This window comes from Jaculus jaculus, chromosome 18 (assembly GCF_020740685.1).
Source record: "Jaculus jaculus isolate mJacJac1 chromosome 18, mJacJac1.mat.Y.cur, whole genome shotgun sequence".
NCBI lineage: Eukaryota > Metazoa > Chordata > Mammalia > Rodentia > Dipodidae > Jaculus > Jaculus jaculus.
The window spans coordinates 44158384-44446741 of NC_059119.1; the positions used below are offsets into that span (position 1 = coordinate 44158384).

General features: G+C 43.3%; 1 protein-coding gene across 2 annotated transcripts; it reads left to right on the forward strand.

Moving 5' to 3' along the window:
- The first annotated feature begins 19238 nt into the window (after positions 1-19238).
- Fshr (follicle stimulating hormone receptor) lies at positions 19239-239996 on the forward strand. Of its 2 annotated transcripts, XM_004660152.2 has the most exons (10): positions 19239-19390; positions 108033-108104; positions 165910-165984; positions 169094-169168; positions 199050-199121; positions 199536-199613; positions 216312-216380; positions 216490-216564; positions 233560-233745; positions 238763-239996. In XM_004660152.2, the coding sequence occupies exons 1-10, from the start codon at positions 19239-19241 to the stop codon at positions 239994-239996; spliced, it is 2088 nt and encodes a 695-aa protein (XP_004660209.2). The 2 variants fall into 2 exon arrangements, with proteins under 2 accessions (XP_004660209.2, XP_004660210.2); XM_004660153.2 differs by lacking the exon at positions 199536-199613.
- Positions 239997-288358: the final 48362 nt, after the last annotated feature.

The following is a 288358-nucleotide window of genomic DNA, read 5'->3' on the forward strand; positions in this document are numbered from 1 at the left end:
CTAAAGGAATTGAGTACTAACGGAAAAAAAAGAAAGTGTCAAGGGCATCTCAGAAATTTTAGAGCTCTCGCATCACTGATCCAAAGCACATAATGATTGCAAAGAATCGTGGGATGCGCTGCCCCAGCTTGGCCCGGGTTAGCCTCGGGCTTCTGCCCCTCCGGCAGAGCGCCCCGTGAGCCCAGATGCCACTGCTCTTGTACCGAGCATATGACACACAGTGGACTCTACATGATAGTAATTCTGCAGGCGCTGTGAGAGGGTTAAGTGGGTTCCACCAGGATTACAAAGAAAAGCCTAGGAGGTCAGGGAGTGGTCTCAGGGGCAGAGTGCGTCATAGAGGGCTCCCACTGAGGCAATGCCTATTAGAGCTGTGTGGTCAACGCTGTAAGAGCCAGAGAACCCGGTGTTTTAGAACTGTAGCATGCAACAGCAGCATGGGAGTCAGTAGGCTGCAAACAGAAAGAGCTCAGGTGTGGGTAGAGTCTAGCAAAATCCACAGAACGTCTAGAGTGTGTGTGGCACGGGGGGCAACTCCCAGCCAAACCTGCATACGATGCTGACTTGTAGTCCAAGAGTGAACGTGTGCCCTTCTGGAATTCCTCTGCTGGTCCCCTGTGATTTCAGCCATGGGTCCCTCCCAGTGAAATGGAAACACACGCCCTGTGCCTGCCTGCCGCACTCTGTTACGTTGTAAGAAATATAGCTTGTTTTGATTGCTACTCGTTGCTAGAGGAAGTCGGTTTATCTCTGAGTGTCAGATGAGACTGAATTTTGTACTTTTGAGTTAGTACTGCCATGAATTGAAATTTGGGGACTACGTGGGTGGAGTGATTTCGTCTGCGAGAAAGACATCAGTTCCAGGAGGTTAAAGGCTGTTGTTAGTAATAGGAAAGTGGACTAAGATAACTTCCCTCTATCAGTGTTCTCTCCCACTATCCCCATTTTCCTGATTGTTCTATCACCACTAGGGCCCCTTTTCTTAGCATCTTCCACCCATCTCCTTCCCTCACCCCTTGATCAGGTGGCATCTCTTCTTTCTTTCCAATTCCTGCTCCTCTGTATTAATAGTGCTCACATTGTCTAGTTTGCATAGGGATTTTTTAAATTTATTTTTGTTTTTTCAAGATAGGTCTCACTCTAGCTCAAGCACTGACCTGGAATTCACTGTGTAGTCTTAGGGTGGCCTCGAACTCATGGAGATTCACCTCCTACCTCTGCCTCCCAAGTGCCTAGATTAAAGGCATGCGCCATCACTCCCAGCTTTGCATTTGGTTTTAATTTGGACTGATGCACCAGGATCCTTCTTGGACCTCATGCCTTTGATTGTATTTTGCTTCAATAAGGGTTCTACTGAACTGTCAGCGAAACCTTCCAAATTAGATCCCATCAGTCATTTCTTTACTTCAAAGCAGTCCAAGGTTCTCCATCATCCATAAAGCACAGGTTCCTTGACCAGGATTATAAGAATTTTATGATCCAGTTCCTGCTTAACCACTCCTCACCTGCCTCCTTCCATACGCCTCAATGTGTGTCTTAAGATCTCATCCTGCAGAATTATTTGCACACCATGTCTCTGGAATGTCCTTCCTTTGCTTTTCAGCCTCATCTGTCCCGCAAGCATTTACTAACCATGAGATAGTTGGGCGCCACCTAAAAGGGACACCACATGACCAGATGGGAAAGACCCCTGCATGGATCGTGCATGTTATGTGCTTTTGCAGTGCAGCCAGATGAGAAGATAAATAAGGACTGCCCTGCATCATTCATCGCAGCCTTGATTCTACATGTGCAATAGCGGAAAACATCTCCTGGTCACAAAGGCGCAAACAACAGTTAGCCTCCTAAAACAAACGTGCTTTACTTGAATAGCCAGGACTGACCAATGAGCTGCTCACAGCTGAGCTCAGTGACCATGGCCAATCAGTACAAACAACCCTCTGCAAGTTTATGTTCCTTATTTTCATGGGCGACCCAAATGGGAACTTCAAGGGAACCCTTTGCACATTAGCTCCTGCTGGCCTTTCATCTCTGTTGCCACTGGCTCGACTGGCTAGTGGTCGGACTTAGGTGTCCTGTCAAGCTCAAACGAATGTCCCAGTAAAGCGCTACTTGTACTTCAAGTCTAGCCTCATGTCTGCCACTTACTTTACCCGCGCCCATGGCACCATTCCATTTAAGTCACATCTATCCCATTCTGATTTCCCCCTGGGCTCACTACAGGTGGCCTGAGAATGTTGTAGAGAAGGAACTAGATTGTTCATAGGTAGTGTGTGAAGAAACGATTATAGGAGTGTGACATTGAATCTCCGCTTGTCAACTTGATGGGATTTAGGAATGCCATGGGAACAAATTTCTGGGCATGTCTGTGAGGTGTTTTCCAGATTATATCAATTGAGCTGGGGAGACCCACCCTAACTGCTGGGTACATCATCTGTTCCATGGGCTAGGCCTCCCTCATTGCGTACTCAATGTGACCTGTTGATTCAAGGTCCTGTCACTGTGTCCCTCCAGAGTGGACTGTAGCCTTGAACTACAAGCTGAAATAAATCCTTCTGTCATTAAGTTTCTTCTCTTTTTGTTGTTTATTTTTATTTATTTATTTGAGAGCGACAGACAGAGAGAGAAAGACACACAGAGAGAGGTAGAGTGGGTGTGCCAGGGCCTTCAGCCACTGCAAACGAACTCCAGATGCATGTGCCACCTTATGTATCTGGCTTACATGTGCTGGGGAATTGAGCCTCAAACCGGGGTCCTTAGGATTCACAGGCAAGCGCATAACCGCTGAGCCATTTCTCCAGCCCCCTTAAGTTGCTTCTTGTCAGATATTTAGCCACAGCAACAAGAAAGTAACTACTGCAATGAGTTTGGCTTTATACAATGATGACAGGAATTGAAGAAGAGAAAAATCAGGAAGGATGAGGTAGAGGGGTACAGAAAAAAAATAGACAATAGCCCGAACTCCTTCAGAAGGTTTTGGTGGGACAGTGCAATCATTGAGGACCATCACAGAGCCCATCAGAGTGGGAACACCAAGTGAGGCTTACGGAGGTGTAGATGGAAACTGCTCCTTCTGAGGAAGAAGGTACCATGGAGAGCTCAACCACTGATAGATCCCTGGACCCCCTCAGCACCTCCGAGTCTGTCTTATGTCATGTTTGCCGGTGACAGTCTTCTGAGAGCCATGAATTCTCTTGATCTCTGTCAGTTGAATCTCCAGTTGAATTTTGGAAAGCCAGCAGAGAAGGTTTTCCAAGGAAATACAGTTCCCAGCTTCAGCCATATCCATCCAGCCCATCTGTCCGTCCCTACTGTAGACTGTGAGATCACCTGATGCAACTACGTTTCACGCACCTCACATCGCTAACCCTGTGACTAATCCAAGCAGTGGAGATGCAATGAGTCGAGAGAGTGGCTGTGGCTGTGAGAATTTCTACCGTGTACTCATGGCATCGAGGTCTCTCATGCACCAAGTGACCAAAAGAGTGTAGGATCGTTCTGCGGAAAATCACTTTAAGTACCTACATGTATAGATTTACCTGGAATTTCAAGCAATAGAGAAATATTTTCTAGTTTGCCTTTCACTTTAATGTTATTCATGCTTTCAGGGTTTTTGTTTTTTCTTACAGAAAGATAAACAAGTCTCCTTAGCAAAAGGAGGAGGGTAAACTCAGATATTAAGGGTCATCCCTAGGTGTGGTGACTCATTTCTATAATCCTGGCATTCACTAAGACACAAGTTTTTAGGCCAGCACAAGCTAGACAGTAAAACTCCATCTCAAAAAAAAAAAAAAAAAATACTGAGTAACATCTCAATCACATCTTCCAAGGCTCAGGGTCTAATGCAGAAGAGGTGGAGGAAAGAATGTAAGAGCCAAAGGAAGGGTAGGACTCCTTACAACGTGTTCCCCCCAGACACAAAATGGCCTGGGTATCCATGACCTCACAGAGCCTGACACTACCTACACAAGACCATCATAAGAGGAGGAAAAGATCATGACATCAAAATAAAAGAGAGACTGATTGAGATGGAGAGCGGATATGATGGAGAATTGAATTTCAAAGGGGAAAAATGGGGGGAGGGAAGGTATTACCATGGAATATATTTTATAATCATGGAAAATGTTAATAAAAATTGAGAAAAAATAAAAATATATTGGAAAAAAAGGCCTATAATTTTGTGAGTTGATTTTAATTCTGTTGGATCCGTAAATCCTAATTTACATACTACTGTTCTGAAAATCAATGAAATACTTATGGATGATGGAGCATTTCAAAAGCAGATTCGTGCCATAGGTTTTTCTTCAGGGTGCTCTCACAGTCCCGCACCCCAAAGTGAAGTCGTCGGCTTTGGTTAGTCTTTGGGGAAGAGCCCGGTGCGGCACCACACACCTCAACCTGGCAATCATGAAATTCCCATTTGATCAACACAAAGTTAGTGGTGATGCTTCTCTACCTGGCCACTCCCTTGGGCTTCTTTGCAGAAACTATTATATATATTATTTGCAGCTTTAATGAACAATTCAGAAAAGTTTTGAAATAAAATCAGTGCTTCCAGCTTTTGAGTTGACTTTCATAAAGCCACAAATCTGCCTATAAGTCTAGAAATAACGCACTCTTTGCGTCTGTCAGGTGCCCTGGGGTGGCACATTCTTAAAATGGAATCCCCATGGCATTATGCCAGATGGAAGCTTGGAGTGGCAGAAATAAAAACAGCATGCCTTCTTTACTTCTTTGCACATAGCTGCTACTAAAAATATTTTGAGATATCCGATAGTAAAGAAAATGTAACTATATTATCAAGTGGAATGTAAAATTTGCATATATGCATAGGATCAGATGAGAGGCCACCAGGAAATGGCAGCCTGTATGGACGTCTCTTGGGAAAATCTGTCCTTCGTTAGAAATAGTTGGGTGGCAATTGTCGAGGAGCCGCCTCTCATGGAAGGCATTAGGATTTCTTATATTAGTAATGAAAACTCAAGCTTTGGACAAAGGAGATTTATTGTCTGTCCTGGACCAGTATAGGACTGGAATCTCCTATCCAAATTGATACTGTCAATTCATCCAAGAAGCACTTTTATGTTTCTTTATTACCAGACATAACACAAGACAAAGTGGCATTTGATGGATGATCATGTCATGAAGACAATGTGTCGTTTGATTGATGATTCTGTCATAAATCAACACCCATTTATCAGCTCAAAGAGAACAGATGACAAGAGAGTCAGGGATCTAAGAGACCTGGCTTAACAGGCCACTGTCACATTAGAAGATGTTTCTTGATCCTTTTTACAGTTTACAGTTAACTGTTTTTCTCCCTCCTCCCATTGTCTTTCCTCCATTCCTCTTTTAGAACCAAGATCAATAGCATGTGATACTTTACAAATTCTTGTCCAATTGCCTGTTGGGAAAAAAACTCTGGGTATTTCTGGTTATAGTCTGATTTCTAAATTCTAAGCAGAGTTAAGAGACCTTCAAGAATAAGAAAAGGTAAGAAAATCTTTAACTCTTATGAATTAGAATTATGCAAATACAGTAGCATTAGCAGAAAGCATGATGTTTCCACATGTCACCCTGGCCCAGTGAATCAAAGCTGCCTTGGCGGAGGCAAGGGTGAGGGAAGGTTGAGAAACTAGGTTGCCCTAAATCTATGCCATGACATGCCACAGGGGAAAACTGGCACTGTAACAGGTGAAGTTTACTTCCTTTTGGTTGCTCCTCATCCTAGAGTTCTTTCTGACAAATATGAGTCTATGTGAACTATGTCCCTTAAAATTAAGTTCTGGGGGGACCTGAGGTTGCCCTAGAAGAATTATTGGCAGTGTTCTCCTTCACTGTCAGAGTTGTCCTAGTTTATGAAATAAGTTAAATTCTTATTTTCAAAACCTCACTTTAAAAACTGCCATCGAGAGGCTGGAGAGATAGCTTAGTGGTTAAGCACTTGCCTGTGAAGCTTAACGACCATGGTTCGAGGCTCGATTCCCCAGGACCCACGTTAGCCAGATGCACAAGGGGGTGTACCCATCTGGAGTTCATTTGCAGTGGCTGGAGGCTCTGGCATGCCCATTCTCTGTCTCTCTCTCTGCCTTTTTCTCTCTGTCTGTCACTCTCAAATAAATAAATAAAAATAAACAACAACAACAAAATCTGCCATTGAGGCTGAGCTATTTCCAGCTGAGTCACGGCCACAAAAGTAAGATCATAGTATTAAACCACTCCTTGCATTTCAGCCAAGGTCTGAGTAAAAACACAGAGAAATTAGGGAGATGAGCAAGAGTGCAGCTTCCATGGTGAGCCTGACAATCAAGGCCAGGGTGCAGGAGACAGACCCTGAGGATATCAACACCTACCAAAGCAGAGATCTAGAGGCTCCTAAGAGCTCATCACTAAAGTAGACTTAAAACTCACCACCATGGCTCAGGCAATTTTGAGGAAGAGGGGACAGAAAGATTGTAAGAGCTACAGGTTGAGACATCATGCCCAGAGGCATTGCCTCCCCACCCCCGCCATAACTGACTGCTGCTCCCACAACGCATAACCCAAAAATCCATGGGAGAATGCCTGAAACCCCACCGAGGAACATCCCCAACGGAATGGGGGCAGGGAGGAAGGAAAAGAGGGTACCAACACATGATGTATCCATACAAAGTATGTTCTTAATTAAAAATTTAAATTAAATGTATCCTATTAATGAAGGTAAGTTGGCCACAGCAAGCTTGGAATGACTCAGCAGGATTCTCCAGCAATCACAAATAAGGGATCCGTCTCATCATACCAGGGTCATGGAGGTCTCAGAAGGAGGTATTCCTCTCTGCAGGAAAGGCAGAGACACAAGCCAACAGTCAGTGCTGCAGCCAATGAGCCCACCGTCCCCCGACCCTCCTGAGATACTCTGCTTTCAAGGCTGTGCTCTTTCTGGGCAGGTTAAACGCCATCACACATGTGTTTGGAGTCATGCTGTCACGTGCCAGCAGTGAGGATCAGGGCACATTTCCCAAATCTCTGTAAGCCTCAGTCTTTCCATGCAGAAGATGAGCGTCATTATGGCTTTCTTCCTTCCAGGGTTGGAAGAAGGATCATATGAGCAAAGAATGTATCCTGAGATCCAGCACAGTTAACACCAAACAAGTAGACGTTCTCTTCACCACCTGAGTGTAAATTCTAGTCAGTTTTGTGTATGGACCTCCAGCCTCTATGTCCATAAAATTTGCTGTCATCTCTTTTCATAGTTGGTAAATACCTTGGGGACAAAAGCTGCTTGTGATGGTTAGTTTCTGGTTGCCAACTTGATGGGATTCAATAGCACTATGGAAACAAACCTCTTAGTATATCTGTTAAGTCTGTGAGGGATTTTTTTTTTTTTTTTTTTTTTTTGTAGATTAGCTTAATTGACATGGAAACACTGACATGCTAACACTGGCAGTGCTAATTCTGTGGGGCAGGGGATTTAGACTAAAGGGAAAAGTTAGCTGAGAACCAGTATTTATCACTCTGCAGCTCCTCCCTGCTGATGTGACAATGTGAGCCAGCTTCCTGCTCCCTCCCGTGCCCTGCCATGCTTCCTCGTCATGACGCGCAGTGCTCTCTGTAACTATAAAGCCAAAAATAAACCCTCTTCCTTTCATAGGTTGTTTGAGGTTAGACGTTTTGTTCTAGCACCAAAGAAAGTAACTGACATCCCTCCCCTCTTATCACAAGACACATAGCAGCCTTCCAGCTCCCGTGCCCACTGCAGTGTCCCCAAAAGGTCAAGGCCATGCAGCTCGCTTCCCCTGCCCTAACGGGGCCAAGATATCACAGTGCCAGGGAAGGCAGAGGCATTCACAGGGTGGTGAAGATGGCCTTAAGATCAAGACAGAAAGAGGAAATTCAATAAATTATTTCATGACAGCAGTGAATTTCATTCCATCGCTTCTCTCTTCCTTAACTATGTTCATAAGTAATAGAATGTCAGAATTATTTTTTTTATTTGTACCAAAGTATAAAAACCTAAAATAGGCCTTGGATTCTTAACTCACATTACCTGAGCAGTGACAATTGATATTAATGTTTAAGTGATGACCCTATGCTGAGATGCTGCTGTAGGCTGAATATGTGCATGAGCTGCATTCATTCATATTTAAAATATCCTAGCCAAGAGTTTGGTTGAGGAATCTAAGAACTGACAAGAATCAGGCAAGCTAGAAAGCTTCACAACAATAGAAAACAAGTTAAGACCAGTCCCTTTTCATAGGTTGAACTTTGTACTTTAATTCCAGTATTACAAAGCTATGAAAGAAAGAATTAGATATGTTTCACATATTATGTTTTTCAGCTAAACTTCTGAATTCCTCAAGGGAAGGACCAGAGTCTGGTATTTTGGTACATATTGGCTTCTAGGGCTACCCTCTGGTACAAAATGGGTACACGTGCACATTATCTAGTGCTAGCCCTCTTGTACACGTTGAGTACATGTGCACATTAGCCAATGCTAGCCCCCTTGTACACACTGGATGTCCATGCTTGTGACCTGAGTTTCACTGCAAACATTCTAGAGAACTTTTATTTGCCTTGAGCTTTTTTTAAAAACTTTTTTGATTATTAGATATGGACATAATTTGTATGTAAACAACACATGTTGGTACCATCCTTTCCCTCCTCCACTACCCTTTTCTGAAAAAGTTCTTCCTCATTGGGGATACAGGTCAACCCCATGGGGATTGTGGGTCATGCATTATGGGTGGGGAGGCAATGTCTTTGTGCAAAATGTCCCAACTTGTGGCTCTTACAATCTTTCCATTCCTCTTCTGAGAAATTCCCTGAGCCATGTTGGGAGCATGTTAAGTCTACTTCAGCGACGGGCACTTAGGAGACTCTGGATCTCTCTGGCTTGGTAGATGTTGAGTGTCCTCAATGTCTGATTTCCATCACCCTTGTGCTGATATCAGATTCTCTAAGAAAGCAGCACTCCTGCTCATTTCCCCAGTTCAGGTGGGTGGTTTCAGCTGGGGCCGGGGTGGAGTGCACTGGGTCATTTATCTCCTCCCATTCAGCTCCCAACTGGAAAAGAATTTTTAATAAGAAATTCCATAGTTATTTCAGAGACTACTGTTTCTATCTTCCGACCGGCTGCTAGTGTTTTCCCATAGGATACGCATGACCTTCACAACAGTACAGCTCAATTTGCTCCCTTCTGCTTTTATTTAATCTAAAACCTAGAATTTGGGGGGGGGGTAATAAATATTGGCACAAAGATAGTTTGATATAATGAAAATGAAATTCAGATTCACTCCACTCTATCTTTAAAGAAAAAAAAAAAACTCTTCCCTATCTTCCTATAAAGCATTAAGCAATGCAATAATCTCAAAATCCATATCACTCACTCAAAACAGCACTAAATTCCCCAGTAAGCTTAAAACCACCACCCCTCCGCACAACACTGAACCATACACTCACTTCTGGCTGTTAGAAATGTGCCCGTGCTCACTGCTACGCGAAGTGATCAGAGACAAGACGGGGGCTCTCCCCACAATAAATCAACCCCGACCTCCTCAATCCTGGGTAGAAAAAAAGGGCGCACAGGAGAAATAGGACAGTGAAGATGTGCGCTGTCCACGGTGTAACAGTGGTGACCAGCCGAGGCAGGCCAGTGACATGAACGTGCAATCACTCTTCGTGTTGATCTGAACACATCTTCCTTTTTATCAGGACAGCGAGGAGGAGACTCTTGTGCATTGCCACAGAGCTCTCACATTGTCGTCCCTTGCTGCTTTCACGCCTGCAAAGATCCCGGGACTCACACTTCCCTCTAGGAAAAGAAACTAATGCCCATCTGGTCGCAAACCTTCTGAGACATCATCACTGCAACAGAGCTCCGAGCCAAGGCTGGGTCTGTGGACCCCAGCACACTGCTCCTCCCTCTGCTTGCCTAAACAGCAGGCGACACAGGCCATGGCACTATGAAGCCTCTGCCAGTGCCTTTCTTTGGCCCCTGATCAACGACTTTGCCCTCCCATCGGGGCTCTCAGTACAAGGACGTGCAAGGACACCAGGTGTAATTGTATAGGTTGCACACTGCTCAGTCAAAGAAGTTTTGGTAACATTGCGGCCTATGTGACAACCCTTCCTCAACAAGGAATGGTGCACCAGCCATGCTTGGCTGCTTCTAGAACTAGTGTACCCGGCATAAAATTAATATCCTCCTTATTTCTACAACTCCCACACAAGCCTTATCATCCAAAATATAATAGAGCAATGAAATGCCAGTAAATAAAGTTAATGTAGGAAAGACAAGCATCACTAAAAATCGGTACTCTACCTTTATGATAATGTAGTGGAGTAGGAATGAATTTGTTTCTCTAACATAAATATGAATTCAGCAAATAAGATTTTCTTTTTAATGGAACCCTAATGTCCTAAGTCAGTGCATACTGTAATTTTAAACAATTGACCTACATCATCATTCCTCTTGGGACGACACCATGAACTACTGAAAGCTGGAAGTGCCCATTGAATATAATCACTGTCGGTGTCCCAATTATTGGTCTCACTTTGAGGAAAAAAAGGTAAAAACTAAGCAGCACTGACAATGATGTCTTCTACATGCATAGGTACTTGTGACAAATTGTGAGTGAAATGCAGTTATTTCTTCTTCTAATATATTTTATTTATTTATTTGAGAGAAAGAGAGAGAGAGGCAGGGTAGAGGAGAGAGAGAGAATGGGTGCACCAGGGCCTCCAGCCACTGCAAACGAACTCCAGATGCATGCACCCCCTTGTGCATCTGGCTAATGTGGGACCTGGAGAATTGAACTTGGGTCCTTTGGTTTTGCAGGCAAATGCCTTAACCTCTAAGCCATCTCTTCAGCCCTGCAGTTATTTCTAACTTTGCTCATAGCTTTACTCTGTGGAATCAAGTTATTATCATCTGTCTGGTCTGGGCTTGTGACTTGACCAATAGATCATCCCAAAAGTGATGATGTGCCAATTACAGTGTCGTGGGGTACCATAACCAAGTCAGCCTTTTGGAGCAGCTGACATCCCAAGTGAATCCATCTGTGACCAACCAGACCTCAGTAATGCAACAGCTGGCCACAGATATTTGACCAAACCTAGCCTAGTCTAAAGCCACTCACCTGAACCAAGACCAAATTGTGTACACCTGGAATAGCCAAGGAAATAGTTAACGATTATTCTTAGATATAATGTTGTCTCAATACCTCATACTTTTTGTTGCATATCAAAATCTAACTGTCTTAGTATAAATATAAAGAAAGACACATCATCTTCTTCATCATTACTCTTGAGATCGCCTTTCCCTTGGTTAGAAGAAACATTGGTACAAACGCTTCCTCCTCCATTCAATTCACAGCCCTACTTATAGGTTACTTTGCCAGTAGCATGGCTTTCTCCCCAGCCTCAGACATACACACACATGTTCTCCCAATGACCCGAGAGACATTATCTTCATATGGCTTCCCAGGAAGGAAAAAGAAAGTCGGCTTGGAAATTAATTTTTCAGGTTTATTTGTAAGCTTGTGCAAATTTCTGACCTATGACAAACCTTTCTTGGTGAAACATTGAATAAAGTTTTGTGAGGTCACCAAAGTACCAGGGCTAAGTCTTCTAGAAGAAAGTACATTCGTCTTCCAGCTTGGCAGGATGCTTACAGAGCCACCACAAAGACTGGAGATCTGTGACAGTGGGAAACTGCTGTGAAGCCATGCATGCCAAATGGACTTTGACTTTCTAGTAGAAATATTAAGGGATAGATTCCTAAGGCAATGACAATCCTTATAACCATGGTGATGAATCTGATGTCTGTGTGCCTTCATCTCTAGGAAAAAAAAAAAAAAAAACAGTATAGAAGCCCAAGAGTCTGAAGGAAGTATGGCACAGGAGGTGTCCTCTGACATAAAGAAACGACTAGAAAGTGTCCTCGGAAGAAAGCTCTTCACAAACAGCTCAAATGAGAAAGCAGTGACAGACTGAGACTGATGAATAAGGTCCAGGGAGTGATTTACAGAGGAGGAAAAAGAAATATTCTGCACATTATTTTCAGGACTAAAGTCTCAATAATGAGAGATTTAATTCAAGTTTGTCACCACTAATCTCATTTCCCATTTCTGATTCCCCTTTAGAGCAAAGAGGGTTTTCCCCCTCCGCATGCAAAGTTAGTACCAGGCATTGCCACGATTGCATGAACGCCTCTCCTGTGATGGCATGACCAGACTTTCTTGTCACTCACGAAGGAATATGCAACTCCAGAGAGCTGTTTGTGAGAAAGGTCATGCATATTATATTCATACCCTAATGAACTACTCTTTGGTTATCCCCTAAAAAAAAATCACAGTTTTTGTATTTCTTTCTCTTTCTGTCTCCCTCTCGCTTTCTCTCAAGAAAATTTCATGCTGTGAAACCTAGTGGCCTTGAATTCATGATCTTCTTGCTACAACCTTTTGAGTGCTGGGATTGTAGGCATGTATCAGCACACACATTTTAAATTTCAGCCACTGAGGTAAAGCAGCCCAGGATGAATGCTATTCTAAAACAAAGATTCTAAAGAATGCGGTCAAGGGCTGGAGAGATGGCTTAGTGGTTAAGCGCTTGCCTGTGAAGCCTAACGACCCCAGTTCGAGGCTCGATTCCCCAGGACCCACGTTAGCCAGATGCACAAGGGGGCACACGCATCTGCAGTTCGTTTGCAGTGGCTGGAGGCCCTGGCACGCTCATTCTCTATCTGTGTCTCTCTCTCCCTCTCTCTCTCTGTCACTCTCAAATAAATAAATAAAAATGAACAAAAAATATTAAAAAAAAAGAATGCAGTCACATTGAAAACTATGTCTATTAATGCATGGCTAAAGAACTAGGGAGAGGCTTCTGCCAATAAGTGAAAGTATGATTCAAGCACTACAAAATAGTCAGCAATGTACTAACTATAGCTCCTACCAGCTCATAAGAGCAGACTGAAAATTGTCCAGGGATTTAGCATGCTGGGTGGCAACACAATGATAATGTGAAACAAAGTATAGTGAGAGGATTTACACCACGGTGATTAACAAATGCTACATAATAAGGTCTCATTTTTAAGAGTGCTGGTGTTAAATGCTTACCAGCATATCACTGAAATGAGCTGTTTCAGATTAGTCCAAGGCTTTTTGCTGCAAAGAAATTATACTTGGTTATAGGCATTGCTTTTCAATATGATATTATCAAAGACTAATGAGACTAAAACAAATGTACAAGCTCTCCAATGTCAGGGAATCTAGGCAAATATAAAATGCATAAAACAATAAGGGGACATTATGGTAGTGAAGCAGAAAATACTGGACCACAATAATTGTATGCTAGCTAGCTTAGCTAGCCAGTAGGTAGACATAAATATATAAATTTCATGTATTTCTTCAGAGGAAGAAGAGGTTTAAAATGTTGGTGGAATTAAAATTTATTAAGTAAAAGGTATTGTTATGTATATGTAATTAAAAGATAAAAGTAAAAGGTGAAAACGTGAGTAACCATGAATATTAACAGAGAGATTATATAATGAGCAAAATAGCAGATAGAACAAGGTAGAACAATAAATAAGACAAAACAAGAAAGCAATAAGGAAAACTCACAAAAGTAAATAAAAATCAAAGATAAGGGTTAGGTATATAACTCAGTGGTAAAGCCCTTGCCTAGCTTGCCAATACTGCAAAAAATAAGAATATTTTTCTAAAGGTAAGAAAAGAGAAAATGAAGTGTATGTAACTATAACAAATAGAAAGTAATTTTCACAGCCCAATGAAAAGCACATACATAAATCAACAATTATAATAAAACATAAATGATTAAGTTTATATGTTAAAAAATGAGATCATAAGAATGAATAGCCAGGCATAGTGGTGCATGCCTTTAATGCTGAGCATTTGGGAGGGAGAGGTTAGAGCATCACCATGTGTCCGAGGCCACCATGAGTCTACATAGTGAATTCCAGGTCACTCTGTGCTAGAACAAGACCCTACCTTGAAAAACCAAAAATAGCCAGGCGTGTTGGCGCACGTCTTTAATCCCACCATTCAGGAGGCAGAGCTAGGAGGATCACCATGAGTTCAAGGCCACTCTGGGGTTACATAGTGAATTCCAGGTCAGCCTGTGCTAGAGTGAGACCCTACCTCACAAAACCAAACATAAATAAATAAATAAAAAAGAATAGAGACATAAACTCCAGCTAAAAACTGGTTATAAAATCCTATGACTAAATATAAAACCGAAAAATTAAAAGCATGAGGAGGAAAGCATACTAAAATACTTATCAGAAAAAGCTGGCCAATCTATACTAATATCAGGACAAAAATAAAATTTAAGATGAAAAGCAATTTTACAGATAAATATGCAACAACAGATAGAAGGCATGATTTACCAGATGTGTCACTCAATACGACAGCCTGTAAATATATTAAGGAAAACTAACAGAACCACAAAGATAAGTGCATCATGCTACTCATGTGCAGTTTCAACAAAAAGCCTTGAATTAAGTGCAATTTAAGGTTTTAATAAAAATTTAGAATTTAGGAAAATAATAAGCTAGATTTATTAGACAAATATAAATGCAGTCAACAAGTCAGTAAGGAATATTCGTTCTTCCCTATTTCACAGTGACTATTTGCAAAGATCAGCTGTGCTAAGCCATGAAAAGTATCAACATATTTGAGAGAAAAAAACCAAATCAATATATACTACATTTTTTTTCAGAATCATTCATGATAAAGTTAGAGGTCAATAAAACAATGATAAATTTAAGTCTTTCTAGGGTGCATACTTTTCAAAAGTACACATTTCAATGAACTATGCACCAAAGGAATGGAAAATGAAGCAAACAGAAGAGCTGACAATGCCAAGTGTGAGATACCTCCCTGTGAGGTACTGGTCAGGGTACTCCCAGAGGCTCCCAAAATAAAACATGTGGAGGTCACTGCTCTTGGTGCTCCATAGGAGCTACATGTCAAGACCATATTGCTGAAGAAACCACACACTTTGGTTGTTAGGCACAGGGAAACCTCTCTGGAACTCAGCTGGAAGGAAGCTTCCTCCCTCCTGGCTCATTCCAAGAGGCTATGAAGACTGCTGTCGTGGGAAGGGGGTGAGGCAGGAAGCTGCCAACTGTGGGCTCAGTGTGCTGCAATACCAACCTGACAAGCAACATGTGCCCACTGGCACAATAGTGATGTAATGATTTATACTGATCGGCAACCTTACAGGACCTAGAATTGCCTGTGAGAGATTATGTAAATTAGGTTAGCCCTGTGAGAGATTACCTCCCTTAGATTAATGTGGGAAGACACACCTTAATAATGGTAGACACCACCTTTCCCAGGGATGGGGTCGTGAGCTATGTAAAAAAGGAGAGAACGGGCTGAGCGCCGGCAGCCATCACTCTCTGCTTCTTCACTGTTTGACTGAATGTGATCAGCTGCCTAAAAGATCCCGCCTCTGCCATGAGGAACGACAGCCTGCAATTGTAAGCCAAAGTTAGCCCTTACTCGCTTGAACTAAATTTTCACCAGGTGTTTTGTCTCAGCAACTAGAAGCTAGCTGATACAAATGGCATGACTGTAATGGGAATGACCAGCTGCTTTCTTGATTGGATTTTATGCCCATTTCCACAGGAGGGAATTCATGACTCACACTGTAAACCTGGAGTTCATAGACCCTAGGGAGGAACCTACTGCTGTAATTTTGCTAAAAAGACAAGCTGTCCAACTGTCTTCTAAATACACATGGTTATAAATATATATTAATGCTGCCCTCAGTCTTGGTCAGAGAAGTTTCACATTTTGCAGTGGGCAGTACTTACTGCACAGAGTCTTACTTTTCATGAGAGAGAGAGAGAAAAAAACTTAGTATTGGCATGCCAGGGCCTCAAGCCACTGGAATTGAACTCCAGACGCGTGTGCCACCTTGTATGCATGGGTGGCTTTGCACACTTGTGTCACCTCATGCATCTGGCTTATGTGGGACCTGGAGAGTCAAACATGGGTCCTTGGGCTTTGCAGGCAAGCACATTAACTTAACTGAAATGGGCACTTAGTGTAAGAAGAAAGCTCCAAAAAGACTACCTTAGGGGCTGGAGAGATGACTCAGTGGTTACAGGCACTTGCTTTCCAAGCCTGGTGCCCCAGGCTTGATTCTCCAGTATGCACATAAACTCAGATGCACTAAGGGGTGCATGTATCTGGAATTCATTTACAGTGGCAGGAGGCCCTGGCATGCCCATACTCTCTCTGTCTCTCTGTCTCTCTCTCTCTCTCTCTTTCTCAAACAAACAAGTAAATCAAATATGTTTAAGACTACCTACCTTAAAGAGTGATGTAATTTGTATAATGGCCCCAAGCAAGCAAAAATTAGACAAAATAATTTGGGAGACACATACCCTTATTGTTTATAAGTAAAAGGATGAACAAACAAAGATTTCAAATTAAGGGTTACTTCTGGGCAGCGTGATGCATAAGACATAAGGGAGAGGCTCCATCGGCTGCACAGAACAGCTGGTTAACTGGTGCTCTTCCAGCAAAGAGTTAAAAGTAAAGCTAAGCAGTGGTTGACTGGATTGTCCTCTACCTCTGAACAACTCAGGTCAACGGCTGAGTGATTTCAGTGCTTATGTTAGCTAGAATTACTAACAGTAGAGGTCGTGCTTAGGCTGCCTCTATTTTCCCTCGCAAAATTAGAATAAAAGATTTGTTCTTGGAAAATCTAAGGGAGCCATTTCACCCCACTCCCCGCCAAATCACTTGCTTCTGTTTGCTTCCCAATGATATAATCCATTTATCCATTCCTTACATGTTATTTTCCTTGGAAAGGTAGGGGAGAGAGGAAGGGTGAGATAGATAGATATATTTTATTGTTTTCATAAGAATTTTCATTAGACTTATTACCCAAGATGGCATTAAAACTAGGGACCTGAAGAAATGGCTTAATGCTTAAGGCGATTGCCTTCAAAGCTTAATGACTCAGGTTTGGTCCCCGGGTAACCATGCAAACCCAGATGCACAAAGTGCCACATGGATCTAGAGTTCGTTGGCAGTGGCTGGAAGCCCTGATGTGGAAGCCCACTCTCTCTGGTTGCCTCTCTCTACTTGCAAATAGGTAAATAAAAATATTTTTTTAAAAAGCTATTTCCAGCAGGAATTGAAACATCATTTTAGCAACTGTTATGGCTTTTAATCTTCACTGAATCTAGACTTAAGAGCAGAAAGCTGGAGGTTGGTGAAATGGCTTAGTAGTTAAGGTACTTGTCTGCAAAACCAAAGACCCAGGATCCACGTAAGCCAGATGCATAAGGTGGTGTGTGCGTCTGGAGTTTGTTTGCAGTGGCTGGAGGCCCTGGCACATTCTCTCTTTCTCACAAATAAATAAATAAAAATAAAAAAGCCCTTTTGCTTCTGCCATACATTCCTCAGATCCTGTAGTATCACAGAAATTGGAAATGCCACTAGGCAGTATTGTCACCTCCAGGAATCACCTAAAATTAAAGGAATAGATGGGATAGATTTAATAAATTCGTTTGTGTGAATTACCCAAAGAAGAAGAAGAGGAGGAGGAGGAAGAAGGAGGAGGAGGAGGAGGAGGCAAAAACTATTTTCAGAGGCTGGAAATGAGAGAAGCCAGACAGAGGGTGCAGGAAAGGTCGACCCGATAGTGTCTCCCAAACCTGCACCAGAGCAGCCCATGCCATAGCTCACTCAGTTTCCCCCCCTCCCACCCCTGCCAAGCCACACAGGGGCCAGCACCCTGCGGAGACCTGCCTGTGGCTGCTAGCCCACCGCCGATGTCTGAGGAATGCCAGTTTTAGTTATTAAGCACAGTGAGAAAGAGCGGCAGTGACAGAACGCAGAAGGAGGGGAGGCTCAGAGGGAGAAGGCCATGCTGATGACCTAAAAATAGACACACGCCTCCTCTCATCAGGGTTGTGTGGGGGGGAGGGTTTTTGAGAAAATGTCAATTATGTCACTCTGTGGACAAGAAAATAGTGAGCACCAGAGAACTTATGCAAGGAAGTAGTACGAACAACTCCAGCCATGCACCAAGGTCCTATTTGCTCTAGTTCTTGGTTTGTTTTGTTTGCTTTTTTTTTTTTTTTTTTTTTTTAATTTAAATGAAAGGTCTTGAAGGATAAGGGAGAAACATGCCTCAGAAGTCCCTCCTGGGCCTATGTGAATTTTATTCACATGGAATTGACAAAGAAAAAAAAAATAAGGAAGGGGGGAGCTGAAGAAAATGGCTTAGAGGTAAAGGCATTTGCCTGAAAACCCAAAGGACCCTCGGTTTGATTCCCCAGGACCCACGTAAACCAGATGCACAAAGGGGCACACAGGTCTGGTATTTGTTTGCAGTGGCTGGAGGCCCTAGCATGCTCTCTCTCTCTCTCTCTCTTCCTCCCTCCCTCTTTCTCTTTATCTTTCTCAAATAAATAAATAAATATTAGGAAAAAAAAAAACAGAAGAGAGATGAGCTGGAGAGAAGGCTTAGCAGTTAAGGTGTTTGTCTGCAAAGCCAAAGAAAGGACCTTGGTTTGATTCCCAAGGACCCACCATGTAAGCCAGATGCACAAGGTGGTACACACGTCTGGAGTTTGTATGCAGTGGCTGGAGGCCCTGGCATGATTGCTTGCGCTCCCTCTCTCTCTCTCTCTCTCTCTCTCTCTCTCTCTCTCTCTCTCTCTTACATACACACACACACACACACTATCTCTCCTATCTCCCTCTTATTCTTTATCTTTATCTTTCTCAACTAAATAAAATTATTTTTTAAAAAAAAAAGAAGAGAGATGGGCTGGAGAGATAGCTCAGCAGTTAAGGCATTTGCCTGCAAAGCCAAAGGACCTTGGTTTGATTCCCCAGGACCTACATAAGCCATATGTACAAGGTGGTGCATGCATCTGGAGTTTGCTTTGCAGTGGCTGGAGGCCCTGGTGCACCCATTCTCTCTCTCTCTCTCTCTTTCTGTGTTCTCTCAAATAAATAAATTAAAATAAAAATATCTAAAAGAAGAAGAAGAGATGAAGGAAGGAAAGAAGGAAGGAAGAAAGGAAGGAAGGAAGGAAGGAAGGAAGGAAGGAAGGAAGGAAGGAAGGGCATCTCTTGGATGTCACATGACCTGCCCAGTTCTCAAAGCAGCTCGGCCTTCTGCCGGGAACCGTGTGGAGGAGTCGCTGAGACCTGGGCAGGTTTCCCACTGCCCGCGCGGGAGGGACGCAGGTGGATGGCTGCGTAGGCATGGCCTTGGTTCTTGTCTCCTTGCTGGCATTCCTGAGCTCAGCATCTGGGTGCCATCACCGGCTCTGTCACTGCTCTAACAGGGTTCTCCTCTGCCAAGACGGCAAGGTGACAGAGATTCCACCCGACCTGCCCCGGAACGCAGTTGAACTGTGAGTATCACCTCTGCCGATCAGCTCGGTGGCGGCCACTTGTGCATTATTACGTACTATTCTGATCTTCACGGTGCGCTGGTATCTGCTGGGCTGCAGTATCTCTGCCTTGACCAAAGGCTTGAGTAAAACAAACTCCCCCCAGGCCAACACTTCTGCCAACTTTCCAAAGATCTCGGGTGAGAATTTGTATCAACATTTGCCAGGGAAGGCCACTGTGGAAATCTGAATCCAAAGGGAAGAAGTGTAGTTTGTTTAGTCTTTTGGACATGTTTGCTGTAAGGTTCCATAGTCCGATGATACAAGAAAAATGAAATGAAAGCAAAGGGAAGTTTAGGAGACGGAGAATTAAAGGCAGGAAGACTGCTGTTGTCAGCCGAGCACACAATGTATAATCTCCAGAGCACAGGAGTGTCCGCGTCTTTGAGGACAGCAGCAAGTCGTTCTTGAACTGGCCATCTGCTTCTTGCAGAGAAGAGCGGTGGGGCAGAAGGTGTTGTGAAGAAGGAAAGAATAAGGGAAGGAAGCAGAGAGGGAGAGGGCAAGGTAATCCGTCATGCAGCTAGGAAAAGATAGTGCCCATCTTAGATTTTTACTGAACCATCTTATCAAGGAAGTCGACCTTCTCCTGGAACTGGGTATGAGTTGGAACATCATCTCAACTCTGTCCCTTTATTTTGCAAATTTGGAATCTTGTGTCCACACAGTAAAGAATTAGCCCACAGTGAGCTAAGAGTGGGTGTCAGGCCCTCTGACTGAGCCAGCTCTTCCCCTGAGCCCCTGGGACTGCCTGAGAGCCCAGCAAGACAGGCTGGCTGATTGTCCTCCTGTTGCTTTCTGGAAAACTGTAAGAGCAGATTAACACTGATAGACACCCTCAGGTTTTTTGTTGTTGATGTTATTGTTTTACTGCAAGGATTTGAAACAGAAGCCACAGCTGTGGATGTTGCGACTTTTGCCCCCTAATGCTACCGAGAACTTATTGTTTTTAATTATTTAGTTAGTTAGTTCAGAGACAGAGAGAGAGAAAGAGAGAGAATGGGCATGCCATGGCCTCTAGCCACTGCAAACGAACTCCAGACACATGCGCCACATTGTGCTTCTGGCTGATGTGGGTACTGGAGCATGGAACCTGGGTCCTCAGGCTTTGCAGGCAAGCGCCTTAGCCACTAAGCCATCTGTCCAACCCGTACTGAGAACATGGCCATCTTTTCAACTCGGCATTCATCATCCCAACGCTGAGACACGGTGGTGCTGCATCTCAGACGTTCACTTTAGGGTCACACGTTTGCAGCCTGATGGCTGGCCACCTTTCCCTTGACACCTCAGTCTCTGCTGACTTTTGCCCAGGCAGCTGCAGAGGTCGGGAGACTAAGCAGCCGGCTTTGTGTTTTGGCTCCGCTGCTCTCGGAGGAGACAGCTCCTCCTGATTAGACTGAAGAACGTGCCTGGGCACAGGGCACTCTGGGTCATGAGGCCAGTGGGAACACGGGGCCAGGCTAGCTCACCTGATCTCCCATAAGAAGCCACCTCCTCCTATGGACTTTAAGCAAACCCTCACTCCCTTCCAAGACACAACTTCCGCACAGCTAAAGTGGGCTTTAACACACCCCGCTCGGTTGGATTTTTGGATAAGTACAGATCCCTTCCTCTCCACCCATCCCCCATTCCCCTCTTGTCTTTCCTGGTTCAACTCTGTTTCTTCCAATGTTTTCCTGTGGGCTAAGCAGTACCACTCAGCTGTCAGCACCTCCGATAAGATCTAATGGTAGGGTGGTACCACTTTCCCTCCCAAAACTGCCTTCCGTACTTGGCAGCTTGGCATCAAGTAATCTCTTTGTCAGAAGACTCTCTCCACTCTGCATAGCAAACACTGGATAAGAAAAAAGAGAGAGGGCGGAAAAGAGGACAGGAACATAGGAAGGGAGTGAGGATAGACAGAGGGGTGGAAAGATGGAGGGTATGTGTGTGAGCTTGGAAAAAGCAGGAATATGATGTTCCTTGTCGTAATAAGGTAGAAGTGATTAAAATAAATCTCTATCCCAGAGTATTTTGCAATCGAGGAAAAAGAGCATGAGGTATTGAAGTTCTAGGAGAGAGAGCGTCAGGGCATCAGAAACAAAATGCCACCCGTTGGCAAAGGCCCGTTCTAGACCATCTTTAGTGGGTTGTGCACAGCGGCGGGCACAGTGGCATGAAACTAGAATGGGGAAGGGGAGGATGGCACTGCTATTGGCATTTCCCCACCGGAGGGATGAACGTGGTTATTTGGGAGCTCTAGAGCCTAAAGTTCTCCCAGAAACCTCTCCTAGAAAAATCTTCTCCCTGGGCTGGAGAGATGGCTTAGCGGTTAAGCGCTTGCCTGTGAAGCCTAAGGACCCCGGTTCGAGGCTCGGTTCCCCAGGTCCCACGTTAGCCAGATGCACAAGGGTGCGCACGCGTCTGGAGTTCGTTTGCAGAGGCTGGAAGCCCTGGCGTGCCCATTCTCTCTCTCTCTATCTACCTCTTTCTCTCTCTGTCTCTTGCTCTGAAGTAAATAAATAAACATCTCTCCTCTGCACACTCGTGGTACAGCCAGCCGACCCTAAACTCTTTCTGGCAAAGTATGTTGAGAAAAAGAAGAGAAGCGTTGCTTTGGCTGTGAGATAAAATAAAGAAATTATTAGGTTTCTTTTTTAGTGTTGTAATCACTGAAGAACATATCAAATGCCAAGAACAAACATTCTGTTTTCTGAAAAGAACAGTAACTTTTTCTTCCTTAAAAGGATCACAGCGGGGGGGGGGGGGGGGGGGGGAGGGGTCTCTGGAACACGGTAGAAGCGAGGGGAAACAGCTAGCTCAATGAGATAGCTCTAATTCACTTTGTGATATTGAAAGTGTGACGATTGGCTCCGGTGAAGGTCACCTCAGGGGTGGGTGGAGGAAGGAGCTGGGCGTCACTGACTGAGATCGTTTGACCCGTCAGCATGGAAAAGCTTCACTGCTCAGCTGAAAGAAAACAACTTCTACGTTTCACTGGAAACATTTCTATCCTGTCATCCTGTTCGCCTTGCGGCAGTTTTATTTCACTTTGCATAGCTATCACCCGAGGTTGCTAATGCCCGGTGACCTGCGATTGCCCATATACAAAGGAAGCATCACTGATGGTCAGGTAGACTCCATTTTCCAAAACGGCTCTTGCTGCTTGCTTAAAGGATCAAATATGCTGCACTAAAGCATTTCCTTTAAAAATATTTTTTATTTATTTATTTGAGAGAGGAGAGGGAGGCAGATGAGAGAATGCACCAGGGCCTCCAGCCACTGCAAATGAACTCCAGATGCATGCGCCACCTTATGCAGCTGGCTTACATGGGTCTTAGGGAGTCGAACCTGGGTCCTTAGGCTTTGCAGGCAAGCGCCTTAACCACTAAGCCATCTCTCCAGTCCTCAAGATTGCTGGTTTAAAATTTTAAGTCTATTTTTTTTAATGAGAAAAATCATGGTCTAGATCAAGAGTTCCTAAAGGGTGGCAATAGACTTTGATGGGGGGGGTCCCAAAAACCTTTTAGGTGGTTCTCTTTTGATGGAGACAGATTGCCTTCAACACCCTGTGGATATTTACACTGGCAGTATAGAAACAATGGTGGCTGAAAGTGCTATCATCTTACCAAGAACTGAACACACACAAAACCATGCTACAAACCATTGCTTTCCTCACAGTCATACAGGTACAAAGCATGAGGGGCCGTTTCCCTTAAGACTGTCCCTGACAGGACAATGGGGTAACTGGGGGGACAGGGGAGATCAAAGTACCTGTATACATGTATGAAAACACTATGGTGAAGCACTGTGGTATTATATATAATTAATGCATTTTAATAAAAACTTTTTAAAAAGATATATATATATATCTTTTTAATATATAATATAAAATTATATATATATATTGCTCATGGGCTTTGAAAAACCAAAAGAAAAGCCAAATTTGGCTGATCCATCTATGTTTCCTACTTCTGATTTTGCTGATGGCTGATGGCATGGGCTAATTATTGACTCAGGCTGGAGAATGGCTTAGCAGTTAACACACTTGCCTGCAAAGCCTAAGGACCCAGGTTCGATTCCCCAGTAGCCACATATGCCATAATCAAAAGATAGTGAATGTATCCAGAGTTCATTTGCGGATGCTAGAGGCCCTGGTGCGCCCATTCTTTCCCTCTCTCTCTCTCTCTCTCTCTCTCTCTCTCTCTCTCTCTCTCTCTTTCTCTCTCTCTTTCTCTAATAAATAAAATATGTTTAAAATGCTAGTGACTTGAGTAGAGCTCAGGAAGCCTGAAACAATAGGGCTCTGTGGAGGGAGCTAAGCTAGATGGTAGTGTTAAGAGTTGGGACAGTTCAGGGGTAGTTTGTAGGCATCCTTTAGCTGTTCTGACAAATCAGAGGTAACAGCTTACAGCGTCTAGAATCTGAAAGAGACAGGTTTACACGTGGGGCTCTGCCATACATTTTTTGCTTTGTCATCTGGGATTGACAATGTGTGCTTGATTCACAAAATCACTATGGGGACTAAATGAGACATTGTTGGTCAAACACTTAGCGCAATGCTCCTCATTTTGTTGAACATGATGGTGGTGGTGGCATTATCATGCACAAAATATGAGGCAATATTTACTACATGGAGCTCTCCATGAGAATGCTTTAAGAATTTGATATAAGGATTTTTATAACTGAAATAGTGTATAATCTCGCTCTTGTCACGAGTGACTTTTCTCAGTTTGTTGGCTGTAGCACTTAACCATCATGCACTGAGTAAAATAAAAAATAAAAAAATGCATATTTCTTAGGCTGTTGGCATTTGCCAAGAACTCAAGGAAGCAGGTTCATTCTGACCATTGTGAAAGTAATTTTGATTTCTGACATCCCAGAAACCATTTCTGCTGCAGGCAGTCAGTAAAGCTAGAGGGGTTCTTTTGATCTTGCTTCGTTCTTCCTGGAGTTAGAATTCCTAAAAAGAATGCAAGTGCCATGTCTGAAATTTAAGTCGAAGAGAACACTATGGATACAGCCATCTTTTTCTTCAGCAAAGTCAGATGAGCACAGGACTAAGGAAAAGAAGAGCCCATCTGTGGTCATGGTTGGCATAGAGAGCTTGAAGGAGGTTTATATTGTGGGCTGCCTGTGTTGTGCCCTCTCCTCATAGCAGGTTCCCATAATTCGCTGCAATCTCATTTGACTAGTATTTACTTCTTCTTATTTAAAGATTTTATTTTTTGTTTTATTTATTTGAGAGAGAGAAAGAATGGGTGTGCCAGGACATCCATCCATACAGATAGAAACTGCAAACGAACTCCAGACACATGCACCACCTTGTGCATCTGGCTTTATGTGGGTGCTGGGGAATCGAACCTGGGTCCTTTGGCTTTGCAGGCAAGTGCCTTAACCGTTAAACCATTCCTACAGCCCTAGTGCTTACTTCTAATTGTCTTTTTATCCCCTTTATTTTTTTCTAGTTTTTGCTAGCTTTGGATCATTCTCCATATCGTGTAACAACAGATTATTATTCAGTTTTGAGCATAAAAAGGGTGTTTAGTTTACTTTTTGCTTAGTAAGCCCTGAATTCTGAGGGACAGGACAGTGTTCTACGCAAAAAGAGAGGCTTTTTGCTATACCAGTAAATTGTGAGCTCCAAGTAAAATAGTTGTTTGTAAATATTCTATTTATAATTTATTTGTAAACAAAGGAGGAGACAAACAAAATGGGTGCTCCAGGGTCTCTTGGCACTACAGACTCCAGACATATGGACCACTTTATGCATCTAGCTTTATGTGCGTACTAGGGAATCAAATCTGGGGCCATCAGGCTCTGCAAGCAAGCTCCTTTAGCCTTTGATCCATGTCTCTGTGCTATAAAATAGTGTTTGATGTTTCCAAGGATGCTTAAAGGTGGAACCTTTTTCCTAAGAGCACGTTTGGGGGAGCAATACTCCATGGAGGACACTTGGGGAAAGGCTGCTCGGTTTACCCCAAATCCAGAAAGAAGCCCTTCTAAACTCTGAGCTACAGCCAGACCTCCCAACTCCCAATGTAGTGCGAAAGTATAGCTAGAGATGAGCATCTGGCTGTGTTTTCATTGCTTTGTACCAGAGAAGCGGCTATTTGATAATGCTCTGTGTTCTCATGAAGAAGGCGATTTAACGTGTACACGGTAACCGTGCGGGGGCTGGCTGCTGTCTCTTACCATTCCGTAGATGTCAGATGCATCTCATCCATTTACCAACTCTTTTCATAGTATCGCTAGCAAGATTTCTCTTTTGACTGCCATCATCTTTGTTTAAGCCTTGACCATCTCTAATGTCTGAATGTTCTAAGTGCTTCCTGAGGTATCTTTGGGATTTTTTGTTTGTTTGATTTCTTTTCTTTATTTTTTTTTTAATAAATCCTTTTTTCTCTCTCTCTAAATGAGCATGTCACTCCATTTTCTCCATCAAATGTCCCTGTCACCACATTGTTAGTTCAAAATCATTCTATAGCTCAATGGCTTACCTCTTCGGCTTGTGGCTCTCCCCCCTCTGTAGAAATCTCTTTGCGCCCCGATAGCGATTTTCTCTCGGGCAGCGTGGGTGCATTTCTGCCTTTCTCTGTCTTGATGCTGTACCTCCTGATTCGCCTGTCCCCAGTGTCTTTTCCCTTTTTGCCGTGCATCCTGGCTGATACTCAGACGTTGTCTCTTTCATGAGGTCATCCCTCTCGACTCTGTCTTTATTTAACCTTGTCTCCGTGGGGTTTCTGATGCTCATCTCACCACTTATTCTTGATTTGTGTTTAATTTTTCATGGGTGTCTTATTTCCTCAACTGCAGTGGAAATTTCCTTCGACCTGCTTCCTGCGCCAAGTTCAATGTGATGCATGTTCTGGGTCCCCAATCACGGGTAGAACAAAGCATTTCATAAATAAGGGGGAATTGCCTCCATTTATTTGCTCCTCAGTATTGAAGAAAAGATTTCTATAAACGATGGTTATTGCTCTCTCCTGCAGTGAACGACTATAGGATTTGATGATTTTCTTGTTTTTCCCTTGCTTTTTTATGTTTCTTTTAAGAAAATGCATGTGTGTCATTACAGAATCCACTAATTTCTTCAGAAATAGAGAAACACATCCCTTGGGTTAAATAGTCTACACTCTAGGCATACCATTCAGTTCTTTTGACTTACATAACAGCACCTGCCTCTATACCCAAGAAAACTATAGAAAAAATGAATGAAATTGCATAAACAAAACTCATTTTTTAATTAATTAATTCACTTATTTATGTAAACAGAGAGAGAGGGAGAGATAGAGAGAAAGATAGAGACAGAACAGGCATGACTGGTCTTCCAGCCACTCCAAATGAACTCCAGACGCATGTGCCCCTCAGGCATCTGGCTTACATGGGTCCTGGGGAATTGAACCTTTGGCTTACATGGGTCCTTTGGCTTCACAGGCAAATCCCTTAACTGCTAATCCATCTTTCTAGCCCAACAAAACTCATTTTTAAACCAGGCAGACATGTTCAAAGAAATGTTTTGTTTTGTTTTATTTTTTTCCAAATAGGATCAGATAACAATCCTTGAATGTTAGGTTTCCTATGTCCCCTAGATGTCCTTTAATTGTAGTTCTATCTGGCTACCAAAACCAGACACTCCAGTGTAAAGACTGTCCTGAGAGTCCCCATGCAGATGTTCTTCCTGCCTCACCTTGCTTAAATACTTCTCTGAAAGAAACAAACGGCAGTGTGCTCATGCTAAAGCGTGCATAATCCTTCCTGTTAACTCAAAATCCTCTACCTGCTTTAGTGAGAAACGGCCAGTGTTTGGAATTTAACAGGGGCTTTTGGAAAGAGAGGCTTAAAAGAGGAATCAGGAAAAAAAATGACTAAAGAAATATCTATAAAATATAGAACCATTAATTTAAAAAAAAAAAAAGGTGGGACGTATACTGCAAGGTAAAGATCTTTTAAAGTAGAAGATGGACTCTACCCTGAGAATTGACTAAGTACCCTAGGGAGTCATTATTAACGACTGAGGAGCAGGAGTGGAATTGTGCCAACCCACGCTTGCTGGAGGAGGCCCCTGATGCCCACCTCACCCAAGTCCTCCACTCCAACACCCTAACTTTTAGGACATCATGGCAAACAATTAGCTACTCATTTCACTTTTGATTATCATTCTCCAAGCTTCTAATTGGGTTATCTAGTCGCTATGGTTGACTGGACTACATGTGGTTTTTAGCTGTTAGATTTAGACTCACCAATTTAGCTTCTTTGAGACTAGATTCTAACTTACATATCCCTACAAGGTCAACTAGGAAAAAGAGTAATTATTTTTAATTGCCTAGCATCTGATTATAATGAGATGTGGATGTTTGTTCCTAATCTGACCTCTCTGTGAAGTGTCTTAGAGAATGTTCTGTGCCTCTGATCTGGACATGCCATTACCCTGTTCTTTCATAAAGAATATATCACTGATCTGAAATTCTTCAAGGAATATGGAAATTTTTTTTTTTGTTCTGAATCGACCTCAATTATATTTTTAGCATTAGGAGTGGCTTGAGCCCATTCTCTTTCACTTGTTTGATCAGATCTTCTCTTGTCCAAACCTAACATAGAGACACCTCAGCACCTCGGTAATGCCAAGCCTGACAAAAACCTCCCCAATACAGACACTCCAAAAGTTTCAACTAATTTTCAATGACATGTAAAGATCAAGTAATTGAGGATAATACAGAGAAAATTCATAAGCAGATTTTCAAAGGCTAAAGTAAAAATGATATTGCATTTCCTTCGATTGTAAAAATGCTTAATTTTACACATTTCTTCCAGGCACTAAACTCCCCCCCAAAAAAGGGAAGGGGCTTATTAGCCCTAGGATCTCAGCAGCTGGGTGGGATCTAACTGTTCTTATCCCAGCTTCTATGTGAAGATGTTTCCCTTGACCTTAACAGACAGTTGCATTACTTTATAAAGCAAGAGAAGAATCCCCACACAAACACTTGCTATTTTTTGATATATTTATTTATTTATTTGACAGAGAAAGAAGGAGAGAGAGAGATAGAGAGACAGACAGAGACAGAATGGGCATGCCAAGGCCTCCAGCCACTGCAAATGAACTCCAGATACATGTTCCCCCTTGTGCATCTGTCTAACATGGGTCCTTGGGAATCGAACCTGAGTCCTTTGATTTTGCAGGCAAATGCCTTAACCACTAAGCCATCCCTCAGCCTTTGTCTTGTTATTTTGATGAGGGCTTTAAAAAATAAAAAGGGACCATGGTTCTAATAATGACTTCATACACAAATACACAAATGCAGAGAAATCAGTGAATATGACCTTCCTCCAAATTCCTCTGGAAATGAGAAGGCCGTGGAAAAAAGAGACCTTTGGTATGGAAGAGCCAGAGCCTTGAGCACTAGACTTTCAGCGATGGCATCAGTTTTGAATTCTCTGTCCCCTCTAGGAAATCCTATGAGAGGATCGCATCCCCAGACGATGGTATTACCTCTGTTTGGGTTTCTCCCTTGCTTGGAGGTCACTGACTATGAGCTGATCTACCAGCCCCTTCCTTTTCCAATCCCTACACTGAGCTCTTGCCAGGACTTACCTAACCTCTATACTTCAAGGTCGGATAAAGAACAAAAAGCCAGTCATAGGTTTGTCACAGAGATCCTCTATATTTTGGCACCAAGTTAGCACTCCTGTCTCCTCTCTCTCTTTTTCTTCTCCCTCCCCCACAACAAGTACTAACTGGGCCTGACCCTGCTTAGCTTCTGACATCAGAGGAGACTGGGCGTGTTCAGGGTGGTGCAGCCATAAACAACACCTTCTCTTCTCCCAAGCCTATAGTGTATGGAATATTTTCTCTTCCAGCTCCCAGACACATCTTGTATTTTTCTCGCCACATGCTATTACTTTCTCTACCCTGAATATATTCTATTCCAATGTTATTCAGTTTTGAAGCTACAGGAAAAAAGGCTAATTTTCTATAACAATTTTTACTCCAACAACAAATATTTACCAGTTCTATATGTATAAGGCACTTGACACTTGGGGACAAGACAGCCAAAAGGAGAGGCAAAGTTCCTGTATGCATGTGGTTGCTAAAAAAAAAAAAAAAAAAAAAAAAAAAAAAAGCAGGAATATCAAATAAATAATGACAATAATGGTTTTCCTCACCATTACCCACAACAATCAAAATTCCCTTTGAAAACCAGGCTGGTTATTGTGAAACTGCCAATTTGACACTTAATTGCATGTTGCTGTGTGCACTGTAATATCATAGATTGTGAAAGCTGGAAGTGGATGTCCAGGGAAACCCAATGAGAAGAGGACTGATGCAGGATGCAGGATGCAGGATGCAGGATGCAGCAAGAGAACCGAAGAAAAGCTGGTCCTGTCTAGAGCTTCCCTTCTGACCACCCTGGGGATTTCAGTCACTTCCCAAGTACCATCATTGCTCAAAAGGCTAGTAATGCCATGCTTTGATGTATGAGGGAAACACAGGCTCAAAGTAAAACAGAATAACAAATGAACACCAGAAAATTAATGATAGCTCTTAATTGGCATGTGTACAAATATTTCAGTTTGACTTATAAGTTTTCAAACTGAAAAGAATCCAAGAGACTGGCTCCTCTGAGTTTGAATGTATGAGATTGAGGCAGAATTTGGGAAGAACACAAAAGCAGGAGTGTTTAGGATATTCTGTTTTCTTTTCCAACTTCATAAGTTCTCTAAAAATTACTTACATTCATGAATGCTGTCATGGGTCTGTGGGATAAAACTTTGCCTATTCGTGGGTGATGTATACCGCAACCCCTCCCGGCCCTCAACCCCAGAGCGTCTGGGATGATTTGATCCAGCTTGTCTAACAAAGCCATAGGGCCTCAAAACTGACTCACCTTGGGCTGGAGAGATGGCTTAGCGGTTAATGCGCTTGCCTGCAAAGCGCATTCATGTTCAATTCTCTAGGTCCCACCTCACAAGGTAATGCAAGTACACAAAGGTGCACATGCACACAAGGTGGCGCAGACCTCTGGAGTTCAAGTACTGGTTTACCAGTTCTATCATCTGTCTGTCTATCTATCTGCCTATCTATCAATCTATATATATAGATATCTGATCTATCTATCTACCTACCTACCTATCTATCTATCTACATATCTATCAATCTATCTATATATCTAATCTATCTATCTATCTACATATCTATCAATCTATCTATATATCTGATCTATCTATCTAATCTATCAATCAATCTATCTATATATCTGATCTATCTATCTACCAATCTATCTATCTATCTATATACCTATCAATCTATATATCTGATCTATCTATCTAATCTATCTATCTAATCTATCTATCTATCTTACTCTCATTCTCTCACATTAAAAATAAGACCAGTCTGTCGGCTTTGCCTCAAAAGAGAGAAAGAGAGAGAGAGAGAGAGAGAGAAAATGACATACCTTAAAATGTTCTGCTCCTACATAAGGGAACCACTAAAAAATAATTACTCAAGGTTTTAAAACTTATATGTACGCATATGTAGCTTCTCTTTCTTCTAAATGTCCAGTTATTTTGTACGGCTGAGCTTTAGAAAAGTAAATGTAAAAGCATGACTATTCTCTATCACTGCATCTCAGCCTAAGCAGGTATAAAAGCCAAGCTTGTTCCGCTTCCATATGCCCCTTAGAATTTACTTCTGACCAGGGTGGAAAGAGAGGAAGCTTTGCAGGCACACTTTAACATTTCTCTGAGTCTACATACTGGAGAGAAAGAAGCAAAATGTATAACAACCACAACACCCACCGAAATGGTTTTAAGTTAGAAAACTGAAAAGGCAACAAGAAAAAAACGAGGAGAGCTGTGATGAGCGGCCAAGAGGTCATCCGGAATCTCACATCCGGAAGCCAGTGGCTTATCGTGCCCCTGAGCATGGACATCCGCTGAAGAACACACAGTCTCCGAACGGCATCTCGCTCCCCAGACAGACACTACAGACAGTGAAAAGAGAACAAACAGTCCTGGCAGCCAGATAGGAAAGCTACAGGGCAGCTCTTGGGAGAAGAGTTCTTAGGGAAGATTCTGGAGGAAGAAGAGCAGCGACAGAAACAATAGTTTAACTTCGCACAAAGAACCGGTTGGGTCTTTACGTTGAGGGAATTGCCATAGTATAATTTGAGTCTTGACTCTTGGGCTGGTAAGGTGCCCTGTAAAGGATTCTCCCAGATTCCTGCACGGGCTCTCACTGCCAGCTCTCTATCTGGGGAAAGGGCTGTGGGGGGGGGGAGGTATCCTGAGCATCACACACTCAGAGTTGGTACCTGGCATCCTCAAGTCCTCACACCCTAGTGTATACTCTATAAAGATTACATCTTTGGAGAGATGGCTTAGGTGTTAAGGCATTGGCCTGCAAAGTCAAAGGACCCAGGTTTGATTCCCCAGGACCCATGTAAGCCAGATGCACAAGGTGGCGCATGCGTCTGGAGTTCATTTGCAGTGGCCAGGAGGCCCTACCATGCCCATGCTTTCTCTCTCTCTCTTTCTCTCTCTCTCTCTCTCTGCCTTTTTCTCTCTTGCTCTCTCAAATAAATAAATATTAAAAAAAAAAAAGAGTGCATCTTTGGCATCAACTAGTTCATAAAAATATTTCAGTATTTTGTTCAAGTGAATAAGGGTTCTTTCCTAACAGCTCCAAGTGGCTGCCTCTTAAAGAAATTTTGCCAATCCTTTTTTTTTTAATTTTATACACTTCATTCTATTTCCATCTCTTGCCCACTCTGTTCTCAGAGATACCCATTGCCTCCAGTCCCTATGGGTTTAGAGACTGTACGTTGCAAATCACATTAGCTTAGGGTTCCACTACCTAGGGCCTGCCAAGCTGGCAGTTCTGTGCCTCTCACACAAAGCAGAGAGGCGGCGTGAGCTTGGCCTCGGGCTGGGTAAACCTGGTGGGCCCTGAGATCGCATACGGACTCCAGCACCTCGCCCACTGTCTTCTTCACAAGCTAACCTTTCCTTACTTTGGTTCTCCCAACCTTGTGCTTACTTGTGCTTGTTGCTTTAAAAAAAAATCTCCCTTCCCGTCTTCTCAGTGGAGTTTCAGGAGGAAACAAACAGTTGTTTGTTTAACGGGCTATCTCCTCCTAGGAATCCCCATTCATTATTCAGCCAGCTCAATCTGGTTTTGTCTGTGTGGTTCTACTGAAATCCCTTCTTGTCACAGTGCTGGTAAAACTTCTCTTTATATTCAGTCATTTTTGTTGCGGTGAGGTTAAATTTATTTTCAGATTAAAAAAATAAGAGAGAATTGAACATCAGAGGAAAACCCTCCATTCAAATGGCAGATGCGGCGGTCCCTCTTGTTCCACGTTACACGCGTCTGCTGGTACTTTTCTCTTGTCCCTGGCTTTAGACACCACACCTCTGCCCACCTTCCCCTGCCCTGTACACACACACACACACACACACACACACACACACACACACACACACACCCCTCACCTCTGCCTGCCTCTCCTCTTACTGTTTTCCCATCACCTCCTTGTTCTTGCTACCCGGGTCACCTTGGACCACTCTTTCCACCTCCAATCTTTATTCCTTTTCATATCTTTCTGTTCAGGATGCTTTGCTCTCTTATTGTCACATAGCTTCTCACCTTCCCAGTCTCTACCCAAATGTCACCCTCTCAAAGGGCTCTGTCTTGAACACCCAACTATGACCGCCTCATCCATTGCTCTACCGTGTGTCTCTCTTATCCCTTCCATCAAACTCACTGGGGTTTGGAAGCTTTCACACGTCCACTTTCCTCCTCCACCACTTCTGCCTTGGTAAACTAGCACTGAAGCTATGTAATGGAAGAAATTCCACCATGTGGGATCATCCTCACTATGTAAAGATGCTTAATATGTTTATGAGCTGAATGAAAGAAAAATGAAAGGTCCCTCAAGCAAAGAACTGAAAGGGAAAATGGACCTCCTCTAAATTCAGAAAACAAAAGTCTAAGCACTTTCTTTTCTTTTTTTAATTTTTATTAACATTTTCCATGATTATAAAATATATCCCATGGTAATTCCCTCCCTCCCCACCCCCACACTTTCCCATTTGAAATTCCATTCTCCATCATATTACCTCCCCATTACAATCATTGTAATTACATATATACAATATCAACCTATTAAGTATCCTCCTCCCTTCCTTTCTCCACCCTTTATGTCTCCTTTTCAACTTACTGGCCTCTGCTACTAAGAATTTTCCTTCTCACGCAGAAGCCCAGTCATGTGTAGCTAGGATCCACATATGAGAGAGAACATGTGGCGCTTGGCTTTCTGGGCCTGGGTTACCTCACTTAGTATAATCCTTTCCAGGTCCATCCATTTTTCTGCAAATTTCATAACTTCATTTTTCTTTACCACTGAGTAGAACTCCATTGTATAAATGTGCCACATCTTCATTATCCACTCATCTGTTGAGGGACATCTAGGCTGGTTCCATTTCCCAGCTATTATAAATTGAGCAGCAATAAACATGGTTGAGCATGTACTTCTAAGGAAATGAGATGAGTCCTTTGGATATATAAAGCACTTTCTTGAAGGACTTACATACATCAATGCCAAGATCATCTTGTAATTCAAAACTTACGTACTCTCTTGACCCTTCTGTGGAATGACTTCTCTAAGACATAACACTGTTTTTTTCTGCTATGCCTACCAGAGCTGGGCGCTCAGTTACTACTCAATATAAGAAGAGCAAAAGACAAATGAAGAATGATTCAATAGGGTCATGAAGAAGGAGAATGACATCCCCAGCAATAAATTGCAAAAATAAAATCAGCAGCTTGATAGTGTTTCATAATCTCCAGAGATCAGGGAAAGAAATTCACATTGGTCTAACATGACCTCTCAGTCTCTTTTCAAAGATTTATTTCTAGATTTGGGGAATTGCACCTCTGTTTTCTCATTTTGCCTGTGATTTTAAAGTTCAGGCCAAAGCTGCTATCACAAGCTGATAGCAAACTATATGATAGAATTTGAGACACATGAAGCTCGGTGATCCAAAAATAACTCCATTGTCATCAACCCATCATTAATAGATCAACTGTTGAAGCCTTAAAGCTTTCCCAAGTTCCAACTCCTTTGTCATTGAAATGTAGGTGTTTAAGGTCCTCTTAGAGAATAAATGCCCTAAACTTTTAAAGATTATCTCTTTCTTTTTTCTTTTTCTTTCCTTCTTCTTTTTTAACCTTTGTTTTGTTTGTTTGTTGTTTGACTAACCTGGCACTTGCCACATAGCCCAGGCTGGCCTCAGACATGAGGCAACCCTCCTGCCTCAACCTCCCAAGGGCTAGATTCTAGGCATGAGCCACCTCTACTTGGATGAAGTCTCTCTTTTCACCAGTTTATAAAGTGTGCTTCTCAAAACCCTGGCTTCATAAGGCATTCTATAAAATACAATTTTAAAGTGTTTACATAATCAAATTGGGTTGGAAAATGATGAGTGTTATACTCCCAATTCTAGATATTCACGTTCACATAACATGCTAAAGACTTTCAGAGAAACCCTAAATATTCTGTAGAACACACTTCAGGAAGCTGATATACTGAGGTAGTGAACTAAAAAACATGATATACAAAGCGGAACTGAAGTTGTAAACTGGTGCAGTCACTATGGAAATTACTGTGTAGGTTTCTCAAAACACTCAAACTGGAACAACTGTATTACCCAGCTACAGCGCTCCTGGGTATATGCCCAAAGAACTCTAAGCCCACACCACAGATTTTTGTGTAACCTCACTTACTGCGGCAACATTCTCATTAGTCAAAAAATGGAACCAACCAAATATTCATCAATAGATAAACGAATAAAAAATGGACTATGGAGAGTGGTATGGTGTTGCACGTCTTTAATCCCAGCACTCAGGCAGCAGAAGTAGGAGGATCACCCAGCCTGAGGCTACAGAGTGAATTCCAGGTCAACCTAGGCTAGAGTGAGATCTTAGCTTGGACAAAAGAAAACGTGTTACAGGACTGGAGAGATAGCTCAGTGGTTAAGGCACTTGCCTGCAAAGCCAAAGGACCCAGGTGTGATTCTCCAGGCCCCACGACATAAGCTAGATGCACAAGGTGTTGCATGCATCTGGAGTTTGTTTGCAGTGGCTGGAGGCCTCTTTCTCTCTCTATCTCAAATAAATAAGTAAAAATGAAATATATTTCTAATTTTGCATATATACACAGTGAAATGTTATTTGGCCATATAAATGTAATCATGACATTTGCAGGAAATGAAGGGAAGTGCAAATCATTATGTTAAGCAAAATAAGCCAGACTCAGAAAATCAACTACCAGATGTTTTCTCTCACATGCACACACTAAAATTTAAATTTTAAATTAAATTTGCACATATGTATACACACAAATATCAAATTATATCCATGCATACCACTATATATATTACTATATATATATTAAATACATATGTATGTGTGTATGTGTAAATATTACACTGAAAGCTGTTAGTATGAACAAGAAATATTTATTAATAAAAACATGTGCTTATGTGTGTGCACATAATATGTGGGTTATGAAACCTGAAAAAAGACCATGAGATGGGGGAAAGATCTTAAAGAGGGAGAGGAAAGGTAGTGCATACAAAAGAAAGAAGGTGGTATAGACACATGGTCCAGGACGACCTCAAATTTGTGGCCATCTTCCTGCCTGCCTCTGCTATGCCCTCTCTCTAATTTTAAATTTCAATTAATTCTTTATTGGTGTGAGTGTGCGTGTGTGTGTGTGTGTGTGTCCGTGGGTGTGAGTACAAGTAAGCACACATGCCACAGCATGCATTTGGAGGTCAAAGAACAACTTTGTGGAGTCAGTCTCATCTGAGACAGGGTCTCTCAGTTCTCTTGCTCACTGCCCATCCACAAGCTTCAGAGAAATTCTGTCTCCGCTTCCCTCCTCCCTGTTGGCGTGCTGGAAGTACTAAAGAAACCCACCACAGCTTCCAGCTTTTCAGTAGAGCCTGGGAGCACGGACTCGGTTACCCTGGCTTGTGCAGAAAGGCTGTTATCCATTAAGCTGCATCCCTACCCCCACTGTCTTTTAACTGTGTATGGAACAAGAGTTTTATTTTGCCTTTGCAAACACACTTTGTTCTATGAGTCAAAGAAATTTTCACTAGATGAACTTAAGCTGGTGTATACCACCGCTGTCCCCTTACTACAAGAATAAAGACAATGAAGCCCAGAGAACTGAGGTGACTTCTCTGTACTCATGCAATGACTATCCCCTAATCCTAACGCCCCAAATTTTAACCTGTTATGTCCAAACTTCCATGGAAGATTTGGTGAATGAAAAAAAAAAAAAGCTCTTGGGCTGGAGGGACGGCTTAATAATTAAGGAACTTGTCTGCAAAGCTTAAAGATCCATGTTCAACTCCCCAGTACCCACATAAGCCAGATGCACAAGGTAGTACATGCGTCTGGTGTTCATTTGCAGTGGCTAGAGGCCCTGGTATACTCATTTTATCTATCTGTCTGTCTATCTATCTATCTATCTATCTATCTATCTATCTACCTACCTACCTACCTATCTCCCTCTTTCTCTCTCCCCCCAAAATAAATAAATAAATAAAATAGTTTTTAATTTTTTCTTTTTATTTATTTATTTAGAGCAACAGAGAGAGAAAGAGGCATAGAGAGAGAGAGAGAGAGAGAGAGAGGGCACACCAGGGCCTCCAGCCACTGCAAACGACCAGAAGCGTGCACCCCCTTGTGCATCTGGCTAATGCGGGTCCTGGGGAATCGAGCCTTGAACCAGGGTCCTTAGGCTTCACAGGCAAGAACTTTACCTCTAAGCCATCTCTCCAGCCCAAATAAAATATTTTTTAAAAAATAGCTCTTACTACTTACTCTGAAGGAAACACCTAGATATGACCATTGGAATTCACTGCTGTCTTATTTTACATTTGTCAAATTTTAAAATAAAATTCTATTAATATATAACTCATAGAGCATGTAATTTACCCCCTGTAAAGTGTATGTTTCAATATATGTTTAGTATATTCACAATATGTGTAAATGTCACCACAGTCCATTTTAAATTTGTTTTGTTTTGTCATACTGATGATCAAGCCCAGGGCGCTCGGCCACACTAGGTAAGTCGTGTTAGTTTCTATGATCGTTGCTATTACAAAATACTTGACAAGGCCTGAAGAGATGGCTTAGCAGTTAAAGGGCTTACCTGCAATGCATAAAGACCCAGGTTTGACTCCCCAGAGCCCACATAAGCCAGGGGCACAAGGTCACATATGTGCACAAGGTGATGCATGCATCTGAAGTTCATTCAATTGCACTGGCTAAAGGCCCTGGCATACCAGCTCACTCTCTCTCTCTCAAAAAAAAAAAAAAAAAAAAATAGAAAAGAGGGCTGGAGAGATGGCTTAGTGGTTAAGCGCTTGCCTATGAAGTCTAAGGACCCCGGTTCAAGGCTCGATTCCCCAGGACCCACGTTAGCCAAATGCACAAGGGGGTGCACGTGTCTGGAGTTTGTTTGCAGTGGCTGGAAGCCCTGGCACGCCCATTCTCTCTCTCTCTCTCTCTCTCTCTCTCTCTCTCTCTCTGTCTGTCTCTTTCTCTCTTTCTCTGCCTCTCTCTCTCTCTCTCTCTCTCTGCCTCTTTCTCTCTCTCTCTCTTCCTCTTTCTCTCTCTGTCACTCTCAAGTAAATAAATTAAAAAAATGAACAAAAAAAATTTTAATAAATAGAAAAGAAAAGAAAATACTTGACAAGAAGAATCTTAAGGAGAGGAGGGTTTATTTCAGTTCCGCATTTGAGGGGCTGCCCTCCATCATGGCTGAGAAGTAATGATGGCAGGATCAGGACATAATTAGGAGCGGCGCGAGATAATAGCTCGGGCTTAGCTCGTTCCTTCCTTTGTGTGTTCACCTCAGCCCATGAAAAGTTACCCTTCCCACCTCAATGAACCTGCAAATCCCTCTGGGGGAAAAAAAAAAAAATCCCTCGTGGGTGGGTCTAGATCCAATCAAGTTGAAAGCAAAGATTCACCTGCCCACAAGTGTTTTACTACGAAACTACTTTCCTAGACGCTGAATCATTTTTTAATCACCTCAAAAAGTTGTACTTTTACAACATGCACCCAGTCCTGGGCAAGCACTCACCTGCTATCTCTACAGATTTCTCTCTTCTGGACTTTCGTATGTGTGGAATCTTCTTTACTAGCCTCTTTCACTTAACAGTATTTTCAAGGTTCATTTAAGCTGATAAACATCACTAGTGGTAGACAGACTGTGCGTGTTTCCAACAATCCCCTGGGGCATAATTTCTTCTGCAAACAAATCCTTTCAAGTTATGGCTCCTTCCTAGAATTCCAGGCAGAGTTCAGACTGCAGGATGGCTCCTTCCAGCTGTCTGTTTGCCCAGACCTCTGGCAAATGAGTTACCTCCAATACAGCTTCATGCAGTCCATGAAACTCCAAATCCCCCCCATTTTTAAAAAAAAAGAAATTTGTTTAATTTTATTTATTTAATTGAGAGCGACAGACAGAGGGAGAAAGAGGCAGAGAGAGAGAGAGAGAAAGAGAGAGAGAGAGAATGGGCGCGCCAGGGCCTCCAGCCACTGCAAACGAACTCCAGATATGTGCGCCCCCTTGTGCATCTGGCCAACATGGGTCCTGGGAATCCAACCTCAAACTGGGGTCTTTAGGCTTCACAGGCAAGTGCTTAACCACTAATCAATCTCTCCAGCCCTAAATCCCCTTTTGTCGTAACTTGCATGTTCCGGCATTGGAGAGATGGCTGGGCCATTAAGGCCTGTGAAGCCTAAGGATTCAGGTTTGATTCTCCAGTACCCATGTAAACCAGATGTACAAGGTGGTCCATGTGTCTGGAGTTCATTTGCAGTGGCTACAGCCCCAGCAATGCCCATTCTGTCTGTCTCTCTCTCTGTCTCTGTCTCTGTCTCTCTCTCTCTCTCTCTCTCTCTCTCTCCCTCTTTTATTCTTTCTTTCTCAAAAAAATAAGTTGTTTTTAAAAAGTCTTGTGTGTTCCCATGGGCTGGAGAGATGGCTTAGCGGTTAAGCGCTTGCCTGTGAAGCCTAAGGACCCTGGTTTGAGGCTTGATTCTCCAGGACCCACGTTAGCCAGATGCACAAGGGGGTGCACGCATCTGGAGTTCGTTTGCAGTGGCTGGAGGCCCTGGCGCGCCCATTCTCTCTTTCTCTGTCTGTTGCTCTCAAATAAATAAACAAAAATTAAAAAAAAAAAAAAAAAAAAAAAGTCTTGTGTGTTCCTGCGAGTGCTCCTTGCTTTCTTACCTCTTTCACATTCGATTGCAAACAAAATCAACCCCTTTAGGAAGAAAGTAGCACAGAAAATCCACCAGGGCCCTGGGGCTGAATGTTGCTTCAATGGAAGCTTCTCCATGGGGCTCATTGGAGAGAAGCGACGTCCTGAAAACAACTTGGCCTGGCACCCCGGCATTGGACGCCTGCCTAATGAACTGAGACAAAAACTGTAAGGGCCCCATTACTCAGCTCAGTGCCAAAATAGAATTGGCTAAAAGAAGGGTCCCTCACCTTTCAATCACACTTGCCCAAAGCAGCCTCGGTAACAGGAAGCTACAAAATAGAAAGATATGATAAAAGTCCTGGTCCTTCATTTGAGAGCTGAGATAAAAGGAAACCTACATTCTAGGCAATAGGACACAGTTTAGACGGACCTCTCTGAGGTAGCAAGGGAGAGGCAGGCAGTGGTCTCGGTTTGAGCGTGTGTGTGTGTGTGTGTGTGTGTGTATGAAATTATTGGATAATCATACATTTTTTTTTTCTCAAAGAGGCACTTCCATCTTCACTTATTGCCCTTGGGACCTGTCGTGGGAAACGTTTCCTTCCCCCTCCCCTCAGAGGAGATACGTGCACACACATCTATTCACCTCAGCTAGGGCTCAGATGAGAGACCAAAGGATTACAGCAAAGCTAGTTTTGGGGAACCAATGACTTTATTGAGGTTACTTACAGAACAGGGTAAGGGGTTACTTGCAGGAGAAATAAATGACTCAAAGGCAACTGCATCACCAAAAAGCCCACCTTAGCATGGATGACACCTCACACATGGAAACTGCATCTCTTGATCATAGGGCACCACCTGCAGGCAGCTTGTCTGGCCCGAAAGCCTCTTCCCAAGCAGTTGTTTTCCCTTTATATTTATATTATATTTTATTTACCTTCATATTTATTTTATATTTAGGGGAGGATTTTGCAACCATTTACCCAGCCACCCCCCCCCCCAGACATTTGGACTTCCTGAGTCTCCTTTTCCACATGAATGAATGTTTTAACTGCTACTCAACACTGGTCAAAGTCTGCTCTTCAGGACTGGAGAGATGGCTTAGCAGTTAAGCACTTGCCTGTGAAGCCTAAGAACCCTGGTTCGAGGCTCAATTCCCCAGAACCCACGTTAGCCAGATGCACAAGGGGGCGCATGCATCTGGAGTTCATTTGCAGTGGCTGGAGGCCCTGGCACGCCCATTCTATCTCTCTCTCTGCCTATTTCTCTCTCTGTCTGTCACTCTCAAATAAATAAATAAGAATAAACCAAAAAAAATGTTTTTTGGTTTTTTTTAATTTTTTTTAATTAATTTATTTATTTATTTATTTGAGAGCGACAGACACAGAGAGAAAGACAGATAGAGGGAGAGAGAGAATGGGCATGCCTGGGCTTCCAGCCTCTGCAAACGAACTCCAGACGCGTGTGCCCCCTTGTGCATCTGGCTAACGTGGGACCTGGGGAACCGAGCCTCGAACCGGGGTCCTTAGGCTTCACAGGCAAGAGCTTAACCACTGAGCCATCTCTCCAGCCCCAAAAAAATGTTTTTTAAAAAGAGTCTACTCTTCAATAATTGTTTATCATGTCTAGAACCTTGGGGAGTACTCATGTGACATTTTTAATTTCAGCTCTCCCCAAACTTTACTTTATTAATTGCCAGAGTCTCCTTCCACTCTTCAAGAAGTTATATTTTATTTCATTTAAATCAGAAAAAATTTCAATACAATAGGACCACTTCCAGAAAACTTTGATAGCATGACAGTTGTCTTAAAATTTTTATGAGTATTGATAATGTTATAATCTTTATGCGTGTCATACTAGAAATCAATTGCCACATTGTTTTAACCAAGTAAGGAGAGAGAGAGAGAGAGAGAGGATTTTGACAGAAAATAGCATAGCAGTCAGGTACCCAGATTATGAAATGTGAAATTCTTAATGTGCCCTTGAAGTAAAAAGAAGAGTTGGGTTAAGGCAAGAAGAAATAAATGTTATCACACTGAAGATATTCACCCCATGTTTTATGTTACTATCATCCATATGCATTGTTAGTTTTAAATAATTCAGTACCATTGCACTAAATATTGGTCTGGAGAATGGTAATGACTCTTTATCACCTACAAAATAAGGCCACTAACTGCTTTTGTTGGCAGCATAATAGTTTCTTAATCACTATGGAAACATGTGGAAATTGAATTTGAACCAGGGATGCTTCAGTACGACAAAGTAAAAGAACAGATCTGCTTTTCTCCTGAGCAGAGTAGAGATAAAATAACCTTCTTGACATGTATTTGCAATCCTGAACCTTTGACTGAAGTAAGTTCAGCAACAAAGAAGCATATAACTGTGACAAATGGAAACAAAAGTTAAATTGAAATCCTTAGTAAAGTATCTTCACGTCAAGTCTTTGGAATTCTAAACAAAGACACACACCCAAAAATACATAGGCAGAACTTCTGTATTGAACATTTTGTATATGCACAGCCATTTGCTGGAATATAATTATCAGCAAGGAAAGTGTTGAGTCATAAGCTCTTCTAATGCACCTAAAGAGAGAGAGAGAGAGGAAGGGAGGACAGATAGACATATAAAAAGACAAGGCTGTACAAGTTCATATGTGATAATATAAAGATGGAATTAGAAAGAAAATACTCAAATCTTGGAGCGGGTCATTGAGCCAAGTTGCACACACACTAGGATAAATATAGTAAAAGGTACTTCCATGGTAAGGGGAAATATGTGCTGGGTATAAAAGGGATTTAAGGCTGGGGAGATGGCATAACAGTTAAGGCACTTGCCCACGAAGCCTAAGAACCCAGGTTTGATTCCTCAGAACCCATGTAAGCCAGATGCACAAGTTGGTGCATGTCTGGAGTTTGTTTGCTGTGGCTAGAGGCCCTGGCATGGCAAATCTCTCTCTCCCTCTGTCTCCTCCTCTCTCTCGCATAAAGAAATAAGAATAAAATATTTTATTTTTTAATATTTTAAAGTTCTTTTTTATTTTATTTATTTTTTGGAAAATGAAATATGTTTTAAATAAGGGATTTAAACATACATTGGTGAAGAGATTGCATACAAGGCAGAAAGACCACCTGGAGAGCTAGTAAAAGAGCAGCAAAGTCAAAGAAGCAGTTTTTATTTCTCAGCGAAACAGTGTAACTGCCAAATTATCTACTTCTTTTCTAGAAGCTTCTACAGGACTCAGGTAGAGGTGAAGAAGTCAAAGAATTTCATAGTTTAAAAAAATTTTTCAGCAGGAAAGAATGTAGCTCTTTTGAGATAGTTTATAGAGTTTAGATTAAAAAAGGAAGCTTCAGAAAATTTTAGCAAACCATAATAATAAGTGGCTTTAAACATCTGTATAACTAGAAATATAATAAATTAGACCCTGAAAGTTTGCAATTAAGAAATACAAGTGACTTGAATTTCTATATGTCTTTTAACATAGAATTGAGATTTTCATTCATTATCATATGATTATAATATTAAGATATTAAGAGAATCTTAGGACCTGAGACTACAGGTTTCTGGAAATAAATTTTCCTTCAAAGACTCTTAAACATTTAGGTTATTATAGCCTCTTAAAAAATGTAAATAGGGGGCTATAGAGATGGCTTGGTGGGTAAGCACTTGCCTGTGAAGCCTAAGGACCCAGGTTCGAGGCTCAGTTCCCCAGGACCCACATTAGCCAGAAGCACAAGGAGGTGCACTTGTCTGGAGTTCATTTGCAACAGTTGGAAGCCCTGGTATGTCCAAGCTTGCTCTCTCTCTCTCTCTCTCTCTCTCTCTCTCTCTGCCTCTTTCTCTCTCTCTCTCTCTCATAAATAAATAAAGTTTAAAAAAAATGTAAATAGGTGCCCCAATTACACATAGATAACTTCCTCACAAACTAACTTGATTTTTCAAATGAGTTTCCTCATCTTCAACGAACCTTTTCATTAAAACAAAGAAGAAAACAGTAACGCATATTAAAAGTGAATACCAAGCCAGGCATGACGGCGCACGCCTTTAATCCCAGCACTCGGGAGGCAGAGGTAGGAGGATCTCCGTGAGTTTGAGGCCACCCTGAGACTACACAGTGAATTCCAGGTCAGCCTGGACTAGAGTGAGACCCTACCTTGATAAACCAAAATAAATAAATAAATAAATAAATAAATAAATAAAATAAAATAAAGAAGTGAATATCAAGAAAATGCTCTAATACTCTGCCTACCCACTTATTGTATTTCTCCAAATCTGCCTTCAAGGCCAGCAACCACCATCAGCTCCTGATCCGAAGCTCACCTCCTCTGACTTTTTTTACCACTCAGTTAAGTTGTCTCCCTCCCAATAATCATTATAGTGGAAGTGACACTCCAGGGGAAATCAATTCCTTTTGACGAAATACAAAAACCTGTCTACCTCCCTGGAATCGTAATTGGTGCTTTGTTTATTCTGCTGTTGTTTGAACCTTGCAACAGGCCCCCCTCTTGTTTTTACCAAAGTTGAGTAGCTTGTCTGCTGCTGCCTCCAGGGAAAGCTTGCCAGCATTAGGAACTCACCCTCCTCCCCCCCCCCCCCCCCAAGGAGTGAATAATTAGGATCACTGAGTTTTTAGAAGTGCATTTGCTGGCGACTGGCTAAATGTTTTTCTTCAAGGTTGTTTAAAGAATAAAACCCTTATACCCCCTAAAGGGATAGAGAATTTTTTCTTTTTTTCTCTTCACCAAGAAGGATGTGGGGCAACAGAAAACATTCCGATTTGTAAGACCCTCACAAGTGAGGCTCATCATGCCTCACATCTATTTGTCTTAGGGATGCCAAATGCCACGCAAGCCTGAAAGCATGGGAGATTATTTTTAATAAGCACAATGAACAGTGTGCATAGACAGATGAGTTGAATTGGATGGAACCGAAATAAATTGGGCTCTGACAGTGAATTGACAGGTGGTCCTTCATGAGAACACAAGGGATGCCAGGATGTTGTTCAGCTGGATCCAGGCTTCTTGGGTTGTAAGGAAACTGACGTCAGGTGCCTTGGCCAAGGACAGGTACGAGCATGGAACCAGGGCTGAGGCTGTGGACCTGGAGGTACAGGCAAACCACTGGGCTCACCTACATTTAGTGCTCACCATGTGTCAAACACAGCTCCAAGGGCAGCACTGTGTGTAGTAGACAGCTTCAGTTTCACTGAGATGAGCTTCCAGACCAGGCACAGTTATGGAGGAAAGGGTTTATTGAAGCTTACAGATCCAGGGGGAAGTTCCATAATGGCAGAAGAAGCTAGCCTGCCTTCACAGGACCAAGCAGACAGGGAGAAGCACAAGCCAAAAGCCACACAGCACAGCACACTTCAGGAACTCCAGCTAGGCACACTTTGCATATCTTTAGATTGAAATCTCAAACCCACCACCACACCTTAAGATCCACCCAGTGATACTGCCTCCAGCCAGGTGGCTGCAAATACAAAATACAGACAAATAAAGAACTGAATATATTGGGGGCCATCTATTCTATTCAAACCACCAAGGGGGTGGGGAGGGATTAAAAAAAAAAGGCCTGGAGAGATGGCTTAGTGGTTAAGCACTTACCTGTGAAGCCTAAGGATCCTGGTTCAAAGCTCGACTCCCCAGGACCCATGTTAGCCAGATGCACAAGGGGGCACATGTGTCTGTAGTTCATTTGCAGTGGCTGGAAGCCCTGGCATGCCCATTCTTTCTCTCTCTCTCCCTTCCTCCTCTCTGTCGCTCTCAAATAAATAAAAATAAGCAAACAAAAAAAAATTTGTTTTTAAATAAAGAAGACAGTGAATACACTGGGGGCCATATATTCAAACTGCCACACTGTATCATCTCCTAAGTCCTCGCAATGACCCCACAGGACCTCTCTACCATCCCATTTTAAGTGAAAGCAGTTGAAACATGAAGCGGTTAACTGCCCAATGTGTTAATTATCCACGTGGTAATCCAGGATTTGAATTCAGGCAGGAAGACTTTAAGATATCTCCTTTAACCACTGCAAGAGCTTCCACCAAGCTTGCCTAAATGCATCTTGGGTTTCTCTGCCAGCTTGACAGAGGTGAACCATCTTTATCCTGTTGAATTCAATAAGCACACTATTGGACAAGTGCCTTCTTGTGTCAAATACAGCCTGAAGCCCATTTCTGCATCCTGCACCTTGCTCCATCTCCTGAGAGGTAGGACCCTGGGCAAGGAGGCCAAGCAGCTGCTGCAATGAGCTCATGAAGGGGTGTAAGATAATATGAACACGGCTGGTTCCATTTCCCAGCTATTATAAATTGACCAGCAATAAACATGGTTGAGCACGTACTTCTAAGGAAATGAGATGAGTCCTTCGGAGATATGCCTAGGAGTGCTATAGCTGGGTCATATGTAGATCAATCTTTAGCTGTTTTAGGAACCTCCACACTGTTTTCCACAATGGCTGGACCAGATTGCATTCCCACCAGCAGTGCAGAAGGGTTCCTCTTTTTCCACATCCCCGCCAACATTTATGATCATTTGTTTTCATGATGGTAGCCAATCTGTCAGGAGTGAGATGGAACCAGCCTAGATGTCCCTCAACTGATGAGTGGATAATGAAGATGTGGCACATTTATACGATGGAGTTCTACTCAGAGGTAAAGAAAAATGAAGTTATGAAATTTGCAGAAAAATGGATGGATCTGGAAAGGATTATACTAAGTGAGGTAACCCAGGCCCAGAAAGCCAAGAGCCACATGTTCTCCCTCTTATGTGGATCCTAGCTACAGATGATTGGGCTTCTGCGTGAGAAGGAAAATACTTAGTAGCAGAGGCCAGTAAGTTAAAAAGGAGATATAAAGGCAAGAGAAAGGAAGGGAAGAAGGTACTTAATAGGTTGGTATTGTATATATGTAAGTACAATGATTGAAATGGGGAGGTAATATGATGGAGAATGGAATTTCAAAGGGGAAAAGTACAGGGGAGGGAAGGGGGGTATTACCATGGGATTTTTTTTATAATCATGGAAAATGTTAATAAAAACTGTGAAAAGATAAAAAATAAAATAAAATAATTTTTTTTAAAAAAAGAAAATATGAACACAATTTCAGCACAAAATGCGAATCACTATACAGCCTAGGACAATCACCTACATCTTTGGACCTCAGTGTGTGTGCCCTTATGCAGGGATCGAAATGAATTCACCGATCCCCTAAGATCCTTCCACCTGTGTAAAGCAAAAGGAAAAGTTGGGCCTTGAGAATGAACTGTGGCTGACGGCATTCAACCATTTAACAGTAGTCCGTTGTCCAGTTCACTGTCTTTCCCAGTTTACTGCTTCCAGAGACCTTAGACACGCTGTTATTTGTGATTCTAGAAATCCCACGTGGGGGGGGGGGGTGAAAACCCTGCCCCCACTTGGCAGCCTTGCTTTTTCCGGCTCATTATGACTAAGTGGTGGGAGTAATGATCCAGAGGACCCAGGGTCTTTTATTGACAGTTCACCCTTGAAATACCGTTCTAGGAAGAAGAAGCGCAGAGGTTAACTGAGCTCATTAACTGTCTACAGATTTCTAGTCCCTGGGTCTATTAACAACTGACATTTTACCTGCACCACTGCAGCCACCTCACATGTGGGCGTGCAGTTCCTCATCGAAACTCAGTCTTTGAGAACGAAAGTCTTACACATTTACAGAGGCAATAGTTTTTTGTTTGTTTTTTTTTTTCATTCCTTAGGTAATTCAATGCTATTTTCTAAAGGAAAACAGAAAGCAACGATTAGCACCGCTTCATTCATTCATCAATTATATGTGATATAGTTCTGCATTCTGGAGATATAGCTAAGACCAAAAGACTACAGGAAGAGGTGCTAAACTCTCATGGAGATTATATTCCATAGCATTGGACTGCTTATGAGTGTGTTAAATAGTGAAGATAGGTGATAGTCTAGCTGGTGATCTATTCTACCAGATGTAATGAACAGGGGATGGAGAGATGGCTCAGTTGGTAAAGTTCTTGCTGCACAAACATGCAGAACTGGGTTCAAATTCATAGTACTCACATAAAATCCATTCATGGCAGGCTGGGGAAATGGCTTAGCGGTTAAGGTATTTGCCTGTGAAGCCTAAGGACCATGGTTCGATTCCCCAGGACACACGTAAGCCAGGTGAACCAGGGGGCACATGCGTCTGGAGTTTGCAGTGGCTGGAGGCCCTGGCGTGCCCATTCTCACTCTCTTGCTTGCTCTCTCTCTCTCTCTCAAATAAATAAATAAAAATTCATTAAAATTAAAAAAAAATCTAGTCATGGTGACGCACATGTATAATCTCTGCACTGGGGGTGCAGGGACGTTGCTGCCCAGCTACTCTAGGCAAATTGGTGAGCTCCAGGTTAAGACACTTTACCTTAAAAATGAAAGCAAAGAATGATGAAGACACCCAAGGTTAACCTCTGGCTTCCACATGTATGGGCATATTCTCGTGCACCCCTCCCCCACACAAGCATGCAAGTACTCAGACACCCCAAATAAAGAATGAAAGGAGAATTCATGGGAAATAGGGATGCTCAGACTTGGTTAATACACTGCAAAGAGAAGCAACTCTTAAAGTAGGAGCCAAGTCAGTATGGACATGAAGACAATGGAGGAATGGCGTAATAAATACAAACATGGGCTGGAGAGATGGTTTAGCGGTTAAGCGCTTGCCTGTGAAGCCTAAGGGCCCCGGTTCGAGGCTCAATTCCCCAGGACCTGCGTTAGCCAGATGCACAAAGGGGCACATGTGTCTGAAGTTCGTTTGCAGTGGCTGGAGGCCCTGGCACACCCATTCTCTCTCTCTCTCTCTCTCTCTCTGCCTCTTTCTCCATCTGTCTGTCGCTCTCAAATAGATAAATAAAATTTAAAAATAAATACAAACATGTTGGAGAAGTGTGTGCCAGAAGGAGGAGGAAGGTCAACAGCTCTGAAGCAGGAACACACGTGCATGTTCAAAGAACACCAGAGAAAACCAGAAGCATGAAGATGGCACAGTGTAAGGTGATGTTGGAAAGCCACAAGGCTGCATGTACTTAAGGGCTTACAGACCCTTGCATGGACCCCAGCTTTTCTTGAGGGTAAGATGGGAAGCCAAACAAAGAATGCAATTTCATCACTAGGCTTTAGTAGCATTATTGTTAAAAAATAAAAAAAATGAAGGAGAAACAAACATGATGGGTCACACCTGCAATCCCACGTGGGAAGTGGAGCAAGAAGATTGTCATAAATTTGAGGCCAGTCTGGGCTATACAGTGAGTTCTGGGCTAGCTTGATTTGTAGAGTAAGGCCGTCTCCCAAAAACAACAACAGAGATGGAGAGATAATTTAGCAATTAAGGCATTTGCCTGCAAAGCCAAAGGACCCAAGTTTGATTCCCCAGGACCCACGTAAACCAGATACACAAGGTGGCAAATGTGTCTGGAGTCCATTTGTAGTGGCTGGAGGCCCTGGCATGCCCATTTTCTCTCTCTCTCTCTCTCTCTCTCTCCCTCTTTTTCTCTCTATCAAATAAATAAAAATAAAAGAACAACAGCAATAAATTTTAAAATAGATAAAAAGAGGTCAGGCTTAAACCAAGAAGATCATTTGGGATTAATGAATCCATAGGGAGAAGGTGATGGATCATACGAAGGCAGTCACAGAAGGAGATTAAGAAAAGGTTCGGCCATGGGCATAGTTTGGACAAGACTGCTGATAAATTGAGTGTGGAGTATGAGGGGAAAATAATGTCAGAGATGGGTACAGGATTGCAAACCTGCACAAGTAGGAACATTGAGATTTCATTTCCCAGGATTAGAAAAAATACAGAAGAAACAGGACTGAGATGATCAAGGTCCTGAGAAAGCTTAAGCCCAGAGAAGACAGAGCTTTATGGCTCTGGGAAATAATCTTATAGGCCAAAGTTGTAGTTTGGACATTTAAACACCTTTTTTTTTAATGTGGTGTCTCCCAGACTAGAGTTCTGATTATCTCTTGTACATAGAAAGTTATACTAACAACTTATACTTAAGAAAAGAAAAAAAACTCAAAGAACAGGGAGATGCCTTCATAGTTAAGGCATTTGCCTGCAAAGCTTAATGACCCATGTTTGACTCCCCAGATCCCGAGTAATCCAGATGCATAAGGTGGCACACATGTCTGGAATTTGATTATAGTGGCTGGAGGCCCTGGTGTGACAATTCTGTCTCTCACTCTCTCTTGCTTGTTCACTTACTCCTGCTCATAAAAGAGGACAGTCTATTGAGCTTGCTTCAAAAAGAAAGAAAAGAAGAAAGAAAGGAAGAAAGAAAGAAAGAAAGAAAGAAAGAAAGAAAGAAAGAAAGAAAGAAAGAAAGAAGCAGAGAAAGAAAGAAATTCTAATAATTCTATTATGTCTCAAACAGTTGGCTTTTAAAGTGTTCCCTCTTCGCCAGATGTGGTGGCGCAAGCCTTTAATCCCAGCACTTGGGAGGCAGAGGTAGGAGGATTGCCATGAGTTTGAGGCCACCCTGAGACTTCATAGTGAATTCCAGGACAGCCTGGGCTAGAATGAAACCCTACCTCAAAAAAAAAAAAAAATTTGTTCCCTCATAACTAAACAACTGTCATCACAGTACAAACAGAAGCCATGTCCCCCAGCCCATTTGTCCTGATGTAATGGGACCCTTCCTTTTCGGAAAATGATTGGGTGTACTCCTTGGATGGTAGGCATCCCTTACCCTCCAGCTTTGTTTGTTCCTCCTTAGCTTGGTTGGAGTACCTTAGCTGGTTCCTTTGTCTCACTCCCCAAACTCCTCTCTAGTAAGTAACTCTGGGAGGTTTTCTGTCATCTGATGTTTGCTTGCAGGGGGGAGGGAGGCATGACTATTTTTCAATCAGTCTTCACAGAAATAACATGAGGAGGTGAGCTTTGTATGACTCAAATAGGTAATTAATGTCATATGTCCTTGATTTCTTTAAATTTCCAATTGAAATGTTGAGAGAATGAATAAAGGAAAGGAAGGCAAGCAGGAAAATTACAATTCTTAGAAGAGTGGGGCTCATTGAGAACCAGACAGATCTCGTCCAATATATTGACCGTACTCTTTGTTTCATAAATGTGGAGGCTGAGAGGCAGAGAGAGCAGCTGACACTTCCTGAGACAGAACCAAGATTCTGGCAAGGCCAAGAATGGAAGCCAAGACAGGACCTTAATTTTTTTTTTTTTTAAGCAAAACTGAGCCTTCCTCTCCAGCAGGACCTTTAAAAGCTAGGCAGCATATTGTCAATTCATTATAATTGACCCTGGAAAGTCATCACAGACTCCCGAGGCAGGAGTAGTCAGTCATTTTCAGACGTGTCTCATAAGGACAGGTGTGCAGAACAGATTAGAAAAGGAAGAGAAGAGTGAAATAGACTCAAAGAAGCAGCCACTGTAGCCGTCCAGACTGCTGAGGGAGGGTGTGTTTTAGGAAGCACACCACAGGGCATCTTCCGCTTGTGTTCTAACACTTGATTAATGTACACTGATATGACATTGCTTTAGAATTTAAAATATGAAAGGAAAGTGGGAAGGAAACCAAGGTGTCCTCAGTACCTGCTTTAGTTCAGAAAGGGTCAGAAGCTCTCTCAAAACACTGCGTGTGTGTGTGTGTGTGTGTGTGTGTGTGTGTGTGTGTGTTGTATGCATATTTTTATTGTTTTATACACTGAGCCATCTCACCAGCCCCTTCTTCAGAGTCTTGACTGACCAGAACGAAACTAGAAGTAGAGAAGTTGGATGGATACAAGAAGCATTTCCGAGGAAGAAACTGTCAGCTTTTTGGATAACGAAGTCTGAGAACAAGAGATGAATGAAAGGAGACCCCAGCCGAGGTCACAACAGACCCCAGCTCGACTGCTTCCCTGGCATGCTGTAGCCCTGTGGCTCGGTTCCTAGGGGAAGCTAGACCCCCCCCCACCCCACTATTCCAGGAGGATGGCACTCCTGTCAGCAAACACACTGAGATGCCAGCTCACTCCCTGGTACACCAGGCGCATGCCTGGGTGGGGCTGTCATCTGCCTCCAGCTCTTCCTTTCCGTCTTGAAGGTACAAAGAAAAATGCGGAGAGCTATAGGCGAAGCATATCTCATCTCAGTCCAAAGCCGAGAAAGGCAAGAGGTTCATCTCTCACCCCATCAATGACAGGATTCTGAAAGCACCAAAAAAAAAAAAAAAAGTGGATGAAAGAAAATAAGCTACAGCAAGGGCCTCCGTTTGTGTCTTTAGTTATGAGCAATTTGCAGCGGCCTGCATGTCACCTGCCTGAGCAGACATCGGGAAGGGAAACGCGACAGGGGATTTGACTGAAGTGCTTTGGAGGGCAATTTTCTCAAATAAATAAATAACCGGGAAATCATCCTATTCGGGAGAAAGGTGTTTATTTTGGTCCTCATCATAAAGGGGCAGGGGAAAGATGCTACCTTGTGGGACATTTTCTTCAGAAAAGAAAACCAAAATCTTTGCTATTAAAAATGAAAGATGTTGGAGCTTTGATGGCTGCAGCTCTTGCTATGACAGACTCCGATAGAGGAGCTAAGGTTTTCTACGCCTGTATGCCTGTGAGCTTTTTGTTTTTTTCATGAGGACTGTGGCATCGAAGGCAACAAATTCAAAACGCAGAAGTTTCTCATGTTATACAGACAGAACTCAGTCACTGACACCCAACACCCCAGCTAGAGAAGGAAAGCCCCTTGAGGGTGTCTGTAATACAAAGAACTTATTACAGCTTACTGCGCCCCTCTCAGCACAGACATGTGCAGGGCCAAGGGCTTTAGACAGAAAAATACAGGCCACATTTCTCTTCCTGAGACTTTCAACTCATAACAATAAGCTATCAACTTCATGGTTTGTTTTAACATTCATTATCTCACTTGGTGTTTACAGTGCCCAGGGTAGAGGCGATTAGTCTGTCCCAAAGAGAACCATGATGATCAGAAAGGTTAAATGGTTAGCCCAAACAAATGGATATCTTTCACAGATGATGAAATAGGCTGAACCCCCAAGGCTGTTGTAGAAACCCCAAACTAGTTAGTGGAAATCACTCAGCAGTGACTGGCCTGAACAGCACATCAGAGCTACTGGCTACGGCAGAACCTCACTCCCAATAGGCAAGAGCCCCGCTGGCCACAGATTATCTAGAACAAGTTATCAAGTACTCTACAAGTTCTTCCTTGAAAGCATAATTGTGTAACAGAATGACTTGGCACATTGTCACACTCTGTCAGGAAGTCTCCAAGGGCCTTCTGGTTCCTGAAACTGTTCTTTGGCCATGAATTAAAAAAATATCCAAGTTTAACAGTGTCCTATTTAGCATGTCACAGGGCATCTTCCTCTCGTGTTTTGACACTTGATTAATTTACACCGATATAACATTGATTTAGAATTTAAAATAGGAAAGTCAAGGGGGAAGGAAACCAGGGTGTCCTCAGTACCTACTTTAGGTCAGAAACTGTCAGAAGCTCTTTCAAAAAACCCTGTAAGGCATTTGCCATTGGAGCCTCTTTGTTTGGCAGAGAGTGAGGCTCAGAGAGGTTTTATAAGGTATCCAACAGATAACTGGTATGTCACCAAGGAAGGATTTGATGCTAGAAGTGTGTGTGGCCCAAGCCCATCCTCTTTCAACCATAGCACAGGAATCAAATACATTTTAGCACTTTCAAGGACATATTATTATTCTTTCCTGACTTGTTTTAAAGCCTCCACTATAAAAGATCATTCCATGTATGAGGATAGAAATTAGAATTAATTCCATTTGCAAGGGATCACATTTTCCCCACATTTTGATTTATGATGAATTTTATCGCCACTCTGATTTAGGAGATGAAATTCTGATCACTGGGCTGCAACTGTTTCCTCTTTCATTCAAGAGCCAGAGGCCTCCCTGTGTGTCCCCCACCTCTGCGCCCTGTAATCATAGTCTGTCATTTATTCCTGATGGAGGCATTACCATGTGAAGGCTGTTTATTGACCCCAGAATGCAGATAGGGACACTGAGTTTCAGGCTGTGCCCCATGCAAGTGTGAGCTCTAAGAATGGCTGTTCCCATGGCTCTCAATTCATTTTTAACTTGTGTCCATTTGGTTTATGTTGAATGAATGGTCCCTTTTACAGTCATAACTGCATGGGTTCTGGGTTGATAACTGTTACTTTATACTTCACTGCAATCCATTATAAATGTTTATAAAATATTTGCACAAGAATCTTATTTATGATAATTCAGTGCTAAAAGATTTGGTCAAGCACAACAAAGCCAACCAGTTATTTGAAATGTGCCATTGAAAGGAAATAAACGGGAGGAAAATTGTGCAGGTGTGAAGTAAATTACATTGATGGATTTGAAAAGGAAATTAAGGAAATATTGTAGGCTTCTAGTATGGAAGATTCTAGAGAAAGGAAAATGATTGGACTGAATAAACTAAAACAAACAATATTTTTTAAAAAAAAGTCTTGAAATGCTTCTTTTCTTGGCTAAACTGTACTGTTTGCTAATGAAATACTAGTGCGTATTTATGGACATAACACAAAGTTCCTCATATTCCACCAGCATAGCATCAACAAATCATTTTGAAGTAACAGTAAGTCAAAAAATCTGTATATCTTCATGCCCTTTTCCCTCACTAACCAGTCCCCAGTAATGCCCACTTCACTTCACCCTTGCCAGGTCTCTTGGAAATCCTTGGTGGGTCACACATATGTGCAGAGGCAGTTCTGTCTTCTCCCCGATATTCAATACCCATCAAACCATTTTGCATGGCACTTCCCCAGTTTGAGAATTCAAGCTGAGGAATGACAGAAAACATTTTTCCTCTCTCATTTGGTCCCACTCTGCCAGCCATTGCCTGGAATCTTGCCTTGGCTATGACACACAAACATCCCCTCTCCTTCCTCTGTCACCTCCTGCTCCACGTCCCCTGGTGAACCCCACCTTTCTTGCCCCTTGCTACATGGAACCTTCTTCCTTGCTTTCTATGGGGGTGGGGGAGGCACTCCTCTGCAGGGAAATCAGATATAAGCCTACCTAGGAGTGGTGAGAAACATTTCCAGCTCTTGATTTTGTTGAATCATGCCTCCAGGCATCCCAGACATACAAATCATGGTGCCAGGGGCATCTCTTCCCACCCAACCACCCATCACACCCACATTTTCAAAGAGATGTTCTGAGGCCTGGCTATGCTATAAGTTCCCAGGTAGTTCTAAGTCTAAATGTTAAGCAAATCTTCCTGATCCCATACTCCTAAATGCTTCTCAGCCTTTTGGATAAGGTCAAGGGTAGATCCCATACTCACGCAGTTCCTAATTCAAGGAGCAGCCAAGTTATTAGGTTGCGAAGCCAGTCTTTACTTCCCTAAAACAAACCCATACGTCCTCTGCATTGAGTTTTCCATCTCTCCTATGAGCTGTGGGTGTTACTGTGGGGCAAAACGGAATCTATGAAACAGGTCTGAGTGATAGCACCAGGTGAGCTGAAAAAGTTGCGATGAAATAAGTCACCTTCAAGAAGAGTCACATAAAAGAAACTACGAAGGTACAGGCAGGGAAACAAATGGAAAGAAATTTGTTCGTTTTTTTTTTTTTTTTTTTTTTTTTTTTAGTTATTTGAGAGTGACAGACATAGAGAGAAAGACAGATAGAGGGAGAGAGAGAATGGGCGCGCCAGGGTTTCCAGCCTCTGCAAACGAACTCCAGATGCGTGCGCCCCCTTGTGCATCTGGCTAACGTGGGACCTGGGGAACCGAGCCTCGAACCGGGGTCCTTAGGCTTCACAGGCAAGCGCTTAACCGCTAAGCCATCTCTCCAGCCCTGGAAAGAAATTTGAAAGATGGAAAGAAAGACAGGAGTGAGAAGGTTGAGATTCTTTGCCTTGGCGCCCCGGTCACCCTACCGCATCAGCACGGTATCATTGAATGTTGTTTTCTTCTCACTCAATTTCATCACCCAAGATGTCCAATAAGGACACCTCCATCTATCTTAAACGAAGCTCTTCTCTTAGGACTCTGGCTGGTCCTAGGCACAAATATGAGCAGCTGCTGGATTTTATGAGTGAGACTGAGAAAGAGTAAAATCACTCTTCACTTAAAAACTTAACTGCCTTTACTTCATCTTGGTGATAAGCTATTTTTCTATAGACACTCGGTGAAGGCACAGAGACGCATATCAAATGCATTAGCTCCTAAACTCCACTCACCTAAGTTCCCTTTGTGAAACTAATGACACCCAAGAGGTGCCCATGTTTAGTGAGCAGGACAGCGCTGCCTCAGTTTGCAAAGTGTGGTGGTTTGATTCAGGTGTCCTCCATAAACTTAGGTGTTCTGAATGCTAGGTACCCAGCTGCTGAATATTTGGGAATTAACTCCTCCTGGAGGGAGTGTATTGTTGGGGGCGGGCTAGCCAGTGTCCCCTTGCCATTGTATGTCACACTCTCCTGTTGCTATTGTCCACCTGATACTGGCCATAGAGTGATGTCCACCCTCTGTTCATGCCATCGTTTCCCCTGCCATCGTGGAGCTTCCCTCTTGAGCCCGTAAGCCAAAATAAACCTCTTTTTTTCCCCACAAGCTGCTCTTGGTTGGGTGATTTCTACCAGCAATGCGAACCTGACTGCAACAGAAAGGGTATGCTGGAGACTTGGAAGTGTGAGTATTAAACACCGGAGCTGGAAATTCTATTGTTGTCTCCTGACATCACTTTGGAAACTCTCTAACAGAGGCCGATCCTGCAAATCTTTTTCTCCGTGGGTGAGCAGGCAGCCTCTGAACCCTGAGATTGCACCAGCGATCATAGCTGGCTTTGCCAGCCTGCTCACACAGCCAGGCCCTGTGCTCCACAGTGGCCCTGGGGAGCAGAGACTCCTTCCCCAGATCCCTGTGTCATGTTCTCCCCCCTCTCAGAGCAAGCTGGGCTGAAAACATTCCCACCTTAGCACAATCTTAAACCGAACTAAGAGCACAGCGGGTGACGGCCCCTTGCTTTCTTTCTACCACCAACAGACATTGGGCCAGGATCTCGACGAAAACCAGTATTGTAAGGACGACAGCATGATGTGGGTGTATAAAAAGGGGTCACTGGGGCTGGAGACATGGCTTAGTGGTTAAGTTGTTTGCCTGCAAAGGTAAAAGACCCCAGTTCAATTCCCCAGAACCCATGTAAGCCAGATGGACAAGGGGCCACAGGTGTCTGGAGTTTGTTTGCGGTGGCTGGAGGCCCTGGAGTGCCCATTCTCTCTCTCTCTCTCTCTCTCTCTCTCTCTCTCTCTCTCTCTCTCTCTCTCTCAAATAATAAATAACTAAATAAAATATATTTTTTAAAAAATTAAAAAGGTGGGCTGGAGAGATGGGTTAGTGGTGAAGGCATTTGCCTGCGAAGCCAAAGGACCCATGTTTGATTCCCCAGGACCCACATAAACCAGATGCCAAGGGGGCGCATGCATTTTGGAGTTCGTTTGCAGTGGCTACAGGCCCTGGCATGTCCATTCTCTCTGTCTGTCTCTCTTCTCTCTATCTCTCTCTACTTGAAAATAAATAAAAATTTTAAAAAAATTTAAAAAGTGCCACGGACATGACTGGAGGTTATGAACACTTTGCTGACTTTCCCTCATCTTTTTTTTTTTTATTTTTTGCACATATACATACATGTATGTGATAACGTGTGCATGTGTGCACATGCTATTAAGACACCCAGAGGTTGAGGTCAGGCATCTTCACAGGGCCTTTCACTGAACTTAGAGCCCACTGATTGAGCTGTAGCAGCTGGCCAGTGAGCAGATTACAAGTGCACGCTGCCACGCCCAGCTTCTATGTGGTGAGAGGGGCCAAATTCAGGTCCTTAGGCTCGCATGGCAAACACAACTCACTGAGCCTTACCAAACTCGGGCCCTCAGGTTTACATGTCACCTCTGCGCTGGGCACTCTACTGAGAACTTTACCCACTCTTGCAACATCCCATTTAAAACCTCACACCAACTTTACTGGGAAGTACAATCGTCTCCTCATTTTACAGAGAGGAAAACAGGTTCAGAGGTCACAGAGCCTATAAGTAACTACACAGCAAAATCAGACACTATAACCCTGGTCTTTCCCGACTGGACTCCATTCTCACAGCCTCTTACCCACTCACAGCCTGGCTTGCCCAGCTGATGATTTTTTATAATTTTTTTTTGTTTATTTTTATTTATTTGTTTGAGAGCAACTGACAGAGAGAAAAAGAGGCAGATAGAGAGAGAGAGAGAGAGAATGGGTGCACCAGGGCCTCCAGCCACTGCAAACGAACTCCAGATGCCTGTGCCCCCTTGTGCATCTGGCTAATGTGGGTCCTGGGGAATCGAGCCTCAAACTGGGGTCCTTAGGCTTCACAGGCAAGTGCTTAACCGCTAAGCCATCTCTCCAGCCCCCCTCCCTGGATGATTTTGCTACAACTACTTGAAAATGAAATGGCTCCTCTTATTTGTAGGTGTGAGTAGGAGATGCCCCCGTTACCCCAGGGTCTTTTCCCTCCCTTGCCTGCCCTGGTCACTGCACCCCTCTACTGCTGTGCCCCTCATGATCTGTGCCCGATTCAACTGCTCAGCAGGCTTCAAGATCCGCAAGGCTGTTAGCTGCCCCCTTCCTTCTCTAGATTCCTGTGGCTGATCCTTCACATGTTACCTTGCACAGAATCAAACGTTACATTGCAGTTTTCTCTCTTCCGCCTAGGCTGAGAGCAGCAGTTGTGCCCGATTCACTGTTTTTGCCCGCAGCACTTGACATCATTCTTGATATAAATGAGCGCCTCCACCAGTCAGCTGAGCCAGTGGAGACACCTTGGCTCTTCCAGCCCATGCAAGTGACGATGCAGCCAGTCTGGAGGCAGGATGACACTTAGCGCTCCTCGTGACAAAGGATATGCAGCACCGCAGCATCGTTTGAGGGGGCTGTGCCTTTAGCAGCATGTGCCCCAGGTTCGAATCTAAGCGTCACCATTAACAGTTCCCTAAAGCAAACCTCTTCCTCCCGGTTGTCTTACGGGAGCAGCATCTCCATGTTTGCTTTCGCCTTTGCCCACAATTACAACTATTATCCTAACATATGGCAGAGACCATGAAAATCAGCACCATGCTGGCCTATCTCCTTTTTCCACACATATTACAGTGCATGGCAAATAGAAGGAGCGCAAGGTGGACACTGGAGGGATGGCTTAGCGGTTAAGGCACTTGCCTGCGAAGCCTAAGGGCCCAGGTTCGATTCCCCAGGTCCCACATAAGCCAGATGCACAAGGGGCCGCACATGTCTGGAGTTTGTTAGCAGTGGCTGGAGGCCCTGGAGTGCCAATTCTCTCTCTCTCTCTCTCTCTCTCTCTCTCTCTCTCTCTCTCTCTCTCTCTCTCTCTGTGTGTGTGTGTGTGTGTGTGTGTGTGTGTGTGTGTCTATGTCTCTCTCTCTCATAAACAAATAAATCTTTATTTTAAGAAAGAGGGTATCCAGTGATTTTGATCTTGCTGTGACCTAATCAGGATCACCCGAACTTGGGTTTCACATGTGTAAAAGGCTTGTTTTATGTCACTGTTCAAAGCGTTTTCAGAGGTGTTAACAGGCTGTGTCCAGCTGTAGCCATTTCTCTCTGATCTTTCCTCAAGGTCTCCTGGTCTTGCCGCTCAACCATCTTTACTGCATGTGAAGGACCATGCAGTGGTTTCTGTTTTTCTGCTTGGTTTTCTCTGGGCCAGGGACTAAGGGAGCTGCTTTCACACACATCTTAGACTCCAGGACTGGGCTTACACGGCAACATTCTCTGCAGACAAGAATGGGTCCAAATTTTTCAGTCAAATGTAAAACGCTAGGCCTCTGTTTTTTTTTTAAAAAATTAATTTATTTACTTATTCGTGAGAGAGAGTGTGAGAGTGAAAGATGCAGATAGAAAGAGAGAGGAGGCCTGGAGAAATGGCTTAGTGGGTAAGCTCGTGCCTGTGAAGCCTAAGGACACTGGTTCGAGGCTCGATTCCCCAGGACCCACGTTAGCCAGATGCACAAGGGGGCACATGCGTCTGGAGTTCATTTGCAATGGCTGGAGGCCCTGGCGTGCCCATTCTCTCTCTCTCTCTATCTGCCTCTTTCTCTCTGTCTGTTGCTCTCAAATAAATAAATAAAAGTAAACAAAAAAAGAAAAGAAAAGAGAGAGGGAATTGGCGCACAGGGCCTCTAGCAACGGCAAACAATGCAGGTGCCACCTTGTGCATGTGGCTTTGCGTGGGTCCTTTGGCCTTAACTGCTGAAGCCATCTCTCCAGCCCTCCTGATTTTTAGCTGTAGGTAATGATGCTTTTTTGTATAGCACCTTGCCAGTCAAAGGGTACTTATTTCCTCATATCACATTCATTTTACCACAATCAAAAACTTATGTGATCAGTATTTCGCTCTAGGCCTAGTAGTTTTGTTTTTTTTTTTCAGTCCCTCTTACCAAAATAAATTTCTACTTTTCTTTTCACTCAGGGTGTCTCAGTCTCCCAAAGTCAGAGCATGGAAAAACCATCACTCACTTCTGACTTCTTAAAAAATAGAAATACTATTCTTGTAGCAATTGTGGGCTATTAAATATTTTAATAGATTTCATATGTATTGTCCATTCTGAGTATCTCAGCAAGCCTATGAAGCTCTTTCCTTCCTTTTTTACTTTTTCTTTCCTGTATTTGAAACACTGAGACTCATAAAGATTAACTTACTCAAGGCCTTACAGCTGTTAGGCATCAGAGCCAGAATTTGAATGTGGAACTCCAGTTTAATGTGCAATCTTTCACCTTCTTTTCTTTCTTTTCCTTTCTTTTTTCTATCTCTAAAGTGCTTCACCAAAAGCAAAATGGTGGCTTATGAACAAAGAAACACCTAACAGGCTGGCTCTGACTCTTTTGTTAAAGCAAAGGCCTTAAAAGACTATTTTGTTGGTTTCAAATGATATGTGAGTCCACAGAGGACCCAAAATGTAGAGTAGATTGTTCACCAATCACCGTATTTGGCACTTCACAGTGACACCCACCCCGCAGTATGAAACTTCAGAGAAGCTTCTCTAAGCGCAGGTGGCTGCCCTGGCAAGGCAATATTGCTGGAGTTCCAGAGTCATTCATCGCTGAACTATCTTCTCCCCGCCCCACGGCAGAGGAGGAAACAAAGGAGGCCAGCTTGCTGGAGGAACCAGCATGGAGTGAGGCAGCCAGGAGGCACCAGGGGCCAGTCCACCTGCAGACTGGGACACTAGCCATGCTTCCGGTGTGGCCTGGGAGCTGAGAAAGCAGTTCTTGGCTGGCTGTCACCTCCCTAAGCTTTAACTAATTTAAGCCAGGGTGATATAAGGCTCACGTGAGACAATCTCTGGTCACCTAAGGATGGAAGAACGTAATGGATGTGTATCTACTTAAGGCACAGCTTGCTGTCAACATGTCTGGCACCTTGGGGGGTCCACAAACTTGGGGGCCAAGGCTTCCACTGGCCCCCAGAGTGTGCAGAGGCCCTTTGCTTTCTTTTTTTAAATTTTTTTGTTTATTTTTATTTATTTATGTGAGAGCGACAGACAGACAGACAGACAGAGAAAGAGGAAGATAGATACAGAATGGGTGCACCAGGGCCTCCAGCCACTGCAAACAAACACCAGATGCATGTCACCACCTTGTGCATCTGGCTTACATGGGTCCTGGGGAATTGAGCCTCGAACCTGGGTCTTTAGGCTTCCCAGGCAAGCACTTAACTGCTAAGCCAACTCTCCAGCCCCAGAGGCCCTTTACTCTATGGGCTTGGGTCAGAAACCACCTCCTGCAAAATGTCATTGCCAGAGTAGAAACCAGAAACTGTCTCTATTGGGAAAATTTAATTAAACTACTTGCTTTGATGGAAAACAAATGAACAAATATCATTCCCATAGGTTTAAGTTAAAAGGAAAAAAAAAGTCAAACAATAAAAGGCTGGGATGGTTTTTGATTTAAGTCCTTTTCATTTGCTGAGTTAGTTATATCCCTGCTCTGCTTGTCTGTGTAAACTTCTTTTCTCAGAACATAAGGTGGGGGATGTTGCTGGGTATCTATATTCATCAAATACTTATCCTTTCAAATTCAAGAGCTGAGAAGAAAAGAATAATTCATAGGAGCTTGGAATGGTAGCTTTTTTTTGCGGGGGGGGGGCTGCATCTGTTATCCTCCACTGCTTGGCAGACTTGCCTCAAAGCTCATGAGAACATCGCCACCGATTTCGAATCTATGTTTTGCCAGTGTGGTGAGCGGCATACTAAAGTGGCTTAGTCCTGTCTGACAGCATTGAACCTCAAGTGTTTGGAGGTGGTGTCAACTGCTCAAGGTACTTAACACCAGTGGTAAAGGGAACCCAACCCACAGTGTCTTCACTTCGGTCCTCATTCCTAACACCCAGAGCCCTAACAGCTGGGTGCCGTGGCGCACGCCTTTCAACCCAGCGCTCGGGAGGCAGAGGTAAGAGGATCGCCATGAGTTCGAGGCCACCCTGAGATGACAGAGTGAATTCCAGGTCAGCCTGGGCTAGAGGGAAACCTTACCTTGAAGAAACAAAACAACAAAACAAAACAAAAATGATTTACTATCTGGCCTCTCTTCACATTCCTGGGGACTTTGTTTCCTCAGTCAACAAGGTTTTAGAGACCTCTGTCAGGAAACTAGGTTCCCAGCGCCCATGGGACAAAGAAGGACTTCCTGCCTTTTCGTTTCATTAACCATAGGAGGATTCTCTCCCCAGAGTAAAGGTGAAAAGGCAGGGAGCATGCGGTGCTGAAACTCGCAGGGCTGGACTTGTCGATTCTGATTAACCTGTTCACCTTTGTCAGTGATCTCTGTCTAAAGATCCGAAGACAGGAGCTTCTCCACACCTGTATGACACGGGCCATTTTGTTTTGGAAAAGTTTCATTATTTTACTTATGTCTACCACTTATCTGCTATATTGTATTGTTTTAAAACAAGACAGATTGCTTAGTGGTTATTGCATTTGCCTGCAAAGCCAGAGGAACCAGGTTCTATTCCCCAGGACCCACATAAGCCAGATGCTCCAGGTGGCGCATGCATCTGGAGTTTGTTTGCTTTGGCTGAAGTCCCTGGCATGGCCATTCTCTCTCCTTCTCTCTCTCTCTTTCTCTCTCTCTCTGTCTCTGTCTCTATGTCTTTCTTTCTCCCTCTCTCCCTCTGTCTCAAGGAAATTTATAAAAATAAAAAATAAGAATATTTCTTAAAAGTGCATTCATAAATATGTTATTAGGACAAGATGGCATGTTCCTAATCTAACTTCACCTCCATCTTTTTAAAATAGTTATTTATTTATTTATTTATTTATTTAAGAGAGAGAGAGAGAGAGAGAGAATGAGCATGTCAGGGCTTCTTGCCGCTGCAAACAAACTCCAGACACATCAGATGCATGCTCCACCATATGCTTCTGACTTATGTGGGTTCTGGGGGAGTCAAACCTGAATCCTTAGGTTTCACAGGCAAGTGCCTTAACTGCTAACCCATTCCTGCAGCCCAATGCCACCTTCCTATTGATAGCATTTACAATATTCTGCAGCCCCTCAGGCAAACCTCACTGCAAACAAACGAACGTAATGACCAGGATGAGAATTTTCTCTTTCTTTTGGGGACTCCAATTAAAGGAAGCTCACACACATAACCAAACCTCTCATCTCTTCTTATTTTTTTTGTATAAGCAATGACATGGTGATGTGAAAAGGATATAAAAGTGATCCTCGCTGCCACCCTCCATTGGAAGCTGAGTAAATTATCTTTCCTCAGTTTTTTCTTCTTTAGGTTAGGGGTAATAATGTCTGCCCTATGGACTTCACTAAGATTTTTTGTAAGGCTCCCACTGGCTGATCCATGAGGAATCACTGTAAAGACAGTGTACCTACCATTCAAGTGTGGGAAAATAATGACTGAGGGAGGAAAATAGACAATGTAGAGGCAGCACTCAGCAGGGGTGCATACAAAATGTGGAGCCTTTCCCTGCCAGCGCCTCTGCTGGGTTCCTGGAGCCCTCTGCGAGAGCGCATGATGGATGCGTGCCCAGGAGCCCCGGAGGGCCTCAGCTGCACAGCCGTGTCGGGACAGGCCTGCTCAGATAGGATCTCAATCAGCAGACCCACCAACCCAGGCAACACTGGTCTCTTCCTCCTGTGCTGTGCAGTCACAAAAGCCAGCAGGAGGAAAAAAAAAAAAGGGATATTTTTCACCTTCTTTGGAGACCTGAACAGTGGAGCATGCCACTGCTCTTTCGCCCTTAGAGGCAAGAAAAATCGTCTAATAATACTTTCCTCAGCCGGCTAGGGAGATGAAGTGGCTAGCTGAGCTGCTCATAGATGATTATTCTTCCGGCAAAAAAAAAAAAAATAAAATAAAAAAAATAAAAACTGTGATCGGTCTGAATTCAAAGACCAAACACATTTTAAAGGCAAAACTACCTAGGGAGAAGAATGGACAGTGGATTTAAACAAAAGTCTTCCCTCATAGGGCCAGCCAGGAAAAAGAAGAAAGAAAGTAGACAGAATGAGATCTGGGATGGAATGAACTAAGGGTTCATTACATGGCAATCTTTGTCAGAGACACATGCTGGGCTCTGCCGCTCACTCCAACATTCAGCACATGGGTTCCCCGTATCCTGACAGCTTAACAAGGACAAGCCGTGAGAGGAGGTCTTGGCCTCTAGTCACTACATTGCCACAGGGAAATATTCAACAGCATTCCCATTGTCATCATCATTTATTTATGAGTAGGCATCACTATATACTAATAAGGGTAGCCTAAGAAGCAACCTCTGGTCACAGCGATTTCACACAACAAAACTTTACCCTTCCTTTCAGAAACATTTCTTCATTCAATCCTGTTGCCAGAATTCTGAGCACACCCCCCGCCCACACACACATACACACACCCCAGAGTGGAGAGTATTTGGAAACTCTGTCAAGGCTGGACAGCCCAGGTCAGCAGGAGCGCCACACCCAGGGAGGGGGACACAGGGAACGATTTGCAAACTTGACAAACTCTGAGTGTCTTCAGAGACCGTGGTTAGAACTGTTAAATAGGAGAGGAGAGTACTGTGATAAATAGACTACCAGACACTTATGAGCACTGGCTGTTGCAGTCAGGTTCACATTGCTGGCAGAAATCACCCAACCAAGAGCAGCTTTGGGGGAAAAAATAATTTATTTTGGCTTACAGGCTCAAGGGGGAAGCTCCATGATGCCAGGGAAAACGACGACATGAGCAGAGGGTGGACATCACCCCCTGACCAACATAAGGTGGACCATAGTAACAGGAGACTGTGCCAAACACTAGCAAGGGAAAACTGGCTATAACACCCATAAGCCCGCCCCCAACAATACACTGCCTCCAGGAGGTGTTAATTCCCTAATCTCCATCAGCTGGGAACCTAGCGTTTAGATGCCTAAGTTTATAGGGGACACCTGATTCAAACCACCACATTCCACCCCTGGCCCCCTATAAACTCACAACCATCTATGATGTAATAGGCAATGCATTCAGTACAACTTTAAAAGTCCCCATATTTTTTTAACCAATCCTAATGATGTTCAAACATTTCCATAATCCAAGGTCTTTTAACTGAGACATAATACCAAAAAATCCACAAAAAAACCATAATGGCACACAGTAAACATTCACATTGCAAAAGATGTCACTGGGCATAGCAAAGAAATGCCCAAGCAATACATGATTTAAACAGGGCAAACATGAAACTCTGTAGCTCCAAGTCCAACAACTCTAGTCAGTAAGAAGTCTCCAAGTCCAATAATTCTAACCAGCAAAAAGTCTCTGGAGTTCCAATTCTGCCCCTCCAGCTAGACTACTCACTGAAAACTCCTGGAAAACTTCATCGGGGCCAGTAGCTCCTCTTAGCAGCAATCTTGTGGTCCCAGCATTTCCACTGGGTCTCCACTGCAATCCACTGTTCATCCTCACAGCTCCATTGGGTCTCCATCCAGCAAACCTGCTTCACACTGCCCATGGCCATTACCAAAACATAAAACCATATTACAAATTCAGTGACCCTCACTTTTCTACATTGCGTATACTCCATAATACAAGGTGGGGTGCCAATCCAGGGGGAATAAAGCAGACTTTGAAGAACAGAACACTCTCTTGCGCATTCAATCCCTTTCAAAGGAGTCTACATTTTTCGTGTTGCCCCACTACAGGTCAGCTGACACAATCTAAAAGGTTGTAATCTCATAATTGCAGCTAAATTAGCAGAAGTTTCAACCCAAAGATTTCATTTCTGTGCCGTATCCCTCTACTTACACCAGTCCATCTCTACACAAAGCAACCCTGCACAAGTTCTCAAGGCAGGGGCTTAACAGAAAGCCTCTCACACAAACTGCTTTTAGCCCAGTCCAGGCAAAGCTCTTTCTCACCCTCATAAGCCAAACCTCACAGTCCATAGTTCTTACTGCATTCACATCTTTCAAGTCTTACCAGAATAGTCCATCAAGCTGTACTTCCAGCACTGCAAGAGATCTCTTAGGACAAGGTTTCAAATCCTTCCACATTCCTCTTGCAAATCAGCTCCAAAAGGCCAAAGCCACACAGTCAGGTGTCTAGCAGCAACCCCTCCTCCTCAGTACCAATTTTACTGTTGCAGTCAGGTTCTCATTGCTGGCAGAAATCACCTGATTAAGAGCAGCTTTGGGGGGAAAAAAGTTTATTTTGGATTACCGACTCGAGGGGAAGCTCCATGATGGCAGGGGAAATGGTAGCATGAGCAGAGTGTGGACATCACCCCGTGGCCAACATAAGTTGGACAATAGCAATAGGAGATTGTGCCAAACACTGGCAAGGAGACACTGGCTATAATACCCATACGCCTGTCCCCAACAATACACTGCCTCCGGGAGGTGTTAATTCCCTAAGCTCCATCAGCTGGGAACCTAGCATTGAGAATGCCTGAGTTTATGGGGGAACTGCTGAATCAAACCACCATACTGGCCTCTACTAGTGGTTATTAGACAGACAAAGAGGACCCCTGGCAGACACAGGGCTGAAAACCTAGTGAGAATGGCACCAGACTGGATATTGAACCTCTGCCCATTCTACTGCACTCCTTCTGGGGACAACTGATGACTGTTATAACTCCACCTACAAAAAAAAAAAAAAAAAAAAAAGGCTTGTAATACACACAGTCTGCAAAGTAACTTTGATTGAGCGAAATTTATTTCACAAAATCAATGTTACGTTGGTATTAGGGCCACACTGACTGTGCAAATCTTCAGGCTGCCTCTTCCCAGAATTGCTCTGCACGGCGCCTGTTGTCTTATGTGAAACAAGGAAGGACAATGCTCTTTTAACACCCTAGCAATTGAGAAAGGTAGATAATTTAATAAATGTGAAGTATTTAGAACCACGCTGGGCATGAAGTAAGCGTGGTGGTATCATGGGCTTTCATGACTCAGAAACGATGTCAGAAATATAAAGAGCTTAAACGACATGTGGACTCTTGGACAAATGAGTTCACAAAATAGAAACGTGCAGATCTTGCTTCAGATGCGCTGTCCTTGGCCTCCCCTTGCAATTGCCTGGCCCCTACCTATGAGATGCTTTCATGGGCTCTGCCAAAGGCATGGCCTGCACTGTCATCCTAAATAGCTGGTTCCACTTAAATGAATTTATCATAAATTCTTAGAAGTGGAAAGAACTGATTTTTTTTTTTTTTTTTTTTAGTGAAAGGTATCTTCTTTTCCAAAGTTATATTTCATTTTAATTTATGTCATGTTACAGAATTGCTTTAGTTCTCATCATGTGAAGGAAAAATTAACAATAACATCCCAGGGATTGTGGGGTGGAGGGTCTTGGGAGAAGGGCTGAGCTGTGTGGGGCTGTGAAGATATAGGAAACTCTCTAGGGCAGACACTTATCTCTATTTGGCTAGCTCTCCGTCGAGTCTGGTCCAGGTAGTTAAAACTGGAGGCACCTGGCTCCAATACAAGCCATCCACAGAGGCCCAGGGAAGACCACTAGTCTTCGATATATGTGACTTCCTGAAGTTACGTTCACTAATCAAGCAGCTCCTGCCCATTCCAGCATGTTCCTTCACCGTGATCAGAATTACCATTGTGAAAACATGTAAGCCTGGCCAAGGTACCCACTGTCAGTCAATAAAACCCTATCCCTAACCCTCTTGTCTCACAAGCTAAAGCCAACAGCATGGGTAGGAAAGCTTCCTCTCACATCTCTCTCTACTCTGAACCTCATCCATATATGCTCAGCTCCCCAAACGCCAAGCCCTCTAAAGGCTGGATTAGACCATTCTATTCATCTCTGTGGATAGAAATTATCTGTTCATTCTCTTATATATAAACAAATACATGATTGTTTGGGTCTGTAGGGCTTTCTGGAACACTCTCTGCACACGCTTTCACCAACCCACATCCAGGCCTCTCCTCTGATATGTCAAGCCCATGGAAGTGCTGAACACCATGTGCTGAGCCACAAGTGCCCCAAAGGCAGGAATTCCATCCTAAGTGTACCTGTTCCCTTCCTGATGTTCATTAAGCAATTGATGCTAATAAAATAATGTACTAAGGATTATGCAAGACCCCATATCTAGTTATGTATTTCAAGCTTTAGACTTTTTAAACTGTCTCTGAAGTCTATCCTCCGGTCCCCATTCCCACTATTATGTTTTCTTTTATCTTCTGGCTACGACTCAGCTGCCCATTTAACACAGTCTCAAAGGTGCTCTCCCCAGGACTACAAGTCTCTAGTCTCCCTTGCTCTGGTTTGCTTCCATGTCTGAAAACTGCCCTGCTCAGATGTTTCCATAAGAGGTCCTTGGCAGCAGAATTAGACAAAGAAACATAGCAAAAAAAAAAAAAAAAAATGTGAGCACTCAGCCTGAATGTGTCTACACTCTAATCTAACCTTGGGTGGGCAGAATAGGGCACGGATAAGGGTGAGGGAGCAAAAAGGTGTATAAGATTCAGAGAGCACAGAATTTTTGTTGGTTTGTTTCTGTAAAGCCAGAATTTTTCAGAGAACAAGAACCAATATAATGGATGTGTGGATGGTTGATAGCTAGATGAAAGATAGATAGATGATAGATGATAGATAGATGGTAAATAGATGATAGATGGATAGATAGATAGTAAATAGGAGATAGATAGATAGATAGATAGATAGATAGATAGATAGATAGATAGATAGATAGAAAATGGATGGATAGGTGGATGACAGATTAATAGATATATGATACAGATATGAAATAGAAATATACAGAAAAGGAAATTATTGTGAAGAAGGAGTCACATATTCCCAGAGACTGAGTCCTACACACTGCAATCTATCAGCTGAGGATCAGGAAAACCACTAGGGTAATTCCAGACCAAACCAGGAATGCCGATGGTCTGAATTCCAGGCACAGCCAAGACCAAGAATCTAGCTCAAGTAGGCAAGCAAGGGAAAACAAAGCAAGCATGAATTCTCCTTACCCTGACGTTTAGCTCTGCCCAGGCTCCAGCAGGTTAGATGGCACCACCACATTAGAAGGGCATTCCACGTTACTAATTCTACTGATGCACTGGCTGATCTCATTTGAGAGCCCCCTTCTTGAGGCACACTTCTAAATAAATGTGCCTTGGTGCAATCAAACTGGCACACTAAACCGTACTCCAAAATGTGACTCAGTGTGCATTTAAGTACCACGGTGGAGGAGAAGAAAATGTTGCAGCTTTGGAGTCAGAAATAACTTGACAGAAACATCTCTGCTGCTAAGAAATTACAGGAACTCAGGAAGGTCATATGTTCCTGCTCAACCTTACCGTCTTTGTCTACAAGTTTTCAGCTAGCTGTTCTTCCTTTGCAAGGCTATTTTCAAGCGCCTAAAAAGTTAAGTCTGTAAAACATCCGACGGGTTCTTGACACACAGCTAGTTCCTATTAAAGCTAGCGATTATTAGTAATTTTGTGATTAACCACTGTCAATCTGTTTTCATTTTTATAATCAGATAACTTCTTTTTTCACCCTCATAGATGGATCAATTATTTCTTTTTTCAGTAAGTGCTTCTAAAACACCTATAATTTTCACAATACAATATGAGTGAACCTCACAGCCTGTCTGTCCTCTTGGGGCTAATTAGAATGCAGTAAACCAGCCAGGTCGGCATTAATCACAGCAGCAAGACGAGCTTTACAAGATGGGTGTGTGCAAGACAGAAAGCAAGCTTGTTTCAGAAAAAAGGCTTAGTAGAGCCCTAGGAGGCCAAGGGGCCCTTTTCCCAAAGGAGCTAAGACTGAAGATGAACTTCAGAACAGAAGAAACCCCACGATAACTAGGAACAAAGATCACAACAAGTGGGGGGCGGATAGCATGGGCAAAAAAAGCAGAGATGAGAATAGAATGGTCCTTTCAAGACATAGCAAGCACTTATAATCCCAGTACTGAGCAGACAGATCCGTGGGGATCCCTGGCCAGCCAGTGTGGCCTACGTGGCAAGTTCTGGGCTAAAGAGACACCCAGTCTTGTGCAACGCCTAAGCAACAACACCCGAGGTTGTTCTATGATCTCTGCATGCACACTCACCTGTACATACACAGTATGCCACAAAATAATAATAATAATAATAATAATAATAATAATAATGAGGGCTGGAGAGATGGCTTAGTGGTTAAGAGCTTGCCTGTGAAGCCTAAGGACCCCGGTTCGAGGCTTGACTCCCGAGGACCCACATTAGCCAGATGCACAGGGGGTCGCACGCATCTGGAGTTCGTTTGCTGTGGCTGGAGGCCCTGGCGTGCCCATTCTCTCTCCCATTCTCTATCTGCTTCTTTCTTTCTCTGTCTGTCACTCTCAAACAAATAATAAATAAAAATAATAATGATGAAAATGAAAAACACTGCAAACAGCTTCAGAAGAACAGAGGAAACTGAGGTGTAATCTCCAAGCCCTCATTATACAATGATTTGTTTGCAACTGCCATCCAAAAGAACTGGAATTTTATTGCACAGGTGAGGTCGTTGGGAGACCGACTAGGTAGGGTTTACATTTCACAATGACGGAAAAAGAACGAGACTGCAGCTTTCCCACTCTGCTCGCATCATAGTGTACACAAGCCCGCACTAGAGTAAGAGAGAGAGGCTTTCTTGTTTCAGCTATGCATAAGGCGAGATGTTGTCCAGGCCCCATGGAGCTGCAGATGCCTGAAGGAGATCACAGTTTCACACACATGCAGCCTTGTTACCACAGCAACAATGCGAGGCAGCACGTGGACGAGGAAGCTCTGGGTAACAAGGAGGCAAAATCACCAGGTCAGGGGGCTGGAGAGATGGCTTAGCGGTTAAGCACTTGCCTGTGAAGCCTAAGGACCCCGGTTCGAGGCTCGATTCCCCAGGACCCACGTTAGCCAGATGCACAAGGGGGCGCACGCGTCTGGAGTTCGTTTGCAGTGGCTGGAAGCCCTGGCATGCCCATTCTCTCTCTCTCTCTGTGTCCCTCTTAAGCAAATAAAAATAAACAAATTTTAAAAAATCACCAGGTCAGAGATGTTTGGGAGAATTCACACCAGCTAAAGCATTTAGTGTGGGGATCAAATTGAACAAATCACAGGACACATGGATTAGCAGCTAGTGGCATAGGGTCAAGAGTATTGTTCCATGAGCATGGTGTTCAGTTGACTTTAATAAGGTATCTCTTGGACTGGAGAGATGGCTTAGTGGCTAAGGTGCTTGCCTGAGAAGCCTAAGGACCTGGGTTCAATTCCCCAGTACCCACGTAAGCCAGATGCACAAGCTGATGCATGCTTCTGGAGTCCATTTGCAGTAACCGGAGGCCTGGCATACCCATTCTCTTTCTCTCACTTTAATGAGTAAACAAATAAAATATTAGAATATGTCTTTATGAGAACATAAAACTACGAAGCGGGATGATACAGAATGTGGTGATTTGCCCTTAATGAATTTCAACCTGCACTTCTCAAGAGAACTCTAAATGAGAAATCAGTCCTCAAATTGAAGGTAGCTCTGTTGATTCTGGGAGACCTGTCTTTCCCTCTTTCCCTATCCTTCCCCACACATCCATCGTCTGGAGGCTCTCTCTCTCATTCTCTCTCTCAGACTCTGATATAAGTAAGCCTATTAGTATAGGCGTAGCCGCCACTGCACATCACTAAAGGTTGTCTGTGTTTGACGACATGACATCTGAAAGCTTGCCACCTATGAAAGCCTTTACAGGCTTGAGCGCTCAGGAGAGGTGTCCAAACGAAGCCTTGACTCCACCTGAGGCATCACATTACAAAGTGCCTCACAGAGCTCGCCACCTCCTTTGGTTCTGCCAATAACTAGATCAGAAGGCAGAATGGAATAGCCTATACTCATTCACGGAGTGGCAGCCTGAGACCCAGACTTACATGAAGTCACAGAGTTCAGTTTAGGGCTTGGATCTGGCTTGCTGATTGTGGGAGAAAAGCGGGAGGCCTCAGCTTGCCATACGAGAGTCTTCTGTGAATTCATTGTTTCAAATCCAAATTCCATGCACAAGATCCAGCCAGCGCCCCCCGCCCCATGATGAAGCAAAGTCAACACATGTCAGCGACCTCCTTGCAGAGCCTTGTCTATCTGTCCTGTGGCCTTGAGACTGCAGCTCCCAGACAGCCGCAATTCGCAAGGACAGACATACTTGGTCCTGGTAAACCAAATGTATCCATGTTGAGATCCACCATGTCCTTGGATGGGCAGCCAACAGCCTGCAAAGGCTACATTCTGACCGCTCAGAGACCTCTGCTCCCCACACCCAGATTTAAATCTACATTCTTAATCTTTGCTTCCTGGCTCTTGAAGTTTAATTGCATTTTTTTTTTTTTTCTTTTGCACAAAAGAGTTGTCTGGCTTCTATGGCATGAAGTGACATAAAGTGAACTTGCTGGAAGCTTTGCCTTTTTTTTTTTTGCAACTTTGGAAGTTGAAAATCCAGTCTTAATACTAACTGTAGCAGGCGATAGGGAAAGCTAGGAAGGGCAGTTGGCTACTGTGTCACCATTGAAACATAAATACAGGCAGCTTCCAAAGGAAAAGAGGACAGGACCTGCTCCACCTTTAATACAGACCACCATTTTGCTCTTCAAGGCAGTTCCTAGTTTGATAGCTTCAGGTCACATTTTGCTGAAAATACGGAGCATCATCAGACCTGAATAGCCTCCCTGCCTTCATTTGGGCACAGTTGATGGCTTGAGCTCCTTCCTCTGAAGGTTTTATTCCTATGGATCTCTTCACTCAAAATACTTATTTCTGGGCTGGAGAGATGGCTTAGTGGTTAAGCACTGGCCTCTGAAGCCTACGGACCCTGGTTCGAGGCTCGATTCCCCAGGACCCACGTTAGCCAGATGCACAAGGGGTCGCATGCATTTCATTTGCAGTGGTGGAGGCCTTGGCGCGCCCATGCTCTTCCTCCCCCTGCCTCCCCGCCTTTTTCTCTTTGTCGCTCTCAAATGAATAAAAAAAAAAAAAAAAAGACAAAAAAATACTTTCTTGTGTTAGCTAGGTTTGCTTACGTTTAATTCTTTCATCACTACTGCCAAGCCCTTCTCAAACTCCCTATGTGCCCAAGTCTCCTCTCTGCCACCTACTATCCCATACCCAGTAGGGGGCTATCTCCCAGTCAAGCAGAGTAAGGGGTCCTCCAAACTATAGCTGGTGGGGGTCACCTGGCTCTTTCTGTCTCTAACATGCTGTCTGGAGGATGGCACTGAGTTCAAGGCTCAAGGGCAGAGACTTTGGTCCTTGTAACTTTTTTTTTATTTTTTGATGTCTCCCAATCTCTTTCCCAGGCCAGGCCACATCCTTTGGAACGCAGTCTTCATGCGCTTGCTTCCCCCCCCCACCCATTAACTTTATAAATCAACCTGTTCTTGTGGAAAGCACAGCTGGTCTGGGGTGCAGAGGGAAGACTGAACAGAAACATTTTTTTTTCCGTTTTCAACTTTTCTCTTTTCTCATGTAAAAGAAAAAAAGCCTTGATGGATATAAGAGAGGATGGACACAGAATGACTCATAAAATAAGCTCCCCATGGTGAATAGATTTGCACTCTGACTGCTCAGAAAGAGTAGCTTCTTCCCACCTTCCCTAGCAGCAAAGTGTCCTCTGGCCTCTCCGCCCCTGCGCGCTGTGACGCTCTTCCAGAGCTGGAAGAAGATGACCATGGCCTGCCACAAAGTCACGGGTGCCTATTATTCTGATCAGCCCGCCAGGACACTGGACAAAAGCAAACCTGCCACCTTCGCGGCCCACTCCTTTTGTTGGAGGGGTCATTAGGGCCACAGGGCATTTTTACAAAGATTAAATCTGCTCTAATCTTCCCCGGCTTAAAGGTTTGCTAGAAAATGATCTTCCCTAGGCTCTTGTCTGGCATAATTACTGGACCTATCATCTCTCGCCCCCCACCCCCACCCCAAGCTTTTACAAAGTGAAGTTGCAAGGATCGTGGTGAGTTCTTTCAATGTCTTGTTAGGGGATACAGAAGGCCACAGCCCAAGCAGTCACAAGCAACCCATGGCATCTCCAGAGACAACCAGAGGAGACTCGGGCTGAAAGGAAGCACGATAGCTCTTATTCCTCACTCACTTTGCGTCAAGCCAATCTGTCGTCTTTATTCCAGATGCCACCATAGACACGCCAAGTGGGTGCAGGCTTCCTATGTCTGGTCTGGAACCTTGGGAGAGGGAAGTTGATCTTATGTAGGGGAGTACTAAAAAGAAGACAGAGAGAGAAAGAGAGAGATCAAGTGTCAGAGGCAACTGCTTAGATATTTTGGTCACTCACCCCCTCGCCCTTATTCAACGAGACAGGACAGGGCCTCACTTGGTGATGAGCCAGCCACAGAGACAGTGCATAGAGAAAGAGATGTGGAGACACCATCTGGGAATGTGCCCTTTTCCCTGGGATATCAGCTGAGACCCGCTTCTATTCACAGGGGGTCTGCAGAGCAGAGATTCTGAGCTCTCTGCCTTAGAAAAGAGGGCTCCTTAAGGCCATCCTCCTTAAGGTAATACCTTCGTTTTTAAAATCTTGTCTTGTGATTCTGTCGTATGAGATTAGCCAATGCTACTTTTTTTATTTTTAATTTTTTTTGTTTATTATTTATTTATTTGAGAGTGACAGACAGAGAAAGAAAGAGGGAGGGAGAGAGAGAGACAGAATGGGCACGCCAGGGACTCCAGCCACTGCAAACAAACTTCAGATGCATGCACTCCCTTTTGCATCTGGCTAATGTGGGTCCTGGGAATCAAGCCTTGAATCGGGGTCCTTAGGCTTGACAGGCAAGTGCTTAACCGCTAAGCCATCTCTCCAGCCCCAATGCTACTTTTTGATGGGAACCCGGGGTGATTTATAATTCTTTAATTTCCAAACAAGAGAGGATCTGGCAGATTATTACAAGAATCAGCACCAGCATTTCTGGACTGATCCTCTGCCGAATATCTCCCAGGGCTCCCGTTTCCTCTCAAGCAAAATTTAACCTTGCCTCCAAGATCAAAATCGGTTTAAGAGTTGGCAGAGGAAATTTCTCTCACACCTTTTTAGTATTAATGTCAGATATACATTATATAAATAAATATACAATGTTATTTATGGTGTGACAATGTTGTGGAGACTGAGAGGAAAATTAGAAAAAAAAAACTGTTAGCCTAAGGAAGCTCTTTTTAAAATATTTTATTTATTTGCTTTCAGAGAGACAGGGAGAGACAATGGGCACCCCAGGGCTTCTAGCCAATGCAAACAAACTCCAGATGCATGTGCCACTTTATGCATCTGGATTTACATGGGTGCTGGGGAATCAAACTTGGTTCATTAGGATTTGTAGGCAAGCGCCTTAACTGCTGAGCCATATCTCCAGCCCTAAGAAGGTCTCTTAAGGAAGCAAAAATGACTTCATTTCATGCCAGCCCTTATGTAAAGGTAAAGTTTCTGAGCTGATCTTGGACTTGTACAACCAACTCCTCTTTAGCTAATTCTGGGGATTTTGTTTAAACATAATCATATAATATATGGCCTCTTATGTCTAGTTTCTTTCATCTGGTATTCATTCAAGATTTATATGTGTATATCATTGATTAGTACGCCATCTTTTTGTTGTTGTTGTTGTGGTTTTGTTTTGTTTTTTTTGATTTTTGGATTTTTGAGGTAGGGTCTCACTCTAGCTCAGGCTGACCTGGAATTCACTATGGAGTCTCAGGGTAGCCTCGAACTCATGGCAATCCTCCTACCTCTGCCTCCCGAGTGCTGGGATTAAAGGCGTACGCCACCACGCCCGGCCCTACGCCATCTTTTTTAATGACCAAATACATCCTATTCCACTATAAGGCTATTGCTTATTTTGTTTATCCATTCATTCATTAATATACACCTGGGTTGTTTCTATTTTGACTGTCATGAATGATGCCTCGGTACACCATGATCTTACTTTTGTGTGTACGTAAGTGTAGAATTGATTGATTACATGGGAATGCAATGTTTAATTACACAAGGATGTGTCATACTCTTTCTTTTTCAGCCTAACTATATTATTGTCTGCCCCCTGCTAGCATTGTAAGAGCAATATAACATATCCTCATAATCATCAACACTTGTTTTTGTCTGCCTATTTCATTACGGAAACCCTAACGAATGTGAATAGGTTTCTCATTGAGGATTAAGTACTGAAATTCCCCCATCCTCCCTCAGGGCCAATGGCACTGGGCATCTTTCCATGTTCCTATAGGCCATTTAATATGTTCATTAGCGAAATATATTTTCAAATCCTTTGCCTATTTTAAAACTATGTTGTCTTTGTTATTGAGTTCTTCATATGTAATTTCAAATGATCAAATACGATTTTCAAGTATTTTCTCTCACTTTGTGAGCTTTTTTTTTAATTTTCTTAAGTGACCTTTAAAGCATTAATCCTCATATTTTTATGGATCCCATTTTGTTTTCCTTTTGTTGTTTGTACACTTGGCATCATTAATAAGAATAATTGTCTACTCGAAGTGTCTCAGCTTCTTTACATGGGCCTGCAATGGCATTCTGCTCAATTTCACTGATCAACATACCTATCTATCAGCTCCCTGTGATCTTCACTCAAGTAGCTCCATGAGAGTTTAGAAATTGTCCTTCTTTTCCAACAGTATTTTGTGTAGCAGGTTTCTCTTGCACTTCTGTGTAAGTTTCAGCATCAGCTTGTCAACGGCATTAAATTATATTAAAACTATAGATCAATTTGAATATTGCCATCTTGATAATATTGCTCCTCAAAAACAATGATCTTTTTTTCCATTTAGTTCTTTATTTCTTTCAACATATTATGTTCCTTGTCAGGGTATAATTCTAATATCTTCATTAAATTTTATTCCTCGATGTTCTCTTCCTTTTCAGCCTATGGTGAATGGAATTGTTTTCTTCTTTTCATTTTGGAGTGCTTATTGCGAGCCTGTAGAACTACAATGGACTTTATGCTATGATTTCATATTCTACTACCTTGCTAAACATATTGATTAGCACTAAGAGATATTGTTTGTGATTCCTTAAAAAAATTTCTGTATTCCCGGCACTCACTGGCATCTGTCATAGGTAGATTCTCTAGCTAAGAGTGAGAGCAGCATGAATCAAAGTGGATAAACATAGCCATTTAGAAGATTGTGCACTCTGAGGTATTGTCCATGACCCCCACGCCAGACTGACTAGTACATTCATGGCCCCACAAAGGATACCAGTAATCCCACTGAGGAGGGTTTTCAGTGGAATGAGATAAGGGAGGGGAAACAAAAGTGTATAATTCAATGGAAATATGACCAGTAAATAATATGTTTATACAATGAAGTTTTCAATAAAAAAAAATTGTATTCCAAAACCGGGAGTGGTGGCTCTCTCCTTTCATCCCAGCACTCGGGAGGCAGAGGTAGGAGAATCGCCATGAGTTTGAGGCCACCCTGAGACTTCAGAGTGAATTCCAGGTCAGCCTGGGCTAGAGCGAGACCCTGCCTTGAAAAACCAAAATTCAAAAAAAAAAAAAGTATTCCCCATCATATTATCTACAGAGATCATTTTACCACTTTTTCTACTTTTACATTTCATTTCTTTTTTTTTTTTAAACCAAAATTGTTATAGCTAACCCTCCCAGCATAGTCTTAAATTAAAATCTCGAGTAGTGTCAGGGCTATTGCAGTTGAGCAATATTAAGTGCTCTGACAGCTACATGATTTGTGAAAGCTCCTTAGCAGTTTGAGGACGCATGCCTTTACTCCTGATGCACTGAAGATCTCGTTGCTGCTGCTGTTCTGTCGTGTGATAATTTTTCTTTTCTTTTTGAGGCAGTATTTTACTATATAACCCTGGCTAACCTGAAACATGTGATTCTTCTGCCTCAGGCTCTCAAGTACTTAAACTACAGGTATTGATGACTTTTTTTTTATTATTATGACTGGTATGGATGAGTGTTTTTATTAGGATGTATTTTAAATATCTATTGAGGTAAAGAACATTTTTTTTGTCTTTATTACTATGGCATTGCACTTGGATTGATATTCTCATACCAAACCAAAACCTTGAATTTGTGAAAAGAATTCTGTGAATCAGCATATATGATCTTTTATATGTCACTAAATTCAGGTTTCTAGTTGTTGGGATTTTTTTTTTTTTTTTTGGAGGATGTTTGCATCTGTATTCATAAGAGGATTCGTCCTCAATTTTCTTTATTTGGCATGTCCTTATCTAATTTTGGCATGACATCAATAGTCGTCTCATGGAAGGAGTTAAGAACTAACAGCTCTCTTTTACATTTTAGATTTTGTAAAGAATTAATGCTAATCTTTCTTTAAATATTCAGCAGAAATCTTCAGTAAACATGGGTGTGGTAGTACACATCAGTAATTCTAGCACTGGGGGAGAACAGGAGAAAGGATTTTGAGTTTTAGGCCAGCCTGCTGTATATAGCGAGGGAGGGAGGGAGAGAGGAAGGGAGGGTAAGAGGGAAGGAGAGAAAGGTGGTTCGTTCCTATAATCTCAGCACTCAGAAAGCTGAGGTAGGAAGATCTCTGTGAGGACAAGGCCAGCCTGGGCTAGAGTAAAACATTGCTTCAAAACCAAGAAAGAAAAGAGAGGGATAGAGAAAAAAAAACATTATTGAAATTATTGGTTTGGGGCTTTTGTTTCAGAGAAATTCCCAATTATTAACTTGATCTTTTCCTATATTTTCTCTTTGTGGTCTCTATAGGAATTTGTCCTTTCTACCTAGGTTATCTATTTTGTTAGAGTAAAATATTGCATAATATTCACCTATAATCCTTTCTAGGCTGATTTTAATGCTTTGTGTCATTTTTATTATAGTTAAAACTTGGTTACATTGTCAGGTTGTATTGGATTTTTAAAAGAAACCTCTACGTTAGCTAGTTGCTTTCTCTGGTTTTTCTGTTACACTTTAATTGATAGTCTAATCTCCATTTTTATTTCTCGTCTTCTGTTTCTTAAGGTAGAAATGTAGGTTATTATGTTATTGACTAGACTTATCATTTACCTAATGTATACATTTTGGATGAAGGGTCTCACATACATACCAGGCTATCCTTAAATTCCCTATGTAGTTGGGCATAGTGGCACATGCCTTTAATCCCAGTACTCAGGAAACAGAGGTAGGAGGATTGTCATGCGTTTGAGGTCTCCCTGAGACTCCATAGTGAATTCCAGGTCAGCCTGAGCTAGAGTAAACCCTACCTCGAAAAAGAAAAAAAAAACAAACAGAAAACAAAACTCCCTATGTAGTCAAGGATGACCTTGAACCTCTGATCTTGCCTGCTAGAATTTGCAGATATTTTCCACCACACTTGGTTTTCTGTGGTAGTGGGGATCAAATCCAGGGCTTAGCTTATGTTAGATAAGGACTCTCCCAACTGAGTTACATCCCATCCCCTGATATGGGCATTTATTAGCTACTAATTTTCTTCAAAACATAGTTTTCACTGTATACAGTAAGTTGTCTTTTTACTTTCACTTAAGGAACAATATTTTAAAGTTTTAAAAGAAATGCTCTTTCAACCCAATACTTTATATCCTATGGAAATAGCATCCAAGAATAAAGATGAAGGCTAAGTGTGGTAACACATGCCTGGAACCCTAATATTAATGATGTGGAGGAAGGAAAGCCCCAAGTTTGTGGCCAGCCTAGGCTACAGCATAAGTAGCAGACCTGCAAAGAAGAGAAATAAGACATTCTGAAAATAAAACTAAGAATTTGTTGATAGGATGATTCTGAAGAACATTCATCAGCAAGAAGAAAAAAATCATACTAATAACAAATGGAGCACTCATAATCAAGTGAGAGTGATAGGAATAGTCAGGATCTAAAGCATCTTGGTAATATAACAGAATATTATTCCTCCTTAAATTCTCATATACTTACACACATACACACACATATAAATATATAATTTGGTTAAACTCAGAAATCAAACCCTTCCTGATAATAGTTTCAATAGTTATAAATGAAATACAATGACAAAACATGAAGGAGAAAGCTGAAAGGTCTATGTGATGACAAGGTGTCTATATCCTATTGGAAATAATAAAATATTCATTCTAAGTAGATTCTGAACTTTTAACTGTGAATATTTTAAAACATTTAAAAAAATTATACAAAGACATGTAGTCAAATATAATTTGCAGGAAAAAAAATCAAGTAACCTAAAAGGAGAAAGAAAAGGAGGAACAAAACAATGAACAAAAACCAGAAAAAAAGCAGATTAGAAATAGCAGACCTTAGTTAGACTGGATAGGTAGCTTAATGGTTAAGGTGCTTGCTTGTTAAGTCAAAGGACCCAGGTTTAATTCCCCAGGACCCAAATAAACCAGGTGCACTTGGTGGCACATGTATACATCTAGAGTTTCTTTGCAGTGGCTGGAGGCCCTGTTGTGCCCATTCTCTCTCTCTTTCTCTCTCTCTCTCTTTCTGCCTATGTCTCTCTCAAATAAAATAAAGTAAAACAAAAGTTTGTAAAAGAAATAGCAGACCTTAATCTAATTTTATTAGTAGAACCGTATTAATAACTACATTATTAACATGATGATTATAGTTACATGTAAATAATCTTTTTTATAGAAATTAAAGCTAAAACATTCAGCTATATGTTTTCTGAAATTAATCCACCCTGTGTTATTTATAGAAGGATTGAAAGTAAAAGAATTTACAAAGATCATGCAAACACTAATTAAAAAAATACTATATTAATGTCACATATACTAGACTTCAGAACAAGGAAAACGACCACAAATAAATAGGGACTTTTTAAAATATTTTTTTTGTTCATGTTTTATTTATTTATTTGAGAGCAACAGACACAGGGAGAAAGACAGATAGAGGGAGAGAGATAGAATGGGCGTGCCAGGGCTTCCAGCCTCTGCAAACGAACTCCAGACGCGTGCGCCCCTTGTGCATCTGGCTAACGTGGGACCTGGGGAACCGAGCCTCGAACCGGGGTCTTTAGGCTTCACAGGCAAGCGCTTAACCACTAAGCCATCTCTACAGCCCATAAATAGGGACTTTTTATAGGTTAAGGAAGCCAGTAATTTTAAATTGTACATACCTGGGCTGAGGATGTAGCTCAGTCATTGATTGTTTGCCTATCATGTGGGAAGCCCTGGATTAAAATCCCAGCAACACACACAAGAATACCCACAAGTCATAACAATAAATTGTGTACACTTATTAATAATGCTTCCATATACAAAAACTAATACAAGTGAAATGAGAAATAGACAAGTTTTCACCTACATTTGGAGTCTTTAACAGTCCTGTAATAGCAATCAAGAAAACGAGTAGACAGAAAATCAGTAAGAATCCAGAAGAATAAACATTATCACCTAAGAAGGTATGATTGATATTTTCTATCTCACTCTGTACACAACTATCAAAACCAGGAAGACATGGTACAAAAGAAGAAAGAGACCAACATCCCTCATCTGAGCACAGATGAAAATATTCAATGACACACCAGCAAATCAAATCCAGAAACATATAAGAAAAGTGCACATAATGACCAGAGGTCATCCTAGGAACACAAGACTGCTTTACTGTTTGAAAATAAAACAATGCCTTCCACAAAATGTAACTAAAAGGCTAAAGAAGCAAAGAAGCAGAGCTACACAAATGAATCCAGAAAACACTTGCAAATCATCCACTAACTCTTCATGGATAAAATGCTCAGCAAACTAGAAATAGGAGGGAAGTTTCTTAACTGGATAAAAAAAAAAAAGTCTGCAAAATTAGGGCTGGGAAGATGGCTTAGCCATTAAAGGCACTTGCTTACAAAGCCTGGTGATCTGAGTTCAATCCCCAGCACCCACGTAAATCTGGATGCACAGCGACAATGGGAGGTGGAGCCAGGAGAATCTGAAGCTAGCGGGCCAGCTAGTCAGGCATTTGCAGTGTGAGAGTTCATTTACAGCAGCAAGAGACCCTGCCTCAAGGAAGATGGAGCACAGATGCCCCCAAATGGTCCTCTCATTTCCATACATGGGCAATGAATATCTGCAAAATACCCACCACCAACACTTTGCCAACTCATGAATTCAGAATGAAATCGATAATAATCTACTCTCATCACTTCCAAACAGCATGTACTAGTAGTCTTTGCTAGTAAAATAGAGCCCCCCCAAAAAGATAAATAGGAGATGCTCAGATTGGAAAAGTAGAAATAAAATTGTTTCTATTTATACATACTAGGTGATCTACAAATATGCTACTAGAACAAAGTTGAAAGTATCAAGTAAAAATGTGAACATAGTGTCATTTCTAAAATAGTGTCATTTCTAAAATAGAAATGGACCATTACAAAGCAAGACTGAAATTTAATGGTATTTACTATTGATCAAAAAAATAAGTACTTAAGTATAAACCTAATAGGGTGGATAAAGATGCACATCCTAAAAGCCATGAGATACGGAGTAAAGTCAGAGGAAATATAACTAAGCCAAGAAACAAGACTCTATTTATATCTGGAATTGAAACTTTCAATATAGTTATAATGTCAATTCTCCCCAAATTGACTTGTAGGTTAACACAATTTCAATCAAAATCCCAGCAGGACTTTTTCTAGAAGAAACAGATTAGATGATTCTTAAATTTATACGAAACAGCAAAGGTACTAAATGAGCCAAAACAATTTAGACAAAGAAGAAGAAAGTGAGAGAGCTTACAATGGCTCACACCTGCTCATCACAAGGCTTACCACATAACTACATTGCTCAAGGAAATGTAGCATGCACGTAAAGGTATAGACACATAAGTCAATATTATATGATAGCTAGGTCAGAAATAGATGCCACAATTTTGTTTGGCTTTGGTGAGATTTGATGGGGGTTGTTGTTTATTTGCTTGATTGTTTGTTTGTTTGGTTGGTTGTTTTTGTTTTCCTAGGTAGGGTCCCAGGCTGACCTGGAATTCACTATGTAGTCTTAGGCTGGCCTTGAACTCACAGCAATCTCTCTATGTCTGCCTCCCAAGTGCTGGAACTAAAGGCATGCATCACCATGCCCAGCATAAACTCCACAATTTTGGCTAGTCTGACAAAGGTGCAATGTAATTCAATTACAAAAGGATACTTATTTGAAACAAATATTGGACTGTATGTTAAAAAACATACTTTATGAAAAAAAAATCCAAAATGGATTAAAAATTATTGCTCTGTGTGATGCAGGGATGGTTCAACATACGCAAATCTATAAATGTAATACATTACATAAATGGGTTGAAGGACAAAAATCACATGATCATCTCATTAGATGCAGAGAAAGCATTTGACAAAATCCAACATCCCTTCATGATAAAAGTCCTACAGAGACTGGGAATAGAAGGAACATATCTCCATATAATAAAGGCTATTTATGACAAGCCTACAGCCAACATATTACTAAATGGGGAAAAACTGGAAGCTTTTCCACTAAAATCAGGAACAAGACAAGGGTGTCCACTGTCTCCACTTCTATTTAATATAGTTTTGGAAGTCTTAGCCATAGCAATAAGGCAAGAGACACACATAAAAGGGATACAAATTGGAAAGGAAGAAATCAAGTTATCATTATTTGCAGATGACATGATTCTATATATAAAGGACCCTAAAGACTCTACTAGCAAGCTGTTAGAGCTGATCAAAACCTACAGCAATTTAGCAGGATACAAAATAAATACACAGAAATCAGTAGCCTTCGTATATGCTAACAACAAACATACAGAGGATGAAATCAGAGAATCACTCCCATTCACAATTGCATCAAAAAAAATAAAATACCTTGGAATAAACCTAACCAAGGAAGTTAAGAATCTATACAATGAGAACTTTAAAACACTCAAGCGAGAAATTGCAGAAGACACTAGAAAGTGGAGAAACATCCCTTGTTCCTGGCTTGGAAGAATCAATATCATGAAAATGGCAATCTTACCTAAAGCAATCTACACATTTAATGCAATCCCTATCAAAATTCCAAAGGCTTTCTTCATGGAAATAGAAAAAACAATCCAAAAATTCATTTGGAATCATAAAAAACCTCAAATATCTAAAATAATACTGAGCAACAAAAAAGAGGCTGGTGGTATCACCATACCTGATTTTAACCTATACTACAGAGCCATAGTAACAAAAACAGCATGGTACTGGCACAAAAACAGACATGTAGATCAGTGGAACAGAATAGAGGACCCAGATGTAAGCCCAAGTAGCTATAGCCACCTGATATTCGATAAAAATGCCAAAAATACTCACTGGAGAAGAGACAGCCTCTTCAGCAAATGGTGTTTTGAAAACTGGATAAATATCTGCAGAAGGATGAAAATAGATTCTTCTCTCTCGCCATGCACAAGAATTAAGTCCAAATGGATTAAAGACCTTAACATCAGACCGGAAACTTTGAAACTGCTAGAGGAAAAAGTAGGGGAAACCCTTCAACATATTGGTCTTGGCAAAGACTTTCTGAATACAACCCCAATTGCTCAGGCAATAAAACCACAGATTAACCACTGGGACCTAATGAAATTACAAAGATTTTGCACCGCAAAGGACACAGTGAAAAAAGCAAAGAGGCAACCTACAGAATGGGAAAAAATCTTCGCCAGCTATATATCTGATAGAGGATTAATATCTAGGATATACAAAGAACTCAAAAAGTTAACTAATAAGGAATCAAACAAGCCAATCAAAAAATGGGCTAAGGAGCTAAATAGAGAGTTCTCAAAGGAAGAAATATGAATGGCATATAAGCACCTAAAAAAATGTTCTACGTCACTAGTCATCAGGGAAATGCAGATTAAAACTACATTGAGATTCCACCTCACTCCTGTCAGATTGGCCACCATCATGAAAACAAATGATCATAAATGTTGGCGGGGATGTGGAAAAAAAGGAACCCTTCTGCACTGCTGGTGGGAATGCAATCTGGTCCAGCCATTGTGGAAAACAGTGTGGAGGTTCCTAAAGCAGCTAGAGATTGATCTACCATATGACCCAGCTATAGCACTCCTAGGCATATATCCAAAGGACTCATCCCATTTCCTTAGAAGTACATGCTCAACCATGTTTATTGCTGCTCAATTTATAATAGCTGGGAAATGGAACCAGCCTAGATGTCCCTCAACAGATGAGTGGATAATGAAGATGTGGTACATTTATACAATGGAGTTCTACTCAGCGGTAAAGAAAAATGAAGTTATGAAATTTGCAGAAAAATGGATGGACCTGGAAAGTATTATACTAAGTCAGGTAACCCAGGCCCAGAAAGCCAAGCGCCACATGTTCTCCCTCATATGGGGATCCTAGCTACAGATGACTGGGCTTCTGTGTGAGAATGAAAATACTTAGTAGCAGAGGCCAGTAAGTTGAAAAGGAGACATAAAGGGTGGAGAAAGGAAGGGAGGAGGATACTTAATAGGTTGATATTGTATATATGTAATTACAATGATTGTAATGGGGAGGTAATATGATTGAGAATGGAATTTCAAACGGGAAAGTGTGGGGGTGGGGAGGGAGGGAATTACCATGGGATATATTTTATAATCATGGAAAATGTTAATAAAAATTTAAAAAAAAAATTATTGCTCTGTGTAAAACACTATTAAGAGAATGAAAGCCACACTGAAGATTTGGAGAACATATTTGTAAACTTAGTATCTAAGAAAGCATTTGTATTCAGAATATTAGAGATCTCAAAAAAAAAAAAAATCCTTGGAAAGAAAAGAAGAAATCTGAAAACCATAAACAAAAATGTAAAGGGAAAGACTGAGTCATTACACTAAATAAGACACAAGAATGATCAATAATGACATAAGATATTCAGCATCAGTAGACACCAAAGAATTAATTAGAACTACAATGTAATAAAACTGCACAGCTCTCAGAACAGCTAAACTGCAAGCAGGAAAAAACAAAAAACAAAAATGATTGCACTGCGTGTTGCCAATTGGCAAGGATTCCAATGAGGTAAGTGAAAAAATGAATATATGTGGCTGCTCTGGAAAACATTTCAGAGTTTGGCTCTTATACAACTAAGCTTATATCTACCATATGACATAGAAACTTATCCTAAATATTTAAAAAATTGTATTCATAAAAACCTACAAATAAGTGTTTGTAAAAGCTCCATTCATAATCAACTCTAAATGGGGGCAACTCAAATATCCTTCAACAGAGGAATAGGTAAACAAGCGGTGGTATGTTCACACAGTGGAGTTCTATTCAGTAACAACATCAAAAAAAAATTATTCAAGGCTAGATAGATGGCTTAGTGGTTAAGGCACTTGCCTGCAAAGCCCACAGACCCAAGTTCAACTCCCCGGCACCACCATGTGTGGTGGTACGTGCCTATAATCCCAGCACTCAGGAGGCAGAGGAAGGAGGATCGCCATGAGTTTGAGGCCACCTTGAGACTGCATAGTGAATTCCAGGTCAGCCTGGGCTGGAATCAGACCCTATCTCAAAAAACAAACAAACAAAAAATCAATTCCCCAGGACCCACATAAACCAGATGCACAAGATGGCACATGTGTCTAGAATTCAATTGTAGTGGCTGGAGGCTCTGGAGTGCCCATTCTCTATCTGCCTTTTCCTCTCTCTCTCTCTCCCTCTCTCTCTCTCTCTCTCTCTCAAATAAATAAATTAATTAACTATTTAGAAATAAATAAATGAAGTCCAAATGAACTGAACAGACTGAAAAAGAAAAGCCAAATTCAATGGTTATAATGCACAATACTATCTGCATGAAATTGTAGGGGAGCTTTAGCAGCAGAGATGAGATCAGAGGTTAGCTGAGGATAAAAGTGGGGGGCATGGGCTAGTGAGATGGCTTAGCAGTTAAGGCATTTGCCTGCAAAGCCAAAGGATCCTGGTTCGATTCTCCAGGACCCACATAAGCCAGATGTACAAAGAGGCGCACACATCTGGAGTTCATTTGCAGTAGCTGGAGGTCCTGGCACACCTATTCTTTCTTTCTCTCTCTCTCTCTCTCTCACTCTCTCTCTCCCTCTGCCTCTTTCTCTCTCTCAAATAAATAAATAAAATATTTTTTTTTTTAAAGTGAGGGACATGATTCTTCAAGGGAGTTTGGTCATGAAGGAATTGTTTTCCATTTTGATTATGGTGCTGGATGCATGGACCACTGCATGTACACACACACACACACACACACACACACACACGCATGCACGCACTTAGTGTTACCATACATTAGTATTAAAAATGAAACTCCTGGGTGGAGAGATGGCTTAGTGGTTAAGTGCTTGCCTGTGAAGCCTAAGGACCCCGGTTCAAGGCTCAATTCCCCAGGACCCACGTTAGCCAGGTGCACAAGGGAGCGCACACGTCTGGAGTTCGTTTGCAGTGGCTGGAGGCCCCGGTGTGCCCATTCTCTCTCTCTCTCTCTCTCTGCCTCTTTCTCTCTCTATCACTTTCAAATAAATATTTTTTTTTAAATGAACAAAAAAAATCAAACTCCTTTTCTAACACTACCCTGAGAACCAAGAGCAAACCGACTTGAACAATGGGTGTCCATGTGAGGTTTTCAATAAATTTTAGGTCATGTGCCCAGCTCTTCCTTCCTCTTTGCAAGTGGTCAATGTGCCCCATGGCCAGAGCCAATGTGCTTTCTGCAATTCAGAATAAGAAAAGCCTAGTGGATCCTGGATCTCCATCTGCCAGCACTGACTCAGCACCTCCCCACCTTGTTGCAGTCAAGTTAATGCAAAGACCACTTACTTTTAGATGAATGGTTTTGTTTAAAAAAAAGAAATAGGACATGAGGGGCTGGAGAGATGGCTTAGTGGTTAAAGAGCTTGCTGACAAAGCCAATGGACCCAGGCTGGATTCCCCAATACCCAGATAAAGTTGGATGTACAAGGTGGCACACGGATCTGGAGTTTGTTTGCAGTGGCTAGAGGCCCTGGCGTGCCCATTACTTCTCTCCCTCTTTCTTTCTCTCCCAAATAAATAAAGTACTTTAAAACTTTATAAAAATAGGAAATGAGGATTGGAGAGATGTCTCCGTGGTTAAAAGTACTTGCTTGAAAAGCCTGATTGCCAGGGTTCAATTCCCCAATACCCACATAAAGCCATATGCACAAAGGGGTCCATTTTTCTGCTTTGCTGGTAGTGGCAGAGGCCTTGCAAGTCCATATTCTCTCTCGTCTCTCTCTCCCCTTCTATCCCTCTTTTTCTCAAATAATATATATATAATTTAGGGATGGAGAGATGGCTTAGTGGTTAAGGTGCATGCCTGCGAAGCCTAAGGACCCCAGTTTGATTCTCCATGTCCCATGTAAGCCAGATGCACATGGTGGTACATGCATCTGGAGTTCGTTTGCAGTGGCTAGAGGCCCTGGCACACCCATTCTCACTCTCCCCTTTTCTCTCTCTCTCTCTCCCTCTAATAAATATGTATATATATATAATCTTTTAAAAATAGGAAATGTCAAAAGTCAAGACACAAGACTAAAGAGATGGCTTAGCTATTAAGGTGCTAGCCTGTGAAGCCAAAGGAGCCATTTTCTTCTCCCCAGACACACAAGGGTGAGAGAAACCCAAGTTTGCACGTGCCCATTAGGTGGCAAAAGTGCCTAGCTTTCAATTTCAGTGGCTAAGGCCTTGGTGCGCCAATTCTCTCTCTCTCCTTCCTTTTCTCTCTCCCTCTCTCTGTCTCCTGTCTCTTTAAAATAATAATAATAATAATAATAATAATAATAATAATGGCCAGCTGGAGAGATGGCTTAGCAGTTAAGCGTTTGCCTGTGAAACCAAAGGACCTCAGTTCAATTCCTCAGGTCCCATGTAAGCTAGATACACATGGTGGCATATGCATTTGGAGTTTGTTAGCAGTGGCTGGAAGCCCTGGCATGCCCATTCTCTCTCTTTCTCTCTCTCTCTCAAATAAATAAATAAATTTAAAAAAAAAAAAAAGTCAAGACAAACAGACCTCATTCTTGAGTTCAGGAGGTTTGGACACACTCGTTCAATGCTGGGCTTGTTATGATTGCGCCGTTGCTGTGCTGCGTGTGATTCTTGGTTTACAAAACAGAGTTACTGGTTTAAGAAACAGAGTTACTCTCGTGATGACATTAGAGAGGCCCAGTCCTTGTTAATGAAGATTCCTTGTGTTTCGGTTGCCTAAGGCTGTTTATCTCTAGAAATTAAGTACAATAAAAGGTAGACATTGCTTTTCTTCCCTTCAGGGTGGGCTGCTTACCCCAGGTCTTCTGTGAGCTAGCACTTGGAATCCAGAGGGACAGAGTGTGTGCCGGAGAGTTACTTTATGTACCAATTCAAAGCAGATCTATTCCTCTGAGTTCTGCTAAAACCTGAGTCCACATTTGGAAGAAACAATGCTTTAAAAGAGCCTTGTTTTCATTCCCACAGAAGACATTTCATTTTGCAGGGAGGAATAACTCTGTCAGAATGCACTCCACTTTTAATGATAGCCTATGGATAGCAGGAAATCACCTCAAAGATTAAATAGTTAAATAAATCATTCACCAAATCCCAACAGTGACATATGTATTATCTTAGAAGTTAATTCGGATATAAGGCTGCATCCTGAGCACTAAATCTTGTTCAGGTTTCCTTGAATCTATTTTCAACAGTTTCTTCATTTGTTCTCATTGCTACCAGAGTTCACTTGAACGTTTGATTCTTGCATTTTACAGTCAGGAAAAGATAATTATTCATTGCATATGCTTTCTGATTGAATGTGTGAAACATCTAAATAGAAAATGAAAATTCGTTTTAAGTGCATTACAAAAAACCTAAATTTGTGTCTGGTTCATGAGGCAGTGTTCAGCTTTTCTTCTAATCTCATTGTTGATGATAGTCAGTCAGCCAGAGCACATTGATTCTAGAAAGCCACTTATTCCCAGTTAATCTGAGAAGCACCCCCCCATGACCTGTATGTGACAGTCACCTTTTATTATTGCACTTTGAGCTAAATGCTGTCAATAAGAATCACAGTTAAGTCAGATTGACATTACCTGAAGCCAAAAAAGAAAAAAAAAAATCCTGCTCTAGAAATATAATATAGTTGTCATTTATCACATACTCTCTGAGAGGATAGCAAAGCATTAAAGTAGATCTCTGTTTATTCACTGTGACAGATTGCAAAAAGGGTAGCCCAGAATTCTATCCAGATCAAAACTCAGTAGAAGCGTGCAGCGTCAAAAACCCAAATCTGAATTAAGTTAATAAAAATGGCTCCCAGAAGAATTTGTGGTCAAATCTCACCTTTCACCCTCTCAGACCAGCTTTGTTTTTGTCCAAACTCCCTGCACAGTGTTGAGAACGACTGTGCCCCTTTGACTCAGTTTTCCTTTTTCATAAAGCATCCCTTAAGGTCCAACCCTGTTTGATGATCTTGCCTCCCATGTACTGACTTCAAAATCTTACCAGCCCCTCAGCCTCATCCTTCATTCCTCTGTGCCGTACATACATGGAGGCTTGGATTCGGGGACCAATAGTAAGGCTTGAGAACCAGACCTACCTCTTGGTACCCATATCTTCAGTCAGTTACCAAACCACTCTGAACTCATCCGCATGTGCTGGGTCCTGGAGACTTAAACCCAGGCTAGGCAGGCTTTGCAAGCAAGTGCCTTTAACCACTGAGTAATTTGTCCAGACTGGAAAATATCTTACTTACCATTTTCTCCCATATCCTTAGACTATATATGCCATATAGCATATGCTCAATAGAAAAGGTGAATAACTTACATAGAAGCTTACCTATTACTTTCCTCTTTCTCGTCCTTCTTCCCCATCCATCCATCCATCCATCCATCCACCCATCATGTATTTATCCATTCATGCATCTGTGCACATGTATCTATTAGTGTAATTTTAAAGGAAATGCATCTCTTAATAGTCCTACTAGTTCATGCACCGCTGGCCTCTTTCACTGCAGGTAACTGCTACATAACTATGTGTGCTTTTTTATACTGTTTCTCACGCTCCTTTCCCTGGCTAGAGCATCAGCTCATTTGGGCACATACTTTGGGTTTGTTTGTTTCTGTAGTTGTTTTAAAGTCACCGTGTCCCCAAGCTTAAAGCAGTGCCTGGCATTTGAAGAGGAAAGCAGGAACTATTCATCAAAGGAACAAAAGGATTTTCTCTGGGTCCCCATCTGGTTTACTGGTTTTCCTCCACCCAGTATTCACCTAACTTACTACACTACATGACTGTCGCTGAGCATCTGATGTGGGTCCTCTGCACCCACAGCCTGCCCCTGTGAATGCTAAAATCTAAGCCCTGCCGATCAAAGGCTGCATCCCCAGGCGATGTACCCACATCCCATGTGTTCATGTTGTTATTCCAAGAGTCAAAGTCATATGATAATTTAGCATTGCTCACCCTTCCCAGACTATCACACACAGCTTAGATGGGCATCAATCACATGCTGAAAGGACAGAGACCTGGGCTTCCAGTAGCTCAATAAAACGGCTCTCATCATATGCCCACATGTTGCCAAATCCTTAACTACCGCTCAGAACAGCCTGTCAAGGCACTTGATCCCTGCTGTTTGAAGGGGCTGTTCTCTGTCTCACTGTACAGCCAAGTCCCACCCCAGAGCTTTTAAAATAAGGATGCCTGATGGCCCACCCGCTTCTGGGGTAAAGCTCAGGTAAATGTGTTGTATAGAAACAGCATCAGAAGATTGGAACATGCAGCCAGGGTCGAGACTCACTGGGTTCCTAATAAATCAAGCTCTGTCAGAAGACAGCGTTTGAGGTAGAAGAAACCCAGACTCAGTATCTTATTTTTTTTAACTTTTCTGTTTATTTTTTAATATATTTATTTGAAAGCGATGGACAGAGAGAGAGAGAAAGAGGCAGATAGAGAGAGGGAGAGAATGAACACGCCAGGGCCTCCAGCCACTGCAAACCAACTCCAGACGCGTGCGCCCCCTTGTGCATCTGGCTAACGTGGGCCCTGGAGAATCGAGCCTTGAACCAAGGTCCTTAGGCTTCCCAGGCAAGAGCTTAACCACTAAGCCATCTCTCCTGCCCCCAGACTCAGTATCTTATGGCTACAACAGCTGAGCAGAGCAGCAAGGACTGGCCACCTAGTGGCCCGTGCCCCATGGAAAGTGTCACAAGCTATGACGCCACAGACTTCTGCCTAGCCTATCTTCCAGAAAGGCCACAAAACTGTGATTTTTATTTTAGATGACCTCTCACAATTTGAAGTGCTATCAAACAATTCAAATTTCGTTAAAACACTATATGAGCTGAAGAAACTTTAAACTAATTGTTCTTCCATATCGTAAAATATTTTGATAGTCTTTCCATATTAAATTCCATCAAATTCTTACCATGGATTAGATTCTTAGAAAGCTGGACTCTGTTTCATAATTTAGTAACATCCTAGATGCTGTTTCAAAGAAAATGAATTAATATTGGTGGGATTCTTTTTTTCTGTTGCATGAGTGTGAGGTATGATGTATCATGTGTGTGTGTGTGTGTGTGTGTGTGTGTGTGTGTGTGTATGCCAATGAGTACATAGGTGTGCAGAAACCAGAGGGGAACTTTGGGTACCTTTCTCTATTGCTTATCCATGTATTTCCTTGAGACAAAGTCTCACCTTCAACGCAGAGGTGTCATTTGCAGCCAGTAAGCTCCAGGACTCTCCAGTATCCATCTTCTATGGGCTGGAGTTACTGATGTGCATGGCAAGACCCAGCACTGCATGTGGGGATAGAACTCAGGCTGTCTCAGACCCTCATGCTTAAGCAGTAAGTGCTCTTAACTTCTGAGCCACCTCCCCGGCCCAGAGGAATAAATCTTCAAGAGGCTAAAATGTCTGTGTTTCAGGGCATGATCAATACAATGTCCCTACACATAAAACAGTTCTGAGTCATCATCATATCTACTAGTATTTATTAATACCTGAGATATGAAAGGCACTAACTAAGCCCTTTGAGATCCGAACAAGCTCCTGCTCTGGAACAATCCCAGTTACCTGGGGGAAAGGATCGAGACCTGGCTGTTGTAGAAGAAACACAACCCTGGCTGATAAGTGGCGCCAGTCTGGTGAGAAATGAATTTGCCATGTAGGAAGGAGTGCAGCTTTGGGTTGGAAAGAAAGTGGAGGCAGATGTGGTCTACGGAAGAAAGGAGGCAGAATGGGACCCACACACTTTAGGTTCATAGAGGCAAATGGCAATTCAAGGGCCTCTGCGTGCTTTCTGTTCTTGTTGGCTTTTGTTGTGTCTTGCTTTGGAGTGGAAGAATGTCATGGCAAGCAGTGTTTAGGAGCAGCGCCCTAAACATAATAGATGAGACAGATTGTATATGAGAAGGACATGTTAAGAGGTCATAACCAAGGCTACAGCCAAGAGAGGCCTCCCTGGATGGTGGCCGAGAAGGGAAGGAAGAGATTTTTGGCCTGGTATTGGGGGTAGGGAAGAAAAGAAAAGACAGCTATTATTCTGTCAGACCCTAGCACAGAACTTATTGTGCAATGAGCAACTAACATGAAATCATTTCTCCTTTGGTCAGAATAGGACTGAAACAGGAAGGGATCTGAAAAGGATTCTACCATATAAGCACACTGGAAAAAAAAATACACAATTTACAGGTGGGATTGGACTTCGCCCAGTCACTTATGTACCTTGTAAGTGGACGCAGAGGGTGCTCAGACATAAAACGTTTTACCTCAGTGGGCCTTCCTCGACACCTGCCCGCCACTTAGTCTAGAGCTTTCTTACCATATATAACTGGGTTAGAAACGAGATAGCATACGCAGAAGGCGAAAGCCCTCAGCTGATAAAATGTGACCAAAGCCAACAAGGGGAGGGGAGGGGAGGCGGGAGGGAAGAGTCCCCTAACCTTCCTGAAAAGATAGTGTGAAGGAGGAGATAAAGTCAGGCAAGTAAACAGCAGTGCTTCCAGCCACGATTTTCAGCCCAGCACAGATGTTGAGATAAGAGGACATAAACGCTCAGAAAAGTATGGCAGATTTGGAAGAGCTATTAGGAGGCCCTTACTTGTTCACTGGGGGACAATAAAGTGAAGACTCTTCACTCGGGAAAACGGTCTGTGAGGACATCACAGGTAGTCAGAGGATAATGAGATAGTCAATGATCCAGGGACTAGTGTGGTAGTGGTTTCCACCTTGAATTCATCAACCTTCCTAAACATCGCACCCCAACATTGTACGTTGAGCGCACAAGTGTCTCATCCACACTGGAAAGATTATCTGCAAAGTCTGACTGAGTAAATGCTCTAATGAGGCTGGACACCTAGATAACTGGATGTGACATGGAAGCCCTCTGGCTTTGGGTCCCTTAGGTTGCAGTAGGTGTCCAAATGCCAGTTATTTCTCTCAGGGGACTCATGTGGACACTGCATTGGAGACCTCTCTCCACCTCTCCTCCAACACCCACCATACCATCTGCTTGGTTTTTCCACATGCCTTCAGTGTGCTGGAAAGGTCACTTTTCTCAGGATGAGCAGCTCCCCCTGCTGGGTTCTCATGAAGAAATCCTTGCCTTTGCCAGTTTGTCTATACCCAAAGGAGCTAGACAGTTAAGAGGTCATTCCTGAGTCAGCCAGGAGTACCATATTCCATACAGGAAATGCGTATCAGCCCCTTTAAATAGTTGATACAGAAAATGCAGACCCTCTCTTCAAAAGAGCAGGTGGTCCAGTTAAACTGGACCGGTTTCCATGTGTTGTATAGTGGTCAACACCCCGACAGTAAGACACGGAACACTTGCATCCATTTCATTATGTTAGGCAGCATTTATGCCAACGTGTGATGGATTGTTTTGTTTGTTTGTTTGTTTGTTTGTTTTGTTTTGTTTTGTTTTGTTTTTTGAGGTAGGGGCTCACTCCAGCCCAGGCTGACCTGGAATTCACTATGGAGTCTCAGGCTGGCCTTGAACTCACGGTGATCCTCCTACCTCTGCTTCCTGAGTGCTGGGACTAAAAGCATGCACCATCATACCCAGCTGCTTTTTGTTAATCATGTAAGGCCAAGTTACATACTTATGAAGTCTAACTTATCTAAAAACTGCTACACCAGGTTCTAAGACTCATGGCTAACAACAGGAGAAATGCAGTCAATTAGATGTCTAAGTGATTTCAAAATCAGGATGGTCAGCCTGGAGACATGGCTTAGTGGTTAAGGAGCTCGCCTGCAAAGCCTGAGGACCCATGTTTGACCCCCCAGATCCCACATAAGCCAGATGCACAAGGTGAGGCAAGTACAAGGTCCCACATGGGCACAAGATGGTGCACACATTTGAAGTTCGATTGCAATGGCAAGAAGCCCTGGTGTGCCCATTCTCTCTTTCATAAAAAGATCAGTCTGTTGCACTTGCCTCAAAAAAAAAAAAAAAAGTCAGGGAGCTCCTCTGCTGGTTCATGAAAAACAATTAATCCCAGTTAGTTGGACTATGAATTTCTGGATGATTTAAGTTTCTTTTAGTTCAGTCTGCCTCTCTGGATAGTTTCCCTAAACACATCGCCAGAGAGTCAATTAGGGAAAGAGTTTGACCTAAACAGCATGAAGCACAAATACAAAATTTTGAGGTCAAGAAGATGATCAGTTACTTTCCTGGATATACTCCTCCATCAGGCTGTTAGCACTTGAATTTTTACACCTGTGTGCAATTCAGAGACACCAAACACAGTGTCGTTCACACTTGGGCCATCATCAAAAGGCAGCTTTCTCAAGAAGAATAACCCGCCTGTTTTAACCTTTCTCCTCTAAGCCAGAAGGGGAAAGTGAAATTAGCCAAGGGTGAATGGGCTGCCTACCATACGAATTGCTTCTAAAAGAGACAGAATTCAAGGGATCCCTAAATCTCCTCAATTTTGAGGGAAAAGAAAAGCAAATCCCACCCACCTCATTTCTCACAGAACATTAAGGAACTTACAAATACAATCAAGGAAATGTTGTTTCCAGAGCCATGGTGGTAGAGATGCATCCTTGCAGAAATCTTCCGTGTGCTCCTGTCCCTTACAGAGTGAGGTAAAGATCTCACTCTCATCGGTCCAGAGTCCTGACAGCTTTAGACAAATAAAGGATGTGGCCTGAAGAGAGTTGCAAGCTTCAGAAGTTAATCATGACATATTTCAAGCATGAAGTATTCAAGGTAATGTAAAAAATATCACTCAAGTTTGCCAAATCTTAACATTTGGTCACTACTGTTCATTAATTATATACATATATGTATATGTATATGTATGTATGTATGTATGTATATATATATATATATATACATATATATATGTTACATATATAATATATATGGACAATGTTGTATTTTATTAAAATATGGTATGTTGTAGGCAGAGCATTTTACCACTTTTTTTTTCCCTGGGTGAACAGATGTAAATACTGTGATAATTCTGGCATTGGCCATTCTCACAATACAGTTTCCCTTTAATAAACATGCTTCTCTACAAGTTTTTTTTTTTTTTTTAATTTTAGAGAAATCAAAAAAGACAGAGAGAAAAAGTGAGAGAATTGGCAATCTAGGGCCTCAGCCACTGAAATTGAACTACACTTGCACCACCTGGTGGGCATGTGCGACCTTGCTCTTGCCTCACCTTTGTGCGACTGGCTTATGTGGGATCTGGAGAGTCGAACATGGGTCCTTAGGCTTCGCAGGTGAGCTCCTTGACAGCTAAGCCATCTCTCCAGCCCTCTACAAGTCTTTAAATGTAAACTTTATTACTCAGGTGTTGTGAGACTAATAGGTCTGGAGACAACTGCCATAGCAGAGATATTTTGATTTTCTCACAGATGTCTGGAGACAGGCTCATACCATTGATATGGATGGGGGGGTGAGGAAGGAACACTCAGGGATACTCCAGGGCCAGCTAGGAGTCAGAAGAAGTGGGGAGAAAGTGTGGGCAAGAGTCTGGATTGTATCCCACCGGAGGGAGGGAACTGGACATGTAGACAGGGCAAGGTGGGCTACTTTGACTTGGCTTTAGCCTCTGGGGCTTAGAGAATAAGCCTAGTTGACTTATACCTAGGACAAGGGAATAATGACTTACAGCCCTATAAAAGAGGTGACCAGGGCTTGAACCTTGGATTGGTTTATCTGCGTATGAAAGGCACACTTCCAGACTGGTAGTTTCCTATTTAGGAAGTAGCACTCCCTGGAAGATGCAACCCCTCTTGGCTCAGTAAATCCCAAAGATACCAAAGCATCAAAATTACAAAAAAAAAAAAAAAGCATAGTTAATAACATATACATGCATGCATATATACATGGTATTTGCATGTAGTTAACTCTGATAAATATCACTTTTGCTCTGCTCATGTCACACAAATATCAGTATTTCTCATCAATCTTTTTCTCTCATTATTATACTTTGGGAGAATTTATCCTGATTTTTCTATGCCACAGTACTTAATCTACTTCTTAATTTGCACAGGGACAATGTGCCACAGCATACCAATATTTAGTCATGCTCTCATTTACAAAAATTTGTTTCAAGTTTGTGGTATTCCCTGTGGACCAGAAATGATTAACCTTTTACCTATCTACAAGTACACACATACCAAAAAGACAGTCATGGTATAACGGGATCGGGAGCATTTGTATCCATTTTAGTACCTACTTACAAATAGCTTTTTAAAGCATTTACACCAAATAATCCGTCCATGAAACGTGTAGAAAATGTCCTGTTGTCTCATGGCTATACCACACTGGAAATTGTGAAGTTTTTCCTTTTAAAGTTTCCCAGTACAATGGTGTGTAATTGCATCTAAATTATTGTTTAAGCTTATATTTTTTTATTGCTAGTGAAGGTAAACAGACTTTCATATATGTACTTTTGATTTGCATTTTCTATTCTATGAAATGCCTGTTCATATATGTTGCCAATTTTTATGTTGGCCTGTTTTTATTTCACTTATTATTTTGCAAAGTTACTTACAACAGTGTATTTTATTTGTATAGGTTGCAAATACCTTCAACCAGTCTATAGCTTACCTTCTTAGCTTATGTTAACTTTCATTGATAATAACATTTAAGTTTAATGCAGTTAGAATTGTTAACTTTTCAATTTGGTGTATTAATTTTGTGTCCTTTAAAAAAAAAAAAAAAACAACTTCTAGGGCTGGAGAGATATTTCAATAGTTAAAGGCACTTGTTTGCAAAGCCGGCCAGCCTGGGTTCAATTCTCCAGTACCCAACTGAAGCAATTTTGAAAGTGGCTCACACATCTATTGTCAATATGCAGTGGTAAAAGGCTCTTCTGTGCCCTTTCTCTCCAACACCCCCTCCCTGGGTCTCTCTTCCTTCCCCCCACATGCTCATAAATAAATATTATTTAGAAATACTTCTGGCCAGGCATGGCAGTGCACGTCTTTAATCCCAGTACTCAGAAGGCAGAGGTAGGTGGATCTCTGTGATTGAGGCCAGTTTGAAATGACATAGTGAATTCCAGGTCATCATCCTAGGCTAGAATGAGACCCTACCTCAAAAAATAAATAAATAAATAAATAAAGGGGAAAGAGGGGGGAAGAGAGAGCAATAGAGTAGAGAATGTTCCTCTGGATCTGAAAGTTTTAAAGTTCTCATTTTTCCTATGATGTCTCCATTAAACCTGGAATTGAGATATTAATATGTTAACAAACCTTTTATCTGCAAGGAAAATCAGTCATCCTAGCATCCCATAGTTCCTCTATTATTTATTTATTTATTTTCAAGCAGATTGAGAGGAGAGCCAGTAGAAAGAATGGGCATGCCAGGGCTTCCAGCTGCTGCAAACAAACTGCAGACACATGCACCACTGTGCATTTGGCTTTATGTGGCTCCTTGAGAATTGAACTTGTGTTGTGTAGCAGTCAGCTTCAGGTTCACTGAGATGAACTTCCAGACCAGGCACAGTTATGGAGGAAGGGATTTATTGAAGCTTACAGATCCAGGGGAAGTTCCATAATGGCAAATGGTAAAATATAATGGTAAAGCAATTGGACCATCTTCCTTAAGATTGCTAATGTGTTTGACAACAGCAGATTCAGTAATCTAAAACCAGTCTCAGTGCCTGTAATTTTAACTTGCTTGACATTTTCCAGCTTAAAATCTTAAATCTCTCAGTTCAATATCTCTAGCCAAGCAGGCCTGCCTTCACAGGTCCAAGCGGACAGAGAGAAGCACAAGCCAAAAAGCCAAAAGTCACATAGCACACTTCAGGAACTCCAGTTAGGCACACTTTGCATATCTTTGGATTGAAATATGAAACCCATCACCACACCTTAAGATCCACCCAGTGACACTGACTCCAGCCAGGTGGCTACAGATGCAAAGTACAAACAAATAAAATACTGAATATATTGGGGGCTATCTATTCAAACCACCACATTCCTTAACTGGACCCCAATAGATTTATAACCATCACATATGGTAAATTGTACTCAGTTCAATTTCCAAGGTCCCCACAGTCTTGACCAATTTAATATATTAAGACCTGTAAAATCAAACAAGTTAAACACTTCTAACATATAAAGGCATAGAGTAAACATTTTCAACTGGTTTTATGCATAACAAGGAGAGACTAAAACAATGCAAACTCAACCATCATCAAACAAACATCAAATTTCTGCAGCTTAAGTTCAAAATAAACAGACACTAACAGTCTCCAGATTTTCCAGTTCAGCCCCACCAGCTGGGCAGAGTAGCCAGGGAACACTTCCATCCCAGGCTAACAGTGCACTCCATGGAAGCCCTTGCACAATCCTGGTATATCTAAAACATCTTAGAGACCTTATGCAAACCACAGTCCATCTTCCAAAGGCTCTTTCAGCCTATCAGGGCATCAGGCCCTGCCTCATGCCACATCTCAGCATCAGCTCCTGGAACCGTGTGCAATTCACAGCCACTCCACGCATTTTTTATGCTTCTGAAACCAATATCAATTGTGCAGGACTCAGCCATATTCTTAATTCTTGAATGAAACAAATCATAGCCTTGAAAAGCAGGCTCCTTCTCCAGTCAACTCTTTCCAAAAGTGTTTGAATTTCTATGATAGTCTTTCCTCAGACATCCTTTCCGTGGTAAAGCAATTGGACCATCTTCCTTAAGATTGCTAATGTGTTTGACAACAGCAGATTCAGTAAACTAAAACCAGTCTTACTGCCTGTAATTTTAACTTGCTTGACATAACTCCAGTTAGGCACACTTTGCATATCTTTAGATTGAAACCTGAAACCCACCACCACACCTTAAGATCCACCCAGTGACACTGCCTCCAGCCAGGTGGCTGCAGATACAAACTACAAACAAATAAAAAACTGAATATACTGGGGCCATCTATTCAAACCACCACGTGTCATTAGGCTTTGCAGGCGAACATCTTAGCAGCTGAGCCATTTCTCCAGGCCCTTTGTTGATTTTTTTTTTTTAAAACTTCTTTTATTTATTTATTTATTTATTTGAGAGCGACAGACACAGACAGAAAGACAGATAGAGGGAGAGAGAGAGAATGGGCGCGCCAGGGCTTCCAGCCTCTGCAAACGAACTCCAGACGTGTGCGCCCCCTTGTGCATCTGGCTAACGTGGGACCTGGGGAACCGAGCCTCGAACCGGGGTCCTTAGGCTTCACAGGCAAGCGCTTAACCGCTAAGCCATCTCTCCAGCCCGCTTTGTTGATTTTTTTAACAGCACTGTGCCATTTGTCATTTTCTTTGGTTTGTGGTCTGTTCTGTGCTCCTGATTCTCAACCCATACTCTGTTTTCTAATCCCTGTCAATACTGCAGCTCTGTAATCACTGTAACACTACAAAACTCATATTGCCTTTTATGCCAATTCCGTCAATCTTCTCCTATTTCTTTAATTTGTGAGGACTATTCTTGAAACTGGCTCTTGCACATGAATATCAATCAGTTAGTCCATTTCTACACACATACAAAAAAAACCAATAAAATACCCAAATATGCCTTAGCTCATTCTTCAATTTATGTTACCATAAATTACAATTGATAGTCTCACAACACAGAGATTTTTTTTTTCATTTAGAAACCATTGTGTGTGTTTGTTTGTTTGTTTGTTTGAAATTTCTTTCATTGTAGAATTCAGTTGGCCTCTCAAAGTATTTGGTATGTTTTTCTTATATTCATTTGTTAACATTGTCCATGAGTTTATTCGTTTTTGTGTATTGCATGTGCAGCGTGTGGGCTCCGCACGTGTATATGCACACGCACAGAGGGCAGAGGGAAGGTCAGGTGTCCTTCCTCTGGTGCTTATGCATATTTCCTTGAGGCAGAGGTTTTTTCCAGAAATGCGAAGGTACAGTTTTCACAAGTCCAAACAACTCTGCCCTTCACACAGGACTGGGGTTCCAGATCTGCAAGGCCATGCCCAGCTTTTGCATGGGTGCTGGGGACCCCAGGCAGACTCAGATGGTATCAGGCCCTCAGAACCAACTGAGCCATTTCCCCAGCCCAATATTATTTAAGATCTTATTGTCGTTGTGATGGACAAGATTTAAAGTAACAGGGAGGAATCTGAATATGAGCATATAAATGACAGATGCTGAACAGTAAGACACCAGGCACCTCGTTTGATTCGAATGTTATCTCTAATGTTGAACTTTCTTCTTGCTTGTTGCATTGTAGTGTTTCTTTGTGTGTACATGGATAATTATGCTGTCTATAGAAAACGATAGTACTTTTATAGGTAGCCCTAATAGTTCTTTTTCTTCTCTTAATCTGTTGGCTAAGGCTGCCAGCACATTATTGCATAGAAGTGGTTGTGGATCAAAATACACTTTCTATGATAAGCAGAGTTTACAGCTTTCATAAACTCAGTTGTCTTCAATGAACACTCAAACGGACTTTGTTCTTTTTCTTTTCGATCAGTCGTTATTGTTAGAATCATACATTCTTAAAGCTATTAAAATAAACCACTCAGTATTCCAAAAGATTCCTTGGTCGTATAAGCATATGGAAAAACTTAACCTTAAGTCCTAAAATAAAAGGTTGGTATAGATTAAACTTGAAGTTTATCAATACAGATGCTTGTTTGCTTGTGTCCTGAAAATCCATTGTGAGTGGACAATAATATAATTTTAAAAAAATCCATTTAATACATTTAGCCTAGCCAACATTGTAGCTCAGCCTTCTCTGCCTTAAACCTGTACAGAACACTTACATTAGACTATAGTTGGGCCATATCATCTACTGCAAGGTCTTTTTTCTATCACATTGTTGATCCCTTCATGTCATATATTGAACAACAGAACAACAGTGGTCAGCCAGTCACATTCCCAAATCCTATCAGTTAGTGGATAAAATGCACACATCTTTATTAAACATGTGCAAAACTTTTCTTATTTTTGCTCCTTAGAAATACAGTTACTGTTTACATTGTATTGTACAGTAAGGCATCTAGATATGGCTCATAGAAAAGTATATGGGAAGATACGGTTAAGATATATGCGCACCATTTAATACAAGGTGCTTGAGCATTCATGAGTGTTGGTATCCTAGAGTGTGGGGGCTGTCTCGAAACCAACCCCCCAGGGATACCCAGGAACAAATGTACACTGTCAAAATCCATGGTCACCTCCCACACACACCCTCCAGAGTCACGACTCACTGGCAGCTAATGTTCCCTTGATGCCTATATTGCTAGTTCAGAAAAAAAAAATCAAATTTCAAAATCGAAGTATACTTTTACTGAAAATATATTGCCTTCACACTATCACTAAGTGCAAAAATCATTAAGTCAGGGCTTGGGAGATAGCTCAGCAGTTAAAAGCACTTCTTTGCAAAAAAATTTCCACTCCAGGTTCAACTCCCCGGCCACTTATATAAGTCTTGATGGTGTTCATTCACAACAGCAAAAGACACTGGGATACACACACACACAGAGAGAGAGAGAGAGAGAGAGAGAGAGAGATTTGCAATAACTATTTTGAAAATAAATAAACGATAGCTGGGCATGGTGGTGCATGCCTTTAATCCCAGCTCTCAGAAGGTAGAGGTAGGAGGATGGCTTTGAGTTTGAGGTCAGCTTAGAGCTACCGAGTAAGCTCCAGGTCAGCCGGGGCTAGACTTAGAGTGAGACCCTATCTCAAAAAAATTTTAAAAAAAGCTTAAATAAATAAATGAAAAAATTAGCAATCATTAAATCAAACTATTTGAACTCAAGGACTGTGTATCAAATTGTAATTTCAGATGAATGTTTCATTTTTTTCAAAAAATACCAGCGATTTCTCATTTCATCTGTTGTGTTCATTAGTTTCTTGTTTCTCTGATCAAATACGTAATAAAAGTGACTCAAAGAAGGAAGGGTTTCTTTTGGCGTATAGGTCAAGAGTTCGGTCCATCAGGGCAGGGCAGGCACGGGGATAGAAGCAGGAAGCAGCCGGTCACATTGCTTCTGAAATTGGGAAGGGCAGAGATGAGCGCTGGCTAAGCTTGCGTTCTCCTGGGCCACGGCCCATAGAAAGGTGCCAATTACATTTATGGTGAGCCTTTCCACCTCAACCCAATTTAGAAATGCCTTCACAGCATGCCCATACGTTTATGTCCTAGGTGATCCTATACCCTGTCAAGTTGGCAACATTAGACATAACTCCAATGTTTCTTATTATATTGTTTTTGAATTTCACCTTAAATTTTAATCCAGAATGGGATCAGAAAAAAAAAATACTAACTTTATACTTTTCTGATTACACAAATTCCCTTAATCTTTTCCTAGTTTCTTGTGCTGGAAGCGTAGCTCATTAATTTTCCATTTTTTGTTCCCTTTTCTGCTAGAATAACTTAAAGCTTAAAAGTTCTCTATAAATAGCAACGAAGCTACAGCCCACAGTTTGATATGCTGTATTTTCATTATAGCTTACCTTGAGTAATTTCTAATTATAATTGTAATTTCTTCTTTGACCCGTGTATGATATAAAGGGGTGTTTTGATTTTGGTTTTGGTTTTGATTTTCCAAATAGGTGTGCATGTGTTGGGTGTAAAGAGTTAATTATCTTATTACTGATTTCTAAATAACCTAGTAATTGCATCCTCATCAGAGAAAATTGTGTTTTTTCACTAATTTGCTCTGTGACCTAGTTCTTGGTTGATTTTTTTTTTTTTTGATTCTATATTGGTTTGATGAGCTTTCTAGCCATTATGAAATTCCCCCTATTCAATAAGGAGCACTGATTAGTTTGTTCACTATTCTTTTAGTGTGTGTATATGAAATTTTTTATCCTTTAAATGAGTTATCTTAGCATTTTATGAGTGGATACACTTATCCACACATGCCTTTTTTTTTTTTTTTTCTTTACGTGGGTCCTGGAGAATTGAACCGCAAACGCCTAACCACTAAGCCATCGCTCCAGCCCGACACATGCCTTTTTTATACTCTAATGTTTGAATGATAACTTTTATAGGTTTATAACTAAATTTAAAATTATGTTTCTGTAATAGTTTTGAAGATATTTTTACAAAGTTTTAAATTGTTGTTTAGACATATTTTGTATTTCTCTCTCTGTTCGCAATGAAAAAAAATTCTTTTAGAATTCCACACCATTAGTGCCCAAGTCTCTGGCAGTGGAGTTTTGTTTCCTGTCCTGGGACATCTTGAGATTTCTGAATCTGAGCAGTTATCTCTTTCATGAATTATGGGGAGTTTTTACATGTTATTTCATTGCAAGGGCCTGTTCTCTATTTTTTTTCTTTCTTTCAAGAATGCATATGAGACAAGAGAAATGGGAGGGAGGGAGGGAGAGAAAAAGGGAGGGAGGGAGGGGAGACAGAGAGGGAGTAGGTCATCTCTCACTCTCAAAGACTCATCTCCCGTATCAGTTTGAATCAATACACAATTTTCTTAGCTACCAAAAGTGGAAAACCACCCTCCACCCCCAACACAGTCCCAGGAGACCTTGATTCTAGTTTATCCTCCTCAGATTCTGATTCTCATTCACCATTGCTCGGGGTAACACCTGGGATTCAATTGCTTACATTAGGCTCTTGGGAATTTTTCACACTTCTTTGCAAGCACGGCTACACATATTAATATGTTTGTTACATTTTATGGAAGACTTCTGGGTGATTTTAGTGGAAATCGCTTCAGATTATCCAGTTTAAAATATTTTAGAAAGATGAAAATCAAAACTTAATCTTTAAAAAATCCTTTTACTGTCTTAATAAGTTTGCACCACTTAATTCAAGTATGGTCCTTAACTTTTTTCTAGAATGTAAGGGATAAAACAAAGAGAACTGCCTGGCTGAATTAGGATGAAACAGAACAGTCAATTCATCCAAGATCTCATTCTCTACATATCTCATTAATCAACATTTTACCTTAACATTTAGAACTCGCTTAAGGGCTGAAGAGATTGTTCAGCCATAAAAGATGCCTGATGGCCCAAGTTTGATTCCCCTGTAACCACATAAATCCAGAGGTACAAATAGATGCATGCTTCTAGTGCTCATTTGCAGTGGCAGGAGGCCCTGGAGCACCCATACATCACCTCTCTCTCAGGATCTTTCCAACTCTCTCTCCCTCAAATAAGCAAATACAATATATTTTTGAACAAAACTAGCTCCAAACTTGTAGACTGAGTGGTTTAAAGCAATCATTAATTTGTTAGTTTTTACCATTTTTCTGCCTTACAATAAATGGGAACCAAATGAAGATATATATATGGGATTTTTTTTTTTTTTACACTTTTAGCCTAGAAAAACACTTAGAGCATTTGCAACCCACAACTTATTTTTTGTCATATCACCCCCAAGCCCGGAATTTTCAGACGGTTCTATATCCAATATTCGGTTATCCAGCAAGTGTCAGTGCCAAGCACCATTCTAGACATGTGGTTTATAATAGCAGCAGCTCAGCTGTAAGGCACTGCCCTCACAGAATTTGCCTTCTGTTCATGGGGAAGACATGCATCCATATGCAAATGTGCAGGCAAATCTAAAGTGTAGAGGATGTCAGGAGTACCATGGGGGAAAAAAAAGTTTAAGGTGGGCTGGAGAGATGGCTTAGCGGTTAAGCGCTTGCCTGTGAAGCCTAAGGACCCCGGTTCGAGGCTCGGTTCCCCAGGACCCATGTTAGCCAGATGTACAAGGGGACGCACGTGTCTAGGGTTCGTTTGCAGTGGCTGGAGGCCCTGGCACACCCATTCTCTCTCTCCTCTCTCTCTCTCTTTCTCTCTCTCTCTCTTTCTGTCTGTTGCTCTCAAATAAATAAATAAGTTTAAGGAGATCATTATTTTAACTAAGGAAGTCAGGAGTAGCCTCTGTGGTGGTCTCAATGAGATGTGCTGAACGCCTGCTTCCCAGCTGATGGCAATTTGGAGTTTGAAACCTGGCTGGAGGAAGTGCTTAAGGGTGCTATAGCTAGCCCCAACCCCCCTACAAGAGACTGATGAACTCTCCTGCTGCTGTTTTTTCCACTTGCTGTGACAGAAGTCTTGTCCAGTCTCTGCTCATGCCATGCTTTCTGCACTGTCACGAAGCTTCCCATTGAGACTGCAAGCCAAAAGAAAAACTTTTCCTGCCATCAGCTACTTTTGGTCAGGGGCTTTGTCCTAGCAAGGACAAGGTTGCTACAACAGCCTCATGGAGAAATGAATATTTGAGCCAAGGAGACAGCCGTGAGGCTGTGTGGGATAGGGATTTAATGGAGAGCTGGGGAAATACAGAAACCTAAGTTAGAAAGGAGACTCATGCCCAAAGAGCGGCAAGAGGTTTTCTGTGACAAGAGAAAGGCAAGTGAAGAGGCCTCTGCTGTGAAAGGTTATCTTGTGTTTCTCAAAAAGCCGTCAGACCATTCTACTTCAAGACTTCCTGCTAAGAGCTGGTGTAAATGTGCTAACCAGAGGAATTTGGGAACGTGCCTTATAAGCTCTGATGAGGATTAATTCAACCGCATGCCAAACTTTGGAAAGCGCTGAGATTGGAGAGCCCACAAGAACAGAGAATGGGGTGCCTAAGGCCTTTGAGAATACTTTGGACGTTGTTGCGTGTGATGAGGAGCCATTAGTGGTTATTTGGAAGCAAGTGGGACACGCATATTTTAAGCAGAAGAGAAACATCGAAAGGTGGAGGTGGCTGGGGTTGAGAGAAGGCCTTCTAGGTGTGGCAACTTTCATACCGATGGGAGGAACTTAGCGAAAGAGAGAAACAGATGCATAAAATGCATGAAAGGAGGAAGATAATCGCCTTAGTGCTTACCAAGACTAGAAGAGAAGCAGCCGTGAGTGTGACTGGGAAGGTCTGTTCTCAGGCAGGACCCGGGACAGCTCCCACCCGGGGACACCAGCAGGAGAGGCCAGATTCAAGGGATTCAGACACACGGGTTGACGGCAGCGAGTCGTGGGTGAGCTGAAGGATCTATTTTCACTGGTTTCATTTTCCCCTTGTAATTGGACACAAAGTCAGCTCAGCACGGCCATCAAAGCCGGTGTGCTAGGGGATGACACAGGGGCCTTACACAAGGCCCTAATATATAGAGTAGTGGTGATAAACAACGGTCGTATCTCAGCTGCCACCTATCAGTTATGTGACACTGCGTGTTTTAACCTTCTTAAGTGTGCTTCTGCAGGTAAAATGGAAGAAAATAACAGTGCCCGTATTGACACTTTGAGTCGAGGATGGAGAGGAGAGAATATAAAAACAATTTAAGACCTTACTACTGTAGCAGGCACTTGTTACATGGGGAACGTTAGCAGATATGATACACTAAGCACTCAATCATTTACGAATCGATAGGTTGTGATATGTTACATATATATATATGTATATATATATATATATATATATATATGTATATGTATATGTATATGTATATGTATATGTATATGTATGTATATGTATATTGTCTTTTCAGGAGGTTTGTCCTTACCAAGCTTCGAGTCATCTCCAAAGGAGTGTTTTCAGGATTTGGGGACCTGGAGAAAATGTAAGTACTGATACCGCCATGTGAAAGACTCATGTGGGTGATGTGGAGTGACCAACCTCACGCCATGTCTAGAATGATATTCTGTACATCTGGACATCCATATCCATACTTCCTCATCATCTGATGCAATAAACCATGGGTTGAAAATATTTGAAAAAATATTGTGTCTAGTGAATGTATCTAAAATGGTTATCATTCACTAAATGATACAGCAAATAGCTAATATATTAGGGATCATAAATAAAAGAAATGATACACATATATGGTAGTATACAAGAGTATATTGAATGGCTATAGGTTGGATGCCAATACTACAGATTTTGGTGTCTCGGGGGCCTTCTGCAATTTATTTTAAGTTTTCAACGACTACACACAGGTATCAAACGAATGTGCCAAGCAAACATTTTGCATTCCTTCTCATTTCCTTTTCTTTTCATGCTTCCTAAACAATGGCACAGGGTCTTTTCAAGGGTGGCTGCTGGAATTAATAGAGACAGGCCAAGAATTTCCTCACTCTCGTTTGTAGCAGCCGCTCGCAAAGCCCCCGTGAGTGCCCATTTCATAAACTGAGGCTTACTTTTTCTGCTTACATTCTTGTTCTTTCCGAAACATTTCCTGCTAGTTCTGGTTCATCTTTCCGTCAAAAACAGAACTCCACATTTATGCTTTTGTCACTTGCTGGACTTCTTGTCCCCCAAGTCACACAGACAAGCAAGGGGGTCGCTGAGGCTTGAGCACCCAAGAGGATTAGGAACGTTTGCACTCCTCACAAGCGAGGTCTCCTTCACTGCGGCAAGCTCCGCTTCTTGCAGAGTGGCCTTCGTGTTAAACATTGTCTCGATGGAGAGTTTTCCAAAGTGGGGACACGGAAATAAGATACAGAGCAAATCCTCCCACGCCTCGACTGACCTGCATTCCCTTTGAAGCCTTCTGGTTTCACCTCCTGGGCCTTAGAATGAGGGTGCCACAGGTCACAGCCTGATTCAAGCCTTACATGCCAAGCAGGCTGTCAGAGACCATGGATTTGGAAAGGAACATTTTTTTTTCTTCTTGTTATCAGATGAAAGCAATCCTCCAGATCAAAAGACTCTCTTTTGTGAAGATGTTGGATTTTTTTCCTCTTAGTGTTTTTTTGTTTTGTTTTGTTTTGTTTTTTAAACATCCTGTAAGAATATTTCTTTCTGAGACCTGGGAAAAGGGAGAAGGGAGTCTATGAAGAAGAATAACACAAGCCACAGGAGAGCATGTGTTTCGCCAGCTAAGGTGTGTGCTGTGAGGAAAGTGCTCAGAACCCTGCATTCAGTGCTTATTTTATGTTTAATTTTTCAATTTTTATTCATTTATTTACTTATTTGAGAGAGGGAAAGAGGCAGACACAGAGAGAGAGAGAGAGAGAATGGGTACACCAGGGCCACCAGCCACTGCAAACGAACTCCAGGCACCTGAGCCCCCTTGTACATCTGGCTTATGTGGGTCCTGGGGAATCGAACCTGGGTCCTTTGGCTGTGCAGGCAAACGTCTAACTGCTAAGCCATCTCTCCAGCCCTTGTTTATTTTTTTTAATTGCTTTGCGTCTGTAGATATGTGCGTGCATATGTGTGTGTGTGTGTAATAATGGGATGTATGTAGAGGTCCAAAGACAATCTAGGGGCAATGTGCCTCTCCCTCGTCTTTATGAGACAAGGTCTCTCTTATGTCTGGTTTTCTTTTTCCCAGAAAGGCCAATCTACCTGGACTATGAGCTTTGTGATTCACCTGGCCATGCATGCCAGTGCCATAGCGATGTTGGGATTGCAGACCATGTGTCAGTTGGAATCCGGCTTTACCTGAGTACCTGGGGGTTTGAGCTCCAGTTAGCAAGCTTGTGGAGCAAGCACCTTTAATCACTGAGCCATCTGTCCAGCTCTGAGTGTTTTAATGTAAAAGTGCTATGACAGCCTTGTTTAAATCACCTTTTCTTCAGGTCTTTGCTTCCACATCTGTTTATGATAAAGGGAGCTTTGAAGTGCCTTTCATTATGTTGAATTTCTTTCTCTTTTTCTGTATATGGCTGTATGACATAAGTGTGTGTGTGTGTGTGTGTGTGTGTGTGTGTGTGTGTGTTCATACATGTGTACATGTGGATGTATGGGCATGTACGCTTGTGAGACGGCCAGAGATCAACCCCCAAGTATCCTCCTCAATCACTTCCTGCCTTAATTTTGTAGATAGGATGCCTGGAGTGGTGGCTCATGCCTTTAATCCCATCGCTCGGGAGGCCTGAGTTCAAGGCCACCCTGAGACTACATGTCCAGGTCAGTCTGGGCTAATAAGAGACCCTACATTAAAAAACAACTTAAAAATACCTTAAAAAATTGGAGATAGAGGCTGGGCTGGGCGTGGTGGTGCACGCCTTTAATCCCAGCACTTGGGAGGCAGAGGTAGGAGGATCACCACGAGTTCGAGGCCACCCTGAGACTGCATAGTGAATTCCAGATCAGCCTGAGCTAGAGTGAAATCCTACCTTGAAAATCAAAAATCAAAACAAAAAATTTGGAGATAGAATCTCTTACTGAACCTGAACCTAGCCAATCTGGCTAGACTATCTAACCAGAAAGCCCCCTGTATCACTTCCCCAGTTTGGGGGTTACTGGTTCCCACTACCATTCTGAGCTTTTATGTGAGTGCTGGTTCTGAGGATCTGAACTCAGGTTCTCATGCTTGCATGGCAAACACATTCCAATTGAGCCATCACCCAGCTCTGTTGTCTGAAATGTCTGTGTCAAAGTTAAATGAGAGCCCAATTTAAAACCTTCTGTTCTCCAGGGTTTACTTGGTTAAGCCCATTCGAGACTGCAGGAATTTCAAGATACTCACCCACGTGAGCAGGGATCACAAAGGAAGACAGATTTGGAGGGCTTTTGGCTGAAGAAATGTTCCTGATCGGGCAGTGGGGGGGGGGGGGGAGAGGGTTGGAGGAAGCAAGTTGCATTAACCACTGCACTGTCAAACACTCAAACATAGGACTATCAGATATCACAAATAAGCCCCCTGAATAAAGCTCAATTCACCACATGGGACCGGCCCCTCCCAGTGCAGTCAACATGGGGGGGGGGGGGAGTCATCCTATGGTTAACAAAACATGCTGAGTGCAGCTGGCATAGCAAAAACCTGAGAGAAACAGCATCTGGATCAGTGACTCAGTTTCTCAAGACATAGGTCGTCCATTTCTACCTCGTGTCTTTCTCAGTCATCAGCCTACCTTAATTCCATTAAATTATAAAACATAGTGAATCTTATTCTGTGTGTTTATTTATTTTATTTTTGTGTATTTATTTTCAAGCAGAGAGAAGTAGAGGAACTGGGCATGCCAGGGTCTCTAGCCACTGCAAATGAACTCTAGATGCATGTGCCACTTTGTGCATGAGGTTTTACATGGTGCTGGGGAATCAAACCCAGGTCATTAGCTTTCTCAGGCGAGTGCCTAGCTGCAAAGCCATATTTCCAGCCCCATGAATCTTATTCTTTTTGGGGGGTATTCCTTTTTTATTTATTTGAGAGCAACAGACAGAATGAGAAAGGCAGGTAGAGAGAGAGAGAATGGGTGCGCCAGGACCTCCAGCCACTGCAAACAAACTCCAGACGCGTGCGCCCCCTTGTGCATCTGGCTAACGTGGGTTCTGGTGAATCTTATTCTTAACACTCTTTTACCCTAAAGCATCCCCAACAAAGGGCTTAGCTCTGAGTTGGGCTCTAAGAAAACTGAGCCCTCCATGTCTGGAGCTGCCCCTCTTGCTACTGGGTCACAGATGAGCTCTCATCCCCTTTGTAAACCCAGGCCCCTTTGTTGAGGTTCAACCTCCACTTCCTATCTAGCAAGTTTCATCGCAATACATGTCAGTTTCATCTTCCGTACACTCCCCACCACAAACCGCAGCCATTCCACCATTCTGCCGTGACTCAGTTTACCTGTGCTTAAAAGTCCAAATCTGAAGCAGCAGCTTCCTCTGTAAATTTCCCTTTGCTACCAAGCTAATTTTTTTTTCTCTCGTTTTCCATCATCATGCCATTAGAATAAAAACAACTAACTGTGCTCACTCGCCTTTTTTACTACACATTCTGACTGCCAGGTCTAATGACCTTCCCTGTGAGGACAAAGCAAATGATGAACATAACAGGTTTCCATGAGTACCTGGCACACAGTGAGTCCTCAATGAACACTAGCTATGCTTATAGTGGCTGTAATGAGGTGGTCATAATCAAACTCCTGCAAGCATAAATCCTGTGCATCCTTCAAGTCTCCATTTAATTCTGTAAAGTTCGCCCACCATACAGGTCACAGGGGACTTTTCTACATGACAACAGGGCTAACTCTCTTTGAGGACATTGTTTGCCCAACTACCAGCATTTAGTCTTCATTTTCTTCCCCAGAAATGGCTTCTGTTTTAGGTTTTGGGGTCCCTTCCCCTCAATCTCAAGCAAGGTATTCCTGATGCCAAGGATGGAGCCCTTGACTTATGTGACAGTCAGTTTGAGCCTCACCTTTTCTTAACCTTCACTGGTTGCTCAAGGGATGGCTGTGTGATCCAAGCAAGTTATACTGAGTCCTAAGGCATTTACAGGATTGAGGAAGGACAAAGTCAACTTTATTAACTTATTATTAATACAGCTCCATAGAGAAGTAAAACCAGGACCACTTCCACCATCTTCCCAGGGCTGGTCCAGGGGGAGATGAAACTAAACACAGGGAAAGGAAGTCTGGAAGGGAGAACGCACGTGCTGAGCACAGAGAGGAAGAGCGCATGTTCCACATTCCTGTTTGACAATCAAGTTCAATGTGCGGTTAAATTCCCTTTTTTTTCCTTCTTCTATCTTCAAAAAATTGCCATTAATATGTGAATGTGGGCACATGCAGGCCCTGGCTTGTGTGTGGACATTAGAGAACATCTATCTGGTTGTTCCTCTCCTATCCACCTCGTTTTAAGCAGGGTTTCTTGGTCAGCAGTTTTGCTCTGCTGTGTTCCGCTGTCCTTGCCAGGAGCATTCAGGAAAATGTTCCTGTCTCCAGCTTCCACTGCCACTGTGCTGGGATTACTGAAGCCTGCCACAGCTTCTGGCTTTTTAAATGTTTGTTTGGTTGTTTTCTTTATTTCCATTTTTTCAAGGTAAGGTCTCACACTAGCCCAGGCTGACCTGGAATTCATTATGTAGTCTCAGGATGGCCTCGAACTCACAGTGATCCTCCTACCTCTGCCTCCCGAGAGCTGGGGTTAAAGGCCTATGCCACTATGCCCGGCTTGCTTCTGGCTTTTCAGACAGAGTCTGGAGATGAATCTTGAATACTGTAGCGAGTGCTTTACCACTGAGCCACCTTGTCAGCTCCCCTTCTTTTCTTTATGCCTCTATTGAGAGTTTAATTCTTTTGCCTCTCACAATAGAGTTTTTACAAATATTCATCTCACTGGGTTTTTTTTAAGAAATGTTTATTTTTATTTATTTACTCAAGAGAAAGAGATACAGAAATAGGGAGGTAGAGAGAGAAAGAGAATGAGTGCGCCAGGGCCTCCAACCACTGCAAATAAACTCCAGACACGTGCACCCCGTTGTGCATCTGGCTTACGTGAGTCCTGGGGAGTCAAACCTGAGACATTTGGCTTTGCAGGCAAGTGCCTTAACTACTAAGCCACCTCTCCAGCCCGTGGTTGTTTTTTATTTATTTATTTTTTTATTTTTATTTTTGGTTGGTGGAGGTAGGGTCTCACTCTAGCTCAGGCTGACCTGGACTTCACTATGTAGTCTCAGGGTGGCCTCGAACTCACAGTGATCCTCCTACCTCTGCCTCCCGAGTGCTGGGGTTAAAGGCGTGCGCCACCACGCCCGGCCCATCTCACTGACTTTTCACGTAGCTTCTTGAGCATTCCGATCCTGGGATATTTGAAGTTGCAACCATACAGCTGCCAGTGTCACAGTAGATTCATATCCATGTCATTAACATAGTTGGCATATCCTCTTCATGTTGAAATGTCTTGCCCCGTCTCCATGCCCGCACTTGCCATGTGTTTATTGCGTGCATCTGACTCAGAGTGAGGCACCCAGAACGTAGTGATGGGAAGAAACACAGACAGGCGTGTCTTCACGGCATTTACAGCCAATATCACTGCCACTGGGAAAACTGCGCTCACTTCATCAAAACTAGTGGGAGGGCAGAGGGAGCGCGCGGAATAGAGCTTAGCGCGGTGTGTGGATGGCAGCAGACGCATGTCTGACACTGTGCAGAGAGTTCTCGGTGTGTCCGACTTGGCCAGGTTAGGAAGAGCCTTTCTGAGCAATTATCGTTGACAGGAAATCCGAAGGACAGTCAATGGCCAACTGAACGAAAGTGGCAGAGGGGACAGGGCATTCGAGGGGAGAATACTATGCACCAATTTCCACAGTGACCTCTGGGACACGGTGCACTTCCTGAACTGAGTGAGGGCCAGCAGAGAGAAGGCAAGGGTGTAAGCGTGTAAGAGGGTCCCCTACCCAGGGCCCAATGCCTGCCTGTATTAAGGGGTTTTCTTCTGTGCTAAAAGAAGAGTAAAACATATTCTCTCTCTCTCTCTCTCTCTCTCTCTCCCTCTCCCTCTCTCTCTCTCTCTCTCTCTCTCTCTCTCTCTCTCTCTCTCTCTCTCTCTCTCTCCCCGTGAAAAAATGCCATGCTCAGAGTCTGATCAGGTATGAGTACGGAAGTTATCTCTGGTTGCTGGGCTGAGATGGAGAAGAGGTGAGAAGTTGAGAGGAGAAAACGCTAGTGTTGACGGCAGCGCAGACTTCCTGTGATCAAGACCTACAGTGGGGATGGAGAGATGACTTGGAGGTTAAGGCAATTGCCTGAGAAGCCAAAGGATCCAGTTTGGATGCCCAGGACCCACATACGCCATCTACACAAGGTGGCATGTGTGTCTAGAGTTCAGTTGCAGTGGATGAAGGCCCTGGCACTACCATTCTTTCTCTCTATCTATTTCTTTCTTTTAAAAAAAAGTATTATTGTTTATTTGACAGAGAAAGAGGGGGAAAGAGAAAGAGAATGGGAGCGCCAGGGCCTTCAGCCACTGCAAACGAACTCCAGATGCTTGTGCCCCCTTGTGCATCTGGCTAACATGGGTCCTGGGGAATTGAACCTGGGTCCTTTGACTTTGTAGGCCTTAACTGCTAAGCCATTCCTCCAGCCCTCTCTTCTTTCTTTCTTTCTTCCTTCCTTCCTTCCTTCCTTCCTTCCTTCCTTCCTTCCTTCCTTCCTTCCTTCTTTCTTTCTCTCTCTCTCAAATAAATAACTACAATTTTTTAAATGGACCTTAAATATTTATTTATAAAAACGAAAGACCCAAGGTGTTTTATCCTCCTAATCGCATAAGAAGTACGTCTCATTAGCAGAGCCATTTTGCAAATAATGAATCAGGTTTGTAGAGATCAATTCCCTGTCCAAAGTAACACTGGAAAAGCAGTGGAAGGTAGTGTTCTACAACAGAATGTTCTACATTGTTTAGGGTTTAAACTAGCTTGCTCAGGCTGATAAGAGTACACGTCTTTACTTTCTGGCCCCTCTGGATCAGCCCCATGCTGGTCAAGGATTTCCGCCTCTCAGAGCCTCAGCTTCGTCACGTGCAGAAGTGTTGACAATATGGTCTATTTTCATAGAGGTGCTCAATAAATATACCACCTCCGTGTCTGGCACGTGATAGGCAATGATGGGTTTGTCTTTAATTTTTTCTTTCTCCCTCTTGTTAGAATGATTGAAAGTGTATGCCTCCCCCTACAAAGAAACAAGGTACGCACCTCGACCTTGTGGCTAACCCTTCCTTGCTCATTAATCCAGTTCCATTTCCAACAGGGGGGGCGCCTCTGTGGAGAACAGCAGTCTCTTCAGTGGTCGGAATGGCCACTGTCATGCCTTAGCTGAGCCCACCAGCAGCATCTCAAGCCCCTCCCCACTCTTCATTGCTTGGCTGGTACAGAAAGGGAGGCATTAAACTCTGCAGTGGTGAAGTGGCTTTGCAAAGTGCACTGTAAACTGTTTACATTGTCTTTAATTACTTTGGAGCCATATGTCAGCTTGGTATAAAGTGTGAAGATTACACTGAATAGAGTGAGGGGGGGCATGCGGGGGGAGGAGATGGTGACAATGTGGTGATTTATGGCAACCAGAAAAAATTATGTATGGAAATGAGTACAATTTAAAAACACATCTACGTGCTATTATAACACTGGAGGGAGGAAGAAAAGCCAGTTTATAACAAAATATCTTTGAAAATAAGGAGCATGATGAATATGTAAATGAGACCAATCAGCTGAGATATGGTATATGCAGATAAGAAGGCAATGAGCCAAAATGTGAAATAGTTCCCAAACCATAAATATGAACCATATAAAATTCATTTGAAATATTCATGATAACATAAGGACAAAAAATATAACCAAGTGATTTATTTGCATATAAAAATGAAAACTAGTCTGACACCACAGCCTCCACCTCCAGATCACTGGGAAAAGATGGCTTAACAGAGGGGCTTCTGGTGGGAAAGATTTATTCAAGAGTGAACTGTTGCGGGCATGCTGAAATGCTGAAGAGGTTGAGAATCATCCAAGTTCTCCGTTCCTTGTGCTGACTCAGCACAGTTGTAAAGAATGGGAGCTGACTGGAGAGATGGCTTAGTGGTTAAGGCGCTTACCTGAAGCCTAAGGACCCATGTTCAACTCTCCAGACCCCACACAAGCCAGACACACAATGGTGAGGCAAGTACAAGGTCTCACACGCCACTAGGTGGCGCAAGCATCTGGAGTTTGATTGCAGTGACTGAGCCTCTAGCTCTCCAATTCTCTCTCTCTCTCTCTCCAAAAAAAAAAAGAATGGGAGCAAATTTGGTAGCCGCAACAGTGATAGAAACTTTGCGTTCCAGACAGCCTCTCCTCTAATGAGCACAGCCTTGGGAGACTCCTGAGCCCCTTTGTACTCCACCCTTCCTGACTTGACAGTCAGTGGAGAGGATCCTTGAGTCCCATTTGCTAGAATGAAGCTAAGAAGGTGAAAGTGACGATTCAGTGACTTGTTCTGCAGCATCTGGGGAAGTGAGAAGCTGTTGTGAACTGGGTGGACTCCCAAATGGGGGAAGAGGGGAATTAAAGTCCCTGGGATGACTCAGGTTGCATTTCACCACTAGGGAACTGGGGTGGTTTGATTTCGGGGTTCCGCATACACTCATGTGTGTTGAATACTTGGTTCCCATCTAATGGGAATTTTGGAGGTGGAGCCTTGCTGGAGGAGGTTGGGGGTGGGCTTAGGCGCGTTTTAGCGAGCTCCAGGTTGGTAGAGTTTGGCGCACTGTCCTGCTGCTACTTGGCACCCCCCTTGGCATGGTGGTGATGCCCAGCTTCTACCATCGTTCTCCCGCCCTCATGAAGCATCTCCTTGGGACTGTAAGCCAAAATAAACAAATTTCCCTCCATCAGCTGATTGTTGCCTGGTGCTTTATTTGTCCTGGAAATGTGAAAATAGCTGCAATGGGAGCTTGGAAACTGATCTGCATGTCTGAATATTCCATTCCCAGAGCTTTTTAAAGCCTCCTTAATGATTCTAATGCACAGGTAGAGTAGAAAACCACGAAGGTAGATGGGAGGTAAGTCTTAATCCAGTTTGCACCCAGAACAATCATGAACAGGCTCAGTGTGTCTCGTGGGCAGAATAAATACAGGTTGGAAGAATACACAAGTTTAAAGAAAAAGATTGGGTTGAACCCACTGAAGTCATACAGGCTATACATGACCATATTGGCCATAGTATCAAGTTTGTATATCTTAATGTAATGGGAACTAAATATTTTGAACAACCCAGTGAAGTTATCTGATTTATGTCCTTATTAAAAATAACTCACACATGAGCCGGGTGTGGTGGCGCACGCCTTTAATCCCAGCACTTGGGAGGCAGAGGTAGGAGGATCGGCGTGAGTTCAAGGCCACCCTGAGACTACATAGTGAATTCCAGGTCAGCCTGAGCTAGAGAGAGACCCTGCCTCAAAAAAAAAAAAAAGAAAGAAAAGAAAAGAAAAACTCACACAAATCATTATTTGTTAATATTTCTAAGGGATTTTATGAATGTATTCATAGACATATTGTTTTATATATTTCCTTTCTTATCACATCTTGATTGCATTGTACTACTGTTTAAAATGAGTCAAAAAGTATCCCCTTATTGACTATATTCTGAAAGAATGTTTTCTAGAACTTATAAAATAAAAATGTCATTTTGTGATTAATTAAAATAAACTTCTGCTCTTCAAAATATCATCAGAAAGACAATAAACAAACTATACACAAAGAGAAAGTAGTTGCAATATATGTATATATATATATATATATATATATATATATATATATATATATGGCATATATTTTAGTTTGCAAATCAAGCCAAAGATTTTTGCAAGCTGGGGGAATATGTATAAAATCTCCATCAAAATTATACAAAGAACTGTTAGGAGTAAAAACTGGGCAAATAATTCAATTAAAATGTGTAAATGATATGAATAGATACTTCCAGAAAATATTAATGGACAATAAGCACAGGAAAGATGTCCATCATTAATCCTTTAAAAGCTTAATGAAACAGCTTCGCAGGACTTCTAGAATGACCTAAATTAAAAGCTAATGATATGAGGTATTGATGAGGCTATAAAGCAATTTAAATTCGCATGCAATTCTAGTGAAAATGTAAAGTGGTAGAGCCCCTTTGGAAAATGACTTTTAAGTTTCTATTATTTCCCTGAAAGAAATGCAGACTAATACCCCACAGTCACCTGCTCAAAAATGGGTACAAGAGACTTGCTCATCATAGTCCGGAACTAGAAACAGCACAGATCATCATCTGCAGATCAGTGAGTAAACAGACCATGTTAAATCCATACACTAGAGTTCTAATCAACAGTAAAAAAAAAAAAAAAAAAAAAAAATGAACTTGGGGCTGGAGAGATGGCTTAGCAGTTAAGGCGTTTACCTGCAAAGCCAAAAGACTTTAGTTCGATTCCCCATGTCCCATGTAAGACAGATGCACAAGGCGGCACATGCATCTGCATCTGGAGTTCATTTGCAGTGGCTGGAGGCCCTCTCTCTCTCTCTCTCTCTCTCTCTCTCTCTCTCTCTCTCCCCCACCCCTTTCTCCTTTGCTCTCTCATATAATTAATTAATTAATAACAACAAAAAAAGAATGAGGGCTAGAGAGATGGCTTAGTGGTTAAGCGCTTGCCTGTGAAGCCTAAGGACCCCAGTTCAAGGCTCGGTTTCCCAGGTCCCACGTTAGCCAGATGCACAAGGGGGCGCACGCATCTGGAGTTCGTTTGCAGAGGCTGGAAGCCCTGGCGCGCCCATTCTCTCTCTCTGCCTCTATCTGTCTTTCTCTCTGTGTCTGTCGCTCTCAAATAAATAAATAAATAAATAAAAAGAATGAATTTGGGGCTGGGGAGATGGCTTAGCAGTTAAAGTGCTCGCCTGCAAAGCCAAAGGCCAGGTTTGATTACCCAGGACCCACATAGCCAGATGTGGTGCATGTATGTGGAGTTTGTTTGCAGTGGCTGAAGACCCTGGTGTACCCATTCTCTCTCTCTCCTCTCTCTTTCTCCTTCTCTCTCTCTCTCTCTCTCTGTCTTTCTTTCTCTGTCTCTCAAATAAATAACCAAAAAATAAAAAAATAAAAATGAATGGGGCTGGAGAGATGGCTTAGCAATTAAGGCACTTGCCTGCGAAGCCTAAGGACCCATGTTTGACTCTCTATATCCCACATTAGCCAGACGCACAAAGGTGAGGCACGTGCAAGGTTGCACATGTCCACTAGGTGCCACAAGTGTCTGGAGTTCAATTGCAGTGGTTGAGGCCCTGGTGTGCTAGTTCTCTCTCTCTCTCTCTCTCTCTCTCTCTCTCTCTCTCTCTCTCTCTCTCTTTCTCTTTCTCTCTCATAAATAAATAAATAAATAAACTCTAAAATATTACACCATGAATAAATCTCTCACAAGCACATTGAACAAAGTAGACACAAAGAATATATATCCTATGACTTTGCTCATATAAATCTCAAAAAAAAAAATAGTTCTAATTCCTGATACAAAAAAAAAAAAGCAAATCAAGGCCCAAGTGATGTTGGAGCTTATTCGACAAGGACCATGAGTGACTTCTTACCATGGTAGAGAGACATCTTGGCACCAGTGATGATAGTTACAGAAGGCATCAATCTGTAAACAGTAAATGTCTGCAAATAAAATTAATACCTCAATAAAGTTCATTCTTAAAAACCAGCATACTTTGCCCCCTATTATAAGCTAGGTGTTCTCAGTTAATCTGCCTTTTATATAGACAGGCCCAGAAAGGGCAAGCAACTGCCCCACGGCAAGCAGCCTTACTTGGCAAACAGAGCTGATAGTCCAAGTGGCCTGGATTTGTTTACTATGGGAGGCCGTTTCCTTTTCTTGGTAGCCACCTATTTTACAGCTCATGACGAGAGAATATGAAGGTCTCAGGGGAAGAGGGAGGTTTCTGAGTAGGCTTTGTGTCATTTATAAGTATAAAAGAGATGTTTTTTTCACATACTTGGGAGTTCCAGAAACAAGAATTCAGATGGGGGAAAACCTTGTTGGAGCTTTTTTTTTTTTCTTCTGTCTGTCAAGTTCCTTTGTGTTAACTCACTTCTGGGCAAAACTCCTGCTGAAAGTAACTTCAGTCCAAGGATTGGTAAACTGTGCAGCCTGGTCCATCACAAGAGCAATCAGTCATCAGTTAGGAAAACCATAAGGGTTGGGCCAATTATGTTGTCATTATTGACCTAGGTCAAGAAAGAGTGCATGTCTACCAAGTGAGTTAGTCCCTAGCCCATTTCCTGGTCTCTATAAATATTCTGAAAACAAGTAATTTTTGTGATAGTTACTGCTTCAACCAAGAACACCAGAAGTGTTCTTCTCTTCACGTAAAAATTTTTTTTGTTTATTTTTATTTATTTATTTGAGAGCGACAGACAGAGAGAGAAAGAGGCAGAGAGAGAGAGAGAGAGAGAGAGAGAGAGAGAGAGAGAGAGAATGGGCGCACCAGGGCCTCCAGCCCCTGCAAACGAACTCCAGACACATGTACCTCCTGTACATCTGACTAATGTAGGTCCTGAGGAATCAAGCCTTGAACCAGGGTCCTTAGGCTTTACAGGCAAGCACTTAACCGCTAAGCCATCTCTCCAGCCCTTCTCTTCCCTTTCCATGGAAGGTGTGGTTTCATTGTCTCCATTATGAGGGCTCCTCATTTGCTCCTCTTGCTGGCAAGTCCAAGAAGTAAACTCTGACGCTATCTAAAGAGCTGTCCAGCTCAGAAAGGGAAGAATGCATTAGCTTTGTATTCACATACTTGGGGTTTTGCTTTCTTTTGCTTCGATTTCTTTATACGTTTTGGGGGTGAGAGAGTGAGTCTGAAAGAAGGGGAAACAGAACTCGTAAGAGCACTAATTTTATGGCTACTCCCAACTCTCCATTCATTGCAACTCACCACATCTCAGTTCCTCTTGCTTTATCCTTGAGGCCAGATAGGGAGCTCCTGGGATGAAAGTCTACAGGGGAGGAGATTTAGAAAGGATCCAGGTGTGAGGCCCACTGTAGGAATAGAAGTGAAGGCTGCAGAAAGTCCCTTCATTGGGAAAGCAACGTTGTCCCCATTTCATCTTCCATGTCGAAGATCATCCGCCCTCTGGGCTTTATGATTCCTTGTCGGTGCCTTTCATTCACCATCTAAGATTTCCAGGTGGCAAAACTTGCCACATGTCACTAAAGGTCTTTTCTAGCTTGCGTGAAATGCAGTCATCTTCCGTTTCCTAATCAGCAGTCCAGTGAGGCCGTCTTCTCTTGCTTTTACGATTTCTGCTTTACACGCTGTGCCCTTCCTCAATGAGGCAAGTTGTGGGAGAGACTTTCCGAATGTACTCACAGATACAACAAGAGATGAACTCTTCATTCCCTCCCTGCCATGCATGCAATGCTTATGTCTACCCAGAGAAGATACAATTAAGACAGCATGATGCTCAAAGGTAATAATATCCTCATGGCTATGCTGTGGGGACTCTTGCTAGATTAAAAAAAAAAATAGGGTGATATTAAAATAAAAAATAAAAAGGCAAGCTCCAATTGATGCACAAACTACTTATTTTTATTTCCTCATTTAGTCCAGGCACATCCATCTGGGCCATTTATGACTTAATAAGATGCTTTAAACACTAAAAGACTCACATATAATAAAGACTTACTCACCTACTGCACAACAAATAAACTCTCTGAATCAAACACACCTCATAAACCTCCCCTGTAGTACTGAGATTCACCACGGACAGCACACAGAAATCAAATGGCCAAAGATGGCTCTTTGTTTTTTAATAGTTTAGACTATTCTTGAAGTGGAACAGGCAGGGAGGTAATATATAAGAGTGAGGGATCAATGCCAGAAAAGCATGAATGAATACACCAGAAGTCAGCCATCCCAGTGGGCTGGGATTTTAAGAGAGCCTGGGCATAGAGATAGCAATTATTGCACCAAGTGTTTTACAAACATGTAATTTGTACTTTTCAAAATTAAAAGTGTATGAAAATGTAAGGTGTGAATAACAAGAGTAGGTTTCCTCTTTCCCGTTCTTAGCATTGCAATCCAACCACACACTATCTGATTTTACCTTCAGCTCTTCTCATATTTCTCCAAAGCACCTCACCTGGGAGCGATGGAATGAACATAGAAGAAAAACGTTTGTGAATTTATCATCTCTATGTCTTAGTTTCTTTTCCAGCCTTTCAGAGATACATCCCACCCATCTTTGTTTATTTGCTTTTTTAAATAAGAATATCATTTTGAATTTTACTATTATTATCTCATGATCAGCATTACTGATACATGATGGATACATAAAAATTATGTACATTTAAGAAATACATTTTTGATGTGTTCCTACATATATGAAATGATTATCACAATTTTTAAATTATATTTTATTTATTTATCTGAAAGAGAGAAAGAGGCAGAGAGAGAGAAAGAGAGAGAATGGGCATACCAAGGCCTCCAGCCACTGCAAGCAAACTCCAGATACATGTGCCCCTTGTGCATCGGGCTTACATGGGTCCTGGAGAGTCGAACCAGGATCCTTTGGCTTTGTAGGCAAACTCCTTAACCACTAAGCCATTTGTCTCGTGTCATCAAATTTTCATCTTGCCTTCCATTCTTCTCTTTCAGTAAGGATAACAGAGTGTGAAGGACTAGCTGATGTCTAAGGAGCTCATGAATTGGCTCCTCTAAGAACAAAGCAAACCATGACAGAGGTAATGGCCATCCTTCAGGATTCTCTTGTGATGGTGGGAGTCTAGTCAATGAGGAACATCTGCTTAAGAAGATTTGCTTTAATAGGTGAAAAGGGGATTTGTAAGCTGACTCATGAGAACTGCCATGTGGAATTAGATGTGCAGGAAGAGTGACCTTCCCATATCATATTAACTCTAGGGCTCTCAAGAGACAGGCTCCTAACACCCCGGTTCCTGTCTCCACAGAGTAGATTATTTAAGTAGTACCCCCATGCCTTCCTTTAAATCTCCTTCCCTACTTCTCTTCACGCATACGTGTAACTCTCGCTGCAATCCAGCAGAACGATTGCAATGTGACTCTAGTTTAGTAAAGCAAGCTTTTGCTTTGATGAGGAAAATTGGTGGTTTACTGAAGAACCACATCCCATAACGAAGTCCGCTTTTGAGAGAAGTGCCAAGTCCCTATGTAGCAACCTCATGGAAGTGAAGCCAATTCATAGATCCCTGGGTGAGGCTCTTTAAAAGCAAGGGATTTACAGGGCTGGAGAGATGGCTTAGTGGTTAAGTGCTTGCCTGTGAAGCCAAAGGACTCCGGTTCAAGGCTCAATTTCCCAGGACCCACGTTAGCCAGATGCACAAGGGAGCGCACGTGTCTGGAGTTCATTTGCAGTGGCTGGAGGCTCTGGTGCGCCCATTCTCCTTTCTCTCTCTCCCTCTTTCTCTGCCTGTCACTCTCAAATAAATAAATAAAAATAAACAAAAAATTTAAATGAAAAAAGCAAGGGATTTATAGACTTGAATCAACTACACAAGCCAAGTGCAGAGTGACAGGTGACATCAGCTAATCCATCAGGTGTTTCATCAGGGTTCACAGAGTGAATGATTGTGACTCCATCACTCCCTGTCCATCTGTGAGGATTGGGGCTTGCGGAGCTAAGGAGCCTCCTCAAGCTGGGTCCACCTCCTCACAGGTACACATGCTGTTGGGCTTGTTTTGTTCTACTTAGGCGCAACTGTATGGCAAGCCTTTCCAACCCAGAGAAGTATAATCCATCCATCAATCCCCAATTCAACAGCTTCTTCTTGGACCACAAAATGAATGTTATTTACATAAGAGAAATACTTGATAAAACTCATGTGCCGGTTGCTGCTGGCAATAACAGGCCACAGAGATGCAGACTCACAGAGCTCCCTTGTTATTTAACATCATAAAGACCACATGTCAGATGCTTATCTGTTTTTCTTCAGAAATATATAAGCCACTTTACATTTACTGCCTTATTTGATTATCATAAGAATCCCATTACTGTCCCAATTCCACAGGGTGGAGGTTGAACCTAAGGTAGTTATGTGACTTTCCCAACAAGGTACATGTAATAAGTGGTCTAGCCAAGATTTGAACCCAGGCATTCTCGAACATTAAAGTCCATTCAGGAATCCACTGTTCTGTGACTATGACTATAACATGTTTGTTAGTATTCATGATATAGACAGGTAATTGCTTTGTTGTCTAGTAGAGAGAAATAGGACACATATAAATACAAATTCATACAGTTCTCATCAGTTCTATTGGTTTACAAACCTTTGTGTTATGATATCATATAACTTTATGATATCATTGCCCTTCTTATACTTGATAACTCATTAATTTCCCTCTCCAACCCATTGATGAAAGCTGGGGCACGTATTTGTGTGTAACTCAAAGGAGAAAAATCAAATTCAGGGAATTTTTGGTATCAGGTCTGAGATCAGTAGTAAGAAAGTTGTGGGAATGTGTTTCCTATTCACTTTCTACATGTAGAACTTTGATTTTTGCTATGTGGCTTCTCTATTTAAAGAAATTAGTTGTTTTGTTTTGTTTTGTTTTTTTAAGACTGTAGTCATGTCAGTACAGGATAATAACTGTGTCTGAGTCAAAAGAAAAAGAGTAACACCTGTGCTTCTGCCAAGTCTTTAGTTGTAACATGTCCCAGGTGTTTTTGCTTAGCCTTCCTCATAACTCCCATTCATACTTCCAAGAAAGTCAAGAGTATTTGGCAGGGGGGAGAGAGGGATGCCCTTGAACTTTACTGAATCTAATCCTAGCCATGAATAATCCAATGCTCTAGGAAATGTAGCCCTTGTTAAAAACTGGTTCATACTCTCCCAGTGAAAGACCATTTTAAGAAAACTGCCTATATCAACTTGATTTATTGACTCTCTATTTGGGTTTTGCCTATTTCTCTTACTGGTGTAGATTAAACCAGAACCTTTCAACCAGAACATATAACTTCCTTTCTTAAAAAAATAAAATAAAATAAAGGGCTGGAGAGATGGCGTAGTGGTTAAGAGCTTGCCTGTGAAGCCTAAGGACCCCCGGTTCAAGGCTCGATTCCCCAGGACCCACATTAGCCAGATGCACAAGGGGGCGCATGTGTCTGGAGTTTGTTTGCAGTGGCTGGAAGCCCTGGTGTGCCCCTTCTCTCTCTTGCTCAGTATGTGCCTCTTTCTCTCTCTGCCACTCTCAAATAAATAAATAAATAATCATTAAAAAAATAAAAAATAAATAAAAGCATATTTTTGAGACAGAGTATCATATAGTCCAGACTGGTCTTGAACTCATGATTTAATCTCATGTATATTGGCGTTATATACATTCACCACCATGACTGGCAAAATAAAGGGTGAATGGTTTATTTTAATTAAACACAATGAGGACTTCACAAATTTCTGCTCAGTATCACCTATCGCAAGACATCACAAAGGTTCATGACCACACCAACCACCTGGAAACCAGTCTAATCAAGTAGGTCTGGAAAGAAAATGAGATCCTGGGGCTGGAGAGATGGCTTAGCGGTTAAGCACTTGCCTGTGAAGCCTAAGAACCCCGGTTTGAGGCTCGATTCCCCAGGACCCACGTTAGCCAGATACACAAGAGGGCGCATGTGTCTGGAGTTCGTTTGCAGTGGCTGGAGGCCCTGGCGTGCCCATTCTCTCTCTCTCTCTGCCTCTTTCCCTCTCTGTCTCTCATAAATAAATAAATGCAAACAAAATTAAAAAAAATAAAAAAGGAAAGTGACCTTCTGTAACTCCAAGGTGAAGTCAACATGGCTGGTCTAAGTCCATACTGAGTAATACGATCCATGAAGCACCAGTGCTGTCATAGGAGCTATGAGGCAAGAAAACAAAGGAAATAGCTCATAGCCTCCATTCCAGTGAAACTGATAAAAATATACATGAAACAATTGGGGAAAAAATAACAACCTACACATGAACACATAACTCAATGTTTTAGTCAAAGGTTAGACTATGGGGAAAGTATCATAATTGCCTTTGTCAATGACAGATCGGTTTTAGTAATTTAAGTGGTCTTCAGGCTTTAATATGTGCGCTCACACATGACAGTAACATTTCAGCTTCTGAAGGCCCTCTATCAATGCTCTGAAAAAAATGTAATTCCCAGCAAATTGTTCTAAGCGCATACCCATTTGTATGAAGATCTGGGCACACTGAGCCCAAGCACTCTTTCTTGCAGAAAGAAATATGTATCTGTGGTAGTTTGAATGTTCCCCAGCCCCACTAGATTCACGAGTTCATTAAAGCTTGAAATTAGATTGCCAGATGCCTTGCTAGAGAGGGCATCACTGTGGGCAGATGCTAGGGTTTATCCCTGAAGTGTGTTGGGTGGGGAGAAAATCTGATTTCCAGCTTCAGTAATGTAGAGTTCTGGGGTTCTGCTTGAGTTCCTAGAATGTGCTTTATTGTGGTGCTGGTGGTGGTTTTTTTTTTTTTGTTTGTTTGTTTTTTCTTTTTCACTCTTATGAAACTTCCCCTGGATCTGTAAGCTTCAAACAAATTCCATTCATCCTATAAACTATGTCTGGTGTGGAGGTCCAGCTCTTCAATATGAAGCTGACTATCATAGAATTGGAACCAGGAGTGGGGTATTGCTGCATGATGAATCTGATCATGTGGATTTGGGTGATTTGGAACTTCTGCTTTGGAGGAAGGGGCTGGGACTTTGTGCTTGAAACTGAAGATGCCTTCCAGAAAAGTAAACCAAGTTTTATGTACTTTTCTGGTGAGAATTTTAAAATGTTAAGTACAGAGAAAATTGTAATTGAAGGCTTTGCTTATGAACATTCTAAGAAGAAAAGACTGCAGTAAACTTTTGTTGGAACTGGATTACTGACATAATGACTATATGTGTTCTGAGACCCATGTCCAAAGAATTTAATCTGGGTCAAATGTGTAATGGACTGATGTGCTTAGTTAAAGATAATGAACTAAAAATTTTAAGATTTACACTAAAAAAAAAAATCAAAGAAGTGTAAAATTATGGGCACTGAGACTGGATGCTAAAACAGCTATTGTCAAATACGTTAACATTTGGAAGGAAAATGGACCAACTATTTTACATTGGAACAATAAAAAGGATGCCCGAGGAAAGACTGAATGGTAAAAATGCAAACATTGTTGTGAAAGGAGTTGACTGAAAGGAAAGAGCTGGCTCTTCACAGGCACAACTCAGTCAGCCCCTGAATTAAAAATACGGCTGTGTCCGACACACTTGTTATTGATTTCAGAAGCATGAAAAATGCATGGAGTGGGTAATGAGGTGAAGACAGTCCAGGAGCAGCTGTTGAGATGTGACAGATTGGCAGGGCGTGATGATCCTGACAGGCAGGTAGAGTTACTGGAAGATGGACTTTCGTTTGCTTGGAGACCTGACGGCGTTTCGAATATACCAGGACCGTACAAGGGCCACCACAAGGCACTGTTGGCTGGGGATGTAAGATTTTCCTGGCTACTCAGCCCAGTGGGAGGGGCAAAACTGGAAAATCTGGGGACTGTCAGTCACTGGTCATGGATCTGCAAGGTATCTCATGTTTACCTGATGGTTGTTGAGTTTACATTGGTCTAGTCTCTCCTTGGTACACCTTATAGCAGTTGGAAATCTTTACTCTGTGCCATTGTACGTTGGAAGTAGGTAACTTGTTGGATTTAACAGGACTCCCACTTAAGAGACAGCTTTAAATATGAGTTAAGAATTGGAAGTTTGGAACTACCTTAAATCAGAAAAGACTATGGGAAGTTTTGAAATTAGACTGAATACAATTTACAATGTAAGATGGATATTAATCTATCAGAGGCCAGGGGCAGAATGTGGTGGTTTGAATGGATGTTCCCCCATAGATTCAGGAGTTTATTCAAGCTTGTAATTTGATCACTAGCCACCTTGCTGGGGGAGATGTCACTGTGGGCAGATCCTATGGTCCAGCCCTAAGGTATGTTAGAGGGCAGATCTGACTTCCAACCTAAGGAATGCACAGTGCTAGAGTTCTGCCTGGGCTCCTACTGCATGCTTGCTTGTGGTGATGGTGGTGGGTTTTGTCTTTTTGCCATTGTGAAGCTTCCCCTGGATCTGTGAGCTTCAAACAAATTCCATTCTTCCTATAAACCGTGTATGGTTTGGATGTTCATCTCAGAAACATGAAGCTGTATGGGTACCTGAGTGCACTGATTCCAAGCACTCCATGTGGCAATAAATATGTTTCTTGGGCAAGCATTGAGGCTTAATAAAGCCATTTGTGTCCTTGAAGTCTGAGGTAGGCAAAAGCCACAGGGACCATGCAAGTCAAGGCAGTATATAAGCTCTCTACAGGATCAATCCCAACTAGAGTTGTGAGTGAGGTGGGCTGGGGAAAACAAATTGGAGAACGAGCCTGGGAATGCTGGGAAGAGGCCGGTAGACCTCTTTGCCCCTTGCCCCTCGAGCTGTGGCTCAGTGACATTTCTGCAGCTAAACCCACAGAAACCTAGAGCAGAGTGAAAATGCGCTGGTCTGCTTGGGTTCCAAAGGAGGAATGCCGCAGAGCTAATCACCAAACTGAGATTTCCATCGAATGCCCTTCCTCCACAAGCCATCCATCAAGTTTATAGCAGCAACAAGAGTTCATTACCATGTCCCTGTTTTGCACATTCTCGAACAAGGTTATGCCTCCAATTTTAAGTGTGGTGTATAAAAGAAATGTGGGAAGGTGGGAGAGCTAGAGGGTTCCTGGGGGGCACAGTCATAAACAGGATAGGTGCTCCTTGCCAACTGGAAATGTGAGTCTCCCCCATCTATTTATGGCTTCATATAATCAGAAAGAGCAGCTCATCATTTGGATTCACAGATCAATTCCCGTTAGTAGTGCCTAAGCCTCATTTATGAATCTACCTATCCACTCATCTCTCGGTCAGCCTTCCATATTAAGGGCAAAACCAAAGAGAGAGTTTGCTCCTCAAACAAGTTTACGATGGACAAAAGGGAATTCAGGTGAAACAAGGCACGAAAAAGCTGTCGTCCAGACCTTGGGTGCTGAAGCAGTTCAAAGGCTTTAAAGAAGGGAGTTAGGAGAGAGAGGCGGCTTTGTGATGACCAGAGGATTCCCTACAATCAAAGAGAAGAAGAGAAAGGATTTGCTGCAGAAGATACTAATGAAACAGATTCAAAACCATAATGGGGACCTGAGGTCTTCCTTGAAAGATTACAGGCTCCTACAGTCCCTGTCATTTGAACACATTATGCACAGGGAGCTCCCACAGAGCTCTGAAAGTTCAAACAGAAAGTGAAGAAAAGAAGTTCTGTGAGCTGGAATAACTGCATCTTGATTCAATAGACTCTGGCATCCTCATGCTCTAACCCTTGGTTCTTTGGGCAAGGGGCAAGCACCTTGCCCTTCGGTACCCTGATGGTGCCATGCCCTCTATAGGATAGTCTTAAATTACCACTAAAAGCACTCAGTGTCAGTTATTTTGGTGGAGTTGTCCTTTGCACAGGACTTAGGAGAACCAAAGCAAGTAGAAGATGTATATGCCCCCACTGTCTCAGCCTAATTGCCCAGTTACATCGGGACACGTGTAAAATTCACTTGAGTTGTCCAGTTTCCGTTTTGTGACTTGTACTCGGAGTGACCAATTAAAAGGTACTCAGCTCCTCCATTATCAGAAATGACACATGGCAGAAACAAAGCCACACCTGAGGTAGTTTGGTGCCGTCAAGGCTTAGTTCTGAGGCATAGTCATCCTTTCTGAAGATCATGTAACCTTCCTCAATCATCTCTGTATTTGGATCAGTATTAAATCAGAGGTAGAAGTGTTCTATTCTTGCCTAAAAAACTAACAATGCTGTTTTGTTCTATGCTCCTCTCTGGAGACAGATAAGTGAATGGTCCCTATTTTCAAGTCTAGTTTCCATGGATTCATTTAAAAAAACGTAGTACACTTTTATTTATTTTTTTATTTTTTTGGTTTATTTTATTTATTTATTTGAGAGCAACAGACAGAGAGAGAGAGAGACAGATAGAGATAGAGAGAGAGAGAATGGGCATGCCAGGGCCTCCAGCCACTGCAAACAAACTCCAGACACGTGCACCCCCTTGTGCATCTGGCTAATGTGGGTCCTGGGGAATCAAGCCTCAAACCAGGGTCCTTAGGCTTCACAGGCAAGCGCTTAACCGCTAAGCCATCTCTCCAGCCCTTAGTACGCTTTTAAAAAGATTTCCAGGATAGATTGTGTTTTGCCTTCTTCTTCTTTTTTTTTTTTCCATGTCAGTTATGGAAAACAGACTGTCTGGTCAGTGAGTTTATGGGTGGTGTACTATTACAGCTGGTGCTTGCCTCTAGGCCCCTTCCTTTATTTAAACAATGTTAATGGCAGGACTTGACTGAACTGGACGTGCCACATCCTCCAGCCTTCCTCATTAACTCTGTCCCTTTGGTTCTAACCTGCTCCTGCCCCCCTGGAGCGTAGAAATGACCAACCTTATACAGACATCTGGCCCTTTCAAGCTTTATGTGCTACATTAGAAGCCATGCAAAAAGAACTCTTTGCTACTGCGTTCACTGATGTATGCTTAAAAGCAAAACGGTACCCTTTGAAAGACTTCAAAGACGATCAATACAAACACGTAGGGACATCCGGCCAGCCAACGCAGAGGGAAAGCGTTAATGGTAGTGAAGTTTTTAGCTCATCATCAGAGACGCTGGTGGATTTTGACTCCCAGTTTTGTCAAGTTCCTCTGCCCCTTATGAGACTTCACCACACCGCTCTGGTGCTACAATAACCAGGTCATCATACTTCTCTACTTTTGTTCTCGCATCTTGCTCCAGCTAATTCCAAAGGTCAGAGATGGCTGACCATCTCTGAGCTACAGGTTCAATACTCCAGAACCAAGCCACTGGGGGGTGGGGGGAATCAGGAAAATGAAGCTTCAAAAGTACTATCAGGGATGAAGAGATGGCTTAGCGGTTAAGGCGCTTGCCTGCAAAGCCTAAGAACTCGGGTTCGAATTTCCAGGTCCCACATAGCCAGATACACAGTGACACGAGCATGTAATGTTGTACATGTGCCACAAGGGGGCGCACGCATCTGGAGTTCATTCGCAGTGGCTGAAGACCCTGGTATGCCCGTTCTCTCTCTCTGTCTCTCTATCTCTTTCTCAAAACAAAAATTAAAATTAAAAGTGCTATCAGCGCACTCTTCAGCATAAAATGTGAAATGGAAGAATATGTGCTGGCCTTGCCTACGTTTCTCAAAACATTTCCAAGGTGAAGGCTTTGTACGTGGTGGGAGTGTGGTAAGGAACATTAAACTGCTACCTTTGAGACATTTCTTTTGTGTATTTTCTCCTGCCCCATGATGAGATGGGAAGAAAGCTCCCTGTGAGGCTAAAAGGTTGGTCTCATTCCTTTCAAACTTGAATGTCAGGGGACTTATCTCAAGGAAACAGTACACTGCCTAGTCTGAACCTTTTCAGACTGCCTTGCAGTTCTAGATTATTCTATTGTGAATACTCCCAGAGACAGTTCTCTTGTGTCTTCCTGAAGTAATCCATAAATGTTAAAATGAAATCCTTCAATGTTGTCAATCAAACATGAAGAGAGAGTTAACTCTTCATTCAGCTGGGAAATCTTTGAATCCCCTAAGCACATATCTGGAAAGAATTCTGAGTGCAGCTTGTACTAATTGTCATTTCAGCTTTCTAGTATCATTCATGGTTTTTGCACAGCAGAAAGAGCTCTGCGACATGTCACCCCCAGAAACTGGACGAAGCAAGAAGGCAGGCTAACTCTTCTCAGGAACAGTGAAGGCGCGATCGCTGTAGCATAACATTTGATACTGAGCATATTCCGTGTACACACATGCTCCTCACAAATGAGTGCCGCCAAAATACCCAAATACATATGCACAGAGCCTCCCAAATGTGCTGTGTGGAATAAAATAGAAGAAAAACTAGAGGTAAAGCACAGGGCGCAGATCCACTTCATTTAATGAGAGCTTCAGAGAACCCTGAAGGAGGAAGGAAAGATCCGGGTCTCCTTACGTATCTGCCTCTGCCCAGGATTGGATACCTGACATCGTCGGGTGGTTTGGACTGAAATGATTCCAAATGCAAAGCCTTGAGCCCCAGACGTTATTACTGGTGGATGAGGAAAAAGAAAACACAGAGCCAAATGTTGCTCCAGATGTACCACTGTCGACATTTGATGACTGTGACCCCGCTCTGAGGGTATTCCTTTACCAGCCAGGTGCACTTCGGCAGGATGCCACATTCATGTCACCCGCTTTCTTAGCTTTACATCTCCACCGACACAGTCGCCAGGCCGCAGCACACATCACCCCTCTGCATGCAGACGGAATCCTCTCACATTCCTTGTCCTTCTACGTACACTTACTGAGTGCTGCATGTGGCAGAGATGTCGCTGAGCAGAACGGACACAGATTCTTGCCCTCAGGGGATGGCTGATTCGAAGGCAAGCAAATGAATAAGAAGCAATGGACCTTTAAAAACAAAAATCAAGTCTCATGGGACTGGATAGATGGCTCAGGATTGAGGCCCTTGTTTGCAAGCCTGCTGGCTGGGGTTAGATTCTCTAGCAGTCATATAAAGCCTGCTGGAAAGTAATGCAGGTATCTGTGATCCAGACACACCTGAGGCAGTGAGAGGCAGAACCCAAAGAATCTGGCAGCTCCCGGGATGTCTAGACTGGCAAACATGCAGTAGCCAAAAAAAAAAAAAAAAAAAAAAAACGTGCTGGGCGTGGTAGCACACGCCTTTAATCCCAGCACTTGGGAGGCAGAGGTAGGAGGATCGCCGTGAGTTCAAGGCCACCCTGAGACTACATAGTGAATTCTAGGTCAGCCTGGGCTAGAGTGAGACCCTACCTCAAACAAGGTAGCAGATTATCAAGGCAAGGGCAAAATGTTGTGCTTAGACCTACATGTGTGTGTCATGGCACGTGTGCACCTGTACGTGCATGTGCCCATATCCACATGTGCATACTCACACATTTGTTAAAACAAAATGTAACTGGGCTGGAGAGATGGCTCAGTGGTTAAGGCACTTGCCTTCAAAGCCTAATGACCCAGGTTCAACACCCCAATAACCATGTCAATCCAAATGCACAAGGTGGCTCATGTGTCTGGAGTTCATTTGCAGGGGCTAGAGGCCCAGGCATGCTCATTCTCTCTCTCTCTTTCTCTCATCTCAAATAGATAAATAACTATTTTTAAAATCAAGTAATTGGGGCTGGAGAGATGGCTTAGTGGTTAAATGCTTGCCTGTGAAGCCTAAGGACCCCGGTTCGAGGCACAATTCCCCAGGACCCACGTTAGCCAGATGCACAAGGGGGGCGCATACATCTGGAGTGCGTTTGCAGTGGCTGGAGGCCCTGGCATGCCCATTCTCTCTCTCTCTCTCTCTCATCTCAAATAGATAAATAACCATTTTTAAAATCAAGTAATTGAGGTGAGGATTAAGGTGATAAGTTATGGAGCGGTGGAGAAGAAAAACAGGCCAGAATAGGGACCACGGGAAGTCCCTTCTAAGGCACTTAATCTGAGAAATGCAACCCACAGTGTGCTAAATATCAAGTGTTGGGGGGTGAGGCCTGATAATCTGATAATGAGGGTCTGAGACAAGAGAATGGGGTGTTATGAATCAAAGTACTTTTTAAATCTGTTCTGAATTAGGATGGCTATAGCTTTAAGAGTGGGAGAAGTTTAGGGAGGCGAGGCAGCACACAGGTATGCAATGCCATGGGCCACCTGTGGCAGCAGGAGGGGGGTCCTGTGAGATGCAGAGGGGGGACGTGAGTGTGTGGAAGCTAAAGGACTGACTGTCGTCAGCTGTGAGTGAAGAAGTGAGAAATGGGGAAGAGAGAGAGAGAGGGAAGGCGTGCATGTGGTCAGGGAACGCCAAAGTGGACAGACCTGTGTGAGCTGGGGGAGAATCAAAGATGAAAGGAAGTGGGCTGGAGAGATGGCTTAGCGGTTAAGCACTTACCTGTGAAGCCTAAGGACCCCGGTTCGAGGCTCGATTCCCCAGGACCCACCTTAGCTAGATGCACAAGGGGGCGCGCGCGTCTGGAGTTCGTTTGCAGAGGCTGGAAGCCCTGGTGTGCCGGTTCTCTCTGTCTACCTGCCTAGATCTGTATATCTCCCTCTTTCAAATCAATAAATAAGAATAAAGTATTTAAAAAAAAAAAGATGAAAGGAAGTGAATGTGATGGAGGACAGAAAAGAGAGGGAGGCTAGGGACCGCAGGGCTTTATCCTCCCTTGGGTCTACGTGGGCTAGTCGGGGGAGGTATGAGCTCGAGGAGCCAGTGGTTCGGGTATCTGTGCAGAGTGAGCCCTTTTTAAAATTTACTTTTATTAGTTATGGGCAAACTTTGTATGTAAACAACACCTGTTGGTACCATCCATTTCCTCCTCCCTGCCCCTTTTCTGAAGAGGCCACCCCCGTTGGGGATGCAGGTGAACCTCATGGGGATCGTGGGTCATGCATTATGGGGCAGCAGTCAGTTATGGGGAAGAGGCAATGTCTCTGTGCATAATGTTCGATCTTTTGGCTCGAGTAAGCCTTCCACCTTCTCTTCTGCAAAATTCCCTGAGCCGTGCTGGGAGCATTTAAAAAAAAAAAAATTGTTTACTTATTTGAGAGCGACAGAGAGAGAAAGATGTGGGGGTGGGGAAAGAGAGAGAGAATGGGCGCGACAGGGCCTCCAACCACTGCAAACGAACTCCAGACGCGTGCGCCCCCTTGTGCATCTGGCTAACGTGGTTCCTGGGGAATCGAGCCTTGAACCGGGGTCCTTAGGCTTCACAGGCAAGTGTTTAACCGCTAAGCCATCTCTCCAACCCGCATTTTAAGTCTTATTCAGTGATGGGTGCTTAGGAGCATTTGGATCTCTGCTTTGGTAGGTGTTGAGTGTCCTCAGAGTCTCTCTCCTTCACCCTTGTGCTGATATCAGGTCCAGCGAGAAAGTAGCACTCCTGCTCATTTCCCCAGTTCCTCTGTGGTTTCAGCTAGGGCCTGGGGTAGAGTGGGCTGGGTTGTTTATCTCCTCAGGTCTCTATTCCATCTGATCAGTTTCTTCTGTCTTGTGTTCCAGGTCAGAGTTTCTGTCGTCCACATGAGTAGCTCTTTTAGTGAGGAGTTCTAGAGAAGTTTTTATAATTTCTATTTGATTTTTGTTTCTGTTATGTTATTTTGCATTGTGTCCATTTCTTTTTTTGAGGTACAATTTCAGTTTGAGTTCTGATTTTCTTGATGCTTTCTGGAATTCATTCTTGCATTCAATCAGGTCTTCATTAAGCTTAATCAACCGGTTGTTGAGATCTTCCATTTCTTGACAAATCTTCAATTCATTCATATCTGTTTTGAGGGTTCTAAAATTTTCTTCAACCAAGTTAAACCTACTGTCAAATGCTGAATGCTAAGAGACAATTCTGCTCAATTTCTTTGGTGATTGTTGATTTTTTTTTTTTTTTTTTGATGGTTTGCTTACAGTTCAGTGATTCTTTTGATGAGAGTCTCATTGGTTGTTGTGTTTTCACGTTAGGACTGAATTTCTGTTGATTTCTCTGCAGGCTTCCATTGTACGAATAGGCATCCTTGGTGCAGATCTCAGTTTTCTGACTTTTGTTGGCCTTTTTTTTTTTTGCATGCATTGTGGTTTATCCATTTTGGGGAGACTTTATTTTATTGAGGAGAAAGCAAGTTTTTGTCCTTTGGCCCATGGACCCTCTGACTCAGGGGAACAGGAATGTTGCTAGCCAGTGGCCAGTCAGGATACCAGAGCAAGCCACAGCCCATACAGAGACTGGGCCTCCCCAAGAAAGGCACAGTTGGACCTACCAGGACCAAGGAACTGTGAGTGTCCAGGAAACAGGGGTCTTCTGTGCCATGCCTGCCCCCTTTCACCCACCCACCCACCCCACACACACCATAAATCTCAGGGAACTCGGACCAGAGAGTTGGGAAAGAGTGGGCCCTGTGAAGAAAGGCTTCGGTTTGGATGAGCTCTGAAGAGTGACATTCCACAACCATGATGCTCTGTCCATACTACAGACTCTGTGGCCACCTCTGCACCACCTTCAGGACTTTCTTCCCATTTTAAAGCTACTTAACTACAACTGAAGAGGAAAAAGCAAGGGAGGCAACAACTTGGTTGTTCCAGTAGCTGCTAAAACATATGGTACATCCGAGAACTTTGGTACTTTCTCACTGAATGCTTGTCTTTGAAAACCTTATGACCTACTCAAAGCTGTGGCAAGCAATCCCTGGTGGAAACGCTCTGGGTTTTGTTTGTCCAGATTGTGATAGGAATTTTTATAGTTACAAAAGTAATGTGCACTTACAGTAGCAAAAGAGTTATGATGCCATACGTTAACAAAACAATCATTTAAGATAATTTCTCAACAAGGTAGATGTCCATACTTAATATTTTGAAGAACAGAATCCCACAAAGTTTTATCTGTTTATGCATATATTTAAAAGAGATTTAAATAGGATTATAACAAGCATGCTCATATGTAACCTACGTTTTTCATCTAGTGGTTAAAAATTATTGGGCAGGAACCCATAGTTGAAGACAAATCAAGGTCATCCACATCTGTGGAAAGGAATAGATACTAGTTTGGAGGAAAATTTAAAGCTGAAAGGAATGTGTCCTCTCTAGTACCAACCAAAAGCCTTAAAAAATGTCTACCCCCAGCACCATACCTGTGGAGGTTTGATTCAGGTGTCCCCCATAAACTTAGGTGTTCTGAATGCTAGGTTCCCAGCTGATGGAGATTTGGGAATTAGCGCCTCCTGCAGGGAGTGTATTGTTGGGGGCGGGCTTATGGGCTTTATAGCCAGTTTCCCCATGCCAGTGTTTGGCACACCCTCCTGTTGCTGTGATCCACCTTATGTTGGCCAGGGGGTGATGTCCACCCTCTGCTCATGCCATCGTTTTCCCCCTGCCATCGTGGAGCTTCCCCTCGAGTCTGTAAGCCAAATAAACCTCTTTTTCCCAGAAGCTGCTCTTGGGTGGGTGATTTCTACCAGCAATGCGACCCAGACTGCAACAATACCCAAAACAGAATACAAGGAGAAGACGTTTTTGTAAGGGAAGCGATTTTTACTTTGACATGATTACACGCATCCCCTGCCGAGGCTGAAGTCTCTCTGAATTGGGCTCCTTCTTATGTTATCTTGACAGCCAATGACGATGAATATCATCAGAGGGAAATCAATGTGAAAGGTGTCGTGACTCCAGAATACAAGCCTAAAAACACAAGAATAAGAAGATCCCAGGCTTCTTCAGAAACTGACCAGAAAAAAAAGGCTATTAAAGGGTCCTTGGAGATACTTACAGAGATGAGAATCTGTTGACTTCAGTAATGTGTGCCGTTGTGCTTGCTGCAGCAGAATAACCTGGAAAATTGCCACTCGTTGTCAATGAACGTGTTGAAACTTTGTTTTATATTTGCAGTTAGGGCATGTGCAAGGCATTATAGAAATAGGGCTGATCTGTGAACAAAGGCATCCAGAATCCAGCGCCTAACTGGAGCATGTTCACATACATGCAGGATTCGGCTCTTGGTGGAGTTTGAAATGCTACCATTACAACATCTTTAATTCTCCCCTTTTTCACTGGCTAATGTCTCCTATAAGTTATATGTTCCACTTGTATTATTCTATTTATAGTTACTTTAAAATCATTAAAGGCAGATTTATGGAACCTCAAATGAACCATAGAATTACCTTGTTATTCCTAAACAGTATGAGATCTTAAACTGCTTTAACTTTGGTCTCCCCTTAGCAATTTCCTGGGCCATTTTTGTCTAATACTTTAATTCTGCCTTGTTTTCAAATAACTTCTCCAAATTATTTTTAGACCTATGTTGTAACTCCTTATTTAATTAGATAAGCATTCGAGTCAGTTAATATTATGTGCATTTACCAAAGATTTGGCTTCTTAAATTCTACTTGTTTATTCTGGGTTTAATTTCTTCTCAGTTTAAAAAAAAGAAAAAAGACATGTAGCCATCATTTCAACTAAGATTTATGAATGACAAGTCCTTTGCAGTCTTTGTATGTCTGATAATGTTATCTCTGCCCCTCCTGATCTATAAAAATACATAGATCGAGTTTATAAATCTGAGTTGACCAGGATTTCAGTTCAGAGCCAAATCTATTGTTGCTTTCCTTAATTCAGTTGCAAATTCTAAGTTTTAAGAATTCAAGCCGGGTGTGGTGGCACATGCCTTTAATCCCTGCACTTGGGAGGCAGAGGTAGGAGGATCTCTGTGAGCTTGAGGCCCGCCTGAGACTACATAGTGAATTCCAGGTCAGCCTGGGGCCAGAGCAAGACCCTACTCGAAAAACCAAAATAAGAAAGAAAGAAAGAGAAAAAGAAAGAAAGAGTTCATCCTTCATGTATGATAGATTTTCTGATTTTTTTTTTCTTGGCCAATAATTTTATGATTAAGTCCATTCATTCTACTTTTTAAGCTTGTGGCTTAGTGGTTTCTGCAGACAGAGGTAGTTTGTTTGTTTTTCATGATTATGAAAGAATTTTATTAGATCTACCCCATTCCTTGTTCTGCTGTCCATTCGGATTTCCCATTAGACGTGTGTTGGAACTTCTGACCTTGCTGGCTGTCTTAATTATTATTCACATCAAGCTGACTATGTGATAACTCAAGGGACGGAGGATGAATTCTGGTTTACACTTCAGAGGACGCAGCCCATCATGATGGGGAAGACATGGTGGCGTAAGCAGCGCCCAGCCGGAGCAACAGGATTGTGAGGCAAGAGCTACGATCTCGGGGCCCCGGTCAGGAAGCAAAGTGAACTCAAGTCTGAACTGAGCAGGTGTATCGCTAAAGTGATACACTGTCTCCACCTAGTCTCCACATCCTAGAGTTTCCACAACTTCCAAAAATGCCCCCCCCCACACCACCTAGGGCCCACGTTTTCCAACACATGAGGCTGTGGGGACGCTTCACACTCAAACAACATGCACTTCTCTCTTCTGTTTTCTGTCATTTTGTCTATGACCTATATTATGGACATTGCATGATCTACTTTGCAATCTTTTCATTTCACATTATATTCTATTTATTATCTAATCCAGTTATTGGATTTATAATTGTCCTATATTCTTTCACAATAATAATTATATACTACATTTCATAATAGTATTTCCCAACAATTATCTTTAACTCTGTTTTTCACAATCCTGTCTCTCTCTCTCCCTCTCTCTCTCTCTCTCTCTCTCTCTCTCTCTTTTTTTTTTTTTTCTGATGTAGGGTCTCACTCTAGCTCAGGCTGACCTGGAATTCACTATGTAGTCTCAGCTATTCTCCTACGTCTGCTTTCCAAGTGCTGGGATCAAAGGTGTGGGCCACCATGCCCGCTTGTCTCATGATTTTGATATCTTTTTCTCTTTGAGAACTTGAAAATACTTTTAAATCTTATGAAGTGATATTTTAATTCCCAGTTATCTGGGTATAACATGCTTTCTAGAATGACATTGTATAAATGGTGACACACTCTCATCTCATCATCGGAGGGGTCTGGTATGTTTGTGTAATCCCGCGCTCTCAGGATGGGAACATACCATTTCTTATTTGCTGCCAGCAAGCATTTTCATCTTCCACTGTTCAGTGAAGACCTACTATTTTCAGTGCCTGAGGGTCCCTGGGCCCAGTGGGTGCTATGAATTCTCACCCAGCATAATGATACATCCCTGGCCTGGTGTTATTGTAAGTGATTATTTCCAAATAGGGCCAAGTGCTTCTTTGATGTAGCCCAGTGTTTAGAGAGCCCTGTTTCACTAATAGGCAGCCTTCTCTGACTTTATGCAAATAGTTTGGCCACAAGACCCAGCAATTATACCAATGAAAAGTTTCCCCAATGTCGGGGATGTGGCTGCTGTACAAGTGTGAGGGTCTGCAGGATTCATGGAAAGGGTGGACAGACACGGTAGTGAGTATCTGTAATCCCAGGGCTCCTAAATCGAGATGGAAAGCAGAGACAGGAGAAGCTTGCAGGCCAGCCCCTGGCTTCCAGCAGCCAAGAGATCCTATCTCAAACAAGAAGAAACGCCCCACGTTAGCCTCTGACATCCACAAGTGTGCGGTAGCACAGGCCCACGCATGCTCACACACACATTCACACACACACACACACACACACACACACACCATACACGCAAATGAAAATTAAAAGCAACCCTTATGTCTTTAGCCTTCAGGGTAGCTTCACCAATTTAACCACGTTGAGGTTGCATTGCCATCATCTAAATATTGACATATTTTACCAGGTGTTTATGCAGGTCTGCAGAGGTGAAAAGGTCCTTATCTCGGACTTCAGTGACATTCAGAAATCCCAATAAATTGTCTCATTCTTTACATAGTGTATCACTCTTCCTATCTCCTCTGAAGATACAGAGAGACCAGAGGAGTGGCAAACACCTCAACAGAGGCCATAGCTTAGACTACCTTCTACTCTGTTCAAACTCAGGCTACCCAATGGGACTGAACGTCTAGACAAAGAAGGAATGGTAAAAAGTGGTGGCAAGTTGTGGCAAGAAGGTGCTGAGAACATTGAAACCATTGAAGCCACCTTGTCCAAAGTGCCAGTTCCTTCTGGGCCCTATATGTTGATATATAAATACAGAAAATGTAGATAGATGACAGAGGTATGGATCATAGATAGGTTATATGGTCATATATATATATATATATATATATATATATATATATATATATATATATATATATATATATATGCTATAGGTACTTTCCTAGTATAAATACTTATGAGTAAAAATTTCTCACATAAAGAATACCTAAACATCAAAGAAAGCAGTATCCAGCAAGAAAAAAAACAAAAACAAAAAACTAACAAGCTAACAAGTCATTCATTTAAACCACGGGGCAGAGAAATAGCTTTAAATTGTGGGACGAGAAGAAGGGATATAAGAATGGATTTAGAAATGAGAACCAGGTAACTCTGATCACACACTAAGCAATCCATGCAACCGCTTCGGCTCCACAGTCAGGTAATGACGTCACATCTGCATCAGTTACTCGCTCCTCTGTAAACACTGTAATTTTCAAAGCACTTTCCTGCCTTCCGTTCACTTTCCTTCATGCGTTACGAAGCTGATCCTCTCAGCACCTTAAAAAAGTGATGACAGAGGGGTTACTGTGTTCACATAAATCACAAGACCTCTTAGAATCCGTGGAACCCGTGGTTTTGCCTCCCTAAGCCAAGCACTAGTTTACTCAAATGATGGGGCTGGAAGGCGTTTCCCCCGACAGCCCGTGGTCCAGCCCCTCATGTGACACACGCTGCCTGCGCTGCTTTCCACGTGATCACCATGGAAGCAAGGATGGCTCAGGGCTTAGACTCGGGAGCGCCCACTTCTGAGCTTGACTTTCAGGCCAGTGTTTCTAGCATCTCTCCTCTTCAGAACCCCCTTTCTATGACCTCCAGCTGTGTCACGTGCATGAAGCCTTTGTGTTTTGAGCAAAGAAATTAGAAATTAGGATAGATTTCAGCATCAGTCAGCTTTTGAGAAGATGACGGTTCAAAGCAAGTTCACGCTGAGTCCACGGCCAACTGCGGTAATCCTTAAGAGGAGACATGGCCTGTATGCGGTTTTGATCAAAGCTTTGGAGATATTCAAAAGGCCCAGCATTTTACAGTGCCCCAGCCCAAAGTTGAGAGCAAATGAACAAAAGCAACAGAAAGGTAATGGAGGTGTAGGGACCAAAGATAGTGATTTTTAATCCACACCTCAAGAAAAAGAAACTTGTTTCCTTGAGTAAAACAGAATGAGGAAATGTGCCTCTCCTCAAAATATTTTTGGGGGGCTGGAGAAATAGCTTAGCGGTTAAGCGCGCGCCTGTGAAGCCTAAGGACCCCAGTTCAAGGCTCGGTTCCCCAGGTCCCACGTTAGCCAGATGCACAAGGGGGCGCACGCGTCTGGAGTTCGTTTGCAGAGGCTGGAAGCCCTGGCGCGCCCATTCTCTCTCTCTCCCTCTACCTGTCTTTCTCTCTGTGTCTGTCGCTCTCAAATAAATAAATTTTAAAAAAAATTAAAAAAAAAATTTTGGAAATGTTTCCACTGGGAACTATGGCATCTTAAACTTATTGAATGTCTATATAGTATAAGTAATCATGCCTAAAAATGTTGGTTAAGTGTCCATGGCAAATACTCTAAATGTACATCATATATACTTTTTTCATATGTACTTAGAATCTAGTATGAATGGTATCTGCTTGTACCCACCCACATAGGGATTGCTGAGATGAGAGAGGACAAAGAAAAGCAGAGGCTTAACTCAACTTTCCAAGCGAAATCTCTGCGTTTGAACTTCCTAGTGCTGTTCATGGTCTTGTCTTGCTTAGCAGCACTGATGATTATCTTTGACCTCATCGGCAGCATTACATGAAGCGCACTGGAAGGGGTCATTATCACAAGACGGAATCTGACGACGAGACATCCTCTCTAGCTTATCCCTATGGCTAAATTCTTTGTCCCAACATCATTTTACACATGGAACATTCTGTATCTACAACTACTTTTTTATAGTGATAAATAGAGAGAAGAGAAACAGAGAAAAAGAGAGAGAGAGAGAATGGGCACACGAGAGCATCCATCCTCTATAAACTCCAAATGCATGGCCACTTTGTGCATCTGGCTTTATGTGGGTAGTGGGCTATCAAAGTCAGACCCTTAGGCTTTGCAGACAAGTGTCATAACAGCTGAGCCATGTCCAGCACTACAACCATTTTTATTCAGGTTTATTTTTTTGAGGCAAGCCCAACACACTGGCCTTTTTTTGTGAAAGAGAGTGAGAGTGAGATTGAGATCAAGAGAGAGAGAGAAAGGGAACTGGTGTGCCAGGGCCATCAGCTACCATACTCACACTGCAGATGCTTTTGGTACCACCTTGTGCACATATGTGGGCTTGAGCATGCATCACCTTGTGTGTCTGGCTTATAGGGATCTGGGGAGCCAAACATGAGCCCTTAGGCTTTGCAGGCAAGCACCATAACCACTAAGCCATCTCTCCAGCCCTTCAACTGTTTTATAATAGGGCAAAAAGAAATGCTAAGTCCCCAAAAATGGTTCTGGTGTGGGTTTATTGAGCTGCTTCTGCAATTAATATAAGAAAGTGGGTTTCGTGAGCAGATTATGATGTAAAAGAGGAAGAAGAGTGCAAAGGGGGTGAAACACAATAATGGTTACAGTCCCCTCCCTCCCCCACGCCCCCATCCACTGACCACTGACTGCAGTTTCAGCTTCCTTGGTTTTAGCTACCCAAAGTCAACTGCCTTTTGAAAATAGTGGACGAGAGCTGGAGAGATGGCTTAGCAGTTAAGGTGCTTGCCTGCAAAGCCAAAGGACCCAGGTTCGATTCCCCAGGTCCCGCGTAAGGCAGATGCACAAGATGGCGCATGCATCTGGAGTTTGTTTCCAGCGGCTAGAGGCACTTGCATGCCCATTCTCCCTCTCTCTCTCTCTCTCTCTCTCTCTCTCAATCTGCCTCTTTCAAATAAATAAGTAACATTAAAATGAAAGAAAATAGTGGATTATAAATTCCAGAAATAAACAATTCGTAAGTCTTAAATTATCAGCCGCTTTGACTACATAATGATAGCTCATGCTTTTCCACTCCATTTCTCCCAGGACCTGAATCATCTGTCTGCCTAGCAGATCCATGCTATATACCCTACCTACCCATTAGCCACTTAGCAGAATTTTGTTATCAGACCAAATGTTGTGATAGTGACTTAAAGAGAGAGAAAAAAAAATTCAGAAACACGTAACTTTCATCCCAGCACACTGTTTTTGTTGCTCCATTTTAATATTAATTGTAGCTATTAATATTTTATTTGTCTAATTTATAAATTAAACTTTCACACTTTATCATATATCTATGTCAGAAAAAGAAATCACAACAGATGTAAGATGCAGTACTTGTTACAGCTTCTTGAATATCCCCCTTGGAGTCCAGGAGCATATTCTTCACAAATAAAGGGAGGATTGGTAACAATTGTCCTAAATGATGTTTTTGTGTTTAATGCTTTACAGTTTATCAATTGCTTTTATAGATGCTATTTTTTTAAATTTTTTTGTTTATTTATTTGAGAGAGACAGACAGAGAGAAAAAGGCAGAGAGAGAGAGAGAGAGAGAGAGAGAGAGAGAGAGAGAGAGAGAATGGGCATGCCAGGGCCTCCAGCCACTACAAACGAACTCTAGACGCATGTACCCCCTTGTACAACTGGCTAACATGAGTCCTGAGGAACTGAGCTTTGAACCCAGGTCCTTAGGCTTCACAGGCAAGCGCTTAACCACTAAGCCATCTCTCCAGCCCAATAGATGCTATTTTTATGGGTAGTTTTGCTTTACTCACTTTGTATCTATAGTAGATAATTAAAGCATGTTGGACCAAACTCCACCTTCAATAAAAACTGAAAACCTTCAGCTTCAAGCTAGCAATGGATCTCTTTCTACACACCTTGTTTTATTTTGTTTTTGTTTGTTTGTTTTAAACTGAAGGTGACTGTAGGTTTACAAATAGTATGTGATAAGGCACAGAGACTTGGGGACTTTAATCACATACTAAGTAAGCCAGAGTTTGCTGACCTACTGAAGATTTACTTGGGGGCTGGAGAGATAGCTCAGTGGTTAAGGCACTTACCTGAAGAGCCTAATGACCTGGGTTTGATTTCCCCAGGACCCACATAAAGCCAGGTGCACAAAGTGTTACACGCAGCTGGAGTTCATTTGTAGTGGCTGGAGGCCCTGGCACACCCATTCTCTCTCCCTCCCCCTCTCCCTCTCCCTCCCCCCCCCCCCCTCTCTCTCTCTCCTTACAGATAAATAAATGAATAAAATTTATAAAGATTTTCTTGGGAGATCAGGGAATGTTTTTGGTAATCCCAGGGCCGCCTCAGCCACTTGAAACCTCTCTCACGTGGAAACTGCTTCTCTGACTCAACACTTTAGTTGTGAATAGTTAGGAAAGGGGAAAAGTAGAGAGGAAGGGAAGGTAGAGTCATGCTGAAAAATCCAAGTTCCATACTAGATAAAAGTCAGCCACCAAACCCTAGCCTTGCATCCCAACACAGATGTTCCCTAGGTGCTTCCTTCTTGCTTCTCCCTCTGTGATACATCAGGTCCAAGAGGCTTCTACTCCGTGGCCACTAAAATAAAGATCTCACTTCAGTTTTTCCTTCACTGGGAAGGGCCTGAAGGTCATCTGTAACCAGTCAGCTAGGAAACCAAAGTAGGTCACAGATGTGGTTTTAAAGGGCTCTCTTGGAAAGCCTATTTGCTCTCAAAATACCTCCACTACCGACCCGCTCCTTTATGCCCCCTATTCATTTTTATTAATGCACAGTTTTATTAATGCTCAACTCCCTATGGAAATATAACCCCATCTACAGTAGACAGAATAGTTTCAGGAGTTTATTAAATTAACTTCTTGGATTTCCAGCCATGTGGCTGGAGGAGGCGTCACTGGGCAGATAGGATAAGATCTTAGGGTCCAGCCCTAAGGTGTGGTGATGGATTTGAAATTCCAATCTAAAGTTATACAAAGTGCCTGGAGTTGCTGGAGTGTGCTTGTTTGTGGTGTGGTTTTGGGGATTATCTCTCTTTCTCTCCCTCTCTCTCTCTCCCTCTCTCTCTCTCTCTCTCTCTCTCTCTCTCTCTCTTTTAAATTAATTAATTTTTATTGATATCTTCCATGATTGTAAACAATATCCCATGGTAGTTCCTGCCCTCCCCCCACTTTCCCCTTTGCAACTCCACTCTCCATCATATCCCCTCCCCCTCTCAATCAGTCTCTCTTTTATTTTGACATCATGATCTTTTCCTCCTCTTATGATGGTCTTGTGTAGGTAGTGTCAGGCACTGTGAGGTCATGGATATCCAGGCCATTTTGTGTCTGGGGGGAGCCCGTTGTAAGGAGTCTTGCCCTTCCTTTGGCTCTTACATTCTTGCTCTCTCTTTCATCTAAAAATAACTCTTGCACTTGCCTCCTCACTAACTCCCCTTCTGCTACCATTTATTTTCCTTTGCAAATTGGTGATTTTCCATCTTTCGTTTGTAAAGTGTTTGAGGACTGGGAACAGAAACACCGGTTTCAGTATATCCTCTTCCAGCCTCTCGTCCCAGCTCCTGTTGACAGATTATAAACTGTTACTTCTGTAACGCTGATCTCCAGGTTACATAGGCAGCGGACAGGAAAAGAATCACACACAAATCTGGGGAGGAATTTCTACAAGTTTCCTCATTTCCACTGCGACCCCAACACATCTCTAGTGCTCTTTGAACACTGTGGGGCCTACCCAGTGACTGACCTTGTCTAATCACATTGATTGTCGGCAATTGCAGTCTAATTGAGAAGCAAGTTGCTATGGTAATTCCTGTGTCTTGTGTCTTACATTTAAAGACACAGTGATCCTAAGCGGGGTGGGGAATTACGTGTAGTTGGTGGCAGAGGAAAAAAAAAAAAAAGTCATTAGATATGCAAATTGTAAAGTTAATATATTCCAATGAATTCTGAAATCTAAATCAGGATTTGATGCAATAAATTGGTCCCACAATTTCTACCGCAGACATTTGGTCAGAATGTATTTCTCTCCATTGCCCATCCCACCCCCAAATTACTTATATTTTTAGAGAAAGGAAAAGAGAAAAAACAAAGTGTTAAGATGTATGGAAAGGACAATATGGCTGATGACCAGGCATGGTTTCTGTGAAACTAGCATGCTCATTGCACGTGTGCCTGGAAGGAACAGCAGCGTGGAGCTCACCTGTCAGCTGCCCTGGCTTCTCCCGTTGATTTGCTGGGCCACCACGCAGCCTCCTTGTGCTACGTCGTGTCTCATTGGTAAATGAGGTAACAACTTGCGCTTCTTCACTCATTCTACTATCGTTGAGAGCCCACTAGGTTTCGTGCAGACTACAGGAAGCCTTGGGTGCGGCGAGGAGGTAGGAGCAGTCTTTCTGCTCACAATATACGGCTGGAGATAGAGCTCCCATTGGATTAGAATCCTCTTGAAGGCAGGAAATGCTCTCTTAAATATGTCTGAAGAACAGGCTACCAGAGGAATTTATTAGAGATTTGGTGGAGCTGGTGACACTAGATTGGCTGTTCTTGTCTGTTCCTCCAAACACAGCACAGAGAGCCAGTCGAGTGTGCACTGAGCAGCCTGGTACAATGGCCCGTGTGATAGTTTCTGCAGCTCCAGCATCAGTGACCTGGAAACAGCAGCGCAGCTGGTATGACCACTGGTGTCACTGTGACAAATGACTGTGATAAAGGCACAAGCAATGTGCTAGGGGAGCTGAGAAGAGGGAAAAAAAACCTTAATTTTGGATAATTAGAGAAGGCTCCCTTGGCGATAACTCAAAGGATAGGCCTCAAAATTGGCATGGTGTTTCCTTAGTGACGGCGAACTATATATGCTCAATAATACGAGGCAAAGGCTGTCCCTTTCTGCAAGTGGCATCTGCCATTCAACATTCGTGCATGGAGTGCTTGGCGGTTGCATACTGCCCAGGTCCAAGTTACAAATGCAACAACATAACCCTTGGATTCGACTCTAGACCGGACCTAACCGCAGCGCTGCTGGACACCAGCTCTCGTTAGCACTTACCAAGCTTCAGATCTTTAACATGAAATGATGCCATGTGCTCCCACAAGTGCATGAGGTCAGTGGAAGTTTTCAGTGATGGGAAATAAGCTCAGAGAGGCTTGGCCATGGTGACAGTTTCACACGGCTATTTCAGCACTTACGTGACTCCATGACTTTCCCGGAGCCTCATGGTGTAGACACTTCCTTCCCGGGAAGTAAGGGCTTTGATCCTTTGGGTCTACAGCCTCAGGAAGGAAACCCCATCACAGGATGTGAGTGGATTAATGGAAACATACTTCTACAAAGACAGGTAAAGAGTGTCGGCTCCGTTACGAGTAAGCCACGTGCCTTTGATTCTTGTGCCTGTGTTGCCTTACCTGCTTGGAGAAGGTGGCCTGTGGAGATGTATACACCCAGAAGAGAGCTGGCAAATTAGTTCCTTCCCTTCCTTTACTGGTTTCTTTGGCATTCTAAGTTTCAGTATATTTTCAAATTCCTAAAAGGCCGTCTTTGGTTCATAGCACCTCCATTACTCAGAATTATTTCAGTAAAGGAGAATGGCAATATGTTGTTCACAATTCAACTATTTTCATCCATAGCAGTATAGAAGAGGGCTTCCAGAACTGGAGAGGGAAGATGGGGACCTGCCCCACGTAGCCAGCGCCCTTGACCCTCTGCTGGAAAAAAGCCTCAGGTTGCTTTCCAGTGCCTCCTTTAAGCAGAGGGTTCCAAGGCACAGAAATTCTGTAAATGTTCTTCCAACACCTTGCCTGGGTCTGATCAGCTGACACCTATCACACCAAGCATTTGTGTCAGACTGGACTGGACAGAACTGTCCCCAAATGTCTGAATTTCACAAAGGCAGGGTTGGGCAATAGCTTTGTATACGGGAGCCTGTCAGATTGCCACCTCCAAGCCCTCCAAGAAGAAAAGACCCTCCATGTTTGGCAGCGACCAAATGGGAGCTTCTTGTTGCCTTCACTGCGGCTCATAAACTCACACTTTCATCCGGGTGTGCCTTCGTGAGCTGAGGAAACAGAGGGGCAGCAGAGATGTGATTGCAGGGAACACAAGCTAGAAGAGGAGGGAAGCCAGTTGAGGAAAGGGAGGTGATGTTACAGGTGTAGTAAGAGAAACAAGAGGTAGGGCAAACCCTGTAAGTAGTAGAAGTTTTGGGGTGCCATGAAGTCAAACAGGAGAACTGTTCATACACAGACATACATATACACACACACACTTCTGTAGTAATGATCAGGATGCATGGGGTAGAAGGTTGACCTCAACACTGGTTTTCAGGAGACATCAGTGGAAGCCCCCCCAAGCTAACAGTGAAACACACACTGTCTCGACCCACAGAGCGATGGCTCAGGTTAGTGGTTCTTTCCACCCAGTCTAACTATGATTTTGAAAAACGCTCATGCTAGGAGCCTGCTGCTGTTACCTCATGTGTCTGCCCAGGAGGCCTCCTGAGGAAATAGCTGCAAATCCTTGAGAAGACTGCTTCTTTGAGTCCCACCTTGCCCTAACCTGTTAGAAAGGGGCCCCTGATGGCTCTCGCATGTGGATCTTAGCCTCTAAGTGTTAAGTATGCATATCCAGGTGAACTTATGTCCACCTGAACCTATGCTATTCATATTTATATATGGAGAAAGGCTAAGAACCTAGAAAGAGTCTCATGTGACTGAGAAAACACAGAGGCCTTATGGGAGGGGAATGGGAAAAACAAAGGGGAGACTTCTGGGGGTAAAGGAGTATAGAATGGGCAAAAGGACGGACTAGGAAATGAAAATGAAGGGGGAATCAAACAAAATGAAGTATGTATAAAGACCACATATAGAACCTATTACTCAGTAGGCTAATTTAAAGAAAAGAAAAGAGGAAAGTGAAAGAAAGAAGAGAGAGAGAGAATGGAAGCTGACCATCATAGAGAACTGCCCATGCATGATATGGCTGGCCACCTTCTAATAAGAGAATCAGAGAAATAATTAAAATCACAGAGTTCTGAGGCAAGAAAAGACCCTAGAGATTATCTGAATCAACAGTGCTGTTTTATAGATGAGGAGCAAAGGCACAGAGAAGGTGACTGATTTGACTCAGGGAGCGTGGTGAATTAGCAGCCGTCGGGACTAGAACCTGCCTCTCCTGACTGGAAAATGGTCAGGGTAAAAGAGTGAAGAGCGTGGCCTCTGCCCTTGGCTGTGTGGTTTTACTAGTGCCCAGAATGCACTGTTCCCGTTCTTGTCAACAGCCTAGCCAATGACAAAGGACCGAAGACAACCTGGACGGAGGGACAGAGAACCTTGGCAACGCCTCACAGAGGAAAAATGAGTCTCAGACAGATCCAGTGATTTGCCAGAATGATGAAGGGCTTCCCTACCTGCCTGCAGGTTCAAGAAACCCTGTCTCTTGCAGCTCTGCATTTCTGGAGTTCAAACACCAGGGGATTCAGAGTTCTGGACCTGAACTCCTGAGCCTGCCTTGTGCTAATGGATTTAGTAGTCCCCATTGTTAAAAAAAAAAAGTCAGTTTTCTGACAGGCTGTTTTTAATTTGTTTTGCTTATTTCTTCAAAAAAATGATTGAAAGATGGAACAAAAGAAGCCAAGAGCCCATAATGCAGTGAGCAGAACTAACCTGCTATGGTCACTAAAAGAGGACCATCAGCCACAGGCAGTAAGTGCTGTGTGTCACTAAGGAAGAATGGTGTCTGGCTAGATGGGTCAAAGACAGATTTCATTTCAAAAGTATGTTGTTGTTATTCGATTTATTCTGATTGGCCAAGCCATCCTTCTTTATCACTCCTAATAAACAAGCCAGTAAGAAGCTATTTAACACATCGGACGTGCCCATCTCTCAGCAGATATTACTTGCAAGGCTCTTAGCTCTGACCTTATGGGAGGAGCAGATGTTGAGAACGCCCTGGGTGATCAGGTTGGTTTCTAGCCTTACCTTGGGCATCAGGGCGTGACAGATAGATGATCACAACAAATTGGGAAATGTCAAGGACACTGTTCTCATGTAGTGGTCCAGAGGAGTGCTCCTTGGCATTGAATTTCAGATCTCAGGGCAGTGGCATCTTTGCCATCTTCATTTCAGTCTTGGAAGGTCATCCTTGGTACCTCCTGCCACCAGGTAAAAGGGAGACAGATCACACAGGGGCACTTGTCTTCTACTGACATTCCCAGGAGGGAGATTGTTTTCTCTCGATGCTGCAAGGTAACAGCAAGATTGGCTGCAAGACCAAAAATGAACCCAACATAGCTCAGGGAAATTTTGCGGAAGAGGGGGCGGAGAGAATGTCAGAGCCACATGTTGGGTCATGATATGCAGAGACATTTATTGTACCAATAACTAATCCACAATGCAGAGCCCATATACCTCAACAAGGAGGGGCCAGTGGGGAGGGCGTAGGTCACGGATGAGCCTAATAATGGTACCAAACTGCCTGTATTTGCTGAATAGAAAACTATTTTAAAAATGAAAAAAAAAAAGATTGGCTGCAAATGTGTAGTCTAGAGATGGGCATGAGGGTACATGTCCGTGGTCTGAACTGCTCAGGAGTTGAACTAGAAGGAGTAAAGTTTGAGGTTAAAGCTAGGTGATACAATGCTTGCCTAACATGAACCCTGTCCTGGGTTCAATCCCCAAGACTATAGCAAAGGAGAAGGAAGGGAGAGAAGAAGAGAAGAGAAAGAAAGACAGAGGAAAGAATGCAATGAGTAACAACTAGAGAGAAGGTATCGATTTTTGGAAGACAGCTAGAAATTTATTCCATATATTATGTCCATGATTCTGGCAAAACCTCTAAATGATTAATATGTCTGTTCTCTTAAAATAAGCAAGTGTCGCAAGCCACTAGTTGACTTGTCTAAGGTCACACAGCAGACAGTGATAAAGCAACGATCTGCACCTAGGCCTTGCTGGGCCCTAGGTGCCAGCTGTCCCTCACATGCACCTGCAAACTCAAACAAGTGCAGGGCAGCAGAGGTACTGAGTGAGCTTGCCGATGGGGAGTATTCAGAGCTATGCTTACGACATAGCAAATGTCGTGTGAGTTAATTCCTGCCGGCAACACCATTACTCCTGCGGCCCAGGGCGCCGTGGCTCAAGCTGGCAAGTGAGCTGAGCCTAGAAAGATGGTTTCCTGCAATCCCCTCTGCATCAGAAGCTCCTCTCACCTCCCTTTTTTTGGTCTCTGCTGAAGCTGATAGGCCAACCAAAGAGACTCGAATCAAACATCCTTTTCCCTTTTACGACCTTCTCATTTTTCAACTCTGATAACTCCACAGGTTCCTATGTAAACCATTTCTGATAGGAGCGTGCAGTAAGGAATTGTCTACCAGTTCTAGCCTCTAACTCGAATCTGGTTCCGCCACTGGGAAGTCTCATCCTTCTTCACTTTGAATTCCATTTGTTTCCTCAACCAACCTCCCTGCAAGAGTTTGCCAAGCCTAGGTACCACTCACACTTATGTTGACAGGCAGACAGGACTCGGGAAACAAGCTTCTAACTGTCTTTATCTCCTTGCCATTTCCCCATCACTGTCTTGAATATCCACTCTAATTTTTGAGTAAGGAATGGGCACACTCCACTTATTTGAAAAACAAAATGACCCGTGACCTACATCTGATCACTCCTTAGTCACCACAAGACTGTTAAGAAGAAGCCCTGGTTTGGAAGAAATTGCAAAGAGCTACAATTATGATAATGACGAGAGGAAATGAGGAGCCATTTGCAAGAAATACTGAAAGAAAAGTAATTGGGAGGATTTCAGTTCTGCTTGGGTGTTAAATGATAAAGAAAAGTCATAGGTTGAGATTAAAAGCATGGCTTGGTCCAACGGAGGAATAGCGTTGCCAGATGGAGCTGTTGGTTTGGGAATGAGGAGAAGATGGTTGGGGAGGAGAATAACCAGCCTGCTCTAGGCTGACTGTCCACAGTGAAGAGTACACAGAACGGATGGTACAAAGTGCCTCAGGACCAACATGGTTCAAAAAGGTCCAAGGTGGAAGGGTATTTCAATTAGGTGTGGCTTATCAACAAAGAGGTCTTATCTGATGGAGTGTGAAACATGAGAATAAGAAAGTTCAGGCTGGAGAGATGGCTTAGTGGTTAAGTGCTTGCCTGTGAAGCCTAAGGACCCCAGTTCAAGGCGCAATTGCCCAGGACCCACATTAGCCAGATGCACAAGGGGGCACACGCATCTGGAGTACGTTTGCAGTGGCTGGAGGCCCTGGCATGCCCATTCTCTCTCTCTCTCTCTCTCTCTCTCTCTCTCTCTCTCTCTCTCTCTCTCTCTGCCTCTTTCTCTCTGTGTCACTCTCAAATAAATAAATAAACAAAAAAAATTTTAAAAAGAAAGTTCAAGAAGTCTTTGTTAGAAAAACTTGAGAGGGGGCTGGAGGGATGACTTAGTGGTTAAGGCATTTGTCTGCAAAGCCAAAGGACTCAGGCTCAATTCCTCAGGACCCACATTATACAAATGCACAAGGGGATGCACACATCTGGTGTTCATTTGCAGTGGCTGGAGGCCCTGGTGCACTCATTCTTTCTCTCCCTCTCTTTCCCTCTTTGTCAAATAAATAAATAAAAGTAAATTTTTTTAAAAAAAAAGAAAAGATTGAGAGGGCTGGAGAGATGGCTTAGCAGTTAAGAAGCTTGCCTGCAAAGCCTAAGGACCCATGTTCAACTCTCCAGATCCCATGTAAGCCAGATGCACAAAGGTGAGGCAAGCACAAGATAGCACATGACCACTAGGTGGCGCAGGTGTCCAGAGTTTGATTTCAGTGGCTGAGGCCCTGGGGCACCAATTCTCTTTCTGTCTGTTTCTATCTCTCTAAAAATAAATAATTAAACAAATAAAATGTTTTAAAGAAAAGGCTTGAGAAATGCTAGCACGTAGTAAAGCATGATGGGGAAATCTGGTGTAGGGGATGGAAATAATAAAGTGCATTGAACTCCCAATACATAATCAGCTCTGCTGGGCACTTGGCGTCTTCCCTTTCACTCCCTTCTTCCACTTCCTCTCTACTAAAATTACACTCGGTATTTTTCATGCCTGTCAGCTTGACTCAACTAAATTACTTATTCTTGCAAGAAAAGGGTGCTGCATCTTAGTGTTTAATATGTGTCATGCTTGCATAAATATGTACTAAAACCCCCTAATCATATGGGCTGGTCCTTGGGATATCAATTTATCTGTAAAAGATAAATTTGCATGTGAACATACATATTGCCTTGTTAGAACTCAAATGTAATATATGATGTGGTCGGGGGGGGAGCAATACGTAGTTGTTTGATGGGCATTGTTACTCCCCAAAAGATTTCTACTCTCTTGAAAATTAAGCAATAAGAGACTTCTCTGAAATGGAAAGAGTGTGTGGTCACTAGGCATACGGCCTAGCTGATTTTGCCATCCTCTGAGACCATACGAAAGACGGATTCATATTCCAGGTTGACTTAGCATACTGGCTGGGTGGTACAGGAGACATTAGTTACACTCTGTGCGTGCCTTGTTTTTCTTTTTGGTAAAAGGCATGAAAGTTTGTATTTCCCAAATAAGGCTGTTGTGAACGATAAACAATAAATGTAAAGCACATAAAAATGAATGTACATGAAACATAGCTAAAACGCTAGCTATAGTGGCTAGGATTTTTCATCCCTTTCTTCATCTACTGAGGAAAGAAAGAGAGAGATACCAAGATGTACATGACAATATTGAGATCAAGATAAAATTAAAATGGACACAGCAGTAAATGGTGTATTTGAAAACAAGTTGAATATGTGGGTTAGGCTGTGCCCCTGAGGGTGATCCCATTGCTGTGTCTTTTTAAAAATATATTTTATTTATTTATTTGAGAGAGAAAGGATTAGAGAGAGTGTGTATGTGAGAGAGAGAGAATGGGCACTCCAGGGCCTCTAGCCACTGCAAACCAACTCCAGACACATACTCTACCTTGTGCATCTGGCTTACGTGGATCCTGGGGAATTGAACCGGGATCCTTTGGCTTTGCAGGCAAAGGCCTTAACCACTAAGCCATCTCTCCAGCCCTGTGTCTTTTGCAGATGTCTTTAGAGCATCTTCAGCAAAGACTCCATCTTGCTGGCAATAAGGAAGCTGATCTGAGATGGGAGATCTGAGACATGGTTAGGAAGGGAAGAAACTCAACCTGCTGTCCTCTGAGGAGCCCTTTGGCAATGTTCCGACCTTACCCTGACACCCTGCCTACCCTGGATTAACCCTCTTCCTGTTGGGCACTGCCAGGCACCGGCTGGAGCCTTCAATAGACAGGCCTGAGCTGCCAGGTACAGCTAAGGACCTCCGGGCTACAGGAGGCCACTGCCTGTGACCTTTGGCCAGTTGCCTAGGAAACTCCTTATATGGTATCAGCAGGAACCTTTGCACAGCCCCTCCCCCTGTACCCTGCCATTGGTTACAGGCTGGAATGTACATCACCATATGCTAATTAGGCATCAGCAAGCAACCTTGTACATCCAATCCCCTTAGGACCCTCAACTGCTTATAAACCCATTTCCCTATTGATTAAAGCGAGCTGTTCACAGAGACCGTCTCCCGAAAGTGATTCTTTTATGCGCTCAGCACCACGGTTGCCTGGATGCCTTCCGGGGAGCCGTGGCTGGCCCCAAGGACCCATGGCTTCCTACGGGAACAGTGTGCGTCATAGGTCATGACTTTAGGGGCAGTAGCCACCCATGTGGAACACCTTCTTGCTCTTCCTGATCTCCTTTGTGTGGCCAGTGGAAAGGAAGGCCTGTCTTGTGGGGAGACTGAAAATTAGGCCGGAACCTGGGAGAATGCCATAGCCTGGCTAAAGAACATAAGTGACCTGCAGGTGGGTTTAGGGAGTGACCTGGGTCTCTCTGTGCATGGCCTGAAAAGGAGTTCCTGAGGACCTTTGCAGCAGCTATTCCCCATACCATGGCTGTCCATCCCGTATCCCCCAGCTATAAATGAATGCAGTCCTGCATGCCACAAGAGGAGAAAGGTCGGTTATCAGGCAGGAGTGATGATACATGAATTTACTGTTGGACAAGGATTGTCTATTCGCCCCTTAAGTCCTTCGGCATCCCCATGAAGTATCGGTTATCTTTCCCCATGTACAGACAAGGAACTGAAACTCAAAGACACACAGGTAACTCTCACAGCCATGGAATAAGTAAGACATGGAGTAGGCTCAAATTCAGGTCTCCATTTTCAAACTCCCTGGTCTAACTTTAAGAGATTCTAAATGAAGATAGGAATGGGTAAATGCTTCTAGAATGCATTTTTACATTTATTTTTATTTTTATTCATTTGAGAGTGACAGACAGAGAAAGAGGCAGATAGAGAGAGGGAGAGAGAATGGGTGCACCAGGGCCTCCAGCCACTGCAAACGAACTCCAGATGCATGTGCCCCCTTATGCATCTTGCTAACGTGGGTCCTGGGGAATCAAGCCTTGAACTAGGGTCCTTAGGCTTCACAGGCCAGTGCTTAACCACTAAGCCACCCCTCCAGCCCATAGAATGCATTTTCTTAGGAGTTTTCACCTGACGTTTTCATGTCTGCCCGTGTGTGTGTGTGTGTGTGTGTGTGTGTGTGTGTGTGTGTGTAAGCATGCACATAGTGTGTATGGTATGTAGGTACAGAAGCATACATGCCACAACATGTATGTGGAGGTCAGAGGGTGCTGCAGTTGGGTTCGCTGTGCCTGCAGAAATCACCTGACCAAGAACAGCTTGTGGGAAAAAGGTTTATCTTAGTTGACAGACTCGAGGGGAAACTCCATGATGGCAGGGGAAACCGATCAATGGCATAAACAGAGGCTGGACATCACCCCCTGGCCAACATCAGGTGGACAACAGGAAGAGGAGACTGTGCCAAACACTGGCAAGGGGAAACTGGCTATCACACCCATAAGCCCCCCCCCCAACAATACACCGCCTCCAGGAGGCATTAATTCCCAAATCTCCATCAGCTGGGAATCTAGCATTCAGAACACCTCAGTTTATGGGGGACACCTGAATCCAACCTCCACAGAGGGCAACTTTGGGAGGCTGGTTAGTCCTCTCGTTCGGCCTGGTTTTAGTCAGGGTCTCCCTTGTTCTAACCACTGAGCCCTCCCCAGTCCTCACCTGAAATTTTTGACCCCTGAACTATATAGCACATTTCCAGAATGAGGGAGTAGACATGGTGTTGCAGTCCGGTTCACATTGCTGGTAGAAATCACCCAACCAAGAGCAACTTCTGGGGAAAAGAGATTTATTTTGGCTTACAGGCTCGAGGGGAAGCTCCACAATGGCAGGGGAAAATGATGGCATGAGCAGAGGGTGGACATCACCCCCTGGCCAACAGAAGATGGACCACAGCAAGAGGAGGGTGTGCCAAACACTGGCATGGGGAAACTGGCTATAAAGCCCTTAAGCCCGCCCCCAACAATACACTCCCTCCAGGAGGCATTAATTCCCAAATATCCATCAGCTGGGAACCTAGCATTCAGAACACCTAAATTTATGGGGGACACCTGAATCAAACCACCACACATGGTAAAAATACTGGACACTATGTTACATACATGCATATTACAGATAATATATCCTCTATGTGCATTTCTATGTAATTGTATACATTATAGTTATTTTCATATTCCTAATTATGTATTTAATATGTATTGTAAAATATTATGTAATACTTATAGTTTTAATTGTAGTATATGTTATGTATGAATATGCATATATAAAATGTGGTTTTCTACCATATAGTTTATAACTGAAAATATTCAACATGTATTTATGTATATATAATACATAGATAGTATTTTTCTCTCATTTCCTTCAGAAATGTGCTATGTAGCTAGCTACGTATGAATATGTTTATGCTATATGTTTATGTGATATATAAAACATATATATGTATATATATAACTATATACATATTTATATCTAAATACAACATACCAAAATTCCATTTTATTTCTCAAGTAACTAAAATGCAGCCAATGAAAAGAAGCTAAGCAGATCCCAAGTTAGAACAGAGATGAGGCCAGGAGCCCGTTTCTTCATCCCTAGACTCCCAGCACCGAGGCCAGGTCCCGAAACTCAGAAGCTCCTTAATCAAAACTCATTGCACATTCGCTGAATTTGTTCTCCGCTTTCATAAAATCTCACCCAGAGACCCTGCTGAACAATGAGCTTCCCTCCTGTGTTAATAGACAATTTGATTTGCAAAGACTCTATTTACTGCATTTTTTTTTGTGAGAACATGGCTTTATTGTACAAGAGAGAAGTTGAAACTCTTTTGTGATCTTTCAAAGATAACTCAGTCCTTTAGCAAACACTTGGCTGGGAGCAGGAATCCACAGATCAAAGGCAATGTCACCATCCTCCAGAAGTTCTTTGCTTAGAAAGAGAGGTTCATTTATTTATTTATTTAAACTATATCACACATCTCTGGGATGCAAATCCAATGTAGTATGTAAGGACTGATGATAGAAGACCCAGGATGAAAAATAACCAACTAGATTTAATCTGAGGTTATTAAGAACACATGGGTTACATTTTACTCTATGGAGATGACAATTTTTTGTTTGTTTGTTTGTTTGTTTTTGTTTGTCGAGGTAGGGTCTCACTCTGGCTCAGGCTGACTTGGAATTCACTATGTAGTCTCAGGGTGGCCTCAAACTCTCGGCAATCCTCCTATCTCTGCCTCCCGAGTGCTGGGATTAAAGGCATGTGCCACCGCGCCCAGCTGACAAATATTTTAATCTAATGGGATTCCATAAAGTACCCAGTCAGAGACAAGCACACTGGAGGAAGAGGAGAAATGCCACTGTTGGAGAGGTCAGGGAAGAAGAAATATGAGGATAACATTAGGAAACCTGCAGTTTCTGTGAGTGTCTTGGTCCATTTCGTGTTACTGGCACAGAGAGTCTGGTAGTGGATGACATATTAAAAGAAGTTTGTCAGGCTGGAGAGATGGCTTAGGCAAAGCCAAAGGACCCAGGTTCAATTCCCCAGGACCCATGTAAGCTGGATACACAAGGTGTCACATGCATCTGGAGTTTGCAGCCACTAAAGGCCCTAGTGTGCCCATTCTCTCTCTCTCTCTCTCTCTCTCTTTCTCTATTTACCTCTTCCTCTCTCTTTAACAAGCAAAATAAAATAAAAAGGTGTTTTTCTTTTTAAAATTTGTCTCACAGTTCTGGTGTCTAGAAAGTTCAAACAGCATGGCACCGCCATCTGGCTGAGTCACAGCATAGTAAAAGAGCGCAAAGGGAGCCAGCCCCTTGGAGAAGGGGCATGTGAACAAGCAAGAGAACAGAAGGCTGGAGAGGGGCCATACTCTGCTTTTTTTTTTTTTTAAATTTATTTATTTGAGAGCAACAGACACGGGGAGAAAGACAGATAGAGGAAGAGAGAGAATGGGCGCGCCAGGGCTTCCAGCCTCTGCAAACGAACTCCAGACGCGTGCGCCCCCTTGTGCATCTGGCTAACGTGGGACCTGGGGAACCGAGCCTCGAACCGGGGTCCTTAGGCTTCACAGGCAAGCGCTTAACCGCTATGCCATCTCTCCAGCCCCATACTCTGCTTTATTCCATCCCACTCTCTAAGAAACGAGTCCACTCCTGAATGACTTAATGTCCTCCATGAGACCAACTAACTCACAAGGGGAATCAAGACCCAATTAAAGCCCTACACATCTTGTTAAGCCCTACATCTTAAGGCTCCATCACCTCATGGGCACACGGAGCACCAAATCCCCAGCATATGCACCTTTGGAGAACACATTTGAACTATATCTGAACCATAGCAGTGAGCACTTAATTTCTTACTCTACCCTGTTCTGCAAGTCATGAGATTGCAGTGTGAGCGGGGCCGTTAGTCACCGGCCACAAGCTCTGCTGCATTTCTATCAGCCTGTGGTGCCACAACTCAAAATGAAATAGCACCAGCATTGGACAATGAGAGGAAGCTGTAATGGTGGGCATGTTAATACCACTCTGCCATCCAAGTGCTACCCGGGCTCAGCCCCCTTCGTTTCCAAGATCAGAGCTCAGGTACATTCACGGTGCTAGGGTCACAGACACATTAATATCATTCCATGATAGGCTGAACTTTATGCTAGACCTAACCATATTCAAAATGCTCAACTCCTTAAAGTTCCCCTACCATAAACATGTGGCCTTTTTAAAAAAAATTTTTTTGAGAGTGACAGACAGAGAAACAGGAAGATAGACAGAGAGAGAATGGGCGCACCAGGGCCTCCAGCCACTGCAAACGAACTCCAGATGCATCGCTACCTTGTGCCTCTGGATTACGTGGGTCCTGGGCAATTAAGCCTTGAACCAGGTCCTTAGGTTTCACAGGCAAGCGCTTAACCATTCAGCCATCTCTCCAGCCCACCCTGGCCCTGTTTCTAAGGTGCTTGGGAATGGGCACCATGCCCTCACCAGAGGATGAAAATCTGAAGGGAGGTTTGATAGTGCTCTGAAACCCACTGCCAAGAACTTGTCCTGACAGCACACCCAGCATCTCTGGCAAGCATATTTCCCCTTAATTGACAGAAACACAGGGGCTGGAGAGATGGCTTAGTGGTTAAGGTGCTTGCCTGCAAAGCCTAAGGACCCATGTTCAAGCTCTGTTCAGATCCCAGGTAAGCCAGATGCATAAAAGCGAGGCAAGCGCAAGGTTGCACATGCCCACTAGGTGGTGGAGGTGTCTGGAGTTCGAATTCAGTGGCTAAGGCCCTGGTACACCAATTCTCTCTCTTTCTTTCTCTCTCTCTAAAATAATGGAGGGAAATAAATATGGAAGCTCCTGCATGAAAGGGACCTTAAAAATCAACTTCTCTAATTCCCAGATGTTTAATTCCCATGGCCACCAGTCATGGCCTCTCCTCTCTTCGCTGTGGATGTCCTGGCAATTCAAGACTCCCATCCCATAGGCAGAAAGGCTGGGAAAAGTTCTTACTCAAAGGAGTAGGGCTAAAGGCATCCACATGCCTCGGCATGGCAGAACAAATACATGGACATTTTCCTTGCTTGTTGTATAGTATTAAAAACTAAATCCCTAGGAAAAATGCTTGAATTATAGGTAAGACAGGCTTGTTGGCATTTGTTAGAGTTAGATACGTTGACAGAACAAAATAAATGAATATGTGAGATGATAACAGGTGAATTTCATCTTCTGTAGTTTAGCCAATGCCATTCATGGGCCTAAAATCTTTTCCTTTATCTACCTGTCAAGTGGTTTTTGTTTGTTTGTTTGTTTTGGTTTTTTTTTAGTTTGTTTTTTAAGGTCAGGTCTCATTCTACACCAGGTTGACCTGGAATTCACTCTGTAGTCTCAGGGTAGCCTTGAACTCACGGCAATCCTCCTACCTCTGCCTCCCGAGTGCTGCGATTAAAGGCATGCACGCCACCACACGCCCGGCCCTGTCTACCATTTTATCTCACGCTATTGCTCATTGCATCCTAAATGCATACCAACTCACCACCAGATGCTGGCAATAGTCAGATGAAGAAGATACCTTCCAGACAGCCCAAGTCGCTTTGGGAGATTAGAAAAATAAGATGAGAATGAAGAAATCACTGGCAGAACAGTGATATGGTAATGGTTTAAAGTGAGAAACTAAGTCGTGAGGATGAAGAGGACCAGAAAGTTCCAGTAACTACAGAGAAAGCCCAGATTCTCTTCTGAGAAGACCCAGAAGTTCTTAAGTTATATACTCTGGTGAGTCAGTCTTCTCTCACGTTTATCACACCCACCCACATGCAGGCATCTTGACCTGCTGATAGTACGTGTGCCACAGCCAATGTGGATGCACGCTGCCTGTGAGATCTCCTGAAGCGCTCAGCTGCATCGTTAAAACCGCATGGGAGGGCTGGAGAGGTGGCTTAGCGGTTAAGCGCTTGCCTGTGAAGCCTAAGGACCCCGGTTCGAGGCTCGATTTCGCAGGACCCACATTAGCCAGATGCTCAAGGGGGCTCACGCGTCTGGAGTTCACTTGCAGTGGCTGGAGGCCCTGGCGTGCCCATTCTCTCTCTCTCTCTCTCTCTCTCTCCCTCTCTGCCTCTATCTGTCTGTCACTCTCAAATAAATAAATAAAAATTTTTAAAAAATTAGAAAAAACCACCACATGGGAATCTTCTTTTTTTTGGTTTTTGATTATTTATTTATTTAGTTTTGGTTTTTATTTAGGTTTCACTCTAGTCCAGGCTGACCTAGAATTCACTATGGCGTCTCAGAGTGGCCTCAAACTCACAGCGATCCTCCTATGTCTGCCTCCCAAGGACACGCATGGGTGTCTTCTAATAACACGTCTAGTAATAGGATGTTTCATCTAAGCTACTTTCTAAATGGTAATTATTAAGCCACCCTCTCCTCACAATCTCTGGTCTTATGCATGGTAGACCTCATTCTCCTCTGTTTACTCCAAGAGGAGAAAAAGATGAGACCCCAAAGATCTTGTGTCTGTTTCAGGCTGAAGCCATCATTGATGCCACACCTTACAGTGCCAATCACCACTTGGGTGATATCATGGATGGGCGGAGAGGATTTAAACACACCTTTATTTTAAATATGTATTTGTTTATTTATTTACTTGAGAGAGGGAAAGAGAGAGAGAGAGAGGATGGGCACTCCATCACTTCCAGCCATTGCAAACGAACTCCAGATGCATGCGCCACCTTGTGCATCTGGCTTATGTGGGTCCTGGGGAATCAAACCCCAGTCCTTTGCAGGCCTTGCAGGCAAATGCCTTAACTGCTAAGTTGTCTCTCCATCCCTCATCCTTATTTCAAAGTATATTGATTACAAGAGTGAAGCTAGATCCATACTTCTTCACCCGGCACACATCAAAGTAGACCAAAGATCTGAGTGTATGACCTGAAACTTTGAAACTGCTACAAGAGAATATATTCAAAATATAGGACGAGGCAGGAACTTTCTGAAAGGCTCCAGTTGAATAGGAAATAATTCCAAGAATTGGGAAAAAAAAAAAAAAGAATTGACAGAACATGAAAAGCTCCTGCACATCACAGGACACAGCCAGCAGACTGAGGGATGGCCTGCAGGAGGGGAGGGACTCTTTGCCAAGTTCATACCCACCACTGGCTCTCCAAAAGAACGCCAACAACTGAAAATCCTAAACATCACTCAGTCAATAAATTGGAATAGTAGACTGATCAGACAGCTCCAAAAGAAATATGTGTATATGGCTAATAAGCATATGAAAAAGAGTGTTCTGTGTCCTCAGCCCTCAGGGAAATGTCAATGAAAGGGGGCTCTGAGATTCCATTTCACCCAAGTCAAAGTGGATATCCTCCTCAAAAACAAACAAACCAAAAATGATGACAAATGTGGGAAAAGACATGGAGAAAGAGAAAACCTTATACATCGGTGGTAAGAATGTCAGCAAGTACAGTCACTAGCAAAATTGGTATGCAGATCCCTCAAAATGCTAAAAAACAAAAATAGTATATGATCCAGTGATACCACTCTTGGGTATATAGCTGAAGGATTCTTTTATTATTATTATTAATTAGTTTTGTACTCAGCAAATACAATCCATCTGGTACCATTGTTAGGACCATTGGTGTCCTGTCCCCTCCCCCTGGCCCCTCCTTGTTGAGGTATATGGGTCATGCATTCTGGAGTTAGCCCACAGTTGTGGGTAGGATAAATGTCTCTGCATATCATGATCCAACATGTGGCTCTGACATTCTTTCTACCCTCTCTTCTGCAAAATTTCCCTGAGCCATGTTGGGTTCATTTTTGGTCTGCTTCAGTGATGAGGTGTTGGGGGGCTCTGGCTCTCTGGAAATCTGATTTGGTAGAAGTTGATTTTTCTCTGTGTTGATCTCCTTCACCCTTGTGCTGGTACAAGGTTCACCAAGAAAACAGCACCCTTGCTTGTTTTGCTAATTGTTCTTTGTTTCAGCAGGGCACTTTTGAGGTATGATGGGGTGGCTCTCTCCTTAGGATCTATGGTCTATCTATAAAAGAGAAGCAGATTCTCCAATGGAGAGTAAAGTTAGCACCCAACAAATGAGATAGCCCTTACTTTTCTATAGAGAATTTAATAGGTGTGGGCCCTCTTGTAGCCCACAATTGGTGATAGCTTGATAATGGAGAGTGTGCTTATGTTTGGATATGGTTCTGACTTGTTTCCCAGTTCCAGCTATGGGTCCCGGTCCCGAACCACTGAGGGGATCAGTTAGCCAAATCAAGAGTACTTGGTTTCCCACCATGGCTGTGTGCCACTATTGCACTTGTGTGGGCATCACGACAGGTTATTTGCTGCTAAGTAGGTTAGACCATGACTTGCTTGGACAGATGTTGGTCATTTTCCCCTAGTCACCCATGTAGCACCTTCTGGCACTAGACACGCTGACTGTTTGGGGACTGACTCTCTTCCAGCTTCCAGCTATGCCATCCCATTTTACGTGTCAAACAGATATGGTGTCTTCAGCAGTAGGGTCTCACCACTAATCTTTGGTGGGTCAAGTACTCTGACAGAAATCTGTCTTTCTTTTAGAAAACTTTGTAGATCTCTCTTATCAAAAGCTCATTGTGGATGATAGCCACATGCTGATACTGGGAGTTACAGGCCAGTACCCATTAAGAAAAGGAAGAAAAAGATAACTAATATAAAAGAGTTGGAGAAAAGAGAGAGAGAGAGAGAGAGAGAGAGAGAGAGAGAGAAGCTGTAGAAGATTAAGGTCAATCTTCATCATGCCCTCGCCAGTGTCTTGTGGTTCAGGTGTTCCCTCTAAGGGCTTGGTGAAGGTTCAGCCATTTGGTCTGCCTTTTAGGATGTAGAATTTTATGGTACCATTGCTGTTTGCGTCTAGATTTGTGTTTCCCACCCCCTCCCTTAGCTGAAGGTTCTATGTTAGCATACCACAGAGATACTGGCACTTCTACATGCATTGCTTCACTATTCACAACAGCCAACATAGGAAACCAGCCTAGATTAAAAGGTTTATGGGGGCTGGAGAGATGGTGTAGCGGTTAAGTGCTTGTCTGTGAAGCCTAAGGACCCCGGTTCGAGGCTCGGTTCCCCAGGTCCCACGTTAGCCAGATGCACAAGGGGGCGCACGCGTCTGGAGTTCGTTTGCAGAGGCTGGAAGCCCTGGCGCGCCCATTCTCTCTCTCTCCCTCTATCTGCCTTTCTCTCTGTGTCTGTCGCCCTCAAATAAATAAATAAAAATTAAAAAAAAGGTTTATGGGATGAGGGATGGGAATATGGCTCAATGCTTAAAGATGCTTACCTGCAAAGCCTGCCAGCCCAGGTTCAATTCCTCTGTACCCACGTAAAGCCAGTTTCACAAAACAGCACTTGCATCTAGAGCTCATTCACAGCAGCTCAAGGCCCTGCTGCGTCCTTTTTTTTTTCTTTCTCTCTCTCTCTCTCCTCTGCCTCCTTTTCTCAAATGAATAAATGATAATATTTTTACAGCTATTATTCAATAAAGGGTTGTGGGTATAATTAAACTAACTTGAACGATGGTCCTTTGTCTGCAGAGAGATCTCCCAGAATGATGCCTTGGAAGTGATAGAGGCCGGTGTGTTCTCCGATCTGCCCAAGTTGCATGAAATGTAAGTGTCGCAGTCAGGTCCGCATTGCTGGCAGAAATCACCCAAGCAAGAGCAGCTTGTGGCGGGGCGGGGGAGGAGGTTTATTTTGGCTTATGGGCCCGAGGGAAAGCTCCATGATGGCAGGGAAAACAATGACATGAGCAGAGGGTGGACATCACCCCCTGGCCAACATAAGGTGGACAATAGCAACAGGACAGTGGGCCAAACATTGGCAAGGAGAAACTAGCTATAAAACCCATAAGCCCGCCCCTAACAATACACCACATCCAGGAGGCTTTAATTTCCAGTTGCCATCAGCTGGGGAAACTAGCATTCAGAACACCTCTAAGTTTATGGGGGTCACCTGAATCAAACCATCGTAGTAAGCCAGACACCAGGGGAGGTAGAGGAGGGCAGGGGTGGGGAATGTGATCACTCTTCGAAACAGCCTCGCAGCTCTCATGTTTCTGGGAAGGTCTGGCTCTCTTCTACATTCAGAACCCTAGAAAGTTATTTAAAAATGTCAAAGTTAGCCTAAAATGTACTGTCATCTGTTTCTGTCCGATGATCCAACACCAGCCCAGACCCTCATTTATTCTGCTCACTGCCTCCTGTAGTTTATTATTATCATTATTATTATTATTATTATTATTATTATTATTGCAAGGGCTTAGCCTATGACTATGAGAAAGGACTTCCACCTCAACTTCTCATTTAAAGTTATGCCATACAGAAAGCCCAAAACAAGTCCCATACAATGTGGTTGAAGCAATTCTCATAAATAACCTATGCATGTACTTACCATGAAAGCTGCGCCAAGATACCTTTGTATGCTCATTTGTAAAACTAGACTAAGGACTGGAGAGATTGCTTAGTGGTTAAAGTGCTTGCCTGTGAAGCCTAAGGACCCAGGTTCGATTCCCCAGGACCCCTGTGAGCCAGATGCACAAGCCGGCACATGCGTCTGTAGTTCATTTGCAGTGGCTAGAGGCCCTGGCACACCAGTTCTGTCCCTCTCTCTCTCTCTGTCTTTCTCCCTCTCTCTCTCTCCCTTTCTCTGCCCCCTCTCAAATAAATAAATAAATAAATAGATAGATACAAGAAAATTAAAAACTAGAATAAAATCAACACCTCCCAGAATTAGTGCAATGAATAACAGACATGAAAAATGTGAACTAAGTTTAGTATACCAAGTGGCCTAGAGAACTTATGACATGACTGCCCTTGGATCCTGTGCTACTGTGCCTAAATATGCCTGCTCTTGTGAACATCCAGCTTGGCATGTATATCAGCACACAGATTCACTCCTGTCTCATACCAGGCTCCGAAGACCATGAAGTAACTCATCGATTCATGGAATGTCAAGACCACAGAGACTTTAAAGACTACTAATTTTTTTTTTTTCAAAGTACATTCTGTGTGCTACTAAGAACCCAGAAGATCATTAGGTATTCAAAAACAAAAAAGAAAGAAAGGAAGGAAGGGAGGGAGGGAGGGAGGGAGGGAGGGAGGGAGGGAAGGTGGGAGGGAGGGAGGGAGGGAGGGAGGAACTATGATCGAATAAGATTAGGAAACATTGGGCAGGTAAAGTGAAATAATAATTTCATTTACCATAGAATACCTCAGAAAAGATTGAACACTAATATACATTTAGAATCAGCAGGAAGGGTGTTGATTAGAGTGCCTCTCGCTTCATGTCACTGGAATGCTTTGTGGGGAGCATTATCAAAGCCTCAAAACTCCAACGGAAGATGTTAAGGACAGCCAACAACCCATTATCCTAAAACAGGAGAAGTTGTGAGGCACACAGCCAAACCCCGGCAGGATAAGGCTAAGATCATGAATCCCTCGAGTCTTTTCCATCTGCTTGTAAACAAAGATTTTGTGTTTGGCATCGGACACCTATCAGTAGGGGATGGAAGCAAAAGCGCATGCGTGTGTGCATGGCATGCGTGGGTGCGTACGTATTAAGTACCTTGTTTAGGAATGAAAGCCTGCCCATCTTGGAAGACTCCAGTCCTTTCACCCTTCCCATCCATGCCGCCTCCTTCTCTTCCCCTTCCTCATTGTCCTTACCTTCGTAACCTCCGCTCTTCTCCAGTCTCTCATGCCCTGGTTGGAGAAAGAGACCTCACGGAGTCTCAAACTCACAGGACCTACCAGAGAGATGAAGCAAAGACATAGTTGAAGCTTAAGGATCCCGGTTCGATTCCCCAGGACGCACGTAAGCCAGATGCACAAGAGGGTGACGCATCTGGAGTTTGTTTACAGTGGCTGGTGGCCATGGTGCACCCATCCTCTCTTTCTCTCTATCTGCCTCTCCCTCTCTCTCTCTCTCTCCCTCTCAAATAAATAAATAAATAAAATATGTTTTTTTTTAAAAATATCCCTTTCTGCAGTCCAATGGGCTAGGCAGAGGGGAGAAGGGGAACTAGCGGCAAACAGACGCACTCACCATACCACGCTGACGGTGTTTAAGTGATTAATTGCCTGGCACTTGGTTCTGGTTAACTACCGATTACTGCAACATAAAAGCTAATGAAACAGGAAGGAAGTAATTAATGAAAAGGCTCTTTGCAAGTACGCATTGATCCAGCCAGGGGAGGAAAACCTGGGCTCTCTGTGGGAATCCAAATGTGAATAGGCTTCACCTCCTGCTTATGGATCCAGGCTGAAAACAACGGGGCGAAAGTCACCACCGCCCACGAGCTGTGAGGCATCTGCCCCAGTCTACAGTGCGGAGGGAATCGGACCTGTTCCCAGCCACTGTCTGCCGGAATTTCACGGGAGAAATCAGCATAGTGAGAGATCACTGCTTGGTAACTGTGGACTAACTCCACAATGCACGACCCCTATACCTCAACAAGGAGGGGCCGATGGGGAGGGGGTAGGTCATGGATGAGCCTAATAATGGCACCAAACTGCCTGTAATTGCTGAATACAAAACTAATAAAAATAATAAAAGAAAGAAAAGTTACCATTCCCTTGTTCAGTATTTCTTGAAATGATGGATGGATGGATGGATGGATGGATGACTCCGTAAATGATTTATTGATGTATTCTGCATAGTATAAAATACCATGGTCTTCCTTGCTGTGGGATCAATCACATGTACCTTCCTCTTTTACAGCAGAATCGAAAAGGCGAACAAACTGTTGTCCATCAATGCTGAGGCCTTCCAGAACCTTCCGAACCTCCGATATCTGTAAGATCTCATATTCTGCCACCTCTTCTGTTATTAAATTATGCATTCTTAGTTTAGTTAGATACTCGCTTGCTTCTCTGGGGGAATAATTGCTTTTACATCAAAGATGGGAGGATGCTACAGAAGTGCAGGTGGTGAGTTTAATGAGCAAATTCCACTAGCATAACTGTACTTTGTTTGTATTTGCAAATCAGGAGTCCCATTTGCATTAATGGGACTGTCATGCAGAACCCTTACAAAACTCAGTCATGACAGTGCTGAGATGCAACCACACTTTTTTTCCATCATTAGTTTGAACATTTCCCTCTCTGCTTTGGCCCATAAGCATTTCTTTTCCCCCTGATAGAGAGCAGTGTTTAATTTGTACATTTTGGTTGACAACAGACTCGGTATTTTATCAGCAGAGATCTGTGGTCTTTGAGTTCTATTCTTTGGACCTGCCTCCAACAGCAACTGGATTCAAAGGGTGTTCACATTAGCTGAAGGTTGACAGATACTTGAGTGTTTATGGTAGGACCATGTGTATGTGTGTGTATGTGTATACACACACACACACACACACACACACACATACATATATATATATATGTATATATATATATATATATATATGTATATATATATATATATATATATATACATATATATATATATATATGGCTTGAGACAAGAATTTGGATTCTGGAGTTAAACCTCCTGGGTCCTTTCATTAAATATATGTCACAGGCAAGGACTTAACATCTCACAGCTTGTTTCCTCATCAAGACCAGGGAAATAATAATATGTCCATGTCTTCTATTAATGTCATAATATTGTACAGAGCCTTTAAGTAACAAGCATCCATCATTTCTCACCTGCGCCATTTGGCCAGCCAAATCAATCTGCTGATCTGAACCACATTTGCCTGATGTCAGCTAGGCTCACTCACACATCTCTAGCTGGTCGGAAGACCACCTAGGGGCTGGGCACTCTGAACGGTCTCAGGCAGAGTGACTCAGCTCTGCTTCCCTCTATGCTCATCTTCAGCAAGCCAGCATCGGCATGTTTGCACCTCAGTCCTGGGAAAGACAGCTGAACAGTACAAGCTCCTTCAGTATACACTGTGAACGACACGCCATCTGTTCAAACGCGTTGTATTAGCTAAAGAAATTAACAGAAAAAGCCTAGATTCAGGAGGTGGAGAAGCAGGTGTCCCCTCTTGACAGGAGAAGCTGCAGTCACAGTGCAGAAGGTGTAGACATAAGGAAGGAAAGTGGACCTGAGGCTACTTTTTTTTTTAGCCAATTGAAAGTGTCTAAAAAGTGCAAAGACAGGGCTGGAGAGATGGCTTAGCGGTTAAGCACTTGCCTGTGAAGCCTAAGGACCCCAGTTCGAGGCTCAGTTCCCCAGGTCCCACGTTAGCCAGATGCACAAGGGGGCGCACACGCGTCTGGAGTTCGTTTGCAGTGGCTGGAAGCCCTGGCGCACCCATTCTCTCTCTCTCCCTCTATCTGTCTTTCTCTCTATGTCTGCCGCTCTCAAGTAAATAAATAAATAATGAACAAAAAAAAAAAAAGAAAAAGTGCAAAGACAGTGTCTGTCTTTGTAGATGATCAGCAAATGCATGTTTCTAATAATATTATATCCTTGGCCCTAAACTTTGGTCCATAAAAATTAGGGTTAATGGGCCTAATAAAAGATACTGGGGGGGCAGGCATGGTGGTGCCCATCTTTAATCCCAGCACTCGGGAGGCAGAGGTAGGAGGATTGCCATGAGTTCGAGGCCACCCTGAGACTACATAGAGGATTCCAGGTCTGCCTGAGCTAGAGTGAAACCCTACCTCGGGGGAAAAAATAAAAAGATACTGGAGGCTGGAGAGATGACCTAGCAGTTAAGGTGGCCTGTGAAGCCTAAGGACCCATGTTTTACTCTCCAGATCCCAGATAAGCCAGACGCACAAAGGTGAGGCAAGTGCAAGGTGGTGGCACATGCCCAGTAGGTGGTGCACGCATCTGGAGTTCAATTGCAGTGGCTGAGGCCCTGGCACACCCATTCTCTCTCTCTCTCTCTCTCTCTCTCTCTCTCTCTCATTTTTGCTCTCTCTAAACTAAAATAACAACAATAAAATGTACTGGGCCTCAGCTCTCTGAGTGAGAAGTAAGAATGAGACTTAGCCAACAGAGTTCCTCTGATCCAGAAGTTCTACTCTCTGATGGGACTTTCGAGAAGGATTTGACCTGATAAAGAAGGTTGGCTGCTCTTGAGTTGATGTCCGAGGCACACCAGCTCCATGGGTACCCAACTGGCACAGTTTCACCAGTGTATCTGCTCAGAACACTCAGTTTGGTTCTTTGTTGCCACGATCTCGACAGGCCCATTGTTTACGCCTCTTTAAACACGAGGCCCTGCATTTCCAATTTACACTGCACTCCCAAATCATATATCAGTCCTGCTCAGAGGTTAGGGTTCTGAGTTCTCCTAGGTTCAGGCACGGGAGTCTTGACTGTCTAAGAGGATTGTGTTCACTGGAGACAAGGACTGTGTGCTCTCTGCAGAGGGGAACCTGGTTAGGAATGTTAACAGTGGAGGAACTGTGTGATATCAGAATCATCACGAGTCTCGGCACCAGAAAAGCCAGTGCTTTGGCCCGACTCTGCTACTTGCTAGTTGAGAAATCTTGTGCTAGGCACTGGACTTCCGATATGCACATGGCTTGTTTTAGCCTCAGTTGACATGAGTCATCCTCTTGAGTGTGCACACAGCCTGTACAGTTGCACATGTCCCTGTGCTCAGAAGGGATCCGCATTTGTCCCATACGGTTCCTGTGTCCATTCATACACAGAGAGAAGAACTGTGATCCCAGCCACAGTGGTTTTCTGAAAGGTTGCTTCTCAGAGCATTTTCAGTCCGTTCGCCAAGGATACAAAAAAAAAACTCTAAAAATTTAAGAAAGTTTGCATCATTAGCAAAGGGTCCTGCATTACTGTTAAAACAGAATAGTTAGGGTCTTAGTCCGTGGCACTACAGTGGCATACCATAGCTTGGACGGTTTACACCACGGGCTTATTTCTCAAGGCTCTGGAGACTGGAAGTCTGACATTAGGACCCCGAGGTCAGCTCTTGGACTTCTCTTCCTGGTAAGGAGAGAGCCTTTTCCCTTGTGTCCTTCCGTAGCCATTTTTTGGTGTATGCATGTGGGTGGGAAAGAGAGCTCGTGTCTCCTCTCTTTATGAGAATGCTCATCTCAGCATGGGGATCCAAAGCCCATGACTTCAACTAAGCTTTATCTGTCTCCAGGCCCCACTCCTTTAAAGACTGCCACATCCCAGGGTTAGGATTCCAACATGTACATTGTGCGGGGGGAGGTTCAGGGGTACAAACATTCAGTACGTAGCCGTTACATAATTCTACACTGAACAAAATCTTCTCACTCCCTGTGTCATGTGTCTCCCCTGTTTGGGAATTTGAGACCAGATTTTGTATATGGTAAGCCTCTTCCAAACCTTCCCCAGCTGTTCACATCTCCCCCAGCATATGGCCCATGATGCCACTGGGAACTGGAAAAACTCTGATTTCTATTCAGGGCTCAGTCTGTAGCCCTTCTGAAATGTCTTCCAAATGACTAAATAAGATCAAGTGAATGTGCAATGGGTCTGCTAATCTGAAAGATTCGGCCACAGAAACAATATCTTCGTACTCAGCTCTAATGACCGTAGCGAATCACCATAGACTGGTTTAAACAAAAGAAGTTTATTTCAGATGGTTCTGAGGACCGGGGAGTCCAAGATCAAAACAAAACATTGGCAGCTTCGATTCCTGGTTGTGGGGGGGGGGTGAGTCTATTCTGGCTGGAGGTCTTCCTTTCTTCTCATCCTTAGATAGCAGACAGAGCATAGGCCTCACTCAAATGAGCAAGAGCAAGCTTCTGCTATCATTGCTTACAGGCAGTCATCAAGTAGGATCAGGGTCTGTCACAGTTACCATTTGTTGTTGGGACAAACACCTGACCAGAAGCATCTCATTGGAGAAAAGGGTTCATGTCAGGCTTACAGATTCCAGGAGAAGCTTCGTCATGGTCGACAAAGCTGCCTCACTTCATCGTACATCCACAGCAGAGAGACAGCAGCCAGCACCAGCAAGCAGAAGCCTGTTCTGAGCACTTTAAAGCTAGAGTCAAAATTTACCCCCCAGTGACACATCACCTCCAGCAGGGATCCACCTGCTGGAGACAAAGTAGGAAGCTTTATCAGAGAATCCGTAGTGGGGCTTCTGTTCAACATGGTTAATGTTGGAGCTCTCGTGGTGAAATCAGAAGGCAGACAGAACTGAGGACAATCAGATTCTATCAATAAGACAAGGAAAGCTGACTCCCATGCAGAAGGTAAACCACCCCTGGAACATCAGCCAGGGCCCAGATGAAACCACAGTGGAACTTCTGAGATGAGCAAGAGTGATGCTTCCACAGAAAGCCTGACAACATGGGCCGGGGTGATGCAGACAGACACTGAGGAGACTCAAAACACACCGGAGCAGAAATCCAGATGCTGCTGAGAGCTCAACACTAAATTAGAATTAAAACACACCCACCACGGCTCAGGGAATTTTGTGTAAGAGGGGGCAGAAAGAATGTAACAGCCATAGGGCAGGAGAGACTGTCTAAAGGTAAACACACACACACACACACACACACACACACACACACACACACACAATCACAGTGACACAGTGACTGACTGTTGCTCTCACAACTTCTAACCCACAATCCCATGGTGAATACCAGCAATCTCCCAGTGGAATGTGAGCAGGGAAGAGGGAAATGATAGTCACAACACATGTTGGGCCCATATAAGGTTTCCATTTAATAAAAAAAGTAAATAAGGGCTGGAGATATGGCTTAGCAGTTAAGCGCTTGCCTGTGAAGCCTAAGGACCCCGGTACGAGGCTCGATTCCCCAGGACCCACGTTATCCAGATGCACAAAGGGGCGCATGCATCTGGAATTCGTCTGCAGTGGCTGGAGGCCCTGGCGCGCCCATTCTCTCTCTCTCTCTCTCTACCTCTTTCTCTGTCTGTTGCTTTCAAATAAATAAATAAAAATAAACCAAAAAAATTTAAAAAAATACATAATTTTTTTTTAATTTTAAAAAATTTAGAAAAAAAAAAAAACCAGGGTTGGAGAGATAGCCGGCTTAGTGGCATTTGTGTGTGAAGCCAAAGAACCCAGGTCCGATTCTCCAGGACCCACGGAAGCCAGCTGCACAAGGTGGCTCATGCATCTGGAGTTCGTTTACAGTGGCTGGAGGCCTCTCCCTCAAATAAATAAAATAAAATTTAAATTTAAAAAACACCTGAGGCAATGAGGCCAGTTGCATTCAAACCACCACAAGGGGTCCCAACCTTTATCACCTCCCTTAAGCTTCATGATCTCCTAAATATCCAATTTTTCCAAGTAAAGTTACAAGGATTAGGACTTCAGCAAATAAATTGGGAGATGGACAGAGCTTAGTTTATTCTAATTAGAGCAGCAGTCACAACAGCGTCTCGATCCAATCCGAAATCCAGGTAGAGGCAGCTGACAGAGATGGCACGTGTTCTTCGGGGTGTGATGAAAACTTGCTTCAAAGTTTTCAAAGGCAAAACAAAAGCCCCAAATGGATGAAGCGCTCCATTAGCAACCAGTGGGTTTGAGTTGTTGCTTAGATCAATGTTGTTGATTTGTTTCTGTGTAGCTGCCTTAAACTAGGATAAATATTTAATCTCACAGCCACCAGAAGCAAGAGATTATGAGGGTTGGGGATACTCCGTGCGACCCGGGGTTCTCCACGTCCATTCCTTGTCATGCTAGAAATCAGCCCTCTTCATCAATGCCTCCATGTTTCCATGAGTAGTTAGTGAAAAAGCCTTGCGAGGAAAGAAATGTTCTTTAACTAGAAGAATCTGCATCAAAGGATTCATCTGCATGGATTTTTTCTTTTTTGAAGTCAATATTGTATTTGCAGGCAGTATTTCTTTTTTACTGCTCTACCTTCCTGAGTCTGACCTCTTTGTAGAAAAGATTATCTATTGATCTGTAAATAAGGTTTATGCAATAGTCTCTTGCCTTTGCATCCTGTCAATATAATTCAGAGGCAGCTGAGAGTTGCTTTTTGCAAGTCAATAAGCCATAATTCCATCTTAGTAAACATGTCTCTCTCGACTGCATGTGCCGCACCTTCAAATCTTGCCCCCCCCCCCACCTTCCACCCTACTGAAAACCATCTTCCACCCAGATGTGAGCCATCAAGACCTGCTTAAAATGCCTGACAATGGCTACTGGACCAGCTGCTTTCTCCAGGTGGGGACAATTTCAGGACCTTCCTTACTAGTACACTGCTCTATGATCTAAGCTGTTTCTTCTCCCAGACCCCTGCAAAGCCCCCCCCCCCCCATTTGGCATGAAAATAGCTTTTTCTGGTTATAAAAACTGAATCACTTGTGGTTGGCAGCATGGAAAAGTCAGAGGACACAAGCAGAGGCTATATTAAAGAAGCACCAAGGCAGGAGTGCCACCAACTGGGCTCGGGGCTCATCAGCAACTTCCCTTCTTCCCTGGGTAACCTTGGAAAACTGGCTTAGCTTCTCCAATTTTGTGCCGTTTAATTGTACCGACTGCATTAAAACAAATGAAGTACTTAGACGAACAGCATTTCGAAAATTCTCTTCCGCTAGCAATTCCTATGAAATCCTTTCATAAAAAGGGTTTCATCACTTTGTACTAAGTTATCGCCTCTGCTTAGCCAGAAGAATAAAAGGTAATGATAATAATACCTACCTTTCTTTTACGAGCGGTGAAAGGATTAAGTGGGATACTGGCAGTAAGGCTTTTTGTGTGTCACTGAGGCACAATAAATGGGTCTGAGAGGACAGCGAGGGTGGTCCCTCCCCCTTTTAATCCTTGTACAACTTTGATGCCTTCTTTTCCTGCTTTTGGACAGAATCCACCAATCAACACGCAGATATAGAAATGTAGCATTTGTGTTTCTCAAACGACAAAGTCATCCTTCCTTGTCACAGGACTCCTTCCCACAAGCAAAGCTACAACATCCAGCATAGCCCTGTTAATTTTTCAATTATTCATTCTACCTTATTAAATTTTTAAAAGTGTTTTCAATACTAATAGTCCACAGCTTCCTTGCCATCCTCATTCAATCGATTCAAATTCTTCACGGGGACGGCTAGCTGGGTAATGCTTACACTTTTTATGTTGACTTATGATTTAATACTTTAAAAAATATTTTGGGGGGAATTGGAGAGATGGCTTAGTGGTTAACGCATTTGCCTACAAAGCCAAAAGACCCAGGTTTGATTCTCCAGGATGCATATTAACCAGATGCACAAGGGGGTGCATACATTTGGAGTTCATTTGCAGTGGCTGGAGGACCTGGCACACCCATTCTCTCTTTCTGTCTCTTTCTCTCTGTTTCCCTCTTTCTCTGTCAAATGAATAAATAAATAATTTTAAAATATTTTTATTTATCTATTTACTCATTTGAGAGAGAGAGAATGGAAGAGAGATAGAGAGAGCTAGGCACACCAGGACCTCCAGCCACTGTGAACAAACTCCAGACACATGCACCACCTTGTGCATTTGGCTTACAGGGGTACTGAGGAATGGAACCTGGGTCCTCAGTTTTGCAGGCAAGTGCCTTAACCCCTAAGCCATCTCTCCAGGTCTGATTTAATACTTTTTATTATTCCTTATGGCACTTAAGCCTCACAGCAATCTGTGGGGTAAGAAGTGCACTAAACACACACACACACACACACATATTATTATTTATTATATATTATAAAATTATTATATATATATAATTATTGGAGCAGTAAAAATGGCCTGCCTACAGTTCTTGATCATAGAGTTCTTCTGACAAGAGACATGGAGTAACTCTACAGAATGAATCATTCTGGACTCTTCGGTGCTCAACTATGTTTACCCCTGTGTGGTATCTGGGAAATGAGCCATGCTAAGGTTCACTTTTAGGAATTATGGCTACCCCAGGGATGGTAGAAGGACTGGCATTTCTCCAGTTACACTCCATCATTTGGGGTATAAATTATCCATTTCAATCAGAATCCATTCAATCAGTTCACCACTCAAAACTCATTTCCTGTGGGCGCACTACATTGTAGGCATGTTATGCATATAAGATGTTACAGGAGAAATGAAGTTCTACCTTTATAAAACTGACATTTTCATTAGGGTGACAAATGATATTGAATAACGTTAGGTGATAATGGTTCTGTCAAGAAAAAAAAAAAATATATATATATATATATATATATAGCAGAAACAGTAGAGAAGGATGTTTTGGGAAGAGGGCCTGAGCATACATGGAGTAGAAGCCTGATACAAGGGCTGGAGAGATGGCTTAGCGGTTAAGCACTTGCCTGTCAAGCCTAAAAATCTCGGTTCGAGGCTCGGTTCCCCAGGACCCACGTTTGCCAGATACACAAGGGGGCACACGCGTCTGGAGTTCATTTGCAGTGGCTGGAGATCCTGGCATGCCCATTCCCCCCCCCCCCTCTCTCTCTCTCTCTCTCTCTCCATTTCTCTCTGTGTCTGCCACTCTCAAATACATTTTTTAAAATGAACAAAAAAAATTTTAAACTTGTTAAAAAAATAAAGAAGCCTAATAAAAGATCCATGAGATATCTATGGTCAGCTCTCACTTCAAAGAGCTCAATCCTTTTGGGAAGAAAAGACTACTCCCCATTAACTCCCAAAAATAAGACATCTCTAAAGCCGCAAGACACTGGGCATGAAAGACAGGACTAACCCAGTGCCCTGATGCCAGACTAATAGAATGACTCTTTGGGGCATGGGGGAACACATGATTTAGAAAGACTGAAGTCAGGGAGACAAAATTTCACAGTTGGCAGAGGGGTGGAGAGAAAGTACAACCACAAAGAGAAGGTACATTGTGGAAGGGTGTATCCAGGTTTAAGTGGATGTGGCTGGGTAATATTGGAAGGGAAATTAAGGCAGAGATGTTTAGGCCTAAGGCTAAAGACTAAAACTACCAGAGACTCTGGCGTGGAAGAGGAGCACGTTGACAGTGATTCAGATTGGAAACTGACCTTTAGTAGACCACACTCAACAGTGGCAACAATCAAGAAAGGCAGAAGCCCTGGCTATGACTGACCTTTGACGCAGACAAAGATCCACATGATCACAGTGATGTTTGGTCTTTACACCCTGTTATTCTCAAACACTTCCCCCATGTGCTCTCCCACGGAGCTATCCTGCGAACAGCATGCACCACAAGTCCAGCCCTCTTAGACACAGGCTGTGGTTATTGGATCAAAGTGGTCAGCCATCTCCCTGACCGTCAGTGTTGTAAGTATCGGAGGATGTTGCCATGATCACGAGAATGTTTGTGCAGAACTGACATTACTCAATTGTTTCTATCTGAAACCTGCCTAGAAAAGCCAAGTAATCTACCATTGTCAACTCCAGGAAATATGGCCACAGTTTCCTTCTCGAACACTGATGATCTAGGTGAACTTTCCATTTGAGCAGGTCAGCTCCTCAAGAGCAAAGAATTCCTGGTGACCATGGAGATGTCAGTGTTTTTGTGCTGACAACCTACCTCCTGTCAGGGTGCTTTCTCCCGCAGGAAGCTCAACTCCTTTCCACCAGTGAGAAAGTCACTTGCTTCAAAACTTCCCAGCGGTATGTTTGTGTCCTGACATTCTTCTTCCCAGGGGAATTTGCATGCCAAAAAGAAGGACCTGGAAGAGGCAATGCTAAACCCAGAGCCGATGATATTGGATATAGTCAGACACCAGGGCTTACGAGTAAAGAACAGTTCTACAGGACCCACTCAGCGCATAGTTAATCACCGACTCCACTGCACCTATCTGCAGATCAGGCCTCACAAAAGCAGGCATGTCCTCACCTCCACGGTAATTCGGAAGTAAGACTGATGTCTCTCTAACCAGACGTCAGATACAAGGACAAGTGTAGAGCAGATTCAATAAGCGACATGTCCCAGGTGAGGCAACCATAGCTCAACTAAAATTTCTTCCCCATCAATAGTGCAGTGTCAACCTCCCCATCCCCACCAGACAGGTTTCTTCATGTGCAAAGCAAAATTAACAACACATGTCATCACGGAAGAGGGGCCTCTAATCTCTTCAAGATCTTTTGCAGCCCTCAAAGTGCCTACTCTCAGAATCGTGACCTTCACAGACTCGTGACTCTCAGCATCACCGTCTATCCCAAGTCCATAAAATTCAGAGCCAGCGTGCAGGGAGGCCCCAGTATGGAAGGAGGGTGTCCACCTTTGAGACAAGGAAACAAGGCGTCTCGCAGACTCCTTCACTTCCAAATGGTTCTCTCCTTTCTAGCACTCTGAGCAGCAGACCCTTCAAGTGTCAAGATCTTGGAAAGGTACTAAAGCAACTTGAACCAGCCAAAGTACAGCCCTTGATCCTAAAGGACAGTCTGGGGCATGTTCCTGCCCCATCAGACCCCCCCACCCAAGTGAACACAACCACCTCATCTGAGCCTGAGAGGCACTGGCTATGCAGACAGGCTTTAAGGACAGACAGCGCCCAGCAGCCATTGGAGCTGGACTGAAAGGCTCCGTCTCAGGCACAGGTAGAACTAGGGACAGCTTGGACGGTAGATTATAAAAAGGTACCAGGCCAAGCCCCACCCCACATTAGATCAACTGCTACCTCTTGTGCCACTCCTGCAGCCTCAGCGACAGGGAGTTGCAGATACTTCCATTCATATTGATTTTGCGGTCGTTTCTGGGAGTGGCCACCCACTAAGAGCCACCATCTCCAAGCGGGTAGCCCTGGGAGGCAAGATGTGGAGAAGAGGGTCACTGTCATCAAGATGAACTTTTTCCTCAGTCCCTCCCTTCATTCCTTTGCTCCTTCTTTTCAATAACCAGCCTAGAATGAGAATGGAGTTTTCATGACCACCGTGTCCTCGGCTGCAGGGAGAGGGGTATTCCTAATACAAGGTAGAGAACGTGAGGAGGGAGTGGAGTGGGGCCGAAAGAAAAGAGAGAGGAGTGGGGGGAGAGAGAGAGCGAGGAAGGAAGGGAGTGAGGGGGGAAAGCTCCTTTTTCTTTGAAAGCAGACAGTAAAATCCAAAGCTCCCTGGGCAGTGCTGTCTACTTGGGAATATACGTTGAGAGACATCTGTTTTCTTCTAGCTTCCATACAGTACTCTATCTCATCTACATGGTCTTAGTAGAGTTTGCTAGGCTGTGGACACTGAGACTACACATGGCTAGCCAAATATCCCCAGAGACTCACTGTGGTAGTTTAAATGAATGCCCCCCACCCCCCGCATATATTCAGGATTTCATTAGAGTTTGTAATTTAGACCTGCAGCCACCTGGGCAGAGGAGGTGTGTCACTGGGTTCCAGCCCTAAGCTATGGTAGTAGATTTGGAATTCCGGTCTAAAGACACACAAAGTGGGGCTGGAGAGATGGCTTAGTGGTTAAGGGCTTGCCTGTGAAGCCTAAGGACCCTGGTTCGAGGCTCGATTCCCCAGGACCCACATTAGCCAGATGCACAAAGGGGATGCACACATCTGGAATTCGTTTGCAGTGGCTGGAAGCCCTGGTGTGCCCATTCTGTCTATGTCTCTTTCTCTCTTTGCCTCTTTGTCTCTCTGTCACTCTCAAATAAATAAAAGATAAACAAAAAAATTAAAAAGAAAAGATATGCAAAATGTCTGAGTTCCACCTGGAATTCCTAAGTGTGCTGTGTGGTGTGGCTTTTGGGTTTTTGTCTTGTGGCTTTTTGTCTCTCTGGTTGGACCTGTGAAAGCAGGGCCAGCTTCTTCTGCCATTATGGAACTTCCCCTGGATCTGTAAGCGTCAATAAATATCCCTAACTCCATCACTGTGCCTGGTCTGGAAGTTCATCTCCGTGAACCTGAAGCTGTCTGCTACACTCCCCAACCCTTGATGTGTCCACTTGGGAAGAACTCTCATCCCTAAGCCCAAGCAGACCCAAGGCCAGCACAGCATAGGCCCTTGAGAAGATGGGCCAGGCTGATCATGGAAGCTTCCTGCTTAGGTAGTGAGAGAAAAGCAGCAGCTGTTTTCTAGAGAAATCACTTGGGGCTTCTCAGAGGGTGCATGGCTGAAGTGACCAATGCTCTGAGGAATGTTTTCATCTTCAGCGGATGCCACAGCACCATTCTGCTGTGGATTAATCACAAGCTGACACACAGTAATCAACCACAATGCCCAGTCCAAGCGGCAGAGAGATCTTACCTGGCCTGGTTGGGATGCAGAGACAGTGGTGTTGGAGAGACAGCGCAGATGGTTGGAGGGCATCGGACAGGAGCATGTGAGCAACCTCCCTCATCCAGTTCATCCAACACCTTCTCCCTGGCAAGGACCAGACCACCAGAGCCACATGCACACATATTCATTCAGCAGACATCCTTTATGGGAGAGTCCAAGCTCAGTGCCCAGCACTGGAAAGAATGGCCAGTAAGTTGACAAAACCTACCTGAGCTTGAACAAAAATAGAGAGAGAGAGGAACCTGGCCTGTCACCTGAAAAGGTCATTGTAAAGAAGAGAGGAGTCACAAGATGAGACCGGCATGCAAACTTAAAGGAAACTTAAAAGTAACAAACCAGGGCCAGCATCGCTGGCTGAATGACACATTCCTGGAGGACACAGACATGGGAAACAAGAATCATAATTTTAAAAGTGCCCAGTTTTACAAAAACTATGGGATATTACAGAAGGAAGCTTCAGGTTTGGAGATGATGACTAGATTTTCCAAGGTCAAATTTTGGATTAAGAAACTATTTGGGGGCGGTGGGGGGGAGGATGGAGAGATGGCTTAGCAGTTAAGTGCTTGCCTGTGAAGCCTAAGAACTCTGGCTTGAGGCTCGATTCCCCAGGACCTACATAAGCCAGATGCACAAGGTGGTGCATGCATCTGGACTTTGTTTACAGAGACTGGAGGCCCTGGTGCACCCATTTCCTCTCTCTCTATCTCTCCTTCTCACACCCTCTTTCTCTACCTGTCAACCTCAAATGAATTAAATTAAATTAATCTTTTATAAAACTATTTGAGGGACTGAAGAGATGGCTTTGCAGTTAAGTTGCTTGCCTGCAAAGCCTAATGACCCAGGTTCAATTCCCCCCCCCCCCATAAGTACACTTATGAGCCAGATGCACAAGGTGGTGCATACATCTGGAGTTCATCTGCAGTGGCTAGAGGCCCTGGCACACCCATTATCTCTCTTTCTCTATCTGCCTCCACTCTACAAATAAATTAATTAAAGAAATAAAAGACTACTTGGGGACAGGAAATTTCTTGTTGAGCATGTATTAGACAATAAAGTGTGAAGAAAGCATTTTGTTCCTACAGTTCGTCACGTGTTCCATACCTCCAAAATAGATACTTTTCCCAATCTACAAAATGAATATTTTGAAACCCATAAATTATACAGCAGCTAGAATGGAGAACGGAAGCTAATCATGCTTGACTCTAATCCAGTTCACCCTGCACTCGGGAAGATTATAGGACAAGGAGGAAGACTGTCAATGTGCCCAGTGTTCTGAGCCCAGCATTGACACCTTTAATATGTTTGCCATTTAGAATTCGTGATCATCTATCTGGACCAAGTTGAAGTGTACCTACAAAATAGCTTTGTAAATAATTTATATTGGAAATGAGCAGCGGGGAAACTACTTACAATATTAACTCTTTTGTGACTCCCAACTGTGATGTAAAAGTAACTGCTCACCACAAAGTGGTAGTTTGATTAAAGTTATTCTTACATCAGCTTCCAGGAAGGTCCCCAGAGGTTGTCACTTGGCAACACTGTGAGTTGAGAGTCTAACCAGAGCAACTTTTAATGCTTTGGAAATTCTCGCGGAGTCTATGTGGGATAATGGAAAGAATATAACTGAGAGGCACGGAGCCCAAGCGCCTAAATTCAGATCCCATGCCTTCCGCTTTCTATCAGACCAGTCACCTTCAAGTCCATGAACTTGTTTTCTTTATTTGCATAAATGACAGTCCCTTCCTCCTATGATTGATTGTGTGCTAAGTCCGGTGACTTGAAATAAAGGTAGGAACAATGATGCCTAACGTGGTTTTAACAATTGTTCTTTTCTTGTGCAATTCTAGAACCTGGGACAAGTCATTTACTTTCTATGAGTCTTGCTTCTCTCACCTGTAAAAATAAACTTTATAATTATGCTGACCCTAGAAGTTCAATGCACAGCCAAAAAAGATAATATGAAATAGCTTTGTCCATCATACAAGGTACACAGAAAACAAAGAAAGGTTATTTCCAAGTCTTACCTTCTTGGAGTGAAGTCCTGGAATTGGGAGCTGTTTGGCCAGTTCCTAGGAGTTCAGACACTATTCCAATAGCAATGTCATAGTCCATGACCACCACAGCTAGCTTCTTAGTCACAGGTCACTGTGACCCTAAGCTGGAGCATGCAGCTATGAGTCTTGCCAGAGTCTTCTTCAAGTCCCTCTGTCTACCTAAGGTCAAGCAGCAAGCAGCTCCTTCCTTTCCAGGAATGGATGGCAAGGACAAATTCACAGCTGTCATTCTCAAGAGATCTCTCCAAATTTCACTATCTTCAATTTTCCATGGTGAGTGATTTCCAGAAAGCTTGGACTGTAGCATTGCTCATTTCAGGGAAAACCCCACGTGTGGTCTCCAGTGGGACCTCCATTCTAGCTATGAAAGCATCTTATAGAAATGTTCCAATTAAAAGGGAAAGTGAGCTGGACGTGGTGGTGCACGCCTTTAATCCCAGCACTCAGGACGCAGAGGTAAGAGGATCGCTGTGAGTTCAAGGCCACCCTGAGACTATATAGTGAACTCCAGGTCAGCTTGAGCTAGAGCGAAACCCTACCTCGAAAAATAAAAAAATAAAAAATAAAAAAAAGGAATACACTGCCAATATGTTTGGAAAAGAAAGGCACCATATATTTCCTATCTCATAGAAATTCATAATGAATGCTGAAAGCTCTGAGATTTCCACAAAGAGAAACAGCTTAACTCCATTAACTCAGCATATCTTATTTTTTTCACTTTAAAAAAATTTTATTCATTTTTATTTATTTATTTGAGAGTGACAGAGAGAGGAAGAGGCAGATAGAAAAAGAGAGAGAATGGGCATGCCAGGGACCCCAGCCACTGCACACGAACTCCAGGCACGTGCGCCCCCTTGTGCACCTGACTAATGTGGGTCCTGGGGAAGCGAGCCTTGAACCGGGGTCCTTAGGCTTCACAGGCAAGCACTTAACCGCTAAGCCATCTCTCCAGCCCTAATTTTTTCACTTTTATAGCTTTTTGTTTTTAAACAAGGCAATTGTACCCACTAGAAACTGTGCTTCTATGATAGGGGACATCTTACAGACCACATTCCAGTTCCCTTCCTCATTTGGATGCATTTCCAGGGGTAGGAAGCCAAGAACTCAGATGTGCAATGCATTCTTCTGGTGAGCAAGTCTCATGAGATACTGTCATCATGGTCACCAGTCGTGGTAAGAGAACAAGCTTTTGATTTAGAATGGCCTAACCCAGCCTCAGCGTCCCTCCCCGCCTCTCTCTCTCCCTCACACTCACACTCTCTCTTTGAGGAAGTCCTTGGACCTTTCTCAGTCCTCAGCTCTGAGGCTGGTAAAACCTGTCTCCTAAGGTGATGGAGAGGCATGAATAAAATAATCAATTGTAAGTGCTTGGTGTGGTCCTGGTACATAGGAAGTGTTCAATAAATGTTGGCCATTATTACTCTGAATCCTATAACTACTTTCCAGAATGTCACGGCACAAATCTATCACCATTTCCAACTTGGCTGCTCTTCAGAATCACAAGTTGCTCTTCCCAAGCAAAGCAGTACATGGTGACCTATATGGTCCGAATTCCCCTTCCATTACACACAGGCTCCGAAATAAGTTCATTTATGAAGTAGATCTACATACAACTGAGGTGTTGGGTATCATGGACATATGCAAAAATTACAAAGAATAAGGTAAAGATGAATAAATGCTTCTGTGTTTCTATTTTCTCATAATATTTTACTTGGCACAGAACTTTTGCTGTTGAGACAGGTATGGTGGTGCATGCCTCTAATCCCAAAACTTGGGACGCAAAGGTAGGAGGATCACCATGAGTTCAAGGCTACCCTAAGACTACATAGTGAATTCCAGGTCAGCCTGGGCTAGAGACTCAACCTCAAAAAACAAATAATTTTTGTTGCTGTTTAGTGTTTTTTTTTTTTAAGTTCCATGTATATTCTAAGTATTAGTCTACTGTTATTTGTGGAGTCAGGAAAGATTTTCTCTCATTCTATGAACTGTCTCTTAAGATGGAAAGATGTCCGTTTGGGCAATATAGATTGTACCCATCCATGGGCATGGGAGATCTTTCAATTTTAGTGTCTTCTTCAATTTCTCTCTTGAATGTTCTAAAGTTTTCATCATAGAGGTCTTACACTTCCTTGTTTAGGTCATGACAAAGAATTTTTTTGTTGCTATTGTGAATGGAATTGTTTCGCTGACTTCTTCAGAACCTCAGCATGTTTGTAATCAGAAAGACTCACAATGTATTTCTATCTCATATGCAGATTCTAGCTTTTGTTTTTTCTAGATGTACATTTATGTGGGGGTAAGTGTGTGTGGGTGCCAGGAAACTAGAAAGGGGCTCATATGAGGCAAATGAAGAGGATTTCAGGGAGGGCAATATAACATAAGAGATGCGAAAATTAAAGAGTTTATACTGGGGGTCAGAGGAAGAAAAATGGGGAGGAGGGAAGAGTGGGGGAAGAGAGGCAACCAAAACTAAGCATGTATGAAAATGACCTAAGGAAATCCACTACTTTGTAAGCTAATAACATTTTTGAAATTTCTTTTGCGCTTACTAAATATAGCATTTCACAGAAAACACTGTCACGGGATACAGCTTATTGTTTTTTCTAATCCTTAGTTTAACACTGAGAAAAGCAATTCATAGGTCATGTTAATATTAGATTTTTCAGAGCTGCGAAAGATGAGAACAAAACTTCACTGAAACAGGTAGATCTTACGGAAGAAAAACTACATAATTACAGTGTCTGGATTTTCATACTTAGTGTTCAATCTTCAACTCCTCTTATGCAAATATTTTTACAAAATTTAGCTAGCAAATTTTCTTCCCAAATGTCAATCAGATGTTCTTGCAAACTGTCTGTGAGATGATAATTTTGTGTTTTTAATGAAAACTTCCAAAATCCCATGGAAAAACTTAAACTGATCACAAAAAAATGAATTTTCTTATTTTTAAAATATGCACTATGGAAATTTTCATGTATGATAATGTACTCACATCACTGTCAGCAACAAAATAACCATTTTCATACATGATTTTTTTAAATTTTTTATTTATTTATTTGAGAGTGACAGAGACAGAGAGAAAGACAGATAGAGGGAGAGAGAGAGAATGGGCGCGCCAGGGCTTCCAGCCACTGCAAACGAATTCCAGACGCGTGCGCCCCTTGTGCATCTGGCTAACATGGGATCTGGGGAACCGAGCCTCGAACCGGGGTCCTTAGGCTTCACAGGCAAGCGCTTAACTGCTAAGCCATCTCTCCAGCCCATCATACATGATTTTTTTTAAAAGCTCTCTTCACAGGGCTCGAAAGATGGCTCAGCAGTTAATATGCTTGCCTGCAAAGCCTAACAATCTGGGTTCAGTTCTCCAAGTACCTAATTAAAGCCAGATGCACAAAGTGGCACATGCATCTGGAGTTTGTTTGTAGTGGCTGGAGGCCTGGAGCATCCATTCTCTCTTTCTCTCTATCTCCCTTCTATCTCTCTTTGCTTGAAAATAAATAAAATACTTTTAAAATCTCTCTTCGTAGCATAGATTTTTTTTCCAAATGCTATTTCATGTCCTCATTATATATCTTTCCCTTAAAGAAACATAAAAAAATGTCCAATTTGAAAATACCTACTTTATAGCGTCATTTCTGATGGCCATTTATCATCATGGAAAAGGTCAAATTTGAGTCACTTCTCTCTGTCAAAATGTAAAGCCTATCTGTGATTTGTCTAGTCTTTGTCATTTTCCTTGTCATGAAGAACACAAGTTTAAGCGATACTATGATCCTGAACAGCGAAGCCAAGGGCAGGGACTGAAGAAAAACAGGAAGGCAGATAAGAAGGGTGATGGAGGCCGGTTTATCAGAAGGAAGAGGGTGACATAGGAGGAACCTAGGAAGCTCAGTTCCCGCTTTTTACTTGAGCGTCAAAGAAGTCCCCCTTGCCATTGAAACAGCATCCTGGCACCCCCAGAGAAGTTAAAAAAAAAAAAAAATCAAGCCGGGGCCAATGCTGCCACTGGGCTAATTAAATTCCCAGTGATTACTAAAGAGTCTGGTTTCCATGGAGATGATGGCACAGTTTGAATTGAAAATGAAAGTTAAATAGTTCCAGTTTTGCAGATATGAGACCAGGAAAGCAGGAAACGAGGCTCTCTGACTGTCTCATATGTAACTCTTTGTGCACAAGCATTTTTACGGAGAGAAACAGATTCCACGAACGTAAATGAACTGCTTGAGTCATCTACTTAGCTGGGGCCACTGTCCTTGAGTCTAAGGTCCTACTCGTTCCTACCATAGTGCCATATACACTTTGTCATTTGACTGTGATATTGCAATACGTATTGAATGATTCAGAAAGCATATTACTGGCGATCATTTTCATTTTTCACTGGCGCACGGATTCTCAGTTCATAGAGAAATAGTTAATAGAAACATCAACATCATCAAGCCTCCTAAAGTCACAAACTCTCGTCATGTATGCTTGATCCTTATTATTCACACATTCTGTGTCTGCTAGTTCATTTACTCGCTAAAATTTATTTGCAGCCCCAAGTCAGTAATTGTAAAACAGCTGGCAGCATGCATTCCCTAAATCAAATTCCCTAACGCATCTCCATGGAGTGTAGGAACCACGGCCAGGCTCTGTGTCTGCTTGTGTCCTGGACTAACAGAGAACACACTCACATAGCTTCACAGTTCATACGATGGCTGGTTTGAGGCGACCTAGAAATGACATTTCTACTATTGGTTGGCACATGAGACTGGGAGGAATGTCTTGCCCTTTTTCTAGATTACTTTGCTAAGTCCAGCAGGCTGAGAACTTGCTTCCACTGCAGGTTCTTGGTAAGCCCCCATTGGTTTGGTCAGATAATTACCCTGAAGTCTTGAAGTCAAAACAATCCACCATCTTTCCCAGAGAACACCCAAGTCTTCCTTTTCTTTTAGTGTCCTGAAGTGGTTTGCTATGAATGCTCATCAAATCTCCTCTGCCTAACCCTAACAGTTTATGTTACTTCAGATGTGAAATGCCCTCATGTGTTTGTGATTAGATGTCATGCTCAATCCCCAGCTAGTGGCAATTTGGAAGGTAAATTCTTGCTGGAGGAGGTGTGTCACTGGGAACAGACCTTGAGGTTAATTAGCCCAGCTCCAAGCCCAGTTCTTAGATTACTTCCACACCCAGATTATGTGAGGCACTGCCTTCCCATGCTATGTTTTTCCAGATCTTGATGAAACTTCTCCTGGAAATGATAGCCAAATAAACACTTTCCTCCCACATGCTGGGTGTTTTGCCCCAGCAATAAGAAAAAGGTCTGTGGGAAGGAGAGATACCTTAGTGGTTATGGCACTTACTTGCAAAGCCAGAGGACCCAGGTTCGATTCCCCAGAACCCATGTAAACCAGATGCACAAGATGGCACATGCATCTGGAGTTCGTTTGCAGCAGCTGGAGTCCCTGGCGCACCCATTCTCTCGCTCGCTCGCTCTCTCTCTCTCTCTCTCTCCCTCTCTCTCTCTCCTTCCTTTCCTTTTTCTCTCTCTCAAATAACTAAGTAAATAAAAATAAAATATGTTTTTTAAAAAGAAGAAATTCCTGCAAGCTTTGTCACTGAAGTAGTCTTAAAACACACACACACACTCAGGGAACTTTGCGGAAGAGAGGGTGGAAAGACTGTAAGAGCCACAGGTTGGGACATCAGGCCCGGAGGCATTGGTCCCCTCCCCAATTACTGACTGATGCTCCCACAATGCATAAACCACAACCCCATGGGGAGAAATCCTAGCAACTCCACTGAGGAGAGCCCTCAGTGGAATGGGGGCAGGGAGGAGGAAAATGATTGTATCAACACATGATGTGTGCATACGCAGTGTATTCATTAAAAAATTTTAAAAAGTACACCCATCTCTTGTGCAAATAGTAAGAAATAACAACAATCTAAAATGAACTAACTTTTACAGGGCTCTCATGATTCTACCTCCTCCATTTGTTTTCTACCTTCTTATTATTTCTACCTTCTCATATTCCTCCCATGATCCAACTGTACACATTTACTATACTCAGCTAGGGTTAAAAGACTTCTGATTTGTTTCCCTTCACATCCACTCCAGGCCACCTTGCTTGATCCCATCTCTGAACTTCATGGACATTTGATGAAGAACATGGGCAATAGCAAGAGTCCCCTCTCTGCATGTCAGTCTGAACCCAGTTCCACCAGGAGCCCCTGTCTCTGGATTCCTCGGAGGGACACGCACACACAAGCAAGGCACAGACATGCGCAGATCCTGTGGGTTCGCTGGGTTCTTGCTCCAGGGCGGCCGCATTCCCCTGAAGGTGTCCCAGGAAACCATGGAGACCAAGATTGTGCACACGTGACGAGAGAAAGAATCACTCAGTTCTCCCAGTTTGTCAGAGAAATGGGTTTCTAAGCATCTGAGGGCAGGAGAAAGGGTCCTATTGGATGCACCAGGTTCATTCCTGATGCCTCATTAGCATATGGGAACATTCATTCCAGCACCTAGGCAATGGCGGGGTTCGGGGGGGGGGGAATAAGGTGATCTAGGGTCTCAGGGGCATGGGTGGTGAAGGTGCTGGCTGATCAGGAGTTTCCTAGGCAACTGGCCAAAGGTCACAGGGCAAAGCCTAAGTTCAGGTGTGTTGGGCTTGGAATGGGTGTAGCCTCCTGTAACCCCAGGGGTTCCTTAGCCATGTCTGGCAGCTCAGGCCCCTCTCCTGAAGGTTCCAGCCTGTGCCTGGCAGTGCCAACAAAGATCAATTAAAGCACCAACAAGGCAAAGAGCCTTGGAATCCACAGGGTCACTTGTTTGTGAAAAGCAAGTGCATTAGCCAGTAGCGGGAAAGGTGGGAATGTTCTTGGTCATTGCAAGTGCACCACTAGGTTCATTGTCTCGGGAGGTATTTTTATTATTGCCACCTCAAGATCAAGGGCACTCAGGGTAGAAAGGCAATAACGCCAGCTCAGAATGTGAAACAGGCTAGCGCGAGGGAGAGCTCTGTGCCTATTACTTTTCTTTCAAAGACCTATTTGCAGAACTTAGATTTGCTGACGTTTTACCCTTAGGCCTTTAACTGTTTTTGAAGATAAGCCATGGTTGAGTGAATCAAAATAATTTCTCAGCAATCATTTGACCAAAGCCAACCCATTGAGACACAGAGCTCCTCACTGATTACCCACTTCCAACTTCCATCGGACATGAATTTATTGATCAGAGGGGGAAAATGAATTAAAAACTAAGCGTTCCTCCAAACTCCATTTCCTGCACTATCTTGGGGTTATAGAGAGTTTCAGCTACACAGTTATAGCCAATAATCCATTTAGCTAGATGGTCACTAGATCTTTTTAAGTGTCTTAAACTCAACACTCCGTGGAATAATTTTAGCCATTTCTTTTCCTGTGTGTTTTCTATAAGGACCAAAGATTTCATTTTGTTTCTGTGGAATGGTATAGAAACTCCATGGGGTGGGTATGGAAGCAGAGGTGGTAAAACCGCAGCTCTCTGCTTTGGTTTCATGTCATGTTCGTTGTAACAGTACAATTCCTCATTGCTTCGATTAAGTAACAATGCAAAGATACGCACTAACAGCTATGAGCAAGCTACTGCCCACAAATACTCTGTGACCGGTCATGTGTTGTGGACACAAGTGGTACATGTTCCCTCATGTGCTCATCGACTGACAGCCCAGGTCATGTGACTGGGCTCGGTGACTATTAAGGGCATGAAATGTGTGGTGAAAGTAGGCTTGCAGGGAAGCCATGAACCCTTCATACCATTCACGACGTGGATGAGAAACAGGCGTTGGATAAACTAACAAAAGACAAGGCAGGGTTTGGAATCCTGGTAGGTGGATTAACAGGAAAACTGCTTAAAGGGATGCAGTCGCAATGGGAGCCAACCAGGGGCTCCCCTCTGAAGAAACGGCTTTTGCAACTGAGCTCCAAAGATTAAGGCGGCCTCGTGAAGAATGGTCGAGGGGCTTCCAGATGAAGGAAAGAGCTGAAGGCAGGGGTAACCAAAAGAAAGCCACCTGGGCTGAAGTTGATTTGGGGGATGGCAAGAGATAGGCATAAGCATCGTTGGTAAGAAGTGTGACTCATACGCTGGAAGTTACAGGAATGAAAGAAGCACTTCACAGCGCATTTAAGACGAATGCTCCGCATAGTACACAGAAAACAGTTTGGAAAAGAACAAGAAATATGAAGACAAAAGAAGTATGTTTTTAAATCAGGATGATAGATATCATGGTGTCAGTGGGGATGAACAAAACTGCATGGAATCAAGTTACATTTTTAATTTTTATTCTTCTTCTTTTTTTTTTTTTAGTGAGAGAATTGGCACACCAGGGCCTCAGCCACTGCAATCGAACTCCAGACACTTGCACCTCCTAGTGGGCATGTGCGACCTTGTGTTTGCCTCACCTTTGTGCTTCTGGCTTCTGTGGGATCTGGAGAGAGATTAAACCTGGGTCCTTAGGATTTGCAGGCAAGCCCCTTAACCGCTAAGCTATCTCTCCCACCCAATTTATGTGTTTTGAAATGGAATCAAAGAACACTCTGGGATGAATCTGATGTTGAAGAATGAGGAAGAAGCAGCCAAGTCTGTCACATTTCCAAAGAACAGTTGATGGAGGCCAGTCCTATTCACAGAAAAGAACTGGGGAGGAAGTGTTTGGTGGCGGTGAAAACCAGAGGGACAAAGGTAGCCATAGCAATGAGACATCCAGGAGCATCCATGAAGCAAGGTCTAATCCAGGACACAGTAGAGAGAACAGACAGCCCATATAAACCCCGAACTCACCCCATTCACAGGACCACAGCCTTGGAAAACAAGACACGGTGTGAATCCAGCAGTCACCATACCCAGAGTCACATGCCCTTGGAACTTCTTAGTCAAATAGGATTTTCTTAGTCAAAGCTACAGAGGAATAAGACTAATTGCCCACGGTACAAACAGGAAGGGGAAAAACAGCCTGCTAAAAAATAAATAATAACAAAACAGTACCACAAAACAGAAACCAAAATAAGAGAGAGGGATTGGCAAAGAGCATCGAATGATTCAGAACGTCTAATAAAATGAAAACTCAAAATACTCAAAAGGGGCTGGAGAGATGGCTTAGCGGTTAAGCACTTGCCTGTGAAGCCTAAGGACCCGGTTTGAGGCTCGGTTCCCCAGGTCCCACGTTAGCCAGATGCACAAGGGGGCGCACGCGTCTGGAGTTCGTTTGCAGTGGCTGGAGGCCCTGGTGTGCCCATTCTCTCTCTCGCTCTGTCTCTCTCTCTCTCTCTCTCTCTCTCTCTCTCCCTCCCTCCCTCCCTCCCTCCCTCCCTCTTTCTCTCTTTGTCACTCTCAAATAAATAAATAAAAATGATTTAAAAAATACTTTAAAATGCTCAAAACATTTGTTAATTGGTAGCAGGATGAAGAAGGGAGTGGAGCTGGTTGGAGACAAATGAGAGAAAAGAAAGATGGCTGGGCTGGAGAGATGGCTTAGTGGTTAAGCGCTTGCCTGTGAAGCCTAAGGACCCCAGTTTGAGGTTTGGTTTCCTCTGTTGATGCAGAGATTATGTGACCTTCATCAAAGTAAAGGACAAAAGGGTTGGAGGGATGGCTTAGCGGTCAATGTGTTTTCCTGCAAAGCCAAAGGACCCAGGTTCGATTTCCCCAGGACCCACGTTAGCCAGATGCACAAGGGGGCGCACGCGTCTGGAGTTCGTTTGCAGAGGCTGGAAGCCCTGGCGCGCCCATTCTCTCTCTCTCCCTCTATCTGTCTTTCTCTCTGTGTCTGTCGCTCTCAAATAAATAAATAAATAAATAATTTTAAAAAATAAAAAATAAAAATAAGAAAGATGGCATAGCACCGCAAAGCTTTTGCTGAAAGTTCTGGTGTGAAAGAAAGAAAACAGGACCGAGCTATAATTGTAGACAGACAGAAGGGAAAGGCGATTCCAACTCTTGCTGAGCCTAGGGAGAATATGAGATCCAGCACAATGTGCTCTCCACCCGGGAGCCAAGGTTCTCCGAAAGTGCCTGAGCGTGGGCTTGCATCTGAGCACCTTATTGCTGTTTACCAAGTCCAAGAAAGGATATGGATGACTAAGAAGAGGGAAGTGGGGACAGCTCAAGAAACGTATTATGGAGGCTTTGGGGGGTTAGTTTGGTGGGTAACAGTGCTTGCTACACAGGCACAAAGATCTGAGTTTGATTCCCCAGTGCCCATGTAAAATGCCAGGCATGGCTGTATATACTTGCACTCCCAGCATTGATGACAGTGGAGACAGGAAGATCAGAGAAGCTCGGTGGTCTACTATTCTAACCAAAAATACAGTGAGGGCTGGAGAGATGGCTTAGCGGTTAAGCGCTTGCCTGTGAAGCCTAAGGACCCCGGTTCGAGGCTCAACTCCCCAGGACCCACGTTAGCCAGATGCACACAGGGGCGCACGTGTCTGGAGTTCATTTGCAGTGGCTGGAAGCCCTGGTGTGCCCTTTCTCGCTCTCTCCCTCTCTCTCTCTGTCTGTTGCTTTCAAATAAATAAATAAACAAAAAATTTAAAAGAAAATACAGTGAGTTCCAGGTTCAATGAGAGACTCTGTCTCAAGGAAATGGGTGAGAGAGAGATAGAGGAGAACACTGGACATCCTCCTCTGGCCTCAGCCTCTGTGAACACAGGGCCTATGCATCTGCATGCACAGCCATAGATACAAAACACACACACACATCACGCACACACCAAAACGAATGCTAATGTCAGTGCTAGGGATGGTGGTTCAGGCCCGTAAACCGAGCTACTCAGGTAGCTGAGGCAGGAAGATCACACGTGTAAACCCTACCTACAGAGTGATTTCAAAGCGAGCCTGGGCAATTTAGCAAGTCCCTGCCTCAAAGATAAATTAAAACAAAAACAGGGGGCTGGAGAGATGGCTTAGCGGTTAAGCGCTTGCCTGTGAAGCCTAAGGACCCCAGTTCGAGGCTCAAATCCCCAGGATCCACGTTAGCGAGATGCACAAAGGGGCGCATGCGTCTGGAGTTTGTTTGCAGTGGCTGGAGGCCCTGGCGCGTCCATTCTCTCTTTCTCTCTGCCTGTTTCTCTCTCTGTTTGTCGCTCTCAAATAAATAAGAATAAACAAAAAAACAAAAACAGGTAACAAGAGGCATATAGCTTTGTGGTAGAACCCTTGCCTAGCATACACACGAGGACCAACTGATATTCAATCCCCAGGGCTAGACAAATAATGTGTGGTCAATAAGGATGTAGGATTAGAAGGAACATCCACAGGAAACTGGGGTTCAATCATACTAGAGTCCTCTAAGTTAGGTAGGACATATGTAGGATTTTACATCCAAGAAACGGAAGATAGGAGTTCAAAACTAACCAGGAATGGCCCAAAGGATTTGCATAGGAATGAGTGAAAAAGGGTCCCGTAAGTGCTTCGCTTGAACATGGCCGAGAATCCCGCTCCAGGAAATGAGGAGATTGTCAGCACTGCTGAGTCTTGTGCTTGCTAAATTGAATCTGATAGCAGCTCATTGCCATGGCAACACCTCAAATTCAGCTAAGAGGTGGTGAAGTAGGGTAGTGTAAAGGTACTTGATAGACTGTCTACCTTGATGCCTATACCTCACATGCTTCCTATCCCAGGGAGATGAAGTGGCTTGTGTCTAGTCCATACCAGAGTTGACATGCAACTTTTCTTGACCGCTGGCCTCCGACCTCCCTGCCTCTAATGTGAAGAATAATTGCTCCAACCCGCATTGATGCGTGCAATATAGATTCATTAAATCAGGGTTTTGATATAGTCCTGGTGGCACAAGCGAGAAGTGTTTTACAAATATCAACCAATTAACCCAGTATATTATGACCGCATGTTACATTCCAAACCTGCACACAGTACTATGAGATTGCAGGAAAAAATTATTAAATATGGTCCCTGCTTTGATGTCTCATTAAGGGAATACCGAATGCATACATGGAGAAAAGATCTAAAAATAGAGGAAGGCGAGGTGTGATTTAATAGGACCGTGTCGACTTGTGAGTGTTTCAAGTTATGGCGGGGTTTCTGTCAGGCCCGAGTAGAATCTCAAAGGTTACGGGAGAGTAACGGCGAAAGCTATTTTGGTAGAAGCTTTCAACTTCAAATGCTAACAGAAAGTATCTCTGGGTAATGAGGTGATTTTTACTTTCTTCTGTAGATACGTCTATAGTTTTATGAGTCCCATCATAAATACAGATGACTTTGATATGCAAAGTGGAATTTTTGAAAATAAGCAAAGGATGCAGAGCAGCACAAGATGGAATGCACTGCTGACAGAATGGAAAATGGCACAACCACTATGTAAATGCCCGCCAAGCTGCTTTTCCACTTACGCGTACGCTCATCATACGACCTAGCTCTCCCACGCCTCAGATTTACACAAGATGAAAAAGAGTCAGGTTCTTATTCTGTGTCTCTGTTTCATGTAGATTGTATACAAATGTTTAAGGCATCTTTTATATGTGTGTACACATAATATATATGCATATACATATACATTTATATTATGCATATATATATATATATATATATATATATATATACACATTAGTACAAATAACTTCATACTTTTTCCTGCCAAAACTGGAACTTCAATTAGGAAATAAACAAATTATGGAAGATTTATATGATTGAGTTACACTGAGCAATGTAGCAAAAAATTTTAAAAGTGACCTACGGACCTGACAACGTTGGAAGAACCCCAAATACGTCACAGTGAGTGAAGGAAGCCATTCTCGAAGGTTGCGCTCTACCCGATTCCACCTTGGAAAAAGTGAGCAATCAGAGAAAGGAAACGTGAAAAGGTGAAGGAAGCTGACCCACGGCTGCTTATCACATTTGCAGGCAGTTCCCTATGGAAACGGGAGAGCTGGAGGATGATGCATTGTGCCGTGCCTACGTACCGGGGGCTACTTTCTTTATACCTTTGTTTTCACCTGTGGCCTCTATGCCAAAAAGAGCTCATTTTTCTATATGAAACATTATCTTTGAGACAATGACTCTCTTTATAACCTAGGTTGGCCTCGAACTTATAATCTTCTTGCTCCCAAGCACTGGAATTATAGGTCTTCGCCACCATACTCAACTTTTAAATCTTTAAGAGAATTAATACCACAAGTCTTCAAAAACAGTATATTAGCAGTGCCTCCTCCCCCTTCCCCCCTCCCAGGGAAGCAGAGGGAGACTATCTCAAATGCTATGAATAGTCAAAAGAGAACCAACAGGGAGCAAAACGGAGAACTGTTACAGAGAGCCATAGGTGGGATTTACTGACTCTCCAGATACAAAGCAGAGGAAAAAAAAAAAATCAGTACAATCCACTCAGGAGTCATAAACTCAAGTAGACCGGTGGCCCTTCACAGTGAGGAGTGCGTCAGTAAGGGTGCCTGTGGGGACAAACCACCAAGACCACATGTGGCTCAGGTAAGTCAGACACCAGAAACAGAGGGAGCAGAGGGACGTTGGAATGATTTAGGGGCACTCTAAAGAACAGTGTCTGATGGTTTCCATGTCCCAATGAATGCCCATCACCATTGTAGCAGTAGCTTCCTAGACTCCGCACAGCTTCATGTAGGTGCACCAGGACCTGGCCTTTCCTTCCTACTCCTCACTCCTACTCCAGAACTTCTTCTGCACCACGGTACGAAATAGCTATCAAGGGGCTGGAGAGGTGGCTTAGCGGTTAAGGCGCTTGTCTGCGAAGCCTAAGGACCCTGGTTCGACTCTTTAGTCACACTTAAGCCAGATGCACAAGGTGGAGTGTGCATCTGGAGTTTATTTGCAGTGGCTAGAGGCCCTGGCATGCCCATTCTCTCTCTCTCTCTCTCTCTCTCTCTCTCTCTCTCTCTCTCTCTCTCCCTCCCTCCCTCCCTCTCAAATAAATAAAGTAAAAAATAAATCTTAAAAAAATTATAATAAAAGAAATCTCTATCCAAATCTCACTAGGATCCTGGGGAGTTGGCTCAGTGGGCAAACTGGTTGCTGCCAATCGTGAAGAGCTGACTTCAGATTCCCAAAACCCATGTAGAGGCCAAGCATGACTGCACATTCCTGAAATCCAAGCAATGGGGTGACACTCAGGAGGCACCCTTGGGTTTACTAACTAGCTAGTCCAGCCAAATTTGGAATCTCTATATTCAGCAGTAGACCCTGACTCAAAAGTTAAGGTAAAAAGAAACTGAGGAAGAGACACAGGGTCAATGTCTGACCTCAACATATATGCATTCACACACATACAAACATGCATAACTCTCTCTCTCTCTCTCTCTCACACACACACACACAGAGAGAGAGAGAGAGAGAGAGAGAGAGTGTTCACTGGGTATCCATAAATGTCCAAGCCAATAGTGAAGCATTAAAAATATGGTGTCACATTTGACCATCAGGAAACCATTAAATCTATGGTTAAATCTTCTCTCACGATACTCCTCCACTCATATCAATAGCTCTGATGTATGTTCTGGAAATCTCCTAAATCAAGTCCTTGAGATTAAGGAGCAGTCACCAGTAAGAGCAGTCAATTCAATTATTCATCCTGGTATTGATTAGCTTTCTCTTTCCTTATTTCACACTTCCTGTCTTGGGCACTCTGAACTCACGGTACACTTAATATTGCTACAGGAATCCATCTCACGTCCTCGGGTTTTGTTTCTGAGAAAGCCAAACCTTGGGAAGGACCCAGGGTAGGTCTTGAGTCATCAGGCTTCAGAATTTATAGATAATCTCTTAGGATGGTGATAGCAGGGTAAAAAAAAAAAAGAAAAAGAAACTGTCTCTTCCCAACTTTAGCCACTTTCCATGAAGGACCATGAATGATTGCCTTTTCTCAGGTCACTCCTATATTCTGAAGTCAAAGAACATGTAATCTCATGCTAGAATCCCAACAGATTCATTTGCACATGAGAAGAAGTCATTCTCCAAGAAGTCATTTGTGGGGCTGGAGGGATGGCTTGGTGGTTAAGGCATTTGCCTGCAAAGCCACAGGATCAAGGTTTGATTCCCCAGGACCCACATTGGCCAGATGCACAAGGGGGCACACGTGTCTGGAGTTTGTTTGCTGTGGCTGGAGGCCCTGGCACACCCATTCTCTCTCTCTCTCTCTCCCTCTTTCTCTGTCAAATAAATAAAATATTTTAAAATAAGTAATCTGTGGCTGGAAACAGGGAATAGCTTATAATAATTGTGTCACATGCATGGAAGTTACATATAAATCATATTCACTTATCAATCTTTTAAAAACCTTATGTGTGTATGAGCAGAATACCCTCCCTTCCCTTATGCCTGAACGTGTAAGATTCTTTGCTTACTAGCTTAATAGCTTAGCAGATCTTGGGTAGAATCCGAAAAATAGAGAACATCTGCATCATTCAGAATATTATGGTCTTTTCCAAGAAGGTTTTCATATTGTTCAAAGTGGGTGTTTTGTATTTGAAAAAGCTGTTTAAATGGCAACTTCAGTTTTCCTCACTTTCACTGTTGTCCTTCTCTCTGTAGGTTAATATCCAACACAGGTATTAAGCACTTGCCAGCTGTTCACAAGATTCAGTCTCTCCAAAAGGTTTTACTGTAAGTTTTCAGTCGAGCAGATGCTCACCGCCTTGCCCTCTCCACAACAAATGCCTGACATAATTCACTTGCAAAGAGAAAAGGGCTATCTGGGCTCATAGTTTCAGGGGTTCCAGTTCAGGATTGGTTTGCCTTTCTTGCTCTGGTCTCTTAGTGACACATCTTGATGGGGGGGACATGGGCACCTCATAGTCAAAGAAAAAGAGAGAGCAAGAAAAGAAACTGGGGTTCCACCATCCCCTTGGCTCAAAGACCCACACCCGCACTATGTTACGCCTCTTTAAGCTTTCATTACCCTCTCTAGCTTTAACACTTGGGTGCGCTCAAGATGCACACGTAGACCACATGGTGCCAAGTAAACTAGAAGTGGGAAGGTGGCTTATGAATATCTAATGTGCCTGTACTTTCTTCTAGAGACATTCAAGACAACATAAACATCCATACGATAGAAAAAAATTCTTTCTTGGGGCTGAGTGCTGAAAGCGTGATTCTGTAAGTAAGTGTGTGTGGGGGGGGGGGGAATCTAGTGGAGTAACATTGGATTTTTCACTGAATTATCTTCCTCATAATCAGATAACGCCTTTCTAATTTGAGGAACACTGGCTCTTCAGCACTTAAATCACTCTCTGTGTTTTGCTCTCATTTTTACATCTCAATCACAACATGGAGTCATGTTAATGATTTATGATTCTATAGTATGATTCAAGTATGTAAAATTGCTCTTTGAATGATGGTCTCCTGCAATGCAGCATCTGTTCCAATGGACAGAAAAACTCGTGAGCATCAATAAAACTAGTTATTGCCTGGCTTCGCTTTTTCTGTTGCCCAGAGGGAAAAAGACCAAGGAGGCAGCAAACTAGGGAAAGTAGGTTGTTTTTTTGTTTTGCCTCATAGGCCCACAAGGCAGCTCCACTCAGGACCATGCAGAGGTAAGACCACTTCTCATCCTGATGCAATCATGGTGCTCTCTAATGTGTTTGAGTTACTCCCTCTGACTTCTGGGCAAGTTTTTAAATGTACTCTATATCATTAGCCTTCTAGTTTTTCATGCCAGTAGCCACCATGGCAGTTTACTTACTCCCCAGGAAGGCCAAGAAAGAGGCATTGTGGGCTGCCTGAGCATCCTCAAGGTCCATGGGGGTTACACACATACCTTTGGAGAACCAGGAGTGTCCACCGTCTCTGTAAGAAACATACTCCATCTTCATCTTTCCACTTTACAAATGGTTGTGGGGTCTTGGGGTTTTGCTTTGTAGCATGACTTGTCAGTTTTTTTTTAAATTTTCTTTGTTTATTTTTATTTATTTATTTGAGAGCAACAGACAGAGAAAGAGGCAGAGAGAGAATGGGCATGCCAGGGCCTCCAGCTGCTGCAAACGAACTCCAGACACATGTGCCCCCTTGTGCATCTGGCTAACGTGGGTCCTGGGGAATCGAGCCTCAAACCAAGGTCTTTAGGCTTCACAGGCAAGCACTTCACCGCTAAGCCATCTCTCCAGCCCTCACAGTTTTTATTTTTTTTAAGTAAGCTTTAGTGTGTTCATTGTCCATAAAGCTACAAAAGATGGGTAGATTCTGGCTGTCACTTACTCCTGTTTGCAGACACTGTGTTATCCCCCAGAATTTAGGATCACACTTTTCAAGAGAGGATCATTTTCCCCTCAAGAGTCAACACTTCTCAGACAGGTTTCAAAAGGATACATTCACCCTCGTGAGGACAGCGTCTGTTTTCTTACCCTGTCCGTTTTGTAATCCACAGATAACAGAATCAGGAGATTCAGACTCAACACAGCTTAAGTGCCTCGCTGTTCTTAGTTTGGATGCTTTAATACGGGGCTACTCTCTCCCAAGAGGGACATGCCAGTGCACTCAGGGGTAGAGCAAAGCAGTACTGATGATTGAAGAGGTTTTCTTTCATATTAGATTTTAATTTTATGAAAAAAATTAGTTGTCTTAACTGACACTTTTAATACTTGAGCATAATGCAGCCTGAACATAGTTCCCTTCCCATACCTTCTCTTGTTCTCCTTCTTCCTCCTCCCTTCCACTGAAATCCCTCTTATTTGTATATATTTTATTTATTGATTGATTGATTGATTTATGATAGAGTGAGATAGAAAGAGAGAGAGAGAGAATGGGTATACAAGGGTCTCCAACCACTGCAAACAAACTCCAGACACATGCTCCATCTAGCTTTACAGGAGTACTGGGGAATCAAACTCGGGTCATCACGCTCTGCAGACAAGCTCCTTAACCGCTGAGCCATCTCTCCAGCCCAAACTCTCTCCATTTTCCAATGAGTCACTCTTCTATTTTGATAACATTTTTTTTTTCTTTAAAGCTCTGCCTCCATCATCCATGTGAAAATGTTGGTGAGCTCTCTTATTGTGGAGGCTTGTTGAGGTAAAGCAACAGCTTTATGAAGTAACAGACCCAAAGCTGGAGGAGAGTATCCCAAACTAGTCTTCTCTATTCCGTGGCTCCCATATCCTTTCTTTCCCCCTTCTTCCACAATATTCCCGGAGCCTTGAAGGTCATGGCAAAGAAGTCTCATGTAACACTGAGCACCCCGCCTTTACTTACTATCAGAGCTCTGATGAGTTTTGAGTTTCTCCAGCTCTCACTGTCATCCAAAAAAAATAGAAGCTTCTCTGACCAAAGGTGAGAGCAGCATGAATCCATGACATAAAGAAAGTGTGGATCATAGCTGGCAATTTGACGGTCATAACACATCCTTTCAATCAATCACGAGTGGATTCCTCTTCCCCCTCCCCAGTGACCTTCTCAGACAAAGATGTAAGACTAGGTTTTCAGCACCTGGGATGAAAACTCCTTCCCATTGGAGCAGACCTCAAATCCAATCAGAAAGTAGTTGATTTCTCTCATAACAGCCATGCTCCTGTAGTACCAAAGGGCCTATCTTGCCTGGCTAGTTGACTGCATAGTCCACAGGGTAGATCCACAGTTGGGTAAGACTGTTGACTTTTCTCCCCCAACAGGATGTGAAGCACTTTCCAGCATGTGGGAGCTAACTAGGAGGGAGGAAGCTTCCAGCCTCATTCCAGCCTGAGTCTTCAGGGTGATGAGATTCACTTTTTGGCATCTTGAGCAATAGGGTCTTACTACCTAGTTCTGGTGTGCAACCAAGAGCCTTACAAATAATTTGGATTGTTTAGAAGACGTCAGGGACCTCTATGACCAAAACCTCACGGGGAGATATCCCACCTCTAGCAACTAGGGTTTTCCTGTAACAAGCTACGGCTTCTGAGAGCAGCATTATCCACCCCACAGAAAGTTCCCATCTAAACTAGAGCGCTCATATTTTGTCTTTAATCATAATTTAATTAGTTAACAAATAAGTAGGTTTCTCTATGACCTTTTCTTTTCATTTTTAACATTCTATTTATTTACTAGAGAGAAAGAATGGGCTTGTCAGGTCTTTTACCACCTCAATCAAATTCCAGATGCATGTACCACTTTGTGCATCTGGCTAGGTGCAGGTACTGAGACATGGAACCTGGGCCATCAGGCTTTGTAAGCAAACACCTTGAACTGCTGAGCAGTCTATGCAGCCCCCTCCACGGCTTTTTCACAAGTCTTTACTTTTGGTTAGCCTTTTCCCCACCCCCTCCTCTCCTCCTTCCTCCCCCCTCCCTCTTTAGCCTTTCAGCCTCCCTGTTACATATGTAGTGTCTGCCTCCCCTCAAAGCCACCCACCCCTCCTTTCTGCTCACAGTCCCCTTCTTGCTTCCTGGCCCCTGCCTACTCTTACTCCAACTTAGGAGCAAATCTAAAAGATTTATAGTTGGGATCTGCATATGAGATTATGAAGATCTGTCTTTCTGAGCCTGAGTTATCTCACTCAAATTAATATTTTTCTGCAAATTTTGTCATTTTATTTTATTTTATGGGTGAATAAAATCTATTGTCTCTGAGTGTGTAAATGTATATATGTATACCTATACACACACACACACACACACACACACACACACACACACATATATATATCACAATTCTGATATCCATTCGCTAGTTGATGGGCATCAAGGATGTTCTGTTGTGCATAGAACAACAATAAACATGGATGAGCAAATACCACCACAGTAAAGTATAGCGTCCTCAGTGTATTTGCCAAAGGAGTGGTATAGCAGTTAGCTGTCTTGTCTGGAACAAAACAGCTGACCACAAGCAGCTTATGGGAAGAAAGGGTTTACTCCAGCTTGCAGTTTCAAGGGGAAGCTCCTTTGCGGCAGGGAATGCTGGGCAGAGGCAGGAAGCTAGCAAGCTAGCGCACACCTGAATGGGAAGAGTGCTGACACTGAGCTTGGAGCTGGCCTAGTAAACCTCAGGGTCCTCCCACGGGGATGCACCTCCTGCAGCAAGGCTCTGCCTCCCAAAGGCTCTACCAGCGGGGCGTTGAGTGTGAGCCTTAATCCCAGACACATCAACCTATGGAGGATGGCTTGTGAAACCACACACTGATTTCCATAGAGGGCTGTACCCGTTTACATTACAACCAACAGGGAATAATGGTTTCTCTTTCCCTACAAGCTTGCCATCATTTGTTGTCATTTGATTATTTTTTCCTCTCAAGGTAGGGTCTCTCTCAAGCCCAGGCTGACCTGAAACTCACTGTGTAGTCTCAGGGTGACCTTGAACTCATGGCGATCCTCCTACCTCTGCCTCAGGAATGCTGGGATTAAAGGCGTGCACCACAATGCCTGCCTTCATTTGATTTTATTTGATTTTTTAAGATAGCCATTCTTACTACATTGAGATGGAATCTCAAAGACATTTTAGTTTACATTTTCTTGATGGCTAAAGATGTTGAACATCTTGATGTCTAGATGTTTACTGTGTGTCTTCCTTTGAGAACCCTCTATTCAGTTCTCTGCCCATTTGTTTGAATGGATAGTTTGCTTTCTTTTTGTTTAGATTTTTTTAAATTGTCATTTATTTATTTATTTAAGAGAGAGAAAGAGGCACATAGAAAGAAAGAGGAGAGAGAGAATGGGAGCACCAGAGCCTTCAGCCACTGCAGACGAGCACCAGACGCATGCGCCACCTTGTGCATCTGGCTTACATGGGTCCTAGGGAATCAAACCAGGGTCCTTTGCTTTGCAGGCAAGTGTAACCACCTAGCCATCTCTCCAGCCCTTTTTGTTTAGTTTTTTGAGGTTTTGTATACTCTAGCTATTATTCCTCTGCCAGATATATAGTTGGGATTTCTTTCCCATTCTCTAGGTTGTTTCTTGATCCAGATGATATTTTCCTTGGCTCTACTATAGTTTTGTAGTTTCACAAGTCCCCATATATTGATTGCTTGCCTCATTTCTTGGGTAACCAGGGCTCTGTCCAGAAAGTCCTTCTCTATGCTTTTATGGAGAAGTATCTTCCTACTTTTTCCCCTAGCTATTTCAGAGGTTCAGGTCTTGCATTGAGGCTCTTATTCCTTTTGGAGTAGTTTGTTTATTTATTTTGATTTTTAATTATTTATTTATTTATGGTTTTTCGAGATAGGTTCTCACTCTAGCCCAGGCTGACCTGGAATTCACTATGTAGTCTCAGGGTGACCTTGAACTCACGGCGATCTTCCTACCTCTGCCTCCCGAGTGCTGGGATTAAAGGCGTGAGCCACCATGCCCAGCTTGAAGTTGGTTTTTCTGAAGCTTGAAAAATAAAGATCCAGTTTCATCCTTCTACATGCAGATGTCCAATTTTCCCAGCATCTTTGTAAAAAGTCAAGCGGGTGTATTCGCATGGACTTAACACCTGGGTCTTCTGTTCTACCCTGCCTCACTCTGCCATTCCAGAGACAAAGGAGCCGGGCTTGGTCACAGACTCCTCCAGTTAGCAGAGGCAGACTTCCAGGCCCAGGATAGAGGGTCCCAGCACACCTCTACCTTAGACACCAGAGGACCCCACAGAGCCTCCATAGCTAGGACTCCCCATCAAGTGGTTGCCAGCCTGTGGATGGGAAGTGTGGGTGGCGGGGACTGTTAATGTCTTCTCACCAAGCTTGAGAAGCCAACTTGACTTCGGGGTGGTTCAAGGGTGGGGGACCAGCTCCCCACAGTCCTGTCTAGGTCAGGTTTGACCACATCTTTTTTTGTTTGTTTTGTTTTCTTATAGCCTAATGCTTGCTCTGGTAAAGATGTTTACACTCCTGGGCAGGGCCTCTTGTGAGCTGGACGTGGGGGCATGGAAGGGCGTGCGTGCATGTGTTCACGGTAATTGAATTTTGATTGAGATTGCATTGAATCTGAATATTGCTTTTGGTAAGAAACCTACTTCACGCTATTAGTTATGCCAGTCCAAAAGCAATGGGAGATCTTTCCAGCTGATATCTCAGTCAGTTTGTTTCATCAGTGTTTTAGTTTTTTGTTGTTGTTGTTGTTGTTGTTCATTTATTTATTTATTTATTTGAGAGTGATAGCGAGAGAAAGAGGCAGATAGAGAGAGAGAATGGTCACGCCAGGGGCTCCAGCCATTGCAAACGAATTCCAGATGCATGCGCCCCTTGTGCATCTGGCAAACGTGGGACCTGGAGAATCGAGCCTTGAACCGGGGTCCTTAGGCTTCACAGGCAAGTGCTTAACCACTAAGCCATCTCTCTCCAGCCCAGTGTTTTAGTTTTTGTTGTACAGCTTCCTAGGTGTATGATTTTTTTGTGGGTATTTTGAGTGGATTGTTTCCTGATTCCCTTTCCAGTACTTTTATCATTAATACGTAGAGCATTACCTCTTTTTGTGTGTTCATTTCCTGTGCCGCCACTTTTCCAAAAGTGCTTATCAGCTCTAAGAGTTTTCTGGGGGAATCTTTAGGGTTTTACATATAGAATCACATCATCTGCAAAAAAAAAAAAAAAAAAAAAAAAATGAGGGGGAGGTGGCTTGTCTTCTTCCTTTCAATTTTATATCCCTTTTATTTCATTCTCTTGTCCTGTCTTGTCTCAAGCTAAGATGATAAGCAACATATGAAGCAGAACTGTCTTGTTCCAGAGCTTAGTGGGAGTGCTTTGAGTTTTTCTCCATTTAGCATAATATTGGTTATAGGTTTGTCATATCTAGCCTTTATTATTTGAAGTATGTTACCCTTATCTCTAGACTCTAGTGGTTTTAACATGAAGGGATGTTGAATTTTATCAAAGGCTTTTTCTGCATCAATTGAGATTACCTTGTGCTTTATGTCCCTGAATCTATTTATGTGACACATTTTACTTACTGATTTGCATATGCTGAACCATCCCTGCATCTCTTGAATAAAGCTGACTTGATCAAGGTGAATGATTTTTTTAAGTTATTTATTTATTTATTTATTTATCTATTGGGAGAGAGAGAGAATAAACATGAATGGGCACACGAGAAAATGAACTCCAGATGTATGCACTACCTTGAACACCTAGCTTGAGAAGGGTACTGGGGAATCAAACCCAGGCTAGCAGGTTTTGCAAGCAAAGACCTTTAACCATCACCCCAGTCTTGTGAATGATCTTTCTGATGTGTTCCTGAATTTTATTTGCAAGTATTTTACTGAAAAATTCCCTGTAAATGTGCATCACAGATGTTGGCCTGTAGCTTGGTATTTTGGCTATGTCTCTGTCTGGTTTTGGTATTAGTGTAAAGACTGGCTTCATGGGCAATGTTAGGAAGGATTACACCCTTTGAAATTTTATTGAAGATTTTGAGGAATAGTGGTTTCAAATATATGAAGGTATGATGGTATGATAGGATTCAGTAGTGAACCCATATGGACCTGGATTTGTTTTGGAGGGAGGGGGGAGATATTTTTTTTCTCTGCTTTAATCTCCCTGTTTATGAGAAATCTGCTTAATTTTTTTTATTTCACCTCAGTTTAGCTTTAATATGTCATATCATCTAGATAGTCACCCATTTCTTTTATATATTCCAATTAGGTGGAATTTAGGTTTCTGAAATAAATATGTCCTTAATGTTCTCTTGATTTCATTAGTTCCTGCAGAAATATCTCCTTTTCATTTCTAATCTTATTGATTAGGGCATTTTTCTTTTTTAAAGATTTATTTTTATTCATTTATTTGAGACAGAAAGAGGGAAAGAGAGAGAGACAGACCGAGAGAATGGGCATGCCAGGGCCTCCAACCGCTGCAAATGAACTCCAGACGCGTGTGCCACCATGGGCATCTGGCTTACGTGGGACCTGGAAACTTGAACCTGGGTCCTTAGGCTTTGCAGGCAAGTGCCTTAACCACAAAGCCATCTTTTCAGCCCAATTAGGGTATTTTTCTTTTGGTTAATTTGTCAATCTTACTTATCATTTCAAAAAAAAACTCTTTATGACTTTTTTATTGTTGTGTTTTTCATTTCTATTTCATTGCTTTTTTTTGACCCTGATTTTATTATTTTTTTTCATCTAGTACTTTTGGATTCGGTTAGTTCTTATTTTTACAAGGCCTTTGCGTATATCATTAAGTTATCTGGTTGATACATCTCTGTTTTTGTAGTGTAGTAAGTTAGAGCTATAAATTTCCCTCTTAGGACTGTTTCTGTTGTGTGCTCTTTACTTGTTTTCATTCAGTTCTAGCAACTTCTTTATTTCTTGGTTTATTTAATGAACTATTAATTATTCAGTAGTGTTTTTTAATTATCTATGAGAGTGTATATTTTCTGTAGCTTCTTATTAATTTCTGGCATTATTGCATTATGGTTGAATTAAATAAATGGAGCTATTTCAAATCTCCTAACTTTGTTGAGGCTTGCTTTGGGACCAATTTGGTAATACATTTTTAGAAAAAGTTCCATAGGCTTCTGAGAAGAATGTGTATTCCCAAAGATGGTATGGGGGGAACAAAGCCAGATCTAAATTCACCAATGTCAGACCTGCTGATGCTTGGAGGGAACAGGGAGAAAATGTAGACCCTCAGTAATGACCAACCCATAGAAGTGTTGGGGGACAGAGACAGCCCTGAAACCGTTTTCTCCCATCCAAGTACTAATCAAGCCTGACCTTTCTTAGCTTCTGAGATCAGACAAGATGAGGCATGCTCAGAGTAATATGGCCGTAGATCCTGGAAATGTTTTCTATGCCAGGACGTCTTCCCAAATTCTGAGGCCTTATTTGAAATATATAATGCATTATACAATTAAATATATTTATGTTTTAAATAGTATCATAGACAGTTTATCAGGCCCATTGTTACCAACTCAGGAAAATAAGCAGTAAAAGCTCCTATCTGAGCTGATTTCTGAGCGCTTTCTCCCTCTCTCTTTCTCTCTCTCTCTCTTTTCAGTTTTCCAAGGTACGATATTGCTCTAGTTCACATGGACCTGGAAGTCATGTCATTTCCAAATGGCCTTGAACACCTACTAATCCTACATCTGCCTCCCAAGTGCTAGATTAAAGGCATGCACCATTGCACGGGGCCCTGGGCCCTTTCATTTTTGTTATTTAGTAGAAATTTGTGTGGATACATAATATGCTGGCACCATCACTTTCCTCTTCCCTGCCCCCACTCCACAGAAGGCCCTCCCTAATTGGATTGCTGGTATTCACCTTGGAGATGTGGGTTATGAGTTGTGAGAGAAGCAGTCTGTCATGGTGGGGACGGCTGTGTCTCTGGATATTCCCTCCCACGCTGTGGCTCTTGCATTTTTTTCCACCACATCCCCTGAGCCATGGTGGGTGTGTTTAAGTCTACTTTAGTGCTGAGCTCTCAGCAGCTTCTGGATTTCTGCTTTGGTGCGTTTTGAGTCTCCTCAGTGTCTGTCTCCGTCAACCTGGTGCAGGTTGTCAGGCTTGCCATGGAAGCAGTGCTCTTGCTCATCTCTCCAGCTCCTCTGTGGTTTCACCTGGGCCCTGGCTGCTGTGGTAGGGGTGGTTCATCTGCTGACAGATATCTATTTTTGGTCTTGTTGGTAGATTTTGGTTGTCCTTGGTTTTCACCGCTTGCTGAAAAAATAAGAACAGACTCTTCAATGGAGAGATCAGGGTACACTAAAGGGGATAAGCATTGTTAATCTAGAGAGATATTGATGGGTGTAGCCCCTCGTTGTGACAGACTAATGGGAGTATCTTACTGGAGCCCATGATGTTGCTCTCTGTAGGATTCTGACTTAGCCAATCAGAGAGCCACTGGTTACCCACCTAGGCTGCCAGTAATTCTGACATGTTGTCAGGAAGGTTGTTTTCATATAACAGTGTCCCCTACTTGCTCAAAATGTGGTTGGACTCCCCCCCCCCACACACACACACCTCCCAATAGCTCATGTAATGCTTTCCAGCATTTTCTTTATGGGCAAACCATCTGGGAACTGACTTCCTTCCAGATTCATCCAGGTCTCTCCATGTTCTGTGGCAGCAGCGTGTGGTGTCTCAGCAATAGGGTCTTACCTTTTTTTTTTCTAATTTTTTTTTTTGTTCATTTATTTATTTATTTGAGAGTGACAGAGAGAGAGAGAGAGAAAGAGACAGAGAGAGAGGGGGATTGAGAATGGGCACGCCAGGGCTTCCAGCCACTGCAAACGAACTCCAGATGCGTGCGCCCCCTTGTGCATCTGGCTAACGTGGGTCCTGGGGAACCAAGCCTCGAACCGGGGTCCTTTGGCTTCACAGGCAAGCGCTTAACTGCTAAGCCATCTCTCCAGCCCGGGTCTTACCTTTTACCTCAGGCAGGTAATCAGCTACTTTGACGGAAGGCTGTCTTGTTTTGGGGACCTCGTAGGACACTCAGATCAACAGCTCAACATGGGTGGCAACCAATTTCAGGTACTGGGAGTTAAAAGTCAGAGCCAAATGTCTTAGGGTTAGGCTTCACCCAATCCTCTCCATGGTCCTGTTTATGGTACATTTGTTAGTACAAAAGCTTTTTAGCTTCATGAGATCCCACAGGTTGAGTGATTGTTTACTTTTCCTGACTCCTATAGCATCCACACTTCACACTGTTTTTTCATTCAGTAGTTTGTTTGAGAGTTTCAGGTCTTATGTTGAGGTCCACAACCCGTTTGGAGTTGTATTTGTGTGTGTGTGTGTGTGTGTGTGTGCATGATGAGAGAGAGGAGTGAGTCTATTTTCATTTTTCTACATGTCATTATCCAATTTGCCCAGCACCACTTATTGAAGAGGTTGTCTTTCCTCCAATATACACCTCTGGAGCCTTTGTCAAAGATCAAGTAGCTATGGTGCTGTGAACCAAGGGCTGGATCTCCAACTCTCTCCATTGGACTATATGACTGTTTGTATGATAGTACCGGACTATCGCTTTGTACCATATCTTAGATCAGGTATGGTGATACCTCCAGAGGTGTTTCTTTTGCTGGGGACACTTTTGGATATCTGGGGCCTTCTGTCACTGCATATGAATTTTGAAATTAATTAATTTTTCTACCTCTGTGAATAATGATGCTGGGAATTTTATTGTTGTTGAGTTGAATGTGCACATTGATTTTGGTAGAATTTTCATCTTCACAATATTAATTAATTAATATTAATCCAAAAGCAGAGAAGGTCCTCCATCTTCTCATATCCTGGATTTCTTTCTTGAGTGTGTTTATGGTTTCCTTATATATAAGTCTTTCACTTCATTGGTTAGTGTTATGCCAAGATATTTGATTTTTTTTGTGGCTATTAAAAATGGGACAGCCTCGCTGACTTCTTTCTGATTATATTTGTTATTTGTGTATAGGAAGACTACTGATTTTTGTGTATTGATTTTATACTCTGCCACTTTGCAGAAGGAATTTATCACCATTACAAGTTTGATGATAGTCTTTCAGGATCATGTCATCTGCTCCTCTTGAGATTGGTTGTTTTACTCATGTGTGGAGCATTGAAGTATTCTCTGTAGCTTGACTTGTGTACTATAATCACAGAGCTGGCTTTTATCATGGAAGGTTATTAGGGATATTTTCACTGGGTACAGTGGTTTGTGTTGGAAGCCATAGCTTTTTAGACTTTGAAGTGCTCCATTCCAAACCCTTCATGCTTTCAGGGTTTCCATTGAAAAATCTGAGATAATTCTGAGGGGGTGTCTTTGCATATTATGAGTTGTTTCTTGCTGCTTTTAGTACTCTTTCCTTGTGTTCACTGTTTAAAGTTTTAGCTATGATGTGCCTTAGAGAGTTTCTTCTTTGCTCCAGTCTGTTTGGTGTCCTGTGAGCTTCTTGTACCCAGATGGGTCTCTTTTTAGAGAGTGGGAAAGTTTTATTCAATAATTTTGTTGAGTATATTCTCCATTCCTTTGGTCAGAATTTCTTCCCCTTCTGGTATACCCATGGTCCAGATGTTTGGTCATTTTAGGGTATCCCACAATTCCTTCATTATGCTATTCCCATGACTTTTTAAACTTATCAAAGTTTGTGGGCTCCAGAGCCATTTCTTCTGCCTTGTCTTCCAGATCTGAGGTTCTGTCTTCCACATGATTAACTCTGCTACTGAGGTTTCTAGGGAGGATTTTATAAGCTGTATTTGCTTTGTGTTTTCTGCTACATTTTCCTGTACTGTTTCCATCACTTCATGGACTTCCAATTTCATGCTGTGGTTTAATTTTTGTGATTCTTCTTGGAATTTATTCTTGCATTTAATCATGTCTTCATTAAGCCTAATCAGCTGGTTATTGACATCCTTTATTTTGAGGTCTCTCTGCTTTTCTTCAATTAAGTTAAGCCTGGTGACAGAGACTGTGTACCATAAAACATGATTCTACTCAATTTCATTTATGTGATTGTTATTTTTTTTTTTTTTTTTGATGATTTGCCTCCAGTTCAGCCATTTGCTTGTACAGGGTAAATAAGCGCATTGTGCTTTCATTTTGGGATTCAGTTTCTGTTGTCTCTTGATGTTTTCATTGGAGATTTCCATTGTGGGACTAGGCAACCTTGCTGGAGAACTCTTCATTTGCCACCTTGAATTTTTTTTTTTAATTGCATTTAGGTCTATCCATCTTGGTGTAGCCATCTGTTTTATTAAGGACGAAGCAAGTAACTGTCACTGTAAGATCTTCAGTGAGTGTTCTATTTTGGGTTTAAACCTGATTGGAATGGGATGACCATTGTATCCACAGAGGGAACTATGGAAGTTGCAAGGGGCCCTGCAGCTCTGGGCTGGTGGCTGACAAGAGAGTTGTGATTGGAGATCTGGAATCTCTTCAGAGACCTGCCTTGCTTGCAGGTCCTTGGGGCTGTCGTATTTGGCATTGCTCCCCTACTGTAAGCCACTAACAGGTTATAGAGGACTCGACGGCACTCCCTGGCACGTGGTTGCCACATATTCCTGTGCTTCCCATCTGGGCCAGAAGCAATGTCCCAAGGTGGGGAGGACCCAGTAAGTGGATGCCAGTAGTGTAGGGGGATCAGGGCAGGGAAGAAGGTGTGGATCTCTGGGTTCTACTGACCAAGCTGGAGCTCCAGTCAGCACAGCTAGCAGCTGAAGGGCTTACCCATCAACAAGGCTTGGCACGATCAGACAAGGTGGTCTAGTCCCAAAAGATCTAAGGCCAGAGGTACAGGGTGGGGAGGGGGACCAGCTGGGGTGCAGGCAGCAAGGAGTGGTCACACGGTCCCCAAACATGCCGCACCCATCACCCACCCCGAGCACACAGGCCCCAAACAGGCCAGTGCCATGAATGGACAGGCCCCAAACAAGACACACTCCTCACCAGCCTGGAGTGCACAGGCTCCAAACACACTGACACCCCATCTGAGTCCTTTCCTGCCAGACTTTGGCACAGCAAGTGCACCTGATGCATCTAGAAATCACCACCAGAAGAGTGGCCTGACTGAGAAGACATAAAATGAGGCTACATGGGTGACAGCTGTTGGTGCACTCTAGCCTCAAGAGAGACTTGTTTCATGTGTGTTTTGTCCCTTGCTTGACCAGCTCTCATCTAGCTTTCCTGATCCCTGAGGTTTTCATTTTAATATTTTATTTATTCATTTAAGAGAGAGAGGGAGAAAATGGATGTACCAGGGCCTCTAGCCACTGCAAACAAACTCCACACACATGCACCACTTTGTACATCTGGTTTACGTGGGTACTGGGGAATCAAACCTGGGTCCTTAGGCTACACAGGCAAGCACCTTAAGCATTAAGCCATCTCTCCAGCCTGGCCCTTTGATTTTTAATGGTCTAAATCCCTGCCTTGCACTCCTAAGGTGAGAAATTTCTGTTGAGTGTGCACCTTGTCTCGTTCCAGGGATAGGAAATCCCTGACGGGTGGTGGATGGGGTGGCACACACCTTTAATCCCAGCACTGGGGAGGCAGAGGTAGGAGGATCACCGTGAGTTCAAGGCCACCCTGAGACTCCATAGTGAATTCCAGGTCAGCCTGGGCTACAGTGAGGCCCTACCTCAAAAAACCATGAAAGAAAGAAAGAAAGAAAGGAAGGAAGGAAGGAAGGAAGGAAGGAAGGAAGGAAGGAAGGAAGGGAGAGAGGGAGGGAGAAAAGGAGGGAGGGAGGGAGGGAGGAAAGAAGAAAAAAAGAAAAGAAAAGAAAATCCCTGATAGGACTGTGTGCAAGTTATATCATCATTATCACCATCAGGTTTTAAAGAAGGCACTCCTGGGCTAGAAATAGATGGCTAAGTGGTTAATGCACTTGCCTGTGAAGCCTAAGGACCCCAGTTCAAGGCTGGATCCCCCAGGACCCACATTAGCCAGATGCACAAGAGGGCGTACGCATGTGGAGTTCCTTTGCAGTGACTAGAGGCCCTGGCGCACCCATTATCTCTCTCTCTCTCTCTCTCTCTCTCTTTGTCTGCCTCTTTCTCTCTCTGTCACTCTCAAATAAATAAATAAAAATGAACAAAAGAAAATTTAAAGAAGACACTCCCTCATCTTAAGAGACTTAAGAATTAGGCCTGAGAACACAGATATGTAAACTCAGCTGTTTGGGAGGTTGAGGTAGGAGGTTCACATATTCAAAGCCTACCTGGTCTAGAGCAAGTTTAAGGCCATTCTGGAAAACTTGGTGAAACCTTCCTTAAAAATAAATTAAAAAAATGTATTTTCACTAAGGGCTGTGTCTCAGAGGTACAATGCATGCCTAGCATGAACCGTAACAGGAAAAAAAAAGTAGAGGGAGAAAGACTATGAGTGTACATAATAAATGTTGGCCTCTCTTTCTCTCTCTTTTTGTAGTTTTAGAGTCTAGTTCAAACTTAAGGGTAGGAGTTTTGACGCGTGTGTGTGTGTGTATGTGTGTGTGTGTGTGTGTGTGTATGTGGTGATCTATTGTTGACATAACAAATGCCATCTCCCCATGTGTGACACATGATGGCCCCTGTTGATTGAGAAAAACCATAGAAACGTAGCATTACTACTCAAATATAGTAAATCTTTTAGTCTATGTGTTATTGAATCATAGTAATATCTATTCTGCAGGACAATTTGTGCAGGAAACATAGGGTGTTAGTCTGTAGACATAGGTAGAGTCCTGTGGATCCACACACTTCTTGAGGTATACAAAGGGTCCTCCAACTATAGTGCACAGTTTGGTGACAAGAAACACTATGGGCTGGAGAGATGGCTTAGTGGTCAAGCGCTTGCCTGTAAAGCCTAAGGACCCCGGTTCGAGGCTCGATTCCCCAGGACCCACGTTAGCTGGATGCACAAGGGGACACATGTGTCTGGAGTTCATTTGCAGTGGCTGGAGGGCTTGGTGCACCCATTCTCTCTCTTGCTCCCTGCCTCTTTCCCCCTGTCTCTTTCTCTCTGTTGCTCTCAAATAAATAAATAAAAATAAACAAATATATATATATATATATATATATATATATATATATATATAGAAACACTAACACTGGACCTAAGTTAAAGAAAATGTTACTCCTGCCCACCCCTATGAAGAACTCTATACTCTTCATTTGCCCTATATTACAAAAGAAAAACACAGCTGAGTTCAATTACTATATATATTTTTTTAATTTGTACAATAAAACTCATGAATTGTTTAGAATAAATCTATATAATGTGTATCGCATCTTTAATCTTGCCTCTTGGCCTATAAAGCCTGAAATTTATACCCTGGCCCTTTATTGCAAAATTCTGTTGACATCGTATAAATGCCACATCCTAAGAGACACATGTCCCACAGGAATGGGTCACCACCCTGGAAAAGGTTGTCAATTCTAGAGTCTAAGTGTCGAGGAGAACTTTGTCATGTTATTTGGGGGGAGTACAAGATGGGGTACACATCCGCTCCTTTGGCATCAGAACCCACCGTTTGGTGGCTAATGTTTGAAAAGGTTCAATTGATCTCAAGATGTTTTGGCTAGCTGGTTTTCTTGAAGGGGGAAGACGTACAGCTGTTCCCCTGGGACTTTAAGTGTTTTCTAGCTACCTTGCTAACCAGGAAATAGTTGGGTGAGTCCTGAAGGCCCGGTGGCTTTTCGGGGTCAGCTTTCTGAGCAGTGCTACTAGTAAACCAGCGAGCTCTCGGAGGACAGACCCTGGCAGCACACATGGCCAGGTGACGAGGGTCTCTAGAACTGACCTCTCCTGACTTTGGGCAGCTGCTTTTGTTTGCAGATTCACTGCCAAGCAGAACAAAGCAGAGGTGTTGCCCTCCACCCCCTCCTATGCCCACACCCAGCTCAGCCCACAGTCCTATAATTGATTTCTCTTCCTTTCTCCCTTAACCCAGAGGCACCTCCACAAACCTCCAATCAGCAGGGCCCCGTGGGTCACAGGAGATGTTCAGGTTGCCTGACAACTTAATTAGATCACTTTTTGATGACAGCCAGGTCTGCTGCTGTGGGTGAACATCTTAAGGTCTTAGAGGAAGGTGGCATCAACTGTTCTTTCTCTGTCTTAGAAATGCCCGTTCAATAATTGCACTCCAGAGCGGCAATGAAGGATCTTGGCTCCTCCCGTGGCCCTTTTTCCTATGCATAGGTGATGCGTGCAAAGACCTTTTGGTTACAGGATCAAAAAGTACCTTTATAAAATTAAATCCCATGTATTCTTTTCCTCCCGTGAAGCTCCTTAATTCCGTTGCTAATGCATGCACATAATGCAAGCTTCGACACTTTACAAGAGGTTACGCAGTGATAAACCAGCCTCAATCTCCCCTCCCAACCCCGGGCTTTAAGGGTGGTGTTTGATTTCTGCCACTAACCTGTGCTGTCTGACCTTGTCCCCGTGCTTCCAGTCATGACACTCACGTACTGTTTGCATCTGACATGATGAGGTTTTTAATGGGCCTTTTATTTCAGATGGCTGAGTAAGAATGGGATTCAAGAAATACACAGCCATGCATTCAACGGAACCCAACTAGACGATCTGTAAGTGGCCCTGGTCTTTTATCCAGACCATTTGGGGGAACGGCTCTCCCAGCAGTGATATTTATGTGTATCTCTGTCTCACTTCTTCTTTCTCTTACTCCATTCCTAGGAATCTAAGTGATAACACTAATTTGGAAGAATTGCCTAATGATGTTTTCCAAGGAGCCTCTGGGCCAGTCATTTTGTGAGTAACTTTCCCCATTCTCATGCAAAAGAGTGCCGTTTGGGTTAGCTAGAAGGCCAGTTCTTTCCAGATCAAAGAAGCTCCCTACATAGGGTAGGCAAGGAAAGCCAATTTTTGTTTATGATATCTTGCAAAGACCCATGAGGCCAATTTAAGGTTTATCCACAGTATGATGTCTTTCAATAAAAGGGCAACATTAACAACGTGTAACGAACACTTATCAATTGCCAGGCAGCATTCAAGGAAGTTAACAGGAGCTTTCTCACTTAATCCCCATGAAGATACTTTGTGTGGGAGCTATTATTGTCATTTTAGAGAAGGGAAAAACTGGAGTCCCTGGTGGGGTCCTCAGACTCACTGAAGGTCAGGCAAGCTTTATTGAAGGGATTTGAAGCCACGCTTGTCTGACTTGTGGTAAAGAACAACCACTCTGCTGTGAGCCTTTTTCTTGATACAGAAAGCTTAATTCTCCTTCCTCACCTCCAACCTCTTCAAAAGACCTATAGCCACATATCCCAACCAGTGAGACCTCATCCACGTCATCTCTGGATCCTCTTTCCTGGTGCATTCAGTGCAGCCCACCCTACATCATAACCTCCAAGAGTGACATGCCCTTTCTTTTCTCATTCATGCTTCCCTTTCTTGGAGGACCTACTAAGCCCCACTTCCTCGTCAAGTCTATCAGAAGACCTCAGCCATCAGTGACTTACTTTTCCTCCACTGGGGCCAAGGACTGTATCCCAATTACCAAATGGAATTTAATTTTTTTAAAAAAAAAAAGGTGATCCATGGGCACTAAGAAGGACCCACTAAAGTTATGGAGGAATATACTTCAGGAAAGAGACAGGCACCCCAAAGGAAACAATGGGGGTGCCAGAAGGATGCATGAGCAGAGACATATACCTGTAATACACCTGTAACTTTACTAGGTGACTTTAGGCAGCCTGCTTAAATCCCATTCGGACATTTGGTAGTCATGCTTATTATTGTCTCTTATTTGTCAATCACCATGAGCATTGTCACCATGTTGGTTTGTATCAGGTGTCCCCCATAAACTCACGATCACACTGTTGCTTCGTATCAGGTGTCCCCCCACCCCATAAAGTCACACTCACTGTGTTGGTTTGTATCAGACGTCCCCCCATAAACTCATGTGTTCTGAATTCTTAGTTCCCAGCTCATGGCAATTTGGGAGACGGAGCTTTGCTGGAGGCACTGTGTGGACCTTGAGGTCTATCACCCCTCAGTCTTCCAGGGTTACTTGGCTCCTTCTCATGCTGTGGTGTTGTGCCTGCTGTGGAAGTCATGATCTCTAGCCTCTGCTCCTAACATCCTATCCCCTGCCATCACGGAGCTTCCCTTTGAGTCTGTAAGCCAAAAATGACCCCTTTCCTCTGCTTCTGGCTGGGTGTTTTCTCCCAGTAATGAGAAAGGAACTGCAACGGTTACCTAACAACCTCCCCTTCTATCAACATCACCTTCATTTTTTGTTTGTCTTCTTTTTTTCTGTTTGTGCTAGAATCTATGCATCTATAGAACTATATACCTTATATAGTAGAACAGTCAGTCCACAAATGTATGTTATTAATGACAATGATATTAATGCTGTGCTTCATAATGAGGCTCTGCCCTTTGAAGAAAGGAATGTATGTTATAAGAATCACTTATCACCCTGACTGACCAAGTTCAAATATGATTTCAGAGCGTCTTGCCAGACAGAGTCAGGCAAATATGCAAAAGAGAAGTAATGAAAGCAAAGATGGCAGAGGAGACTCCTCCTTCTAAAACCAGTTCCTCTTCCCTCTCTGAGCCTCAGATTCATCAGATAGAATGGAAAATGCAGTAGTATCTACTTCCTGTAACTGTCTGAAGCCTAAAAGCATATATATATATATATATATATATATATATATATATATATACACACACACACATATATGACTATATGTATTTTGCTATGTATTTGGATCTTTCACTCATTGGATTTTAGTGAAGTACCAGCCTTGTGCCAGGTGTGAGCTACAAGAAAGCAAAGGAAGTTTTCCTCCCAGACAACTTAAACTCATATGGTTGGGGGAGTCAAATAGTCATTATGCAAATTTCTTATATCATATTAGAATACGCTCTTTGAAATATAAAGTGGAGAATAATGGAATTCCTGGCAGATGGTGTAAGTGTTCAAGTTTAGAGTATTTAGAACTTATAGTACTTAATGTTTCCTCTTTAAGAACAGCACTTGTGGGGGGGGGGGCTGGAGAGATGGCTTAGCAATTAAGATGCTTGCCTGCAAAGCCAAAGTACCCAGGTTCAATTCCCCAGGACCCATGGAAGCCAGATGCACAAGGTGGTACATACATCTGGAGTTCAGTTCGTTTGCAGTGACTAGAGGCCCTGATGGGCCCATTCTCTTTCTTTTCCTCCCTCTCCCTCTTTTTCTCTCTCTCTGTCCATCTCTGCCTCATTCTGTCGGTCAAAAGAAAGAGAGAAAGAAAGAAAGGGGGAAGGAAGGAAGGAAGGAAGGAAGGAAGGAAGGAAGGAAGGAAGGAAGGAAGGAAGGAAGGAAGGAAGGAAAAGGGAAGGAAGGAAGGAAGGAAGGAAAAGGGAAGGAAGGAAGGAAGGAAGGAAGGAAGGAAGGAAGGAAGGAAGGAAGGAAGGAAGGAAGGAAGAAAAAGGGAAGGAAGGAAGGAAGGAAGGAAGGAAGGAAGGAAGGAAGGAAGGAAGGAAGGAAGGAAGGAAGGAGGGAAGGAAGGAAGGAAGGAAAGACCAGTACTTGGGACACAAGCAGACATTAACAGTGTACTTGTGATGCACTTGGAAGAGGTAGCACTTCGGCCATTGCACTTAGCAAAAACTCCTTAGTTTCCAGTGTGCCTACATGAGCCCCGCTATCAGCTCATGGCAGAATTTGTTAGTGGTGGGACACACGTTCATGTGTGATCTATGACAGACACAATGTTGAGTCTATTGTACCTTAGCCCACTGTGTGCTCTTGAAGAGGTTTACACTGGGCATGATCCAGAACTCATTCATTATCCAACTGAGGAACCCAGGGTCAACTGAGAGATGAGACCCGGTGAAGATAACACTATATCTGTAAACAGCAGAGTTTGGTCCAAACGTGAGCTCTTCTACCTGTTTATTCCTGGTGCCACCATATTGTGTGGAAATGCATCTAATCAAAAACTTATTCATGGGCTGGAGAGATGGCTTAGTGGTTAAGCGCTTGCCTGTGAAGCCTAAGGACCCCGGTTCGAGGCTCGGTTCCCCAGGACCCACGTTAGCCAGATGCACAAGGGGGCGCACGCGTCTGGAGTTCGTTTGCAGAGGCTGGAAGCCCTGGCGTGCCCATTCTCTCTCTCTCCCTCTATCTGTCTTTCTCTCTGTGTCTATCGCTCTCAAATAAAAAAAAAAACAAAACCTTATTCATGCCAGGCATGGTGGTGCACACCTTTAATCCTAGCACTGGGGAGGCAGAGGTGGGTGGATCACCATGAGTTCGAGGCCACCCTGAGACTCCATAGTGAATTCCAGGTCAGCTTTGACTAGAGCAAGATCCTACCTCAAAAAAAAAAAAAAAAAAAAAAAAAAAAAAAAAACTTATTCCTAATGCCCTCAGGAACAGAGTGGAAACTAAATAGAGGGGGACATAACCACATGTAGCAGCCTTTCAGGTTGAGAACACAAGTCAGGAATAACCTGAAACCCACACAGAACATCTCCTGTGGCTGTGAAACAGGATCCAGGGTAGGCATTGCCCAGTGTATCACTTCAGAGTGTTCAACAGAGAACATAAACTGCCAATCCTCCCCCAGCCCCTGCCACACACACACACCCAGCCCTGTTGCTAATGCAGGCGGAGGGAGGGCAGTCACCAGCACAAGTGATTCTGCTGCACCTTCTCCTTACTGGCTCCTTCTGTCACTCCCTTGACCAAAGAACATCCACGGTTGAACCAAGGAAATACATCTTGTAGAATAATCAGTGGAATTCAGAAGCACTTCTCAGGGCTGGAGAGATGGCTTAGTGATTAAGCGCTTGCCTGTGAAGCCTAAGGACCCCAGTTCTAGGCTCCATTCCCCAGGACCCACATAAGCCAGATGCACAAGGGGTGCATGCATCTGAAGGTCATTTGCAGTGGCTGGTGGCCCTGATGCACCCATTCTCTCTCTCTTTCTCTCTCTCTTTCTCTCTTTTTTTCTCTTTCTGTCTGTTGCTCTCAAATAAATAAACAAAAAAAGAAGCACTTCTTTTGGGGTTGAAGAGATGGCTCAATGGATTAAGTTCTGGTTGTGCAGGCATAAGGACCTGCATTCAGATCCTCAGAATCCATATATAACCCAGGCACAGTGGTCACACAACCATATTCCCAGAACTAAGGAAGCATGGACAGGAAGAACCCTGGGAACTGCTGATTAGCCAGACTAACGGAATCTTTGAACTCTGGATTCCATGAGATGCTTTGCCTCAAAACACAAGGTAGAGCCAGGTGTGGTGGTACATGCTTTTAACCCCAGTACTCAGGAGGCAAAGGTAGGACGATCACTGTGGAGGATTAATATGAGTTCAAGGCCAGCCTGGGACTACAGAGTGCATTCCAGATCAGCCTGGACTAGAACGAGACCCTACCTCAAAACAAATCCCCTGCCAAACATCTCAACCTGTGGCTCTTACAATCTTTCTGAATGCTGCCCTCACAATTCATTAACCATAACCCCATGGGGAATACCTGCAACCCCACTGAGGAGGTTCCCCAATGGAGTGGTGGCGGGGATGAGGGAAAAGAGGGTACTAATACATGATGTATCCATATAAAATATGTTGTTAATAAGAAGAAAAAAGAAAGAATACATAAGGTAGAGAGAGCAATTGAGAAACACACCTGTCTCTACATGCACACACATATGCACACACACACCTGCATTCACATAAGCACCCACACACTTGTGAACATCACACACACACACACACATACACACACCACTTCTGTTGACATTGAAAGAACAGAGAAAAGCCAGGCATGGTGGCACACGCCTTTAATTCCAGCACTCAGGAGGCAGAGGTAGGAGGATCGCTGAGAGTTTGAGGCCACCCTGAGAATACATAGTGAATTCCAGGCCAGCCTGAAGCAAAGTGAGACCCTACCTCAAAAAAAAAAAAAATGAAGAAGAAGAAGGAGAAGAAGAAGGAGGGAAAAGAAAAGAAAAGAAAAGAAGAGAAGAGAAGAGAAGAGAAGAGAAGAGAAGAGAAGAGAAGAGAAGAGAAAAGAAGAGAAAAGAAAAGAAAGAAAGAAAGAAAGAAAGAAAGAAAGAAAGAAAGAAAGAAAGAAAGAAAGAAAGAAAGAAAGAACGCACAAACGCACAGAGAAGTGGTGGTTGGTACACCCTCATAGTCCTAGTACTAAGGAGACAGAGGCAAGAAAGATTGCCATGAGTTTGAAGCCAATCTGGGCCACCTTGGGATATACAGAGTGAGACTTTGGCCCAACAAGCCAAAAAGAGACAATCAAAAAAAAAAAAAAAAGCCATGTAACAAAGGCATCATAATCCCCAATTTTTTTCATGTCAGTGTTTGGGGATATATTCACAAGATCCTGCTGAGATCCAGCCTGCCCTTATCAGTTTCCTATTAGGGGACTCTGGGACAAGTTTATCATTGTCACTTGCACTCCTTCCTTCTGGGGCCATCAGGTTGTTGCAAATGGGCTTCCCACCTCTGCCTGCTGACCCGGGCTGCAGGCAGGGGAACAGCCTATCTTACCTCTCACGTCTTCTATATTATACACACTAACCTTATGGCCTGCGGGCTGCTTCCGTAGGGGCGTGAAGGACCCGCCACCTCAGGGGCCAGGTGAACAGAAGCAGTAGTGTTCAGACTTCCCAGCGCACGGCAGGTCTGCTTGAGCTGGGGCTGAGGCTGGGCCTCATGTCAAATCCACCCCCCGGGTGAAAATGACCTGGACCTCTGGGCTCGAGGGGTTCACTGAGAAGTGCCCTCACAGTATATGGGAGATGCTTGGTGAAAGCTGAATCTAGCTGAACATCTGAACTGTGGTACACCTTGAACACAAGGCTCAGTGCGTCCCACCCAGAGTTCGGGAATTAAGACAGGCCTTCAACATGTTTCCAAAGCAAGTTGAGGGGCCATGCTTCTCCCTGGACAGTCATTGGGTGTGGGTTGACCATAAGAAAAATAAAGTAAGGTACGTTCCAGAGCAAAGCCCAGCTATGAGCTTTCTCGGCTGGAAGTGCATCTCAAGTGTGCTCCAGCAGGGTTTCCACATCAGATTATAATTTCCCAGATGGATTTTTTTTTAAAAAACCTTGGATTTCTAATTCCCAGGGCCAAGGGTGTTTGCTTCAAATCAGGGCCATAGCATGGGAAATGGGATCTCTGACAACTTCTCCGGTGATGCTGCTGCTGCTGGTCCCAAGAGTATGCTATGTCCCTAATCTAGAACTAATGTTGAGAACTGCTAAGCCTTGTCCAATTTCCACCGCATCTTTTCCCCAGGCTGATTGTCCCACCAGCCTTCTCCTTGGCCCCCGGCATGCATATATGTAGATATATAGATAGATAGATATAAATATATATAGATATATATACACATATGCATATATATATGCATATATATATAGAGAGAGAGAGAGAGACTATATATGTATGTGTGTGTGTGTGTGTGTGTATGTATATATATATGTATAGGTATAGGTATAGGTATAGGTATAGGTATAGGTATAGGTATAGGTATAGGTATATGTATATGTATATGTATATATGATTCCCAGTAGAGGAACTCACCCCACACTGGTGATTGCTTTTCTCCTAAAGACAGAATTTCTAGTTAAGTGAAGAACAGGGAGCCTCTGTTTGAGAGGCAAACTGTTCAACTACAGAAAGAAATCTGTACAGAACTCCAGGGGCACGGCTGAGGAGCAGGTGAAATTGGAAAGGAACAGCACCCCGCTCCTCCCTCATACATAAGTCTTGACCTTGAACATCAGCAGCCACCCACGTTTCCACCTGATGTTCTGAACTCACTCAAGCTGTTTTTCTTTAAGCAATCAAGCGATCGCTGTTTCCCTGGGAAAGGGTTTCCTGTGGGGAAAATTTAATGCACTGTCTTTGCAGGCTGGAGCCAGGACAATCATATTCTGACGGTTGATCAAATTGATTTGGCTATTGCTCAGATTCATTTGATAGTTCAGATTCAAACACTGAGGTATTTGTATAAGAATGATTCTCTTCTATTACCAGTGTACCCACAGCCCTACAGATAGTAAATTGCCTTTTTATCCCGCCTGGGATCATGGAAGAGAGGTCTTCTAGCCATCTGTCAATGTAGCAGACACCAGAAATGCGCTCTCACTTATGGAAATGATTGACCTGTAATAACATCTTTGCTGGGAAAAATAGAAATTGTTCAAATCAGATTTGTGCCAGTGGCTATAACACATTTTATTAAGGGGCACAGAATGCTCTTTAACTCCCGCTTCTCCTGGTACCATTACCAGCTGCTGTCTCTCTTGCCACTTGGTTACTCAATACCAAGAATCCTAACAGTGTTGGGATAATTTATAATTAGGAAATCTCTTCAGGCTAGCTCTCATCAGCCCAGTGGCTTGTTTCTGTTGGTACTTTTAAGTATTTGAATTTTCGTGGCTATTCGCTGTTAGTAAGCAGCATGTATTGAAATGGCAGCCAGGCTAATGTTTTTAAATGAAAAAACTGTAGTCATTAGACCTCACTAGGCTAAAAGACAGGATTAAAATCATCAGCCCATAACTCTTTCCATCTTTCACGGCCTACCTGCTCCAGACAGAAATAAGCATGTTGAACGCATCACTGAAGACGCCAGACCTTCCTTATGCATTGTCTGTGTCTGGGACTAGGCTAGGTTTAAGAGGTAGCGAGACTTGAAAATAAGGTTTGGGGATGTGGCTAAGCATTTAACAAGACTTAAAAGCAAAGAATCTACCCTGAAGTATCTGGCAGAGGGGTAAATGCTGCCTTCCAGTATAGCCATGCTACAAGTTTTAAAGCAATATATAGTAAGACCGAGCAGATATCCAATAAACCTTTTTTTGTTTATTTGTTTTGCAAGGTAGGGTCTTGCTATAGCCCAGGCTCCAAGAAATCTTCTTCGTCATGTGATATAATGACGGTTTTTGGTTTAGGTTTGGGTTTGGGTTTTGGTGTTTTGAGGTAAGGTCTCACCACGTGACCCAGATTACCCTTCAATGTGTGATAATCCTCCTACTTCAGCCGCCCAATATGCTGGGATTACAGGTATAAGCCACCATAACCAACGACACGATGACTGTTAACAGGGAAAGTGACAGGATGAAAAAAAAAAAAAGAAGTTAATCATCATCTGAGGTCTGACTTTCTGTAATATTACTTCATCCCCTTTCTATCTTCAACCCTTTTGCCCTCCAGTTCTTTCAAAAGCGTTCGTTGAATGCCAATTATATGCCAGACTCCAGATTCTCAAGACCAATCTGACAAAAAAAAAAAAAATACAGGGCTGGAGAGATGGCTTAGCTGTTAAGCGCTTGCCTGTGAAGCCTAAGGACCCCGGTTCGAGGCTCAATTCCCCAGGACCCACGTTAGCCCGATGCACAAGGGGTGCATGCGTCTGGAGTTCGTTTGCAGTGGCTGGAGGCCCTGGCGTGCCCATTCTCTCTCTTTCTCTATCTGCCTCTTTCTCTCTATCTGTCACTCTCAAATAAATAAATAAATAATTAAAAAAAAAACAAAAAATACAGATTTCAATAAGTCATTCATCTGCTCTAAACTTCACTGACTGGCTTTCACAGCTCAGAGATCTAATCCCATCCTATGGTTCCATATATTTCTGGGACATAAATATCAAGAATTAACTCACTGAGTGATGCTTTATGTTCCAGACCCCTTTCTGAACCCATCTTTATCACATAGTGATTGCATTAGTTAGGATTCTCTAAGGAAACTGAACCAATAGGATAGAGATGCATTAGGTGAGATGAATCAAGGAAATTGGTTCATGAATATGGAAGCTAAAGTGTCCTGTGATGGGTCATCTATGAGAGAGAAAATGATGGAAACTGGTAGTGTGGCTCCGTCCAAGTTAAAGGGCCTCAGATCTAGGGAAAGCAATGCTGTGATTCTTAGCTTGTCAAAAGTCTAAGAACGCCAAGAGTTTCTTGTGTAAGTCCAAAAGCTAGGCAGCCTGGCATCACAGCGGGAGACGGAAGGCGTCCCCCTGCCGAGGGAAGAGGCTGTGCAAGCGTGCCTTTCCTCTCTCTGCTCTGTCCAGCACACCAGCCCACTGGACAGTGTTCACCCCTACTGAGTACAGGTAGATCTTCCTTACACTGATTCAAGTGCTGATCGCTCCTGAAAATATCCTAACAGACCCCCGGAAATAATGTTTGACCAACTCTGTTGGTGTGCCTGCATTCCAAATCGACAGCTACAATCAACCGTCAGAGTTACAATCACCTATTTTCACAGCGACATGAATAACTGACCATTGCCTCCTTTGTTACTGTCTTACACACCCTAGAGACACTTGCATCCTAAGAGTAGAGGGCATTTTTATAAAGGAGCTATGAGATCAAACAGCATATTTCCAAGCTAAACAGAAGGCTCAGAGCCAGACAATAGTGTGTGTGTATGTGTGTGTGTTTAGCTGAACACCTGGATTGCATCTTCTCCACAGGACTTAGACTTTTCCAATAAGATCATAGCAAAGTATCCACAGTTCTTTCATGCCAACTGAGGACTCTGCGAGACCAGCATAAAACCTGTTGATGCTCTGAAAGGCTAGGTCTAAAACTCTAGAGGCCACATTAGTCATACGCCATTACCCAGAACTGTCATAGTTCAGACAAGATTCAAGGGGAGGGCAAATACACATTTGAAGGAAAGAACACCGAAAATTTGCGGTCATCTTTAATGTGCCAGAAATTATATTAGATATAGAATAGTGCTCTATACAATATAAAAGTTTGTTTCATTGGACATTTAAATTAATGGGATTTATATAGGTCCATACATATATGTGTATAGATATATATATTTAAATATATTAAATATTAATTTAATTTATTTATTAATATAAAATATATATTTAATTCTATGAGGAAAGCTTAATTTTGTTTGTGGTTTTTCCAAATAGGGTCTCACTCTAGCTCAGACCAACCTGGAATTCACTATGTAGTTTCAGGGTGGCCTCAAATTTATGGTGATCCTCCTACCTCTGCCTCCTGAGTGCTGGGATTAAAGATGTATGCCACCACGCCTGGCTCATAATTTTAAAAGAATATTATCTTCTGTCTCATATTGCTTGCTTTAAAAAGGAAAAAAAAAAAACATTCTTGACATTCTTGGCAGGTTTGCCTTGGTTTCAATTGTTCCTGAAGGATTTTAATGCTCCTATCTCATTCCCTGGAGGGATCCGTGCACAGACGGAGCAAGGACCTGGCTCTCAGCCAATGTTCCGTCCCACATCTGAGAGAAAAAGAGGATCACAAAGACCAGAGGCAGGAAATGGAATCTCAAAGAGAACAGGACACCAGAATGGATACTAGAAAAAAAATGTCAAAAGAAGGATTGCCTGAAGAGAAAATAAAGAAATACATACAAACACCTCCTGAGGCAGAAAAGAAGGTTGGAAAGCTCTAGAACAATGGGAGGTAGAAATGCAAGCAGGGGGCTGGAGAGATGGCTTAGCGGTTAAGCGCTTGCCTGTGAAGCCTAAGGATCCTGGTTCGAGGCTCGGTTCCCCAGGTCCCACGTTAGCCAGATGCACAAGAGGGCGCACGTGTCTGGAGTTCGTTTGCAGTGGCTGGAGGCCCTGGCGTGCCCATTCTCTCTCTTCTCTCCCTATCTGCCTCTTTCTCTCTCTGTCACTATCAAATAAATAAAAATAAACAAAAAAAAATAAAATAAAATAAAAAAAGAAATGCAAGCAGGCCAAGGCAGCTGACTTACGTAGCAGCAGAGAGTAAAGACTTCCCAAGGACAGCAGCTTATCCGCAGAGATCCCACATCTGAACCATTACAGTACGGAGGTGTGGACTAGGAAATGATGCCTCAGAGCCATGGGACTTTTACCCTGTGCTTACAGCCGAGTGACACGAGAAATAGTCTCAGTTCTGTATGTGTGTGGCATCTCAGCCAAGAAATGCTGCTGGGAGTTTCGATGCGGAATATGAAAGAAAACATTCAAGGATGAATTCATAGGTGTGCTTTTGTTTAATGATTACATAAATCATTACATTTCTTTTTTAAAATTTTTTGTTTATTTTTATTTATTTATTTGAGAGCGACAGACAGAGAGAGGAAGAGGCAGAGAGAGAGAGAGAGAGAGAGAGAGAATGGACACGCCAGGGCTTCCAGCCTCTGCAAACAAACTCCAGACGCGTGCGCCCCCTTGTGCATCTGGCTAACGTGGGTCCTGGGGAATCAAGCCTCGAACTGGGGTCCTTAGGCTTCACAGGCGAGCGCTTAACCGCTAAGCTATCTCTTCAGCCCCAAATCATTATATTTCTTGAGGGAAGTACAGAGCCAAAGAAAGGCACCCATGTGGCTAAAGATCCCATGCGGGGGGTGGGGGGGGGAAACATGGAAAGGAAAGAGGAAAAAAAAGTTCAAGGAGCTCCTGCCATGTGGGGAGCTGGAGGTGGTAAAGGAGCTCACGTGGAGAGACGTAGGGGGCCCTCCCTGCTGGGCCTGGCTTGGCTCTGCCCAGGCCCAGCTGAGGGAAGAAAACTCATCCACAGCTAAGAGTTCCCAAGTGGGTCAGAGAGCCTGAATTCGTGGTTTTCATAAGACAAGACCTTGGAACAAGATCCAACCTGCCGGAGGTAGAGTAGATTCTGGGGAAGATTAAAGAGCTTAATTCTTAATATCCCAGGATCAACCTGTTTATTGGCGAGGCATCTAAGCAGAGATTGTAATAATGAGGTGGCTGAACATGAGTATGAATTTCAGAGAAGTAACCTCTAACAACAACAACAAAAAAAAACTCCTAGCATATAAACGGTGAGTCATCCATAGGACTAGTTAATCTCTTAACATAAAGCAAGCAATGGTCAGGAAAAGCATTGTGGGCACTGAGCTCAGGGGTATCCTAATAGCTGGGGGCCAGGGCAGAACCAGAAAACAGGGATGAAGTTGCAAAGAGTGGAGGAATATAGAGTAGATATGAGGAAAACCCCCAGGAACATGTAAAAGTTCTAAATTTGTGTGGACCTAAAGATGATTCATCAAAAATACATAAAGCAGCCGCGTGTGGTGGCGCACGCCTTTAATCCCAGCACTCGGGAGGCAGAGGTAGGAGGATTGCCATGAGTTTGAGAGGTCAGCCTGAGCTAGAGTGAAACCCTACGTGGAAAAAACAACAACAACAAAAAAAATAAATAACAAACACCATAAAGCAAAATTTAACAAAGCAGACAAATCCAGATTTGGATATTTCAAAGTACTTCTCTCGGTAACAACAGAATGAGCAAAGGAAGGACATGGAAGATCTGGACTGGCATGAATGAATTTGGTCTGCTTGACCCTTAACCAGCAGGGGACTAACTCTAACATATTTAGGGATGATATATGTAAATATTCGTTCTGAAGATGTAAATCCACCTGGATAGCAGTCAAGGTACCAACAGTCCAGCGTTTAACAATAGCAGGGAGTAGACTGTAATCTGAGGACTTTTTAAAAATTTTTTTTAATTTTTTTGTTTATTTATTTATTTGAGAACAACAGACAGAGAGAGAAAGAGGCAGATAGATAGATAGAGAATGGGTGTGCCAGGGCCTCCAGCCACTGCAAACAACCTCCAGACACGTGTGCCCCTTGTGCATCTGGCTAACATGGGTCCTGGAGAATTGAGCCTCGAACCGGGGTCCTTAGGCTTCACAGGCAAGTGCTTAACCGCTAAGCCATCTCTCCAGCCCTAATCTGAGGACTTAACGCGCATATGACAAGTGGTCTTACTGAAAGCCCAGGGACTGGAGACGCTTGGAGAAGCTGGATCCTTAGCAGATCTGTCCCGTGACATCTCTGAGCTCCTGGGGAATATTCAGTCACTGCCTAAGACAGGAGAGGGAGGAGATGAGCTTTCAGCCACTCATCAAACCCCTCTGCTGTCATTCGCTCATTCCGGTTGGTAGCTGGGTATCAAGGTGATGCCTCGAATCGGAAGGGGCATCCCCTGCAGTGCAAAGCAGAAGACAGACGCAGGCATCGATGTGCGACAACCCAGGCAGAGATTCAGCATACCACAAGCAATGGAGACTTGTGGAAAGCTTTGCAGATGGGATCGCAATCTGACGGGCAGATTTGCAGTATTTCCCCATGCTTGTAGTTCTAGAGATCACACTGCAATGAGAAAGAGTGGTCATGTTAAAAAAAAAAAAAAAGTTAAAAAATGTTTCCTCTGTTGATGCAGAGATTATGTGACCTTCATCAAAGTAAAGGACAAAAGTGTTGGAGGGATGGCTTAGCGGTCAATGTGTTTGCCTGCAAAGCCAAAGGACCCAGGTTCGATTTCCCCAGGACCCACATTAGCCAGATGCACAAGGGAACGCATGTGTCTGGAGTTCATTTGCAGTGGCTGGAGGCCCTGGTGCACCCATTCTCTTTCTCTCTCCTTCTTTCTCTGTCAAATAAGCAAAGAAATGTGAGATATCGTTCAAAGACAGACTTTACAGCTGGGCAAATGGTTTAGTCAGTGAAATGCTTACCTCACAGTCTTACGGACCTGAGATCAGATCCCCAGTGCACACCTAAGAGCAGTGTGTGGTGGTGTGCCCCCGTGACCCCTAAGCTGAGGAGGCAGGCACATGAACACATCTGGGGCTCACTGGCTAGTGACTCTGTCTGTATCAGTGAGTTACAAGTTCAGTGAGAGGCCAAAAGATAAGATGGAAGGTGCTGGAGGATGATACTCAATGTCTACCTCTGGCCTCCACAGCCGTGGCATGTGCCGTGGCATGTATGTATATATGTGATTATATTCTAATATGCACACATGTAGGCCCACACACGTATGAACATGCATACACATTCATATATCCCACATACATACAGAGAGAGAGAGAGAATGACTTGACAAGAGAAAACACTGATGACCAAGTCAAGAAAAGGCAAGGATCAAGGATGATCAGGTTTCTATTTTTTTTTTTTTTTTATGGTTTTTCAAGGTAGGGTCTCACTCTAGCTCAGGCTGACCTGGAATTCACCGTATAGTCTCAGGCTGGCCTCGAACTCATGGCAATCCTCCTACCTCTGCCTCCTGAGCTCTGGGATTAAAGGCGTGTGCCACCACGCCCAGCTAGGTTTCTGTTTCAAACAACAGAGAAATAGTATAGGGATGAATTTGCTGTTATGTGGTGAAAAAAATAAAACATAATTATATTTTTAAAAGTAAGCTCAGTTTTCATGCCCATGCAAGTCATCAAAATGCAGGGTTTAGGGCTGGAGAGATGGCTTAGTGGTTAAGCACTTGCCTGTGAAGCCTAAGGACCCTGGTTCAAGGCTCGATTTCCCAGGACCCATGTTAGCCAGATGCACAAGGGGTCACACGTGTCTAGGGTTCATTTGCAGTGACTGGAGGTCCTGGCGTGCCCATTCTCTCTCTGTCTCTCTCTCTCTCTCTCTCTCTCTCTCTCTCTCTCTCTCTCTCTCTCTCTCTGCCTCTTTCTCTCTCTGTCCATTGCTCTCAAATAAATAAATAAATAATAAACAAAAAACTTTTTTTAAAAAATGGTAGGGCTCAGGAATAAGATCTGAACTGGCATGATGCACATTTGACGTCACTGTTATAGGCCTAGAATCTGAAAAAAAAGCAACAGGAAAGTTACCTTGGAAAGATCATGAATAGCCTAAGTTTGTAGAAACACCAGTATTTCAAGGGCAGATAGGAAAGAAGTGAGACAAAATTTAAAGCTCAGAAAGAAGTCAAAGATGAGCCAGGCGTGGTGGCGCACGCCTTTAATCCCAGCACGCGGGAGGCAGAGGTAGGAGTATCACCATGAGTTCGAGGCCACCCTGAGACTACATAGTGAATTCCAGGTCAGCCTGGGCTAGAGTGAGACCCTACCTCAAAAAAAAAAAAAAAAAAAAGTCAAAGATGTCAGGAGAAACCAGAGACTGGGAAAGAGCATCTTGGAAGAGAGGAGTACTCACCTTTGTAACATTTATCAAGACATCAGGAAGGTCAGAACCCATAGGTAGCCTGGTCAAGCATTGTTACTAGGAGACTGGGGAGTAACTCAGTTGTACTGCAAGATGGGGCACTCGGAAGACCTCAAGGGCACACATGCCAAGTAAGTTCGGCTGGGAAGGAAAAGTGACAGAGAGAACAGCCGTGAAGGGGGGTCTCGGTGGACAACAGGAAGCCCATGATAAATTTCCAAGAAGAGGATGACATGGAGGAAAATGCAGCTCTGAGAATGTAATTTTCACCAGACTGTGAGAAACATATGGACGGCAGAAATACAATCACACCCCAAGTTTCATTGCTCTGAGTGCCTACCATTTTGGCCGGCAGGGGAAGCGAACATTGAGAGATCCTTCTTCAGGCTGGAGAGGTGGCTTAGTGGTTAAGCGCTTGCCTGTGAAGCCTAAGGACCCCGGTTCGAGGCTCAGTTCCCCAGGTCCCACGTTAGCCAGATGCACAAGGGGGCGCACGCGTCTGGAGTTCATTTGCAGAGGCTGGAAGCCCTGGCGCGCCCATTCTCTCCCTCTTCCTCTGTCTTTCTCTCTGTGTCTGTCGCTCTCAAATAAATAAATAAATAAATAAGAATTTTTAAAAAAAAAAGAGATCCTTCTTCAAGTGTATACATCCAAGCCCCCCTCCGCTGCCAAGGGTACTGCAATGGCATCACCCTTGCCGTCACTTTCCTGCCAACCTGATCAGAAACGCCTGCTACTATGGCCAAATCCTGGTCTGCACAGATCCAAGCTGATGCCACTGCAATCCCTTTGCTCTCCCCAGCTGGCCTTGGTTTTGAAGGTTACAGCTGCTGGAGGGGGGTGTGTCAGAAAATTACCCACATCTGCTGTTACCTTCCTTCCAGAAATGATGGGATACGGAGCTCTCGGGAACAGGGACCTGGTTAAACTGTCCATTTGTGCTGGCTCACAGGAGAGCCCGCTTGGGTCACCCAGACGGTGGGTGACACTCCTACAAAATAACAGCTGTTTCTTCCCTCTGCGTGTGTGTGAGTGTGTGTGTGTGTGTGTGTGTGTGTGTGTGTCTGTTGCTTACTAATAATAGCTTCTGGCCATTAAACATTATCTGTTGGCTAGAAAGTTCGTTATACGCTTTCATTCAGTTAATTTTCATGAGGATGTCCAAGGCAGATAGAATTTGTACTCATTTTCTAAACTAGGCAACCAAAACAAGGAGAAGGAATGTAACCTGGAAAAGGTCACAGATCCAACAGGTTCAAGGGCAAGGCACATATACAAACATGTCCACCTTGGAGGGCACGCTTAAAACCACATTCTATCTGCCACGCGGATGTTACGCTGAGGCTGCCTCTATTGCCCACCAGACCTCTCTTCCTCTAAGGATGCATTCTCTTCTCATCATTTGGCCACAGAGTCCCACAATGGTTCATCAACAATATTTTAATAAGTAGGTTCATGGTGGAGGAAAATGGTCCCAATCCGGGTCCTTGGGAACTGCTGAAAAGAAGTGACTAATTCTACTCACCAGCAGGAGTTAAGCCCAAGTCAACTTGGATACAGGCAATATCCAGGTATCAAGGAAGCCTATTGCCTAATGCCTCCTACCAGGAACACAGGAATCAGGGCTCCTATGTACACCAAATATCCTGTTTAACTGAAGGCTGGTCTAACCGAGGTGTGTTGTTAATAAGCTAGACTCTCCCTTCTGGCCCACAGAAGGATTTCATGACATTAGAACATATGCCTGTCCATGTGACAAGCAAGAGCAAAAACACTGAAGTCATGTCATCTTTGCCTTTTTCTCCCTATAGAGACATCTCAAGAACGAGGATCCATTCCCTGCCGAGTTCCGGCTTAGAAAATCTTAAGAAGCTGAGGGCCAGGTCGGCGTACAACTTGAAAAAGCTTCCCAGCCTGGAAAAGTTTGGAGCCCTCGTGGAAGCCAGCCTCACCTACCCCAGCCACTGCTGCGCCTTTGCAAATTGGAGACGGCCAGTGTGAGTTCCCCCGCATTCCGCATTCCATCCTTGAATCTTGGCCTGGGTGGTTCCAGCGACTCCTCCCACTCCATTTCCTGGGGCCTGAAACCTGGATAGGGCATTTCCGTGTGAGCTCTCCTGTGTCTGCCCCTGAGGCCTGGCTTGAGCATTTCTTCTCCGTGTAGAACGAGGCTCACAATTTTCCACGTGACAGTAACCTAAAGAGAGCCATACAAGGCTGGAGAGATGGCTTAGTGATTAAGCGCTTGCCTGTGAAGCCTAAGGACCCCGGTTCGAGGCTCGGTTCCCCAGGTCCCACGTTAGCCAGATGCACAAGGGGGTGCACGCGTCTGGAATTCATTTGCAGTGGCTGGAGGCCCTGGTGCATCCATTCTCTCCCAGTCTCTCTCTCTCTCTCTCTCTCTCTCTCTCTCTCTCTCTCTCTCTCTCTCTCTCTCTCCCTCTTTGTCTCTCTCAAATAAATAAGTTCTCAAATAAATTCATTCTCAAATAAATAAATAAATAACAAAATAAATTTAAAAAGAGAGGCATACAGAGAGAGGGATCCTTCCTGAAGCCCTAAGGCCTGTTCTGAATCAAAGATTCAATTCTGTAGAGTGAGGAACAGTTAGAGCTACAATTTCTTTGAAAATGGGCTTACAGGAAAGGGATTTTTTTTCCCCACATGGTAAAGCATCTGCCAAATATGAAATAATAAAACATCGAAAATCTTCAGACATGGACCCTGGCTCATAGTTGAAGCTTAACTCCCCCACCCACTTCCTCCTTTGTACCAATATGAGTCTCAAACTCGGCACCCCACTAATGTCTCATCCTACTAACGTGAAAGTCAAGTTTACAATAGAGACTGAGGCACCCCGTCCTGCTTGGCCTTCAAGGAAGGGGTACTTCAGGAAATCACAGGGCCTGTGAGGTTGATCAAACAGTGCTAGAGAGCAACTCTTTAAAAGTCCGAAATAATTATAGACGGGATATGGAGAGGTTTTGGAGATTACATGATCCAGATATTTTGAGGGTCCACTGGAGGCAAGAACTTACTGAATATCAATTCTCTAAGCTTTCTCTTAGACTCACCAACACAACCCACGGCACGTAGTTGCACTTGGTCAGAGGTCTCTACCCTCTCGAACAGTAGTCCAGCACAGACGTAGTGGCCCTATCAGGTTATTTCACTGCTTAACGCCGTCTCTTCAATTATTCAGAGTTTAACATGAATTGAGCTACAACTGTGAACATACCACTTGCCCAAAAGGAAAACAAAGGAAAAAAAAAAAGCTGTTCATGCCCTAAAAATGCTTTCAGAGTAATTAAGAGCCCTCAGACCCATTTGAAAGATATGCAGACAAGGCGGTCATCATTGAGAAACTGCCTAGTTTCAGGTTTCAAGAGCTAGAGAATTTCTTACTGACAACTCTTAAGGGACCCAACGTTTTGCCTCTTTTTCTATTCCGGTCGAGAATCCTTATAGCCAGAGTGAGAAAAATACCAGCTCACTGCCAACACCCTGCAATGGAACATCCCTCAGGAGAGATCTCAAAGGACATTAAGATCACCATAAGAGTGGCTCATGGCCAGCCTTTGGGCCCAGTGCCCAAATACCACAGGAACCTGGTGCCTTACCTGGCTGAGTCCTCTGGTCTTGTCACTTCTTTGTTGTGTGGGCAGAGCCTGGCACTCTCTCTACCAGAAATCCCGGCTCTGCCTTAAGTGCTGTAGGACGTGAATCTTTCTCTGATCACTCAGGCACCGTGCCTGGGTGTCTGGTATCTTTCGAAGCGACTCAGGCATGTCAGGGAGGAAGTGTCAAGTCCTCCAGAACACACCAGAACAAGGGTTTGCTTACATGTGACCAGTTCACACACACAGAAACAAACCAATTGCGCTTTTCAGAATAAAATCCCAGAAGTTATTCCTAGAATGAAATCACTTGATTGTGTGTATCATATGAAGAGAGGGTTGGTGATGGGATTTCAGTTTAAAGTCGTATGATAAAATTGTTCTCCTAATGATAGTCACTGGGAAAGACTGCCTACGGTGTAACATAAGGTCCTTGTGACTGGGAGGGTTCGACCAATGGCCCTGGTTGGACTGTTGCTATAAGGCTGGCTCAACCACACCCTTCATTGGTCACTGAGCCATATTTTTCCCCCTTCTCAGTTTGTTTTATTTTGCTTTTATTTCATTCTTTCATTTCCCCTTGTATTCAGGATATTGACTCGCAACTAGATTTCAGACTGATGCACTATGGCACCAGCTTCTGAGACCCACACGAGGCCCAGACCCAACAGAAACCTAGTCAGTACCCATCCACATCTGTCTCCACACTGCTGACATTGGCCGAATACTCTGCACCTCAGTATGACCGTGTACACCTTTATCCCTCCAGTTAAATCACCGGTAAATCACCGTCCTTACAGCTGCCATCATCCCTTTCTGTGAGAGGCAGACACTTAGTTACTGAAACATTGGCTCAACACGGACCAAACTCAGACTTGAGCCCTCCGCTTTGCCTGTCTCCAAAGCTCAGGCCCAAGGACACTGCTCTGTCACCCGCTGAGCATCTGTCCATCGCTTAGCTGGGTCCTAGAGTGCCGCTTTTTAATTTTTTTAATTTTTATTTATTTATTTGACAGAGAGAGAGAGAGAGAGAGAATGGGTGTGCAAACAAACTCCAGAAGCATGCACCCCCTTGTGCACCTGGGGAATCAAACCTGTGCCCTTTGGCTTTGCAGGCAGGTGCCTTAACCACTAAGCCATTCCTGCAGCCCGAGTGCCACTTTCTAACTGGCCCTGCTCTCCTCCGTGCCTACTTAGGATGGGCCCAGGTGCCACAGAAGCAAGGCTTTCCCTCAGCTTCCACCTCCGTTTCCCTCTTACCTCCGAGACGTACCAGGTTGCCCCTTCCCGGCTTGCCTTGCCCAGTCACTTCTGTTTCCAGAATTGGAGGCGTTGCTATTGAGAATGTGTCTGAAGCAGCAACGATGACAAGAACCCCCAGAGAAGCCAACAGTGACCCCGACAAGTCAAGGCTGGTCCCCATGCAGCTAAGTCAGACCCCATGCTGGCGAATTGGGGGGGGGGGGTGATCCACCAAGGCCAGAGTACTTCGTCTATCACTAGAGTTGGGCTGCAGGTAATCAAGGGGTAGGGCTTAGGGGGGTACAAGTGAGGCTAGGACCTCTTGAACCCTTCGACCCCCAGCCCAGAGCTTGCCGCACTTCTGTTGTGAACACTTACTGGACTCTGGTTCCGCTCACTTTCAGTGACATGTGTGTCAGTTGTCTGGCCTCCTAAGTACAAGCTGGGGCTGATTTTGAGAAGCCATATTAGTTTCCAAAACGATATACCTTTCAACAAAAGAAAAAGAAAACATGAATCCCTAAAGCCAACAGAAAAATAACCTGTGGCCATTCCGTTTGCTTTCCAGTGGTGAGAAAAAGGACACAGTTGTCCCTAGCAGCCCCTTCTCACAAGGTGATAGATACGCACACACTCAGTCTTTAAAGTCAAGTGCAGGACTACAGAGATGGCTTAGCGGTTAAGCGCTTGCCTGTGAAGCCTAAGGACCCCGGTTCGAGGCTCGATTCCCCAGGACCCATGTTAGCCAGATGCACAAGGGGGCGCACGCATCTGGAGATCGTTTGCAGTGGCTGGAGGCCCTGGCACGCCCATTCTCTCTCTCTCTCTCTCTCTCTCTCTCTCTCTCTCTCTCTCTCTCTCCCTCTTTCTCTCTCTGTCACTCTCAAATAAATAAAATAAACAAAAAATATTTTAAAAATAAAAAAAATAAAATCCACTCCTCCAAGCCGCCTGTCAATCTTCAATGATGGCTTTAAAAAATATATATTTATTTATTTGAGAGAGAGGCAGAGAGGGATGGGTGAAGCAGGGCCTCCAGCCACTGAAAACGAACTCCAGATGCATGTGCCACCTTATGCATCTGGCTTATGTGGGTCCTGAGGAACCGAACCTGGGTCCTTTGCTTTTGCAGGCAAGCATCTTAACCATTAAGCCATCTCTCCAGCCCTCAATGATGGCTTTTGAAAGGTTTTAATGCTCACTTCCCTGCTCTCTGATTGTATCAATATTTAAGAAAATTTAACTTTTCAGAAGTGTATGTAGCTTTTTATGTTTTGCATGCAGGGTACTGATAGAAAGTATACACACGTGTTCATGGAATGATCATCTGAACGCCTTTCAGTTCACTCTGTATGTGTCTGTCCTGTTGACAAAATATCTTGTATATTTGGGTTTAAAGGAAAAACCAAGACAGAAAATTGTCCTGAAAAGAGCCATCCTTGCCAAGGGATGTTACAGTCTGGAAACAAACTAGACCCCTTTGCGACTTGTATTTGCTCTGGTAGGCACCCACTAGGGAATTGTTTAATATGAGAGAACCAGGATTCCTGTTCAGGGCCAACAACCAAAGCCTGTTTTGTTCCCTGGAGAGGGAGATGACAAAGACCATGGCCCCGGTAATAGCTAGAGGAAAATTAGCTGGGCACTCCGTCGCTTGAGGACCAAAGAGATGGAATTTCCTGATTCCCTAGATGATGGAGATAAAACCTGGCAAAATGCTGTCATTTGTACCTAAGAACAGGCTGATCTTCCAGTGGTTACAGTAGAAGAGTTAAGAGTACCCCCTCCCTAGGCATCTTAAGAATGGAGATGGGGCAAGGAACGGAGTAGAGACGCTACCACATCTGTGAATTATTCGCACTTAACAGCAAGGGTTAGCTAGTCCCAGGAGCCCTTCCTCCCCATAATCGGGCTATGGCCAGACGGTTTCCCCCTGTGGGCCATCCACCTGTGGGAATATGTACACACGTTCTCCGGTTGGTTTACAGTAAGCCACATTAGCCCATGAGCCCAGCCTCGAGGACAGAGAAGACATCTGAAGGAAAAAAAATCATCTCACGAAGAAACCCCACTATTTCTACTTGGTACAAAAATAGTCATATTTGTTGATCCTGTTCCTTTGTGTGTGTGTCCTTTTTTTTTGTTTGTTTTCTAGCTTTGAGCTTCATCCAATTTGCAACAAATCTATTCTGAGGCAAGAAACTGATGATATGACTCAACCTAGGGGACAGAGAGTCTCTTTGACAGAAGATGATGAATCCAGTTACAGCAGAGCATCTGACATGATGTACAATGAATTTGACTACGACTTATGCAGTGAAGCGATCGATGTGAACTGCTCCCCAAAACCAGATGCCTTCAACCCATGCGAGGATATTATGGGGTACAATATCCTCAGGATCTTGATATGGTTCATCAGCACCCTGGCCGTCGCTGGGAACATCACGGTGCTCGTGACCCTCGCTGCCAGCCGGTACAAACTCAAGGTGCCCGGATTCCTCATGTGTAATCTGGCCTTTGCCGACCTCTGCATGGGCATCTACCTGCTGCTCCTAGCATCCGTGGATGCCCACACCAAGGGTCAGTACCACAACCACGCCATCGCCTGGCAGACCGGGGCAGGTTGTGGCGCCGCCGGCTTCTTCACCGTCTTCGCCAGCGAGCTCTCGGTGTACACGCTGACGGCCATCACCCTGGAGAGGTGGCACACCATCACTCACGCCATGCAGCTTGAACGCAAGGTGCAGCTCCGCCATGCCACCTGCGCGATGGCCCTGGGCTGGATCTTTGCCTTCTCCGTGGCGCTCTTTCCCATCTTTGGCATCAGCAGCTACATGAAGGCGAGCATCTGCCTGCCCATGGATGTCGACAGCCCTTTGTCGCAGCTCTACGTCATGTGTCTCCTTGTGCTGAACGTCCTGGCCTTTGTGGTCATCTGCGTCTGCTACACCCACATCTATCTCACAGTGAGGAACCCTAACGTCATGTCCTCTTCAAGTGACACCCAGATTGCCAAGCGCATGGCCACGCTGATCTTCACCGACTTCCTCTGCATGGCACCCATTTCTTTCTTTGCCATCTCTGCCTCCCTCAAGGTTCCCCTCATCACCGTGTCCAAGGCGAAAATCCTTCTGGTGCTCTTCTACCCCATCAACTCCTGTGCCAACCCTTTCCTGTACGCCATCTTCACCAAGAATTTCCGCAGGGATTTCTTCATTCTGCTGAGTAAGTTTGGATGTTACGAAACGCAAGCTCAAATGTACAGGACAGAAACCTCATCCACTGCCCATAACTTCCACTCAAGAAACGTTCACTGCTCTTCTGCTCCCAGAGTCACCAGGGGTTCCCGTTACATGCTTGTCCCTCTAAGGCACTTAGCCCAGAACTAAAATGTAGTGTGAAAATGTGTCTTCGTGTGGAGAATCCAAACAGTTACATCTTACTTGGGAAGGGCAGGCCATAAAGACAGACAGTGGGTTTGGACGTTTAAACTAATATAAACTATCGAGTCCACCTTTAAGATGTAGAAGTGCTATTCTCATGAGACACATTAAGAAAATAAAAAGTAGCCAGGCGTGTTAATCCAAGCACTTGGAAGGCAGAGATAGGAGGATCACCGTGAGTTCGAGGCCACCCTGAGACTACATAGTGAATTCCAGGTCAGCCTGGACTAGAGTGAAACCCTACCTTGATAAACAAAAAACAAAAAACAAAAAAAAAAAGAAAAAGAAAAGAAAAAGAAAAGAAAAAGTGAGGGCTGGAGGGATAGCTTAGTAGTCAAGGCGTTTGTCTGCAAAACCAAAGGATCCAGGTTCGAGTCCCCAGAACCCACGTTAGCCAGATGCACAAGGGGGCGCACTCGTCTGGAGTTTGATTGCAGTGGCTGGAGGCCCTGGCACACCCATTCTCCTTCTCTCTCCCTCTTTCTCTGTCTAATAAATAAATAAGTAAAATAAAAATATTTTTAAGAAGAAAATGAAATGTTATTGTTAGTAACAATAATTAAAAGAATATCATACTACAAATTCATTTTATGCTTTTGTTTGGATTATCTCAACTGATTGTTACCTTAGAAAAAGTATATTTAGGGCTGGAGAGATGGCTTAGTGGTGAAGTGCTTGCCTGTGAGGCATAAGGACCTCAGTTTGAGGCTTGATTCCCCAGGACCCACGTAAGCCAGATGCACAAGGAGGCACATGCATCTGGAGTACATTTGCAGCGCGTGGAGTCCATGATGCATCCATTCTCCCTCTCTCTGCCTCTTTCTCTCTCTGTCTATACTCTCAAATAAATAAATAAATGATAATAAACAAAATTTTAAAAATTAAAAATGTATGTTTAGTAGACCAGATGTGCATTATTCTTGGAGATTTACAAATGACACCAAGTCTAAAGCAGTTAACTAGCTTGTTTAAAATTGCTTGCTTTGTAAGACAGAGTCAGGTGTCAGTGTCCTAACTAGCAGGTAATTCCCAAGAAAATACAACAGCATTTCTTCATTCATTTGACAAGTATTTATGGAACATTCCCGATGGATTTGTAACTAGTGAACTTGTAAGGCTGAACTACATTTCCCTAAATTCCTGTTGTGTTGTGTCTCCAGTTAGGGTGGTCTACAGGAAAAATTCTTAGGAAAATATGAAGTCAAATGAAAGTGATCAAAATTGTGTTGCTGGTGGTGACTCAGCTCAATGCAGTAAAGCAGCTACTTCAGACTCTCTGGCTGGCGGGCCATGCCTGTGTGCATAACTCTGTGACTCTCTGACTGGTGGGCTATGCGTGTGGGCATAAATCCATGACTCTCTGACTGGTGGGTCATGTGTGTGTGCATAACTCCATGACTCTCTGACTGGTGGGTCATGTGTGTGTGCATAACTCCATGACTCTCTGACTGGTGGGCCATTTGTGTGTGCATAACTCCATGACTCTCTGACTGGTGGGTCATGTGTGTGTGGATAACTCCATGACTCTCTGATTGGTGGGTCATGTGTGTGTGCATAACTCCATGACTCTCTGACTGGTGGGTTATGTGTGTGTGCATAACTCCATGACTCTCTGACTGGTGGGTCATGTGTGTGTGCATAACTCCATGACTCTCTGACTGGTGGGCCATGTGTGTGTGCATAACTCCATGACTCTCTGACTGGTGGGTCATGTGTGTGTGGATAACTCCATGACTCTCTGACTGCTGGGTCATGTGTGTGTGCATAACTCCATGACTCTCTGACTGGTGGGTCATGTGTGTGTGCATAACTCCATGACTCTCTGACTGGTGGGTCATGTGTGTGTGCATAACTCCATGACTCTCTGACTGGTGGGTCATGTGTGTGTGCATAACTCCATGACTCTCTGACTGATGGGTCATGCGTGTGTGCATAACTCCATGACTCTCTGACTGGTGGGTCATGTGTGTGTGCATAACTCCATGACTCTCTGACTGGAGGGCCATGTGTGTGTGCATAACGCCATGATTCTCTGACTGGTGGGTCATGTGTGTGTGCATAACTCCATGACTCTCTGACTGGTGGGTCATGTGTGTGTGCATAACTCCATGACTCTCTGACTGGTGGGTCATGTGTGTGTGCATAACGCCATGATTCTCTGACTGGTGGGTCATGTGTGTGTGCATAACTCCATGACTCTCTGACTGGTGGGTCATGCGTGTGTGCATAACTCCATGACTCTCTGACTGGTGGGTCATGTGTGTGTGCATAACTCCATGACTCTCTGACTGGTGGGTCATGCGTGTGTGCATAACGCTGTGATTCTCTGACTGGTGGGTCATGTGTGTGTGCATAACTCCATGACTCTCTGACTGATGGGTCATGCGTGTGTGCATAACTCCATGACTCTCTGACTGGTGGGTCATGTGTGTGTGGATAACTCCATGACTCTCTGACTGGTGGGTCATGCGTGTGTGCATAACGCTGTGATTCTCTGACTGGTGGGTCATGTGTGTGTGCATAACTCCTTGACTCTCTGATTGGTGGGCCATGCGTGTGTGCATAACTCCATGACTCTCTGACTGGTGGGTCATGTGTGTGTGCATAACGCCATGATTCTCTGACTGGTGGGTCATGTGTGTGTGCATAACTCCATGACTCTCTGACTGGCGGGTTATGCGTGTGTGCATAACTCCATGACTCTCTGCCTGGTGGGTCACGTATGTACACATATATCCATGATTCTCTGACCGGCGGGTCACGTAGGTACACTTAACTCCATGATTCTCTAGCTGGTTGCCCATGCATGTGTGCTCTTCTCCATGATGAAGGGAAAAACTTCTGCAGGTAACGAGAACAGGACGGGCTCTGGGTTTGTCTTTCTGGCGTTATGCCAGTGTCTGTTGCCTCCAGCACATTTCTGGCCTTTCCTTTGTGCCAGCCTGCTGGACGTCTTCTAGCTGCACGTGCCTGTTATTCACACAGCCCCCCAGCTGGGCAAGCCAATTCCCGCTAACAAATATTTACCACCTACTTATATTTGCATACATACATATGTATGATTGATTCCGTGTCTCTGGCTGAACCATAACAGAAGCGACACTTATTATATGACATGCATAAGGACCACAAGAGTAAAGTCACAACAGCTTTAGAATCAGACAAAGAAGCTGAGGTCTTATTCAGATACTATAATGAGCCAGGACTCAACCTCGTTTTGGTTCAGCTTCTTCCTCTCTAAACTATTCCCAACTTTTAGGATCATTGTAAGATTAAAAAAAAAAAAAAAAACACTGCAAAGTGCCTAGTACTGTGGCAGGCTTCTTGCATATCAATTTACTTCTCTCAAGCCAGTGCGGAGGCTAGGAACGAGACTTTACCTCCTCAGTCTAGAGCTCATTCCAATACAGCGCATTGCTCCTGATAAGTAAGCAAGCTAACCACATCAATTCTCATTCGCTCATCTGAACAAAACTGGGCTATAAGTACCCTCCGTCCATTTCTCCAGGGACTGTCCCACGGCCAGCCCGCAACACTCTGAGTCTTCTCTGTCCACGTGGAAACCAACATTTCCTGCTCTTGCCCTTTGGCAAATACTTTGAAAGTTGACCCAAAATGTATTGGCAAGGAAGGCCTTGTAGACCCAGGCAAAAACATTTATTTGATCTGGCATTGTCTCGATATACTATATCAAATGAAAAGTAGAATAACTTTCCCTGTAAAGACTCTAGAGCACGTCTCTATAATGAAAGACTGAAACAGAGAAGAGGGAGGGGTAGAAGGAAAGAAAGGAGAAGAGAAAGAAAAGATCCATTTAAAAAACAAAGCCTAGAGCTTTGTGGTCTAGTCCAGTGGCCACTTGCTGCAGGTGATTATGAAACATTTAGAGTGTGCTTTAATTGAGATGTATAGCACATATAAATTATACACTGGATTTCAAGGACTTAATACAAAGAATGCAAAAAGAATGTAAAATAGAGGCTGGGCATGGTGGCACATGCCTTTAATCCCAGCACTCGAAAGGCAGAGGTGGGAGGATCACCGTGAGTTCAAGGCCACCCTGAGACTACATAGTGAATTCCAGGTCAGCCTGGGCTAGAGTGAGACCCTACCTCAAAACACCAAGAAAAAAAAAAGAATGTAAAACAGCTCAAAAATTCTGGAATTGATTACATAGTAGAATAATACTATTTTGCACATATTAGGAAAAGCATAACACAATTAAAAATTAGTTTCAGGCTAGGGAGATAGTTCAATTGGTAAAGCATATGCCTTGCAAGCATAAGGACCTGAGTTCAATCCCAAAATCCCATGTTAAAATATGTATATAAATATATACATATATATAATATATATATACATATATTTTATATTTATATATATACACATATATATATACATATATATACATACACACACACACACACACACACACACACACACACACACACACATATATATATATATATATATGTATGTATGTATATGGTGTATGCCTGTAATTCCAGCTCTGGGGATGTAGAGACAAACAGATCCTTGAGGCTTACTATTCATCCGGTCTAGTCTACTTGGCCATTTCCAGACCAGTGAGAGAACTTGTTCCAAAAAGCAATAAGTGGATAGTGTCTGAAGACCATAATACCCAAGGTTTTCCTCTAGTATCCACAAGTGTATACCCATATGGGCACACACACACACACACACACACACACACACACACACGCTCATCTGCCTACACACAAACATGGGCACACAGAAAATATAATTTCACCTATTTCAATTTATAATTTTTAATATTTGCATTTATTTATTTGAGGGAAAGAGAGACAATGAGGTCAACAAAGAGAGAGAATATGGACATTTCATGGCCTCCTGCCACCACAAATGAACTCCAGATGCATGTGCCACATTGTGCGTCTGGCTTTACGTGGGTACTTGGGAAATAAACCCAGACCATCAGGCTTGGCAAGCAGTCACCTTTAATCACTGAATCATCTCTCCAGCCTTTTTATATTTTTAATGTGGTTTCTATAAAAGTTAAAATCAGACATGGGGCTTGCTTTACATTTCTACTATACAACACTGATACAAAGATCTATGAAAGCAAATCGTTTTCCCTTACCATTTTCTCCCACAGCCCCTAAACACCACTTTGCTGTGATGCCGGGCTGTCCTAACTCCATCTACAGTCACTTAATCTTCCTGCTTATGGTTGGAAGCTATGTGTGTCTGAATTTGTACTCTAACGCAAATAGATAAATTATAACCATTATTGAGTAAAAGTAAATAGATAAATTACAAATATCATTGAGTGGTAATTATCTCACAACATAGCTGGCAAGGGCACATTGGTTGAAGAGACTGGTTCTAGTAGGTCAGAAGATGTTGAGACAAATACACACCAAGAAAAACTCAGAAGACATTCCGCCCATCATTGGCACTGTTACCTGAGAAACAGGATGGTTGGTTTGTAAATAAGCAAACATGTTTCTAAGTAACTAAACTCCATGTCTAAACCCTTTACACAAGTGTCAATGGAAAAATAAACATTCCTACATCTTCTATATTAGAATCAAAGATCCTAATCCAGTATACCAGTCCCTCCTCCCCTAAGAGTGATTGTTCAGGGGACAATTTGAAAAACTGTGCCTTCTCAAAACAGTTCCCTAAGTGGAAACACATCGCCACAATCAAGAGAAGTTGCAAAATCGGGCTGGTGACGTAGCTCAGTAGGAGAACGCTTGCCTCACAGGCTCTAGGGTATGAATTTGATCCCTGTCCCTACAAAACCAATGGAGAAGGAGGAGGAAGGATTTCAAATCAATAGCAATTTCTTTCTGCTTGAGTGCTTTGTTGTTTTTAAAGAAGATTTTATTCTAATTTTCTTAAATATCATTTGGGGTTATAATTTCCCGGTTTCCATCACCCCTGACACTCCATGATTGTTTGCCACAGAGAGCGAGGCCAGGCCATGCAGGGCAGTGGATGGGGCTGGACGCAGGCCTCACACTTCCCAGGCTCACTCTCAAGTACGGATGGCAATGACTCCGCTAACCCCTAGAGCACAATGCCTCCCAAGCTTGGTGAATTGTAGAGAGCAAGGAGCTTTGAGGGAGGCCGAAGTCTTAGCAGGAGTCCTCCGTAGCCCTCCACCTCGGCCCCCTCCTGGTAGCCCAGTCTTCATAAAAGCAGAGCTGTTGGGTATGAAGGACTCAGGAAGCCACAATAAGCCTCAGCATTATCAATAGGCCTAAGTTTCTGCTTCCCAGCAAACTCAGTTTCCTAATAAGGGGGAATAGACTGTCTGCACCATGCGTTCCTGTGGTCATAGATAAAGTTTGCTTAAAATAGGTTTGTTTAAAGTTCCTCAAATACACATAGCCAATTACAATAAAGGTTACCTAATCTGCTTGGAATCCCCCTTGCCCCCTGCCCACCAGCTTTGCCCATCAGTATCCTAAGCCTAACAGAAGAATACAAGTGCAGTTACTGCTTAAATCAACCAACCGCCCCCTACTTCTCCTTACTTCTTTGTTCAAATCCCTAGAAAAATACCTGACCCCTGCTGCTCAGGGCTCTTGTAGGGATCCACTGCGTTGGTGAAGTCAAGAGTCTGAGCTTAAGCCCGAAATAAAGCTCTTTGCTGTTGCATGCGTGTCAGACGCTCGGTGGTGTTTGGGGACTCCGTGATCTGGGTGTAACAGGCAGACGCGTTCTTGGGAGGTCGGAACCCTGTCCTAAGCTTTATCTGCGTATGAAGCAGGAGCTTAAAACCCTTCCTGGCCAGACGACATCTTTATATGCTGCTTGTTAAGATCTGGCAGTTTAAATAACCCGAACTAATGATAGGCAGGGGAGAGATCGCCTGAAAGTTCTCTCAACGCCAAGCTGAAAATGTCCTTTGCATCTTATCATTTGGAGAAATATGATGATTTTTTTTTAAATGATGTTTTTTGTGCATGTTTGTGAGAAACAGTTCAGGATTCAGTGGACACGGTGTTGCAGAGAAAACAGAAAAAGCAGCAGGAGTACACAAAAAGGAACGCTGCTAAGAATGGTGGGATTTCGTGCAGTTTGGAGAACGCTCGGGGCTCTGGCTAATGCTATCAGAGAGAACAGAGAATGGGATATGACGAAGACCTTGGGCCTTGAAAAGGATCAAGCTGGCTTCACATTGTCTGATATCTGCAGTGAGGCCGCTTTGAAGACATTCAGGAATATTTCTCCATCACGCATCCTTCCAATGAGACCTGGAGACCCACAGTGGTGCTGGGAGCCTGGAACAGCATGATATTCATTGGGAACAACATGATATTCACTGGGCCTTTTAAAAAAATTTATTGGGCTGGAGAGATGGCTTAGCAGTTAAGCACTTGCCTGTGAAGCCTAAGGACCCCGGTTCAAGGCTCGGTTCCCCAGGTCCCACATTAGCCAGATGCAGAAGGGGGCACATGCGTCTGGAGTTCGTTTGCAGAGGCTGGAAGCCCTGGCGCGCCCATTCTCTCTCTCTTCCTCTATCTGTCTTTCTCTCTGTGTCTGTCGCTCTCAAATAAATAAATAAAATTTTTTTTAATTTATTTCACATTTCCTTAGAAGTACATGCTCAACCATGTTTATTGCTGCTCAATTTATAATAGCTGGGAAATGGAACCAGCCTAGATGTCCATCAACAGATGAGTGGATAATGAAGATGTGGCACATTTATACAATGGAGTTCTACTCAACGGTAAAGAAAAATGAAGTTATGAAATTTTCAGAAAAATGGATGGACCTGGAAAGTATTATACTAAGTGAGGTAACCCAGACCCAGAAAGCCAAGCGCCACATGTTCTCTCTCATATGTGGATCCTAGCTACAGATGACTGGGCTTCTGCGTGAGAATGAAAATACTTAGTAGCAGAGGCCAGTAAGTTAAAAGGAGACATAAAGGGAAGAGAAAGGAAGGGAGGAGGATACTTAATAGGTTGATATTGTATATATGTAAGTACAATGATTGTAATGGGGAGGTAATATGATGGAGAATGGAATTTCAAATGGGAAAGTGTGGGGGTGGGGAGGGAGGGAATTACCATGGGATATTTTAATTTTATTTATTTATTTATTTATTTAAGAGAGATTGAGAGACAGTGAGACAGAGAATGGGCACACCAGGGCTTCCAGCCACCACAAATGAACTCCAGATGCATGCTCCATCTTGTGCATCTCGCTTATGTGGGTCCTGGGGAATTGAACTGAAGTCCTTTGGCTTTTCAGGCAAGCACCTTAACTGCTAAGCCATCTCTCCAGCCCCCACTCATTGGGCCTATTTTAATTGTGGTCTGAGCTGAGCTCATTCAATGCTGATTTTTTTTTTTTTTTTTGAACAAGTTGAAGAGTTTTCTTTCTGTCTGTTTTTTCCCTTGAGTACCCATGTGCACGTGTGCAGAGGCCAGAGGAGGACTTTGGCGTTTTTCTGTTCCCCTTCCACCTTATTTCCTCGAGATAGGGTCTTTCCTTGCATCCACAGCTCTCTGCTTTTGAGCTAGACTGGTTGACAAGGGATCTCTAGCCATCCTCTTTTCTCCAGCCCTCTAAGTGGTAGAGTTAAAGGCATTTTTTAATGTGGATTCTGGGGATCACAGTCAAGTCCTCATGTTTTTGCACTTTTTTTACCTGTTGAGCCATTGACCCACCCCCAAAAGGGACTTTTTAAAAATTTTTTATTTATTATTTATTTGAGAGCGACAGACACAGAGAAAAAGACAGATAGAGGGAGAGAGAGAGAATGGGCGCGCCAGGGCTTCCAGCCTCTGCAAACAAACTCCAGACGTGTGCACCCCCTTGTGCATCTGGCTAACGTGGGTCCTGGGGAACCAAGCCTCGAACCAGGGTCCTTAGGCTTCACAGGCAAGTGCTTAACCGCTAAGCCATCTCTCCAGCCCAAGGGACTTCTTAATATAAAGACCAAAGGACTAACACAAAGGACAGAGGTCAGGCCTTGCGTTCTCTCATTTGTCTTCTGTTTTTCTTTATTCCTCTTGTCTCTCCCCTTCCTCTCTTACTCCATTTCTTTGATCAGCCTTCCTCCACGCTGAAGGTTAAGAGGACTGTGGTCGTCTGAATGTATGGCCCAACACACTCAGACTCAAGCTTCAGTCTCCAGTGGACGGAGCCCTACTAGGGAAGAGACACGCCCCTGGGGTGGAGCTTGGAGTCCAGCCCTAAGGAGTGTGGGGAGCAGTTGGCGTCTGGGCAGTTTGTGCTTGCTTATGTGGGTGGTGCTGGCTGTTTGACAGTGTCTTTCTGCTAGGAATCAATGAAAGGGAGCCACTGAGGGTGTTCCCCCAGGATTGTATAAGCCTGAAATAAGCCACATGCTCCCATCAATTGCTTCTGGCTGAATGTTTGTCCCTCTAGCAACTAACCCCTCTCAGACAACAAATACACAGCCCCCACTGGGGAGGTCAGAGGCCCCACCTGCCAGTAGCCAAGCTGGTTTTAATTTAGCCATCTCAACCACAAATCAGTACCAAATGGGCCCCAAGACCACTTCAAGCATCACCACACTGATCTTAAACCAGCCACACCGAAGTCACAGCAAGCAGGGGTCCCAACACCCACTCAATACAGGTCTGGCCAGAAACTCATACCAAAAACCAACAACAAGAGCCAGGCATGGCGGTGCACACCTTAAATCCTAGCCGAGGTAGGTGGATTGGCATGAGTTTGAGGCCACCCTGAGACTACATAGTGAATTCCAGGTCAGCCTGGGCTATAGCAAGACCCTTTCTAGAAAAGCCAAAAAAAAAAAAAAAATAGGCCAACAACAAGAACTTCAGATGCACAAGATCCAAGATAAAAACAGAAGCAAAAGGAAATCCAAAACAACATGTCTCTCCAAACATCATTAATCTCGTCGCTATGGCCCACAATGAGAGCAACCTAGAAAAATCTCCAAAGGGGCTGGAGAGATGGCTTAGCGGTTTAGGCACTTGCCTACAAAACCAAAGGACCCAGGTTCATTTCCCCAGGACCCACGTAAACCAGATGTACAAGGGGGTGCAAGCATCTGGAGTTCGTTTGCTGTGGCTGGAGGCCCTGGTGTACCAATTCTCTCTCTCTCTGTTTCTTTCTTTCTCTCTCTCTCTCTCCCTATTTTTCTGTCTCTCTCTCTCTCTCAAATAAATAAATAGAATTTAAAACAACAATCATAAATATGTGGGTGGAGAGGATTCAAAAATGGAGGGCTGGAGAGATGTCTCAGTGGTTAAGGCACTTTTCTCCAAAGCCTAAAGACCCAACGTCCAATTCCCCAGGACCCAGGTAAAGCCAAATTACACAAAGTGGTGGATGCATCTGGAATTTGTTTGCAGCCACTAGAGGTCCTGCTGTGCCCATTCTGTCTATCCCTATTTATCTCTCTCTCTCTGCTTGCAAATAAATAAATAAATATGAAAAAAATTAAAAAGAATTCAAAAAGGACACAAAGAAACTCCTGAATTTATTTAAAGAGGACAGGAGTAAAATAGCTGTAAGAATTCAGTCTTCCTTTTACACTGACTTCCTATCCCTGTTTATTCAGAATGATCCCCTGAAGTCAAGATCCCTGACTTGGGGAGACCGTGGGAAGAGGTGTAGAATATATGGCCCCCATCTCCATCCTGGAATGTGCCTCCAAACGTTCTTGACGCGACCGCACACTCCCACCTCCGAAACAGATCAAGGTGATCGCACCAATTCCCTTCAGGTTGCTGGGACAAGAACCAGTTTAGGAGATGCAAGGCTTAGTTCAGCTTACAGTTGCAAGTAACAGTCCATCACGGCAGAGAAATCTTCGTGGCAGAAGCTTGAAACAACCGGTCACATTCTGTCCACAGTTAATAGTAAGGGAACCAGAAATGGCTGAAAGTTCAGCTCGCTTTCTCCTTTTGATACAGTCTAGGAACCCAACCCATAAATGGTACAGCCCACAGTCAGAGTGAGACTCCACCCCGCCCAACCTCAACTAATCTAATCTAGAAAATCCCTCACAAACATGACCACAGGTTTGTTTTCTTGGTGATTCGAAATCATATCAAGTTGACAGAGAACAATCATCCCAAATCCAGCTCTTGTCAACTTCACAGACATAATACTTACCTTTTTTTTTTTTTTTTTTTTTTGGTTATTTCAAGGTTGGGTCTCACTCTCGCCAGAGCTGACCCAGAATTCACTCTGTATTCTCAGGGTGGCCTCGAACTCATGGCGATCCTCCTACCTCTGCCTCACCTCAGAGTGCTGGGATTAAAGGCGTGCGCCACCACACCCGGCTTTAGACATAATACTTTTAAGTTATAACCTTCCACCCATGGTCTCAACAGGCCTGTGGCTATCTCCTCATGAAAAAAATGCATTCAGTCTAATCTTAGAAGTCCTCAGAGTCTTTAATAGTTCCATCACTGTGTAAAGGTTTAAATGCAGCGTCTCTTCTGAGAGATTCGGGTAAACTCTTAACTGTGATCTCCTGCAACATTAAAAAAATAAAATGGCTTATATACTTCCAGCATAGGTTGGCACAAAAGTCAATATTCCCAATCCACAAGGAAAGAATTTAGGACATAGCAAGAATAAAAACCCAGCAGGATAAACTCCAAATCTGGCAACTCCAAGTCAGGACTCTTGATGAGATCCTCTGGACTCCAGTTTAGTAGGGACTCTTCAGCTGTTCTGCCTGGAGCCCTTCCGGACAAGGACCCACTATGATCCCACGGCTTCTTTTGGGGGGGGGGGGATGTTGGACAGATGATCATGATCCTGTCAACTCTAACATCTTGAGTTCTTCATTACAACTAAGGTTGACTCCATAGTTTTTTCACACAGCGGCCTCATGGGGCCTCCCTGAAAGGGACTCTCAGCCTGCCTCACATTGCTAAGCTTCAGGAGCATCATGGAACTATGGTCACCCTCCATGGCCTCGTCAGTCTTGTATCTTACAGTCTTCCAAAATCAATACCACACGGGTGGTGCTGCCAAGTTCTGCTGCCAAGTCCAGGTGAAACCATGGAACACAGCTACAGCAAGTTCTGCCCACTGACCATGGGGACTAGGAAGCTCCTTCAGCCTTTTTCCTTCAGGTGTTCCCTTCCAAAAGAACCCGGGTTCTTATCAGCTAGAGCCTCCAATGGAGGCATTCTGCATACTATCCCAGTGCAGGGTAATTGGTTTAACTTTAAAAATGCGAGTCTGGGGCCAGATTACTGTTTGGAGCCAGATTAAATGGTACCATAAAATTCTACTTCCTAAAAGACAGACCAAATGGCTGAACCTTCACTAGACCCTTACAGGAAACACCTGAACCACAAGACACTGGAGAGGGTAGGATCAAGACTAACCTAAATCTCCTACATCTTCCCTCCCTCCCTCTCCCGCTCTCCCCCCTCTCTCTCTCCTCTCTAACTCTTGTATATTAGTTATGTTTTTCCTCAATTTCTTAGTGGGCACTGACCTGTAACCCCCACTACCAGCTTGGGGCTACCATCCACAATGAGCTTTTGATCAGAGAAACCTACAAGGTTTCCCAAAACAATGACAGACTTCTGTCAGAGTACTTGATGACCCACCAAAGGCCAGTGGTAAGACCCTATTGCTGAAGACTCCATACGCAGCTGACACGTAAAATGGAATGACATGGCTGGAAGCCAGGAGAGAGTCAGTCCCCAGACAGTCAGAGTGTCTAGTGCCAGAAGGTACTACATGGGCGACTGGGGGAAATGACCAATATCTGTCCAAGCAACTCATTGTCTAACCTAATTAGCAACAAATAACCTGATGTGATGCCCACACAAGTGCAATAGTGGCACACAGCCATGGTGGGGAACCAACTGCTCTTTATTTGGCTAACTGATCCCCTCAGTGGTACAGGACCCATAGCTGGAGCTGGGAAACAAGTCAGAACCATACCCAAACATAAGCCCACTTTCCAATATCAAGCTACCATCAATCATGGGGTACAAGAGGGCCTACACCTATCAAACTCCCTATCAAAAAAGTAATTGTTATCTCAATTTTCCGGGTGCTAACTTACTCTCCATTGGAGAATCTGCTTCTCTTTTTCAGATAGATGCAGATCCTAAGGAGAGAGCTGCCCCAACATACCTCAAAAGGGGGCCCGACTGAAACTAAGGACAATTGGAGAAACAAGCAAGGGTGATGTTTTCCTGATGAACCCAATACCAGCACAAAGGGGAAGGAGACCAACACAGAGAAAAATCAACTCCTACCAAATCAGAGAGCCAGAGCCTCAGAGGCCCCCAACACCTCAGCACTGAAGCAGACCAAAAATGAACCCAACATGGCTCAGGGATTTTGCGGAAGAGGGGGCAGAAAGAATGTCAGAGTCACATGTTGGGTCATGATATGCAGAGACATTTATCGTACCAATAACTGTGGGTTAACTCCACAATGCATGACCCATTTACATCAACAAGGAGGGTCCAATGGGAGGGGGTAGATCATGGATGAGCCTAAACAATGGTACCAAACTGCCTGTATTTGCTGAAAAGAAAACTAATAAATTAAATTTTTAAAAATTGCAAGTCTGTTCAGCAATGATAGTCCCCTCCCCAAATAGCTGGGATTTCTAGTCCTGGTATTTTAATGTGTTTACCTTCCTAGAGAGATGGCTTAGTGTTAAGTGCTTGCCTGTGAAGCTTAAGGACCCCCGTTCGAGGCTCAATTCCCCAGGACCCACGTTAGACAAATGCATAAGGGGGCGCACGCATCTGGAGTTCATTTGCAGTGGCTGGAAGCCCTGGCACGCCCATTCTCTCTCTCTCTCTCTCTCTCTCTCAAATAAAGAAATAAAAATAAACAATTTTTAAAAAATATGTTTACCTTCCTTTCTGTGTCTCACCTTGTGTCCTGATATAATTCTGCTCTCTATTTTCATTGTTGATCTGAATCGAGGCAGCACAAAGCTTACATATCATGCACTCAAGGCTTTTCTGCCTTGACATTTTTTTTTCTGCCAAACATATTAGTCCATTATTTTTAAATTCAACCTTTCCAAGCTCATAGGACACAGGCAGAAAGCATTTCTCTAGCAGGATATCATATGTATTGCCTCTAGCCCAGTTCCTGATAAGAGTCCTTTTCCCCTCACATTTCTCTTGCTTACTGGTCTTCTTAACTCCCACCACAGTGGTCCATCAAGCTCTGTTTATAGCATTGTAAGGACTTGCCAGTCCAGACTTTCAAATCTTCCCATATTCCTTCCACAAACCAGTTCCAAACGACTAGGAACCACATGTTCAGGTTTATCAGAGTAATGGCCCCACTTCTCAGTACCAATGTCCTATATCAGTTACTTTCTCATTGCTGGGACAAGAATACCCAACTAGAAACAGCCTGCGATGGATTGAATTAGACCTTCCCCCATAGCCTCGTGTGCTTTGAATTCTTGATCTCCAACAGGAGGAGATTTGGGAGGTAGAGACTTGCTGGAGGAGGTATGTTGCTGCAGGTGGGCTTTGGGGTGTTATAGCCCACGTTGCCCCTTGCCAGAGCTCACCTAAGTCTTGTTGCTGTCTCCCAGCTGCAAGCCTCTTCTACATGATCCTTTACCTTCGATGATGAAACTTCCCCTAGAGACTGTATGCCAAAACAATCTTTTTCCTCCCAACAGCTGTTTTTGGTCAAGTATTGAGGAAATGAGAAGGAATGAGAATGTAGCAGACAGCTTCAGATTCACTGAGATGTGCTTTCAGACCAGACACAGTTATAGAGGAAGGGATATTTATTAAAACTTACTGATTCAGGGGAAGTTCCATAATGGCAGAAGAAGCTGGCCTGCTTTCACAGGGCCAAACCCAGAGAGAGAAACACAAGCCTAAAAAGCCAAACACCACACAGCACAGCACACTTCAGGAACTCCAGCTAGGAACCCTTTACATATCTTTAGATTGAAGTCTCAAACCCACCACCATACCTTAGGGCTGAACCCTAAGATCCACCCACTGACACACACCACCAGGAGGCTGCAGATGCAAACCACAAACTAATAAAACTGAGTATATTGGGGGCCATCTATTCAAGCTACCACAAGAAATGAACTACAACACAGCCAAGGTAACAAAAAGGTTTATTTTTAACTCTAGTTGCAAAACGTAGAGTCCACCACGGTGGGGAAAGATGCAGTATGGCCTCATCATATCATTGAGGAGGAAGCAGAGAGAGATGAATTGTGGATGCTCGTATAGCTTTCTCCTTTGTACATAGGCCAAGCACCCAGTCCATGTGATGGTACAGCCCACAGTCCCAGTAGGCCCTCGCTCCTCAACTAATCCAAAAACCCCTTACAGACATGTTTCCATGGTGACTCCAAATCTTGTCAAGCTGACAACCAGAGATAAACTATCACAGTTCCTCTGCACAGGAAGGAAAGGAACAAAAAAAGAGAAAGCAAAATGGTGAGGGAAGGAATGAAGAAAGAAGGGAGGTGAGGGAAGGGAAATAGAGAAAAGATGAAAATATGTAATAGACCATGAAGAATAGACTGATTCTTAGTTATGAAACAATGTGTTTCTTCATTGAACTCATCCCATCCAGAGAGTTCCCACAAAATTCTCCTTGCCATGAATTTCCCGTGCGTCACAAGCTAATCCCGGTCTGGGTCCAAAGTATCATAAGCTAAGGGAATGCTTCTCCAGGAAGATACCTACCCATCTGAAGCTATGAGAGTGTGGATTATGGTGTGGGTTAAGGCTCTTGTAACAAGACCTCCTTCCTTGGTAGTCTGAGATGCCTAAGGTGACTTAGTTTTCTATGTGCTTCAGAAAATAGCTTTATGCCAAACTTCAAGAACAAACTTATTTATAGGAGAGAATACATTAAGAGACATAAAGGGCTTTCCTTCGGAATTCTGAAAATATCTGGTGTTGAGATAGACATCCAGTGACAGCCACTTCCAGAAATCAAAACCTAAACCTGAAGGAGCCCGTGAACTTCTATCCGTATTTCCTCACCCACTCATTCAGTAACTATTTATACTGCTAGAAACCAAGTGCCAGTCCTGTAAGTGGAAATACAGTGGTAAACAGATAAATCCGCTGCCCTTAAAGAATTTGCCTTCCAGTGGAGGTGACAAATGCCATGCAAATATGTTCATAGTGGTGTGGGATTTGAGCTGTTAGTGAGATTAGAACTTCAACACAAGCCCTTGCACCTTTAGCAAAGAATTGAAATCCATGGGCATGAAGAGTAAATTATTTAAAGATTTATTTCAAGAAGAGATAAGAGGAAAGAAATACACTGAGTAGTTGGGAGGGCTCCTGAGCAGGTTGCTGCATGGTAGTCCTATTTGGGCTTCTTTATAACCTTGGAAATTAAATTAAGAGACACTTAGCTGGAATGTGTCTCATAGGCTTAGGTGCACAGTAGATATCGTAACTGGTTAGCAGGCACATAAAAAAAAGTGTGCAGGCTTCAAAGAAGCCCACCAACCTGAAAGAAAGTAGACACGCAGTTTTGTTTTATTTTGTTTTGTTTTGTTTTGTTTTGTTTCCAAGGTAGGGCCTCACTACAGCTCAGGCTGGCCTGGAATTCACTATGTAGTCTGAGGGTGGCCTTGAACTCACAGCGATCCTCCTACCTCTGCCTCCCCAGTGCTGGGATTAAAGACGCGTGCCACACACATGCAGTTTGGAGGAAAACCCTATGAAAGCTTTTCAAGATCAAGTCCTGGAAAGTGGCTCTGGGAGGCCATTTTCTAATCAGGCCAAGATAGGTGGGCATCCATGTTCTTCTCAGACCTCTCTCCCTGACTATAAAATGAATGCATGATGTTTCCATAAAAAATATATTGTTAATAATAATAAATAAATAAAAATAAAAATTTTTAAAGCTTCCTTCCTCCTATTCTCTATCAATACTAGTGACAAATGTCATACAAAATGTGTTAATAACAGTCAGTGACAAATGGTCATGCCAAAAAAAAAGATAGATCAAGGAAGAGAAATATGATAGATGATATCATATTTAGTCTTCTCTAAAGACCTGAGAGAATGGGATAGGGGCATGCATATATTGAGGGCAGAGCAATCCAAAGAAAACCAGTATAAAATCAGATTTAGATGGGCCTAACATGTTCTGGAAAAATTCCATGTGGCTGGAGCAAAAGACTTCAAGGAAATGAGAAGCTATGGCAAGGTACAGAAAGCCAGATCATTTAGCTTCCCTTATTTCTAAAAAGGTGGGGACTGAGTGGCTAAAAAAAAACAAAAACTTAAAAAGGTAACCTGAGGGCTGGAGAGATGGCTTAGCTGTTAAGCGCTTGCCTGTGAAGCCTAAGGACCCTGGTTCGAGGCTCAATTCCCCAGGACCCGCATTAGCCAGATGCACAAGGGGGCACACGTGTCGAGTTCGTTTGCAGTGGCTGGAAGCCCTGGCGCACATATTCTCTCTCTCTCCCTCTTTCTCTCTCTCTGTTGCTCTCAAATAAATAAATAAAAATGAACAACAAAAATATAATAACCTGAAGAGTTGTAAAACTATGTGTCCACTGCCTAGCCTAGTAGTCAGTGAAGATCTTGAATCCCAGCATCCTTTCATGTCCTTTAACAGCTCGTTCCACCCTCTCCTCCCCCGCCCTCCTGGCTACCCAGCCACCACCATAATTCTCCTCGCCGTCATCTCTTCCCTCTCCCTACAGCGAAGCTACTCTCTTATGGAGCTGTCATTTCGGGAAAGGATATGATCAATGGCTCACACCACAGTGATAATAATCTCTCACATTTCAGGAGGCATTTAAACATTCTGGAAGATTTGGGCTTGCATTGGCTCATTAGAGCCTCAAAATATTCCTATGAGGCAGGAAATAGGGTTCTCTTGTAATAAAAGAAAAAAATCATAACTCAAAGGTCAAGCGAACTGTGTAGGGTGGCGGAGCAAAGCAACAGCAGAAGAAAACCAGGGTTCAGATCCCTCAGGTCCAGTCAAGAATTTAGTTACTGATGCATCAACTTTCTAGAGCTACAAAAAAAAAAAAAAAATAGAGCTGTTAGGAACAGCAGTCTTGGCATAAATAAAGCAGCCATCACTGACATTAAGAGTGGGTCTTACTGCATGCATACCAGACCCTGCCCTGATCATGCTGCAGTTGAATTTAATCAAGTTAGATGGGGAAATGAAGACACAGGACCCAACCCAGCATTGTGGTAAGCAGCCCATGTACTAACTCTCCAGAATATCATTTCTCCTGATCCTAAGCAGAGGGTCCCCCTGACTGTCATGCAGCTGAGCTCAGCAAAAGCCAGGGAAAGATTTTAAAAAATTAAATTAAAATAAAGGTTGTGAAATACACTGTGGCCCCAAGAGAGCTCTAACTCCTGGGCCAGACTTGGCTCTGGACCGATGTGGTTAAGAGAGTTTGCAAACTTGGAAGCGTTTTCTTGAGAGGAGAGTAACCTTTAATTTAAGTGTTTTTTTTTTTTTTTTTGCTCATCCAGAAAAGAGCCCATTTGCTGGAAGACAGGAAGACCACCCGAAGGCCCTGACCGTCTTTTCCTGCTGCAATCAGTCCTTTCACAAACAGATGCTGGCGGGTAACCAAGAAGGGTAAGACCAGAAGTGCCCTTAGGCCTAAGCTGCTGGGACCGTGCCATAGAGTACACACCACGGCCCTCTCTGGCTGTACAGTCCTCAATGGCAAGCACACAGAGTTCAGGGGACATGGTCACTCAATCTTCCATGGAATACACTGTGATGCGAAGCCTCAAGCCTAAAGAGCCAATGTCCACCTGGTCCTCTGAAACAGAATGGCAACCACAGGCCTGCGGAGGGCTGGTTGCAATGAGCTGATGGAGCTCTGGCCAGCTGGCCTTCAGGACCCTGGACAGAGTTAATGTGAGCCCGGAAAGTGCACTGTAGGCCAGACCTCCATTTCCACAAGTGTCCATGGTGGAGCTACTGAAGGAGTGTAGGTGAACCCCTATTGAAAAGTCACCCCCAGCACAGCTGACGGGCTTGTGTGGTCACTTGCTCCTGACACACACGCAGGCCGACCCTGCTCTGCCTTTCGGATCACCCCAACCTATTCATCGCGTTCCATCATGTTTATCAGATAAACCCAGGTGTGCTCCAGTTTGGAGTGTTTCCAAAAGCCCAGGTGGTAATAGGGACAGGCTCCCCTGGGCGGTGCTTGCTCAAGGTTCTGGAAAGTTATCGAATGTCTTTAGATTTTTGCAGTCATGACTTTGAAGGGGATGGCAAACACCAGACCCCCTCCTTGTTCTCTTTTGCTTCCTGGCCATAAAGTCACCAGTTTCTTTTTTCCTCACCACGTGCTCCCACCAGGATGTGATGCCTTGCCATAGGCCCACAGCAACAGGGCCAACCAATCATGGACTGGAACTTCCAAATAAAATCTTCCCCTTTGTAAGTGGATTACCTCAGGTAATTTGGCATAGTGACAGAAAACCAACTCGAACCCTTGGTGCCTGCCCAGTCTCCATCTCCATCCCCCACCCCTTGAATGTCCCTCATGACTTGGGCATCCTTCAGTCAGCCTGGACTTGAGCTGCACAATGCTTTGATTTCTTCATTCCCACAATCTTACACTTTCATGTAGAGTAGTAACTTGTGACCACATTGTGGTGGTTTGATTTAGGTGCCCAGCATGAAGTCATGAGTTCTGAAGGCTTAGGTGCCCAGCTGGTGGCAATTTGGGAATTGACTCCTCCTGGAGGCAGTGTATGACTAGGGGCGGGCTTATGGATGTTATAGCCAGCTTCCCCTTGCCAGTGTTTGGCACACTGTCCTATTGATGTTGTCTACCTGATGCTGACCGAGAAGTGATGTCCACCCTCTGCTCATGCCATCATTTCCCATGCCATCATGGAGCTTCCACTTGAATCTGTAAGCCAAAATGAACCTTTTCCTCCCACAAGCTGTTCTTTCTTGGTCAGTGTTTTCTACCAGCAATGTGAAGCTGACTGCAACGGTAATATTGGTACCAAGGAGTGTAATTGTTGCTGCTAGAAACCAGACTATGCTTTTTAGCTTTCTGGAACTGATTTGAGGAGGAACGTGGAAGGATTTGAAACCTTGACTTAACAGATGCCTTTCAGTGCAGCTTGATAGACTATTCTGGTCAGAGTTGAAGGACTTGAATGCAATAATAACTAAGGACTGTGAGGTTTGGCTTAAAAGGGTGAGAAAGAGCTTTGCCTGGACTGGCCTAGAAGCAGTTTGTGTGAGAGGCTCGACGTGATGCCTGTGTCCTGAGAACTTGTGCAGGGCTGAATTACATAGAAGTGGACTGGTGTGAGCAGAGGGATGTGACATGGGGGGAAATCTTTGAGCTGAAACTTCTACCCATTCTGCTGCAATTGTTCGAGAAATTACAACCATTGTGATTGGGCCAGCTAATCTGCACTGGGACAACGGGAATGATGCAAACTCTTCTGAAAGGGCCTCAATGCTGAAAAGGTGTCTGGTTCTTCGAAGTCTGCTTTACTGGCCCTTGAATTAACAAACTGGCAGCACACCTGGTACTATGGAATTTATCAAATGCAGGAAAGAGAGGGTCATTGAGTTTGCAACACAGTTTTGTATTTTGGAAAATGCAGCCCAAAGTAGGTTGTATGGCCATGGGCAGTGTGAAGTAGGCTTGGTCTATTACCTGCTTGGAGGCCCCAGTGGAGTCATGTGGATGAACCACGGGTTGAAATAGAGACCCAGTGGAGAAACCAGGACTATGGGATGGCTGCCAAGGAGAGCCTTTGGGACCAGGTGAAGTTTTCCAGGACTGTGAGTAGCCTATCTAGAAGGGCAACATTGGAACTCCAGAGACTCATCACTGATTGGAATTATCAGACTTGGAGACTTGTCACTGACTGGAGTTGTGGGACTTGGGGGCTACAGAGTTTGATGTTTGCCCTGTTTATTTTAAATATTGAATTGCTTGAACATTTCTTTGCTATGCCCAATGCCATATTTTGCAGTGTAAATGTTTATTCGGTGCCATTATGGGGATTTTTTTAGGTATTATGGCTCAATTAAAAGACCTTGGACTATGGGGAAGTTTGAACATCATTGGGATTGATAAGAACTATGAAGACATTTAAAGTTGGACCGGATGCTTTGTATTTTATATCATGTACGGTTATTACTTTGTGGTGGCCAGGGGCAGAATGTGGTGGTTTGATACAGGTGTTCCTCATAAACTCATATGTTGTGAATGCTAGGTACCTAGCTGGTGGCAATTTGGGAATTGAACCCTCCTGGAGTCAGTGTATTATTGTGAATGGGTTTATGGATGTTATAGACAGTTTACCCTTGCCAGTGTTCAGCACACTCTCCTGTTGTTATTGTCCACCTGATGTTGGCCAGGAGGTGATATCCACCTTCTGCTCATGCCATCGTTTTCCCCTGCCATCGTGGAGCTTCCCTTCGAGTCTGTAAGACAAAATAAACCATTTCCTCCCGCAAAGTTACTCTTGGTTATGTGATTTCTGGCAGCAAAGCAAAGCTGACTACAGCATACATGACCCTGAAGTTTCCAGAAAGAACTCCCTCGCCTCTGATTTTTTCACCTTCAGAAACACTCAGGGGTATATCTGGTTATTCCCACCATCTTTCTGGAGCTTTTCCCTTTGAGTATGTCATTCATGCTCTAAAAATTTGTTTTTAAAAAAATAAAGTTCCTTGGAATAAACCTAACCAAGGAAGTGAAGGATCTCTACAATAGAAACTTTAAAACACTCAAGAGATAAATTGTAGAAGACACTAGGAAATGTAAAGGTATCTCATGTTATTGGATTGGGAAAAATCAATATTTTTAAATTGACATTTTCACAATCTACATTTTTAATGCAACCCACATCAAAATTCCAATGGCATTCTTCCCAGAAATAGAAAAAAAAAAAAAAAACAATCTCTCCATGCCCAAGAATCAAGTCCAAATGGGGATCAAAGGCCTTAATATCAGACCTGAAACTCTGAAACTGCTAGAGGACAGAGTAGGAGAAATCCTAAAACTTCCTGATTATAGCCACTATTGCTCAATAAATAAAACCACTAATCAACCACTGAGTCCTCAGGAACTCACCAAGCTATTATACAACAAAGGACAAAGTGAATACAGCAAAGAGGCAATCTACAGATTGGGAGAAAATCTTTGCCAGCTATACGTCTGACATAGGGTTAATATCCAGATTATTCAAAGAACTAAAGAAAAACTAAATAATAAGAAATAAAACAACCCAATTAAAATATGGGCTATGGAACTAAATAGAGAGTTCTAAAAATAAGAAATACAGAGGGCATATAAATATCTAAAAATGTTCTACATCCTTAGACATCAGGGAAATGAAAATTAAAACTACTTTGAGATTCCATCTCACTCCTGTCAGAATGGTTATCATCAATAAAACAAATGACAAAAAATGCTGGTGAGGAAGTGGAAAAATAGAAATCCTTCTACTCTGTTGGAGGGCATGTAAACTGGTAGAGCCATTGTGGAAATCAGCGTGGAGCTTCTTGACACAGCTAAAAAATAGATTTACCATATGACCCACCTACAGCATTCCTAGGCATATATCTTAAGGACACATTGCACTTCCTTAGAGATAATTGCTCATCCATGTTTACTGCTGCTCTACTCACAATAGTTGGGAAATGGACCCAGTGTAGATGTCCCTCAACTGAGGAGTGGAAATTGAAGATGTGGTACATTTATACAATGGAATTCTATCCAGTAGTAAAGAAAAATGAAATCATAAAATTTGCAGGGAAACGGATGGATCTGAAAAGGATTACACTAGTTGAGGTAACCCAGACCCAGAAAGCCAAATGTCACATGTTCTCTCTCATATGTGAATCCTAGCAACAAATGTTTAAACTCATATGCATGGATGGCTTAGTGGTTAAGGTGCTTGCTTGCAAAGCCAAAAGACCCAGGTTCGATTCCCCAACACCCATGTAAGCCAGATGCACAATGTGTCACATGTGTCTGGAGTTTGTTTGCAGTGGCTGAAGGCCCTGGCATGCCTATTCTCTCTCTCTCTCTTAAATGAAAATAAATTTTTGAAATATGAAAAAATTGGTAGCAAAGCCAGTAAGCTAGAAAGGGACTATGGAGGGAGAAGAGGGGAGGACTTAAGAGGATGGCATTGTACGTATGTAAGTAGATGAACAGGCTACTGGGGGTGGAATGGCCTAAGTGTGAGGTCAGAAGAGACTGAGTAAAGGAAGGGTCGGGGGAGGGTTAATAAAAATCTAAGAGGCTATGAATAAGCTGTATGGAAAACTACTTTTTTGGACAACTGTACACCCAGAAGCCATAAATGGTTACTAGAAAAAATTTAGTGCCAGGGAAGGGATACCTTCCAGTGAGTTGATGGCCAGGGAGGTCCCTGATGCCCCCAAATTATTATAGGCCATTGCTGAGGCTCTTGGTTTCCCACCAGGAATAGATTGAAAGACCCTATTGTGGAAGATTCCATGTGCTTGAGCTGCAAGGCCACTGAGAAATCCTGTTGGAACTGAGCTAACCACCTCCTCCATGTAGACCAGCTGACAGAAAGCTGGAAAAAAGCTATGTTGCATGCAGTTCAATGGGAGAGGGAATTCATCAGTGGAAATAAACAATAGTAGATACTGCAAGCCTCAAGTTTGACCAGCCAGGCCAAATGAGCCAACGAGTATAATAGTGGCATTTCTGTTATGGTAGAAGCCAACTGCTCTGTAATTGGACTGGACATCTGCTCCATGAGAAGGAATACACGCCTGATACTGAAAATGCAGTCAAAAGTATTTGACAGGGAGGTCATGAGCCCTAGGGAAGTAACATCTGCTGCTGTCTGGCTGAATGCATATATTATGCCCACCAAACTGCCCTGTAAGCACTTCTCTTAATTTTCACACTCATATATTAATGTTACTCTCACTCTTGGCTAGAGAAGCTTCTCTATTCTGATGGAAGTGACCTTGGGATGACTCAGAAGGCATCACAGTGCTGAGAAGAAGTGACAGAGGAGTGCCCATCCCTGCAATATCTCTATCACACCTTCCAAGGCTCAGGGTCCATTGCAGAAGAGGTGGCAGAAAGAATGTAAGAGCCAAAGGAAGGGTAGGACTCCTTACAACATGCTCCCCCAGACACAAAATGGCCTGGATATCCATAACCTCACAGTGCCTGACACTACCTACACAAGACCATCATAATAGGGGGAAAAGATCATGACATCAAAATAAAAGAGAGACTGATTGAGATGGGGAGGGGATATGATGGAGAGTGGAGTTTCAAAGGGGAAAGTGGGGGGAGGGGAGGGAGTTACTGTGGTTTATTGTCTATAATTATGGAAGTTGTCAATAAAAAACATTCTATTTCTTTTAGCCGGGCGTGGTGGCGCATGCCTTTAATCCCAGCACTTGGGAGGCAGAGGTAGGAGGATCTCTGTGAGTTCAAGGCCACCCTGAGACTACAGAGTTAATTCCAGGTCAGCCTGGACCAGAGTGAGACCCTACCTCAAAAAAAAAAAAAAAAAAATCCATCTCTTCTGTGCCCATCTGCAGCTCATCGGGCGACGATCATTCTCCCACTCGCTCCAAGCACAGCAAGGATTTGTGCAGCTGACCATCGTTGTGGTTGTCAGCTTCATTTCCTAAGATGCCGAAGAATTCACATTCAACAGGATGTAGAGAAAACCCGCGCTAGAATCACTGCATGACCAAAGAGGAGAGATCCTGAGAAAACGCGTGCCTCATCTGTACACTGAGCACGTGTGCAGAGGCAGATGCACGTCATGTGACTGAAACAGACCCGTGCCGGGCTTCTCTGCCCTCCTCTCTCCCTCACTGCCAGTCCAAACGCTTTAGGATAGACTGACATAGAGAGAGAAGTTTGATTTTGGCTCACAAGTCTCCAGGAGTTCCCATGCCAAGTTCGGAAGGCCTCATTTCTTCAGGGCAGGACGGTAAGCCAAAGTAGGAACATGCACAGATAAAACTGTTTACACCATGAGCCAGGAATCACAGGAGGTAAAGAGGGAGAGATGGGCTACCACAACCCTCTTAAGGGCATGTTCTCCTATGACCAAAGGTCTCCCACTAGGCCCCAGCTCCTAACGTTTCACTACCCCTATCCCCCAAGACCACACTTATTAAAACCCAGGCCTTTAGGGGACGTTAAACTCAGAGATGGTAAGGTACCACCCCGTCAAATGTGCATCTTTGCTGGGGAGAACACAAGATCATGTGTCCAAAGACCTGACGTGAAGTTTAGACTTCACCTTCTACATTTTACAGGACTTACGACCTTGAAGACGTCACTCACTGGCTGCCTGTGATTCTCAATTCATGTGAGCGTAACATGGGAGAAACTCCCTGTTCTGGAAAGAAGACGTGAGTTAGTGTGTGCAGGTGAGTCACGAATATTAGTTGAAAGTTTGCTTGGGAAAGTCCAAAAGCAACGTGATTTCATCAGCTGAGCTCCTGCCGCCTCCTGGTACTTGGCCCTTAGGCAGTGCACACAAAGGCGGTCTGGAGCAGGCAGGAAGCGCAGGTGCTGAGAGCCAGATGGGCAGCATTAGAGCTCTGAGGTCAAGGGGACTTGAGGCGAGGCATCCAAGACAACTGCAGGTGCGCCACGTCACATGACCTGATGTCTCCCAGGGGGGCAAGCACTTCCCGCATCTCCCTGGAGGAAGCTGGAGGCCCGCGTGAGCCCCACTTTGCAGTCAGTCCCAGAGAAGCCACAGCAGGGCCTGACTGTCAGCAGAAGTCATGCTCAGCAATGCTCGCCTATCACACCCAAAGGTGCAGCTGTGAACCCTCTGCCAGAAGTGGAGAGACAGAATGGCTCTCTGCAATATAGTAGACCAAGAGTTGAAGTCCCCTGCTGACCTGAGAAGTCAGTCTGCAGAGACAGGGAAGCTACCTGAGGCCGTGCTAAGGCCAGAAACAGCAGCAAATATATGCAAGCAAATATAAATATCTGTTGACTCTAGAAATCATCTAGAAATAATTATTCTGCAACTGCTTAAAAAGTAATACCGCCGGGCGTGGTGGTGCACGCCTTTAATCCCAGCACTCGGGAGGCGGAGGTAGGAGGATCACCGAGAGCTCGAGGCCACCCCGAGATTACATAGTAAATTCCAGGTCAACATGAGCTAGAGTGAGACCCTACCTCGAACTCCTCCCCCCCAAAAAAAGTAATACCAACATGATCCTACTGTTTATAATTGTATTAAGACCTTGTGGTTTTGGTTGTGGGGGTTTGGGGGGGCATGTGTAGTATACATGACGTGGGGTAAGAGTGTGTGTGTGTGTGTGAAGTGTGTAGCACCCCATGTACTCACATGAAGTGGCAGAAAGAACATCAGATGTTTTCCCCCAGCACTTACATGCCTGCTTTTCCTTGTGACAGAGTCTCTTCCTGATTCCAGAAATTGTTGTTTGTGAGCCCCTCTGATTCTTGGGTCTCTGCCCCCCACCCCCCCCGTGCACAAGACTGGGGTTATAGACATGCATGGCCATGCCCAGCTGTTTACATGGGTTCTGGAGATTCAAACTGGGACAGTTCCAGGTTCCCTCAGACCCTCGTTCTTGTGACAGAAGCACATTTCACAGCTAAACCATCTCTCCGAGCCGCATCGCCTGCTGTTCTGGGGAAGACCCATAAATGACAGAGTGAAAAAGAAAATTCCAGTTAAGAATAGATGCTAACAGTGGAAGAGAAATCACTGAACTGGATGCAGCTCAGCAAAATAGCACTGGGAATATAACTCTAAGGTTCTGAAAGATAAAAGTGTAAAACTTGGAGATGGAACAGAAAATTGTCTTCATGACCGTAAGTAAGCTAAAATATACTAGTCATAACCCAAAAAAGAACTAATCATTTTGTAAATTAGACTTGATTGAAGCTAAGCATTTCTGCTCATTAAAGAAAGCACATTAAGAAATATCAAAAGGGGGCTGGGGAGATGGCTTAGTGGTTAAGGCACTTAACCTGCAAAGCCAAAGGACCTTGGTTCGATTCCCCAGGACCCATGTAAACCACATGCATGAGGAAGTGCATGTATCTGGAGTTTATTTTCAGTGGCTGGAGGCCTTGGTGTGCCCATTCTTTCTCTCTCTCTCTCTTCTTCTGCCTCATTCTCTCAAATAAATAATTTTTAAAAACATATAAAAAGGAAAGCCAAAACCTAGGGACAGATATTCTTAAGGCGCATACCTACCAATGGATACATATTCCAGAAACATAAAGAATGCCCACAAATGAACATTGAAGATCATAATACCAAACAAATGGCAAATATATATACCATATGACATCAAAACTTCACTTCCAATTTACATGAGAAGTTTGAAACACATTATGACCTGAATATAGTGGCCTTTTTTTTCATAAAAACACAAAATTGGAAATTACCCAAATGTCCATCAGAAAGTGAATAGATAATTGTGGTATGTTTACAAAATTAAATATTTATATACTGAACTACATGCATATACTTTCAATCCATCAACTAGTCTAATTATGTTTCTATACTAAAATTAGAAATCGTAGTAAAGGTAGGAAAAAGTCTCACAGTAGTAATGAAAACTATCAAATACACAGGCATGAATGCAATGAGATGCAACAATTCCACAATTGTGAAACTTGAGACAAAACCTACTAAGCAAAGAAATTAAACGTGGTCATCAGTAGGAATGTTCAGTATCGTACAGATATCAACCCGTCCCTAAGTGAACGCGTAGGCATAATGTAATGCCAATGAAATTCCCAGCATTACCTTATGGACAGAGGGATTTGTGACTACTTAGAGAGATCAATTTGGCTATAGATAAAGATTTAGGGTTTTTACTTTCAGGATCATGCCCCAAGGAAACCTTAGTCTTATGCGTAAGGAAGCATATACAAGAATGATGACTGTATTCTCTCTCTCTCTCTCTCTCTCTCTCTCTCTCTCTCTCTCTCTCTCTGTGTGTGTGTGTGTGTGTGTGTGTGTGTGTGTGTTGATGATGATGATGATCAAAGGCAAGGCCCGGCAGGTACTCTGTCTCTAAATTACATCCCCAGCCCTTGATATTTTTTAATTGTGAGCATCATATATGTGTACTTGTCTGTGTAAATGCAGGTGCATGTGCAGCCATCAGTGAACAGCCTCAGTGCCTTCCACCTTGTGTTAGCAAAGGTCTCCTGTTTACCATGTTCCTCAGCAAGCTTCATGACTCTCCTGTTTCCATCCACCTCATACCACAGGAGTGCTGGGATTGCCTGCACATGAGCCACACGTTCAGCGTTATGTAGGTTCTGGGAATCTGAACTTGAGGCATCAGAGGCTCTTTACCCACTGAGCCATCTCCCCAGCCTATCAGCCCTTGTCTTTTTTTGTTGTTGCTGTTGTTTTTTTTTTTTTTCAAGGTGGGGGTCTCACTTGGGCCCAGACTGACCTGGAATTCACTGTGTAGTGTCAGGGTCGCCCCAAAGTCACTGCGATCCTCCTACCTATGCCTCCCAAGTGCTGGGATTAAAGGTGTGTGTTACCATGCCCAACCACCCCTTGATCTTTTGATACAGAGTCTCCTTATGTAGTTTCAGGCTGGCCTTGAATTTGTGGTCCTCTTGACTCTGCCTCTCAGATGTTAGAATTACAAGAGTGCATGCGTGTGCTCTGCTGTGCCATTCTGTAAAAGCAGAAAAAAAATACAAGTTGCTTTTAATTATTTCTGAGTACTGAACTGTTCCTTAATAGTTGGCGAACTGGATTATATGAGGTTGGACCTTTGGAGTTTAATGATCAATCCTTTGTGGCCTAATTTCATAGTAATTTTTGAACAGTAATCTTTAAGTACACAAAATAATGTGCATTGTATGTTTGTTCATTACTTATTCATCTTTGTTCCTGGAATCATTGAATTCGATGGTATGAAATTACTTTCTCCCACATTCATTTCACTTCTTAATGGAATATATCCTTCAGGAGTTCCTTTGAAATGAATACCTATTAATAACTACTGTGAAGTATTATATGTTCCCAAATATCTGCATTTCACCCTTACATTAAAAATTATTCTAGCGCACGCCTTTAATCCCAGTACACAGGAGGCAGAGGTAGGAGGATTGCCATGAGTTCGAGGCCACCCTGAGAGGAGATAATGAATTCCCGGTCAGCCTGAGCTACAGTGAGACCCTACCTCAAAACACACACACACGCACGCAAGAATATATTCCAGCACTCCTGTGGTACGAGGTGGATATTCTTGTGTGCATGTGTGTGTGTGTGTGTGTGTGTGTGTGTGTGTGTGTGTGTGTGTGTATTCTGGGGCTGGAGAGAAGGCTTAGTGGTTAAAGTGCTTACCTACAAAGCCTAAGGACCCATGTTCGATACTCTGATCCCACATAAGCCAGATGCACAAGGTGATGCAAACAGGCAAGGTTGCACATGCATACAAGATGGCACATGCATCTGGAGTTTGATTGATTGCAGTGGCCAGAGGCCCTGATATGCCAATTCCCTCCAAATATTCCCTCCCTCCCTCTCTCTCTCTCTCTCTCTCTCTCTCTCTCATAAACTAAAATATTCTGAGCCGGGCGTGGTGACTCACATCTTTAATCCCAGCACTCGGGAGGCAGAGGTAGGAGGATCACCGTGAGTTTGAGGCCACCCTGAGACTCCTTCGTGAATTCCAGGTCAGCCTGGGCTAGAGTGAGACCCTGCCTTGAAGAACAAAATAAATAAATAAATAAATTCTGCTATTGGCTGGAGAAGGTAGCTTACTGGTTGTGATAGTTTCAATTTGACAGCATCTAGAATCACCTAGGAGATGAACCTCTGGGATGTCTGTGACGGAGTTAGTAGATCGGATTAACCAGGGTGGGAAGGACCACTGTAAATGTGGGTGACATTACTCTATAGACTAGGGTCCTGGAGTAAATAAAAAGGAGCAAGCATGCTGAACCCCAAATGTAACCTCTCCTGCTTCCTTACTACAGGTACGCCTACCTCCACACCTCCCTCTCCATGGTGGACCGCGTCCCCTGGAACTGTCAGCAGAGATAAGCCCTTCCTCCCTTAAATGGTCTCCTATCAGATATTCTGTCCCAGCAAAAAGAAAAGCAGCTAATATAGAGGCAGACAATTTGCCTACTATGCATAAGGCCCTGGGGTCAATCACCAACACTATTAAGAAAAGCCTAATGATGTGAATAATAATTGCACTCAGTATAAAATTCTAGGTGTAACGTCTTCTTTCTCAACGCTTTGAAGGTAATAATTCATTTCTTTCCCATATCTAGTGTAACTGTCGAAAAGTATGCTTGTAATACTTTTTATTGCAAAATATTTTCTTGTTCCTCTGGGTGATATTCTTTTAATCTTTGAAAGCCTGTGGACTTTCCTCTTTTTTCTTGGATAGCCTTTAATGTTGTTGAAGAATGTCTCTGTGTGAGGTCACCTGTCCTGTTCAACACTCTCTGTGTCCTTTCAATATGTTCTTTTTTTTTTTATTTTTCTTTCTCTGTCTGTGATCTTTGTGAAGGAATATGACACTTCCAGTTCAATCCTCTGTAGCAGTTAACTTACATTCCCTGAATTTCTGAATCATTTCTAATGCCTTCTAATGAAGTTCCTTGTTACAGAATTTCAGACTACTACTATATTTGGGGCTCTCTCCATTGTGATGCGTGGCCAATTGACTTCTTCACTGCAGAAATTTACATGCACTGTCTCCAGTCAGGTCCTCTTCGTCTCTGCTTCCCGCTTCTTTCCTTGTCAATGGTCCCTCATCTCTCTCTCTCCGGATAACTGTATAATTATCTCTACTTGCTGCTCATTTGGTTTCCCCTGGTTCCATTTATTTATTTCAGTACATTTCTCTCAAAGAACTTTCCACTCCTCACATGTCTATTCCCCCACCCCTTGGAAGCTCATATTTTATTCCCTAAGGACAACCAACTGCCTTTGCAAATAATGTCAACCTGGAAGAAAGGAAGTGTTTGACTTGGTTTCTTCTTCAGGTGAGTGGAAGGAAAATGGTGTTCATGGTAGAGAGTCCCGAAGTTTGCAATCTAAATTCAGATGTTCCCAAGTGTCCCCTTGGCCCTTCCATTGCCCTGTTTTCTCAAGGATAGGCAGGACCTGTTAAAATTGCCACCAACTGGAATCAAAGGCAGGAAAAGAATATGTTTGCGGGGGGGGGGGGGCGCGCAGCCAGGTGTTTGATACTTACTGGCTTCTCATGTTGGCTCCTGAGCTGCCTGGTTGCCCTGGACTTCTGCCTGGTCCTGTTGCTCTCCTGCCTGGACAAACAGGCCAAGAGCCAACACACAAAGCAATGCACACTAGGAAACTCCGCCAGCTAATCCCATTCATGTTTCTGGCTTTCTTCCTTTCCAGTATGTCATTCCTCTCGTCTTGACAAACGCCATCATTTCCATCTCTCTGAGGATGCCTTATGTGTGTCTTAGTTAATTAAAAAAAAAAAAAGTCAAGATCAATCTTACCTTCCACCCTATTGCATCTCCACTATGGGTTTAGAGAAGAGACATATCATACAAAGACAAAGAAAATGGGACTCAAGAAATGCCCAAAGCTACACAATAAATGTTTTGTTGAGAGAGATTGCTTTAATATTTTATTTGACAGAGGAAGAGGGAAGAGAGAAAGAAAGAGAATGGGTGTTTTAGGGCCTCCAGCCACTGCAAATGAACTCCAGATGTGTGTGTCCCCTTGTGCATCTGACTAACACGGGTCCTGGGCAATCGAACCTGGGTCCTTTGGCTTTGCAGGCAAATGTCTTAACCACTAAACGATTCGTCCAGCCTGAGAGAGATATTTTTAAATTAAACTATGAGATGGGGGATATATGAACGATACAGAGTCAGAGTGGGTGCGAGCTCTCAATCCAGGCAACACACCTCTGCTGACCACCCTCAAATCAAGAAGAGATTTCAGAGTCAATTTGATTTGATCAAAGCTCACCAGGGATGGGGGGGGTGGAGAGGGTTGACAATTTCTCAAAGGCAGTAGCTCCTAAGAAGACTAAAAAGACAGGCAAAGAAATATACCCTCCCTCAGACACTATCCCTGCCCTCAACCAGTTCATTTCATCTTTTCGTCAGAGTATCTTTTCAGATCTCTATGTCTCCCACCCCATCCTACAATATCAAATTTTCACCTACTCGAATGTTATTTATCCTATTCCAGTAGGAAGATGTAGACAGTACTAGGCTGAGACACTTCGATGAGTTCTCCTGTCAAAAGAATGACAATTCATTTCCAGTGAATTCTGAGTAAGCAGGAGTTACCTTAAGTTGGTCAAGCAAGACACTCCCTGTGATTCAGTTTTGGAAATTCTGGGTTACAGAGGATGGAATCAAGTTCCTTGAAGGCAATTAAACATTCTCATTGACTCCCGTGAAAAACCAAGAAAAACAATTTAGGCCTTGGACCTCATGGAACTCTTAGAGAAATAGCATCAAGTTTTAGGCCAACTCATTTATGAATAAATGGACAAGGTATCCCAAATGCAAGACCTTTGATTAAGCACAAAATCAAAATGCTGACATTATTAATTAGAGTGGTGATGAGACTGGAAACAAGCCCTTAACACCGGATGAAGACACATCACAAGATTGCCTTCAAGTCTCTCAGCTGTAAAATTGGAATGCAAAACCATCTTCCAGGGTTGCTTTGAAGGCTTGGGGGACAATTAAGGTTGATCAATCAATAATATGAAGATAATTCCTAGTGATAATGAGCATTTCTTCTTTCTCCTCTTCATGATGCTCTGAGTGCACACACACACACACACACACACACACACACACCACTGTACCACGTAAGATTTTTTTTCCCCTCGGCCTTTTATAATTACATTTATTTATTTATTTATTTATTTATTTGCAAGCAAAGAAACAGAGAGAGAGAGAAAGGGGCAATGGGCACAAAGAGCCTCATGCTCTTACAAAAGAACTCCAGAACATTCGCCACCTAGTGCATCTAGCTATTATACATGGGCACTGGGGACTCAAACCCAGGACATGAGGCTTTGCAAACAAGCACCTTAACCGCTGACCCATCTCTCCAGCCTCCTCTCAGCTTTTAGCCATCCCTTTCTCCACCCTCTGCCTGCAACAGCCTCACACTCACGCTTCTCCAAGCAGAAAGATGTATTGAAGGCCTCCATCCATGTCACTCAGAAAGAAAAGTAATTGTTTTTAATGTAGATAATGACTAATAGAGATTGCTTGGCGCCTTCATACTAAAGAATTGCTTTCCCTATCACAGGCAAAAAAAAAAAAAAAAAAAAGTGATTGTGGGAAAAAATCGGTCCAGCCCCAAACAAGTTTGGTATTGTCAATGTCATGTTACAGATGAGCCGGTGGATGCCTTGAGTGGTGGCCAGCAAACAGATAGGAATAGGTTTCTACCTGAACAGTATTCTCCGCAGATTCTTCTACATTCTCAATCCATCATCCTCTGCATAGTGAGCTTCCTCAATTTCTACTGCTTCAACCTACTCATCAACAATTTCTACTACTCATCAACCACCTTATTTCACATCAATAAAGTTTCCTTATTTCTCTCTGCTGGGTTTCAACCACCTAGACTCGATTATTGCCACCCTTTGTCAAGGGGGCAGCTCGCCAGGTCAGTGCACGATCGCCATCTAGTGTTAGAAGTAGTAACTGCAGGCTACAAAGTACATCCATTTTCTCCCCAACCCACAATTCAACCCTTAATGGATCTATCTCAGCCAGGTTATAGTCAGCAAATTACAACACTAATTTTCAAAAGTCAATCAAGAATTTTCAGTTATATAAAGCATAAATTATTTTTTTATTTAGGCACTTACTAAGTCTGTATGTTTTTGTTTTTTCTACCCCACCACCAGATTGCTCTTAGCAACATATGGTTTCCCAGGTAGATCACATGGCAGATAACTAGAGCCAATAAAAACTGTAGATAAGGGCTGAAGAGATGGATTAGTGGTTAAGGCGTTGGCCTGCGAAGCCAAAGGACCCAGGTTCAATTCCCCAGGACCTACATAAGCCAGATGCACAAGGGGCACATGCATCTGGAGTTCATCTGCAGTGGCTGGAGACCCTGGAATGCTCCTTCTCCCTGTGTCTCTCTCTCTTCTCTCTCTCTCTCCCTTTACAAAGAAATAAATACTTTTTTAAGCTGTAGCTAAGTGCAAGCCTACTTTCATTAGAGTCGACCTACAGTCGACCTCAGCAACTTCCTGGAAAGTACACTTATTGTGAAAACAGCTGCTTCCCCTCACTCAGGAGGCAGAGGTAGGAAGACTGCCATGAGTTCAAGGTCACCCTGAAACTACAGATTGAATTCCAGGTCAGCCTGGGCTAGAGTGAGACCTTACCTCAAAAAACCAAAAATAATTATATATATGTATATATAATAATATATAATAATAATAATATAAATAATAATAATTACATATATATGTGTGTGTATCTCTATATCTATCTATCTATAGATATATAGATATCTATAGACATATCTATCTATAGATATGTAGATATCTATAGATAGATATAGATATATAGATATCTATAGACAGAGATAGATATATAGATATTTATAGATAGATAGATAGATAGATAGATAGATAGATAGATAGATAGATAGAGATTCCTCTCTCAAACAAGCATTTACTGAATACCTACTATAGGTTAAATATATCTGAAAATTCAAGCTGATAACTCAATAGTATGAAGGTTTCTAATGACGATGACATCTTTCTCTCGTCTTAGACTTGTGTACACATACACACTACAATACCACTTGGTTTTTAGGCCGTACCCTTGCCTACTCACCTCTACAGCAGACTCACCCCCACTGGTCTTGTGTCGAGAACGGTGACTTTCACATGGAAACTTCTCTTCAAGCTCTACTTTCATATTGTAGCTGTCTGGGATATGTCCCCCAAAGGGAACGCCACAGGCATTACACCCAAATCAGAGATGAGCGGCCCCACCTCCAAACACCACTTCCCTTTGTTCAACATGTCAACTCAGGAGGCTTCCACTCTGATGCTGTCTCTAGCTGGGCCCAAGAACAGCCAGCCCCACATGGCGGGGGACCCTTGTCATCCAACCCAGTGCCCACCTTTCTCCAATCACTGCTGGATTCAGGCCTTCCTTCTGTCCCACTCTGACACGCAGCAAATATGTGTTCTAAATATATTGGCTGAGGACCTGCCTTGTACCAGGCACTGGGAAGATGGCGGGAACATCACATCGGCACTCTTTCTCTTCTGCGCCTGTTGTTATTATTGTTATCATAGTTATTATTATTGTTATTGTAGGAAGAGAATACAAAGATAAGGAGTGAAAATTTAAAAGGCAAAATGAATAACCAAAGTAATCTCACCCTGTCATTTTGTTAAAATGTTTTATTTGTGGATTATTAATTTATTATTATTATTATTATATTTTTAATATTTTTAATTTATTGGAGAGTGAGAGAGAGAAAATGGGTGCACCAGAAGCATGTGCCACCTTGTGCATCTGGCTTTATATAGGTTCTGGGGAATTGAACCTGGGTTCTTTGGTTTTGCAGGCAAACCACTAAGCCATCTCTCCAGCCCATCACCCTGTCCTTTTAATTCAGCAGAACCAGATTCTCTACCCCCATCTCACACCTTAGTCCGTGCAGTTCCATAATTGGATTGTAATGAAACTCAAAGACAATGAGAGTGTTATGTAGCTGGTTGCAAAAGGAGGAGAAGCTAATACCAAAATTGTTTTCCTCAACTTCAAATCTTGCTTAACTTTCTGAAGTTCATTTTCATAAATTAACAACTTCTAAACTTTTGAGGGTATAGTTAATTAGACAAAAAAAAAAGTTGTGCATGTGTCTCACCATAGCTAAAACTGAAACAAAACCATCTTTTGTTACGAGGAGGCAAATTAGCAATGCGTCCCCATTTTGATCCTTTCTCTGGAAACCCAAGAATTTAAATTATGGTTATTATACTTGGAAGAATTACCTCATCAAATTTATGCTTATCGAACCAAAAAAGAAATCAGCAAGACTTGTGTTTGTTCATATGCCTAATATTTATTACTGATTTTAAGGTTTCATATACCAGAGTAAATGACTGATTGATCCACCCTTTCTTTCAGTCACTCATTAAATGTTTGTACAACAGTCTCCTATGGCCAACCATAGGTGGATTCTGAAATGGAGAATCATGATGTCATAACTGCCCTTAAGAAGTCTGCATTCTATTTTCAGAATAGGCCCTTGTCTTTCTCCATGCACAAGAATCAAATCCAAGTGGATCAGGGACCTTAATATCATACCTGAAACTCTGAAATTGCTAGAGGAGAAGGTAAGGGAAACACTTCAACATGTTGGCATAGGTGATGGCTTTCTGAATTTAACCCTAATTGCCCAGAAAATAAAACCACTAATCAACCACTGGGGTCTCATGAAATTACAAAGCTTTTGTACAGCAAAGGACACTGTGATTAGAGCAAAGGGACAACCTACAGAATGGGGTAAAATGTTTGTTAGTTATACATCTGACAGAGGATTAATATCCAGAATATACAAAGAACTCAAAAAACAGAACAATAAGAAATCAAACAACCCAATCAAAAAAATAGGCTAAGGAACTAAATAGAGAGTTCTCACTGGAAGAAATACAGATGGCATATAAACATCTAAAAAACTGTTCTACATCCTTAGCAACCAGGGAAATGCAAATTAAAACTGCCTTGAGATTCTATCTCTCTCCCATCAAAATGTCTACCATCAAGAAAACAAATGACAATAAATGTTGGTGAGGTTGTGGTAAAAAGGGAACCCTTCTGCACTGCTGGTGGGAACACAATCTGGTACAGCCATTGTGGAAATCAGTGTGGAGGTTCTTGAGGCAGCAAAAAATGATTTACCATATGATCCAGCTATAGCACTCCTAGGCATATATCCTAATGACTCTTCTCACTACCTTAGAGATACTTGAACAACCATGTTTATTGCTGTTCTATTCACAATAGCCAGGAACTGGAACCAGCCTAGATGTCCATCCACAGATGAATGGATAATAAAGATGTGGTTATCTATACAATGGCATTCTATTTAACAGTAAAGAAAAATGAAATTTGCAGGGAAATGGATGGATCTGAAAGGATTATACTAAGTGAGGTACCCAGGCCCAGAAAGCCAAACATCACATGTTCTCTCTTATATGTGGATCCTGGCTACAAATGTATAGACTTGTGTGTGATCTGGAACCAAAAATCAGTAGCAAAGGCCCATAAGCTAGAAAAAGGCTATAAGGGAGGGAGTAGAGGGAAGGCCTTAAGAGGATGGTATTGTATATATGTAAGTAGAAGAACAGATTACAGGGAGGGGAAAGGCCTAAGTGAGGTCAGGAGAAGAGAAAGAAGGGTGGGGGGAGGGTCAATCAAAATTCAAGATCTTCTGAATAAGATATATGAAAATCTACTTTCTTAAACAGTGGCACATCCAGAAGCCATAGATTGTTACTAGAAAAATTTAGTGCCTGGGATGGGATACCTTCCAGTGAGTCATTGGCCAGGGAGGTCCCTGATGCCTCCAAAACATTACGGGCTATTTCCAAGGCCTTTGGTTCCCCCATGAGAAAGAGATGGTAAGACCCTATTGCTGAAGACTTCACATGCCTGAGCATCAAAGTCACAGAGAAATCAAGTTGGTGCTGAGCAGAAAACCTCTCTATAGACCAGCCAACTGAAAGCTGGAAAAAGCTGCACTGTATGCAGTCTTATGGGAAAAAGAAGTCATAGCAGTGAAAACAGTGGACACTGGAAACCTCAAGTTTGGCCAGACAGGCCAAATGACTGAACAAGTGCAATAGTGGCATGTCTGCTCTGGGGGAAACCAACTGCTCTCTAACTGGAATGAAGGCCCACTGTATGGGAGGGAATACATGTCTGGTACTGAAAACCTAATCAAAAGCCTATGGCAGGTGAGGTTATGAGCCTTAGGGGCATAAAGCCTGCTCTTGTCTGGATAAATGCATGTATTACTCTCACCAAATTGCCCTGAAAGCACTACATTTAATGTTCATACTCATATATTAATGCTACTCTCACTTCTGGTCAGAGAAGCTTCTCTTTTCAGATGGCAATGACCACTGGGATGACCCAAAAGGCAACACAGTGCTGAGAAGAAGGGACAGAGGAGTGTCCAGAGGAGGTAGAAAGAATGTAAGAGTCAAAGGAAGGGTACCACTCCTTACATACAACTGTCCAGACAGAATTTGGCCTTGATATCCAAGACCTCGCAGTGCCTAGCAATACCCTCACAAGACCCTCATAATAGGTGGGAAAGATGATGACACCAACTTAAAAGAGAGACCAATGAGGAAAGGGAGGGGATATGACAGAGAGCAGAGTTATTAAGGAGAAAGTGGGGGAGGAGAGGGGAGGGAAATACCATGTTTTGTTTTCTGTAAGTATAGAAATTGTCAATTTAAAAAAACATAGATTAAAAAAAGAAAAGAAATCTGCATTCTAGGGCTGGGAGATGGCTCCGTGGTTAAAGGTACTTGCTGGAAAAAAAACATACTGGCCTGGTTTTCATTCCCTAGCACCCACATAGAGCCAAATGCAAAAGGTGGCACACGCACCTGGCATTTGTTTGCAGTGGCAGGAGGTCTCATTACGGACATACACACGCAAGTTAATTGCTTACTTAGTTAAGTTTAAGGATAAAAGGAAAACGGTATTCCAGCAGAACCAGCATTTCTGAAGCAGTGAGAGAGATGAGCACTGTACACAGAAACTCAGACCGAGTTCTGCATGAAAATTCCTATGGAAGAGGGGAGGTAGGAACCGGGCAAACTTTACCAAAAAGGGACCTCTAGACTGAGTCGTCAAGGCAGAGTGTTTTCACTCAAGATGAGGAAAATTGTAACAGGCAGAATAAAAAAGACGTTCTCAGAGTGTGACACTATCCACCAAGGCGCTGAGATGAGAAGAGTCCCCACTTGAGATAACGGAGGAAGGATGAACACAACCATGTCATACCTGCACAAAACGGGCAGCTACCAGCCAGTCTCCGATGCTGGCGACCACCAAAGATCTCACGGACAATAAGCTCAGACATGGGCGCAAATCTATTCCAAAAAGCATAACTTTCACAATGCCTCCTAAGACCTTAAGACATGCCATGAATGTGTCCCGGTTTCCCAGGGCAGCCATGAATTTATTGTTAAAATGAAATTTTATTCTGTCTGCCAGTTTGTGTTATCTAGTGTTCGGCTATTTGTGTTGTTACCACAGCAACATTTGGAGGGATAAATTTGGCACGGAACATGTGGTACTGCTAAAGCATTGCTTTGCGAGGTACTTTTTCATACTGTTTCCACTGGGAGAGTTAAAGATGATGTAACCGAGCCAGTACCTAAGTAGCAATCAAAACAGAAGAGGAGGTAAAATAAGGGGGTCGTTAGATAAGGGCTTCATGGACCCTATCCTATGGCAAGTAATTAATAGTTCTTACTGGAAAAAGAGCTCTGAAGCAATAATGGGTTAAAAATGTTGGTAATTGTGTGGCAGTTTGATGCAGGTGTCCCCCATAAACTTAGGTGTTCTGAATGCTAGGTTCCCAGCTGATGGATATTTGGGAATTAACGCCTCCTGGAGGGAGTGTATTGTTGGGGGCAGGCTTATGGGTGTTATAGACAATGTCCCCTTGCCAGTGTTTGGCACACCCTCCCGTTGCTATAGTCCATCTTATGTCGGCCAGGGGATGATGTCCACTCTCTGCTCATGCCATCGTTTTCCCCTGCCATCGTGGAGCTTTTCCTCAAGCCAGTAAGCCAAAATCTCTTTTTCCCACAAGCTGCTCTTGGTTGGATGATTTCTACCAGCAATGTGAACTGGACTGCGACATAATGCCACTGTGAACTTGACCCTGTAATAGAGAAGTGAAGAGTCAGAATTGCCATCTAATTGGCCAGGAGTCACGTTTTCACCTACAGACCCAAAGACTTTGCATGAAACATATACTTAAGAAATGGTCAGGCCAAATGAGCCAATGGGTGCAATGGTGGCATGTCTGCTCTGGAGGAAACCAACTGCTCTCTGGACTGGAGACCCACTCTGTGGGAGGAAATACAGGCCTGGTACTGAAAACCTTATCAAAAGCCTATGGTGGGGGAGATCATGAGCATTCGGAGTGTAATGCCTGCTCTTGTCTAGCTAAATGCATATATTATGCTCACCAAACTGCCCTGAAAGCACTACACTTAGTGTTCATATTCATAGATTAATGTTACGCTCACTTCTGGTTAGAGAAGCTTCACTTTTCAGGTGGTGGTGACCACTGGGATGACCCAAAAAACAACATAGTGCTGAGAAGAAGTGACGGGGCAGGGGGGATTGTTCATCACTGAAACATCTCTATCACACCCTCCAAGGCCCAGGACCCCTTGCGGAAGAGGTGGTGGGAAGAATGTCAGAGCCAACGGAAGAGCAGAACTCCTTACAATGCAATCGACCAGACAGAAATTGGCATCAATATCCACAACCTCGCAGTACTGAACAATCTCTTCACAAGACCCTGATAATAGGAGGAAAAGATTATGACATCAATATCAAAGAGAGATTAATGGAGAGAGGGTGGATATGATGGAGTGTAGGTTTGTGAAGGGGAAAGAGAATAAGGGAATTATCATGGTTTATTGCCTGTAAGTGTGGAAGCTGTCAATGAAAAGGAAAAAAATGAAAAAAGAAGTGATGGGTTCATATATAAGGTCCTAGGCTCCATCACTAGCACCATGGAAAAAGAGGGGAGGAGTGCTGTGTATATGGAGGAAACTTCAAGGCATACAACAGAATTTTTAAAAAGCTGATCTGAGAATGCTATGTACTGCACAATTTGGGCACTATGCAAAAGGTAAACTCTGGAGACATTAAACAGATCAATGGTTGCCAAGTGCTGAGAGAAAGGAGGGAGGTCAGGCAAGAACATAGTGACATTTGGGACAGTGAAACGATCCGATGTGAAACTGTAATCATGAATTCATGTCATGATCTATTGTCTAAATCAATGACATGGAGACTGTCAAGAGCGAACACTAATGGGATTGGAGACATGGGTGATAATGACATATCAATGCAGATTCATCTATTGTAGAACCACATCATGTAGTAAAGGACATGGACGGTGGAGGAAGAAGGCTGTGGGCGTAGAATGGGGCATATGGTAGACACCTATACCCTCTGAATCATTTTTTGTGAACCTTAAGCTGTTTTTTTTATTTACTTACTTACTTACTTACTTACTTGTTTATTTAAAGAGAAGAGGCAGAGACAGAGAAAGAGAGAGAGTGGGTGGACATGCCAGGGCTTCCAGCCACTGTAAACGAACTTCAGATGCATGTGCCACCCTGTGCCTCCGGCTTACATAGGAACTGGGGAATTGATCCTGGGTCCATAAGCTTCACGGGTAAGTGCCTTAACTGCTAAGCTATCTCTCCAGACCTAAAGCTGTTTTGTTTTTTTTTTTCTTTTTTTAAGGCCTACATAGGTATATAATCCTAGCATTGGACTGAGTCAAGGGGATCGTGAATTCTAAGCCAGTGTAGGTTATAGAATAAGACCTTTTATCAAAAAAATTTACAAATCTTTAGATTTATAAGTAGGATATCTCCAAGCTTAGAGAAGCATCCTGTCACTGAATTCAGATACTGTTCAATGACCATATGACCCTGAATGCACCTAATTTCATCTGAATTCATATCCTAAACGTCCCTTCTCTACACAGTGGAAAGAGTACTATTGTAAATAATGTCTGCACATGGCTGTGTGGTAGAAACAGAAATCTTGATTCTTAGGAAATATAATCTAGATATACAATACATAAGTGGATAGATGATGAGCAGGTAGATAAACAGATAATAGATAACCATGAGGCAATTAGAAAATTGAGTTAAGAACTGGAGAGATGGCTTCACAGTTAAGGCGCTTGCCTGGGAAGCCAAAGGACCTAGGTTCAATTCCAGTACCCACATAAGCCAGAGGCGCAAAATGACACAAGCGTCTGGAGTTCTTTTGCAGTGGCTAGAGGCCCTGGCAGCATTCTCTCTCTCTCCCTCTCTCTCTCTCTCTCTTTCTCTCTTTCTCTCTCTCTCTCTCTCTCTCTCTCTGTCTCTCTCTCTCTCCCTCCTTCCCTCCCTCCCTCCCTTTCTCTCTGTCTGTCTGTCTGTCTCAAATAAAAATTTTAAAAACTTTTAAAAACATGTTTTAAATCGAGTTAATATTTACTGGGTATACTCTGTAAACATCCAGTTAACATAATGGTGGACTTACTTAGTAATACATTGTGGTCCTTCTCATGTAGCCAATGGTCTATGTGGGGAAATAAGGAATTCACAAAGGCACAAATACACCTGTAGCTGGTAAGAACCACAGAGGTAACACGCGTCCCAGAGCCTAGCTAGAGCCAGCTTGAGTTTGGATCTGCCGTGGAAGGCAGATATTAGTCCATCAAAAACATCAAGAGAGCGGTGCTCTGGACAGCGAAGGAGCCTAGGCAAAGTTCTGAGATGGGCAACTGCTTTGCAGTTTCTGCAAAAAGCAAGCCACATCGCAAAGAGGGGCAGTGACAAGGGAATGGGAACATGGGTAGGATTCGGCATGCTGGGCCTGGAGAGTGGTGGAGAAGTTTGCCTTTGATTCCAGCAGAATGGGAAGCCAGGGAAGGCCTGTAAGTAGACAGGTCTGTAATCTGCTTTCTTCTTTTAACTCTGTGTGGTGCTGGAAATTAGTCATTGCATTTGCCCATTTAGTCACTCATCCGTCCTCCATGAAACAGAAGACCAGAGGAGGAGAGCAATATGACTTCCCCTGACAGCTGCAGTTGGGAGAGGGCTCTCAGGAGGAAACAACTTAGCCTATGGTTACAAGAAACTTCCTAACCTTCCATCAGTAGGGCAGTCGCTCTTTCACTTTTTTTCCTGCCCTGCCCCGTGTGTGTATGTGTGTGTGTGTGTGTTTGTGTTTGTGTGTGCGTGCGTGCGTGTGTGTGTGTAGAGAGAGAGGGGGGAGAATGATGCAGGCTTCCCATGCATTGAACCTAATCGGAGCCAACAGGAGAGAAGAGCTGTGCAGAGAAGAGAAGGGAAGGCCCCGCTCCTTCCTTGTCTCCAGTGCAAGCCCCATATGCACAAGACTGCTGTGCTCCTAGCATTTCCTCCTGAGCAGGATGCCATCAGTTGCTATTTGAGTTGGTGACATTGCATTAGCCAGGGATTAGTTAACAGTCAGTCGGAACCAACGGAAGCTTGAGGAACCCACGTGGGTGGAACTCAGCAAGAAATGGCTGCTGATTTGGTGTCGGACTCCATTCTTCGGCATCGTTTCCTTATGGCCGTTGTACGAGGAATCAGAAGGCTCAGCCTGAAGCTTGCCTTGTCATCCTCAAGCTGTGAAGGCTTGGGAAAAGCCATTTCCTGAGCTGTTTGCTTCACCGCCTGCAAATTGTGAGAGCTCACCTACATGGGCTCAGGAAAGCTTTCTCCTTCCCTAGAATTTTCTTGGAGTCTCTGACTCTCTTCACTGCAAGAAAGACCACCAGATGACCTCTCTCAGCAGGTGGGTAGAAACCCACATGGAAAAGCTGCAGAGTTCACACCAGCCTGGCCCCTTCCAAGAACACGTTGCTGGACTAGGGACTGGCTTGTGAAGGAACACCCCAGGGCTATGAGCAAACCAGGAAACAGATAGCACTCTGCATGCAGCCTGTGGCAGTTCTAATACTACAAACCAGCTCACGGTGTGCCATTCTACCTCACGCCACCAAGACTGGAAGAGCTACCAGCCTGGAGAAGCAGAGATGTTTCAGGCCTGGGTTTAGAATACCTGGCTCACAGGAGTCACCGACCATAGTCAATTTGTCACAAGTTGCTAATTAGATACAAAAATATCAAAATCTGACACCGGAGAGATGGCTTAGCAGTTAAGGTGCTTGCCTGCAAAGCCAAAGGACCTAGATTCGGATCCACAGGACCCACATAAGCCAGATGCAGAGGTAGCACGTGTCTGGAGTTTGTTTGCAGTGGCTAGATGCCCTGGCATTTCTGTTCTCAATCTTTCTCTCTCTCTCTCTCTCTCTCTCTCTCTCTCTCTCTCTCTCTCTCTCTCCATGTCTCTCCATCACTCTCCTTCTCTCTGTCTCTTTCTCTGTCTCTCTCAAATAAATAAATAAATACAAATATAAATATAAAAAATATCAAAATCTGAAAGTAACTAATGTATCCAAATTCAATATTTGTTTTGGATACCATCAAAAGCCAAATCCAAGTGTGACTTAATATAGACTGAAAAGGACTCCTATTTTGTGAAATGATGTTTAAACTCAGGTTGCACCTAATGCTCTCAGACATTAAACAAATATGATAAAGTGGGTGGTGAAAGTGAGATCTGCCTTGTTTTGCGAAGTGTGGTAAATAGAAGATAATCATACATTGATTCATTGTGTTGCTTTTATTTTCATGGGCGTGTGGCGCTAACTAGCACAAGACAGCAAAAGAACACTGTGGCCACCCCAAGTCACATACGCAAAGGCCAAGAGCCAAGGAAGGCCTAATCCAGCAGGGGAGGGGCTGTGTATTCATATTGACCCGGGATGTTCCAGTTTGTTCTTAGTTACCTCAGCGTGATGATCAATATTTATCAATAGACTCTCAAAGAGTGGCCCCATTGGGGATAAGCTCTTTGATCTCTCTATACTCTAGCAGAACTTGGAAGAAATGGGAACCTACAGAGAGCAAAATATTTCTCCTACTGCCTGCTCCTTGGAATCACTTCTTCCAACTACCTGTTCCCTATGGCCAAAGGAACTTACGCTGTGAACCCTGGAACAAGGAGTGTGCCATGTCCAGTTAAAGGCAGACCCTTTATGTGCAGAGAGATGGACAAATAGGAGAAGTAAGACTGAAGGGCAAAAGCAGGTGTTTCCGAAATCCTAAACCAAACAGGACAGCTAAGACCCCCTTACTCTCTCCAAGAGTGGCTTAAAACTGGCTGCCAGAAAAAAAGCCAGAGACACTACACTACCAGTTAGTTCAGGTTGTGAACCCTTCAACCAACTTGTTCGGAGGCATGTTACAGGGGAGATGAATTTTAGTAAACAGAAAAAGAGAAATAGAGCCCAGATTTCCCCCCTTCAACAAACACATCGCGGGTTGAGAGGCCAGAGGGGAGCTGGAGTTCCTAAAATGTTCTGTTGCCGTCACAACGGAAGAGAATATAACCTCTTTATTACTGGAGCAGGCAATTCTAAGAGTGTGCATCGAAACCTAAGCCCCTTTGTGAGTTGGAATTGACAGGACAATAATGAAAAAAAGACAATTTTTTATCACCAGGAAATAAGTGTTAGTTTTCAGATAACATTTACACATCTCTGTGCCTGGGTGACAGTGTTTACTGGCCACCTTGGGACTTGGGAAGAGAAATCCTGTCAGGCTGTTCAAGGTGCCCAACAGCTACTCTTGTTCCCAGAGTTTGCAGGAGGAGAATGAATCGAAGGAGACTGAGATAGGCCACTTGTGGGGCCCATGAATGCCCTGGGTCATTGGTTCCTACTATCTCCGTCCCTCAGGAAGCCAGCATTCCAGTGGTCCCCTTGGTGGCATCCAGGCTCCCATCCCAGGCTTCCTAGTGACTAAAGCTCTATTTATTTCATTCTGTGGTTTTCTCCCCCTCTACCTGCAGCTTCACAGAGAAAGGTAGCAAAAGAAACTGGGCCCATGGCTGGTTTCCACTTTCCACCAACATTCCACTAAATTCTACTGATGTTGACCTGCCCTACCTCATGACCACACTCAGGACTCAGGAAGAATGTGGATAACTGGGGTGCCTGTACAAAGAAAGCTTAGTTAGCAGAAGTGACTATTCAAGAATAGGGAAATACCAGGAACAGATGTTAAGATCCTATTGCTGAAGACTCCACATGTTTGGGCTGTAAGCCCACTGAGAAATCCTGCTGGAGCTGAACTGAAAACCTCTTCCATGTAGACCAGCTGACAGAAAGCTGGAAGAAGCCATTCTGCATGCAGTTCAATGGGAGGGAGAGAAATCACCAGTGAAGATACTCAACAGTGGACACTGCAAGCCTTATATTTGGCCAGCCAGGGCAAGTTAGCCAACAAGTGAGATAGTGGCACGTCGGTCTTGGTGGAAACCAACAGCTCTCTAATTGGACTGGAGGCCTGCTCCATAGGAGGGAATACATCCCTGAGATTGGAAATTTAAAACAGGGTAGTCATGAGCCTTAGGGGTGTAACGTCTGCTGCTGTCTGGCTAAATGTATATACTAGGCTTATCAAACTGCCCAGAAAGCACTTCTCTCAATGTTCATACCCTTATATTAATGCTACTCTCACTTGTGGTAGAAAATCTTCTCTTTTCAAATGGCAGTGACCTTGGTATGACTCAGAAGGTATCATGGTGCTGGAAAGAAGTGACTGGAGTGCTCAGTACTGTAATATCTCTATCACACCTTCCAAGGCTCAGGGTCTGATGCAGAAAAGGTGGTGGAAAGAATGTAAGAGCCAAAGAAAGGGTAGGACCCCTTACAACGTGCTTCCCCCAGACACAAAATGGCCTGGATATCCATGACCTCACAGTGCCTGACACCACCTACACAAGACCATCATAATAGAAGGAAAAGATCATGACATCAAAATAAAAGAGAGACTGATTGAGATGGAGAGGGGATATGATGGAGAATGGAGTTTCAAAAGGGAAAGTGTGTATTACCATGGGATATCTTTTATAATCATGGAAGTTGTTAATAAAAATTTGAATAAAAAAAGAATAGGGAAATGGTACACAAATGGATTATATTCTCCATTAAATAGAAGATTCAAGATCAGGGTCAGAAGGGCAGTGGGTAGAGCAGAAAGAGATGCCCATGGCTCATGCCCAAAGCTCCTGGATGCTTAAAGCATGAAACCCCAGAAATAGTTGGGAAATCATCTAGTCCAGTTCATTCATTTTACAAATGAAGAAACTGGGGTCTAAGGAGATTAAGTTACTCAAACTACGTTGGGAGCTATGAACCAAACCTCAGCCATGTTAACAGAGACTGCCATATAGCAAGTTAAGTTTTTACTTCCTCACCTAATACTCAACTACCACAAACAGACTGCCATATAGCAAGTTAACTTTCTACTTCCTCACCTAATATTCAACTACCAGAAACAATGGGATCGTACACCTGGCTAAACACTCCCCCATCCTGCCGGTAGCTGATGAAGAAACAAAGGCATTGCGGTTTAACCAGTAACTCTGTGATCTTTGCCCTAACTATTTCCCCTTCCCCCTATAACTCCTTGCCCTGACCACGTCCCCTTCCCCCTACAGCCCTATATAAACCTACATGTAAGAATAAACTCTCTAGGCCATGACAAACACCTAGCATGGTCTCCTTCTTGTGTCTGTTTGCCTTCTTTCACCCAGGTTAGCTTCTCCTCGAGTCCTTGTTCAACTCCCTGCTGGCCGGGGCAAAACTACACATATTATTGAGTACTGGTACAACAGGAATGACAGACAGAGGTGGGCCCCACAAAGCTACTTCTCTTTTCAACATCGATTCAGTTATTTATCAAGTCAGGAGGCAACCAAGATTGGCATTCACAGAGACAGGTGACCTAGCAATGTGGGATCACCTGTTCAAGCATCTTGTAGAAATTTGGATCAGGAATGTATGATCTACAGGGTTGGAAGACTGGTTGGTGACAGGCAAGAGGGAACTATCTCCTGGCCATTATTTCTTGGTTAGTCCAAGAAAAGGACAAAATTATCTTTCCTTTCCCTCCATAGCAGGAGCTGTGTGGCTGATGCTGGCAATTGTCAATTTGATGGCTTCTGAACAACAGCAAACCTTTGGGATTTGCTTACGCATTGCAGCATTAGCTACCATTCCTATTAGAAATGAGAGGAAAATGGGGAATGAAGAAGAGAAAACTAGACAACAGTGTTCTATGTTCTATGTTCTGGATTTTGCTGACCTGTAAAACGTACCTGCCTAATCTAAATGGCACTGTGGGTATGTTATCAACAGTTATCATGGCCAACATCAGAAGTGTTGATTTGGGCTGGAGAAATGGCTTAGAGGTTAAGGCACTTGGCTGTAAAGCCTAAGGACCCCAGTTCAAGGCTCAATTCACCAGGGCCCACGTTAGCCAGACGCACAAGGGGGCGCACGCGTCTGGAGTTCGTTTGCAGTGGCTGGAGGCCCTGGCGCGCCCATTCTCTCTCTCTATCTGCCTCTTTCTCTCTCTGTCACTCTCAAATAAATAAGTAAAAATGAACA

Excerpts from the sequence above, each read along its gene's own strand:
- Fshr (XM_004660152.2), top strand. The coding sequence starts at position 19,239 with ATGGCCTTGGTTCTTGTCTCCTTGCTGGCATTCCTGAGCTCAGCATCT. Across the intron at positions 165,985-169,093 it reads CTGCCCAAGTTGCATGAAAT|CAGAATCGAAAAGGCGAACA; the intron begins GTAAGTGTCGCA and ends CCTCTTTTACAG. Across the intron at positions 233,746-238,762 it reads GCAAATTGGAGACGGCCAGT|CTTTGAGCTTCATCCAATTT; the intron begins GTGAGTTCCCCC and ends TTTGTTTTCTAG.